This window comes from Musca autumnalis, unplaced genomic scaffold (assembly GCF_047663935.1).
Source record: "Musca autumnalis isolate F117 unplaced genomic scaffold, ASM4766393v1 scaffold_1, whole genome shotgun sequence".
NCBI lineage: Eukaryota > Metazoa > Arthropoda > Insecta > Diptera > Muscidae > Musca > Musca autumnalis.
The window spans coordinates 318,604,440-318,892,797 of record NW_027411644.1 but is presented as its reverse complement, the minus strand read 5'-3'; the positions used below and the strand labels follow the sequence as shown (position 1 = coordinate 318,892,797).

At 37.5% G+C, this 288,358-nt stretch overlaps 19 protein-coding genes and 3 long non-coding RNA genes across 34 annotated transcripts; 16 read left to right on the top strand and 6 right to left on the bottom strand.

Moving 5' to 3' along the window:
* Positions 1-22,685: 22,685 nt before the first annotated feature.
* On the bottom strand, positions 22,686-39,808 carry LOC141393479 (uncharacterized). The gene is made up of 5 exons (XM_073966486.1): positions 36,839-39,808; positions 34,772-35,232; positions 33,755-34,684; positions 23,884-24,220; positions 22,686-23,688 (listed from the first exon to the last, which is right to left on the bottom strand). Exons 1-5 carry the CDS (start codon positions 36,931-36,933, stop codon positions 22,686-22,688), a joined length of 2,826 nt encoding a protein of 941 aa, XP_073822587.1. The 5' UTR covers positions 36,934-39,808.
* Positions 39,809-62,408: 22,600 nt separating this feature from the next.
* LOC141390012 (fibroblast growth factor receptor-like 1) lies at positions 62,409-89,728 on the top strand. 6 transcript variants are annotated; one of them, XM_073962406.1, is made up of 6 exons: positions 62,574-63,415; positions 66,458-66,507; positions 80,358-80,705; positions 80,898-81,013; positions 88,660-88,882; positions 88,950-89,728. In XM_073962406.1, the coding sequence occupies exons 3-6, from the start codon at positions 80,573-80,575 to the stop codon at positions 89,546-89,548; spliced, it is 1,071 nt and encodes a 356-aa protein (XP_073818507.1). In that variant the 5' UTR covers positions 62,574-63,415; positions 66,458-66,507; positions 80,358-80,572; the 3' UTR covers positions 89,549-89,728. The 6 variants fall into 6 exon arrangements, with proteins under 6 accessions (XP_073818504.1, XP_073818507.1, XP_073818505.1 ...); XM_073962403.1 differs by lacking the exons at positions 62,574-63,415; positions 66,458-66,507 and adding an exon at positions 62,409-62,546; XM_073962404.1 differs by lacking the exon at positions 66,458-66,507 and having other exon boundaries at positions 62,574-62,983.
* Positions 89,729-100,538: 10,810 nt separating this feature from the next.
* On the bottom strand, positions 100,539-105,611 carry LOC141393477 (uncharacterized). The gene is made up of 2 exons (XM_073966471.1): positions 104,947-105,611; positions 100,539-101,304 (listed from the first exon to the last, which is right to left on the bottom strand). Exons 1-2 carry the CDS (start codon positions 105,609-105,611, stop codon positions 100,539-100,541), a joined length of 1,431 nt encoding a protein of 476 aa, XP_073822572.1.
* Positions 105,612-106,181: 570 nt separating this feature from the next.
* Positions 106,182-106,968, top strand: LOC141390007 (glutathione S-transferase 1-like). The gene has a single exon (XM_073962397.1). The coding sequence runs from the start codon at positions 106,208-106,210 to the stop codon at positions 106,877-106,879; it is 672 nt and encodes a 223-aa protein (XP_073818498.1). The 5' UTR covers positions 106,182-106,207; the 3' UTR covers positions 106,880-106,968.
* A 15,392-nt stretch (positions 106,969-122,360) lies between these two features.
* LOC141390011 (venom acid phosphatase Acph-1) lies at positions 122,361-136,734 on the top strand. Of its 2 annotated transcripts, XM_073962400.1 has the most exons (5): positions 122,361-122,967; positions 135,218-135,313; positions 135,503-135,745; positions 135,806-136,345; positions 136,434-136,734. In XM_073962400.1, exons 1-5 carry the CDS (start codon positions 122,818-122,820, stop codon positions 136,593-136,595), a joined length of 1,191 nt encoding a protein of 396 aa, XP_073818501.1. In that variant the 5' UTR covers positions 122,361-122,817; the 3' UTR covers positions 136,596-136,734. The 2 variants fall into 2 exon arrangements, with proteins under 2 accessions (XP_073818501.1, XP_073818502.1); XM_073962401.1 differs by lacking the exon at positions 135,218-135,313 and having other exon boundaries at positions 122,442-122,967.
* Positions 136,735-137,074: 340 nt separating this feature from the next.
* On the top strand, positions 137,075-143,174 carry LOC141390008 (juvenile hormone esterase-like). The gene is made up of 6 exons (XM_073962398.1): positions 137,075-137,511; positions 139,214-139,711; positions 141,815-142,025; positions 142,089-142,409; positions 142,482-142,614; positions 142,678-143,174. Exons 1-6 carry the CDS (start codon positions 137,167-137,169, stop codon positions 142,862-142,864), a joined length of 1,695 nt encoding a protein of 564 aa, XP_073818499.1. The 5' UTR covers positions 137,075-137,166; the 3' UTR covers positions 142,865-143,174.
* LOC141390010 (juvenile hormone esterase-like) lies at positions 142,956-147,497 on the top strand. Its single transcript, XM_073962399.1, has 5 exons — positions 142,956-144,011; positions 146,106-146,316; positions 146,380-146,700; positions 147,015-147,147; positions 147,209-147,497. Exons 1-5 carry the CDS (start codon positions 143,184-143,186, stop codon positions 147,393-147,395), a joined length of 1,680 nt encoding a protein of 559 aa, XP_073818500.1. The 5' UTR covers positions 142,956-143,183; the 3' UTR covers positions 147,396-147,497.
* An 8,004-nt stretch (positions 147,498-155,501) lies between these two features.
* LOC141390006 (carboxylic ester hydrolase-like) lies at positions 155,502-162,710 on the top strand. Its single transcript, XM_073962396.1, has 5 exons — positions 155,502-156,431; positions 161,573-161,783; positions 161,847-162,170; positions 162,230-162,362; positions 162,439-162,710. Exons 1-5 carry the CDS (start codon positions 155,613-155,615, stop codon positions 162,623-162,625), a joined length of 1,674 nt encoding a protein of 557 aa, XP_073818497.1. The 5' UTR covers positions 155,502-155,612; the 3' UTR covers positions 162,626-162,710.
* Positions 162,711-176,477: 13,767 nt separating this feature from the next.
* Positions 176,478-181,136, top strand: LOC141390004 (juvenile hormone esterase-like). Its single transcript, XM_073962395.1, has 5 exons — positions 176,478-177,439; positions 180,001-180,211; positions 180,275-180,598; positions 180,655-180,787; positions 180,869-181,136. The coding sequence occupies exons 1-5, from the start codon at positions 176,621-176,623 to the stop codon at positions 181,053-181,055; spliced, it is 1,674 nt and encodes a 557-aa protein (XP_073818496.1). The 5' UTR covers positions 176,478-176,620; the 3' UTR covers positions 181,056-181,136.
* On the bottom strand, positions 176,519-181,136 carry LOC141390005 (uncharacterized). The gene is made up of 2 exons (XR_012409243.1): positions 179,286-181,136; positions 176,519-178,953 (listed from the first exon to the last, which is right to left on the bottom strand). It is a non-coding gene; the product is annotated as an uncharacterized lncRNA (long non-coding RNA).
* A 7,232-nt stretch (positions 181,137-188,368) lies between these two features.
* LOC141390003 (juvenile hormone esterase-like) lies at positions 188,369-198,955 on the top strand. The gene is made up of 5 exons (XM_073962394.1): positions 188,369-189,373; positions 197,847-198,057; positions 198,122-198,439; positions 198,504-198,636; positions 198,704-198,955. Exons 1-5 carry the CDS (start codon positions 188,558-188,560, stop codon positions 198,888-198,890), a joined length of 1,665 nt encoding a protein of 554 aa, XP_073818495.1. The 5' UTR covers positions 188,369-188,557; the 3' UTR covers positions 198,891-198,955.
* A 530-nt stretch (positions 198,956-199,485) lies between these two features.
* LOC141390002 (uncharacterized protein C15orf61 homolog) lies at positions 199,486-200,496 on the bottom strand. Its single transcript, XM_073962393.1, has 3 exons — positions 200,281-200,496; positions 200,033-200,219; positions 199,486-199,972 (listed from the first exon to the last, which is right to left on the bottom strand). Exons 1-3 carry the CDS (start codon positions 200,380-200,382, stop codon positions 199,842-199,844), a joined length of 420 nt encoding a protein of 139 aa, XP_073818494.1. The 5' UTR covers positions 200,383-200,496; the 3' UTR covers positions 199,486-199,841.
* Positions 200,497-201,423: 927 nt separating this feature from the next.
* Positions 201,424-203,251, top strand: P5CDh2 (delta-1-Pyrroline-5-carboxylate dehydrogenase 2). Its single transcript, XM_073962388.1, has one exon. It carries the CDS (start codon positions 201,470-201,472, stop codon positions 203,228-203,230), a length of 1,761 nt encoding a protein of 586 aa, XP_073818489.1. The 5' UTR covers positions 201,424-201,469; the 3' UTR covers positions 203,231-203,251.
* Positions 203,252-206,818: 3,567 nt separating this feature from the next.
* On the top strand, positions 206,819-207,359 carry LOC141391504 (uncharacterized). Its single transcript, XM_073964382.1, has 2 exons — positions 206,819-206,939; positions 207,001-207,359. The coding sequence occupies exons 1-2, from the start codon at positions 206,828-206,830 to the stop codon at positions 207,336-207,338; spliced, it is 450 nt and encodes a 149-aa protein (XP_073820483.1). The 5' UTR covers positions 206,819-206,827; the 3' UTR covers positions 207,339-207,359.
* Positions 207,360-207,424: 65 nt separating this feature from the next.
* On the top strand, positions 207,425-209,421 carry LOC141390001 (uncharacterized). 3 transcript variants are annotated; one of them, XM_073962392.1, is made up of 4 exons: positions 207,425-208,333; positions 208,409-208,591; positions 208,859-209,077; positions 209,137-209,421. In XM_073962392.1, exons 1-4 carry the CDS (start codon positions 207,670-207,672, stop codon positions 209,286-209,288), a joined length of 1,218 nt encoding a protein of 405 aa, XP_073818493.1. In that variant the 5' UTR covers positions 207,425-207,669; the 3' UTR covers positions 209,289-209,421. The 3 variants fall into 3 exon arrangements, with proteins under 3 accessions (XP_073818493.1, XP_073818491.1, XP_073818490.1); XM_073962390.1 differs by having other exon boundaries at positions 207,606-208,333; positions 208,409-208,567; XM_073962389.1 differs by having other exon boundaries at positions 207,606-208,333; positions 208,838-209,077.
* Positions 209,422-209,471: 50 nt separating this feature from the next.
* Positions 209,472-215,792, top strand: Vps15 (vacuolar protein sorting 15). 2 transcript variants are annotated; one of them, XM_073962386.1, is made up of 12 exons: positions 209,472-209,732; positions 209,851-210,111; positions 210,192-210,372; positions 210,682-211,136; positions 211,199-211,835; positions 212,176-212,593; positions 212,651-213,246; positions 213,447-213,846; positions 214,133-214,589; positions 214,656-215,091; positions 215,148-215,323; positions 215,390-215,792. In XM_073962386.1, the coding sequence occupies exons 2-12, from the start codon at positions 210,017-210,019 to the stop codon at positions 215,622-215,624; spliced, it is 4,086 nt and encodes a 1,361-aa protein (XP_073818487.1). In that variant the 5' UTR covers positions 209,472-209,732; positions 209,851-210,016; the 3' UTR covers positions 215,625-215,792. The 2 variants fall into 2 exon arrangements, with proteins under 2 accessions (XP_073818487.1, XP_073818488.1); XM_073962387.1 differs by having other exon boundaries at positions 209,815-210,111.
* Positions 215,793-224,591: 8,799 nt separating this feature from the next.
* Positions 224,592-225,838, bottom strand: LOC141391503 (uncharacterized). Of its 4 annotated transcripts, none has more exons than XR_012409665.1 (3): positions 225,729-225,838; positions 225,442-225,589; positions 224,592-225,381 (listed from the first exon to the last, which is right to left on the bottom strand). It is a non-coding gene; the product is annotated as an uncharacterized lncRNA (long non-coding RNA). The 4 variants fall into 4 exon arrangements; XR_012409664.1 differs by having other exon boundaries at positions 224,739-224,961; positions 225,034-225,381; positions 225,442-225,801; XR_012409663.1 differs by having other exon boundaries at positions 224,739-225,381; positions 225,663-225,801.
* Positions 225,839-226,642: 804 nt separating this feature from the next.
* LOC141389996 (uncharacterized) lies at positions 226,643-237,786 on the bottom strand. The gene is made up of 6 exons (XM_073962385.1): positions 237,499-237,786; positions 237,227-237,416; positions 236,651-237,130; positions 236,369-236,585; positions 235,555-235,762; positions 226,643-226,978 (listed from the first exon to the last, which is right to left on the bottom strand). Exons 1-3 carry the CDS (start codon positions 237,631-237,633, stop codon positions 237,114-237,116), a joined length of 342 nt encoding a protein of 113 aa, XP_073818486.1. The 5' UTR covers positions 237,634-237,786; the 3' UTR covers positions 226,643-226,978; positions 235,555-235,762; positions 236,369-236,585; positions 236,651-237,113.
* Positions 237,787-237,901: 115 nt separating this feature from the next.
* LOC141389997 (uncharacterized) lies at positions 237,902-239,106 on the top strand. The gene is made up of 2 exons (XR_012409242.1): positions 237,902-238,209; positions 238,282-239,106. It is a non-coding gene; the product is annotated as an uncharacterized lncRNA (long non-coding RNA).
* Positions 239,107-241,095: 1,989 nt separating this feature from the next.
* Positions 241,096-246,859, top strand: CycB3 (cyclin B3). Its single transcript, XM_073962383.1, has 3 exons — positions 241,096-241,240; positions 241,320-243,593; positions 245,952-246,859. Exon 2 carries the CDS (start codon positions 241,577-241,579, stop codon positions 243,407-243,409), a length of 1,833 nt encoding a protein of 610 aa, XP_073818484.1. The 5' UTR covers positions 241,096-241,240; positions 241,320-241,576; the 3' UTR covers positions 243,410-243,593; positions 245,952-246,859.
* On the top strand, positions 246,417-258,677 carry LOC141389995 (uncharacterized). The gene is made up of 2 exons (XM_073962384.1): positions 246,417-246,534; positions 258,103-258,677. Exon 2 carries the CDS (start codon positions 258,141-258,143, stop codon positions 258,558-258,560), a length of 420 nt encoding a protein of 139 aa, XP_073818485.1. The 5' UTR covers positions 246,417-246,534; positions 258,103-258,140; the 3' UTR covers positions 258,561-258,677.
* Positions 258,678-276,046: 17,369 nt separating this feature from the next.
* On the top strand, positions 276,047-280,061 carry LOC141393471 (uncharacterized). The gene is made up of 4 exons (XM_073966456.1): positions 276,047-277,522; positions 278,264-278,811; positions 279,400-280,000; positions 280,056-280,061. Exons 1-4 carry the CDS (start codon positions 276,047-276,049, stop codon positions 280,059-280,061), a joined length of 2,631 nt encoding a protein of 876 aa, XP_073822557.1.
* Positions 280,062-288,358: the final 8,297 nt, after the last annotated feature.

Here is a 288,358-nt window from a genome sequence, read left to right as displayed (position 1 = left end):
AATGTGAAAATGTGGAGCTATATTAGCAATGCGGGATTTATAACCTAAAATTTAAAATAGGAGCTAATGTGGTTGACAATTCTGGGATACACCAACACGTAAACCTATATGGGTAATATTAATTTGAAAGATTTTTTAGTTACTGCTTCAATTCTGTTAAAGAATTTTGGTAAAAACTATTGTATCCGAACGTGGTCTAATATGGTTCATTTTCAATCCTAAACATCCAAGGACTAATATATTATACTCTGTTCCAAATATAAAACTTGTCTCTAAAATATTGTGATCTTTATATATAGAATGTATATACATACATTGTGACAGCATATAACATCAACTAAATACCCTTTAAAATAGCTTTACGTAACGCTACACAACCTTTTTGACTTTCATAATTTTTGGTCAGGTTGGGCCTCCCCGAAATGAAATCCTGCGTACGTCCCTGGGTACCGTTATATGGGGGCTTTTAAAAAACATGGACCTATGTTGACAATTTTCAGCGAAGAATTTTTGTGACTACTGGGAATTTCAAATGTCAAATTACAGTTAGTTCGATAAAAAATATATCTAAATTCTCAAAATGCCGAAAGTCCGGAAGTATCGCTATAATTTGTGGTGGATAAGTGTTGTGACCACTTAGAACCTCAAATTACAGATAGTTCGGTTAAAATTTTTAGCTAAAATCCCCAAAATACCGAAAAGTGTTAAAAATTTTTGTTGGAAAAAAATTCCCAAAATAACTAAAATCGGTAGAAGTTCAAGTTTATTTTGCACCAACTACCTCCTATCATTCGTTTTTCATTAGTTCTTTTTAAATCTAACAAGAAACGTTCAACTTATGCCAAATTTTAACGTATTATTGACAACTAGCAAAGTACCCGCTACTTCGTATGCAGAAAGGATATACAAAACAAATAAAAAATATATAATATAGAACGGTGAACATGGACAAATGTTTGTACTAATACCAATTTTAATAGATATTTATTTTCATTTAAGTACTATTCGTACCACATACAGTCTGTCGCAAAAGTTAGTATACACCGCTGAAACCAAAATGTATTAGGGATAAATATCACTATAACTTATTGAAAACAACAAACAATTAGTTTTATTTGATAGACAAGAAGTTTGTCTCCCGTAATAACAATTAAAAGTGCGCAATATTTGCATACATTAGGAAATGTACGGTTCGAATCCCAAAAAGACCAAAATTTATGCGCAAAAGTTAGTATACAACGGAGAATCCTCGTGGAACTGTGTAAACAATTCTTGATATTTTTGAACAAAATGAAACTAAATCTGTACTTAAGATCATAAAGAGTATATTAATTGGTTTTAATGACAGTTATAGTACTTATAGTGACAATTCCAACGTACACTGGATCGTAAAATCCACAAAAATTGGTCATCTACAAATACAACAACTGTAGCGACAAAATTCCGGGTGTTATGTCCTGTTTATGAATTTAAAAGCCATGAAATGCTCAGAAAAGCTCCAAAGTTTCAATATGGGGTGATCTTGATCGAGTTTCGTCTTGTGCTTTTTGAATAAACGGGAATTCCTTGAAGGAAACCCATACTTTTGAGGGCGTTGTACTTTTGAAACATGTAATAATCCTTAATCCTTACACATAAGGACTTTCCTTTTCAGTTAGTTTTCTCACAAATTATGTCCCTTTTCACATTCCCACCAAAAATAAATAGTAGGAGAACCTCAAATTCTGGTGTAAGCCCCGCAGTGATACTCCACCACCACAAAAGGATATGATAGCTAATTTATAATTTTAGTACAGAGCTTTCTCTGCTGTTATAACGCATGAATTGTGCAAAAACGTTCTGAAAAGATGTGTTCGCTTCACTTAGGACCAAAATACAACTAAATGGATCAGTTAGAAGTATTTCATTAGACATTAATAGTATATTATACACTAGGGACACGAGAAGCATGTCCGATACTGCTAAAAGGCCGGTAGGACAGTATAACTGTAGGGCTTACAACGGACCTTGAGGTTCTCCTACTATTTACTTTTGCTGGGAATATGAAAAGGGGCAACATTTTTGAGAAAATTAACTGAAAAGGAAAGCCATTATGTGTAAGGATTGAGGATTATTACATGTTTCAAAAGGACAATGGCCTTAAAAGTATGGGTTTCCTTCAAGAAATTCCCGTTTTTTCAAACAGGACAAGTCGAAACTCGATCAAGATCACCCCATATTGAAACTTAAGAGCTTTTCTGAGCACTTTATGGCTTTAGAATTCATAAACAGGACAGGACAGGACACGCGGAATTTTATCGCTACAGTTGTTGTTTTTGTAGATGACCAATTTTTGTGGATTTTACGATCCAGTGTACGTTGGACTTGTCACTATAAATACTATAACTGCCATTAAAACCCACTAATATACTCTTTATGATCTTAAGTACAGATATAGTTTCATTTTGTTCAAAAATATCAAGAATTTTTACACAGTTCCACGAGGATTCTCCGTTGTATACTTACTTTTGCGACATAAATTTTGCTCTTTTTGGGATTCGAACCGTACATTTGCTAATGTATGCAAATATTGCGCACTTTTAATTGTTATTACGGAAGACAACCTTCTTGTCTATCAAATAAAACTAATTGTTTGTTGTTTTCAATAAGTTATAGTGATATATATCCCTAATACATTTTGGTTTCAACGGTGTATACTAACTTTTGCGACAGACTGTAAGTCCGATTTTCCTCACGCCAAGAGCCAGCCATAATTGTTGTGATATTTTAATTGGGGTGCTCAGCGCCAAGACGGCTTAACCCACCAACCGCGATCCTCATTTCCAGCTCTATCTGTTCTCCTAAAACCATTTATAATACTATTTACTACTTTACATATAAATACGAACCTCCTCCAAACATTTCAAAATTCCCTTTACACAATAACAAATTGTACCAAATCCTGTACCATATAGTACAATTCGTATATTTATGGTACATATTTCCTAAATCTGACGTTCTTACCAAATAACAACAGTAATCTTAATTCTAAATCTCACGAATCCAGGTCAATTCGTTAGTCTAATACAAAATTGTGCCATGCATTGAACCATCTTCGTACCCCTAAGACTACCAAATCCTAATTGTACCAAATTCAGTACTTTTTGTAAACATAAGTACGAATTTCCAAAACAAACTCCATCAGTAATCTCAATTCCAAATTTCAAGATTGCAGCTCTAGCCGTTCGCTCAAATCCAAATTGTACTAAATTTGGTACCATTTAGTACTTTTCGCACCCATAACCAAAAATTTCCAAAACTACCTCAATCATACACTTCAACAGGTATTTTAATTCCAAATGTGAGGATTGCTGCTACATCAGATCACCGAAATCCAAATTGTACCATTTTTCTGGTAACTCAAGAGAAGAAAATATCCGAATGGAGTGCTGTTGGAGTACATGTCGAAATCTTAACTGGTGATGAGAAGACAACCCATTTAGCAAATGAAGCAAAAACTGTTCAGCTTGGAACAAATGGAGAGCGGATGAAACACGCATGTTTGCGATTGAATTCAATGGAGAATTTTCATAATTTGTGTTAATGTAATAAAGTTCTTAATATTTTTGTTTTACACAAATAATGCATTTTATTTGTTCTGGCATATTTTGTAATGACTTGCACAATTTCCGCAGAATGCCTGTATCAAAACACGTGCTTTGGACTGCCTCCTATTCTACCCCAAAGGGTTAGTTAAAATGCAATGCCAAAGGGTCAGTTAAAATGCAGTGCAATGGAGTGCCTCTTTCCGTAGTCACGCTCTTATAAAAATCATGAGTGAAAATGCATAATTTGATGCACTTCCAGATCACTTGTACATATCATTTAACTGCCTCTTTGGAGGCAAACTTTTTGCTGGGAAGTTCACTACACGTAAGCTTCTTGGTGGTACAAATAAGGGCACTAAAGCCAGCAAATCTGGACAATCAATAAAATTATTTACTAAATCATAGACGAAGCAAGCAGATTGCAACTTTCGACGGGATTCCAAACTTTGAAGTCCTAGTAACAAAAACCTGGATTTATAATCTGGAATTTCTGTTGGAAACAACTTTTCAATACGGTTAATGTGAGTATTGCATTGAGGATCCCAGATAAATGAACCGTATTCAATTTTGGATCTAACAAATGACGTATGTATCAATTTTATGGTATATGGATCAGAGAAGTCTTTGCAATTCCGTTTAACGAAAGCAAGTACCTTATAGGCCTCAGGAATAGTGTGATCAATATGAGGCACGAAAGTCAAAGATGTATCAAATACAATACCGAGATCTCGGAAAGCGCTTAATTTTATTAGAGCATTACTATCAATCCTGAATGTAGCCTGAATAGGATTAGTTAATCGGGAATAAGACATGTGAAAACATTTTGAAAGATTGAGAAACAGTTTATTTGCACCACACCACGATACTAAACTATCTAAATCAACTTGTAAATTAACAATATCACGCAAAGAATGTACTACCGAAAAAAATTTCAGGTCATCCGCGTATGGAAGAAATTTAGAATTAAGAAAACATGTCGAAATGTCATTAATAAATAAGTTGAAAAGAAGTGGTCCTAGGACACTTCCTTGTGGAACACTAGAAGTCTGAAAATAAGGTCTAGACACATAACCTTCAACTTCAACCTTACAAACTCTATTTCTTAAGTAAGAAGAAATCCAAGCGAGAAAAGAAGGCTGGATGCCAAGCCTTTCTAACTTAGCTAATAAAATGCTGTGTGAGACTTTATCAAACGCTTTGCTTAAATCAGTGTAGATTACTTCTACTTGGCTACTTTGCTCAAAAGCGGAAATAACGTAATCAGTGAGCAGCGATAAATTAGTCGTGGTGGATCTCCCTGAATAAAATCCATGCTGGTTTGGCGAAATAATAGATTTTGATATAAAAAAGCTTTTTATAAATGATATGCTCAAATACCTTGGATACACAAGAAAGTTTTGAGATTAGCCTGTAACAGGTTACATCATCTTTCCTTCCTTCTTTGAAAACGGGAGTAATAGTTGAAACTTTCCACTTATCGATAAAAATACCTTCTTCAAAAGATAGGCGAAATATTGAAGTTAAAACAGAAACTATGCTTGAATGACACATTTTTAAAAAGTATGCACATAAGCCATCACAATCTCTTTTAAGACTATTCTTGATTTTATGAATTGCTTCGGAAACATCATTTTCACACATAAGAAAGTTGCCAACATTAATGACAGTATTGAATTCAGGAAATGTCGCATTACAACTCGTTGATATCTGGAAATTAGATTTGAAAAAATTAGCAAACATATTAACCAAATCATGAGTAGATTGAGATCTGCAGTTATTGTAATTAACGGTAGATGGAATATCAGACCATTGGCGTTTCGATTTAGTACTTTTCGTGCCTAAAAGTACGAATTTCCAAAATACCTCTATCCTACACTCCGACAGTAATCCTAATTCTAAATTTCAGGATTCCAGCTCCATCCGTTCCCCCAAATCCAAATTGTACCTTATTTGGTACTATTTAGTACCTTTCGTACCCATATGTACGAATTTCGAAAAGTACCTCCATATCTCAAACCTACACTCCAACAGTAATAGTAATTCCAAATTTCAGAATTCCAACTTTATCGGTTCGCCGGTTCGGTTCAAATTGTACCAAATTTAGTACCATTTAGTACTATTCGTACACATGAGTACACACTTTCAAAACCACCTCCTTATATCAACTCATCTTCTAAACCTTGATTTCCATTCCAAATTTCAAGATTGTAGCTCTATCCATTCACTTAATACCAAATGGTACAAAATTTAGTAACTTTTAGTACTTTACCTACACTTATAGTTCGAATTTCCAAAAACCCTTTGGTACACCTTTCTAGCTCTCCATCAGTGAAGCTCATTCCAAATTTCAGAATTTTAGCTCTTCGCGTTTGCCTAATACAAAGGGTACCATATTTAGTACCTTTTAGTACTTTTTGTACCGTTCTAGTTCGAATTTCCAAAAATCCAGCCTTATCGTACACCTTCGGACCAAGAGTGACCCTCACCCAAAATTTCTAGCTTTAGCAGTTTAGTCTGGGCGTTGATTATCAGTCAGTCAGTGAGTCAGTCAGTCATCATTACTCAACTCTTTTATAAGTATAGATATACATACAAACATATCCCAGAATATTCGACGAATGTCAACTAAAAGAAGTAACAAATAACAATTTAAAATGTGCTTCTGAAATGAAACTGAGCGTATGTATAATGAAAACTTTTGGTGGACCTCAGAATCTCAAATGTCAAATTAAAGCTAGTTCGGTTAAAAAGTGTAGCTATAATCCTCAAGGTTGTGGCCTTAATATTCAATCAGAATGGCTGAAGGTTGGCATTTAGTCTTCGTTGGGGGCATAAAACTTTTTCCCAAAAAATTTTCAGAACGGTAGCCCCCGATGTGCGGTATGTTATATCCCATTTCGACTATGCTCGATTTTGCAAATCCACTGGATTTATGTTGTCATTTTCGTTTATTTGACATAAATCGAGGTAATGCACTTAGTCGTCGTACAAGTGTATAGAATAAACCAAGTTGTGGAGGTTTAACTACACTATCTTACGGAATTGGCTGAAATTTGGCATTGGGTTTCCAAACTTCCCCCCAGAAATTTGTCAGTATAGGTCCACGTTTTGGTATATATTCCATACAACGGTATCTCCTATTTTCGGTATTTTGAAGGTCTGGTTTTTAGTCTTCGTTGGGTAACATGGTATTTCGGACTGACTGAGTGATGTTCTTCAGTTAGAATATTTCAATTCTCCTAGGAATAAGTTTAGTACTTAGTACTTCAGTACAACTCGTGGTGGAGGGTATAAAAAGTTCGGCTCGACCAAACTTAACGCCGTTCTTATTTGTTTATTTTTTATAAATTTGTTCAACTTGTGTACAATTTTACGATTTCCTTTTTAATGGCTTTTCTCTCGGTAGAATGTCGTTTTTTTTCGCAGCCATGATTCCCTTTTATGGCACACCCAAATTATACGAGTATGTTCTGTTAAAACAAAAACTTGTTCGCTTAATTCAAGTTTTATTGTGTACTGTTGCAGATGGGCGAGAAGTAAATAAGGAAGTTAATTTTAAAAAAGTTGCCATAAAAATACATTGACCTACTACATCAATCGCATTGATTTCGTTCATGAACTTTTTGCCGGTCACCTTGAATAAACAACGGTGTTTCAATGTTGAACGGTTTATAATTTTCATAAGTAGCAGTGTTGAGGACTTATGGAAGAATGTTTTCATGAATTGACTATGAGAAGTTGTAAACGAAAGGTTTGGGTGGTGTATAATTCTTAAATTTGTTGCGGTTGTACTCGTAGGATATTTTTTGGATAATATCATTGTTAAATCAGCTGAGGATTCTTTATGCCACGTGGCTCACTCGAGAGAAGCATCGCCATGTGAGGTCTGTAGTAGCATGTCGTAGCATTTATCCTTACAACATCATCATCATTGCACTGTGGTCGGGCTTGTATGGAATGAGCGGCCAAAATTATTTCCAGTTTAAATATCAATATGAAATGTTCGATATACGTTTGTGTAGCAACACAAGGATGTATGAACCTAAAAAATCGATGTAGGTTCCCTTTTAGGCATAGCCCCCATATAGCGGTACTGACTGATTTAACTGATTTAATGCATTTTTCCACATTTTTAATACATTTTCATGGTATTTTCCAAAGAGTGATTATGTTATTTTAATTTATGTTCGTGTAAACATAAAAACAAGGACATATCGTGCGAAATCATTGTTTTTTTTTTTTGCCACTAAAATTATAAAATTATATTTGCCACTAGAATTATATTTAAGAGTTTTAGTTAGTGAAGGGTTTTGTAATAAGGATTTTTTTTGCTGGGTTTCATTACAATTCCATCTTTAGATATAGCTTACATTTATTTTTAGGGGTTTGTTCAGCAACATTTTAGGAATTGAAATTAAATTGTACTTATAAAATGTCATATTACACTGTGAACACAAATTTTGGGGCAGAGATAATTCCTTTTGGAGAGGAAATCCCTCGGTGAGTATATTAAGAACCCCGAAGGACAGATCCGCCGTGAGTCGAACTTCCGCGTTATGGCGTGATGAAGTTTTTGCTAGAGACCCTGTAAGCTATCAGGAATTAGCGTTATATCTTTGTTCACTGTTGCTTTAGCTTATTTTTGAGGTGACATGCCTTTATTTTAAAAGCCGCTATAAAAGTACCACAAGATGATGTTTTTCAGCTTCGAAATGTTCTGTAAAAATGTCGCTCAGAAAAATTTTAGGTACGGTCTCATTGACACCTAATCGATTTTGCGCGTTTTCGAGGTCGTTTTGTGAGCATCCTGTCCCACCCACAAGAAGGGAGATAAGATAGTGTGATCTAATTACAGGGGTATACGTCTGCACGATATTCCCCATAAGATAAACGATATAAATAAACGATAAACGGGAGAGAGAAGCGAAGACGAATAATATATCTGTTCACATAGCCAATCCTCTTCAAACGTCAACCTCACCCACTGTCCACTTGAGACTTGGTGTCCTCTGTTCACGCAAACGAGGCTCTGGCGACCGATCCACCCCAAATGCAGCACAGAAGAAATACCTGCAGCACTTTTTAACTAGAGCACTTCTCTCGACTCCTTGTTTGATTATGATGGGATCAAGCAATAGGGATGGCAGCGGATGAGCCAATGGTATGGGTAACGGTGGCGCCCAAGATCTTCAGAAGATTTACTATCAACATACCCTTGCCTAGAGGATGGTTGGCAGCCTCAGCACTAGCTGCGGATGCGATGGCCCAATCAGCCGCACATCTTTAAAACACCTGATTACAGAAACATCAACAAGCAATATAAGAACTGATAACCCCTCGATGACGACCTATTTAAAACCCGGTTTATGATTGCTTCTCGATTGAAACATCGAGACTCTACCAAGTCCAGAGCGAAATGTCAAACTACCGTTTAGATGTCCTTGGACTAAGTGAAGTCCGCTGGCCGAATTCCGGAACATTATCACTCAAAAACGGATACAATTTCATTTTCTCTGGGAATGGATAATATTATCACCAAAGGCGAACAAAGCCTTCCTAGGATATAAGACCATATCTGAGCGCATAATAATTGTAAGGCTTAACTCAAAGTTCCGCAAGATATCCATCGTACAGTGCTATGCCCCAACGGAACCAGACGATGAAGAATCAAAAGATCTATTCTACTCTCAGCTTGATGCAGTTATTAATTCTCTACCTTATAATTCTCAAGCTTATTATCGCTGATTTTAACGCAAAAGTGGGTTGCAATAACAGCAATTTAAGCACTGTCATGGGCATACAAGGCCTTGGGGACATAAGATACGATAACGGCGATAGACTGGTTGACTTCTGTGCTAGACACCGTTTATTTATTGGGGGCACAAAGTTTGCACATAAAAATATTCATAAATACACATGGGAATCCCCAGATGGTCACACGCGAAATCAGATTGACCATATTCTAATCAGCAAACTTTTCCTGGGATCGCTGATGGATGTAAAATCGAGACGCGGTGCCGATATCGATAGTGATCACATGCTGTTAGTTGCTAATCTACGTTTACGCCCGGCCGTTGTAAATCGTCAACATCAAAAGCGCAATAAACAAATTCTTCTGCAACTGCACAGATATAAGCTAATACTTACTGAAAGGCTCCAAGGAAGCAACTCGAACACATGGGAAAATATAGCAGAAAGGTGCAGAGAAGCAGCGACCACCGTCATTGAACTGCAAAGCAAACTTTATAGCCATGGATAACAAGCGAGACTCTCGAGGCAATAAAACACCGTAAGCGCCTACGCAATATAATCCTAAAATCCAAAACAAACGAAGCAAAAACACAGGCCAAAGCTAACTACCGTGCCGCCGTAAATACTGTTAAGAGTTTAGCTCGTAGAGACAAACGTTTATATTACAATAAAGTAGCTGAACAAGCAGAAAAGGCTTCTAATATTGGCAATATTCGTGGTGTATACGAAACAATTAAGATAATGAGTGGCAACAATATTCTTCTTCTTTATTGCATATTCGATATTCGAATGTTAGCGACCATATTACATTTCATGTATAATATTTTATATATCATTGACAAAATAAGAAAATAATTCTCTATTTCTTGCGACACTTATTAAATTTTCTGCATTTCGGAATTCTGTCCATTGTTGAATATTTTGGAGCCAGGACATCTCTTGTCTTCCTCTGCTACGCTTTCCTTCTATACTGGCTTGTAGAATTGATTGTAGAATGTGGTATTTTGAGTTTCGCATTATATGCCCAAGATATGCAATTTTTCTCCTTTTTATATGATTGAAGAGTTCTCTTGTTCTGTTTAATCTGCGTAGGACCTCGTCATTTGGCACGTGAGCTATCCATGGGATTTTAAGAATTCTCCGATATATCCACATTTCGAATGCTTCTAATCGCTTGACATCTACTGCTTTTATAGTCCATACTTCCGTTGCGTATAACAGTACTGGCCATATGTAGGCTTTTATGAACCTTGTCTTTGTTGTGATGTTAATATCATGACTTGTCAAAACTTTTCTATATTTGTGAAAGGCGTCTCTTGCCATTTCTATCCGGCATTTAATTTCTTTGGAGTTATCCCACTGATCATTTATTGAGAACCCGAGATATTTGAAGCTCGACACTCTCTCGAGTGGAGTGTTGTGAATTGTTATATTCATGTTTTCGTAATTGTTTTTTCTGCTTATTATCATATATTTAGTTTTCTTGATGTTTAATTTTAATCCATATCTTTCACTACACGCAGTTAGTCTGGTGACAAGATTTTGTAAACCTGATAGGCTGTCTGCTATTAGTGTAGTATCGTCAGCGTATCTGATATTGTTTATATAAGCACTAGCAAAATGCCCGCCACTTCGTAAGCGGAAAAGGAATAATATACAAATAAACAATATTTAATATGGAGAACACTGAAAATGTTGATTTACTAATACTTATTTGAATTGATATTTAATTTCTTTCAAGTACTGCTCGTATACGTTTTGTTCTAATTTAAAAAAAAGACCTCTACACTTCAATGGCGGTCTACATTTTAAATTCCAGTCCATGTTTTATTAGAACGGTGTGGGTATTTTGAAAATTGTATCCACATTTTCCAACCGAATTTTGAATTTTGTGATATCAAAATGTAGAAAACCTTTATTCAGAAGATGTTCCCCTACATAACAGTTAATTTTTGAGACATTTTATTTTTGGCCTTTTTTCTCAGGATGTAAAAACCTTCTTGTAAAACATTAGCCGCATAGATCTACCTTTTCAAATGAATAGACAACAAAGATAAAAACAATTTTGTTGAAAATGTACGTTTGACTTTTTGATTTCAGTACATTATTTAGAAACCGAATTCGTGTTAACCTAGAAACAATAGTACATAATTCAGTACAATTTTTAAAATCCAGGACCTTAGCTCAAATGTTACAGTTTTAGCTCTACTTGTTCACTCAATGTCAATGGTATTACATGTAGAAACCTTTCATACATTTTAAGGCGGATTTAAATAAACATTCTGATCCAATCTCAACAGTTATCCTCATAACAAATTCCATTTATCGATTCACTCAGTACCAGTGCTTCAATGTTTAGTATTATTTAATAGTTCTAGTACACTTATTGTACGACCACCTCTATTTTTATTTATTGCAATTTTGTACTTTTCACGCACTAATGATATAATTACATCTTCATTGCTATACACAACGTCAAATTTAATACCATTTAGTACATTTCGTATTTCTCAATAAATCAACCAGCCCTCAGCCTAATTTTAGAATTTGTATGCATTTCAAAAAATCCGTATCTAAACACCAACACAATCCCTCATACAACAATTCGAAATTCCACCTATATCCCATCATGCAACACCAAACTGGTACCAAATTTAGTACTTATAGTATGTATAAGTTCCAATAATTACTTCCTTTTATCCAAAACTATATCCAAACCGCGATTTAGTATTTTTCGTATACATTAGTACGAATTTGCAAAACTTCCTCTCTATCTCCACTCTAAACGTCAACTGCTATACTAATACCGAATTTCACAATTTCAGCTCTACCCCTTTACACAATAACAATTTGGACCAAATTCTGTGCCACTTAGTAATTTTCGTACACTTATTGTACGTATATCCACAACCACATCCATATCTCAACCCTACGCACCAACAGTGGCTATAATACAACATTTCCGAATTCCACTTCTATTCATAATACCATTAATACTTTTCGTATGAAAGTACGAATTTCAATAACTATCTACAACAGTAATTGCGAATTTCAGGATTCCACCTCTATCCGTCCACCCAAATCAAAATTTTACCAAATTTAGTACCATTTATTAATTTTCGTACCCATAAGTACGAATTTCCAAAGCTACCTCAATGCAACACTCCATAAGTAATCTTAATTATAAATTTCACGATTCCAGCTCTAACTGTACACCCAAATCCAAAATGTACCAAACTTAGTACCATTTAGTACTTTCCGTACCCATAAGTACGAATTTCCGAAACTACCTCAATCCTACACTCCATAAGTAATCATAATTCCAAATTTCAGGATTCCAGCTCTATCCGTCCACCTAAATTTAATTGTACCATATTTAGTACCATTTAGTACTTTCCGAATTTCCAAGACTAAGTCAATCCAACAGTAATCATAATTCCAAATTTCAGGATCCCAGCTCTAGTCGTTTCCCCAAATTTTACCAAATTTATTACTTTTCGTACCCATAAGTACTAATTTCAAAAAACTTCCTCAATCCTACACTCCAACAGTAACCTTAATTCGAAATTTCAAGATTCCAACTCTATCCGTTCACCCAAATATAAATTGTACCAAATTTAGTACATTTAGTACTTTCCGTACCCATAAGTATGAATTTCCAAATCTACCCCAATCCTATACTCCATTAGTAACCTTAATTCGAAATTTCAGGATTCCAACTCTATCCGTTCAACTAAATTTAAATTGTACCAAATTTAGTACTTTCCGTGCCTATAAGTACGAATTTCCAAGACTAATTCAATCCTACACTCCAAAAGTAATTAAATTCCAAATTTCAGGATTCCAGCTCTATCCGTTCACCCAAATTCAAATTGTACCAAATTTAGTACATTTAGTACTTTCCGTACCCATAAGTACGAATTTCCAAAACTTCCTCAATTCAACACTTCAACAGTTACTTTAATTCGAAATTTCAGGATTCCAACTCTATCCGTTCACCCAAATATAAATTGTACCAAATTTAGTACATTTAGTACTTTCCGTACCCTTAAGTATGAATTTCCAAAACTACCTCAATCATACAATCCATCAATCCTAATTCCAAATTTTAGGATTCCAACTCTATCCGTTCACCCAAATATATGTAAATTGTACCAAATTTAGTACATTTTGTACTTTCCGTACACATAAGTATGAATTTCCAAAACTACCTCAATCCTACACTCCATCAGTAATACTTATTCCAAATTTCAGGATTCCAACTCTATCCGTTCACCCAAATATAAATTGTACCAAATTTAGTACTTTTTGTATTTTCCGTACCCATAAGTATGCATTTCCAAAACTACCTCAATCCTACACTCCATCAGTAACCTTAATTCGAAATTTCAGGATTCCAACTCTATCCGTTCAACTAAATTTAAATTGTACCAAATTTAGTACCATTTAGTACTTTCCGTACCCATAAGTACGAATTTCCAAGACTAACACAATCCTACACTCCAAAAGTAATTAAATTCCAAATTTCAGGATTCCAGCTCATCCGTTCACCCAAATATAATTTGTACCAAATTTAGTACCGTTTACTACTTTTCGTACCCATAAGTAATTTCCAAAACTACCTAAATCCTTCACTCCGTCAGTAATATTAATTCCAAATTTCTGGTTTCCATGTCTATCTAAATCCAAATTGTACCAAATTTGGTACCATTTAGTACTTTTCGTACACATAAGTTTGAATTTCCAAAACTACCCCATATCTCAATCGTACACTTCAACGGTAATCCAAATTCCAAATTTCAGGTTTTTAGCTTTATCCGTTCACCCTAATCCAAATTGTACCGAATTTAGTACCATTTAGTACTACTCGTACACATAAGTACGAACTTCCAAAATCATTTCCTTATATCAACACCACTTCCCAACCTTGATTCCCATACCAAATATGAAGATTGTAGCTATATCCGCTCATAATATACAATTGGTACCAAATTTAGTAACTTTTCGTACATTTATAGGTCGAATTTCCAAAAACCCTTTGGTACATATTTCTAACTCTCCATCAGTTACCCTCATTCCAAATTTCAGAATTCTAGCTCTTCCCGTTTGCCTAATACAAAGGGTACCATATTTAGTACCTTTTAGTACTTTTCGTACCCTTCTAGGTCGAATTTCCAAAAACCCAGCCTTATCTCACGCCTACACACCAACAGCAACGCACAGTCAAAATTTCAGCTTTCTAGCTTCAGCGGTTTCGTCTGGGCGATGATATGCCAGTCAGTCACTCACTCACTCACTCACTCAGTCATCACTAAGCTCTTTTATATATATAGATTATTTATGAGGATTCCTTCTTTAGCGTTATTTATTGCTTCTTTGAATATTTTTTCCGAGTATATATTAAACAGTAGTGGGGACAGAGTACAACCCTGTCTTACTCCTTTGGATATAGATATTTCTTCCGTCATTTCTCCGTTGATATTAACATGTGCGGTTTGGTGCCAATACAGACTTTTAATGCATCTAATTTCTTTTCCCCCTATTCCAATTGACGCCAAAATATCAATGAGCTTGTCATGTTGTACGGTGTCAAATGCCTTCTCGTAGTCGATGAAGCACATAAAAACGTCTTTATGGACACTTCTACATTTTTGGACCAACACTTGTACGCAGAATAGTGCTTCTCTGGTTCCTTTTGCTTCTTTAAACCCAAATTGTGTTTCGCCCATTTCTTGTTCGCATTTTTCGTATATCCGTCTATGTATAATTTTCAGAAAAATTTTTAAGGCGTGACTCATCAAGCTAATAAGTCGGTAGTCGTTGCATCTTTTGGGGTGAGATTTCTTTGGAATGGTTATAAATGTGGACTTCAGCCAATCCTCTGGGTATTTTCCGGTGTCATAAATATAGTTAAATAGTTTCGTTAACAGATCAATATTGTTATCATTTATCATTTTTAGTATCTCGGCAGGTATTTCATCAGGACCGGTGGCTTTTCGTTCTCGGAGGGATTTTATTGCATCTTCAACTTCGTTGTTTGTTATTGCCTCGCCTGTCATTTGCTGTGATATCCGGTAGTCATAATCAGATCTAGTAGGATCATTGAATAAGTTTTGAATATATTCTTTCCAGATGTTTTTCTTCTCAGCGGTTTCAAAAACGGGTTCATTATTGTTATTGTAAAGGACTGATGAATTATTATTTCTGTATATGCCGGCTGCTTCTTTCATTTTCTTGTGTAACTGAAAGTCGTCGTGCAGTGTCATCAGTCGTTCAATTTCTTGGCATTGACTGTTAAGATGGTTGTTTTTGGCTATACGCACTTCCCTTTGAATTTCCCTGTTGATTTCCCAATACATCTCGTAGTTACTATTTTTGTATTTTCTACGCTCATCCATCAGTTGAAGTATCTCTTCAGTCATCCAGCTTTTACTTTTTGGTTTTGTGTAGTTTCCAAGCGTGTTACGTGCAATTGAATTGATTGTGGTCTTCACACTGTTCCATATATTTTCCACGTCATTCCTGTTGATATTGATTAACTCTGTGTTGACTTGAGAAGAAACGCCAGACCTTATTGTAGGATTTCCGAGTTTTCCGATGTCAATTTTTCGATTTCGTGTTTTCTTTGATTGACGTGCTAGTTTTATGTGGATTTTTGCCATCAGAAGATTGTGATCAGATGGTACATCTGCGCTAGGGTATGTTGTGACCTTTCTTACAGATGAGCAATGTCGCCTGTTTATAAGTATGAAATCTATTTGATTTCTTATTACATTGCCGACTCTATCTTGGGGGGATTTCCAAGTATATAACCTTCTTGGCGGTAGGGTGAACAGGGTATTGGTAATTTTCATTTTAAATTCTTGACAAAATTCGATGAGTCTGTCACCTCTTTCATTTCTGTCTCCTAGACCATATCTTCCTTTTACTCCTGCAACTATATCGCTTCCTACCTTTGCATTGAAATCGCCTTGGATTATGGTTATTTCATGCGGTTTTGTTATTTTAATTAGTTCTTCGACTTCAGTGTAGAAGGTTTCAATCTCGTCATTACTTTTGTCTGCTGTAGGTGCATAGACTTGAATTATATTAACGTTGACTGGATTTGCTGATATTTTTATTATCATAGTTCTGTCAGATTTTGGAATGAATCCGATGACACTTTTGGCTAAAAGTTTCTTTCACTATAATACCAACTCCATTCCGATGATTTCTATCCGAGTTACCTGAAAAGTATATTTTGGCATTTTGGGATATAAAATCTCCAGAGTTTGGCCACCAAGTTTCACACACTCCTAGTATGTCCACATTGAGTCTGTCCATTTCAGCTATTGTATTGTTTAGTTTACCTGCTTCATATAAACTTCGGATATTCCATGTACCAATATTAAGTGTCTTTTTGGTTTTACCTCCGGGGATTCTTAGCACCCTCGAGTTACCGGAGATTGAGGGCCGTGTGTTTTGTTCTGCATTCATTGTTATATGGTTTTCAAGGGATAAATACATCAGTGATTTCCCCTTATCTTCTGATGGGTTTAAAGTTTACCGTCTTCGTTTCAGCCGCTCTTCTTAGAGTACAGACGCTGTTTGCAGCCGCCCACTGTGGAAACAGACACCGCTACCTGTTGGTCCGCGAGAGGTATTTGATTTCCCCCTTACCACCCATATCTGGGAAGCATTCCCCTATCCGCCACCTGGGGACGCGTCCTCTAGGGGTTACAGGCTCCCCCGAGGAGCAACAATATTAGGCCAATTTCAACAATCAAGTATGAAAACGGACAGGAATTAAGCAGCCCTGATGAGCAAATAGATCGCTGGCGTCGGTTTTTCAGCACTAAAACCCTTCAGAAAATGAGACACAGCCATATACTTCTACGTCTACATTACGCCGCAACCCGAGGAGAGATGTAAATACAGATCCACCTACGTATGAAGAAGTATTAAGAGCTCTAAAGTCACTCAAAAATGGCAAGACAGCTGGTCCGGATAACATACCCTCGGAACTACTCAAGTATGCAGCGGAACCCATTGCGCAAACTATCACCCCAATTATAAGAGACGTGTGAAAGACAAATGTCTTTCCCAACGAATGGAAAAATGGCACAATTGTTACAATCCCAAAAAAGGTCATCTGATCCGGTGTAAAAATTGGAGAGGAGTAACATTGTTAAAAGCAATTAGCATATCTCCAGTGCTTGATTCAATTTTACGGAAGGAACAGACGGGTTTTCGCCCTGGTCGATCGTGTGCAGATCACATCAACTCCTTACGTATAATTATTGAACAGTCTGCTGAATTAAACTCACCTCTGTATCTTTTATTCGTGGATTTCGAGCGAGCTTTTGATACCGGTTACCGAGATGCTATGTGGAACGCCCTTATAAATTAAGGCCTCCCTCCTAAAATTGTATCCCTAATCAGGGAACTCTATAGAGATGCCAAAACTTTCGTCCGTTTCAACGGCAAAGAAAGCATACCCTTCGCAACCAGTAAGGGTGTAAAGCAAGGATGTCTCTTATCCCCCACACTTTCCCTTATACTTCTAGATTCTGTTCTAGAGACAACAAACATCGAGGCCCCCCATGGTATTCGTTAAAATGTAAATGATTTCCTTGGCGACATCGATTATGCAGATGACATTTGCTTTTTCACCCACAGCTTCGACCACATCAAAACCAAATTGGAATCGCTTACCCGAAATGCCTCAAAAGTTGGTCTAAAAATAAACACCGCAAAGACAAAACTTATAAGATTAGGCACAACATGTCAAACGCCACTCTCAATAAACGGACAAATCATCGAAGACGTAAAACACTTCTGTTACTTAGGTAGCAAGATTACCAAAGACGGCGGATCAGAAGCAGATATCAGCGATCGTATTAACAAAGCTAGAAATGCGTTCCGATCACTCAATAAAGTCTGGAGGTATAGTGCCATATCAATCACAACTAAAACCAGTAAGGAAAGGATCATAGTCGGGCGGGGCCGACTATATGATACCCTACACCACTGTGAATATGTAAAATATAGGAGATATGTATCAATTTGAACTGATTTATATACATATATATACACATCCCAAATTTCATCAAAATTAGACAGAGCGGGCGAAAATATACATAGGAGCTATATCCAAATCTGAACCGATTTCGGTATAAGTTGTTACACTTATTTCTAGACTAAATTCAGTCACACATTCCAAATTTCATCAAAATTGCACGTAAATAGCGTGTTTTCAGCAAATACGTCAAATCGGCCGAAAATATATTTGGGAGCTATATCCAAATATGAACCGATTTCGATGTAGTTTGGGACATTTATTTTGAGACCGAATTCAGTTACACATTCAAATTTTCATCAAAATCGGACGTATATAGCGTGTTTGGTGCAGCAAATACGCCAAATCGGCGGAAAAATATATGGGAGCTATATCCAAATCTGAACCGATTTCGATATAATTTGGTACATTTATTTATAGACCTAATAAATTTAAATGTCAAATTATAGCTACATCGGTCTGAAAATGTAGCTACAAACGTCAAAACACCGCAAATCGGGGGTACCGTTATATGGGGGCTATACCAACACGTGGACCTATGTCCACAAGTTTGGTTATATAAGTTTATTGACACTTAAGAACCCTAAGTGTCAAAATATAGCTAAATCGGTCCGAAAATGTAGCTACAACTGTCAAAATACCGTAAATCGGGGGTACCGTTATATGGGGGCTATACCGAAACGTGGACCTATGTCCACAACTTTTGTTATATAAGTTTATTGACATTTAAGAACCCTAAATGTCAAATTATAGCTACATCGGTCTGAAAATGTAGCTAAAAACGTCAAAATACCGCAAATCGGAGGGTACCGTTAAATGGGGGCTATACCAAAACGTGGACCTATGTCCACAACTTTTGTTATATAAGTTTATTGACATTTAAGAACCCTAAATGTCAAATTATAGCTACATCGGTCTGAAAATGTAGCTAAAAACGTCAAAATACCGCAAATCGGAGGGTACCGTTAAATGGGGGCTATACCAAAACGTGGACCTATGTCCACAACTTTTGTTGTATAAGTTTATTGACACTTAAGAACCCTAAATGTCAAATTATAGCTATATCGGTCTGAAAATGTAGCTAAAAACATCAAAACACCGTAAATCGGGGGGCACCGTTATATGGGGGCTATACCAAAACGTGGACCTATGTCCACAACTTTTGTTATATAAGTTTATTGAAACTTAAGAACCCTAAATGTTAAATTATAGCTACATCGGTCTGAAAATGTAGCTAAAAACGTCAAAATACCGTAAATTGGGGGGTACCGTTATATGGGGGCTATACCAAAACGTGGACCTATGTCCACAACTTTTGTTATATAAGTTTATTGATACTTAAGAACCCTAAATGTCAAGTTATAGCTAAATCGGTCTGAAAATGTAGCTAAAAACGTCAAAATACCGCAAATCGGGGGGGTACCGTTATATGGGGGCTATACCAAAACGTGGACCTATGTCCACAACTTTTGTTATATAAGTTTATTGACACTTAAGGACCCTAAATGTCAAATTATAGCCAAATCGGTCTGAAAATGTAGCTGAAAACGTCAAAATACCGTAAATCGGGGGGTACCGTTATATGGGGGCTATACCAAAACGTGGACCGATATATCCCATCTTCGAACTTGATCTTCCGACGGCTAAAAAAATGGTATTCCCCAATTTTCAGCGAAATCGGTCAACAAATGCGACCTGTATGTTGCGAACGGACGGACGGACGGACGGACGGACGGACGGACGGACATGCATAAATCGACTCAGAAAGTGATTCTATGTATATCCCTAGAAGGAACTATGGGTCTATCTCGCTTCCTTTTGTATGTTACATACAAATGCACTAACACATAATACCCCTTACCACATAGTGGTGTAGGGTATAATTAGGATATTTAACTGCAGTGTCAAATCTATTCTACTGTATGGTTGTACGACTTGGAGTTTTACGCAAGCGACCACTAGAAAGCTCCAAGTATTTATCAATCGGTACCTACGCCAACTTCTGAGAATCTTCTGGCCTAATAAAATATAAAATTCGGAACTACTACTCCGAACCAATTGTAGCCCTGTCGAGGTAGAAATCCGAAGGAGGAAATGGACTTGTTTAGGCCACATCTTTCGGCGGCCACACAGTGACATCGCCAGAAAGGTTCTAGACTGGAATCCGCAAGGACAACGTAAGAGAGGACGCACAATAAACACATGGAGCCGTTGTACAACAAGAGAGCTTGAATCAGCCCATATATCCTGGGGCCAGACAAAACATCTGGCCAATTATAGAAGGAGATGGAGAGAGCTTGTCGATGCCCCATATTCTACCTGATCTTTTTATACCCTCAGCGTTTAGGCTAAAGAGGGTATTTACACTTTGATACGACCAAAAATGCGCCTCATCAAAATAATGGTTTTAGACCCCAAGTATGATTGTACGATATCCGTTTCAGACAATTTTGAGTAGATCTAGCAATGTCCGTCCGTCTGTCTGTCTGGCTGGTGCGCACGATAACTCTCGAACGGATCAATGGATTCGGTTCAAATTTTGGGTATCAAAATAGTTTGTCCAGATTCGATTTAAGTTCGATGATGGGCCATATAGGTCCACTCCTTCAGGTACCTCCTCCACAAATGTTCAAAAATTGTCGCAAAACTTGTGCGCACGATAACTATTGTAGGGAATAACCGATGTGGTCCATACTTTGCACATCGTGTAATTTATAGCAAACTTAGATGAGGTTCCAATATGGACTCAATCGGTCCATTCCTTCGGGTACCTCCCACACAAAATTTCGGAAAAGTTCGGTTTAGGACCTGGTCGAATTTCTTTGATTTTTGTTTACGCAAGTTGTATTCACTGTCCTCTATACGACGCTGTAAGTTTCATTAGGGGCAAGTCCATACTTCCTGAGAAAATAGCCTGAAAGTTACAAAAAAACCGATGACACCGTGTGTAGTGGTTGGAGCGCAAGATAACTCTCGAACGGATCTGCCGATTCGGTCCAACATTTGGCTTTCGTAATATTTTGTCAAAACTTAGTTCAAGTTCAAAGATGGATTATATCTGTCCACTCCTTCAGGTACCTCCCTCACAAAAGTTCAATAATGTTCGGAAATTTTGTGCGAACGATAACTCTTGAAGGAAGTAACCGATTTGGTCCATACTTTGCACATTATGAAATTTCTACCAGACTTAGATGAGGTTCCAATATGGACTCAATCGGTAAACTCCTTCGAGTACCTCCCACACAAAATTTCGGAAAAGTTCAGTTTAGGACCTGCTCTCGAATCGCCTTGGTTGTAACATCTTGTATTCACTTTCCCCTATACGAAGGTACAAGTTTCCTCAAGGGCAAGTCCATACTTCCTGAAAAAATAGCCTGTAAGTTGAAAAACAAACCGTGTGACACCATGTTTATGGGTGGAAGCGCAAGATAATTCTCGAACGGAAATGCCGATTCCGGTCAAAATTTGACCTTCGTAATATTGTTTCCAAACTTACTTTAAGTTCGTAGATAAGCCATATCGGTCCACTCCTTCAAGTACCTAACCCACAAAAGTTCAAAAATATACGGAAAAATTGTGCGCACGATAACTCTTGATGGGAGTGACCGATTTGGTCCATACTTTACACATTCTCATAATATCTACCAGATATAGATCAGGTTGGAATCTGGACTATATTTGTCCACTCCATCCCGTACCCGTAAGTTTTTGTTGAAGCAACTTACATTCGCTGCCTCAATTACGATGGTAAAAGTTGTTTCAGGGACCCTTTTGAAAAAAATAGAATCAGAATCGGCTAAGGTGGGTAATCGGTACAAGATTAAGTTGATGGTATCAACGGGCATTGCGTCCATAGACAAACTGTGGAAGTTTGTACCTATAATTGAGGAAGCTAAAGACTTCGTCGAACTCGGTACCGCCATAAATCGGTTGGAAAATAAGAAGAATGGTACATTGGTTTAGGTTTGGTGGGCATACCCTTGAGCCTGTTGTGCCCTCTAGATTAGATTTTTGAAGAAAGGGACTCTGTTTAGTTTTTATTTTAGAAATTCTGTGTCCTTAACAAAATCCTTTAAATGTTCTAGTTCATTTACCATTATTTTATTAAGATCTGATATGGTGTGATATTTACGAAAGCTGGACATTAGCAGAGTAAATTTTCTAAGGTTTCTTCGTCTTCTCTTCCACAAGGCCGCATCTCGTAAAACAGAAACCACTCTCAAATTAAACGTGTTCTTAATTTATTTTTTTTTTCGAAAAAATGTATTTACACAAAATCTGGCAGTTATTTATTTCGAAATTCTAACATCAATCGGCAGATAAATATCTTCCTCTTCGTCAATGGGAGCGTGAACATAATTTGGCGAATCTGGATTCACAATGGCCCCTGGATTTATGGATGGCGGTTTTGCAGTTGTTGTTGTCGATTGTGGTGAAAAAATTGATTCAATCAAACTCGGAGAAATGGTGGCAGCCACAGATGGTTTGGTGGTGGTAGTAGTAGTAGTCGGTACGGGACTAATGATGGGACCATTTATATTACCATTCGATACTGATGGTTCTGGTTTAAAAAGTGGATTTTCAACCTTTTGAGAGATGAGAGTACTAGGATTGTTGGCACCGGTTGGGAGATTCATTGGTCCTTGCACATTGGGATTTGGTGTTTGTATAAAGCCATTCGGTGTTGCGGTTGGAGTGTTGGGATTCTGCATGGCGGATGTTGGTATATTCAAAGCGGGGGGAATATTGTTATTTGAAGCTCCGGAATTAATAAATTGATTATTGGGTGTCTGAACAAGTTGTGCCATAGAATTTGGAATGGGATTGGTGTCCATTTGTCCAAAGGTGACATCTTGTACACCAACTGCTGTTGCTGGTGGTGTCTGAACAAATGGTATTTGTGGTTGACCAAACTCCTGTGCTGTCATTGGTCCAAAATGATTTGGTGGAGGATATCTTGGAAAAGTTGGCATCAAGTGTGGTCGGTAGGGATATGGTGGTGGCGGTGGTGGAGGTCTTGGATAATATCCTGTTGGATGATGTGGAGGGAATTGCCCAAAGTTATTTTGTTGGGGATTTGTAACCATTGATGTTTGTGGCCCCTCTTGAATAATTTGTATTTGTATGGGTGCCGTCGGCACTTGTTGTTGTGGTTGATTTACATTATTATTGATATTTATATTGTTATTATTGTTGTTTTTATTAGGTCTGTTTTGAGTTGTAGTTTGTTGATTTACATTAACATTGATATTTGCTTTATTGTTGTTGGTATTGTTGTTCGTGTTGTTATTACTGTTGTTGTTATTGTTATTATTTTTGTTCTTATTGTTATTGTTGTTATTGTTATTATTTTTGTTCTTATTGTTGTTGTTATTGTTATTATTCGGTCTAGAGAAAGTTTGTTGTTGTGGGTTTACTCTGTTATTTCCATTGTTATTGTTGTTGTTATTATTATTCGGTCTAAGAGGGACTTTTTGTTGAGCCTGCTGATTGGGACGACCTTGATTTGGGTGTTGTTGTTGCTGCTGCTGGGGTCTTTGATGACCTTGCTGATTTGGCACTACGACGACAATATGTGGTTTATTTTGATTACCCTGAGGTTTGCGCCCGGCCTGGTTTCCCTGCTGACGATTTATATTTAAATTCAAATTTTGATTTGGTTTTTGATTTTGGACATTTGGTCTAACATTAGGATTTCGTACATTCACAAATGAATTGGAGTTGGCCGTTGTCACGACTTGCCCACGATTTCCATTACTAAACGAAGTGGACGTGGCCACAGCCACGGCTACAATTTGTCCATTGACCTCAACAATGGGACTCGCTTCCAATAACACCAGCAAAACAATTGATAATACACGAATTGAACAATTCTTGACTTCCATTTTAAAGATTTTCAACAGCCTCAACCGTAGTAAGAAGAATACATTGATTCGACTTTATGCTTTGAAATCTACCAAAATACTGAAATTTTGTTAATAAGTTTTTTTTTCATTTTTTTTTGGTGGGAGAACCAACGAAGCTGAAGAAGATAATAAAAGAGAATAGAAATCTTGTATGTATGTATGTGACCTATGACGACAGTTGGTCCACATTATACATACGGTATGTACATATGTATGTGTTTTGAGATTAGCGCCAATATTTCACTTTTGGATGATCGACAGACTGATTGACTCAGCATTGAGTTTGCCTTATTTCTCTCATTCATCTTAGGGAATATACCTCAAAAACTTGTTTGAAATAAAATTTGTGGATTTTTTTTGTTATTGTAAATAAAGTGATGATTATAATAATTAGAGTTCAATAAAGCAGAAAAGTTTTTAAAAATATATTCGGAAATATCTACGAGGTTTGTTTGTGACTTTTTGCAAATATGAAATGGGGGGTGGCGATATTTAGAAACCGCTAAATGTTTGTAATGAATACAAGCACAAAGGTAACGGAATGGAAATAAAATAACGAATGTAAATTGAATTTTCTATTTTGTAATTATACCCTCCGCCTATAGGCTTAATAGGGTATTTACATTTTGATACGACCAAAAATGTGCCTCATCGAAATAATGGTTTTAGACCCCAAATATATTTGTACGATATCCGTTTCAGACAATTTTGAGTAGATCTAGCAATGTCCGTCCGTCCGTCTGTCTGTCTGTCTGGCAGGCTGGTGCGCACGATAACTCTCGAACGGATCAATCGATTCGGTTCAAATTTTGGGTATCAAAATATTTTGTCCAGATTCGATTTAAGTTCGAATATGGGCCATATATGTAGGTCCACTCCTTCAGGTACCTCCCCCACAAATGTTCAAAAATTGTCGCAAAACTTTTGAGCACGATAACTCTCGAAGGGAGTAACCGATTTTGTCCATACTTTGCACATCGTGTAATTTCTACCAAATTTAGATGAGGTTCCAATATGGACTCAATCTGTCTACTCCTTCGGGTACCTCCCACACAAAATTTCGGAAAAGTTCAGCTTAGGACCTGGTCTCGAATCGTTTTGATTTTTGTTTACGCAAGTTGTGTTCGCTGTCCTCTATACGACGCTGTAAGTTTCATTAGGGGCAAGTCCATACTTCCTGTCCCCTATACGAAGGTACAAGTTTCCTCAGGGGCAAGTCCATACTTCCTGAGAAAATAGCCTGAAAGGTACAAAAAAGCCCTATGACCCGCGTGTAGTGGTTGGAGCGCAAGATAACTCTCGAACGGATCTGCCGATTCGGTCTAAAATTTGGCTTTCGTAATATTTTGTCCAAACTTAGTTCAAGTTCAAAGATGGATTATATCGGTCCACTCCAAAAGTTCGAAAATGTTCGGAAAATTTGTGCGTACGATAACTCTTGAAGGGGGTAACCGATTTGGTCCATACTTTGCACATTATGAAATTTCTACCAGACTTAGATGAGGTTCCAATATGGTCCAATCGGTAAACTCCTTCGAGTACCTCCCACACAAAATTTCGGAAAAGTTCAGTTTAAGACCTGCTCTCGAATCGCCTTGGTTTTTGTTGTAACATATTGTATTCACTGTCCCCTATACGAAGGTACAATTTCCCTCAAGGGCAAGTCCATACTTCCTGAAAAAATAATCTGAAAGTTGAAAAACAAACCCTATGACACCATGTTTAAGGGTGGAAGCGCAATATAATTCTAGAACGGAAATGCCGATTCCGGCCAAAATTTGGCTTTCGTAATATTGTTTCCTAACTTACTTTAAGTGCAGGTACCTACCTACCCCACAAAAGGTCAAAAATATTCGGAAAAATTGTGCGCACGATAACTCTTGATGGGAGTGACCGATTTGGTCCATACTTTACACATTGTCATAACATCTACCAGATATATATCAGGTTCAAATATGGACTACATTTGTCCACTCCATCCGGTACCTCCCACACAATATTTCGGATAAGTTCACTTTAAAACCTGCTATCGAATCACTTTGATTTTTGTTGAAGCAACTTGCATTCGCTGCCTCAATTACGATAGTAAACGTTTTTTCAGGGGCTAGTCCATACTTCTTGAGAAAACAGCCCCAAGGGTGTAAAAACCCCCTATGGCACCCCCATGGTCTATGTCGGTCCATTCCTTTAAGTACCTTTTCCGCAATATTTTTTAACTTAAATCCTAATCAACATTTTTGTCGGTTCCGAACAAAATTTTGAAACCCCCTAAATACATAAGTTTTTTCAATTTGCACAGGCTAAGGGTATTTCCCTGTCGGCCAAGCCGACTGATACTTTTTTACTTGTTTTTTCTTAATACATTTTTTTTTAGTTTATAATGATGTTCGAATATTGGTTATCTCATTGTCATCTTGCAAAACTCCAAAATCTCTTAGAGTTTCAAGCATGTATAAGTCTACTCTTCTCTTGAAGAAAAAGACTTTCCAGCTTTACAGGCAGCTTCATATGGATCAAATATTTTATTGCCAACATAATCTTACTCTTAAGATATACATATGTACATTTTATGTTTGCAAGAAGTCCGTAAAGTTGTATGCAAACGATGACACACGTATACAAATTATTTTTAATTTATTTATTTATTCGTAATTTGCTTTCATCCAAAACAAGTGCATTTTAAAGCAAATATCTCAACACATATGTATGTATGTACGTATAAATATTGATTTTGTTTAACTGGTTGGATGAATCTTCGAGTGTTTGTTGCCCAACAAAAACGTCCCATTACCAAATAACGCGTTTATATAGTTCTTTATGATAGTTGTATGTAGATACATACAAATTAATATGCCATTTGCATTAGAGGATTTATTTGACGTATACGCAATGTTATTGATATTTGAAATCCAGTGGATTTATAAAATTCACTATAACCTATTAATCCATTATTTCAACAAGGACTTTCTAAGACCACTTAAAGTCTGTCTATATCTCGTTTTGCTATACCTGGCAGAATATCGATAGTGGGACTATCGTTTTGATCATGTATATAGGTTTCACTAGTTCATACCCCTCGCCTATAAACTTGATGTCGCCATGTTGAAATCGTGCTAGTCTGACCATCGACAAGGCAGTAGTAGAAGTTGGTTAACAACTCTATAGGCCGACATCATTACCGCAGCTGAGTTACTTCGACCTCACATCCTATAAAGGCCTCCTTGCTAAGTTACCCAAAAATGGCGACTTGACTTGCTCAACACCACAGAAAGAAGCTGGCTTCAGACCACGGCACAATTACCAATGAAGAGGCATCCGCGTATTGCTACAACAAAAAACCTCTTGTCATATATTTAAAATGTCAAAATCTGTTATGTTTTGCACATGGACAAGCAAAATCGTGGAAACCTAACAAAAAACCTAAAAAATGTGATCTGAACTTCTATATCTCAAAAATGGTAGAGAAATCTTACAGCTTCAACATTTTCTTTAGCCCCATTTCGATAGGACTTGCAATTTCCAAGCAAAATCTCGAAAACCTAAAGTAAACCTAAAAATGTGAACGTTGACCGCGAATTAATTAAAAATCCCTCCACCGATTATTTTCATGTTTTTGGATTTTTCTCCTCTATGATTATTGCTGTTTCAGAATCCCCAAAAACTTCCCAGGTGTAATCGGTGTTTATTTAAAGTTAGTTAAGGCGCACCGTACATGACATTGTTTATAAGGAGACGATACAGTCATACAGTGCATTATCCCAATTTCAACTTCTATATCTCAAAAATGGTAAAATCTACGATAATATCATAAAGGTCAATCTTGTAGAAAGTTTTCACTGCTACAACAATTTCGTTAGTTCCATTTCGCATCAAAATCATGAAAACCTAAAAAACCCCTTAAAAATGTGAACTTTGATCGGGATTTATTTAAAAAGGGCTCCGGGGATTTTTATACCCTCAGCATTTATGCTAACGAGGGTATACACACTTTCATACGAGCAAAATGTGCCTCATAGACCCCAAGTATGTTTAGACGAAATGTGTTTCAGACAATTTGGAGTTGATTTAGCAATGTCCGTCCGTCCGTCTGTCTGTTTGGCTGGAGCGCACGATAACTCTCGAACGGATCAACCGATTCGGTCCAAAATTTGGCTTTCGTAATATTTTGTCCAAACTTAGTTTAAGTTCGAAGATGGGTTATATCGGTCCACTCCTTCCGGTACCTCCCCCACAAAAGTTCGGAAATGTTTGGAAAATTTGTGCGCACGATAACTCTTGAAGGAAGTAACCCATTTGGTCCATCGTGAAATTTCTACCAGACTTAGATGAGGTTCATAAGGACTCAATCGGTTCACTCCTTCGTGTACCTCCCACACAAAATTTCGGAAAGTTCAGTTTAGGACCTCCTCTCGAATCGCTTTGATTTTTGTTGTAGCAACTTATATTCACTGCCCCTCATACGATGGTACAAGTTTCATCAGGGGCAAGTCCGTACTTCCTGATAAAATAGCCTGAAAGGTGCAAAAAACCGCTATGACACCGTGTGTAGTGGTTGGAACGCAATATTACTCTCGAACGGATCTACCGATTCGGTCCAAAATATGGCCTTCGTAATATTTTGTGCAAATTTAGTTTAAGTTTGAAGATAAGCCATATCGGTCCACCCCTTCAGGTACCTCCCCCACAAAAGTTAAAAAATGTTCGGAATGTTTGTGCGCACAATAACTCTTGATGGGAGTGGCCGATTTGGACCATGCTTTACACATCCTAATATATCTACCAGATATAGATCAGGTTGGAATATGGACTATATTTGTCCACTCCTTCGGGTACCTCACACACACATTTTTGGATAAATTCACTTTAAGACCTGTTCTTGAATCACTTTGAGTTTTGTTGAAACAACTTGCATTCGCTGCCTCAATTACGACAGTAAAAGTTTTTCTGGGGCAAGTTGCCTATGGCACCGAATGTAGTGGCTTGAACAGAATACTACGTTCGTCCACACTTTGAATATTGTAATATTTCTTCGAATATTAGATGAAATTCGAAGGTGGTGATTATAGGTCCACTCCTTCCGAAAATATTCGCAATATCTCATAAACGGAGCAACCGATTCGGTCCAAACTTTGGATATCGAAATATTTTGTCCAAACTTAGTTCATGTTCACATTTGGGCCTTATGGGTCCAATCCTTGGGGTACCAACCGCACAAATGTTCAAAATTTTTGTTTGGTAAGGGTTCATTCGAGATTAGTTTGGATGTTTTCACCAGGGGTTTCCTAGTGAACAGGGTCACAGCGAAATTATGTTTTTCGTAGGCTAGTATGCTCTATCAACAAAAGCTCTATCTATCTATATCCCACGCAAATTTGTGAGATTTTATCGGTTGTCGGTTTCATACGCCCAACATTTTGAAAACCCCACAAAATACATAAGCTTTTTTGCGAAAAAAGGATTTCAATCCACACAAGTTGAGGGTATATCTCTGTCGGCAAAGCCGACTGATACTTTTTTACTTGTTGTTTTTGATTTTTCTCAGCTCCTTTCATTTAAAGTTGGTTCAAGAGCACCATGTGAGCTGATTACAAGCGACCAACCAGCGTCTCTGTACCGTAATGAGGTACCAATTGTGTTCAATAGTTTGGCCTAGTTCACCACCTTGGTTTAGTGCGGAACATATCAAAAACTCCTGTCTTTTTATGGCTCGGTCACCCAGTTGCAATGTAACACCACATTCAAGCCGGAGACTCTACCCGATATTTGGGTACAACTACAACAATATTCCCACAAGGGGCCGACAACAACTACCAGACTAGCCAACAGACCTAGGGGCAACTGGTACCCGTGGTCCCAGAATTAAGTCTCTGGCTCGTAACAGAGAAGACTACTACCAGTTGGTCCCAAAATGAAGCAGCGACTGATGGCCCACAGCTTATTCTGACAGTTCAAGTTCGATTAGCTAGGCTTCTGCACTACCTTTTTAATTGTGCCATGCTTCAGATCAAGACAGAAACTGTATAGATCAGCCCAACACCCTTCGCGTCATAATAGTACAATCTATAGAATGACGCACACCCGTTTTCCACTGTTCATCGGTTTCAAGAAAGCCACCATAAGACGAACTGTCATAAGGGAAGCATTGAGCAAAAAAAAATAATCCGAGTAATAAGAGCGATGTACCAGGACGCAGAACTCTCAGTTCTTCACAACGGGAGCATATGCCAGCCGTTTCTCACAGACCCGGCAGTAAAAAGATGGTGCCCTCCGTCAACCCTACTCTTTACGATTGTACTGAATGAAGTCTGCTCTCAGAGAAAGGCCTTCACATGGAGACTCTTACGACAAGTCGAAGACTTAGATTATGAGGCACCCTGTTGCAGTTCTGGCACGTTTGAATATTTTTCACACGCGTTGCACTTATATTCGGGGACCAAACTGACGCCGCATAGCTTAACAACAAGGTTTCTTTAATTGTACCCCAAGTGCTGTTGGCTAAAGTCTTGAGGGCCTTGTTCCCACATCTTAGCCAGCCGCAGATATAATTGAGTATCCAACATTTCAAACCGGAGGGTTGTCTACTCAATGTACTCAAACAGTGTGGATTTCTTGACAGTATTAAAGGTTTTTGATAAGTAAAGCGCCAACATTGCTGTTCTATCACACGGCTTGCTCTGGTTGAGTCCTCGACTAATATGTGTGGATATCGACAACTGGTTTGCTGTTTCTGACGCTGGGGAGGGCTATAGCCTCAAGGGTCTTTGCTACGGGCGACAAAAGCGAAATCGGCCTGTACGATTCACCTTTGCTGGCAACCATGCCTGGTTTCAATAGCGGGACCACCCTTCCAATTTGCCAGACTTTAGATGATTTCCTAATGACATTCACATGACTTTCATCCTCGGCAGGAAGAGGTCTAATTCGACGTAATACTCTTCTCTTCGCCCTGTCACTCCAGGTATACTCGACAAATTGTCGATTGAAATAACTTGCGCAGCTATACGGATCAGTCAGCGTAACGTTGTCAAACGATCTGCATCTCTTGGGTCTTCTCCAGGATTTGCCGCAGGGTAAATATCTGGTCAATGGTGGACTTGCCAGGTCTAAAGCCGCATTGGTATGGTCCAATTATTTCGTTGACCATGGGCTTAAGTCGTTCGCACAATATCCCTGAAACTATCATGTAGGCTATAGGGAGAAGACGTATGCCCCTATAGTTGGAGCATAAAGTCTTATCTCCTTTCTTATGGACGGGATACAGGATGCTCAGGTTACAATCGTCGGGTACGCGTTCTTCGTGCCAGATGGAGTTAATTAGCTGATGCATACACCTTATCAGCGTGTCGCCTCCGGTTTTAAACAGCTCGGCTGGCAGGCCATCAGATCGTGCTGTCTTATTATTCTTCAGACGGTTTATTGCTGTCTTTACCTCATCTTGGCCGGGTGGTATACATTCAATACCATCTTCTGGGATTGGATCTGTGGTATCTTCGTCGACTTCGCTACTATTGTATACCACCAGTTTGGAAAAATGCTCTTTCCATATCCTTAGCATACTATCTGTATCAGTTACCACATTACCTTGCTGGTCTCTACAAGAGGATGTGCCAGTTCCAAAGCCATCAGTTTGATGTTTCACTCTTTGGTAGAATTTTCACACTTCATTCTGTCTCCTATACATCTCGATTTGTTCACACTTCCGCTTTTCCATCTCTCTCTTCTTCTTGCGGAAAAGACGTTTCTCCTCTCTCCTTTTCTCTCGATACCGCCGCATTTTTCTCTTCGGTAGCACGACACTTCTTGTCATACCATGGATTCCTTGGTGGAGGTCTCTGGTATCCAAGTACTGATTTTGCGGCTGTTTGCATGGAGTGGGCAATGTTTTGCCATTGTCCTGATATGTTATCGGGACGAGGAGTGCGTTGATTAAGCAGTTGGGCCAGTTGAGTGGAATATGCTGTGGCTATATGTTGTGATTGCAGCTTACCGATGTCCAACTTCCGTGTTGTGTCTGTTCACACTTTGTTTGCTACCTTTAATCTGGTACGTTCCTTTGCTGCAACATGGTAGTCGTCCGAGTCTATGTTTGCACCTCGGAACGATCGTACTAAACATCTGCACAAGCCACTTGTTTCTCCATTCAAGCCTTGGAACAAAAAACAAGATAAGTCGTTGTATGCCAACGCTACAAACTAGTCAAGTAAATCAACTCAACTAAATTTTCAAGACCAGTCAAGCTATGCCGACTCAACGAAATGTTCTAGTCAATCAAGCCACACAGCGAAATGTTCGAGTCAATCAACTCACACAACAAAATATTCGAGTCAATCAAGCCACACAACGAAATTTTCAAGACCATCCAAGCTACACAACGAAATTTTCAAGACCACCCAAGCCAAACCAACCACCACGATAAAGTCGCTCAACACAACAGCTGAGTGGTGCGTCATAAAATATGTGTAAGCGACAAATGTTTGAACAATTCGAAATGTTCTACCTGTTGGAGTGATGAAATGTCGTGTGTGAATTAGGTTACATGAATAAGAAAAACCTTAATGAAATTCCCATACATTTTATGACATTATGATACAATAAACGACTTTTTTTGGAAAATTAGGATTTTTACTTTCAGGTGGTTTATTACCTTAGGAATGTCCTCTCATAACATTACATCATAAAATCTCAATGATTTTAAAGAAACTCGATAATCGAGTAAACGTTAAAACTATTTTGCCATAACAAAATGATTATGGCGTTCGAAATAAACATCGCCAATACTGCAATAAATGAATGACATGATGTTACCTACATACTTCCCACGTGTAATGGGATGTGTGGCTTACTGTATGTATCTCTGCTCTTAGTGGTAAGCTCATACATCCATTTACATCTTCACAAAAATGTCTGTAATTTTTAATACAAATTACCGGCATTCCAGAATATTTGATTTTATATAAATAAAACACGGTTAGGTTTTTTAATTATTTTTTATTGTATAAACGGCAGAAAACCTTCCTGATAACCCTGAAACCTAGAGAAAAAATGATAGATTATTAAATTTGAAATATTTGTTTGTATTAAAATTAGAACAACAAAAAACTATTCAAGTAATTAAAATCATAAACATTTAAAACAACTAAGAATAACTAAGTTATAAAAATTAAAAAGAAAAAAATTAAATAAGATAAATAAAATAAATATATAATAACATAAAGAAATATGTAAAAAGTAAAATTAGTAATCAATATTTAGAGTATTTGAAATAATACTTTTTAAATTTAAATTGCTATTTAAAAACATAATATTGTTAACGTTTGATGTGTTTTTACCAAGTACTGACCTTCTGTCGGATAATAAATTACGTGCTCTAGAGAAAATTCTTTCTGACGCTGCAGAACTTGCAGGTGTGGCAAATATAAAAACACTCAATTTATAAAGAAGTGGGAACTCACTTTTATGTAACTCCAACCAATTCAGTAAATTGAAATCTTTATAATACAAAACGGTTTTTGCAATGTATCTGGTTATTTCGTTGTTACTCAATCCCTCACGTTGTCCTAGCAATGCTGAACTTTGAACAAAAAAGGAAAATGCATCTTCTTCAATATTTGTATCTTCTACATCATTTGATGAACTATCACTTGAAGAATTTTCATAATGCTTTGCCATTTTTATACATTCCTCGTGAATTTGTTCCACATCGTTCTGCTCAAAATGATGAAGTTTGTTCGCTGGTGGAAACAAGAAGAGTGCCACCCTATGCACATCAAATATATTTGAGGCAACCAAGGTTTCTAGATAATGCAGTAGCCTTTCTTTAAATTTCCGCGTGATTTCCGAGTAGCTTGTTTGTCTGCATATACTTTTCAATTTGTGAATTTGAGGAATGACATGATGCAATGTGGGATAATTCTCAGCTTCCAATAGTCGTGAGGACTCCTCAAAAGGTTTAAGAATCTCAACGATGTCGTTGATGGTTCCCAAGTTGAGGTGAGATATTCTTCTGTATTCGTCCTTCTCCTCAAGCATTCGTGTTATATCTGTCCAATTCTGTTTAATTGATTCCAACAGAAAGTAAATGGTATTCCATCGTGTTGGAGTGTAGCTTTTTAGAGTTGAATGAAGGCTGCTGTTTATACCTGCTTTCTTAAAGTATTTGACCACTTTTGCGCATTCACATGACATTGTTTTGACCTCCTCCACATCAGCAATTGCTTTTTCAATGACGTTGTTAAGAAGGTGGTTTATGCAAAAAATGTGCTGCTCATTTGAAAAAGCCGTCTTCATGTTTGAGCCTCTGTCGGTTACGACGCGCACCAAATGGTTCAGCTCGCATCCAAAGTCTTTTAAAATGTTCTCCATTTTAATTCTGATGTTATGTCCTAAATTGATATAATTAATTATAAGTAATAAGACATAATTAAAAAATATCAACAAAAACAAAGAAAAATTTTAAATAAAATATTTACCAGTATTTTTAAGATTATCCATTCCTCTCATAGCCAAAACTTTATGTGACAGCGATCCATCCTTAATATAATGAGCGGTGGCGCCAATATATGTTCTCTTCAAAAAATCGTCCTTCCACAAATCACATGTTATAGCAAATCCATTATCTTTTATTGATAACAATTCCTCTTTTAATATAACATGTTGGGTTTGGTACAAAATGGCAATATTACGGGAAACGGTAGTAGAATGCGGTAATAACTTCATAAAATCGATATTTTTACCGTACGAATGACCAGTCTGTAGTATAAATTCTACTAGATTGTGTAAGCCGTCATCGTTTACAATGTTGAACGGTCTACAGTTACCAACTACCCATTGCACGACCAGTTGTAAACACATTTTCTTCAGTTCATAATCTGGTTGCACTTTAATATTATTTGATTCTTTATCCTTTTTATATTTTTTATAGCAAGGATGCCTCAGCAAATTCGAAGTGTATCGCAAATTGTTTTTACAGTTAGGCAAGAAATGTATTGCAAAAACCGAAATTGTAGAAAATTTCATATTAATTGTTCGTTTATGGCAACAAATTATGTAAAAACAATACGGTTTTTTGTGCAAATCTCTTTCTATAGGTCCTTACAACAATATTCCGTCAAAATATGCAAAGGTTATTTGCGATTTATAACAAATACGGTCAAAAATAAGAATTAACTACTATTTGGGGGTGACAATAAAAGTATTGCAAAAATTACCAAATCGATGGTTTCTTCGAGAATTACCAAAGGTGTGTTCCTTAATGAGTTGTCTATCCACTTTGGACATTCATTGGAGCATTAATGAGCTTAGTTAAACCAAAAATTTAGGCTCGGTATGTTCCACTCTAAGGATACTGGTTCCCCAATTTTTAGTAAATCTTGATCCTTCGTTGGAGGATGTTTTTGGAGTTTTTTGTTAAATTGGATCCAAACATTTTATGAGGGTTGATATCAGTATGTTGGCCCGATGTATTTAAGAGTTTGGTGTTGTTATATTACATCGGTAATTTACACAAATAAGATTAACATGTCATGATCTGGTGTTTGGAATGGTGGTAGTTGACTTTGTTTGAGCTTTCGGGATCAATTTTTCTGACTTTCAGACTAATGACTATTAAATATTTCTTAATGATGTCAGTGGGGATGTCTTCCCAATCGTTATTATATCCGTGAACCCAATTTCACATACTATTTTCCATGGTAAAGAATATAGTACCCAAATATTCGATATTCATGTTTCTCCAGTAGCGGTTTATTTTCCATATTTGATGGGTTTTATTGGATTTGCCGCAATTTTTTGGATTTATTATGATAGCAGAGGATAATATCTATCGACTTAGTAAAAATTAAATCATATTAATACCATTGAGAGACGAAATAGTGCTCTGTCGTAGGTCGTTTCAAAATACTACACAGGTGTCAATTTTTTCCATATACTTTCCAGAGGTATCTCGATGTTCTCAAAGCCAAAATCGGACTGTTTTGCATTGTTCCATTATCCTACAATAAATATTGAGTCAAATATTCATTCTTGGCATACTTGTCTGTGGCCGATTCGTTAATTTTTTATTGTTAATATAGTCCCATGCGTTTTTTACCTGTGTGAAGACCCTCCATTACCGCATTTTTTATCACTGAACTTTATTACATTCAATACTATTAGTCTATTATTAGCCGCAAAAATCATAAAAATGCATAATAACCGCAAAAATTTGCAAACAATTTATAGTTTTATAGTACTGATTTTCCCGTTGCAATACTTTTATTGTCACCTCCAAGTAGTAGTTAATTCTTATTTTTGACCGTATTTGTTATAAATCGCAAATAACCTTTGCATATTTTGACGGAATATTGTTGTAAGGTCCTATAGCAAGAGATTTGCCCAAAAAACCGTATAGTTTTTACATAATTTGTTGCCATAAACGAACAATTGATATGAAATTTTGGTTTTTGCAATACATTTCTTGCCTAACTGTATATATGTTTTTACACGTGTTACAAATCACGATATCTTTCAAAATTTCACCGTTTTCATTTTTAATATACATAAAAATATTATAGACTTCACTTCTTCCAGTTTTTTTAACTGTGGTATATTCTCCACTAGTTATTTTTTCTTTTATATTTTCAAAATTTTCCATATTTTCACTACTCAAACACAACCTTTCTATTGTAGAACACACACACAAATGATCACAACATTCGCTCAAGCGACCACAATAGAGTTGTTAAAATCTAGTTCGTTTGAACGACCTAGTTCAAAATATAGTTCAGTGGACACCGGTTGTTTCCATGAACGAACTGCGAATGAGTTATATTATCTCTTTGTTTTAATAAAATAAATTATACGCAAACGAACTATGGTACTGAACTAGTTCACTAGATTTAACAACTCTAGACCACAATGATCAAAATGAAACGCACAAGCGACCACAATGATCACAATATTCGTACAAGTGACCACAAGCTTCAAAATGGCACGTTGTCACTTACAGTCAATCAAGCTTGTGATCGATGTGGTCAAGCCTATACAAGCCATCACACAATGACTCACTTGAACTAATTCATAACTGTGATTTGAATCATTCGGCTTAGTTTGTCCGAATGACTTGAATGAATCAATAATGTCTTAGTCTTGAAAAATGTCAGTTCATTTAAGACGGCACTTGCAGCACTTTAGATCGTACATCCAACACGCTTGATGCATGTTGTGATAGATGACAACGTGATCAATTTTAGTTCTTGTTCTTTGATCTGGCGACAGCCAGGTGCCCTTATGAATATCGAGATGTTTTAATCTGGTACTGCTAACTACCATGTTTCTTGCAGCTGAAAAGTATATCAGCCTCATACCATTGTCAGATGTTTCACTGTGGAGACTGAATTTCCCTACTGTTGGGCCAAAGATATTCTCCTTTCGCCTAGTATAATTTTAATGTCATCGGCAGGGCAACGGTTATAAGTTTCTTCTAAGCGCTCGTAAAATATATCTTTGGTCTGTTCGCCCTTGTCTTCAGTGGGAGCATGAGAGCAAATAAATCTGATGTTGAAGAATTTTCCGTTTAATCGAATTGCAGCGAGTCTTTCATTCACTGGGGTGAAGCTGGAGACCAGTTGTTTTTACCTCGGACCAACTACAAATCCGCAGCCAAACTCATGCTTTGTGTCATGGCAGCTATAATACAGTGCGTCACTTTTAGGTGTTGTTGTGACGCCTTTCCCGTTCCATCGTATTTCCTGTATGGCAGTAATGTAGGCCTTGTACATTTCAAGTACATCTGCCAGCGCGTAAACTGAACCTTCTCTATAAAGAGTGCGAACATTCCAGGTGCAGATTCGCAGATCATGGACACGTTTTAAGGGGGTCGTCAACTATTGAGGGATTTGTTTTTCTTTTCTTTCGTTTTTTCATAGTAGGCTGTTTATTCTAGGGGAGGGTTACTAACCCGACGCCCAAACCCAAGTTTTTAACGTTCTTATGGGTGAACGCGCGGCACATGTTAGCTCACTACCTTTAACGGGTGTTAAAGGCAGTTCCCCAGGTGACACCACGGGGAGGTCAGTGTCCACTTGAGATGAAAGAGGGACCAAGATAAATCCTGGGTTTTGCCATGTTAAAGCTGGTCAGGACCGTTCCTTGGTATCTTCCATCCCCTACGTCACCCAGACCAGACCTAGTCACATGGAAGAAATCGGGCAATCAATTCTGAAGTCATTTTAGTTGGTGGCGGCAGGGTCGTTTAAAACTTTTTCGCCATTATTTCAGGAAGACAGCACTTTTGCAATTTTTTCCTTTTTGAAATTTTGGGTAGGTGATACCCGAAAGAGTGGACCAATACAGTCCATATTCGTACCAGATCTATGTTGATCGTATCATTGTTGATCGTATAAAAGTTTTATGACGTTAGGCGAAAGGCTGGTAGGAAAGCCTAAAGGACGAGGGTAAATAAAAGTGATGGACATATGTATAGTTCCCTTCGATGATCTATATAGAATCAGATTAAGAACTGATTTGTTAATGTCCGTCCGTCATGTCATGTTTTTGACCAACGGACGAAAGCTATTTATTTTGGTGAGATCGGAATTCGGTTTTGATCGAATCAATGCACCAAACAAGCTATGCCTGGCCTATGTAGCGACAGTACCAACCAATATTTTTAAAGTGAAATAAGTCAATTTTCGAAATATGGTTTCCAGTGTAACTGAAATATCTTCTATACTTTAAATCCAAAAAATTAACATACATAGGTGCTCTTAATGTGCGGTTTATTTGTTTAATATTTACAAAAGAAATAAATAATATAATTTACAACAACAAATCATAACATTCTTACATCAATTGGCAGGTAGATATCCTCATCATCGTCACCACTTCTATCTGTATTCCCCTGTTTAGATGGTCTATTATTGGCTGGCGTTTGTGGCACTGGATTATAAACGGGCTGCTTTATTAGAGAGAGTGGATCGTCAACAATCTGAGATATTAGAGTGCCTTGGTTGTTCGATGGTGGTTGGTAAGGAATTGGAATTGGATTTTGCACTTGTGGTTGATTAGAATTTCCTTGAATTGGATATTGTGGTTGCGTTTGTCCATAATTTGGAGTTTCTCCATAATTTGGTGTTTGTCCATAAGGTGGAAATGGTAAATTTTCCGGTGGTGTTTGCACAATTAATGGTGCCTCATCTTTACCTTTACCTTTATTTTTTGGTCCTTTGGTCTCTGATGGATTTTGACCAAACACTGGATGTTGTTTATTATGTTTATTGTGTCCCGGTGGCCCACCTCCGTTTTGGAAAGGTCTTCCTTGTGGCCCTCTTCCCTTGCCATTGCCTTTTCCCTGACAATGAACTTCACATTTTGTTATATATACCAGAAGAACAATTGCAATAATTTGTATTAAATTCGATTTTAGAATCATTTGCGCGTTAAATTTATACGAATAAAATTGCGAAACCTGAATGCTTTCAGTTCTACAGTTGTTTTAAATCTGTTAATGCATTCTGAATAATCGTGCGGTTAATACGCTCAAACAGCAAAGTTAATCAATTGCTTAAGCTGATGCGATAAAATATGTGGGTCATTCAATGTTGTTATAACCTACAACGGATTCGAAAGAAATACTTGAAATCGGGAAAACCCAAGATATCAAAATAAAGCCAATTTAGTTGGAAAATCATTTAATGAAATGTACAGTGTTGCGCATATCATAAGCAGACATTTTTTGGATTCATTACAATTTTTAATATGTAATATTTTGTGTCCAGTTGTTCTTGGTTATGTGCAGAGAGCTTTCAACAAGTTGTCTCTGATGGGATAACAACAACAATATTGACTAATCCTTGAGAATGGGGAGTGCAAAACGAAAGCAATAACGGAATATTATTAAAAGATTTAGCATTATCGGTTTTAATTAGCTGTGCTTTTGGATTTATTGGGGCATGTTAGTGTCATTTTTGGAAATATTTGCATTTGTTATCCTAACAGGGTTGCCACTTCTTACCACTTTCCTATGGTCTGGGGAAAATATCAATCAAAATGTTTCCCTTATATACAAATTTAAATTGTAAAATATTCATTCGGAAAGTGGTTTAGCATTAACCGTGTAAGCAAAAAGTTAAACAATCGAATATTGGTAAACACACTACATCCTAGCGTAAACCTTTTGAGGCCATCGGCACATTGCGCAGTGACCAAATTTCGGAAAAACCTGGCCAAAAATCGAAAAAATATCAAGTCACGCTAAATACTAGAGTTGTATAGTTCATGAACGAACTAGTTCAATTGAACGATTCATTGAAAAGAGCATATGAACTAGATCAGTAGAGTTCAATAGCTCACTGAGCGACGACCGAAAGATCCACGAAGAACGATCAACGAACGAACGATTCACAATCTAGTTCAGCATGTCATTCACATATGAATAAAGTGACGCCATCTTATGTGCTAATAATTGATGCCTTCGTAATGTAATGAGTTTTGTTTATGTTTTGGATCTATGTGAAGTGTCAACCCCCACTGTAATAGAAGTAATTTCTACATAAAGAACATTTTTGACATAACATATCCCAATATATCGAATCCATTACCTTCAATGTGCCTTGTTTTGGATAGAAAAAAGGAAAAATAAATAGAAACGTACATACACAAAGCTTTTTTCGCGGTGATAATTTCTACACACACAGCAAAAGACATTTTTGCCAGCCACTTAAATGAAATTCTGATTACAATTTTTTCCAAAGGACGTTTTTTTCTAAACTCAATGCAAACTAAATCTTTCTTTATGAAGGGAATAAAAAATGTAAGCTGTGTTCCAGAACTAAAAAGTTTTTACAATTTTTACGACTTTTACACATTTTACTCGAAAAAGCGTTCCCGTACACAAAAAAGTTGTAAAATGTTCACTTCTCTTTAAACAAAAACGGCGCTGAATGACGCTCTCTTTAAAAACTTTTTACACGACAAATTTGGGCGAGTAAAAAAATAGTAACATGGTTGCCGGCGTCTGATTGGCTGATACGCCGACTTTGACATTTGTTCCAGTTTTTTTTGACGTATTTTCCATTTTTCCGTTCCCGAACTATTTCAGAAAACTTTTGTGTAAGAACAAATTTTTTGCAGTTCTCTCTTTTACGAGTTTTACCATTAAAAAGTACGGGAACGAAGCTGTAATAAATGTAATATTTTTATAGTTTAATTATACTATTCTAATGTTTGTTCCTATTCGGTGTATGTATGTGTTTTCATCATTCTGATGCGAATGATTGAACTATGAACTAGATTACTGAACTAGTTCAGTTAAAAGAACTGAGCTATTGAACTAGATCTTTCAAATGAACTAGATTGTACAACTCTACTAAATACGAGGGCAGTTCAGAAACTTCTTAGCCTGGCACAAAATGCGCGGTATAAACAGAAAAAAAGTTAAGTGTTCTCGAAACTTCCATCTCTGTTATGAACACATGTTAAATCTTGTTTCGATCTTAGAAACAGGTGTTCAAAAAAGACGCATCCGCAATGTCATTAAATATTTACATAAATAAGGTTTATCGGGACAAGAAATTCATAATGATATGGTGAATGTGTTAGGTGAAAGTGCTCCTTCATATGCAACAGTAAAAAATTGGGTTGCTGAATTTAAACGTGGTCGTACAAGCATTGAAGATGAACCACGTAGTGGACGTCCAAAAACAGCAACAACAACAGAAATTGTAGCCAAAGTGCATGATATGGTATTACACTATGCAACACTGAAAATGCAACAACTTCTAGTGTGCATTTTTTGATAGTACATATTTCGACTACAAAAACCCTAGTAGGGTTTTGTCCTGTCAGATCCAGTTCGTATTTTATGGCCGCATCTAAACCGGGCTAAAATGACACTTTTTTGCATTTATCGGGCCTTTATCTCAGAAACGATTAGGAATTTGGCCTTGCTGTCGTTGGCAATATTGTAGCCCTGAACTAGTAGAACTTATGCTTTGAACAGACCATATAGGAAAAACGCCATCTAGGGCATCAAAATCTATAAAATATAGAAAATTTTACATAATTGCTAATATTCTGGTCAGTATCGGCTAAACTATTGGGAGTTGAACCAATTAACCTTTTGCAAAAATCTTCCAAATAATGTTCTCAACAATTCTTTAGAACATTCTGAAACTCTAAAATGCTTACTTCATGTTGTTTCAGCGGTATTTTGTATCATATCTTTTACAACACGTATTTCAAACACAGTTCACACCAACAGTTTATTCTCGCATTTCGGATTTCACTACATTATAGACATTTTTATTAAATGGTCGTTGAAAAATGTACTGAAAATAGAGGCATGGGATTTTACAACAATGACATGTTCTGAGGAGTTGTGTATTACATTCCAGGGAATATTTTTGCAAAAGAAAATATTCAGAAAAAATTAACGGTTTTGGAGATACGGTGTGAAATGTATAATAATTGTGGAATTTTTACATATATTTTGAAATTTGAGGCAATAAATGTAGTTTTTGGAGTTCAATATTTCTCCAAATATTTTATTCTTGTTCTTATCTACAAATTTGCTTCAGAGGTCAGAAGAAGATTCGCATTGGTTTCAGAGATATAGCCCTGAATTTCTTTAAAAACTCAATATTTAACCAGGTTTAGATGGGGCCATAAAATCCGAGCTGGATCTGACACAACAAAACCCAACTAGGGTTTCTTGTCGTTTGGGTCTGTACTTTCAAAAAATCCTCAGTTCGAATTGTTTGCACAAGATCACCTTAAAATGTTGCACAGTGTTAAACGATCGACGAATAAAAGTGCGTGAAATTGCTAATATCATGGGCATCCCAAATGATCCAGTCCATTTAATTTTGCATGAAGAACTACAGATGAAAAAGCTTTGTGCAAGATGGGTGCCGCATTTGTTAACAGTCGATCAAAAACGCATAAGAATGAACATTTCTCAAGCTTGTTTGGATCGTTTTAAGCGAAATAAAATGGATTTTAAGCGTCGTTTCATAACTGTTGATGAGACATGGATCCACCACTATACTCCAGAGACAAAAGAACAATCCAAACAATGGACTGAAGCTGGAGGAAGTGCCCCAAAGAAGGCAAAAACAATTCAATCGGCAAGTTAAGGTTATGGCAACGGTTTTTTGGGACTTCGAAGGTATTTTATTGATCTATCTGCAAAAGGGTAAAACAATAAATTTAGAGTACTATTGCAAGCTTTTGCATGTACAACCTTTTGGAATGTACAATTTCGAGAAAAACGTCCTGGCTTAAAACACAAAAAAATAATTTTTCATCAAGACAACGCACCAGCGCACAAGAGTGTTTTAACAATGGCTAAAATCAACGAATTAAAGTACGAGTTGCTTGGCCACCCACCTTATTTTCCTGATTTAGCTCCCAGTGACTTTTACTTGTTCCCAAATCTAAACAAATTCCTTGCTAGCAAGCGTTTTACCTCAAATGAAGATACAATTACAGTTGTAAACCACTATTTTGAAGACCTTGAGGAAAACTATTTTAATCAAGGGATAGAATTGCTAGAAAAGCGTTGGACTAAGTGTATTGAAGTTTCAGGAGATTATATTGAAAAATAAAAATATTTTTGAAAAACTAACTATTCTCTTTCATTGATAGGCTAAGAAGTTTCCGAACCGCCCTCGTAGTGTCAAATCTTGTTTATAGGATCCCACTGCGTGCAGCTATGAAAAAATATATACGTTTCTTGTTTAATAAGTGGATATAAAAGCAGGTCAAAGTGGCCCTATTTTGAAAAAAAAAAATTTTTTCTCAATATTTAAGTTGTTTATTAAAATATTTTAATATCCAAAATAAACTACAGTTTTTAAATATTTTTTGCTGTAATTGTAATGAAAGGTATGTGAAATGAATTTAAACTGTTCAGTGTCGCCAATGAAGTGCGCGTTTTTAATAATTGATGTCCGTTCTTGTTGATTTTGTATATGTCAATTTTCACAATAAATGATGAAAATAGTTGTGAGTAAGATCGAGTTGGGATGTGTATCTTATCATTTCATAACAAGTAAAAAAGTATCAGTCGGCTTTGCCGACAGAGATATATCCTCAGCCTGTGTATATTGAAACAATTTTTTCCCAAAATACGTATGTATTTGGCGGGTTTTAAATATTTTGTGCGTTTGAACAGACAAAAATGTTGATTAGGATTAAAGACCAAAAGTTTTGCGGAGGATATACTAAAAGGAATGGATCGACATTGACCATTATGGAAGTGGATCTCCAGCCACTACTAATGGTGCCTATGGGGTTTTTACACCCTTCGGGCGGTTTGCTCAAGAAGTATGGACTTGTCCCTGAAAAAAAACTTTTACTGTCGTAATTGAGGCAGCGAATGCAAGTTGCATCAAATCAAAAAAATCAAAGTGATTCGAGAGCAGGTCCTAAAGTGAATTAATTCAAAATTTTGTGTTGTAGGTACCCGAAGGAGTGGGCAAATATAGTCCATATTCGAACCTGATCTATATCTGCTAGATATATTAGGATGTGTAAAGTATGGACGAAATCGGTCACTCCCATCAAGAGTTATCGTGCGCACAATTTTCCGAACATTTTTGAGCTTTTGTGGGGGAGGTACCCTGAAGGAGTGGACAGATATGGCTTATCTTCGAACTTAAACTAAGTTTGCACAAAATATTACGAAGGCCACATTTTAGACCAAATGGGCAGATCCGTTCGAGAGTTATCTTGCGCTCCAACCACTACCCACGGTGCATAGGGGTTTTTTGTACCTTTTTTGTACCTTTGTACCAAATCGGTTCATCCGTTCGAGAGTTATCGTGCGCACCAGCCAGAAAGACAGACAAACGGACGGACATGGCTAAATCAACTCCAAATTGTCTGAAACACATTTCGTCCAAACATACTTGGGGTCTAAAACCATTATTTCGATGAGGCACATTTTGCCCGTATGAAAGTGTATATCCTATTTAGCATAAATTCTGAGGGTATAACAAGAAATCGGAGGTAATGGAGATTTTTTGGTCGAATTATCTGACAAATATTCGTTATCGGACGACATAAGTAGGTAAATACTTATTAAACGTTAATTAGTTTGTGATATTAATGTGACTGTGTTATTTACTTCGAAATTGAATATAGGGTGACCAAGTAATCGACAACAGTCACGTGTTAGTGTGACAAGACTTCAAGCTAATATTTTTGTTTACATCGCAAAACGTGTTATTTGCTTAAAAAATATATCTTAGTCCCGATTTACAGTTGCCTAATTTTTTTCGCGGCTATTGTCAGTTTCTAGGAGAGAGTCGAGAGGTTCCTCTCAGTACCTTCTATCTTCGTCAAACTGACAATTGTCGAAATTACAATCATCTAATGTGCATCTGCTTTAAAGATCGTCCTAAACAGTTCAAACAAAAAAATATTTGCCATTGAACAAGGTGATAGCAATAATAGTATTATAGGTTTTAACCAAAGCCATCAAGTTCTGTACCTAACAAACTGCGAGACGAAGATCGCCGGGTCCCCTAGTATTTTATAATTTTTAAATGTTTTTATAAAACAAGTAAGAAAGTATCAGTCAGCTGTGCTGACGGAGATATACCTTCAGTCTCTCACCAAACAATAAGCAAACACAATAATTATGCCGTATATAAAATGGATTGAAATTGTATCACGAGTTTGCTTCAAAATACGTGGAATCTGTAGGTACCGTAATGTGGTGGCAATGACAAATACCAACAGGTTTTTAGTAAGCAAGCTTCAGATTATATAGATCTCGAAATATTTAATTACGTTAAAATAAAATTTGTATGAATTTTTTGAAAAAAAGTTTGAGAGTTAGGAGGAAAAAACGGCCTCTCTAACATACAAATGTCCCAAACATATTTTGCAGCAAACTTATATATGTTTGCAACAGTCCCGAACATAACATGTGTTTGGGTCCCGCAAACAAATATTACTTATGGGTACTTTACACGGTATGTTTTTTACATATGAGTTGTAACTTCTCGCATACCAAATGTATATGCAAAGTGACAACTCATATGTAAAAAACATACCGTGTAAAGTACCCATAAGTAATATTTGTTTGCGGGATCCAAAGTAAAGTAAAGTACCCATTAGGCCGCCATCAGACCATCTGCTTTTTCACATGTATGACATCAGCTGTTCTGTATATTAGTATACCCAAAGTGACAACATACATGTGCAAAAGCAGATGGTCTGATGGCCGCCTTAGCTGGATTTTTATAGAATATTTGTTCCATAAGCCGAACTGAGAAAAGATCTTCAATCCACTCTGCTTGCTGCTGCATTTTTCCCAATCTCGGCCAACAAAATTGCACGTTTTAGAACATTTTCTGTAAAGTATTTTTTGAAAACAAAATTATTAATAGTTTAATGCTTCAAGTATAAGAAAATGAAAAGTTTTGACACGATATTTAAGTTTCTGACTCGTATCCCCGCCACTCCCCCGATGAAGTACATATGACTGATATCAGTTTTAAATTTGTGTTCACTTTTAAACTTCACAAAGCAAAGAAAATAAATAATTTAAACCATATTAAAAATGATATTTTACAAAATATTGAAGAATTTTGCACGCGATTTGGCTCAGTTGCATATGTTTTGACCATTAAATTTTAAGGCGTTTTATGTATTTTTAAATTTTTTCATAATTCTTGTTGGATATCGTGTCAAAACGTTTTATTTTCTTATTCTTGAAGCATTGAGCAATAAATAATTGCAAAAAAATACCTAAATTGTTTTTCAAAAATATTTTATAGAAAATTTTCTAAAAAGTGAAATTTTGTTGCAAATGTATTGGCCACTACTGTATATAAGTTTGGGTTTAGATGAAATATAAATACAAACCCAAAATGCACAAAAACACATATACCAGAATAAGGCAATGGGTCTCCCGTGAGCTAAAAATTTACTCTCGCTCACAACCTGTGTGGATTCTAACCAGGGATGGAAAATTAAAAAGTTCAAAAAGTACTAAAATTGTACTTTTTATACCCTCCACCATAGGATGGGGGTATATTAAGTTTGTCACTACGTTTGTAACTACTCGAAATAATCATTGTAGACCCCACAGCTTGATCAGCGTGTAATTCTACATCGATATAGCCATGTCCGTCCGTCTGTCTGTCTGTCTGTCTGTCCGTCTGTGGAAATCACTCTAGCGTCCGAACGGATTGACGTAGGTGGATGAAATTTTGGGAAAATCTATTATATGTACGTAGGACTTTTTGTATTGAAAGCGGGCTATGTAGGTCCACGCTTTCGTATAGCCCCCATACAAAATGGCGCGTGACGCGTCGTCGTTTTAAGGAATTTTTACAGTATTTGTCCCATTTTACCGCCGAATTGGTTGTAATTTGGTATTTTGTGTCGGCCCGACCGAACTTAACGCTTTTCCTACTTGTTTTCATTTAAAAGGTGCCTTTTTATACCCTCCACCATATGGAGGGTATAATTAAATTTGTCATTCCGTTTGTAACACATCGAAATATTCGTCGGAGACCCTATTAAGTCTATATATTATTGATCAGCATAAAATTCTATGACGATTTGACCATGTCCGTCTGTCCATCCGTCCATCTGTCTGTTGAAATCAATCGCAATTTTAAAGATAGAGAGTCACAATTTCAAAAATTCTTCTTTAGGGGTATAAAACTTTCCCCCAGAATTTTGTCGGTATCGGTTTACACCTTCATATAGCCCCCATAGAACGGTACCTCCCGATTTTCGGTATTTTTAAGGTTTAAGCTTCATTATCACACCGAAATGGCTGAAACGTGGTACTTAGTCTACGTTGGTTGTATAAAACTTTCCCCCAGAATTTTGTCGGTATCGGTTTACACCTTCATATAGCCCCCATAGAAAGTTACCTCCCGATTTTCGGTATTTTACACGCTGTGGCCTCAATATTCCAACGAAATGGCTGAAATTTGGTATTTAGACTTCGTTGGGGGTACTCAAACTTCCCCTTTAAATTTGTGTTTGTATATATTGTATATAGCCCCTGCTAGCTACTATTACGGTATCATCTGCATATCGTATATTATTTATTGTTCGTCCATTTATTTTTATACCTATTCTTTCATTTTCCACAGCTTCATTAAATATTTTTTGGGAATAGATGTTAAAAAGCATAGGAGATAATATGCACCCCTGTCTTACTCCTTTTGATATAATAATTTCGTCCGTAGTTTCGCCATTTATCTCAATCCGTGCAGTTTGACTCCATTATAAGTTTTTAATGCATCTTATTTCCTTCTCCCCAACTCCAATATCTTTCAATATATCTATTAGCTTGTCGTGTTGAACTGTGTCAAATGCCTTTTCATAATCTATGAAGCAAAGGAAAACATCTTTCTGGACATCTCTGCACTTCTGCACCAATATCTTCATGAAGAGTAAAGCCTTTCTCGTCCCCATGCCTTCTTTGAATCCAAATTGTGGTTCTCCCATAGCCTTTTCACATATGGGGTATATTCTTGTGTGTATTATTCTAATAAACATTTTAAGGATGTGGCACATGAGGCTAATCAGTCTGTACTCACAGCAATTCCTTGCATGCATCTTCTTCGGTATTGCTATAAAGGTCGATAATAACCAGTCATGTGGGTACTGGCCTGTATCATATACATTATTAAAGAGTTTTACTAAAATTGAAATATTGCGTCCATCTATTAGCATCAACACTTCGGAAGGTATTTGGTCAGGTCCTGTTGATTTTTTGTCCTTCAGCGTCATAATTGCATGCTCCACTTCAGACTCCGTTATCGGATTTCCAGCAATATTGATATTAACATTTTCGTTTTTGGATCGGCTTTCATCTGTAAACGATTCTTCAATATATTTTTTCCAATGGCTCTTTATTTGTTCTGTTTCAAAAATTGGCTGGTTGTTATCAATTTTCCATCCCTGATTCTAACTGGTGATGACCGAGAGTAAATTTACGCTCACGGGAGACCCATTGCCTTACTCCGACATACACACATTTATAAATGGTGGTAGTGTTTCTTTTATTGAAATGTATAAACATACCACACACAAAAGCAACAACAGACGCGAAGATACATACAAAATTCCAAATAAAAGAAAAAGTCTCACACTTTTAGAAAGAAAAACAAATAATGCCCGTAATTTCTACGCGTAGTTATCTATGAGTTCATAGATATTCCCCGTGTAAGCAAAATTTCATAATTTCAATCCATAGGTAACGAACGTTACCGGGTCAAAAACGGCCGTGTTACTTACACCAAGGATTTTGCCTGGTTGATCGTTGCCAATGTGTTAAAAATTGTAAAACACTTATATGTGGCAATGTTTTTACGAAATCATGAATGAAAATCACCAATGTTACCACATGTTTTCAAAATTTACACGCCTCGGTAAATGGCACGTAGAAATTACCAAACGCGTAGGTAAAGATAACTAATAGGTAGCTACCTACCCGGTTACCTAAGGCTAGAAATTACGGGCATAAAAATAATTATAATATGTAAAAACATCGTTTAACGCTTCTCGTTAGTTGTAAAATAAAACACATTCTCCTCAAAATTGAAACCATCAGTCATCCAATATGGGCCCTATAGCTCCACTCCAGTTCAGTATAAGACCAGCTCTCGAATCACTTTGATTTTAGTTGCAACAATTTGTATTCGCTGCCGCCATTACAACAGTACAATTTTTTTCGGGGCAAGTCCATACTATTTGAGAAAATGTCCCGAAAGTATTTTATACGCCATTTTTAGCATTCTGAGTGTTAGTGATGCTGAGTTTAAATCTATAAGATTATCACAGAACAAAGTAGGTTATAGTAATACTATTTACGTGTTGGCCTCAATACCAAATTAAAGCCAACGAAAGCCTCCTAGAAAGATAGAGTTAAGGACATTGGTATAGGTGTTACATAGCAGTACCACACTTGAGTTCTTTTGAAGAATTAGCTAACGTTTTTCCTCTTTAATAAGTAAAACAAAGGTTAGCGCAGTCTTCATACGTAGGGTAGTATGGGGCAGCTTCGCCACTGTTGCGCGTTCGCTAGCGCCGATTTAATAGATGCTACATAAAGGTGGTCTAAAGGAAAGTTATGAGTTAATCGAAGATCTACAAGTTCTCTTTGATGATCTTTATGCAGTTTCGATTAAATCGGCGCTGTCGAAAGCGCAACAGTGGCGAAGCTGCCCTATGTTATTCTACACAGTTAACACTTATGTAAATGCGGAATTTACCTTGTGTACCCTCCTTACCCGTACCCGCCTTGCACGCTGAAGGTCGTGGGTTCGATTCCCCGGCCAGTCAACATAAAAATTTTCAACGGTGGCAAAATACCCCTCAGTAATGTTGGCGACATTTCCTGAGTATTTCAGCCATATAAAACTTCTCTACAAAGTGGTGTCTTAAGACACGCCGTTCGGACTCGGCGAAAAACAGTAGGTCCCATATCATTGAGCTAATATGAATCGGGCTGCACTCATTGATATGAGAGAATTCCCCTTGTCCCGTATGGGATGTTTGTGGAACAATTATATATGTTCATATAAAACGCCGTTGTTAAAAGAAATCAGCGAAATATTGTAATAATGTACTGTCGTTAAGGGCCTGTTTATGTATGTCGATAAGAAAACGAATGCGGAAGAAAAACTACCAAATTTGAGTGTGTATTTCAAATTTGTAATTTGTTTTGAAGCAAAAGCAAATGAAATAATATTTCAAAAACTAAAGTTTGGGTGTCTTTCATGCGCACACATTTTCGTTTCGAAATACATAAACTGGGGGTAAGACTTAACGACTCCTTTTTTTGGTTGTTATTTTGGTTGTTAACTTAACAATAATTTTCCGTAATTAACGACAAAATTTACCGACAAAAATCGTTAAAATTGGTATACAGAATAGCACTTACCGAAAATTGCCGTTAACTACCGACATTTGTCGTTAATTCTGTCGTTAAGGAGATACAGAATCGCACTACTGGTATTAAAATTAACTTTTTCAAAATTTTGTGTGGGAGGTTCCCGAAGGAGTCGACCGATATAGTCCATACTGGAACCTCATATACATATGCCTGGCAGGAATTTCATGATGTGGACCATTTCGGATACTCCCGCACAATTTGACCGAACATTTTATATGGCTCATCTTCTAATTTAAACTAAATACAAAAAGACAAAATCAATTCGAGAGTTATCGTGCGCTTGAGCTAGCCAGATAGACAGACGGACGCACATGGTTTAATCTACTCCAAATTGAAACAAATGTTGTCCAAACATATTTGGGGTCTAAAACCATCATTTCGATGAGACACATTTTACCCGTATGAAAGTGTATACACCATTGTTAGCATAATTGCTGAGGGTATAAAAAGTGCTACAAAATTCTGAAAATCCCCTAAATACATAATTTTGGTTGTGTAGCCGGTATTCGATCTGTCCGTAGATGGAAATTTAAATTCACATACGCTGAGGGTATATCTCTGTCGGCAAAACCAACTTATAGTTTTTTAAGTGTTTAATTTATTTTTGTAATTTTTTTTTTTTAAATTGGGGCCTGTTCATAGTATGTTCAGATCATCCAAAATAATATAAATTTTCTATAAAAAAATACGAAAATTCCGCTGGGTAAACATCCCCATTTACATTGAAACATTACGGAAGGTTGGCGTTTTTTTATTTGGGATGATGACTTCTATTTTGTTTTTCAAAATATTCAGGCTTAATCCAATAGTCGTTGTTTTAATATTTTATTAAAACAACTTTAATTTATTAGTGGGAAAATTGGCGATGTTTACCAAGGGGTAAGGCAAAAATGTTCGTGTTTTTTAACATAGTTGAGGTTTTGCAATTATATCTATGCACGCACATACAAGCGTGGAATGGCCCATATAAATAAAAACAAGTTTAGAGCCCCTAAGAAGTTAAAATAAATACCTGTTTGTTTGTGATGTCTACGATTGTTGTTTATTATTATTAAAGTAAATATTCATGAGAAGTATACGGTTGAGGGTGAGTATAGCTTGGATGATGAGATGACAGATTCAATGAATTAATTATCGGCTGCAAAAAGATTCTCACTCCCTCAATGACAATGAGAAATACATAAAATACTCGTACATTATGTGTATTTACGTACATACATACCAATGTACGTAGATCATTTAAAAATAAAAAAAACCGCTATTTAATTGTTCTCACTGTTGTTGGTTGTTTGTGACCTTAACTTATATTTCAGGAAGGAAACTATTGACCACAAGAGTTCATACTTATACCTATATAAATACTGTAGTCCACTTATGTATCCACTAGCAAATGCCCGCTACTTCGTATGCGGAAAGGGAACAAAATATATAAACAATATTTAATATGGAAATAGTGAACACTATTACCAATATTTTCGATTTAATTCCTTTTAGTGCTGTACACTGTAGTCCCTAAGCAGCTACCATATTCTTTATTTCGAATTTCCAAAACTTCGACCTCATATCACAGACATACACCAACAGCGACTCATATTGCAAATTTCAGACTTAACTCCTGCTTTAACCCCTTCACTAACACAGCATTCCCTTCCTGCACGAATTTCCAAACACTAAACTTTATCTCACCCCTTCACAACAACAATAACGCACATTCACAATTCAAGGTTCTAGCTTTAGCAGTTTCGCCCAGAATAGGTCCGTAAAATTTTCGGCATTCAAAATGGCCATAACACGTTTTCGTATATCCTCATAGAACTGTACCCCTCGACTTAGTGTATTTTAAAAGAAGAACAAATCTATATCGTCCAATTTTCTTTAAATTTGGACCTTGAATACTCAGAGTATACAAAAATTTAATTTAAAAAAATTCCACTTCAATCCACGTTTATTAGAAGAGATATTTTGAATATTCAGAGTATTTTGAAGATTTTCTCACCGAAAATTGGAATCTGTGGCATGAAAGGTTAGAAAAAATGGTAAACGGTAAATTTTTTGGGGCATTTCAATTTAGGCTTTTTTACCAGGGGGTATAAATACCTTCTAGTTAACAAAATTACCGCAAATTAACATACCAAAGCGGTCAGAACAAAAAACATTTTTTGAAAAGATACTTCACGTTTGACTACTTAATTTCAGTACATTATTTTGAAACGCCTTTGCGTTAACATAAAATGGAACAATATTCAGTACAATTTTTCAACCTCACAACTTTATCTCAAATTTTTCTCATAACAAATATTTTTCCATTTCGTATTTTTTGTACAAATAGCGTATTTCCAAATTATATAATCCCAGCTTTGTTCCTACACCCAACACCAAATTTAGTACCTTAACTGTTTACACAATACCAAAATGTTTTTTGTACCAACATGTTACCCAACTTTTCGTACACATAGGTAAACGTTTCAAAAATACTTCCTTATATTCAACATATATCCCGACCCCAATTCACTTTTCCAGTACTACTTAGTACTTGTTGTATAAATAAGTACAAATTTTCAAAACCTCCTCCCTACCTCCACTCTAAACACAAATTGATAATCTAATACCGAATTTCAAAATTCCAGTTCTACCCCTTTACAAAATCACAAATTGTACAAAATTCTATACCATATAGCAAATAGCAAAAGGTACAAATTGTTTACAATTTAGCACTTTTCTTACACGACTTTTCAAAAACTACTTTCATATCTCAGCTCTATCCGTTCACCTAAATCCAAATTATAGCCAATGTAGTCCCATTTAGCAGTTTTCCTTAAGTACAAATTTCCAAAACTACCCTACACTCTAACAGTAATCTGTTCACGCAAATACACATTGTAACGAATTTAGTACCATTTAGTACTTCATCAAATCATACAAAACGTCAAATTTGCTCACAATAATGCATTACTGTGAATTGCTTGTTTACACTTTGTATGTGATTTGATTTACAATAATGCATTTTGACAATTGGTATGAAGATCAGCTGTTTCTGCCGCTGTACCTGTATTATTGTGCCATGGTTACCTCCATATTTCAATTCCATATTCCACCAGTAATATTGATTCCAAATTTCAGGATTCCAGTTCTTGAAATCCACATCATACTAACCTCACTACCATTTAGGACTTTTCGACCTTTGGTACATCTTTCTTACTCTTCATCAGTGACTCCCATTCCAAGTTTCAGGATTCCGGCCCTCTTCGTTGACCCATATCCAAATTGTACTATATTTAGTACCATTTAGCACTTTTCGTACAAATTTCAGGATCAAACTCTATTCATTCACCCAAACCCAAATTGTAATAAATTTAGTACCATTTATTACTTTTCGTACACTTATAGTTCGAATCATAATAACCTTTTATTGTTACTCTTCATCATGACCCTCATTCCAAATTGCAGGATTCCGGCCCTATCCGTTCACCCAAATCCAAATTGTACTAAATTTAGTACCATGTAGTACTTTTCGTGCACTTATAGTTCGAATCCCAATAACTTTTCATAGTTACTCTTCATCAGTGACCCTCATTCCAAATTTCAGGATTCCAGCTCTATCGGTTCACCAAAATCCAAATTGTACTAAATTTAGTATCATTTAGTACTTTTCGTGCACGTATAGTTCGAATTTCCAAAAACCATTCTTTGTTACTCTCCATTAGTGACCCTCATTGGAAATTACAGGGTTCCAGCTCAATCCGTTCACCCAAATCAAAATTGTACTAAATTTAGTACCATTTAGGACTTTTCGTGCACTTATAGTTCGATTTTCTAAAAACTTGTCTTTATTACTCTCCATCAGTGACCCTCATTGCAAATTACAGGGTTCCAGCTCAATCCGTTCACCCAAATCCAAATTGTACTAAATTTAGTACCATTTAGTACTTTTCGTGCACTTATAGTTCGAATCCCAATAACCTTTCATTGTTACTCTTCATCAGTGACCCTCATTCCAAATTTCACGATTCCAGCTCTATCCGTTCACCCAAATGCATTGTACTAAATGTAGTACCATTTAGTACTTTTCGTGCACGTATAGTTCGAATTTCCAAAAACCATTCTTTGTTACTCTCCATCAGTGACCCTCATTGAAAATTACAGGGTTCCAGCTCAATCCGTTCACCCAAATCCAAATTGTACTAAATTTAGTACCATTTAGTACTTTTCGTACACTTATTGTCCGAATTTCAAAAAACCTTTCTTTGTTACTCTCCATCTGTGACATTCATTCCAAATTTCACGATTCAAACTCTATTCGTTTACCCAAACCCAAATTGTACTAAATTTAGTACCATTTAGTACTTTTCGTGCATTTATAGTTCGAATCCCAATAACTTTTCATTGTTACTCTTCATCAGTGACCCTCATTCCAAATTTCAGGGTTCCATCTCAATCCGTTCACCCAAATCCAAATTGTACTAAATTTAGTACCATTTAGTACTTTTCGTGCACTTATAGTTCGAATCCCAATAACCTTTCATTGTTACTCTTCATCAGTGACCCTCATTCCAAATTTCACGATTCCAGCTCTATCCGTTCACCCAAATCCAAATTGTACTAAATTTAGTACCATTTAGTACTTTTCGTACACTTGTTGTTCGAATTTCCAAAACCTTTCTTTGTTACTCTCCATCTGTGACCTTCATTCCAAATTTCCGGATTCCAGCTCTATTCGTTCACCCAAACCCAAATTGTACTAAATTTAGTACCATTTATTACTTTTCGTACACTTATTGTCCGAATTTCCAAAAACCTTTCTTTGTTACTCTCCATCTGTGACATTCATTCCAAATTTCCGGATTCCAGCTCTATTCGTTCACCCAAACCCAAATTGTACTAAATTTAGTACCATTTAGTACTTCTCGTACCTTTATAGTTCAAATTTATAAAAACCTTTCATTGTTACTCTTCATCAGTGACCCTCATTCCAAATGTCTGTATTCCAGCTCAATCCGTTCACCCAAACCAAAATTGTACTAAATTTAGTACCATTTAGTACTTTTCGTACCCTTACAGTTCGAAGTTCCAAAAACCTTTCATTCTTACTCTTCATCAGTGACCCTCATTCCAAATGCCTGTATTCCAGCTCTATCCGTTCACCCAAATCCAAATTGTACTAAATTTAGTAATATTTAGTACTTTTCGTACCCTTGTAGTTCGAATTTCCAAAAACCCGTTGGTACATCTTTCTAGCTCTCCATCAGTTACCCTCATTCCAAATTTCAGAGTTCTAGCTCTTACCGTTTGCCTAATACAAAGGGTACCATATTTAGTACCTTTTAGTACTTTTCGTACACTTCTAGGTCGAATTTCCAAAAACCCAGCCTTATCTCACCCCTACACACCAACAGCAACCTAAACCCAAAATTTCAACTTTCTAGCTTCAGCGGTTTCGGCTGGGCGCTGATGAATCAGTCAGTCAATCAGTCAGTCAGTCAGTCAGTCACTCACCTCACTACTCTTTTATATATATAGATGACATTTAATTTGTACAATGTATCCATCAACGCGGTTTGCGAGAATTTTCTTACTGTTTCTGGTTTTTTGGTCAACCGTAGTGCAACTGGCTCAGGGCAATTATCGTTTATTTGGAGCTGACGAGTTTTTGGAATCTCGCACCGGGCGTTCCTACACCGATATTGCACGGATTGTGAATCCCCATCAATATGCTTATGTTGGAAGGCAGCCATATCCGGGACAACCATTTTGGCCATATGGACGATGAGAAAAACAGATGTAGAATGTGAAATAAACTGCCAAAACTACATACCTATCGCTTGTTTATTTTTTTCAAAATTTTCTATGGAACGCTTTTGGTTATGGAAATACGGTTAAAAGGAAAGCTGTTTTCAAACATCTAATGTCTATTATACCCTCGGCAGAATAACACGCCACTGATCATAATTATGTACGGCAAGAAATTATGAACACCAAGCTATGTACATACATACCTATGTACGATTATTCCTTTACAAAATTATGATCCGATACATGTTTTGTTATTCACCAAGTAACCTTTGAGTTTTTATCTCGTTTATGTTTTCCATTTTCCCAACAGCTCGACATTTCTGATAAGCTAACGATCCGAGTGAAAAAAGAGTTAAAATAACCGGACTTCTTTAAATAAACAGACAAATAAATAAATTTAATGAAAACAAATATAACCAGTAGGCGAGTTTTGTTTTCTTAACACTGATATCGCACACGTTTTAGATATTTATTTGACTGTACTCTGCAAATAAACAGTGGCGGACAAAATATTGTGGAATTGTAGTGACTTTCTTGTACATACATATGTATGTATTTTCTTTAATATTTTATCAGTTTGTATTTGTATACCCTTGATGTGGCCCCCAAGCATGTTTGGATGAATGTGGAGGCATTTTGGACTCGATTTGGCCCTGTCCGTTCGTCGGGATGAACGGTGTGCACGTTAATTTATTTAAATTCGAAGATGGGCCATATCGACCCACCTATGCGGGTACATTCCCTATAAAAGTTAAATAAATTGTCTTAAATGGTACGATAACTCTGAAGAGAGTAACCGATTTGGTCTTAACTAGACATAGATCAGGTTTGAATATGGACCATATCGGTGCACTCCTTTAGGTTTAAAAATAACAAGTAGTGCGATTCTATAACTCATTTTTTGAGTTACCGAAAAAAATCGGTAAAATTAACTTCCAGCGTCAGATAATTGACATGTACTCAACTCCCGGCCCATCCAGATGTTTCAGGCCAGGGCCTACCGCTTTGGATGCTTTAACGTTCCTAAAGAAATTTGCAACGTCCCCCATTGTAAATTATTGTGGTTCCTCCTAGGGAAGACATCTAATGTGACAAAGTACTTTTCTCTTCGCCCTGTCACTCCCGGTATGCTCGACAAACTGTCAATGCCGGCATAGCGTCGCCAAACGTGACTGAGGTTCTGTCATCCTTCTTTCTAGGATTCGAGAGTGACTTAACGGTTGCCCACAATTCACTAATTCCGGCTCCAATGTTGTAACTCTTCAGATGATCTAGCCACTTGTGCCCTTATGCTCACCAACAAACCTGTTAACTTCCAGCGTCAGGTCTTTGACTCAGGGGTCACTAGGGTTGGCCCGACGAAGCTCATCACGCTTATTTGCTAGTTCCGTTGCCTTTGCTCGAAAGTTTGGTCTCACTTCGGATATTCGACCAAAAGGTATATGGCGAACTTTCGGAACGTCCTTTCCGCTACCTAAACATCAGAATGGTTGGGCAAATCTCTGAAGCGGTGATTAGTGAACTCCAATTAAGTTTCCCATGTTTGATGAACGTCTGATCCAGGAGAAACGACGGGTTGCAGGTGACGTCATTTGTCATGCCAGGTGACATGATGGTTATGTCTGGCGAACTGTAACACTCTCCACTAATTCTGGTAGGGCTTTCGCATTGACCGTGCAAAACGTAGTGCTATCTACCTGCTCAGCCAGTACAATACCTCTCTCGTCATTTGCGAGGACCGAGTGCAACTACTCATAATGACCATTAAATTCCCCGAAGAACAAACGGTTATAACCTTCCAAAAGCTGACTAATGTTGGGCCTATAACCTGTAGTACTGTAGTAGTTTATAGGCGGGATGTATAGGTTATGCAACTCTACCTAGGCAGGTCCACAACATACTGCTGTCCCAATACATTCCATGTACGGGTCATTAAAGCCAAGCTCAAGCAAGATAGGTCTGTATTGAACAGACTGAAGCAATAGCTTATCCCCCACTTCCCCTTCGGTTGCGATCCTTCCTCTGTGCGTTGTAACCATCACAACCCTGTAAGCTGCAGTTGTTTTTGAGCTTGGTTTTCTGCACCGCCGCGACCATGATATTCTCCCAACTCATACAGTCCACTGTTTCCTCGATCTAACCATGGAGTTCAATAAAATTGCAAAAAGGATGCAGGGATTGGAACAGCAAGGACTGGTGTTAAGTGCTTTGTGTGCGGATGTAGTTGGGGGGACTGAAGGGGAGTCGCGAAATTTGACGACGACTCACTGGGAGCTGTGTTCACGCAGCATATAGCAACATAGATACGGATAGGTCCAGAACAACCCCTTACATCCCGATCTATTGATTCTCACCGAAGCTTAAATTTGGGTGAAGATGCGGATGTGACAATTGGTCCTGGGTTTTCCTCCGTCGCGGCACGGACCAGAAGAAAACGGTGCAGGCATTAAGCAATATGCTGCTCACAACATAGAAAAACGATACAAATACAAACATGTGTACACAAAGGTGGCAACCGATGAAATCCGGTATCGAAGAACCCGCCGCCGTGGGATTGAATCCTGTAAGATGGCGATGCTTTGTGGAAGCCTTATGTTCCCAAGAGGAATAACAGGAAAAATATGTACATGATAAGTTAGAAGTAAAGCTGGATGACTCATTCCCTTCGCAAAAACTCCCGAGGGCTTCTCAAACTATGTTTATGTTTTTAAGTCATGCAAGTATATCCATATTAGAGCACCCCGATGTAATAGAAGACTAGTTATGGTCCAAATTTTGGGTCTCGGTGTTATTTCTACCAACTAAGGGTCACATCTTCCAAACCGTCAAACATATAAAAATTGTTGAGGTATTTATCTTAACGATCATGGACATTCCGAATAAATGGGGACGTTCTGATCTGGATTTACGCTCAAAAGGGTTGAAAATAATAGACCGACATAGTCCATTTTAGAAGTGCATATTATTATGGTAGTCATTCCTATTGATAGTTATCGCGCCCAATAACCAAAGTTGAGCATCCGAAGGGGTTTTAGAGATTTCGGACCACTTTTCCTCTATGTCATATATGTCATAAGTCATATGTATGTTATTTTAATCTGTAATCTGGGGTACCGTCGGTAAAAATATCAAAACCATCCTCAAACAGGACTTAAGGGAAGGGAGTTGACAGAAGATGGTGTCCGATATAGGCCTTCTTGGAACTTGATGTACGTTTGGAATATATGTCACACTTTTGGACCAATAGGATACTCTATCCGTAAGTTAAAACGTATAATTAGTTATCATTAGACAGCGGAATTTTATGCAACCCCTAGTTTTGGTCCGATTCATGTAAAATTTTGGGACTGGGCATACTTTTGGCTTCTGATTACATTGCAATCGAAACATATGACATATGAAGGCCCGAACCTAAACCGGCAAATTTTAGGTGGAAAGTTTCTTACCCCCAAGGAAGACTTAATACCAAATTTCAACCATGTCGGAGGGATATTGAGGGCACAACCTTCAAAATACCAGAAATCCGGAGGTTGCGTTCTTTGGGGGCTATATGAAGACGTGGACCTATACCGACAAATTTCAGGTGGAAAGTTTTATACCCACAAGGAAGACAAAATGCCAAATTTCAGTAATTTCGGTGGGATATCGAGGCCACAATCTTCAAAATACCGATAATCAGGAGGTACCATTCTATGGGGGCTATATGAAGACGTGCACCTATACCTATAAATTTCAGGTGGAAAGTTTTATACCCCCAACGAAGACTTAATACCAAATGTCAGTCATTTCGGAGGAATATTGAGGGCACAACCTTCAAAATACCCAGAAATCCGGAGGTACCGTTCTATGGGGGGTATATGAAGACGTTGACCTATATCAGTAATGCGATTCTCTAACTCATTTTTTGTGTTACCGACAAAAATCAGTAAAATTAAAGCGCAAAGTTATGGAGAAAAAGTTCAAATTAAAGTTGTCAGCCCTGTTGCTATCGCTATCTTAATTATCGAAATTATAAGGGTTTACTCATGAAGTCCACCATGAGTCGGAAGAATACCATGGTCGCGACGGTCCAGAAAACCAAACTCAAAAACAACTGCATCTTACAGGGCTGTGATGGTTACAACGTACAGAGGAAGGATCGCAACCGAAGTGGAAGTGGGGGATTAGCTATACTATTGAACAAGTCTGCTCAATAATTGGCTTTAATGGCATGGAATGTATGGGGGCAGCAGTATGGTGTGGACCTGCCTAGGTAGAGTTGCTTAACCTATACATCCCGCCTATAAATAGCTGTACTACAGGTAATACCATCTCGATCAGCAGATCGACGGATTTCATCACCGCACTTTCGTCAATCATGAGAAAGCAAACTGCCCGAGTTTCAGAGAGTTCACTAATCACCGCTTCAGCGATATGTCCAACAATTCTAATATTCAGGTAGCAGAACGGACGTTCCGGGAGAACGGACGTTCCTGTTGGGCGAATACCAGAACTGAGACCAAACTTCCTGGCAGAGGCGACAGGATTAGCAATTAAGCGTGATGAGCTTCGTCGTGCCAACCGCAGTGACCCTGTGACAAGTGGCTAAATCATCTGAATAGCTGCAACATTGGAGCCGAAATAAGTGAATTGTGGGCAACGGTTAAGTCACACTCGAACCCTGGAAAGGAGGGCGACGTTACGCTGACTGATCCGAAGAGGTGCGCAAGTCATTTCAGGTTATTTCGACAGTTTTTAGAGAACACCGGAAGCGACAGGGTGAAGAGTATAGTACTACGTCGCATTAGATCTCTTCCTGCCGAAGAGGAACCATCACAATTTACAATGGATGATGCGAATGTCATCATTAACGCCTAATCAAACCAAAGCGTTGGTCCATGGTGGAATCTCCAGCTGAAACAGATGGATGAGCCGGGAGTCAAGTATCTTACCAAGGTTCTTAACCAGTCGCTAGCCACCCACATCGTTCCCGAAGTTACAGGCAAGGATGCCGACACGCTGTCCCTTTCAACTGCCCTGCCAAACTTACTCAATTAACTCCAGTGGCTTTGTTGATACAACCGATCGTAGCAGCCACATTGCTAGATTTGGAGATAGACCCAGATCTAAGTTTTTATCTTCCTTATGGGTAAAGGTGGGTAAACTTTTAGAACACTGTGTAGCAGAGTAGTATCATAAATGCTGTTATGATTGAATATTATTTCAAATGCATATTTTACATGCCTACAGTTAGTTACCCCTTTTTTTCTAGACCTCTAGATGCCCACATGCCCCCACCATTATTTATTACTTCATTTATCATTTACTTTTATTTATCAACATTGACTACTGTATATTTGCACATTGATATGTCACTATAGATAAATGGATGGTTGGACGATAGAAAGGCGGGGAGAAAGTAAACAACAGACACATAGTAGCATTAAAAAAAACTGCGCGGCAGCCAGCAACAAGCCAACAGTAGTAGTCAGAAGTCGTCGATATATCTATCGTAAATATTTCGATCGATCGACTAGACTATGCCAACGTTGACGTCGACGCACGTAATTATAACAGAAACAAAAAAAATAATCAGCAATACGCTCGAAGACCTCCAAAAGAGTTCTATTTGTTTAGCTAGAATAGTACAACATTGCTGGGGAACGAACACAAACTGAAGGAACAAAACAAAATACGCGGACGCTTTACTAGTTGTTGGTCATCGTCGAAACATTGTTTGGTCGTTGCGTCCGCCGGTCGTTCGGTCGTTTGATAAATTTGTCGTCTATGCATTGCTTTCTTCATCTTCTTCCTCGATGCACACTATCTATACCCGACTTCTCCTCTGTCTCTTGTTTTGGGTCTTGTAACACTTGTTGAACACTGCCGTAACTGCTACTGTTACGTACCTAACTATCCGTTGAAATCCAAAGTGTGTAGGACGCGCGTGATGTAATTGGGTCTCTAACGCGCTACCAGCCATTAAACGCTAACAAGTCTCGTATGTGTTAAGTTGTTGTTACATGTTTGGTGTTTTTGTTATAATTATATGTAAAAAATCGATATGTTTTTACGGAATAATGAAAAGAAAGTGAAATAAAATTAAAAACTATTTGTTGGTAAAAGGCGCAATTTTGCAAAAATATGTATTTATTTTTGTTTTGAAAAAATAATATTATTTTCTTAAATACGAAAACAAATATCAACAGAACAAAAAAAAAAAAAAAAAACATAAGTGCTAACAAACATGTGCTACCACAATTGAACCGCTATAAAATTTTTTTCGTGTAGTATGAAACATACTGCTTCGTACAGTGACTCCCGTATAAATGAAAAAAAGCATATAAAAGACAAAAAGTGCTCCGTCGATAAATTGTTCCGTTCACAATATTGGTAAAGGCTTATGTCGACGTCGAATTACCATGAAAAACAAGTAAAACCAGTAAGGAAAGGATCAAAGTAAGGCGGGCCGACTATATGATACCCTACACCACTGTGAATATGTAAAATATATATGGGAGCTATATCCAAATCTGAACCGATTTCGATATAATTTGGCACACTTATTTCTAGACCGACTTGAGTTACACATTCAAAATTTCATCAAAATCGGACGTATATAGCGTGTTTGGTGCAGCAAATACGCGAATCGGGCGAAAATATATATGGGAGCTATATCCAAATCTGAACTGATTTTCACCAAAAGCAATAGGGTTCTTCCTATGGCGAAAAAAATTGTAGTCCCCAATTTCAGCTGTACGTTGCGAACAAAAATACATGGACAGACGGACATGCATAAATCGACTCAGAAAGTGATTATATGTATATGTATGAACTATGGGTCTATTTCGTTTCCTTTTGTATGTTACATACAAATGCACAAAGACATAATACCCCTTACCACACACGGTGCTCTTGAATCAAATTTAAATGGAAGGTGCATACACCAGGGAAGTTTTTGCGGATTCTGAAACTAAAATGTTCATAGATGAAAAAAATCAAAAAACAAAAGAAAAAATCGCCGGTCGCTTTTTATATAAATCGCGATTCAAGTTGACATTTTTAGGGGTTGTTTAGGTTTTCACGATTTTGCTTAGAAACCGCAAGTCCTTTCAAAATGAGAGTGAAGAAAATGTTGTAGCTATGAAAATTTTCTACAAGATTGACCTTTACGATATTTTCGTAGGTTTTACCTTTTTTTGAGATATTGTAGTTCAAATTGGGACAATGCACTGACTGTATCGCCCCCTTATAAATTAAATGTCATGAAGGGTGCGCCTTAACTAACTTTTAATGAAACCCGCTTACACAGGGGAAGTTTTTGTACATTCTGAAACAGCAGTGTCCATGGATATGAAAAATCCAAAAACAAGAAAAAATCGCTGTAGATATTTTTAAATAAATCGCGGTCAAAATTCACATTTTTAGGTGTTTTTTAGGTTTTCACGATTTTGCTTGGAAACCGCAAGCCCAATCGAAATGGAGTTAAAGAAAATGTTGTAGCCGTGAAAATTCTTTACAGGATTGACGTTTATGATTTGTTCACAGGCTGTACCATTTTTGAGATAAAGAAGCTCAGTTTACATTTTTAGTTTTTTTGTTAGGGTTTCGCGATTTTGCTTCAATACGGCAAGTCTTATCGGACCTGGGAAAATCTTATAGCTGTGAAAATTATCTACAAGTCTGGCTTATTTAATTGTTCCTAGGTTGTACCATTTTTTTAGATATATAAGTTTAAGTTGGAAAATTGCAGTCATGACATGATTTATAAGGAGACGATACATAATCGAATTGAATTTGAATTGTCCCAATTTCAACTTCTATATCTCAAAAGTTGTAAAACCTACGAAAATATCTTTAAGGTCAATCTTGTAGACAATTTGGATAGCTACAACATTTTCTATATTCCCATTTTGATAGGCCTTGCGGTTTCCAAGCAAAATCGCAAAAACCTAAACAACCCCTAAACGTGTCAACTTGAATCGCGATTTATTTAAAAAGCGCTCCGGCGATTTTTATACCCTCAGCCTTTAGGCTAAGGAGGGTATATACACTTTGATACGATGAAAATGTGCCTCATCGAAATAATGGTTTTAGACCCCAAGTATGTTTGGACGAAATGTGTTTCAGACAATTTGGAGTCGATCTAGCCATGTCCGTCCGTCTGTCTGTCGGTCTGTCTGTCCTGCTGGCTGGAGCGCACGATAACTCTCGAACGGATGAACCGATTCGGTTCAAATTTTGGCTTTCGTAATATTTTGCCCAAACTTAGTTTAAGTTCGAAGATGAGCTACATCGGTCCACTCCTTCCGGTACCTCCCCCACAAAAGTTCGAAAATGTTCGGAAAGTTTGTGCGCACGATAACTCTTGTAGGGAGTGACCGATTTGGTCCATACTTTGTACAGCGTAAACTTTCTACCAGAGTAATATGAGTTTCCAATATGGTCTCAATAGGTCCACTCCTTCGGGTACCTCCCACACAAAATTTCGGAAAAGTTCAGTTTAGGGCCATCTCTCGAATCGCGTTGATTTTTCTTTTAGCAACTTGTATTCACTGCCGTCCATACGACGGTACAAGTTTCATCAGGGGCAAGTACATACTTCCTGAGAAAACAGCATGAAAGTTGCAAAAAACCCCTATGACACCGTGTGAGGTGGTTGGAGCGCAAGGTAACTCTCGAACGGATCGGCCGATTCGGTCCAAGATATGGCCTTATTTATAATATTTTGTCCAAACATAGTTTAAGTTTGAAGATAAGCCATATCGGTCCACTCCTTCAAGTACCTCCCCCACAAAAGTTCAAAAATGTTCGGAAAAATTGTTCGTACGGTAACTCTTGAAAGGAGTGGCCGAATTGGTCTATACTTTACACATCCTAATATATCTACCAGATATAGATCAGGTTCAAATATAGACTATATTTGTCCACTCCATCCGGTACCTCCCACACAAAATTCCGGACAAGTTCACTTTAAGACCTAATATCGAATCACTTTGATTTTTGTTGAAGCAACTTGCATTCGCTGCCTCAATTACGACGGTAAAAATTTTTTTAAGGGCAAGTACATACTTCTTGAGCAAACAGCCCGAAGAGTGTTAAAACCCCCTATTGCACCATATGTTGAGGCTGGAGATCCACTTCCATAACGGTCAATGTCGATCCATTCCTTTTAGTATCTCCTCCGCAAAACTTTTGATCTTTAATCCTAATCAACATTTTCGTCGGTTCAAACGCCCAAAAGTTTTAAACCCCCCTAAATATATACGTATTTGGGAAAAAAATTGTTTCAATATACACAGGCTGAGGGTATATCTCTGTCGGCAAAGCCGACTGATACATTTTTACTTGTTTTTTTGTTTTTTGGTTTTTTTCATCTATGAACATTGTAGTTTCAGAATCAGCAAAAACTTCCCAGGTGTAAGCACCTTCCATTTAAATTTGATTCAAAAGCACCGTGCACAGTGTTCTGTAGGGTATAAAAAGTATCAGTCGGCTTTGCCGACAGAGATATACGCTCAGTCGGTGTGTATTGAAACTTTCAACTATGGACAATATAGAATCGAACACCTGCTACGTAACCAAAATCCTTTTCCCCAATAATTATGTATTTAGACAGTTTTCAGATTTTGTGGTCCTTTTTAGAAGTTGAACCTGCTGACAAACAATATATTTGGATTGATGCTCAATAGTGTTGCGGGGAAGGTACCTAAAGGAATTTTGGAACTGTGTCATATTTTGGGAGTAATTCCTCATTTCAGTTGGTCACCATATAATTTTGAGGACCACAAGGAGTACCATCGGTCCAATTTTCCAAACTAAGTTTGGACAAAATATTTCGATATCCAAAGTTTTGACCATCTTTGGGATATCTCGCGTACCAGTTTAGAGAATATTTTCGAAATTTTGTGCGGCAAGATACCGGAAGGATTGGACCTATAAACACCATCTTCGAATTTCATATAATATTCGAAGAAATATTACGATATGCAAAGTGTGTATCAACACAGTATTCGGTTCAGAATTGTCGTGCGCAATAGGTTTTTTACAGCTTTCGGGTCATTTTCCCAAGAAGTACAGACTTGCCACTCAAAAAACTAGTACAATCGTAATAGGGGCCTTGAGTGCAACCTGTTGCAAGAAAAATCAAAACGATTCGAGAGGAGGTACCCGAAAGAGGTGACATATACTGCCTTCGAGAGTTATCGTGCGCACCATTTCAGCGAAAAGTTTTGAACGTTTGTGGAGAAGTTACCCAAAGAAGTGAACCGATTTGGCCCATCTTAGAAGTCGAATTAACTTGGGACACATTTTCTCAGAAAGTATAGACTTGCCCCTAAAAAAATCAAAACTATTCGCGAGGTGGTCTTAAACTGCACTTTTCCGAAATTTTTTGGGAGAAGTACCCGAAGGGGGGGGACCGATATGCCCCATCTTCGAACTTAAACTAATTTTAGAAAAAATATTCACGGTGCCCCTTAACTAACTTTGAGTGAAAACCGCTTACACCTGTGAAACTGTTGAAGATTCTGAAAGACCAATGTTCATAGATGAGGAAAATCAAAAAACAAGAAGAAATCCCCGGAGGGATTTTTAAATAAATCGCGATCAAAGTTAACAGTTTTAGGTCTATCTTAGATTTTCAGGATTTTGCCTGGAAACGGCAAGTCCTATACTTACTTAGCTGGCCCATTACAGAACATTTGTTCCATACATCGAACTAAGAAAAGTTCTCCAATTCCCTCTGTTTCGTGCTTCGCTTTTTGGAATACCGCGCCTTGTCATCTCTTCATCCACTTGTTTGCGCCATCTATTCTTTGGCCAGCCAATTCTGCGTGCACCGCCATGTGGGTCAAATTTATACGCCTTTTCAGCGGGTTCATCATCGCTCATTCTTATTATATGGCCTAGCCAACGCAATCGCTGCATCTCGATACGTTTAACTATATTGATGTCGTTGTATAGCAGATACAGCTCGTGGTTCATACGACGTCGATATTCACCGTCATCGCAAATCGGTCCGTAGATCTTTCGAAAAATTTTTCTCTCAAACACGCCAAGCACTGCCCTATTTGCTTGCGCAAGTACCCAGGCTTCGGAACCATACATCATCAGTGTTTCGTAAAGCGTTATTTTTGTTTGACGAGTTGTGGCTTTGTTTTTAAAGTGCTTACTTATGCCAAAGTAGCATTTGTTGGCCAATTCAATTCTTCTTTTTATTTCACAACTGATGTAGTTTGTTGTGTTAACAGCGGTGCCGAGGTATACGAAGTCCTTTACTACCTCAAAATTATTGGAACCAACTTCAACAGTTGGTGCGATCTCAATGGACGCATTGCGCGTCGACACCATCAGCTTGGTCTTCCCGCCGTTTACCGCCAGACCCAGAGAAGATTCTCCTTCGACCTTCATAAAGGTATCGGTTACTTCTTCTACTGATCGTCCCATGATGTCTATATCATCAACAAAAGCAAGTAACATGTGACTATTGGCGTAGATTGTGCCACCTCTTTTGACGTTTGCCTCTCGTATAACCTTTTCTAGCAGGATGTTGAAGAGGTCACACGAAAGGCTGTCTCCTTGTCTGAAACCTCTTTTGGTACCAAACTCTTCGGAGAGGTTCTTTCCTATTTTAACTGAGGACCTCGTGTCAGTTAAAGTCATTTTACAAAGCCGGATGAGCTTTGCGGGAATACCAAATTCAGACATGGCTTGGAATACCTTTGAACGCATCGGGCTGTCGAAGGCTGCTTTATAATCGACAAAAAGGTGGTAGGTGTCGATCTGCATCTCTTGGGTCTTCTCGAGGATTTGCCGCAGGGTAAATATCTGGTCAATGGTGGACTTGCCAGGTCTAAAGCCGCATTGGTATGGTCCAATTATCTCGTTGACCATAGGCTTTAGTCGTTCGCACAATATCCCTGACACGATCTTGTAGGCAATAGGGAGAAGACTTATGCCCCTATAGTTGGAGCATACAGTCTTATCTCTTTCTTGTGACACAGGATGCTCAGGTTCCAATCGTCGGGTACGCGTTATTCCTGCCAGATGGTGCTAACTAGCTGATGCATACACCTTATCAGCGCGTCGCCTCCGGTTTTAAACAGCTCTGCTGGTAAGCCATCGGCTCCTGCTGCTTTATTATTCTTCAGCCGGTTGATTGCTGTTTTTACCTCATCTTGGCCGGGCAGTATACATTCTATACCATCTTTTGGGATTGGATCTGTGGTATCATCGTCTTCGCTACTATTGGTTACCAGCATATTGGAGAAATGTTCTTTCCATATCCTGTATCTGTTACCAGATTACCTTGCTGGTCTCTACAGGATGTGCCTGTACCAAAGCCATCAGTTTGATGCTTGACTCTTTGGTAGAATTTTCGGACTTCATTCTGGCTCCTGTACATCTTGATTTTTTCACACTCCCGCTTTTCCATCTCTCTCTTTTTCCATATCTCTCTTTATCTCTCCTTTTCTCCCGATACCTCTCTCGTGCGCTACGCGTTGCTACTGATGGTAAAGTAGCCCTATATGCCGCATTTTTCTCTTCGGTAGCAGCACGACACTCCTGGTCATACCATTGATTCCTTGGTGGAGGTCTCTGGTACCCAAGTACTGATTTTGCGGCTGCTTGCATAGAGTGGGCAATGTATTGCCATTGTCCTGATATGTTATCGGGACGAGGAGTGCTTTGATTAAGCAGTTGGACCAGTTGAGTGGAATATGCTGTGGCCATCTGTTGTGATTGCAGCTTACCGATGTCCAACTTCCGTGTTGTGTCTGTTCGCACTTTGTTTGCTACGTCTAATCTGGTACGTACCTTTGCTGCAACAAGGTAGTGGTCCGAGTCTATGTTTGCACCTCGGAACTATCGTACATCCAACACGTACATCCATCTATCACAACGTGATCAATTTGATTTCTTGTTCTTTGATCTGGCGACAGCCAGGTGCCCTTATGAATATCGAGATGCTTAAATCTGGTACTGCTAACTACCATGTTTCTTGCAGCTTCAAAGTCTATCAGCCTCATACCATTGTCAGATGTTTCACTGTGGAGACTGAATTTCCCGACTGTTGGGCCAAAGATATTCTCCTTTCCAATGTTGGCATTAAAATCGCCTAGAATGATTTTAATGCCAACGGCCATATGTTTCTTCTAAGCGCTCATAAAATATATCTTTGGTCTGTTCGTCCTTGTCTTCAGTGGGAGCATGAGCGCAAATAAAGCTGATGTTGAAGAATTTTGCTTTTAATCGAATTGCTGCGAGTCTTTCATTCACTGGGGTGAAGCTGGATACCAGATGTTTTAACCTCCGACTAACTACAAATCCGCAACCAAACTCATGCTTTGTGTCATGGCAGCTATAATACAGTGCGTCACCTTTAGGTTGTTGTGACTCCTTTCCCGTTCCATCGTATTTCCTGTATGGCAGTTATGTCGGCCTTGTACTTTTCAAGTACATCTGCCAATGCGTAAACTGCACCTTCTCTATAAAGAGTGCGAACATTCCAGCTGCAGATTCGCAGATCATGGTCCTTAAAACGTTTGCGGGGGTCGTCAACTTTTGAGGGATTTGTTTTTCTTTTCTTTCGTTTTTTCAAACCTAAGTTTTTAACGTTCTTATGGGTGAACGCGCGGCACATGTTAGCTCACTACCTTTAACGGGTGTTAAAGGCAGTTCCCCAGGTGACACCACGGGGAGGTCAGTGTCCACTTGAGATGAAAGAGGGACCAAGATAAATCCTGAGCTTTGCCATGTTAAATCCGGCCAGGACTGTTCCTTGGTATCTTCCATCCCCTACGTCACCCTATAGAAATGGGAATAAAGAAAATTTTGTAGCCGTAAAGGTCCTCTTTAGTCCCATTTCGATAGGACTTGTCGCTTCCAAGCAAAATCCTGAAACCTTAAAAAACCCAAAAATTTGGACTTTGACGGCGATTTATTTGAAAATCCCTTCGGCCATTTTTTATTTTTTGATTTTTGTCATTTTCGTTTGAAAAACTTCCCAGGAATAAGCACCTTTCATTTAAAGTTAGTTAAGGCGCACCGTGTATTACGAAAATTTGGAAATTTCGTCCAAACATGCTTGGGGTCTAACACCATTATTGCGATGATGCACATTTTGCTCGTATGGAAGTGTATATTCCCCTATTTAGTCTAAAGACTGAGGGTATAGAAATAGTTTCGTATAACCCAAATCGAGTTTACGAAGGTGATACAAAAGGCGATTCCAAGCCTTCATCTGCTGTCAAAACATATTTTTTAATCCAAAATAAATACTAATATTTCACTTCTATTTTGTTCCAGAATCTACAATTTTTTACTACGACAACATTTTTTCCATTATGATATTGAAAAAAATATTATAATTCTTCCAGTTCTGGAACAGGCCATGTATGTGTACAACATCTTTATTTAAGCTTCGGAAGAATATGTTAACCTTTCCTTCTTTCTTTGGTGGATTCTTCGCACACAAACTTTTGTCAGCAAACTAAGACTAAGTACTGAATTCGCCTTCTGGATAACCGTAATAAATGAACCTTGATTTTAGGTAAAGATTAGAGTTGGACAATTCTTGTTCCGAATCCAAATAGTTCCGACACTGTGTTTTTAGGAGCTTTCGTAGTTCTGATCTTTGGTTTTGATACATAAAAAACTCGTTTTTTGTGGATTAACAAGATAGTTCCGATGATAGAAGTGATAGCACACAGACAATCGACTTTATCACTCGTCTGATTTGGTGGAATTCGTTACTTCTGTTCCAGGTCCTCAGAATTTTGATGAAATTTAAAACGTGTGGCGGAATTTGGTATAGAAAACATGTTTGGCAAATCATATCGAACATTTTTGTAGAATATTCGGATCCGATCTGACTTCATTTTAAAGTCAGGGTATTTAAACTTTTTTGGAAAAAGGACTAAAAAGACCCCTTTAATGACTCGCTTGAGGGTTAAATTTTGTAACTAAAAGACTTCTCGCATTGTTGGCAGTAATATTGGCAAAGACACTATATGTTTAAAACGCAAGGATTCCAAAGTATCCTAACTTGAATATTTCCAAATATGCATCAATTTAAAAAAAAGACTGGGAATTTCTCTATCATGGTTTTTCTATAATGATTGCGACATTTTCTAGCATGTGGTAAATGCAGTTACTTGCAAACAAATCATAATGATAAAGGTACCCACTTATATGATCGACAGTAGTTCTGTTATTTAGCCGCTACATAGCCATAATTTGCATCAAGGGAGAGTTCAAGAGTTAGTTTTCTAAATATGTGCATCTACATAATTTGTATCAATGGAAAGGTCGAGAGTTCCTCTTTCAATTCCACATATACGGAATTCACTGTAACCACTTATTGAACACACATTTCGGTTGCAATTTCGAAATTTAAAATAATCATAAAGTACCAACACCAATAACAATAATAATTATAATAGCAACAAGTACAACAACCAAATCAACCACAACAACAAAGAAGAACAACTAAAGAAAACAAGAAAATAATAAAAATAAAACAATATAAACGCTAATTTATGGCATATAAAATCTATAAAATAAGTAGTTTCTACATAGAACTTCTGCTGTGTTAATGGGCCAATGATAGATATCGCCAACAACCGTAACCCCATCGCCCCCCCCCCCCCCCCTTTTTTGTCAGGCGCCCACTATCATCAGCAGCAGCACCACTAAACGAAATTGTAATAAATCGACTTAGTCGCAGTCACCATCATAGTCCATAGTCCGTTTATCTGACCCAACAACAACAACAAATGTATGTAAAGTTCTTATCTTTTGCTCAGCTACCTTCTCTTTGGTGGAATGGCCAACGTTTTTGATAAAATAGAAACAATAAAAATCACTAATATTTCAAAAAATAGCATTTTAAATACAAAGAAATTTTAAAAATGCGAATTTTCATTTAACTATAAAGCGTTGATATACAATTGCTTATTTCCAGAACATGCATGGGGCTACTATTTTTGAAATTTTTACAATATTTTCCTTTATAACTTTGTCAAAAATTCATATATATAAAATTCATTTTAATGAAATGATAAAAATCACACCTCATCACCTAATATTTGTGTGTTTCTTTAGTTGTGTTCCTTTACTTACCTGAGGTTACCATTTTTACCATTTGTTACCATTTTTAACCTGCAAAGCGTTCCTTAACCCCAAAATGTGTTAAAACTGGAAGCAATTTTTAAGAGAGAGGGAGAGGAGAGAGCGAGCAAAACTGCCTTTCTCTTCTACCACAGGCTACCAGACAAATTTCTTCGGGTAAAAAATGGTAGAACTGATTTTTTGACAATTATTTGACAATGAAGAAACAAATGAGCAAAACAGAAGAAAAAAAGCGAAATCTTCAAAAAAAAAAAAACAAAATTAAAAACTGTGAAATAAAAGAAGAAAAGTGAATTTTGATGTTTCTTTTTGGCATTGCTACCAGATCTACCATTTTTTTGTTCCTTTACTTTTCTGATAAAACTGGTCATGAGAGAGCAATTTTGACAGTTTCTCTTTTACCACTTTTACCATTAAAAAAGTAAAAGAACAAAGACTTTATGCTGGAACGTAAACAATTTCTACCCAGAAAAACTTAACACCTTTCCACCTTTTCATTATAAAAACCATTTTGATACACCCTGTAATTTGTTAAACTTTATTCATACGATATTTATCATTCAATTCCTCCCACGTTGTTATTTGACTTTTCTCTGTTATTGTTGTTGTTTTTTTTTTGTAGAATTATGATTAATTATTCTGCCAATGCAATGCAATCTAAAATTGTACAAAACGGATGTGCATGAATGGTGACTGATTAAGAATTATGGCCAGTATTTTATTAATGCAATTTTGTTTGTTTTCTTTATTGTTGCAAAAACAAGTAAACATTTCAATAATGAATTCAATAATTATTGATTTTAAAGTGTTTGATCAACAATAGGATGAAACGAAATTCAAATATATAAATAAATCCAAATAGTGAAATAATCATGATAATAACTGCTAATAGGGAAGTCAGGACTAAGTCGCATTTACACCAAACATTAAATGAGCAATTTTAATTGTTAATTCCATTGAATATTTATCAAATAAATGAAATAGGTATGCCCAAAACATGTTAGTGTTAGTTATTATTATAAACTCATTCCCTCAGATTTTCAAATAATTTCAACAATATAATTCATTTATGCGGGCTGGATACTGTAAAATCACCTAAGTTTTGAAATTTGTGACAAATATGATTTATTTCTGGAATTTTGTGGGTCGACGTACTGCCGCCAACATAACATGGAAATCTACTTGATAGCTGATATCACTGTAAAGTTTCACAGTTCAGCATTTAGTCAGCAGTAGCAACAGCAGACAAAAAAAAGAGAACAATACAAAATAAAAAAAGTGCAAATGTTGCTTTAATTGAAAATAAAATGGTCAAAGCGTGACAATAAACAATTTTGCGAATTTCCCACATTTGCATATCTCTATAGTGAGTGTTGAAAATAAGTTCACAATTTTGTCAACACATAAAAAACAAATTTCGAAGGGACAGAGAGAGAGAGAGTCTTCTCTCATGAAAATTAGTGATATCCGATTCTATATTTTATTCAATAATATTTAATTTAATTTTAATCTCCGATTTTGCACGAGTATGGACATCAGTTATGTTGTACGAAACCAGTTATAAGAAATTTTAGCTAGCATTCCGAATTAAAAATGTCATGTTATTTTGCCTAGCACACTTAATACCTGGGTCATAGACTAATAAATCGTATAGACAAAGAGATTGTAGTGTCTTCTCTTTTTGTAGGTGTCGCCCGTATGCAAAGTGCCTAATCTTTTCATTCAATTGCACAATGTTTTTGGGTAAATTACAATATTTTTTCGATAATTTCGAAGATAAATGCTGAGAGCAAATAAATGTCTATAAATTTATTAGTCTATGCCTGGGTTTGATAGGCGTACAGAAATAAGGCCCCATGAAATAACACCCCAAATTAAAAATTAAAGTAGGCCCCAAACAGGTATATGGAAAACAACAACAAAACTTTTGGGGCCTATTTTCGCCTTTTTGTGACCTTTTTTCACTCAGCTGTTAGGGCCAATTTGTCTTCACAATAAGTAAATCTAAAATTTGAAAATCAAATTGGGGTCTAATTGAATTTTTCATTGAGGCCTTTTTGCACATGTTTAGGGCCCAAATGCAATCCAGTGTTTAACAGACAAAATAAATTGGGGTGTATTTTCGAAAGTTATTATGAAGAAAACGAACAAAAATTAGGGTGTAATTTCATAAATCTTATTAAGAACAAACATACAAAAAAAATCGGTGTCCGGCGAAGCAAAGCGAACATAACTTCAAAACAAAAAAATAATAATAATAACGCGGACATAACTCCCAATGATTTTTTCTTAATGTCAAAGTTATTTTTTGTCGAAATTTTCCATTATTTTCTATTGATCAAAGAATTGTTATAAATTTTAGAGATGAAGTTAGAATATATGCGGAAATTTACATATGGGAAGGAAAGGAAGGTGCCAAAAACAATACCGAAGTCAACAACAAATGTTCCAGATTTCATAAAAGTTTTTAAAAACGAAATTATATCTGAATTTGTCAGTATGTAGCAGTTCGGAGAAATTTTACCAGACTGCGGCATTCGACGAAGACATTTCGTAAATAGAGTATATTAATTATGTAAATTAAAAAAATGGGAAATGCTTATGTGTTTGCATTTTTTTACAAAAACTCTGTAATGTTTTAAAAAGCAAACATATTTTTGTAAAAAAAATTGCACGAAACAACCTCCTCTGGACCTCCGACCATCCTCCTCCGAACTACGGAACAACCTCCTCTGGACCTACGACCGCCCTCTCCGAACTTCGAAACAACCCCCTCTGAACCCCCAACCAACCTCCTCTGAACTTCAGAACAACCTTCTCTGGACCTCCGACCACCCTCTTCGGAATTTCAGAACAACCTCCTCTAGACCTTCGAACAACTTGCTCTTTCCATATTCAGTCAACAGGAATATCAAAACCTGCTGCATCTCGATACATTTATCTATACTGATGTCGTTGTATAGCAGATACAGCTCGTGGTTCATACGACGTCTATATTCAACGTCAACGCAGATTGGTCCAGAGATCTTTCGAAGAATTTCTCTCTCAAAGATACCAAGCACTGTCTTGTCTGCTTGCGCAAGTACCCAGGAACGATACATCGGCACAGGTAGTATCAGTATTTTGTAAAGCGTTGTTTTTGTTTGACGAGATGTGGCTTTATTCCTAAACTGCTTACTCAGTCCAAAGTAGCATCTGTTGCTCAACACTAGTCTTCTTCGTATTTCACAATTGATGTTGTTGGTTGTGTTTATGGTGGTGCCGAGGTAGACGAAGTCCTTTACTTACTTAGCTGGCCCATTACAGAACATTTGTTCTATAGGCCGAACTAAGAAAAGATCTCCATTTCTCTCTGTCTATTGCTTCTCTTTCTGGAATACCGCGCCTTGTCATCTCTTCATCCACTTGTTTGCGCCATCTATTCTTTGGCCTGCCAATTCTGCGTGCACCAAGTGGCTCATATTTATACGCCTTTTTAGCGGGTTCATCATCGCTAATTCTTATGATATGGCCTAGCCAACGCAATCGTTGCATCACAATACGTTTAACAATATTGATGTCGTAGCGACGTCGATATTCACTGTCAACGTAGATCTTTCGAAGAATTTTTCTCTCAAACACACCAAGCACTGCCATGTCTGCTTGCGCAAGTTGCTTCGGAGCCATACATCAGCACGGGTAGTATCAGTGATTTGCAGAGCGTTATTTTTGTTTGACGAAATGTGGCTTTGCTTTTAAACTGCTTATTTAAAACAAAGTAGCATCTGTTGGCCAATACAATTCTTCTTTTTATTTACAACTGATGTCGTTTGTTCTGTTTACGGAGGTGCCGAGGTAGACGAAGTCTTTTACTACCTCAAAATTATAGGAACCAACTTCCACAGTTGGCCCGATCTCTATGGACGCTTTGCGCGTCGACACCATCAACTTAGTCTTCCCGCCGTTTACCGCCAGACCCACTTAGCAGATTCTTCTTTTACTGATCATCCCATGATGTCTATATCATCAGCAAAAGCAAGTAACATGTGGCTATTGGTGTAGATTGTGTCACTTCTTTGACGTCTGACTCTCGTATAACATTTTCTAGCAGGATGTTGAAAAGATCACACGAAAGGCTGTCTCCTTGCCTGGTACAAAACTCTTTGGACAGGTTCTTTCCTATTTTAACTGAAGATCTTGTGTCAGTTAGAGTCATTTTACAAAGTCGAATGAGCTTTTCGGGGATACCAAATTCAGGCATTACTTGGAATACCTTTGAACTTAGCGGGCTGTCGAAGGCTGCTTTATAATCGACAAAAAGATGGTAGGTGTCGATCTGCATCTCTTGGGTCTTCTCCAGGATTTGCCGCAGGGTAAAAATCTGGTCAATGGTGGACTTGCCAGGTCTAAAGCCGCATTGGTATGGTCCAATTATCTCGTTGACCATAGGCTTTAGTCGTTCGCACAATCCCTAACACGATCTTGTAGGCAATAGGGAGTAGACTTATGCCCCTATAGTTGGGGCATAAAGTCTTATCTCCTTTCTTATGGATGGGACACAGGATGCTCTAGTTCCAATCGTCGGGTACGTGTTCTTCCTGCCAATTGGAGCTAACTAGCTGATGCATACACCTTATCAGAGTGTCGCCTCCGGTTTTGAACAGTTCGGCTGGTAAGCCATCGGCTCCTGCTGCCTTATTCTTCTTCAGCCGGTTTATTGCTGCCTTTACCTCATCTTGGCTGGGTGGTATACATTTAATACCATCTCCTGGGATTGGATCTGTGGTATCTTCGCCGTCTTCCCTACTATCGGATACCAACAGTTTGGAAAAATGTTCTTTCCATATCCTGAGCACACTATCTGCATCAGTTACCGAATTAACTTGCTGTACAGGAAGATTTGCCTGTACCAAAGCCATCAGTTTCATGTTTCACTCTTTGGTAGAACTTTCGGACTTCATTCTGGCTCTTGTACATCTCGATTTTTTCACACTCCCGCTTTTCCATCTCTCTTTTTTCCTGCGGAAAAGACGTTTCTCCTCTCTCCTTTTCTCCCGATATTTCTCTCGTGCGCTACGCGTTGCTACGGATTATAAAGTAGCCCTATATGCAGCATTTTTCTCTTCGGTAGCAGCACGACACTCCTCGTATGATCGATGGATTCCTTGGTGGAGGTCTCTGGTATCCAAGTATGGATTGCGCGGCTGTTTGCATGGAGTGGGCAATACTTTGCCATTGCGCTGATATGTTATCGGGATGAGGAGTGCTTTGATTAAGCAATTGAGCTAGTTGAGTGGAATATGCTGTGGCTATCTGTTGTGATTGCAGCTTACCGATGGCTAACTTCCGTGTTGTGTCTGTTCGTATTTGCTTGATACGTTTAACCGGGTGCGTACCTTTGCTGCAACAAGGTAGTGGTCCGAGTCTATGTTTGCTCCTCGGAACCAACGCACATCCAACACGGTCGATGAATGTCTTCCATCTATCACAACGTGATCAATTTGATTTCTTGTTTTCTGATCTGGAGACAGCCAGGTGCCCTTATGGATGTCGAGATGTTGAAATCTTGTGCTGCTGAATACCATGTTTTTTGCCGCTGCGAAGTCTATTAGCCTCATACCATTGTTAGATATTTCACTGTGGAGCTGAAATTTCCCGACTGTTTGACCAAAGACATTCTTCTTTACAATTTTGACATTAAAATCGCCTAGTATAATTTTAATGTCATGGGCAGGACAACGGTCATAAGTTTCTTCTAAGCGCTCGTAAAATATATCTTTGATCTGTTCGCCCTTGTCTTCAGTGGCAGCATGAGCGCAACTAAAGCTGATGTTGAAGAATTTAGCTTTTAATCGAATTGTAGCGAGTCTTTCATTCACTGGGGTGAAGCTGGAGACCCGATGTTTTAGTCTCCGACTAACTACAAATCCGCAACCAAACTCATGCTTTACGTCATGGCAGCTATAATACAGTGCGTAACCTTTAGGTGTTGTTGTGGCACATTTCCCAATCCATCGTATTTCATATATGACAGTTATATTGGCCTTGTACTTTTCAAGTACTCTTCTTCCAATGCATATACTGCAGTGATGGCCAAAAACACACATATGCAGTTTATAACATGCGCTAGTGTGAGTGGAAACGTAAACAATGCGTTAACCGAACGAATGTGTTTACAGTGTACGTGTGTGTCTTATGCCCGCGGGCATAGGAAAGTTGTTGTTGGTGGCCATCACTGGTATACTGCACCATCTCTATAAAGTGTGGGATTCGCAGATCATGGCCCTTAAAACGTGTGCGGGGTTCGTCAACTTTAGGGGGGTTTGCTTGTCTTTTCTTTCGTTTTTTCATAGTAGGCTGTTTTTTCTAGGTTAGTGTTACTAACCCGACGCTCAAACCCAAGTTTTTAACGTTCTTATGGGTGAATGCGCGGCACACGTTAGCTCACTACCTTTAACGGTGTTAAAGACAGCTTCCCAGTTGACACCAAGGGGAGGTCAGTGTCCACTTGAGATGAAAGAGGGACCAAGATAAATCCTGGACTTTGCCATGTTAAAGCCAGTCAGGGCCGTTCTTTGGCATCTTTCATCCCCACACGTCACCCCAGTTAGAACAGTTTTGTCAAAAGACTTATGCCAAGCAGTAAAAGAGCACATTTGAATTGCTAAAATTTATTACTAATAATAAGTACTCTAGGAAAGGATTAAACAGAAAATTTTTCATATTTTTTGTAGAAGACTAATCCGGTAAAATCCGGTTTAATTAGGTATAAATAGGACAATATTTTCGTGTAACCCTAACTAGCCGAATTTCCAAGCGAATAAGCTTTAATTGGATTATTCAAGATCTCTGTAGAAAGGTGCACATTTATTCGGCAAGTTTATAATTCCCGATAATTGTCAACAAAATTCTGAAAACCTACTAAAAACTTTGTTGGAAAAAGTTGATTGTGTTAAAGTCTTATGGCCGGTTTCACTATGACGTTTCGAATTTAAATTTGTTCGAACTAATACCAAACTTCTTTCGGAGGACTTCGAATCATCTTAGAGAAACATGCCATACATTTCTGGTGGAAATTCGGCCTAATAAGAATGCTATGATTTCAGGATCAAATTTCGACAAATTGTAATAGTGAATAACTAAAGAATGTCCGTTCCTGGAAGACCATGCACATGAGAAATCTTTTGAAATTATGTTTATCTGTATACATATATAGTTAATCTTAATTTAGATATATTTTAAAATGTATTTTTTAATTTCAGTTTTATTCTTCATGCTGGCAAAAACATTGTCACAATTGTGGACTCCGTCACATACTAATTAATGATACTAACTGTACAGGAGAAAACGATACAATACACCAAACGAGATATAGAGAAGGCGACAAAACATTACAACTCAGAACGTTGAAGAACAACAAACATTCAATAAGCCGCTGCTGTACTCTCTTCTTTCGCTATGCATTTTCAAACTGACAATGAAAATGGTTAGCAAAATTGCAAAAAATATTTTAAAGTTACATTCCATTCAATTTGCTATCGTATTATATCTCTTAAACACACATGGTGGACTTGAACCTGCAGCGGCGGGAGTGTTTGGTAATTATGCTGGTAAGTGGCACAAATCAATAGATAATTTTTTACATATTCTGAACGAAAATTCCCCGTGAGTATTGCCTTTCTGCCGTTTCAACTTAAAGGAAAGAGTGAAAAACTCACGGCGAATTTACGTTCAGAATAACCCAAAATGTGTTGTAGCATATTCCATGAAACTTTATTTTGAAACAATATTTTTGTTTTTAGAGAATGCAGAACTTATCCAAGAAACCACTGGCCAAAATATAACCCTACAATGCAGTACAAATGGTCTTATGAGTGAAAGTAAAGACAATGAAATCAAATATCTGTGGTATTTTATGGTAAGTTGCAGCCATCATTTTTGGCAGAAGTTTTATTTCTTTGGAAGATAAATATGACTAGAAGTATTTTTATTACCTCAGCCTTTAGGTTAACGTCAATATAGGTTAATGTTTTGGTATAGCCTCCATATAACGGTACTTCCCGATTTTCGGTGTTTGAGGATTTTAGCTAAAATTTTTAACATAACTATATCTAATTTGACATTTGAGGTTCTCAGTGGTAAATCTCCACTAAAAATCGTCAACAAAGGTCCATGTTTTGGTAAAGCGCCCATTTGACGGTACCTCCCGATTGTCGGTATTTTGAGGATCTTAACTAAAATTTTTAACCGAACTAGATGTAATTTGACATAGGTCCATGCTTTGGTATAGCGCCCATTTGACGGTACCTCCCGATTGTCGGTATTTTGAGGATTTTAGCTAAAATTTTTAACCGAACTAGAAGTATTTTGACACATGAGGTTCTCAGTGGCAGCACAACTTCTCAGCAAAAACTCGTCAACATAGGTCCATGTTTTGGTATAGCCCACATATAACGGTACCTCCCGATTTTCGATACTTTGAGGATTTTAGGGACAATTTTTAACCGAACTCGCTGTTATTTGATATTTGAGGTTCTCAGTTGTCACAAACTACTACTACTACTAAGCTGGCCCATTACAGAACATTTGTTCTATAGGCCGAACTAAGAAGAGATCTCCATTCCTCTCTATTTGTTGCTTTGCACTCTGGAATACCGCGCCTTTTCATCTCATCATACACTTGTTTGCGCCATCTATTCCTTGGCCTGCCAATTCTGCGTGCACCGCCATATGGCATGTATTCATACGCCTTTTTAGCGGGTTCATCATCGCTCATTCTTATGATATGGCCTAGCCAACGCAATCGCTGCATCTCGATACGTTTAACTATATTGATGTCGTTGTATAGCAGATACAGCTCATGGTTCATGCGACGTCGATATTCACCGTCAACGCAGATTGGTCCGTAGATCTTTCGCAGAATTTTTCTCTCAAACACACCAAGCACTGCCATGTCTGCTTGCGCAAGTACCTAGGCTTCGGAGCCATACATCAGCACGGGTAGTATCAGTGTTTTGTAGAGCGTTATTTTTGTTTGACGAGATGTGGCTTTGTTTTTAAACTGCTTACTTAAACCAAAGTAGCATCTGTTGGCCAATACAATTCTTCTTTTTATTTCACAACTGATGTCGTTTGTTGTGTTTACGGAGGTGCCGAGGTAGACGAAGTCTTTTACTACCTCAATATTATAGGAACCAACTTCCACAGTCGGTCCGAGCTCAATGGACGCATTGCGCGTCGACACCATCAACTTGGTCTTCTCACCGTTTACCGCCATACCCACTTTAGCAGATTCTCCTTCGACCTTTATAAAGGTATCAGTTACTTCTTTTACTGATCGGCCGATGATGTCTATATCATCAGCATAAGCAAGTAACATGTGACTATTGATGTAGATTGTGCCACTTCTTTTGACGTTTGCCTCTCGTATAACCTTTTCTAGCAGGATGTTGAAGAGGTCACATGAAAGGCTGTCTCCTTGTCTGAAACCTCTTTTGGTACCAAACTCTTCGGAGAGGTTCTTTCCTATTTTAACTGAGGACCTCGTGTCAGTTAAAGTCATTTTACAAAGCCGGATGAGCTTTGCGGGAATACCAAATTCAGACATGGCTTGGAATACCTTTGAACGCAGCGGGCTGTCGAAGGCTGCTTTATAATCGACAAAAAGGTGGTAGGTGTCGATCTGCATCTCTTGGGTCTTCTCCAGGATTTGCCGCAGGGTGAATATCTGGTCAATGGTGGACTTGCCAGGTCTAAAGCCGCATTGGTATGGTCCAATTATCTCGTTGACCATAGGCTTTAGTCGTTCGCACAATATCCCTGACACGATCTTGTAGGCAATAGGGAGTAGACTTATGCCCCTATAGTTAGAGCATACAGTCTTATCTCCCTTCTTGTGGACGGGGCACAGGATACTCAGGTTCCAATCGTCGGGTACTCGTTCTTCCTGCCAGATGGTGCTAACTAGCTGATGAATACACCTTATCAGCGTGTCGCCTCCGGTTTTGAACAGCTCGGCTGGTAAGCCATCGGCCCCTGCTGCCTTATTATTCTTCAGCCGATTTATTGCTGTCTTTACCTCATCTTGGCTGGGCGGTATACATTCAATACCATCTTCTGGGATTGGGGCTGTGGTATCTTCGTCTTCGCTGCTATTGGATACCAACAGATTTGAAAAATGTTCTTTCCATATCCTGAGTACACTATCTGTATCAGTTACCAAATTACCTTGCTGGTCTCTACAGGAGGATGTGCCTGTACCAAAGCCATCAGTTTGATGCTTACTCTTTGGTAGAATTTTCGGACTTCATTCTGGCTCCTGTACATCTCGATTTTTTCACACTCCCGCTTTTCCATCTCTCTCTTTTTCCTGCGGAAAATACGTTTCTCCTCTCTCCTTTTCTCCCTGTATCTCTCTCGTGCGCTACGCGTTGCTACGGATTGTAAAGTAGCCCTATATGCCGCATTTTTCTCTTCGGTGGCAGCACGACACTCCTCATCATACCATGGATTCCTTGGTGGAGGTCTCTGGTATCCAAGTATGGATTTTGCGGCTGTTTGCATGGAGTGGGCAATGCTTTGCCATTGCGCTGATATGTTATCGGGATGAGGAGTGCTTTGATTAAGCAATTGGGCTAGTTGAGTGGAATATGCTGTGGCTATCTGTTGTGATTGCAGCTTACCGATGTCTAACTTTCGTGTTGTGTCTGTTCGTACTTTGTTTGCTACGTTTAAGCGGGTGCGTACCTTTGCTGCAACAAGGTAGTGGTCCGAATCAATGTTTGCGCCTCGGAACGATCGTACATCCAACACGCTCGATGAATGTCTTCCATCTATCACAACATGATCAATTTGGTTTCTTGTTTTCTGATCTGGAGACAGCCAGGTGCCCTTATGAATATCGAGATGATTAAATCTGGTACTGCTAACTACCATGTTTTTTGCAGCTGCAAAGTCTATCAGCCTCATACCATTGTCAGATGTTTCACTGTGGAGACTGAATTTCCCGACTGTTGGGCCAAAGATATTCTCCTTTCCAATTTTGGCATTAAAATCGCCTAGAATGATTTTAATGTCATGGGCAGGGCAACGGTCATATGTTTCCTCTAAGCGCTCGTAAAATATATCTTTGGTCTGTTCGTCCTTTTCTTCAGTGGGAGCATGAGCGCAAATAAAGCTGATGTTGAAGAATTTAGCTTTTATTCGAATTGCAGCAAGTCTTTCATTCACTGGGGTGAAGCTGGATACCAGATGTTTTAGTCTCCGACTAACTACGAATCCACAACCAAACTCATGCTTTACGTCATGGCAGCTATAATACAGTGCGTCACCTTTAGGTGTTGTTGTGACGCCTTTCCCAATCCATCGTATTTCCTGTATGGCAGTAATATCGGTCTTGTACTTTTCAAGTACGTCTGCCAATGCGAAGACTGCACCTTCTCTATAAAGAGTGCGAACATTCCAGGTGCAGATTCGCAGATCATGGTCCTTAAAACGTTTGCGGGGTTCGTCAACTTTAGAGGGGTTTGTTTTTCTTTTCTTTCATTTTTTCATAGTAGGCTGTTTTTTCTAGGGGAGGGTTACTAACCCGACGCCCAAAACCAAGTTTTTAACGTTCTTATGGGTGAACGCGCGGCACATGTTAGCTCACTACCTTTAACGGGTGTTAAAGGCAGTTCCCCAGGTGACACCACGGGGAGGTCAGAGTCCACTTGAGATGAAAGAGGGACCAAGATAAATCCTGGGCTTTGCCATGTTAAAACCGGTCAGGACCGTTGCTTGGTATCTTCCATCCCCTACGTCACCCAGTTGTCACAAACTGCTCCACCAAAATCGACAACATAGGTGCTTGTTTTGGCATAGCCCCCATATAACCGTGCCTCCCTATTTTCGGTATTTTGAGGATTTTATCTAAAATTTATAACCGAACTATATGTTATTTGGCATTTAAGGTTCTCAGTTGTCGCGAAAATTCTCCACCAAAACTAGTCAACATAGGTCCATGTTTTGGTATAGCCCCCATAAGACGGTACCTCCCGATTTTCGGTATTTTGAGAATTTTAGCTAACATTTTTAACCGAACTAGATGTAACATGACATGTGAGGTTCTCAGTGATCACGAAACTTATATTTTGGCCGCACATTACGGTACCTCCCGATTTTCGTCATTTTGTGCATTTTAGCTACAATTTTTAACCGAAGTGGATGTTATTTGGCATTTAAGGTTCTCATTGGTCACAAATCTTCTACACCAAAAATCGTCGACATAGGTCCATGTTTTGGTATGGCCCCCATATAACGGTACCTCCCGATTTTCGGCATTTTGAGGATTTTGGCTATAACTTTTAACAGAACTAGAAGTAATTTGACATTTGAGGTTCTCAGTGGTCACGAAGCTTCTCCACAAAAATCCTGAACATAGGTACATGTTTTGGTATAGCCTCCATATAAATTTTTCGGTATTTTTAGGATTTTAGCTACAATTTTGAACCGAACTAGATGTAATTTGACATGTGAGGTTCTTAGTTGCCGCACAACCTCTCCACAAAAACTCGTCAACATAGGTCCATGTTTTGGTTAGCCCCCATTTGACGGTACCTCCCGATTGTCGGTATTTTGAGGATTTTTGCTACAATTTTTAACCGAACTAGTTGTTATTTGATAGTTGAGGTTTTCAGTGGTCGCGAAACCAAAACTCGTCAACATAGGTCCTTGTTTTGGTATAACCCCCATATGACGTTATCTCCCGATTTTCGGTATTTTTAGAATTCTAGATAAAATTTTTTTTTTGACATGTGAGGTTCTCAGTGGCCACACAACTTCTCCACAAAAACTCGTCAACATAGGTCCATGTTTTGGTATAGCGCCCATTTGACGGTACCTCCCGATTGTCGGTATTTTGAGGATTTTAGGTACATAGACTCGGACCACTACCTTGTGCAGCAAAGGTACGTACCAGATTAAACGTAGCAAACAAAGTGCGAACAGACACAACACGGAACTTGGACATCGGTAAACTGCAATCACAACAGATAGCCACAGTATATTCCACTCAACTGGCCCAACTGCTTAATCGAAGCACTCCTCGTCCTCGCTGCTACCGAAGGGAGAAATGCGGCATATAGGGCTACTTTACAATCAGTAGCAAAGCGTATCGCACGAGAGAGGTATCGGGAGAAAAGGAGTGAGGAGAAGCGTCTTTTCCGCAGGAAAAAGAGGCAGATGGAAAAGGCGGAGTGGACAGAATGAAGCCCGAAAATTCTACCAAAGAGTAAAACATCAAACTGATGGCTTTGGAACTGGTTCATCCTCCTGTAGAGACCAGCAAGGTAATCTGGTAACTGATACAGATAGTGTGCTAAGAATGTGGAAAGAACGTTTTTCCAAACTGTTGGTATCCAATAGTAACGAAGTCGACGAAGATACCATAGATCCAATCCCAGAAGATGGTATTGAATGTATACCACCCGGCCAAGATGAGGTGAATACAGCAATAATCCGGCTGAAGAATAATAAGGTAGCAGGAGCTGATGGCCTACCAGCCGAGCTGTTTAAAACCGGAGGCGACACGCTGATAATGTGTATGCATCAGCTAGTTAGCTCCATCTGGCAGGAAAAACGCGTACCCGTCCATAAGAAAGGAGATAAGTCTTTATGCTCCAACTATAGGGGCATAAGTCTTCTCCCTATCGCCTACAAGATAGTGTCACGGACATTGTGCGAACGACTAAATACCATGGTCAACGACATAATTGGGCCATACCAATGCGGCTTTAGACCTGGCAAGTCCACCATTGACCAGATATTTACCCTGCGGCAAATCCTGAAAAAGACCCAAGAGATGCAGATCGACACCTACCACCTTTTTGTCGATTATAAAGCAGCCTTCGACAGCCCGCTACGTTCAAAGGTATTCCAAGCCATGTCTAAATTTGGTATCCCCGCAAAGCTCATTCGGCTTTGTAAAATGGCTCTAACTGACACAAGATCTTCAGTTAAAATAGGAAAGAACCTTTCCGAAGAGTTTTGTACCAAAAGAGGTTTCAGGCAAGGAGACAGCCTTTCGTGTGATATTTTTAACATCCTGCTAGAAAAGGTTTTACCAGAGGCAAACGTCAAAAGAAGTGGCACAATATACTCCAATAGTCACATGTTACTTGCTTATGCTGATGATATGGACATCATGGGACGATCAGTAAAAGAAGTAACCGATACCTTTATGAAGGTCGAAGGAGAATCTGCTAAAGTGGGTCTGGCGGTAAACGGCGAGAAGACCAAGTTGATGGTGTCGACGCGCAATGCTTCCATTAAGATCGGACCAACTGTTGAAGTTGGTTCCTATAATTTTGAGGTAGTAAAAGACTTCGTATACCTCGGCACCGTCGTAAACACAACAAACGACATGAGTTGTAAAATACAAAGAAGAAATGTATTGGCCAACAGATGCTACTTTGGCTTAAGTAAGCACTTCAAAAACAAAGCCACAACTCGTCAAACAAAAATAACGCTTTACAAAACACTGATACTACCCGTGCTGATGTATGGTTCCGAAGCCTGGGTACTTGCACAAGCAGATAAGGCAGTGCTTGGTGTGTTTGAGAGAAAAATTCGTTGAAAGATCTACGGACCGATCTGCGTTGACGGTGAATATTGACGTCGTATGAACCACGACCTGTATCTGCTATACAACGACATCAATATTGTTAAACGTATCGAGATGCAGCGATTGCGTTGGCTAGGCCATATCATAAGAATGAGCGATGATGAACCCGCTGAAAAGGCGTATAAATTAGAGCCACATGACGGTGCACGCAGAATTGGCAGGCCAAAGAATAGATGGCGTAAACAAGTGGATGAAGAGATGACAAGTCGCGGTATTCCAAAAAGCGAAGCACGAAACAGAGAGATTTGGAGATCTTTTCTTAGTTCGGTCTATGGAACAAATGTTCTGTAAGGGGCCAGCTAAGTAAGTAAGGTACAATTTTGACTGAACTTAATGTTATTTGATATTTGAAGTTCTCAATGGTCACAAAACTTCTCCACCAAACTTCTCCTCCAAATCGCCAGCATATCTCCATGTTTTGGTATAGAACCCATATAACGGTACCTTCCGACTTTCTATATTTTGAGAATTTTAGCTACAAGTTTTAACCGAAATAGATATAATTTGACGTTGGAGGTTCTCAGTGGTCACGAAGCTTCTCCACCAAAAATCGTCAAGATAGAACCATGTTTTGTTATAGGCCCTATTTAAATACCTTCGGATTTTCGATATTTTGAGTATTTTAGCCCCAATTTTTAACCGAACTAGATGCAATTTGACATTTTATTTCCCAGTGGCCATAAAACTTCTCCACTAAAAATTGTCAACATTTTGATACTGGCCTATATAATGGTGCCAGGCGATTGAAGACATTTTTATATACATATATTTTCTGACATAACTTTAGGCATTTGTGGTATCCGTGGCCTTGATTTAATCTCCACCTAAAATTGTAGACAGGAATGAAAACGGAACTTAATTTTTTTACTTGCTTAAACCTGTTCTCTTATTCCTCATTTCAGCAATGCGGTGAAAATTCTGGTGGCACCACCAACTGCTATCATTCTGTGAATGAGGACGATTGGGCACAATTGCCATGTGAAGACAATTTTTGCAAGCCCGATTTGCAATTGAAAAATGTTACCGAAAAATATTCCGGATTATACAAATGCACGGTGATACCCCATGTGGGCAGTAGTATAGTGGATGTGAAATTGGTGCGAATCTATCAGTTGGATATAAGAGGTAACTAAGGCATAAAAACATTCAAATTCCGTTTATATCTAATTTAAATACCTTTCCTCTTTTTCAGATACTCCACAAATAGTTCCCGAATTTTTGGATGATTATCCCATGAATAACTCCGTTACTTTGGGTTCTCAGGCCGTATTTCAGTGTCGTGTCTATAGTGAAATGTATCCAACCATTAAATGGTTTAGACGTCTTCCGGACCACAACAAATACAATGACTATCATCAAAGTTTACATTCCATTGTCCACTATAATGGACGGGCATATGAGCTGTTAACGTCGGCCCGTGAAAAGGCCATTGGCCGTGACATTTATCTGAGTAAACTTATTCTAAATAAAGTACAACCACAAGATGAAGGTTATTATGCCTGTGTTCCGATTACAGTTCAGGGTCATAGCATACGTGAAGCATATTTGCACGTTCAATCTGTGGCGGATTATTGGTCAGATTACAATGAAGAACCGGAGGATTATGATGCCAACAGCACCAGCACCAGTGATCCTAGTGAATTTTGGCTACTTTTTCTAATGCCGGTAGGTTTGGCAATACTGCCACTTACCGTGTGGCTTTGTTATTTGGCCCACAAACGTTGCCGTGAGGATAATGGCCGCTCAGAAGAACTTCTATCAATCGATCATCAACGTATGTTAAGAAAATAATTAATTATCTGCGTAGTTTATAAGTTAGGCCATAAGTGTTAAATACTCGTAGTATCGAGTGCCAAAGAAGAATGAATTTTTTTTAGTTGTTTTTCATATAACTTTTGTTTTGTGAATTTAGTCAAGTAGTTTTAAATGAAAAAAAAAAACTAAATAAAAATAAATATTTAATGATATTCATATATCCTTGTGCAAATGGCGGGACGATGATGGACTTTATAAGTACAACACTGCGCAATATTTGTACATTGTCATGTGTTCATAAACGTTTTTTTTCGTTGACAATGCTACATGTTCATAATTGCTGTACAGTTTTTCCCGTGTGTAGTATTTACCAAAATTTGTCCAGTGTTTTCATTTTTAAACTGATATTGGTAAAAAAGAACAAAGGAAAAATGTTCGGAAATGTTTGCAATTTGAATTTTTTTTAATATCGCTGTAAATAACACAACATATGGTCGTAAGTCAAACTGTCCTGAGTACGTGCTAAAAATGTCAAATTGTCCTACAGAAAATGGCCAGAAAGTTTTATTCCAGCCCTCGTATTGTGCCTGAGTGATGAGGAATATTATGCTCAATTGAAATCAACTTTGTTAAAAGTGAGATTAACTAAATAGACGGCTGAAGAGACGATATACAATTTCTCAATCCCACGGCGGCGGGTTCTTCTATATCAGATTGACCGGGAACCTCACAAAACCCGAGTTCCGGCGAGGGGCTGCCACCTCAGTGTACATATTTTTGTATTTGTATCGTTTTCCTGTGTTGGGAGCAGCATATCCCGGAATGCCTGCTCCGAAATTTTTGATACGTGCAGAGATGAAGGAAATCCCAGGACCAATTTATATAGGCTCAGTTTGTCACATCTGCATCACCACACTCAAACTTCGGAGAGATGCAATAGATGTCGGGAGTGGGAGCATCTAAGGGGGTGGGTGCATCTGAGCGTGAACACAGTCGTCGTCATCAGAATACACGACTCCCGAAACAGTAGCCGCATACGCAGCACTTAACACCAGCCGTTGTTGTGCCAATCCCTGAAAGTGCATCCTTTTTGCTATATAATTGCAACGGACTCCGAGGTAACATCGAGGAAATAGTGGACTTCATGAGTCGGAAGAATATCGAGGTCGCGGTGGTGCAGGAAACCAAGCTCAACAACAAATGTAGCTGTGCTCCTGTGTTAGGGAGCAGTCCTTGGGCAAGTTGATACGTGCGTCGGTCCCAGAGCATAGATCCGACTGCTGTGAGGGCCGACTAACCTCACACCAGAATCACTGTGGACACGTTCAGTCGATGCAGCCCGCTTCCTTAGACTGGACGTGGATGCTTAATGTCCTTTAATTTACTATTTTCTCTTTTCATTTTTTTCCTTCTTCCACACTCTACGTTCAACAAAACAACCACAGCTTGCATCGTTGAGAAGGTTACAACGTACTGAAGAAGGATCGCACCAGAAGTGGAGGTGAGAGATTAGCCGGGACGAAGGAAACCCTAGGACCAATTTATATGTGCTCAGTTTGTCCCATCTGCATCCACCACACTCAAACTTCGGAGAGATGCAATAGATGTCGGGAGTAGGTTCATCTAAGGGAGTGGGTGCATCTTAGTCGTCGTCATCAGAATACACGACTCCAACGTAGTACTACCCGAATCAGTAGCCGCACACACAGCACTTAACAGCCGTTGTTGTGGCAATCCCTGAAAATGCATCCTTTTTGCACTTTATTTGCAACGGGCTCCGAGGTAATATCGAGGAAATAGTGGACTTCATGAGTCGGAAGAACATCAAGGTCGCAGTGGTGCAGGAAACCAAGCACATCAACAAATGTAACAGTACAGTCAGGTGTGGATCTCCCGAGATAGAGTTGTTGAACGTATATGTACATCCCGCCGATAAATTGCTTTACTCCAGGTTATAGACCCAACATTAGCCGCTTTTGGAGGTCATAGACGTCTGGTCTTGGGACTTTAATGGTCATCATGAGTTGTGGCATTTCGATTCTCGGCAATGACCAGAGGGGTGCACGGTTAATGAGGACGCCCCTACCAGAATTAGCGGAGAGTGTCACATTTCGCCATACATAATAATCGTGCCACCTGGTGTGACAAATGACGTTACCTGTCAGCCCGTTGTTTTTCAGGGATCAGATCATCTCCCCATAATTGTCTCCATCAGCAGACCGGCCGATTCCATCACCAGTGAACGCCGCACTTTCGAGTTGAAGAAAGTGCACTAATTACAGCTTCAGAGATCTGCCAAAGCCTTCTGATGTGCAGGTTGCAGGAAGGACGTTCCGAAACATCATCACCAGGGATGCCAACTGTTCCGAGGTAAAAATCGCTACAGCCACATACGCACCATAGGTCTGTAGCGATTTTTACTTTAAAACAGTTGACATTCCTGTATAAACAGTTGTTTTTGTACGTCAAAAATCACCACAAGTAGCGGGAAAACACCAAGTTGGTACCCCTGATCATGACTGCTGCACAGCTGCTGCTCGAATACCCGAAGCAGAGGCGACGAGACTATCAAATGAGCAAGATGAGCGAAGCCAACCACAGTGAAGCTAACACTGGAAGTTAATAGGTTGCTCGGTGAGCATAAGCGGAACAAGTGGTTAAATCATCTGAAGAGTTGCAACAATGGAGACGGAATACGTGGATTGTGGGCAACGGTTAAGTCAGTCTCGAACCCTGGAATATAGGACCTCAGTTACGTTTGGCGACGTTACGTTTACTGATCCGAAGAGGTGCGCAGTTTGTCGAGCACCCCGGGAGTGACAGGGCGAAGAGAACTACGTCGCATTAGATATCTTCCTGCCAGGGATGAACCACCACAATTTACAATGGATGATCTTGCAAATGTCATCAGGAACGCTGAATCTCCATGGTAATGCAGAAACAGCTGGATGTGCCTGGAGTGGAGTATCTCACTAAAGTTCTCAACCTGTCGCTAGACATCCACATCGTCTGGAAATGGACAGGGTGGTCCCGCTACTGAAGCCAGGAATGGTGAACCGTACAGAACGAATTCGCTTTTGTCGCCCATAGCAAAGACCCTTGATCCTTTAGTCCTCCCCAGCGTTAGAAATAACTATCCAGTTGCCGATTATCAACGTGGGTTCCGTAAGTAGCACAGCACGACAACAGCGCTGCACGCCATCTCCACACATTTAGTAGAGGACTCAACCAGAGCAATCCGTGTGAAGTAGAAGTGATGGTAGCACTTGACTTACCAAAAGCCTTTGATACTGTCAGGCACTCCACGCTGTTTGAGGACATCGAGCATACAACCCACCGGTCAAGTTTAAAACGTCGTATAATAAATTACTTGTGTGTACGCCAGACGCACGTGGAATGCAGGAACAACAAGTAAAAAAGTGTCAGTCGGCTTTGCCGGCAGATATATTCCCTCAGCCAATGTGAAGTGAAACTTTCACCTACGGCCAGATCGAACGTATTTAAGGTCTCTTCTGAATTTTGTGGCCCTTTTTGGACATCTGAACTTGCCGACAAAAATGTGGATTATGAATTAACTGCACTAAGACACAAATTTTGAACTCTTGTGGGGGAGGTACCCTTAGGGAGGACCGATATGGACCATTTTAGAAGTTAAACTAAATGTTGACAAAATATTAGGAGGTCCAAAGTTTGGACCAAATTGGTTGCCCCATTCAAGTGATATTGTCCTAGCATTTTAGTGACATTTTTTAAATATTGGGGAGAAGTACCGGAAGTTGTGGACCGGTATTGCCCCATGAAACTAAGTTTGGATATAATATTACGAAGACCAAATGTTGGACCAAACCGCTTGAACAATTCGAGAGTTATCGTTCTCTCCGACAGCCACATATGGTGACATAGGGGGTTTTTACACCTTTCGGGCTGTTTTACCGTCTAATGGAGGTAGCGAATGCAAATCGCTTCAACACAAATCAAAGTGATTCGAGAGCAGGTCTTAAAGTGAACTTATCCGACATTTTGTGTGGGAGGTACCCGAAGACGTGGACCGATTGGGTCCATATTGGAACCTCATATACGTTTGGTAGAAATATCACGATGTGCTAAGTATGGACCAAGTCGGTTATTCCCTTCAAGAGTTATCGATTATCAACGTGGGTTCCGTAAGTAGCACAGCACGACAACAGCGCTGCACGCCATCTCCACACATTTAGTAGAGGACTCAACCAGAGCAATCCGTGTGAAGTAGAAGTGATGGTAGCACTTGACTTACCAAAAGCCTTTGATACTGTCAGGCACTCCACGCTGTTTGAGGACATCGAGCATACAACCCACCGGTCAAGTTTAAAACGTCGTATAATAAATTACTTGTGTGTACGCCAGACGCACGTGGAATGCAGGAACAACAAGTAAAAAAGTGTCAGTCGGCTTTGCCGACAGATATATTCCCTCAGCCAATGTGAAGTGAAACTTTCACCTACGGCCAGATCGAATGTATTTAAGGTCTCTTCTGAATTTTGTGGCCCTTTTTGGACATCTGAACTTACCGACAAAAATGTGGATTATGAATTAACTGCACTAAGACACAAATTTTGAACTCTTGTGGGGGAGGTACCCTTAGGGAGGACCGATATGGACCATTTTAGAAGTTAAACTAAATGTTGACAAAATATTAGGAGGTCCAAAGTTTGGACCAAATTGGTTGCCCCATTCAAGTGATATTGTCCTAGCATTTTAGTGACATTTTTTAAATATTGGGGAGAAGTACCGGAAGTTGTGGACCGGTATTGCCCCATGAAACTAAGTTTGGATATAATATTACGAAGACCAAATGTTGGACCAAACCGCTTGAACAATTCGAGAGTTATCGTTCTCTCCGACAGCCACATATGGTGACATAGGGGGTTTTTACACCTTTCGGGCTGTTTTACCGTCTAATGGAGGTAGCGAATGCAAATCGCTTCAACACAAATCAAAGTGATTCGAGAGCAGGTCTTAAAGTGAACTTATCCGACATTTTGTGTGGGAGGTACCCGAAGACGTGGACCGATTGGGTCCATATTGGAACCTCATATACGTTTGGTAGAAATATCACGATGTGCTAAGTATGGACCAAGTCGGTTATTCCCTTCAAGAGTTATCGTGCGCAAAAATTTTCCAAACATTTTCGAACTTTTGTGGGGGAGATACCGGTAGGAGTGGACCGATATAACCCATCTTCGAACTTAAACTAAGTTTGGACAAAATATTGCGATAGGCAACTTTTGGACCAAATCGGTTCATCCGTTCGAGAGTTATCGTGCGCACTAGCCAGCCAGACAGACAGACGGACGGACATTGCTAAATCGACTTCAAATTGTCTGAAACACATTTCGTCCAAACATACTTGGGGTCTAAAACTATTATTTCGATGCGGCACATTTTGCCCGTATGTACTCGTATATCAAGCTTTTTGTAGAAAATTAACTTATGTTGAAACTGAGGTATGGGGTATTGTAACTCGCGATCAGTTTTACTATACCATAACTTTTGACCGCATTTCGGCAAAATAAACTGTTTTAGCCCGATTCACCGAGGGGTTTCTTAAAATAATAATTTGAGCGGAAGCTGTGGTCGTACTAATGTAAAAAAATCGGAAAAAATCGTTGAAATAAACGAGTTTCATTATGTTATTTTCCAATTAGTTGTTTTACAACACAATGTAGAGCTTAATGCTCAAAGGAGAAGTTAAAGAGCACACTTCAGAGTTGAAGTTTCTAATGTATAATTTTTTAATATATCCACTGTATCTACCTCAAACGGATGCTGACATTTTGAAACCTGAAAAATGAGGTTTTTTTGAATTTTTGCTCTAATCGGGACGCGCAGATGGATTTTCCTAAAAGCTTATTATTGGATTGTAGTACTCGCGATTTCGCATTTTTTAATGTATAACATGAGGGTGTAGCCCTCACAGGATCACAGTAATCTGCGCCTAAACACGAAATTTTTGTGCGTAAATTTTTCTCAAAAACCTATTTTTTTGGTTTAAAATTTACAAACGTCATTCGATTTCCGTGGAAACCCGCGTAAATTTAGTTTTTTTACGTTCTGAATCTAACAAGCCACGACGCGTAAAAATCCACCCACTAGATCGGCGGATATGATACCCCTCAAATTTCGGAAATTTGCAAAAAATTATTTTGAAAATATCGCATATTAAAACGCGTTTTGAATGTGTCAGTTCTACTTAAATAAATAGATCGATACGCGTGTTTAAACTGCGCGAAAACAGATATTTAAAAACTCTCGTAAATCCAGAGATATAATAGATTTTTTCTAAAAATTGAGTGAGATGCTACATCCACGGTTCTTGATGGATCGCATTGAAACGGCATAGAAGGATGTATTTTTTAATGGTGATTATTGAAATCGGATGCGCATAAAATGTAAATGAACTTCGCGGAAATTATGACCATTTTACTGTATTTTGCACCCTTAAATGCAGCAGATGCTACATCGTGGTCGCCAAATAGAATTTGACAAACTGTACATCAAAGAAATAGGAGTGATTCGCTGTGTTGGAAAATCGGATGCGCATCATGTCATTTTCATAATTACGCGGTTTATATGCGTCTCAAATGTTGTAATATTCAATATAACATTATTTTAACGTTATGCCACAATTGCAATTCCTTGTGATTTAATATAAGGTTCTAATAATATTATCCAATAGGAAAACTTTAAGCGAAAAATTTGTTAAAACGGAATATCATCATTATTGCGTGAAATTTTCACGAAAATGCCGAAGAACTCAAACATTTTTTCTCCAACTTTTCCTATAAAACCATAAAAAAATAAAATTAGAATAATATGATTTTAATTTTTTCCTAATATTTTCTTCGTAATTTTGCAAATAACATGAATACTATAGCTCCAACCTTCACAACTTAGGTTCCATTTTATTCCTCAAAATGTCTGGATGCTGTTATAATTTTTTTATATATTTTTCGTAACTATGAGCGCTATTGTTTCAAAAATATGTTTGTAAATACGTGAAATTATTTAACAAATTTGATTTTTCGCGAATCCATTGAGACTTCGCGATTATTTTTTTGCATCATCGCAAAAGTTACGAATTCAGTTAACGATAATAGGATATAACAGCTAACTATATTAAGCCGCGATTTTTTTAGAATTTTTTCTAATTATCATAATTAAAACGGTCATATCTTTTGCGCGCAACGATCAAAGTTAATAACGAAAACAGATTTGGAATGCTGATTTTTTTCTTAATCTATGTACCAAAAATCATTGATGTAGTATCAACAATTTTTTTTGATTTTTTTTGAAATGGAAAAGACAATTTTATACATTTTTCCTGATATACCCTCGTTAGCATAAATGCTGAGGGTATAAAAATTCCAAGCCCCGTAGAGTGAAACAGGGAGTTCACCAAGGTGGGGTCCGGGTCTCCGGAATTCTTTAACTTCTACATTTCTTATATTCTGTTCCCTCCAGACGGTATTGAGATCGTCAGGTATCTTCCCGGATGTCATTTGTGAAAGGCTAAACTCTTATTTGAATTATTTTGCAACCTTTTTCCATGCGAGGAATATGCAAATATCCGCCACTAAATCTACGGCCACTCTGTTCACTACTTAAAAGGGAGGCGAGAAGAGAGTTGAATGGTATCAGAATTCCGACCACAAACAATCCCAAAATTCTAGAGGTTACATTTGACATCATGTTCATGTTATCCGCGCATGCCACAGCTATCTGCGACAAGCTGAGTTGTAGGAACAAGGCACTCAAGTCTCTAGCCGGCAGCACTTTGGGTGGAGATAAAGAAACCTTGTTCACCGCATATAACGCCATGCGGATCCGCGAATATAAGAGCAACGCTATGGAAGAATATTCAAACCATGTCAGAACGCCCTCAAACCTGCCTTCAGTGGACCGTCTACATGAGAAGACAAAGATTTTTCAATACAGCAACATAAAGGCATGCTTTCGTTGCAGTCAGCACTTGCTCGGGGTTTACCATGAAAACCATCCTAATCACCACATGGTGGATATAGACTATAAGGTGACATTTCATCTTCGAACAGCGCGTGTGGCACTATCAATTCAATATGCCTTGGTTCCACTCAATGCACAATTACCCAGGTAGTGGTATCACACCCTTTATAAAAAATATTTTTGTTGTAATTTCCCTAACAACATAAAGAAATTTTTGACATAACATATTCAACATTTTACGATGCCACTACCTGGGTAATTGTGTCATGGTCCCACTGTAAAGAACTTGTATTGTCGAAACAATTTCGAAATAACGAAAATAAATGTTCAGTTCAAAATTTGAAATAAATTCATAAGTTTTGTTATTATTATTTGTAAATATCATTCATATATTTTTTACCGTCGTTTGGTGGTACTTCTTCGTCTCTCAATTAGCAATTTTTCATGATCTTGGAGATATATTTGAATTTCTATTTGATGCGTCAACTGCAGGTGCATATTTTCTATTTTCGAATTTGTATTAACATTGCCAATCAAAGGGAACCCATTGAAGAGCCTTTGAATTATTTGGATGCCTAGAAAGGAGTCAGAAAACAATAGAACACCCCGAACACAATCATCGTCCGTCCAATCATGTCACGTAAACGTGTCTATGCTGTTGCCAATTTAGAAAGTGAAAGTAGTGAGGATAGTGAATGTGAATACTTTAGTCCCGGTTGTTATTGTGTACCACAGCAATTAACGACCACAATACCATATCCCGGGTTATATGGCGGCGGCGTATCTTCAGCATACCAGCCTTCGTGTTTTTGCGGTGCCCCAGCCACCTATGTGGTTGATGCTTTTGGACAAATCTGTTATGCCAACGATTTGGATTATGAATCTTACCACTTTGTGCCAACAACGCTGACGCAATCACCACAGCCGCAAGATGATATATCCTTGAATCCGACAAGAATACAAATGATTTATACATTGCCTCATATTGATGAAGATGATTATTATAATCCTCCGGAATGTTTACGTAAACGTGATCGTCTAGAAGGGGATACCAATGAAAAGGGGCAAAGAAATGAAAATGTTTATCGTGCTCCAGAGGGATATTTAGTGGAAGAACCAGTGGACGAGTGCAAAGAGAAGAAGAAGAGTTGAAGGGTAAACATGTGGAAATGTTGAAAATGATTTGTAAAATTGTATATATTTGGAAATACAAATATATTTATGTAGAACATTTTTTACAACAAGATAATCCTACATATAAGGTGATTCGATAAAAAAACTCACGTGCAAAATGATTTTATAAGTTTTATTTATAATTTTGTTTTTCAAAATAGTCTGGCTTAATCCCATTGTTATTGTTTTATTATTTTAAAACAAGTTATTTATTAGTGGAAAAGGTTGGCATTGTTCGCCAAGGGGGTAAGGCAGCGAAGACTAGTTTCGATCCACGCCACCGGATCTCATCAGTTCCCTTGTTTGTGGATATTCTCCACCGAAGCTATTTTTCAATAACTTCTTCAACAAGAAACTTTTTATACCCAAACATCAGTCGTCAGCTCGAAGTATAAACGTGAACAAAGAAATAACTTCAATTAGAAGTTTTTCTTTGGCAACCTAACACAACTCCGACGAAAGTGTTTGCGAAAGAAACCAAACCTTTACCCACTGCTATGTTTCGTCGAATTTCGACGAATGCACATAACAGAATGTAGTTGGTAGCTTGTCGCAGCCAACCACACAAACGGTGCCAGTGGTTCTCAGATCGAAACTAGTCTTCCCTGCCTTACCCCTTGGCGAACAATGCCAACCTTTTCCACTAATAAATAACATGGTAGAACAAGAAAAGGTAGCAGCAATACCCAGCTGACTGAACTGGGTTGTAGTGTTAGTGTCAAATTCCATTCGACATTTTATGTATTTATTTCTATGTTCGATGTATATTAGGGATATATATTTTTCAAGAACAAATTTATTCATCAGAAAAAAAAAACTATTTCCCATAAAGACGGCTTCATATCATTGACATGTAACCTCCTCCAGGTCCGAACGACATGCCGCACACTAAAACACCGCTTATAGAGGCGGTACAATATTTGTTAATATGTGTGGTATTTTGTTAAACTTAAAAAGAATAAAGCCCTAATAAACATGTGCTTTTTTGTTTTCAAAAGCAAATGATTGAAACATCTTCTCTTTTTTCAATGAATTACCAGCGACCCGAAACATTTTTGCAAGTATTCTACTTTCTGCGAGAAATTATGCATTTAGTGGAATGATATGGAAACATTCAAATTGAAAATCTAACGAGTTTTCATTCATGTTTTCCAAAATATTCAATCAAATGTGAAAAATTATTAGTTTTTTAAATTCCAATAATTTATAGACATTTCCTTGTTTTGTTTACATTTACGTTGACACTAAGGTTTACAAACAAAAACAAATTCCTTTGTGGTTGTTGTTCGAGTTGTATTTGTTGTAGTATTAACTTTACCTTGTATTTGTTCTACCATGAATAAATAAGTTGTTTTAAAATAATAAAACAACAAAAATGGGATCAAACCAGACTATTTTGAAAAAACTAAATTTTATTAGCTATCCCAATAGAAAACGACGCCACCAATGTTCGATTTTTATTTATATATTTGAGCAAAAATAGACATGGACTTTGTAATACTGTTCATACACTATGGACATGCAGGACAGCTGCCGATGAAACCTTGACTACGTGCTTGATTGACTTGTGTGTGGCATCCCTTCAATCCATTATTCAGAAAATATTTTTTTCCTCTAAAAACTCGATTTTGAGTTATCGTCAGGTATCTGGTCTGCAGAAATTCCCACTTCATATAGCAAATTTGCTAGGATTCCTTATTTATCCTTCCTCAAATGACTGCACCAACACCAGAGTTTTTATCATTTTGAATATATGTACATACATACATATGTATGTACATACATACATACAAATATCATAAACAATTCTTAAATAATTTGTTTCCGCAAGATTTCGAATTTTATTTCCATATTACAACTTCGCTACACGTTTGTCTAAGAAATTCTTTGAAGAGGTCATTATGTCGCTGGCTAACACTTCCATAACATAAGGTATTAACATTGTTCGCTGAAACCAATCAAATAGCCGAGGATAAAGCGCATCATCAATTGGCTTAAGATAATACAAACCACACGAACATAAAAAACAATGGAAATCGGCAATTGTAATATGATCGGCTGCCATCCATTTATTTTGGCTCAGAAAGCGTTCCATCATTTCGTAAGCTTTATTGATACGTCGGAATATCTCTTCGTCAATGGTGGTTTTTGTACGCCAATATATCGGCTCATAAGCCGGTCGTACGCATAAGGTAAAGAGAAAACTATCAGCAAAATGTTGCAGTTGTTGTACTTTGGCTCGTTTATACAAATCTTTGGGATACAACGAATCATCCCGGGCGTAACGATCGACAATGTAGGCGGTAATGGCATGTGAATCTCCAATAAATTGATTATCCTCTGTTTCCAAGCAAGGTATGGTACCGGTGGGATTTTTTGCTAAATATTCAGCTGAAGCATTTTCACCTTTCAACGGTTTTATTTCGCGAAACTCAAAATCCGCATTTATTGCTTTAAATGTCATAACAACAGCATTGACCCCGGGGCTGGTATAGCTGCCATACAATATTGGTTTCTTGACCATGATCGTCGAGTACAAACTGAACTCTTGAAAACACAATAACTTAGTTCTTGGTGTTTCGAATTGTATTCTGGTATCGACGATAAGATCAGATAATCTAATCGAAAACAAAAATAGTCCACCTTAAAGAGAAAACTTTATGAGGTTTTTAGACGACCTCTAAAGGCTTCTTATAAAAGACCTTTAAGGACTTCTTATAGAAGACCTTTAAGAGATTCTTGTAGAGGACCTTCTATAGAATAGAAGACCTCCCTAGGTGGCTTCTTTAGAATAGAAGACCTCCGTAGGAGGCTTCTATAGAATAGAAGGCCTCCGTAGGAGGCTTCTATATAATAAAAGACCTCCGTAGGAGGCGTCTATAGAATAGAATACATCCCATTAGGCTTCTATAGAATAGAAGAGATCCCTAGGAGGCTTCTATAGAATACCTCCCTAGGAGCCTTCTATAGAATAGAAAACCTACCTAGGAGGCTTCTATAGAACAGAAGACCCCCTAGGTAGCTTTTATAGAATAGAAGACCTCCCAAGGAGGCTACTATAGAATAGAAGACCCCCGTAGGAGGCTTCTATAGAAGAGAAGACCTCTGTAGGAGGCTTCTATAGCAGAGAAGACCGCCGAACGAGGCCTATGTAGAAGAGAAGACCTCCGTAGGAGGCTTCTATAGAATAGAATACCTCCATAGGAAGTTTCTATAGAAGAGAAGACCTTCGTATGAGGCTTCTATAGAAGCGAAGACCTCCGTATGAGGCTTCTATAGAAGCGAAGACCTCCGTATGAGGCTTCTATAGAATAGAAGACCTTTGTGGGAGGCTTCTATAGAAAAGAAGACCTCCGTAGAAGGCTTCTATAGAAGAGAAGACCTCCGTAGGAGGCTTCTATAAAAGAGAAGACCTCCGTAGGAAGTTTCTATAGAAGAGAAGACCTTCGTATGAGGCTTCTATAAAAGAGAAGCCCTCCGTAGGAAGTTTCTATAGAAGAGAAGACCTTCGTATAAGGCTTCTATAGAAGCTAAGACCTCCGTATGAGGCTTCTATAGAATAGAAGACCTCCGTAGGAGGCTTCTAGAGAATAGAAGATATACGTAGGGGGCTTCTATAGAACAGAAGACCTCCGTAGGAAGCTTCTATAGAATTTAAGACCTCCGTAGGAGTCGTCTGTAGAGTAGAAGTCCTCCGTAGTAGGCTTCTATAGAATAGAAGACCTCCGTAGGAGGCTTCTATAAAATAGAAGACCTCCGTAGGAGGCTTCTATAAAATAGAAGACCTCCGTAGGAGGCTTCTATAAAATAGAAGACCTCCGTAGGAGGCTTCTATAAAATAGAAGACCTCCGTAGGAAGCTTCTATAGAAAAGAAGACCTCCGTAGAATGCTTCTATAGAATAGAAGACCTCCGTAAGAGGCTTCTATAGGATAGGAGACCTCCCTTGGAGGCTTCTATAGATTAGAAGACCTCCATAGGATGATTCTTTAGAATAGGAGACCTCCCTGGGAGGTTTCTATTGAATAGAAGACCTTCGTTGGAGGCTTCTATTGAATAGAAGACCTCCGTTAGAAGCTTCTATAGAATAGAAGACCTCCGTTGGAGGCTTCTATATAATAAAAGACCTGCGTTTGAGGCTTCTATAAAATAGAAGACCTCCGTAAGAGGCTTCTATACAAAAGAACACCTCCGTAGGAGGCTTCTATAGAATAGAAGACCTCCGTAGGAGGCTTCTATAGAAAAGAAGACCTCCGTAGGAGGCTTCTATATAATAAAAGAACCCGGTAGGAGGCTTCTATAGAATAGAAGACCTCCGTAGGAGGCTTCTATAGAATAAAACACCTCCGTAGGAGGTTTCTTTAGAAATTTAGAATTTTCTATAGAATAGAAGACCTCCGTAGGAGGCTTCTATAGAAGAGAAGACCTCCGTAGGGGACTTCTATAGAATAGAAGACCTCCGTATGAGGCTTATATACAATAGAAGACCTCTGTAGGAGCCTTATATAAAATATAGAATTAAGAATTTTCTATAGAATAGAAGACCTCCGCAGGAGGCTTCTATAGATTAGAAGACCTCCATAGGATGATTCTTTAGAATAGAAGACCTCCCTGGGAGGTTTCTATTGAATAGAAGACCTCCGTTAGAAGCTTCTATAGAATAGAAGACCTCCGTTGGAGGCTTCTATAGAATAAAAGACCTACGTTATAGGCTTCTATAAAATAGAAGACCTCCGTAAGAGGCTTCTATACAAAAGAACACCTCCGTAGGAGGCTTCTATAGAATAGAAGACCTCCGTAGGAGGCTTCTATAGAATAGAAGACCTCCGTAGGAGACTTCTATAGAATAGAAGACCTTCGTAGGAGGCTTCTATAGAATAGAAGACCTCGGTAGGAGGCTTCTATAGAATAGAAGACCTCCGTAAGAGGCTTCTATAGAATAGAAGACCTCCGTAGGAGGCTTCTATAGAATAGAAGACCTCCGTAGGAGGCTTCTATAGAATAGAAGACCTCCGTAGGAGGCTTCTATAGAATAGAAGACCTCCGTAGGAGGCTTCTATAGTATAGACGACCTCCGTAGAAGGCATCTATAGAATAGAAGACCTCCCTAGGAGGCTTCTATAGAATAGAAGACCTCCGTAGGAGGCTTCTATAGAATAGAAGACCTCCGTAGGAGGCTTCTATAGAATAGAAGACCTCCGTAGGAGGCTTCTATAGAATAGAAGACCTCCGTAGGAGGCTTCTATAGAATAGAAGACCTCCGTAGGAGGCTTCTATAGAATAGAAGACCTCCGTAGGAGGCTTCTATAGAATAGAAGACCTCCGTAGGAGGCTTCTATAGAATAGAAGACCTCCGTAGGAGGCTTCTATAGAATAGAAGACCTCCGTAGGAGGCTTCTATAGAATAGAAGACCTCCGTAGGAGGCTTCTATAGAATAGAAGACCTCCGTAGGAGGCTTCTATAGAATAGAAGACCTCCGTAGGAGGCTTCTATAGAATAGAAGACCTCCGTAGGAGGCTTCTATAGAATAGAAGACGTCCGTAGGAGGCTTCTATAGAATAGAAGACGTCCGTTGGAGGCTTCTATAGAATAGAAGACGTCCGTAGGAGGCTTCTATAGAATAGAAGACGTCCGTAGGAGGCTTCTATAGAATAGAAGACCTCCGTAGGAGGCTTCTATAGAATAGAATAGGACTACTAAGGGACAACTAAGGGTTTATGTTCTATAGAAGCCTCATAGGGAGGTCTTCTGATCTATAGTCTTCTATTGTATAGAAGACCTCCCTAGGAGGCTTCTATACAATAGAAGACCTCCCTAGGAGGCTTCTATACAATAGAAGACCTCCCTAGGAGGCTTCTATACAATAGAAGACCTCCCTAGGAGGCTTCTATACAATAGAAGACCTCCCTAGGAGGCTTCTATACAATAGAAGACCTCCCTAGGAGGCTTCTATACAATAGAAGACCTCCTAGGAGGCTTCTATACAATATAAGACCTCCCTAACATGCTTCTATAGAACAGAAGACCTCCCTATGAGGCTTCTATAGAACATAAACCCTTAGTTGTCCCTTAGTAGTCCTTTGAGTCTTCTATACAATAAAAGACATTCGTTGGATTTTAAATGGCTTCTTCTGGAATACCTTTAAGGGCTTTACAGGACTTCCTCGAGCCATCTGTTTTCTATATTTAAATAAAAACTCGATTCGTTTATTCGATTCGATACATTATTAAGTATCTAAATTTATTTTCAAAATTATAACTTTGCTACATATTTATCTAAGAATGCCATTGATGAGGTCATTGTTTTGCTTGTTAACATTTCCGTAACATACGATATATTCATTGTCCTCTGGAACCAATTGAAAAGCCGTGGATAGAGTTCCTCTTCAATTGGCTTAAGATAGAACAGACCATAGACACAAACGATACAATGAAAATCGGCAATTGTTACATGATCCGCTGCAACCCATTTATGTTGGCTCAGGAATCGTTCCATCATTCCGTAAGCCTTATCGATACGTTTATAAATCTCTTCGTCAACGGTGGTTTTTGTTCGCCAAAATATGGGTTCATAGGCCGCTTTCACGCATGAGGTAAATAAGATGCTATCAGAAAAATGCTGCAGTTGTTGTATTTTGGCCCGCCTATACAAATCTTTGGGATACAGCGAATTATCTGGAGCATAACGATCGACAATGTAGGCAGTGATGGCATGAGAATCTCCAATAAAACGATTATCCTCAGTTTCCAGGCAGGGTATGGTACCGGTAGGATTTTTTTCTAAATATGTTTCTGAAGCATTGTCGCCTTTCAATGGTTTTACGTCGCGAAACTCAAAATCCACATTTATTGCTTTGAATGTCATGACAACGGCATTGACAGCGGGGCTAGTAAAGCTGCCGTACAATATCGGTTTCTTTGCCATGATTGCCGATTACAAACTAAATGTTTAATATCGCAACAATTGAATGCTAAGTATTTTGAATTGGCTCTCGCAGTTGCGATTAGATGCAATAATCTAATCTACAACAATAACAAAAATAAGCAGCAAGTTTCTCTGAGTTTCAGAATTGTTGATTTTCATTTTTGTTAGTCGTTTATTTGGGTAGTTCAATTTTATTTTAGAATCGGATTAACTACAATAAAAGTAGTATCTAAAATAAGTTTTGATCACAAAATTGTACGCTTCAGATTTCAAAATTATCGTGATCATGCCACTGCTAAAGATTTGAGACCGACCCTCGTACATAGCAGCTGGTTACTAAAGTCGATCAATGAACTATACCCCCAACTTAGCTAACTCTTATTTCTTATTGTGTGAATGAGAATTTCTTTTAATAGCTGCAAAAAAAATTTGCTATAAACAAAACACTCGCTAAAAGAGAAAGCTTACGTATTTGAGTAACTAGATTAGATATAAAATCGTACTCTCTTTCTCTTTTCCATTGCCGCTATTAATCAGGCAAACATGCCTGACAACGATCGCACCATGACTATGAATTCAGTTTTAAATTATTTAGCATGGCAGCGAAACCAATACTCTATGGCCTGTATTCCAGTCCCACCGTAAATGGTGTTATTATGATTTTGAAAGCTTTGAAAGTGGACTTCGAATTTCGTGAAGTGAAACCGCTAAAGAAGGAGAATCAAACTGCCGATTATTTAAAGAAAAATCCAACAGCCACCATACCCTGCCTCGAAACGGAAGATCATCAATTCATTGGAGATTCCCATGCAATTGCCACCTACTTGGCGGAACGTTATGGCCAAGATGATTCGCTTTATCCCAAAGATTTGTATAAACGAGCCAAAGTACAACAACTGCAACATTTTTCCAATAGTATTCTCTTCGTATCGTGTGTCAAAGCTGCCTATGCTCCAATTTTTGCCCGTCAAACAAATAAAGTTCCCGATGAAATCTACAAACGGATCGATGAGGCATTGCTAATGATGGAAAGATTTTTGGAACAAAATAAATGGGTAGCCTGTGAACGAATGACAATTGCCGATTTGAATTGTCTGCCATCCATAGCGAGTTTGTATTCGCTGCGTCCATTCACGGCGGAGTCGCATCCACGTCTGTACGATTGGTTTCAACGCATGATGGTCATACCATATGTTGTGGAAACATTATCAAGTGATGCCATGGCAGCCACCAAACGTTTCCTACAAAAACATGTTTCACATTTGTAATATCCAGTAGCAACGAAAGCCATGTGTGCGATAAGATGGGTGTTGAAATTGCCAATGAGTTGATATTGAAATAAATTAAAAAAAAAAATACACAATGTAAAATGTGTTTATGGGTGTTGAGAGAGGTCAGTAATGCGACGCTGTAAATAAAGGTAGTCGCGGGTAAGTGTATTGAGACTGGAACACAAAAAACGAAAAGTCATTGACTTTTTAGAGCCTTATGGCCTCGATACATGAGCAGCATGACATTCTTGCTTAAGTCATTTCTGGTAAAAGAATAAAGAACTGCCGAGCCGTGTTCGAACTAGTTTACTGTCTGCCTTTTTTTTCACCAGAAATGACTTATGTAAGAATGCCAGCCGCTTATGTACTAATGGCTTTGTTGAGGGTCCTATGAAGTGACTTCAAGCGAAGATCTGCGGCTCAATCCCCGACTACAACGTCAAAATTTTCGGCAGTACAAATCCCTTCACGTTGGCTTACATTTCCTGAATATTTTAGTCATCAACAACTTATCTACAAGTGGTGTCGTAACACACGCCGTTCGGACTAAGCGCACAGTGGTTCAGAATCGTTTTGTCCTGGTCAAAACTCTGTAACTTTGAACTGCTGGAGATATTTTCACAATTTGTTGTTCGGCAGATAACACATTCAGCTTTCCGATACATCGGAAGCGATCAAATTAGATCTAGTAGTTATAGAGGAATTCATGGTCAAATGTATCTTTCAATACTTTAGGATTTTCCATAATTTTGCAGGTAAAGAAGGTCAAAAACAGACATTTCCGCGAATGCACAAACAAACAAGGTCACTAAAGTTAACATTTTAATTGAGGACTTTCCACACATATTAACGTAGAATTACCTTACATATTTTCATAAATTAATGAAGAAAGTGGCGTCGTCACAACTACAACAAACGTAAAATACAAAAAAATTAAAAAAAAAAGAAGTAAAAAAGTATCAGTCGGCTTTGCCGACGGAGATTTACCCTTAGCCAATGTGAATTGAAATTTTCAGCTAAGGACTGACTGATCGAATGTACTTAGAGCTTTTCAGAAAAATGTGGATTAGGTTTAAAGTTCAAAAGTGTTGCGGAGAAGGTACTTAAAGCAATGGGGGGTTTTACACATTTCGAGTTGTTTTCTCAGGAAGTATGGACTTGCCCCTGAAAAAACTTTTACCGTCGTAATTGAGGCAGCGAATTCAAGTTGCTTCAACAGAAATTAAAGTGTTTCGAGAGCAGGTCTTATCCAAAAAGTTGTGTGGAGGTACCCGAAGGAGTGGACCGATATGGCTTATCTTCGAACTTAAACTAATTTTGGACGAAATATTACGAAGGCCAAACATACCCTAAATTGTACTTGACACAACTGTTGAACTTTTGTAGAAGAGGTACCCTAAGGAGAAGATCGATATCGGCCAATTTAGAAGTTAAACAAATCGGCTGACCAGTTCGAGAGTTATCGACTACATATGGTGCCATAGGGGTTTTTTATGTTGTTCGTTTTATTAATGGCGGTGCCGAGGTAAATAAAGTCATTTACTACCTCAAAATTGGACGTCTTGCGTGTTGATACCATAAACTTTGTCTTATCGCCGTTGACTGCCAGACCCACTTTGGCAGACTCTTTTTCAATTTTCGCAAAGGTATATACATTTGCTTCTCGCATGACATTTTCCAATAGAATTTTAAATAGGTCACACGATAGGCTGTCGCCTTGCCTGAAACCTCGTTTTGTTTCAAAAGGTTCCGAGATGTTCTTTCCTACTTTAACAGCTGATCTTGTATTAGCCAATGTCATCCTGCATAATCTTATAAGTTTTGTAGGGATACCAAACTCAGACATGGCTTGAAACACGTTTGATCGAATTGGGCTGTCGAAGGCGGCCTTATACTAGACGCACAGGTGGTATGTGTCAATCTGTCTTTCGTGGGTCTTCTCCAGTATTTGGCGCAGTGTAAAGATTTGGTCAACTGTCGATTTTCCAGGTCTAAAACCGCATTGGTATGACCCGATTATGTTATTGACCATGGGTTTTAAACGTTCACACAGTACACTCGACAGCACTTTGTATGCCATTGGGAGCAGACTTATGCCTCTGTAGTTTATACACACCGTTTTGTCTCCTTCCTTGTGTACGGGACATAGGAGGCTGATGTTCCAATCGTTGGGTATGCTCTCTTCCTGCCAAATTTCGGTAATTAACTGATGCATACTCCTTATCAGCATTTCGCCACCGGTCTTGAACAGTTCGGCGGTTTTTCAGTCGATTAATTGCTGTCATGACCTCGCTTTGGCTAGGTGAAAGACATTCAACGTCGTCGTTTGCGATTGTTTCTGGTGTATCTTCATCGCCGCCCATATTCGATACTAAGAGCTTCATGAAATTCTCCTTCCAGATCCTCAGTACGCTATCTGTATCAGTTACCAGATTCCCTTCTTTGCAGGAGAATGTGCCTGCACCATACCCTTCAGTCTGGTGTTTTACACTCTGGTAAAATTTGCGTACTTCATTCTGACTCCTGAACATCTCGAGTTTCTCACGCTCACGTTTTTCTTGCTCTTTCTGTTTTCTTCTGAAAATACGCTTCTCCTCTTCTGCCTATATTTTTCTTTCGCGCTTCGTGTTGCTACTGAATGCAGGGTTGCTCTGTATGCCGCGTTCTTTTCTTCAGTAGCCTTACGGCACTCCTGATCGTACCATAGATTTTTAGGTGGTGGTTTTTGGTATCCAAGCACAGATTTTGCCGCAGTTTGAAGTGAGTGGGCTATTCTTTGCCACCGCGCTTCCACATTATCGGGACAAGCAGTTCCGTCTTCCAACATGTGAGTCAGTTGAGCGGAATACGCTTGTGCTATCTGTTGTGTTTGCAGCTTCTCGACATCCATCTTCCGTCCTGTGTAAGATCGCACTTTTGCCGCAACATTAAGGCGAGTGCGTACCTTTGCTGTTGCAAGGAAATGGTCCGAATCGAGTGGACGAGTGTCTTCCTTCTATCACAACATGATCAATATGGTTTCTTGTTTTCCCATCTGGGGATATCCACGTGGCCTTGTGTATGTCGAGGTGTTGGAATCTGGTACTGCTCACTACCATGTTTTTTGCCGCTGCAAAATCGATCAGCCTCATTCCGTTGTCGGATGTTACCTCATGAAGGCTGAACTTTCCGATCGTGGGACCAAAGATATTTTCTCCCCCAATTTTTGCATTAAATCTCCTAGAACAATCTTAATGTCATGGCCAGGGCAGCGGTCATATGCTCTCTCTAGGCGCTCGTAGAATATATCCTTGGTCTTTTCATCTTTCTCTTTGGTCGGGGCATGGGCGCAGATGAGACTGATGTTAAAAAACTTTGCTTTTATTCGGATTGTGGCAATTCTCTCATTAACAGGACAAAATATTACGAAGGCCAAATTTTGGTCCGAATCGGCAGAACCGTTCGAGAGTTATCTTACGCTCCAACCACTACACACGGTGTCATAGGGGCTTTTTGCATTTTTCAGGCTATTTTTTCAGGAAGTATAGACTTGCCCCTGATGAAACTTGAAACTCATATGGGAGGCAGTGAATACAATTTGTTACAACAAAAAAAGTAAAGCATTTCGAGAGCAGTTCCAAAAACTGAATTTTAGTGCGCACCAGCCAGACAGACAGACGGGCGGACATTGCTAAATTGCCTGAAACGGATTTCGTCCAAACATATTTGGGGTCTAAAACCATTATTTCGATGAAGCACGTTTTGCCCTTATGAAAAAGTATATACCCTCGTTAGCATAAATGCTGCGGGTATAACAAATTTAATTTTTTTTTTATTTTCAAAAAAAAAACCAAAAAATACATTTTTTCAAAAATTAAAAAGAAAAATACTCCTTGGGTTTTCATAAAACTCATTAAATAAAAAATAATTAAAGAAATTAAGTTTCAGTGTTTTTTTTATAAATGCACTTGGGAAACGAAAATTGCCTTTTTTTTTGGAGCACGCCAAACCCACACCTTCCAATATTTTTGGTTTCCTCAGTTTCAATATTTTTACTATCGAATCCCTTACAGAACTTAACAATAGGTGACGACAAAAAATGGGTTTTTGGTCAGGAAAATCGATTCCTGAACAACTGTGCGGTCCTTAATTTGTTTCGAAATCGGACTACAACAGTTCCCGCTACAATAATGCGAATCTGTAACGTCGTGAAAGTGACAGTGCAACATCCATCATCAATTTAATTAAATCCTCAACGCACAAATATATCAAAATTTGTTCTGATGAACGATTATACATAGCGCGAATTTGGTCCGATGACATACTAGATTCATCAATAAATGACTTTAATGTTTTATCAACCCTCGTACATTCGTTGATATCATTAATTATGCGATTTTTTTACATTTCCAATTGTATTTTGTTATTCTCTATGGAAAAATGCGAGAGTCCACAGCAGCTAGCCGCCAAAAGAGATCTATTAAAGAAATACATTTCTCAACAATTATTCAAGCTCTCTACCTTACATGATTTTGATTTTGCTTCAAAATTTTCTTTCGCCGACTTGTTTTGGCATTCATTTGTTTTGTTTACATATTAAAAACGAACACATTGAGCTTTTGTTTTGACGAGATTTTTGTTGCTGTTGTTGGAAATATGCTAATTAGATTAGACACATTTTATCAATGTTTACAATTGAGCGAATCGTAAAAAATTAAAAGAAGACTTGTAACACAAAGAGTTGTCATAACAACTATATCAAAGGAAGAACAATTCCTATTCTGATCTTATGTATTGTTTACCTTGTTTACCGGTAAACATTTTTTTAAACGATCCTCAAACAGCCCTTAAACTACAACTAAGCGAAAATTTTGAACTTTGTTTGGAAGAAAATTTACGATGTGCAAAGTTTCTGCAATGTCTAATACTCAATTCGTGAGTCGTAAGTTAACGTGCTAATCAGCGTAGCGTATAATTCTTATTCGATTTATATGGGTAAAACAATGATCTTCCCATTCTCATTGACCCTATTGGTTATAATCGGTTCAGATTTATATATATCTGCCATATTTTTAGTGCGGCATAAAAAACGAAAAAAAAATGTTTGAATGGCCTATCCCCTATTTTTTCCATTTGATCCAAAAACCTTATATATAAAATTTAATGGCGATCGGTTAACGTTAACCCATGCCACCTGACCGATCTTTGTTCCCAAAGGTGATTTATCATGAAAATACTCTAAAAGCCGTAAAATCTGGAAGTACCTTCATATTGGGAATATACCAAACTATGAACCCATATTCATAATTTTCTTTGTCACTTCAATAGACTAATCCTTTAAGAGACTTCACATCGAACGGTATCATAGTAACTTCCAATCTGAGAACCCGCAATAGCTCCACTCGGGATTAATATCAATTTTTCATTTTTCTGCTCAATCTTGCTCTGGATCTCTATCCAGTTCTAGAAATGTGGCTGCTTCGATGGGATGTAGCCACAGATCTACTGGAGCTAGCTGAGTAGGTTTGGCGGGGCAGTTGAATTGGTACAGCATTGTGATTGTGATATGGGCAATATTATTGAAAATTTAACATCGTTGAAGCCAAGGTTTACCTCTTTATAACTCGCGAATAGTGGTTGTATATTGTACAATTTAAATGCTTTTGGATAAAATTAAATGTTTTTAGACTTGGCAAAAAATATTGGCCTTCAAAGTTGATTTGCGTGGAAGCTGTGGCTATATTTATGTTAAAAAATGGGTAAAAATGGGTTGAAGCCAACGTGACTTTTTTGTTTTCTCTCGATTTGTGATAAAACCACATTTTTTCCCGATTTTCCTGTCAAAGTGAAAGTAGAAGCCAACTAAATAAGGATCATCCCACCAATGTATAACTTTTCAAAATTTGATCTGCGTCTACTATTAAATGATGCTGACATTTTGAAGCCAGATTTTAAGTGTTTTTTGAAATTTTCTTATAACTTCATTCCGCAAACAGGTTTTTAAAAAAATCATATATAGGAATGAAGAACTCACAATTCCGATTTATTTGATATATGTGTCGTGAATGTAGCCTACACAGCTTCAGAGAAATCAGTATCCAAATACGAAAATTTTGTGCGAACAAATTTCTAAAAATCATATATTTCGGGTCTAATTTGTACAATTGGTATTCGATTTGCTCGTGCATGATTGCAAATTTTGGATTTTTACGTTGCGGATCTAATAAATCATTACTCGTTAAAATCCATCTACTAAAACGCGAGGTAGGCGAAATTCCAAGGTAGGAAAATCACCTAATACTGTTTTTGAAAATATCGCGCATTTTATCGCGTATTCTGTCGGCCGCTTGCACTGCTATGAAAAAACTAGTGCAGCATCTTCCTTTTTGCGGAAACGGAGATGTAAAACTTCACTGATAAGGGAACTACATTCATTTTATCCCAAAAATAGTGTGTGATGCTACATCCACGGTTCTTGACTGATTGCCTTGAAATAGGTATATATCGATGTAGATTTTCATGATGACACTAAAACCGGATGCGGAACGAAATTGTATGAACTTTGCGCAAATTAGCGATGTTTTATAGGTTTTTTAATGCTAAGATGCAGCCGATGTTACATCTTAGCGTCTAAATTATATTTCGAAAAATCGAAGTACTCCTATAGAATTTTTTCCAATATTTTCAACTCTAGAATGCATGTGAAAACTATTATTCCAAACCAAAATTTGTTTTTGTAACACAAATATGTGCTTATTTTGGCTATAATATCCTAACTACTATCCCGATGATTATAAGTTTGGTCTCATTTGATTCCCCGTGAAGTCTTTCTTTAAAACTGTTACTTTTTTTGTAATTTTTGACGGGTAAATGGACCTATATTTTCAAAAAATTCGGATTACATTTAAAATTTTTCCAATTTTTTGTAAATATATTATGCAATCTACTTATTGACGTCACTTCGTGATAACTTTTCAGTGACAATTGTGCTCAATAAAATAATTAGCGTGTTTATAATATTTTTTTCTTAAAAGCAGAAGTGAAACCGCGATAACATTTGTCCGCAACAACCAAAAATTTGCTCGCGAACGGATTTGTACTGGGGAATTTTTTCTTAACCTATGTACCAAAAATCGTTAATTTAGCGCGAACAGAAAAAAATCAATTTTTTGGAAATGGAATATGAAATAATTGGCAGTATTGCCCATATACACTTTCATAAGGGTAAAATGTGCCACATCGAAATAATCGGCAAAGCCGACTGACTCTTTTTTACTTTTTTTAATTAAAAAACCTTGTTGTATATTGCAACAAAATATTAATATTGGTTTGATGTGTAAATATACATATATGCATAATTTTTTTTATACCCTATACCACAATGTGGAAAAGGGTATTATAAGTTTGTTTTGGTAAAAATTCATGTAACACCGCGAAATATTCGTCGGAGACCCCCAATGTGGTATACCAATCTTCATATCTCGACGAGATAAAGCGATTTTGAGATGTGTGTAATAAATTGTAAACACGCTCCAGGCCGCAATTATGGACCGATCGTCACGAAATTTTGTATGGAGGTCGGGTTCAGATCAGAATAGATCCCTATTCTTATTGGTGATGATCGTGAAATATTTATCGGGCGAAATGGACCAAAAACATAATATTTATCCAATTTTCTAGCCGCTCTGTAGGTCTCAATAATAGTCCGATCAACGCGTAATTTTAAATAAGGTAAGAGTATATCACCAAGGAGAAGCTTGCAATTTGAGATGGCGATCGGATAATATTTAGATGGTTAAATGGACCAAAACTTTTGTGTGAAAATTGTGAAAATTATTAATATACAGCTTATATCTTAATTCCTGGAAGTGACATTCCGGACAAGTGAGATATACTTTTGTACATATGAAAAATATAACAATTTTATTTTTGGTCGATATTTTAATTCCTTGAGGACATATATATTTCGCAAAGTAGCCTACATATGGAAACAAACTACTGACCTTTCATCTGATGTAAATTGTAATAAACACATTTTTATCCCATGCTACATATTGTCTCTCCAAAAGTTTATGTAACACCACGAAATATTCGTCCTAGACCCCTTATTTTGTATGCCAAAATTCATATCTCGACAAAACTATTGATGGATATAACAAAAACAATTGTTGCAATTGACAAAAACGATTGTTGGACTCACAATACTACATACGGAATATAACAATATCTTTACAATACATATTTTGCGCTTCGAATATTGTTGGATCAATCATATTTTTTCTCTGCTCGTATACTAAAACCTAGCTGATGTTCTTCATATTCTAAGTTTGTGCAAAATTTGAGAAACATATCTCAATTCGTTTGCAAGTTATTAATTTCACGCTGCTAGATCTGTGATTTCGAGCACTGTGCGGCGTTCTGACAGGTTTAAATATTTTTCAATCACGTTGCACTTATATTCGCGGACCAAACGTTATATGTTATACGTGCCCAAAAAGGTATCCTTAACTGCACCCCAAGTGCTGCCGGCTAGGGACTTGAGGACCTTGTCCCTACATCTCAGCTTGTCTCGGGTAGCTGTAACATGTCGTCCACCATGAACATGCTTTCGAATGTGAATGTGCTTGTGGTCGAAATTCCGCTACCATCGACCATAGCATTCAACTCAGTTCTCACCTATGTTGTCCATGTGGTGAACAGAGTGGCGTTAGATTTAGTGGCGGATATTTGTATATTTCTCGGGTGGACAAAGGTGTTAAGATCAGTGAAATTGGAGTGCAGCCTTTGGCAAATCCAGGATCTCAGTGTCATCTGTAGGGGGCGGAATACAGGAGAGGTAGACATTAAACTGTTCCGGAGATAGTACCCCACTTTGGGAACTCTCAATTTCACTCTATTCGGCTTGCACTTCTTGTTTCAGTATTCAACGTACGATTGGCGTGCGCACATGTACTTGATTATCCAACAATTCAAACTTGGCCGGAGGGTTGTCTGTCGATGTTCCCAAGCAGCGTGGAGTGCTTGACAGTATCAAAGACTTTTGGTAAGTCAAGCGCCACCATCGCAGCTCTATCACACGGCTCTGGCTGAGTCCTCGACTAATATATGTGGAGATGGAGTGCAGGGCTATTGTCGAAACCCATGCTGAGGATCGGCCACTGCATAGCTATTTTTGGCGCTGGGGAGGTGTAAAGCCTCAAGGGTCTTTACTACGGGCGAACTTGCTGGCATCCTTGCCTGGCTTTAGTAGCTGGATTACTCTGTCCATTTTCCAGATTTGGTGTGGGTTGCTAGCGACAGGTTGAAGACTTTAGTGGGATACTCGACTCCCGACACATTCAGCATTACCATGGAGATTCCATCAGGGCCCAACGCTTTGGATGATTTAACTTTCCTGATGACATTCACAACATCGTCCATTGTAAATTGTAGTGGTTCATCCCCGACAGAAAGTGACCTAATGTGACGTAGTACTGTTCTCTAACCCTGTCAGATCAGTCAGCGTAACGTCGCCAAACGTGACTGAGGATCGTTGCCCACAATTCACTAATTCCGGCTCCAATCTTGCAGCGTAACGTCGCCAAACGTGACTGAGGATCGTTGCCCACAATTCACTAATTCCGGCTCCAATCTTGCAACTCTTCAGATGATATAACCGCTTGTTCCGCTTATGATCATCATCCAACCTGTTAACTTCGAGTGCCAGCTCCCTGACTCTGGGGTTGGTAAGACGAAGCTCATCACGCGCATTTGCTAAACCCGTCGCCTCTGCTGGGAAATTTGGTCTCACTTCGCGTATTCGACCAGCAGGTATATGGCAAGCGGCTGCAGCAGTAATTATGTCTCGCAACATTCTTTCTGCTACCCGAGCGTCGCAAAAGTTGGACAGATATCTGAAGCGGTGATTAGTGAACTCTCCGAAACTTGGCCAACTAGCTTCCCATTGATTGATGAAAGTGTGGCGTTCATAGGTGATGAAATCGGGCGGTCTGCAGACGGAGACAATTATGGAGAGTTTGTTTAATCCAAGAGAAACGGCGGGTTGCCAGGTGATGCCATTTGTCAGACTCTCCGCTAATTCTGGTACGGGCGTCCTCATTGACCATGCAAAACGTAGAGCTATCAATCTGCTCAGCTGGCACTATACCCCTCTAGTTATTTCCGAGGACTGAGTGTTGTAATCCCTGATGAGCATTAAAGTCCCCCAATACCAGACGGTTATGACCTACCAAAGGCTAATGTTAGGCATATAACCTACCTACCAAATCTACCTCGGCAGTTCCACAGCTGACTGCTACCCCTATACATTCCATGTACTGGTCATTAGAGCCAGACTCAGCGAGATAGGTCTGTATTGAACAGCCTGATGCAATTGGCAATAGCAAATTCCCCACATCCACTTCTGGTGCCATTCTTCCTCAGTACGTTGTAACCAACGCTGTAAGGTGCAGTTGTTGTTAAGCTTGGTTTCCTGCACCGTCGCGACCCTGATATTCCTCCGACTCATGAAATCCACTATTTCCTCGACCTAACCTTGGAGTCCATTGCAATTAAATAGCGAAAATTATGAATTTTCAGGGATTGGAACAGCAACGGCTGGTGTTAAGTGCTGCGTGTGCGGCAGTTTTTGGAGGACTGCGGGGGAGTCGCATATTCTGATGACTTGGGGGGTGTGTTCATTTAGCATGAAGCAACTTAGTCCATGTCGTAGTCCCTGATGCACCCACTCCCGTGTGGTATGTTATGTGGAATGTACATGTTAGAATGCCGCCCTGAGGACATTAAAAGGGTAGCTCCACACGACACAAGTGGATCATGTTCATGAGGAGGCGATTATATAAACGATTTATCATATCAGCACCACAAAGATTAGGGATTAAATATCCGTGAAACTATACCGTGCCATTGTATAGGAGACAAGCCCGTCTGATTTTAAATTAATTTCTTAAATTTACCATTCTGAACTAAAATTTGTAGTTTCCCTTTTTTAATTTTCTTGGCACACTGTCCATCAATTTCTTCACTCTCAAAGTATTCCAAGTGTGGACATTCTGTTTACATTTGCCACACAACGCCATAAACAGCTAATCACCAGCAGCTGATAATAAGAAGAGATACACAAACAGAAATCTCTGCTAACCTTCTCAAAAGAATTGAAAACTTAAAATAAAATAAATAAACAAAACCAACAAAATAAAACGATAACACAGAGATGTGAATATGCAAAAAGCGCATTTGAACCCTACAGATGTTGGGCTGGTGTTCTCTCATTTCAAATCGAAACCAGGGACGTACGCAGGGGGGGGGCACAGGGGGCCCGGGCCCCCCCCGAAATGGTTTGGTCGAACAAAATTTGTTAAGCTGCTGTGACTAGTTATTATAGTTTTATCTCATAAAAATGTTTGTATATTTGCAGATTTCAAATTAAAACTTATATTTTCTTAAGTTTCTGAACAAAAAATGTAAATCATTAACAAGTTTTGTAAGAAAATATTTAAAAACTTTTTGTTTGTATGCTGTTTTTGAGAGAAACTTCCAATGAAGTCTGAATTACTTCTTCATGTCATATCATTTATGTCATATTCGAACTATGTAGAGCTCTAGAGGCTTAAAACTCATCCTGTAACAACAAAAATAACGAGTTCTGTATTGTGTGAATGAAAGTATATAAAAAAATGTCTAGTGGATACAATGTATGAAGGGTAGTCCTTCGTGGACTACATCTTGAAAGCCATTTAGAAATTTGTTTTACTGCCATCGCCAAAATTTTGTTATTCTATTTTAGACAAATTTGCTGCTAAACGGTATGAGAAAATAATAAAAAAAAAAAAAAAAAAAAAACATTGTTCCACAACATCCCATACGGGACAAGGGAGACTTCTCTCATATCAATGAGTGCACCCCGATTCATATTAGCTCAATGATATGGGACCTACTGTTTATCGCCGAGTCCGAACGGCGTGTCTAAAGACACCACTTGTAGAGAAGTTTTACAAGGCTGAAATACTCAGGAAATGTCGCCACCATTACTGAGGGGTATTTTGCCACCGTTGAAAAATGTTTGATGTTGCCTGGCCGGGGAATCGAACCACCGACCTTCTGTGTGCAAGGCGGGAGTGCATACCATTGCACCACGGTGGCACCCGAGAAAATAATAAAGACAAATTAATTTTTGTGCGTCACTTGATTTTTTTCCTTATCATTACCGAAGTATAATTGTAGGCGTAGACTTTAAGGTTACGAGATTATATACACTAGGATTCGATACAAATAGGTCTCATCAAAATAATGATTTTAGACTCCACACAGATATGTTTGGACGATATTCGTTTCAGACATGATGGAAGTACTTACCATTGTCCATCCGTCTGTATCTCTGTTTGTCTGGCAGGTTGGAACTCATGATAACTCTCGAACGGATCAACTGATTTGGTCCAAGTTTTGGATCTCGTAATGTTTTGTCCAAATTAAATTTAAGACATATCGGTACGTCCGCCATAAAAGTTCAACAATTTTCACTAAAATGGTCGAAGGGACTAACCGATTCGGTCTAAAATCGATCCTAATATGGACTATCTTCGTCCACTAGCAAAATTACTTCCAAAAGTACATCAAGTTCCAAGAGAATATGTTTGGACAACATCTTCAGGTCACTCATACAAGTCTAACATAACTGCAGTTTAAAAACTGTTCGAGGATCATTTGGACATTTTGAAGTCTTGTTTACAGCGATATCCTATTTTTCGTGGACAAGTTCATGCTTCCTGACAAAGCTCAAATCAATACTCAAAATCGGGGTACCCTTATATGGGCTATTAGAAAACGTGGACCTATGTTGACAAATTTTTGCAAGGATATTTTCTACATATTGAGAACTCACTGTGCCAAATTTCAGCCACTATGATTGTACAATGAGGCAAATAGACAAAAAATACCTTAAATCGGGAGGTACGGTTATAAGGGGGCTATATCAAATCATGGACCCAGAGACCCCATTTTCAATGCTAGATATTCTCTTGATATAAGTAAGATTTGAGACAAATTTTGTCAGCCTACGTCAAGTGGTTCCGCAGTAAATGAGTTTTTACCCAACACTTGGGTAAATACTCGGGTATTTACCCAAGTTTTTACCCACTTGTTTAAAGTATTGTAAAACTATCCATTTTGAATCGATTTCATAACCTAAACCCAGAAATAGGGTCTAAGATGTTGTGTTAGCGATTCAATATATGTAGTAAATACCCAAATAAATTCCCACAATTTACCGGGTATTTACCCATTGGGTTTTTGCCCACTGTCCATCTCTACGAAATAGTGGCAAAGACAACGGCAATTCTTTGTGGTTGTAAAATTCTGCGATAAACTATAACGTGGGCCTGTATTTTTTTATTATTATTATTAAAAACTTCAATATACTGAAAACGGGGCTTAAATTTTACATGGCGACTTTACCGAATGTGGCCCGATATTTTCTATTTTCAATTCTAAATATCCTACTCTGTAAATATTTAAAATTGTATCCTAAATATTTTGAATTCTTTCTATTGAATTTATATACTTTGTACCAATATTTCATATAAAATCTATTTTTTTGTGTTAAAATTTTCAGTCCATCGGACAACAATTTACCGAGATATTAGCTTTCGAAAGGAAACACTTATTGTGTTCTGTATGTAGCATAGCATCTAAAAACGTCTTTTCCTCGAAGTGGGCACCACTGTTGCTCGAAAACGGATGCTCCGGTCTTTATATGTTTTTGTGGGACTATTGTACACATAAATCATATGCTAACCGAGAGTCTTTAAAAAACTGCTGACGGAGTCCGAAAAAATATCAATTTTTTGACAGTGTGTTTTTTTAAATTTTGATTTTAACTGTTCAAAATTTTTAAAAATTGATTTTTTTAATTCCGTTCCGATAATGGACAAAATTATTAGGTTCGTAATAGTCCCACAAAAATATATACTGATTGGTTTATTCTTTCTCAAATAACAGTGCACAGTGGTCCCACTTGTATGGGAAGCTGCGACAAAATATTTATAATCGTCGGATCAATCTGATTTTTTCAGTATATGCTAAAAATGAGTAGCCAAACAATCATCAATATGGGTCCAGTTTTTGCTATAGGCCCCATGTAGCGGTACCACCCGATTTCAGGTATTTTGAAGCTTTTATCTACATTTTCGGCCCTAATTGGCTGTACTTTGGTAAATGGGGTTCCCAATGGTCAAAAACCTTCTGCGCCAAAAATTGTGGTCTTAGGTCCAGGTTTCGGTATAGCCCTCATATTACGGTACCTCCCTATTTCAGTTATTTTGAGGTTTTTATCTACATTTTCGGTTCGTATTGGTTGTAAGTTGCTATTTGGAGTTCTTAGAGGTCTAAAAACGTCTACGACTGGTATCGTGGACAGGAAAGGAAACAAAATATTCCATTTGAGGTCAGAATATTTCATGGTAGGGGATATAATAAAGTTCGGTGCGACCGAACCTTACATATTTGCTTGTTTTTCACATAATGTGTAGCATCATACATATATCAAAAATATACAAATGTAAAAAATACACTCATAAGTAGATCCCAAAACAAAAATGTCTAAATTTTTGAAGAAAAACCCAAAACAAACAATTAAAACACAAAACAAAGAAGAAACTGAGAATACAGTAATACGGCATATTCACTGAAACGACCAGAGGCATCGTCAGTATTTTTAATGTCACACACGGAAATGCAAATATATGCAGCTGGAACCAAATTTTTTGTAAACTTGACACTATTTCGAACATTCTCCAAAAAATTTGGAGAGTGGCGAAGTTAGTAAAACTTAACTTCAATTTTGGACTTGGAAAAACAAAATCCACAAAAAAGTATTATAATAAATGTGATTTCCAGCACATTTTATGCCAATAATGGGTAAAATTTTTATGTAAACTTAATTAGACAATCTTGTAATAAAACTTCCATTTCGAAAAAAATAATTTTATCATTTCAATTTTGAGTTACTTGCCTTGTAAGAAGTCACAACCTTACTGATGTTTTTAAAGTTTTTAAGAGATCATACGTAAATGGTCAACTTCTTCTGTTTTGTTTTGTTAAATACCGTTATAAATCACAAAAACAGTGCTGGAATATTAAAATGTGATATGTTTAGAGACAATTTGCTGAATTGTCGCAGAGATTTGCTGATATCGATTTTTCGATTTTTGTCGCAGGTTGGGACCAGTGTGCAGTGGGTACCGCAAACTGCTTTAGTAAAAACAGTGCTTTATAGGCGGGAATTTATTTGTCAGAAAGATTATACAAAAACAAAAAAAAAATAGAAGGTAACTCAAGGTTTAACAGATTTCATATAAAAATGCATGAAAATGGCTTTTCTGATACTTATAATTGGACATAACCCCTTTAAATAGCTTTACGTAACGCTACGCAACATTTGAATTTTTCATGATTTTTGGTCAAGTTGGGCCCCCCCCGAAATGAAATCCTGCGTACGTCCCTGATCGAAACCATCCATACGGGCGGCATGCTCGGAATAAGTGTGAGCTGGTGAATGGAAGACAAAACAACTGTGACCAGACTCAGTACTCGCACCACAAAAGCAGCATTTAGTCAGTCGTCGGAACCTCGCGGTCGCGTAATCTACAACACAACGACGAGTTTTAATTGAATATTTCTTTAGTCTGGTGGTACTGCTATTGGCGCTCTACAAAAAAAAAAGAAAAACACAAATAATATTTGTTTTATTTCAATTCATTTATTATTTCTAAAAATAACAACAAAATATCAAATGAACGTAAAAAAATTAGCAAATATGAAATTAAATTAACAAAAATTAAACAAAGTGAAGTGGAATTATGTTTGAATAGAATTTTGTCCAAAGAGAGTGTCGAAGAGTGTGACTGAATGTCAGAAGTTTATTTTAAGTTGAAGTTCGAGTATAAATTTCCAAGCCAAAAATGACCAAAATCGATTGCAAATCCAGGCGTGGCACCAAAATATCGGTGATCATATTAGGCGGAGCTTTGTGTGCCGTCATGATGGCTTATTTTGTTTTTGGTGACAACAACGATGAACGTGGCCTACGTAATTTACGAATGATATCCATAGTAAGTTGGCCTAAATTGTCATATTATGTTATGTCGTTTTCGTATGCAGCGGAACAGTGGCTCAGAGCAAAATAATTGTATCATTGTATTCAAAGTGCTATAGAATTTGTATATAATAGATGCAAAATATACTTTGAAATAGCAAAAATTCCCACAAAGCTGAATTTTAGTGGAGAGCTAGGGTTTGCCACATTAGAAGTAATATCCTAAAAGTTTACATCAATCAAATGAGTCCAAAAAAGTTATTCGGTTTCGAAGGTCAAATTTTAGGGTTTTTTTTTTTTTTGTTTTCTGAACTTTTGTTCAAAACGGTTGATGGTTTTTTCCTAGAACGAATCGTTTTGACATTTTTTTGCACCAAGTTATTTTTACGGGACCTGTTACGACGCACAGTGGATCCACTTGTATGGAGAAAGTGGCCAAAAATATTTAGAGTGTAAAAATCAAGCCAATGCGCCGGTTACAGCTTTGTGCTGCTGCAAGGAGAGTTTTAAGAAACCACGAGCGTAACATTCTCCCCTCTTTCCCCTCTGGAGGGGGTATACGGTGACAATCGTTTTATTCTGTTAATACAAAAGGACATGAACTAAGGTCGCGATTATTTTATGAGCTGATTAAAAAAATCAATATTTTTGTCTGAAATTGGTAAAATTTTTAATATAGATCTTATAGCGTTCTTCCTGGTAGGCACGTACCAACAACGTAAGACAAATTAGGAAGAAGATTTCTTCATCTTGCCACTGATGCCAATTATGTTAATGTACGTGGTCAGATAACAGAGTTATACGCGAATATATCCATAGAAAACCTATTCTAGGGCTGCTTAAGTCAGCGATTTTAATACTGAATAATCTTAAACCAATGACCTTTTTTGGAAAATTATTCCCGAGGTGGGCACTGGTGGGCATCATGACTAAAACCTTAGGTCAAATTTAAGCATATCATCGAATCGGCATTCCAAAATACACTAAGAAAATATGCAGCTAACTAGAATTTCGCAACACGCTAAAACACTATTTTCTAATAAAAATTACGCTATTACCTCCTCCTTCAAAATCCACTATAATATTTTGCTATACGTATTAGTTTCGCGATTTTTTGAATATATTTACTTGCACTTAAAATATAGGTTGTACTCACAAAAAAAAATATTAGTCAAATGTACCGACTTTTGAAGCTATTCTTAAGAAGATCGCGTTCGAATGAAACAAAAACTAATATATTTTTTAAAACGTCCATGTCATAGCTGTCAGAGTTGCCAGATGTTGTACCAAAATTTTGACATTCATTTTTTTATTTTTGGCCAATGGGTGGATCCACTGTGCGACGGCGCAATTTTTTTGAGGGCAAGTCCATAAGTCAAAAAAAAAAACAAACAAACCTGCCAACAAAATTGGTTTCGTCCAAACGTTATATTCGTATTATTTCTTACAGACTCGAATTATATCCGAATATTGACTACAACAGACCGCTCTTTCGAGTACCTCCAAGACGAAGTTTGGAAAGAGTGCAGTTAAGGGTTTGGGATCGGTTTTAAATTTTTGACAACATGTTTTGCATGCGGCCCTAGGTACATTCGTAAATATACACTTCCTGAGATAATGGCCCAGAAACTAAAAAAAAACCCTATAGACGGCAGAAATATTGTGTTTTATTCTTTTATTTAGGTACAAGGCTGAGGGTGTACAATTGAGGCACAGCTGACTGATACTTTCTTACTTGTTTCCCGCATATCCTCCACTAATTTGAATGTCATGCCCTGATTTGCCCTGATTCGAATGTCATGCTTGATGGTAGAGAATTCCCACCACTAACTGCCTCAAGATTGTAGGGTCCACATTCGACAGTATGTTCATGTCGTCCTAACAAGCCATAGCTACGAGTATATGCGTCAAGCTGAGATGTAGGAACAAGGTCCTCAAGACTCTAAACGGTATCACAGACAAAGAACCATATAACGCGATAGGTCGGTCTGTGATAAGTAATGCGGCGCCATTCTTGTCCGCGAATATAAGTGCCCGCGGGCATATGAAAGTTGTTGTTGGTGGCCATCCCTGCTTTAATGACAACAAATTGGACATGCGCTTCCTAGCGATGACTGTAATACCCTGAGCAAGCGTAGTCTGGCTATCCTTTCTGCCAAGAATTGAAAGACCAAGAAACACAGAGACGTTCTACCGAAGCCGAAAGGAGATCTTGGCAACTCAGAACTCCGATTTTACTCGCGAGAGAGGGGAACGAAACGTTGGAACACTATCTCTGTCATTTCCTAGCCTTTGCGACGCTGGCAAAGGCTAGGAAATGGACAGAACTTCTAAAATAGCGAAAACTAAATATTAATCTCCTCCATACTTCTGAAATTAGAGCATACAACAGTCTTACACTGGCTTAAGTGTATGTCTATACGGACATGTGGCAATTTTTATATCGCCCTCTTCTCAATCTAACATAACCTAGCGAATTTTACTCTCACTCGAAAACGAGCGAAGCACATGCGGTCTTATTTGAGTGACATAAAATAACACTATGCAACACAAAAATTATTACCATATTCTGGCACCGCAGCGTGATAGAAGATCAAAAAAGAGAAGACACGTGTCTCGCCGTTTTTTCTTTCTCATCAACTTTTGCGGTTATAGGCCTCCAAAGGTTTGAGGCTTCGATGTCGAAAGGTGTCATTTTGTATGGACTATACCTTCCAAACCGTAAGGAAATTTGAATTCATATCAGAGGCAAAGTTGTAGCACATCTCCAAATGAACAAAAATTGTAAACACATAAAATCCACCAAACTTCATCTTCTAGGCCATAACCGTCAAGATGTAATTTCTTTTTACATTTTTTCTCGGGTTTTGGTCTACAGATATCAAACCGATCAAATTTGAAGCAAACAGATAACTACAAAAATGTACCTTAGATCTCTGCAACACTGAAAATGCAAACAACTTCTAGTATGCATTTTTTGAAAGTACATATTTAGACTACAAAACCCCTAGTAGGGATTTGTCCTGTCAGATCCAGATCGGATTTTATGGCATCATCTAAACCGGACTAAATCTACACTTTTTTGCATTTATCAGGCCTTTATCTCAGAAACGAATAGGAATTTGGCCTTGCTGTCTTTAGCAATATTGTAGCATCAATGACATGTTCTGGAGAGTTGTGTATTACATTCCAGGGAATATTTTTCCAAAAGAAAATATTCAGAAAAAATTACCGGTTTTGGAGATACGGTGCGAAATGTACAAAAATAGTGGACAAAAAAAAACATTGTTCCACAACATCCCATACGGGACAAGGGAGACTTCTCTCATATCAATGAGTGCACCGCGATTCATATTTAGCTCAATGATATGGGACCTACTGTTTATCGCCGAGTCCGAACGGCGTGTCCTAAGACACCACTTATAGAGAAGTTTTTCAAGGCTGAAATACTCAGGAAATGTGGCCAACATTACTGAGGGGTATTTTGCCACCGTTGAAAAATGTTTGGTGTTGCCTGGCCGGGGAATCGAACCACCGACCTTATGCGTGCAAGGCGGGCGTGCATACCATTGCACCACGGTGGCACCGGTGGAATTTTTGCATATATTTTGAAATTTGAGGCAATAAATGTAGTTTTTCGAGTTCATTAGTTCTCACAATATTTATTCAAATTTGCTTCAGAGGTCAGAAGAAGATTCGCATTGGTTTCAGAGATATAGCCCCGAATTTCTTTAAAAACTCAATATTTAACCATGTTTAGATGGGGCCATAAAATCCGAGCTGGATCTGACACAACAAAACCCAACTAGGGTTTCTTGTCGTTTGGGTCTGTACTTTCAAAAAATCCTCAGTTCGAATTGTTTGCACAAGATCACCTTAAAAATTTTGCACAGTGGTACCGTAATATGGGGGCTATACCAAAACATAGACCTATATTGACAGTTTTTAGTGGAGACATTTTGTGATCACTAGGAACTTCAACAGTCAAATTACAGGTGAAAATTTTTAGCTAAAATCTTCAACATGCAAAACATCGGGAGGTACCGTTATATGGGGGCTACACCAAAACATGGACCTATGTTCACAGTTTTGGGTGGAGATGTTTTATGACTACCAGGTACCTCACCCGTCAAATTACAGGTATAATATATATAATTGTTCCACAAACATCCCAGACGGGACAGGGGAGTCTTCTCTCATATCAATGAGAGCACCCCGATTCATATTAGCTCAATGATATGGGACCTACTGTTTATCGCCGAGTCCGAACGGCGTGTCCTAAGACACCACTTGTAGAGAAGTTGTACAAGGCTGAAATACTCAGAAAATGTCGCCAACATTACTGAGGGGTTTTTTGCCACCGTTGAAAAGTTTTCTGATGTTGACTGGCCGGGGAATCGAACCCACGACCTTCAGCGTGCAAGGCGGGTGTACATACCATTGCACTACGGCGGCACCCCAATTACAGGTAGTTCAGTAAAAAAAATTTAGCTAAAATCCTCAAAATGCCGAAAATCGGGCGGTATCGTTATATCGGGGCTATACCAAAACATGGACCTATGTTGACGGTCTTCAGTGGAGATATTTTGTGACTACTGGGAACCCAAAGCGTGAAAATGCAGGTAGTTCGGTCAAAAAATGTAGGTAAAATCCCCAAAATACCGAAAATCGGAAGGTACCGTTATAGGGGAGCTATACCAAAAAGTGGTCCGATATAGCCCATCTTCGAACTTGACCTGCCTATGGAAAAGACACTCGGGTGCAAAATTATAGCGCTCTAACACAATTATTGCGAACGCTAGAGTGATTACAACAGACGGACATGCAAATTTTACAAAATTTATATGGAGGCAAATTATTCGTTCGATGTGTTACAACCAGAAAAACAAACTTAATATACCCTCCATACTATGGTGGAGGGTATAAAAATATAAAATGTCGTATGGAATTTGACACTAACATTACAACCCACTTTTCAGTCAGCTGGGTATTGCTGTTACCTTATTTGGTTCTACCATGTATTGTACTAATCAATTTAATATGTTGTATTGACATTCATTCAGCTGTGAGCCACTGTATGTTTTTATTCATTGTACACTTATTCGTTGTTGACGTTTGGCTGCGGCATGCGCCACAAATTAAAAGTTACAATGTGCATAGAAATGCAGCCAAACAAATGTTGTGATTATTGTTTTTGCTTTAAAATACAATATGAACGCAAAAAGAGACTTGTAATCGGAGGAGATTACAATGTACATTTATTGGAAACAATAAATGTGTAAGAATATTCAATATTTACAAATATTTGAAATAAATTCATTTCTATATTTATATACATATATTCTCTCCCATCTCTCGTATAACTTTTAGAATACGTGATTTCATTTGATCTCAAAAATTTCTTTATCACAGTGTCAGTGATTTGTAAAGTGTGAGATTAGACAGTTGAGAGATGTTCTTATCTGCATGCTGTTCACTTAGATTAATATGAGACCTATAGAACAAATTAATTTTTAGCTTTATCTCAAATTTATGTTTGTTTTTATTATACTGTGCGGCGGTATATAAACTCAAAGATTCGCTAAACGTTGTAGCCTATAAATACAATACGATCGTTCTCACGAAACAGATTACAACAACAGCTATAAAGAAGTTCTAGATTGTTTAAATGGATGACGTAGGGAATGAAAAATACCAAGCAACGGTCCTGATCGGCTTTACATGATAAATTCCACGAATTATTTTGGTTGTTCATTCATCTCAAGTGAACACTGACCATCCCGTGGTATCAGTGGAGAGCTGCTTTTAAGGGGGTTTGGCCATTTGCAAATTTTACAAAATCGAAAAAAATGTTTATTGGATCATTTTAAAGTACAGATTACAGAATAGAACATGTTGCAAAAAATTTCGAGTCTATCGGACAAAAATTGGCTGAAATATAAGAGTTAGAATGGAAATTTTCATTTTGATTTGTATGTAAGTTGGACATCGGTAAGCTGCAATCACAATAGATGGCCACATCATATTCCACTCAACTGGCCCAATTGCTTAATCAAAGCACTTCTCGTCCCAATAACATATCAGCACTGTGGCAACATATTGTCCACTCCATGCAAACAGCCGTGAAATCCATACTGGGATACCAGAGTGGCGGAGGTTTCTGGAACCCATGGTATGACCAGAAGTGTCGTGCTGCTACCGAAGAGAAAAATGAGGCATATAGGTCTACTCTACAATCAGAAACAATGCATTGCACACGGGAGGTATCCTAAGAAAATGACATTTTTCCAAACTGATACCACAGATCCAATCCCAGAAGATGGTATAGAATGTATAAAGCCAGCAATAAAGCGGGTGAAGAATAATAGGGCAGCAGGAGCCGATGACCTACCAGCCGAGCTGTTTAAAACCGGAGGCGACACGCTGATAAGGTGTATACATCAAGCTATTTAGTGCCATCTGGCAGGAAGAACGTGTACCCGACGATTGGAACGTGAACGTCCTATGACCAGTCCACAAGAAGGGAGATAAGACTGTGTGCTCCAATTACTGGGGCATAAGTCTGCTTCCTATTGTACACGAAGGAAAAAAGGCCTCTCTAAAATATGTCCCAAACATATTTTGCAGCAAACATATATTTGTTTGCAACCAGTGCCAAACATAACATATGTTTGTTTGGACGCAAAAAACAAACAAACATATGTACCAGTGGACGTTTACTGCGATGAAGGGAGCGTAAATTTCAATGTAAAACACATTGAAATGTATGCTCACTTGCTCTCAGTAAGCGCTCACTGGCTCTCTCTAACATATACACACATATATAAATGGTGGTGGTTTATTGAAATGCATAGAAATACAAAACACAAAAAGCAACAACAGACACATAGGTACATAAAAAAATTCCAAAGAAATACATAACAGACTTTAATAAAAGAAAAACGAAATGAAATAATTCATAAAACACCCACCATACCATTGCTATCGAAAACGATATCGTTTTCGAATGTTTCTCGATAGTTTTGCGGATATTTTGTTCGAGAACACCACACGAGAATAAATTGAAAACGATCCAGTCGTCGCTTAGTTTGTGGCAGGAAATCCTTCGATTTTGAATATCGTTAATACGATTATTTGCGAATGATTAACGATAGTTTTTACGATAATGACGAAAACCTTTTTTTTTTGAAGTTTCTTCATGTTTCTGTTATGTGCCTACTTTTTCGTCTTTATTTCTTTGATAAACATTGTTGTCTTGTATTGTGTTTATCATATTATACGTAGCATTTATATTGAAATTATTTGAAACAAGCAAATGGGAATTTTTTACAAACTACAGAAAATTATTTTTGAAAACCAAAGAAAAACCAAAGAAAAAAATGTTTCTCGAAACAATTTTTCTTGTGAAGAAAAAAACATTTGCCAAATGTTTGAAAACGATATCGTTTCCGAACATTTGTGGCGATCATTCGAATAATATCAGCAACTGGAATGGGGGGAAGTATATAGGGGGGAATATATAGAAACAAATATAAGAAAGTACTAACAAATCACGAGATTAGTCTAGCAACAAAGATACGATTCACGAAATGTTACATTTGGTCTGTGTTATTATATGGAGCTGAAACGTGGACAATTAAAAGTGCAGATGAAAAGAAAATCGAAGCGTTCGAAATATGGTTATATCGACGAATTTTGAAGATACCATACACTGCTCACATAACAAACCAGGAAGTACTGAGAAGAATGAACCAGGAAAGACAACTCCTACATACTGTCAAATCCCGAAAAATCTCATACTTGGGTCACCTTATGAGAAATACAAAATACAAATTTCTACAAAATATTATAAAAAGGAAAATAGAAGGAAGCCGAAGTAGAGGCAGGAGAGAGATATATTGGTTAAAAAACATTCAAGACTGGACGGGATACAGAGATGAAACCAACTTACTAAATGCCGCTAAAAATCGAGAACTTACCTACAACTAGATAATAATTATATTGGAAATTCATTTTAAAACATGTAAACAATAATATTGTATGATCGCTTTACATCCGAATATCGGATTCGCAAATAAAGAAGAAGAGATATAGAAACATCGTTGAACGCTTCTCCTTAGTTGTGAATAAAACACATTCTCCTCAAAGTTGAAATCGTCAGCGGAAAATCGAGATCTGGAATCAAATGATTATATACTGTAATAAATAGGTACATCCATATTTCAAATATACATATGCACGTATGTATATGAAAAAAGTATTGATGTAATTACCATTAAATGCGATTTCTTCCTTGTCTAAAATATATTTCCATTTTTGATTCAATTATAAAATTTCCAATTATAAAATGTATTGGGCATTTAATTTACTAAAGAGCACCATTTGTTTAAGAAAAAACAAAACACTGATTTATTCACTCACTTTACCGTCTTTACTCAACGATTGTATTTAGAAATATATAATTGTTCCACAAACATCCCAGGCGGGACAGGGGACTTCTCTCATATCAATGAGTGCACCCCGATTCATATGGGACCTACTGTTTATCGCCGAGTCCGAACGGCGTGTCTTACGACACCACTTTATAGAGAAGTTGTACAAGGCTGAAATACTCAGAAAATGTCGCCAACATTACTGAGGGGTATTTTGCCACCGTTGAAAAGTGTTTGATGTTGACTGGCCGGGGAATCGAACCCACGACCTTCAGCGTGCAAGGCGGGTGTGCATACCATTGCACCACGGTAGAAAACTGAAGAAAAAACGACAACATAAGTCATACAAATTGTTTCTTTTCCTCTTCGCTTGCTACGTTGGTTAACAACAACAAAGCACGAAACACACACGTTTGGCCGCGTTCACAACCAAAGTAAAAACTAACTTTTTTTATCCTCCCGTCTTTGCTTCTACATATACACAGCTCTTTATTATAAAACAGCATTTCGCAGCCGCGAGATCCTTTGTGTTACTCTCTTTGCAAAAATCCTCTCTCCACACATAAAAACTATGTTCTAACATAAAAAATATGTTGGTACCCAAACAAATAAAATTGAGATATCTTACGAAATGTTGCAAACATATATTTGTTTGGACACAAACAAATTATGTTTGGATCCAAACCAGTTCCCAACAAATTTTTGGATCCAAACATATTTCTAACATATATTGTTCTGTGTGTATATAAGATAGTATCTGGCATATTGTGTGAACGACTAAAGCTTATGGTCAGTGAAATAATTGGACCCTATCAGAGCGGCCTTAGACCGGGCAAATCCACCATTGACCACATATTTACCTTGAGGCAATTTCTTAAAAAGACCCAAGAAATGCAGATCGACAACTACCATCTTTTTGTCGATGTTATCATCGCAGCCTTCGACAGCCCTATAAGTTCAAAGGTGTTCCAAGCCATATCTGATTTTGATATCCCGGCAAAGCTCATTCGGCTTTGTAAGATGACATTAACTGATATTCGGTCCTTAGTTAAAATAGGCAGAAACCTCTCTGAAGAGTTTATTACCAAAAGAGGTTTCAGACAAGGAGACAGCCTGTCGTGTGATCTCTTCAACATCCTGTTGGAAATGGTTATACGAGATGTGATGGTAAAAAGAAGTGGATCAATATATACAAACAGCAATATGTTACTTGCTTATGCCGACGATATTGACATCATGGGTCGGTCGATAAAAGAAGTAACTGATAGCTTTGCAAAAGCCGAAAGGGAATCTGCTAAAGTCGGTCTGGCAGTAAACGCACCGCCATAAATACAACAAACAACATCAGATGTGGAATTCGAAGAAGAATAGTTTTGGCCAACAGACGCTACTTTAAGCTAAGTAAGCAGAGCAGTTTAAGAATAAAGCCACATCTCGTCAAACAAAAGTAACACTTAACAAAACATTGATACTATCCCTGCTAAGGTATGGTTCCGAAACATGGGTACTTGCGCAAGCAGATAGAGCAGGGCTTGGTGTGTTCGAGAGAAAAATTCTTCGAAAGATCTACGGGCCAATCTGCGTTGACGGCGAAAATCGACGTCGTATCAACAATAAGCTATATCAACTATACAACTACATCAGTATAGTTGAATGAATCGAGACACAACGATTGCGTTGGCTAGGCCATGTCATATGAATGAGTGATGATGAACCCGCAAAAAAGGCGTATAAATACTGGCCGCATTACGGCACTCGCAGAACTGGAAGACCAATGCTTCGTTAGAGCGAACAATTGAAACGCGACATCAGGAAACACCATATCCCAGATTGGGAAAATACAGCAGGAAACAGAGAAAATTACAGATCTTTTCTTAGTTCGGTTTATAGAACAAATGTTCTGTAAAAAGCCAGCTAAGTAATACCCAGACAGACGACGGCAACGTTAATTTGCATTAAGATGTGCATTTAATTTTAACCTGACAGACGACAGTTCCTGCATTTACGAAACAGCTGTTTGCTGGTAAACAATTGTTTTCTTGTTGTTTGCAATGTGTCTCAGAGCATGAAAATGCTCTCTCTCCTACATGTAGTATATGGGCTCTCTTTTACAGTATTGCCATATTGAAATACCTAAATTCGATTGAAATTCAGTTTGATTTTGTGCATTAAGAATGTGGATAATGCACGAATTAATTTGAATTAAGGTAGTTAATGCAAATTAACGCTGCCGCCTGTCTAGGGTATAAGAAACTTTCCTTTATATGGTTTATAAGCTTCGTACGAATACCTGGTTCGTTTATCGAATTCCACATTATTTTCGCTATAGTCGGTGGCACACAAATGACCCAGGAATTTCAACATTCTGTTTCTCCTTTCTTACCAAGTTTTTTTACATTCGCTCGAAAGTCTCTTTCTCCCAGATGAGAGAAGGAAGGATTTCAGCACTGAGATTTATATCGGTGTGCCATCAACGCAGACAGTTTTCTATTTGGTAATTGTTTAATGGCAGTGGCAAATTATTGCTCCAGCGATAGGCAGTGTCTCCGATGTACTCGATATTCGGACATAATTCGAGGTTGTAAGAAATAATACGATGTGGGTGTTTTTTTAAGCCCGATAGAACTTGAAATTGTAAAAAATAACACAAAAAATTAAATTGTAATCAAAATTTTTTTTTATTCGAAAGATCAATACGTGACATTAACATTTGAAAATGATTTCGGGCATATAGGCACCGCGGCTGTTCTTGACGAAGTGCATTCTGGACGTCCAATTTTTGGCCACTTTTTCGAGCACTGCTGGCCGTATGTCACGAATAACACGAACAATGCTGGCCTCAAAGGCATTAATTGTTGCTGGTTTATCAGCATAAACCAGTGACTTCACGTAGCCCCACAGGAAATAATCGAGAGGTGTCAAATCGCACGACCTTGGAGGCCAATTGACAGGTCCACTTCTCGAAATCAACTTATCGCAAAATTTTGATTTCAATAAGTCGATGGTTGCGTTCGCCGTATGGCACGTAGCGCCATCCTGTTGAAACCACATCTCCTCCGGATCAATGTCATCCATATTTTCAAACAAAAAATCATTGATCATGGTGCGGTAACGATCTCCATTGACCGTAACGCGAGCTCCGGCCTCATTTTTGAATAAATAAGGTCCGATTCTGGATGTAATGGAGTCTGTAGGGTCTCTTGCGGATTGGTCTCACTCCATATGCGGCAATTTTGCTTATTAACAAACCCGTTAAGCCAAAAATGCGCCTCATCGCTGAACACAATTTTGCGATAAAACAACGGGTCATTTGCCAACTGATCTAGAGCCCAATCGGCGAAAGAACGACGCATATAATGGTCTCGTGGCTTCAATTCCTGCACCAGCTGGATCTTATACAGGTGTAGGCCGAGATCTTTGCGCAAAATTTTCCAAGTAGTGGACGGACAGAGCCCCAATTCCTGCGACCGACGACGAATCGATAAATTTGGATTTTCTTCCACACTTTCGTTTACAGCGGCGATATTGTCTTCAGTACGCACATTCCTTCGACGTGCTGGTGTTATTGCATCCTTTAGAGAGTATGTGGTACGAAATCTTGGAGTCTTTAAATGTACCCGGACATAACAATGTGTTCACGGACATAACTATCAAAAAATCGGACTTAACTCTCAAATATTGTTGAAGAAGATTTTATACTCATAGCCTTTTAACATCTGCAGAAATCCCGCCCGAAGAACATTTTTTGAGCTGTGGTGTAGGGTATTATGTAGTCGGTCTCGCCTGCTTTTGATCTTTTTCTTACTGACTTTGATTGATAAACATTCTTTTAAGCTTTTCAGGCATGGCGAAAAGAATCCTAGTGAATTATATCCTAATGATCCACATGTTACTTATGAATGGCCGGGTGGTTTGGGAGCCCTAACTCAGGTGAATATTGACTCTATATTTTAAGGAGCTCTAATAGTACGTTTATATATAACCGGATTTAACAAACCCACTGGGTTTTAAATGTCAATTCCATTACATATACGTCAAACAAATCCTCATAAAGAAGGTTAACCCTGCAAAAGGCTATAATATAAACATGGCCTAACTGTTTAAATATTTCTTTTATAGAAAGGCAGTCTGCAGGCCTATAATTTGGGTAAAAATTTACGAATGCGTTACTATCGCTTGCTGCCACAAAATGGACTCTACACCGCACAACAAGTATCGGTCTTAAGTTCAGCAGCAGAACGATGTCTGATGAGTGCAAATAGTTTATTGGCAGGATTTATGCCACCACTGGAACACAATAATCCGCTACCCATTGAATGGCAAACAGTGGCGGTGAATTCCATACCACGGAAGGAGGATACGGTAAGCATATTTGTTAATAAATACATACAAAAATTAGAAATATATTGGTTTTCTTTTCAGTTATTGGCCCAAAAGAAACCTTGTGCAAAATATGATACCATCCTGGAAAAGCTTTATAAAACCCCACCACCAGATTTGAGAAAACTTGATGACGACAATTACAATCTGTATCGTCTGTTGACCAAACACACGGGACAAAATATCACCTCAGTACTGGATGTTGAACTGTTGTATAACATTTTAAAGATAGAAAGTGAAGCCGGGCTAACACTACCCGATTGGGCTGAAAACATTTATCCCGATCGTTTGGAACCCTTGGCTGAACGCAGTTACACTTTGTTTACAGAAACAAATCTAATGAAAAAGGTAAAGGGTGGGGCTTTTCTCACCGAAATCCATTCGAAAATGCTGAACAAACGTAAACGTAACCTGAATCCAGATCGGAAAATTTTCCTCTATGCTGGCCATGATGTGACGCTGGTCAATGTAATGAATTCATTGAATATTTTGGATCAAACAGCCAAACTGCCGGAATATGCATCGGCCTTGGCATTTGAGTTGCATCACAGTGCATTGTTTAAAGATGATTTTGAGGTTAAGGTGGGTTTGTTTTTTTTTTTTTTTTTTTTTTTTTTTTTTTTTTTGTTTGAGGATAATTGAGATTTGAGTTTTCTTTTTTTATTTATAGATTGTTTATTACTACAACAGTGATGACAAGTTTCCCAAGGAATTGACCATACCAAATTGTGATGCTCCTTGCTCTTTGACCCAATTCACAGCTTCAATTAGCCATTTACTTTTGGATAACTACGATGAAACTTGTGAAAATCCTCAACCTGAGTGTAAATAAATTGGTACTTATGTATTTGGGGTATTTTCGATACTCTATTAGAATCTTTGTTATTTATTGTTAGATGTAAACAAATACTTTTGTGATAAGGTGTAAAAAGCTTAATAAAATGTTTGTTGTTGTTAAAGATATAATACAATTTTGAGATTTGTATGAAATGCTTCGAACTTTATGGATCTAGAATGTCGGTTCAAAACCCCAGGGATAATTAGGATTAGACCGAAACTCAATAGACAGACAGTCCCGCAGTCCTGAATTTACATATGTGTCATGGCCTTCGTTTAAACCAATCGGAACCTTTGTTTGGTATTTTCTACATCCTTCAGCATTTTTCAATATAATTTAAAGATTTACATTTGACTCATATTTTTCTTTGGGTGTAAAATTAAAAATGAAATACGAATCAAATCTCAGCACATTTCTGAGAAACTGGCAATATTCCCATCAAATGAAAAGAGGTTTAAATACATGCACCGCATATTGAAACGCTTGCACACCATTCGTTTTCGAACAACAATCAACAACAAGCGGGGATTTTTCCTTTTTGAGCTACGCGATCAAAGAGATAACAATGGCATTGCGAGTAATAGATGTGATTACAAGTTTTTCTGGTTTATTGTTCCTGCTGACATTGGGCAGCAGCAATGCTGCAAACCAGACAATTATCGTGGACACCACATTGGGCGCCATTAAGGGCCTACAAATGGAAACACGTTTGGGTGCAAAGTTTTGGTCATTTCGTGGTATTCGTTTTGCTGAACCACCCGTTGGAGATTTACGCTTCCGAAATCCCCAACCAGTAAAGGCATGGAAACCTCAAGTCTTTGATGCCACCCAAGATGGACCAATGTGTCCTCAAATAACGGAAACACGAAGATCAATGCTATCCGAGGATTGTTTACGGCTAAATATTTATCATAGCGATCATGAATACTCACGTAGGGAGCTTCTCACGAGTGAGTTGCAGCTCACTTCTCACGTCTCGACCTATCACAAATGACAAGGGAGGAGCGAAAAAAGTGAAGAGGGGTTCACAAGTTTGAAAATTGAAAATAGTGCCGCATTTTGTGAACCCTTGAAAATATAATTTGCGTTGCCATATCGTTATTTTATTTACAAATGATTTTGCAATAACTAAATTCGTAATTTTTTTTATAAAACATTACTTTATTTTAAATTAAATTAATATTTCTAAAACGAAAAATAATTTTTATCAACAATCCACTTTAAAAATACTTGGTAATTGATAAAAATATTAAATGTTTGATATGTGGCAACATCTGTAACAGCTGTTTTTGTTTTGTTTTGACAGATACATACATACATATGTAAAAATTGTTTATTTACGCCCGAAGAATTTCTGCAATTTGCAAAAAAGTGAACAAAAACCGTTTAAAGGTCATTAAATGGCAAAAAGAAATGAAAATGTTTAATATTGCATTTTGAATGATTTGCGAAACGACAAACGCTGAGGAATACAAAGAAAACCAAGCAAAATTTTGTGGAAGTCGTTCCATGCCAATATCTCACTGGATCTTTTGTATTAGTTCAAATGAAGTTGTGAAAGATCCCATTTTCAGCATTTGGAAGGAATTTCAAGAATTGTAAATAAATACAATACGTGAAACATCCGATCTCTTCTCCAGCAATAGGACCAATCATATGAATGCTAAGTACAATTCGTGAAATTCGGATCCTATTCAACATTTGAACCAATTTCATGGATTTTAAATACTATTTCTCAATTTTCACGAAGGTTAACCCTGCAAAAGGCTATATAATATAAACATGCCCTTTTTTATGAATTTAATCCTTCCTATTGTGGCTTGTTCGTGGAATATGCCATGCCAAGGTGGTTGTTAAGATACCATTCCACTGGGTTATTGAAGATGCCATCCAATGTGATTTGGATCTTTTAGGGGTCACAGTCTTGTAAAAAGAATGGGCGAAGGTGGTAAAAAGGTGACATATAACTTGCACTCATGCTTGAATAGAATCTTTGGCATCGAATATTTTGCTGGGAACCTTAGCGAACAAAGAACAATACAAAGGCACTTAAAATATGTCACTTATCATCTTGAGAGGCCGCAAAGTTTGGAAGTACCTACAAAAAAAATTTTAGAAAGGTGTTGCTCCTGATAGGATCCTCTTCCATTACTGTTTTCATCATATGATTCTGATTTGCATCAACAGTTCCCATATCTGAAAAATTTTGGCTAACTTCAACTCCACCTCCAAATTACGCCAAACTCGATTGAGGTCTTCCTTGCTTCATTGATACACGGATGAACATGTATAGTTGTCAAAAGAATTTCCATTTGTTTTTTATTTGTTACCTTTAACGTAAAACACAAATAAATACAATTGATTATCATTGCAAAAGATTCGTTTCTTGTCGATTTTTTCTATAAAAAATGTCCATAGTTACATTTTTTTGTTCAACTCACCTTGATTTCTGTGGTGAGAGAAAATTGCCTCACATTCTCACTTTTTTGACATTTATGATAGCTACTTTTCTCACGAACGTGAGTTTTGTTCTCCCTTATGATGTTTATAATAAGGGAGGAGGCGAGAGTGAGAAAACTCACGGTGAGATGATGTTCATGATTGGGCTGTATACGAAATCCCTCAATTCATCCAGTCAGTTGAGGCCGGTTATTGTCTATCTACATCCAGGTGGTTTCTATTTATTCTCAGGCATTAGCCTAGATGCAGGAGCTCAGAATTTTCTTGATCGTGATATTGTCTTGGTAACGCTAAATTATCGTTTAGGATCGCTGGGATTTTTGGCCCTTGGAAGAGAAGAGGCTCCTGGTAATATGGGTCTAAAGGATCAAGTTATGGCATTACGTTGGATACAACAACATGTGGAGAAATTTGGTGGTGATCCAAAATCGGTTACATTGTGGGGATATAGTGCCGGAGGAATGAGTGTTGGTTTGCACATGATGTCTCCCATGTCGAAGGGTTTATTCCACAGAGCCATCATGCAAAGTGGTTCTCCTTTGGCACAATTCCGTTACAGCAGTAATCAAAGTGTTTTGGCAGAGAGACAGGCAAGACTATTGAAATGTCCTGTACGTCCAGTGGAGGATATGATGAAGTGTTTGAAAGAGGTGAGTATGTACAAAATCAATGACTGAAGAAATATCAGTCATCAGTTACTGATGAAAAATTTTACTATAGAAAATCTGTCATCAGTGACTGATGAACAATTTTTCTATAGAAAATTCAGTCATTAGTGACTGATGAACAATTTTTCTATAGAAAAATCAGTCATCAGTGACTGATGAACAATGTTTCTATAGAAAAATCAGTCATCAGTGAAAATTTTTCTATAGAAAAATCAGTAATCAGTGAAAATTTTTCTATAGAAAAATCAGCCATCAGTGGTGACTGATGAAAATTTTTTCTATAGAAAAATCCGTCATCAGTGGTGACTGATGAAAAATTCTTCTATAGAAAAATCCGTCATCAGTGGTGACTGATGAAAAATTTTTCTGTAGAAAAAATCCGTCATCGGTGGTGACTGAGAAAAATTTTTCTGTAGAAAAAATCCGTCATCGGTGGTGACTGATGAAAAATTTTTCTATAGAAAAATCCGTCATCGGTGGTGACTGATGAAAAATTTTTCTATAGAAAAATCCGTCATCGGTGGTGACTGATGAAAAATTTTTCTATAGAAAAATCCGTCATCGGTGGTGACTGATGAAAAATTTTTCTATAGAAAAATCCGTCATCGGTGGTGACTGATGAAAAATTTTTCTATAGAAAAATCCGTCATCGGTGGTGACTGATGAAAAATTTTTCTATAGAAAAATCCGTCATCGGTGGTGACTGATGAAAAATTTTTCTATAGAAAAATCCGTCATCGGTGGTGACTGATGAAAAATTTTTCTATAGAAAAATCCGTCATCAGTGGTGACTGATGAAAAATTTTTTTATTGAAAAATCCGTCATCGGTGGTGACTGATGAAAAATTTTTCTATAGAAAAATCCGTCATCGGTGGTGACTGATGAAAAATTTTTCTATAGAAAAATCCGTCATCAGTGGTGACTGATGAAAAATTTTTCTATAGAAAAATCCGTCATCAGTGGTGAGTGATGAAAAATTTTTCTATAGAAAAATCAGTCATCAGAGACTGATGAAAAATTTTTCTATTGAAAAATCCGTCATCAGTGGTGACTGATGAAAAATTTTTCTATAGAAAAATCCGTCATCTGTGGTGACTGATGAAAAATTTTTCTATAGAAAAATCCGTCATCAGTGGTGACTGATGAAAATTTTTTCTATAGAAAAATCCGTCATCAGTGGTGACTGATGAAAATTTTTTCTATAGAAAAATCCGTCATCAGTGGTGACTGATGAAAAATTTTTCAATAGAAAAATCCGTCATCAGTGGTGACTGATGAAAAATTTTTCAATAGAAAAATCCGTCATCAGTGGTGACTGATGAAACATTTTTCTATAGAAAAATCAGTCATCAGAGACTGATGAAAAATTTTTCTATTGAAAAATCCGTCATCAGTGGTGACTGATGAAAAATTTTTCTATAGAAAAATCCGTCATCTGTGGTGACTGATGAAAAATTTTTCTATAGAAAAATCCGTCATCAGTGGTGACTGATGAAAAATTTTTCTATAGAAGAATCCGTCATCAGTGGTGACTGATGAAAAATTTTTCTATAGAAAAATCAGTCATCAGAGACTGATGAAAAATTTTTCTATGGAAAAATCAGTCAACAGAGTCTGAAAATGTTTTTCTAACGAAAAACCTTCATCAGTGACTGATGAAAATGTTTTTCTAACGAAAAACCTTCATCAGTGACTGATGAAAATGTTTTTCTAACGAAAAACCTTCATCAGTGACTGATGAAAATGTTTTTAATGGAAAAAATCGTTCATCAGTGACTGATGAAAATGGTTTTCTAATAAAATAACCGTTCATCAGTGACTGATACACCACTGACTGATGAAAATGTTTTGCTATTGGAAAAAAAAAACATCATCGGCGACTGTTGAAAATGTTTTTCTAACGAAAAATTGTTCATCTGTAGTGACTGAAGAAAATGTTTTTCTAATGAAAAACCTTCATCTGAGACTGATTAAAATGTTTCTATTGGAAATTAGTGACTGATGAAATTTGTTTTATAGGAACTGACTGAGGAACTTTTTGAAAAATGTTTTTTGTATCAACAAATCTTATTTAACGTGTTTAGAAACCCATGCTTGACTTTGTCGATACCGCTGGCGGCATGTTCGAATTTGAGTTGAATCCTGGCCTCAATTGGATGCCAGTTGTGGAAGTTAATGGAAGCCAAGAGAAATTTCTTATTGAAGATCCATATAGGGCAATGCAAAATGGTCATATACACCGGGTGCCTTTAATCACTGGAATAACCGAATATGAATTTTATTATGGGGCCTATGGTAAGATGATTTTTAAGATACCATAAGAGTATGACACTTAATGAATACCCTATTTTTCCACAGATAGTTTAAGAAATGAAACAGAACGTCGACGTTTCAATGAAAACTTTTCAAAATATGCACCAATTTATTTCTTTTATGAACGAGAGACAGCAAACTCGCGTCGCATCAGTGAAGAGATTCGTTCATTTTATTTTCAAAATACCACTTTGGAATTTCCCCGCTCACTGGAGCGTTTTGGTGAGTTGTATGCTGATGTTGTGGGTTTTGAAAATCATCGTTTCTTGAATATGGTCTCGAAACACATACCGGTCTATAGTTATTTGTTTTCGTACAAAGGACGTTATAGCACTTTTAGAAATCCTGAAACAAATCAGACTCATGGTAATTATGCGAAGGATTACTAGTTAATTTAGTTTCTTCTCAATTTTATAAAATTCCTGATTAAATTCGCAGGTGCCATGCATTTGGATGAGCTGTGGTATTTATTATATTTACCAGAAATTACACCATTGTTCAAGAAAGAAGATCCGGAGGATCTTGTCATTGAACGCTTGAGTCGCATGTGGTATGAATTTGCCAAGAAAAGGTAATCAATTTTGACAGAAGTTATCCAGGGAGGTAGTTTATATTATTTTGTTGTTTTTTACAGTGATCCTAATAATTGTACCGATGAATATTTAAAAAATCTCAAATGGCCTCTCTACGATAATCGCAATAAACAATTTTTGGAAATTGGCAATGATTTAAATGTCAGGACAAATGGCATCTTTTTGGAGCGTATGCAACTATGGGATCGCTTGTTTCCCATTGAGGATATGATTAATAAAAATTTGTAAAACTATTAATATAAGAGAACACCAATAAAGATAAGTGTGTACAAAATACTACTTAAAGGAAACCGTTAGGTGAAATTTCTATTCCATACTTGTAGGTCGAAATACTCCGATAATGTAGCCTAAAGATAACCCAAGACCCATATCGGTGTAATATGTTTCTAAAAGCCTAATTTTTTTGAGTGTAAATATATTTTCAATGCAATAATAAGCAATAAGAGGGGTATAAATGCTTCTGAATTGATTTTACCATATTCAATATTGATTAGAAAGCGAACAAGTTGAAAACAATAAACACCTAATTACCGCAAAACTAAAAGTGATGCTATTAACCGTAGCTATTCTGAAAATACTCTTATTAACTACAACGATACAAAAATGTATAGCTGAGTCAGAATTTATAACGGTACAAACCCCGTTGGTTGGCATCAAAGGCTTGCGTATGGAAACACGTTTGGGACAACAATTTTGGTCATTTCGTGGTATACGTTATGCTGAAGCCCCAGTCGGAGAATTGCGTTTTAAAAATCCTCAACCCGTTAAACCCTGGAAACCTCAAAACTTTGATGCTACTCGCGATGGGCCAATGTGTCCCCAAGTCACTGTAAATCGAACATGGCTATCAGAAGATTGTTTGCGTTTAAATGTCTATACGCGTAGTGTAAATGAGAAAAATGATTTAAAACCCGTGCTTGTGTACCTGCATCCGGGTGGTTTCAGTGCTTTCTCTGCCATTAGTGCATATGCAGGACCTCAATATTTAATGGATCGTGATTTAGTTTTGGTAACGGTTAATTATCGTTTAGCATCATTAGGCTTTATGGCCACTGGCACTGCGGATGCTCCCGGTAATATGGGTTTAAAAGATCAAGTTATTGCTTTACGTTGGATCAAGGAAAATATTGAATATTTTGGTGGTAATCCAAATGTTGTTACCTTGTGGGGTTATAGTTCGGGTAGTATTAGTGTCGGTTTGCATATGTTATCACCCATGTCTAGGGGATTATTTCATCGAGCTATAATGCAAAGTGCCTCACCCTTGGCCCAATTTCGTTATAGACCAGATCAACTAGAGTTGGCCGAGAGGCAAGCCAAATTATTAAAGTGCCCCACAACTCCTGTCAATCAAATGGTGAAATGTATGAGAGAGGTAAGTGTGAATTTTGTTTAAATACTCCGAATACTTAATGGCCCTTTAAACGGTTTTCTGTGTATACAAGACTTTGAGAATGTCTTCTATCTTCCGTCTCTCTTTAAAAGGTCTTCTGTGTATAGAAGACCTTTAGAAGGTCTTTTGGCAATAGAACACCTCTAGAAGTTTTTCCTTTCTCAGAAGACCTTTAGAAGGTCTTCTGTCCAAAGAAAACCTTTTGAAGGTCTTCTGTCCAAAGAAGACCTTTTGAAGGTCTTCTGTTCATAGAAGACCTTTAGAAGGCCTTATGTCCATAGAAGACCTTTAAAAGGTTTTCTGTCTATAGAAGACCTTTATAAGGTCTGCTGTCCATAGAAGACCATTAGAAGGTATTCTATCCTTAAGAAGGTTTTTTGTCCATAGAAGACCTTTAGAAGGCCCTATGTCCATAGAAGACCTTTAAAAGGTCTTCTGTCCATAGAATACCGTTAAAAGGTCTTCTGTCCATAGGAGACCATTAAAAGGTCTTCTGTCCATAGAAGCCCTTTAAAAGTCTTCTGTCCATAGAAGACCTTTAAAAGGTCTTCTGTCCAAAGAAGACCTTTTGAAGGTCTTCTGTTCATAGAAGACCTTTAGAAGGCCTTATGTCCATAGAAGACCTTTAAAAGGTTTTCTGTCTATAGAAGACCTTTATAAGGTCTTCTGTCCATAGAAGACCTTTAGAAGGTCCTCTGTCCATAGAAGACCTTTAGAAGGTGCTATGTCCATAGAAGACCTTTAGAAGGCCTTCTGTCCATAGAATACCTTTAAAAGGCCTTTTGTCCATAGAATACCTTTAAAAGGCCTTTTGTCCATAGACGGCCTTTAAAAGGTCTTCTGTCCATAGAAGACCTTTAAGAGGTCTTCTGTCCATAGAAGACCTTTAAAAGGTCTTCTGTCCATAGAAGACCTTTAAAAGGTCTTCTGTCCATAGAAGACCTTTAAAAGGTCTTCTGTCCATAGAAGACCTTTAAACGGTCTTCTGTCCATAAAGGACCTTTAGAGGGTCTTCTGTCCAAAGAAGACCTTTAAAAGGTCTTCTGTCCATAGAAGACCTTTAAAATGTTTTCTGTTCAAACAAGACCTTTAAAAGGTCTTCTGTCCATAGAAGGCCTATAGAAGTTACTCTTTCCATATAAGACCTTTAGAAGATCTTCTGTCCATAGAAGGCCTCTAGAAGGTATTTTGTCCACAGAAGCCCTTTAAAAGGTCTTCTGTCCATAGAAGACCTTTAAAAGGTCTTCTGTCCATAGAAGACCTTTAAAAGGTATTCTGTCCATAAAGGACCTTTAGAGGGTCTTCTGGCCATAGAAGACCTTTAGAAGTTACTCTGTCCATATAAGACCTTAAGAAGATCTTCTGTCCATAGAATTGTCCACAGAAGCCCTTTAAAAGGTCTTCTGTCCATAGAAGACCTTTAGAGAGTCTTCTGTCCACAGAAGTCCTTTAGAAGGTCTTCTGTCCATAGAAGACCTTTAAAAGGTCTTCTGTCTATAGAAGACCTTTAGAAGAAGACCTTCTAAAGGTCTGTCCATAGAAGACCTTTAAAAGGTCTTCTGTCCATCGAAGACCTTTAAAAGGTCTTCTGTCCATAAAGGACCTTTAGAGGGTCTTCTGGCCATAGAAGACCTTTAGAAGTTACTCTGTCCATATAAGACCTTTAGAAGATCTTCTGTCCATAGAAGGCCTCTAGAAGGTATTTTGTCCACAGAAGCCCTTTAAAAGGTCTTCTGTCCATAGAAGACCTTTGGAGAGTCTTCTGTCCACAGAAGTCCTTTAGAGGGTCTTCTGCCCATAGAAGACCTTTAGAAGGTCTTCTGTGCATAGAAGACCTTTAGAAGGTCTTCTATCCATAGAAGACCTTTACAAGATCTTCTGTCCATAGAAAACCTTTAGAAAGTCTTCTGTTCATAGAAGACCTATAGAAGATCTTAGCAGATCTTCCATCTTCTATAGAAAACCTTTAGAAGGACTTCCGTCTATGGAAGTCCTTTAAAAGGTCTCCTGTCTACAGAAGATCTTTAGACCATTTGATCATTTGTAAGTCTTCTAAAATGTATTTCATTTATTCAGAAACCAATGCTTAGCTTTGTGGATACCATGGAGCAAATGTTTGAATTGGAATGGGTGCCTGGTCTAAATTGGATGCCTGTGGTGGAACCAAATGCCGGACAAGAACGTTTCCTACTCGAAGATCCCTATAAAACCATGTTAAATGGTAATATCAATAGGGTTCCGCTGATAGCTGGCGTAACAGAATATGAATTCTATTATTCTGGATATTGTAAGGAGACCACCTCAACCACCTTAAAACATAATTTACTTGAAAAAAATTTCTTTTTTTTAGATACCCTACGCAATGATACCCAACGACAACGTTTCAATCGGGATTTTGAGAAATATCTACCCATTTACTTTTTCTACGAAAGAGATACCCCAAAATCTCATTCGATCAGTCAAGCTATGCGTTCGTTTTATTTCCAAAACAAATCTCTCGAGTTTCCACAATCGTTGACGTCATTTGGGAAAATGTTTACCGATTTAATGTGTTTCGAATACCATCGTTTTGTAGAAATGATTTCAAAATATGTTCCAGTCTATAGCTATTTCTTTAGGTATGTGGGACGTTATAGCCATTTTAGAGATCCGGTAACTAATCGCACCTATGGTAAGTTCAGAAGATCACCAAATAACTTACAAATATGTTTTCTCATAAAGTAACAATCCAAAGATAAATCTTCACTAACTTTCTTTAACTCACTTTCACTATCTACCGCTATTATAAATAAGAAGGGAGTATCCAAAACAAGAACGACAACTCAACATTTTTGGAATTAATATTATAATTCGAAAATTGAATATAATTTCGGTTATGTTGGCTCCTCTCCTTTCACCTTTAATTGGGGCGAGACGGTGAAAGCGAGAAATCTCCCCCAAATGAACTTTAGTATTTGTGCGTATATTTTCATATTTTTTTCTTAGGTGCCATGCATCACGATGAACTTTGGTATTTATTTTATGTGCCCTTGGCCACGCCCATGTTTTCAACAACGGATCCAGAAAATAACACCGTTGAACGTTTGACAAGAATATGGCAAGAATTTGCTCAGAAGGGGTATGGTTTTTTTCGGTTGGTATTGAAACCAAACATATAAAACTATATTTTCTAATTTCAGGGATCCCAACAGTAAAACCGATAAATATCTGAAACATATCAAATGGCCCATCTATGATCTGGACAAAAGACAATATTTAGAAATTGGTAATGAGCTGAACATCAAATCCAATGGTATTTATCCGGAACGTATGGAACTATGGGATCGTCTTTTTCCCATCGAAGATATGCGAAATAAGGAATTGTAATGCGATATTATTTATAAATCACCTCACGACAATTTCGTCAATGAAGTGTGTGTGTGAGCTATTGTGTTAACAAAATAAATATAAATAAATTATAAAAGATTATATTCATAGCAATATTTGTATGCCAATTTATTTCATGTACTCCAAAAACGTAAAATTTCTATCAAGCTTTCATCAAGTTTCAACAAGGTCTATATCGGACAAAATCTTCGGGAAGCTCGCTCAAAAATTTCAAAATTTTCGCTCAAGTTCAGTTTAAAGGGTGTTCGAGGATTGTTTGGGAGTCTGATTACGGACATAATGACCGAAAAGGTCTAACAATTCCTCCTGTGGAAAACTGAAATGACTGGTTGGCACGTAAACTATCGAAAGGAGAATGACTTCCAAAATTAAACGCAGTTCAAGAATGGACTACGTCGATCCTATTCTTTAGGTATGTACCTCGCAAAAGTTAAATACTTTAGCGTTTCAATACAATATAAGGTCACTTCGTGTTGAAATGTTTATAGCTGGTAGCCGTTGTATAGTAGTCTTTATTACAACGATATAATTTTATTCCATACATCTCTCCATAATGGCCTGAATGTTGCAAAAACCGCTCAAGTTGCTTTCTAGCAATACATATTGGTGTAGAATGTGTTGATTAGGTACAGTCACAGGCTGAGAGTATGTAAATGTCGGCAAGTTAATTTCTAACTCACGTGGGTCTCCTCCAGGATTTACTGGTAAAATGCAGGTCAATAGTGGATTTGTCAAGTCTAAAGTAGCATTGACTTTAATATGCAAAAAAATATAGGCCGTTAAAGGTAGTGAGCTAACATATGCGCACGTTCAGCCATAAGAAGGTAAAGAATTTGGTTGGGCTTTGTGCTAGGTACCCATCCCTCCAAAAAGCAAACATATAATGAAAAAACAAAGATAAATAAACCCCTCTAAATTTCACGACCCTCGCAAACGTATTAAGGACCATGATCTGCGAATATGCACCTGAAATGTTCGTACTCTTTATAGAGAAGGTGCAGTTTACGCATTGGCAGATGTACTTGAAAAATTTAAGTCCTATATTACAAGAACGCCTAAAGGTGACGCACTTTATTATATACATGTACATATATAACGCATGTGGTTGCGGATTTGTAGTTGGTTGGAGGTTAAAACATCTGGTTTCCAGCTTCACCCCAGTGAATGAACAACTTGGTACAATTCGAATAAAAGCTACATTTTTTAACATTAGGCGATTTTAATGCCAACATGGGAAAGGAGAAAATATTTGGCCCAACAGTCCGGAAATTCAGTTGCCACAGTGAAACATCTGACAATGGTATGAGGCTGTTAGACTTCGTGTTGGATGTACGATCGTTCCGAGAAGCAAACATAGACACGAACCACCACCTTGTTGCAGCAAAGCTACGTACCCGATTAAACGCAGCAAATAAAGTATGAACAGACACAACGCGAAAGTTGGACACCGGTGAGCTGCAATCACAACTGATAGTCACAGCATATTTCACTCAACTGGCCCAAATGCTTAACGAAAGCATCAATCGTCCCGATAACATATCAGCAGTGGCAAAGTATTGCCCAACCCATGCAAACAACCGCAAAATTTTTTCAAACTTTTTCTAATCAATACCAGCGAAGACTACGAAGATACCACAGATTCAATTGCAGAAGATGAGGTAATAGCATCAATAAACCAGCTAAAGAACAATAAGGCAGCAGGAGCAGATGGCTTACCAGCCGAGCTGTTCAAAACACGCTGATAAGGTACATATGGAAGGAAGAACGCGTACCCGACAATTGGAACCTGAGCATCCTGTGCCCGTCCACAAGAAAGGATATAAGGCTGTATGCTCTAATTATAGGGGCATAAGTCTTATCTCTATTGCCTACAAGATAGTGTCAGGGATATTATGCGAGCGACCAAAGCCTATGGTCAATGAAATTATTGGACCATATCAATGCGATTTTAGACCTGTAAAATTTACCATTGGCCAGATATTTACCCTGCGGGAAACCCTGGAAAAAATCCAATATATGCAGATCGACACCTACCAAAGATCTGCCAAATTCACCATTGGCCAGATATTTACCCTGCGGCAAACCCTGGAAAAGACATAAGATATGCAGATCGACACGTACACGTACCCCTACGTTCAAAGGCATTCCTAGGCATGTATGGATTTGGTATCCCCGCAAAGCTCATTCGGCTTTGTAATATGACATATGACTGATACCCGGCCCTCAGTTAAAATAGAAAAGAGGTTTCATACAAGGAGACAACCTTTCGTGTGACCTATTCAACATTCAGCTGGAAAAGGATATACGAGATGTAAACGTCAAAAGAAATGGAACAATTTAGACCAATCGTCGGATGCTACTTGCTTATGCTGATGGTATAGACATCAACCTTTAGGAAGGCTGAATCAGAATCTGCTAAAGTGGGTCCGGCAATAAACGGCGACAAGACCAAATTGATGGTGTCGACGCGCAATGTGTCTATAGAACACGGACCAACTGTGGAAGTTGGTTCCTATAATTTTGAGGTAGTTAAAGACTTCGTCTACCTCGGCATCGCCATAAACACATCAACGAACATCAGATGTGAAATAAGAGAATAATTGTATTTGCCAACATATGCTACTTTGGCTTAAGTAAGCAGTTTAAAATCAAAGTCGCATCTCATTAAACCGAATCCCTGCTAATGTATGGTTCCGTAGCATAAGTACTAGCGCAAGAAGATAAGGCAGAGCTTGGTGTGTTTGAGAGAAAAATTCTTCGAACGATCAACGATCAATATAAACGTATCGAGATACAACGATTGCGTTGGCTAGTCCATGTCATAAGAATGATCGCAGAACTGGAAGGCCAAGGCTTCGATGCAGGAAACAAGTGAAAAGACGAAATCAGAAAACACGATATACCGAATTGGGAAAATAAAACAACAAATAGAGAGGAATGTGATGTTTTCTTAGTTCGGCTTATGGAACAAATGTTCTGAAGATGGCCAGCTAAGTAAGTGATGGCGTTCCTCGATATTGCCGTTTTCTGTGGGAATTTCGTTGCTTTTACTGCACCTCATTTCGATTATTTGTAGTAACATGCCGAGAAACCTGAAGTAAATACAGCTTTCTAGGATCTCAAAATCTATAATCTGACACTAATATTGTGGCTTTTGTATACTCAAATACCTAAAACGGAAAGAAATCAGCAAGGGTCCGCTTTAACGAGCTATACAAGAAGTTTGGCATTAAATAACGGCATTTAACACCCAAAAATTATTTTTTTTTCTCTAAAATATATCTTGGGCACCCAGACACATTCGCCAAAACAGTAAAATTTATAAATTTTGCTCCTAATTCCATAAATTGTACGATAATACTCATATTTCCTTGGTGCGTACGTATACTTCTGTAAGTATCATTTTTTGGTTTTTGTAAAATTTACCGTTATTTATATTATGGAATATACTTTTGATGTATTAAATATTGTTTATTAGTGAGACGAAATAAACCTGTGTACTTGGAATTTCATAAATATCATTACTTTTTCTAAAACCCGAGATTTATGGACCGTACGCATACTTATGTAAGACTGTGTATATCACGTTTTCTTGCCGCTGTTAGATATTCCATTGTGAATGCTGAATTTGCCGACCGTTTGACGAAACATATTCTAAAGTTAATATAAAAACTGCCTAGAATAATACAGCAGAACATAGCAGAGTTTGTCCCCTGCCTTAGCCTAAGTCAGCTTGCGACGGAAGCCGGACTTTGGTTGGGTCTGGAATTTCTTCTCAGAATCCGAAAGCTCAGCAGTCGATTGCGCGGCCGGGCATACCTTCTTCATGTTCGAGTTCACTTTGCAGTGAAGTTTTTTTAGAAGTTTTTGCGGATTCTGAAACTAATATGTTCATGGATGAGAAAAATCAAAAAAAAAAAAAAAAAAAAAAAAAAACAAGTAAAAAAGTGTCAGTCGGCTTTGCCGATAGATACATACCCTCAGCCAATGTGAAGCGAAACCTCTTCAGAATTTCGTGGCCCTTTTTGGACAACTTGCCTACAAAAATGTGGATTAGGAATTAACTGCACTAAGACACAAATGTTGAACTTTTGTAGTGCAGGGAGGGAGGACCGATATGGGCTATTTTAGAAGTTAACTAACTTTTGACAAAATATTAGGAGATCCAAAGTTTGGACCAAATTGGTTGCCCCATTCAAGTGATATCGTCCTAGCATTTAAGTGACATTTTTTAAATATTGGGGAGAAGTACCAAAAGTTGTGGACCGGTATTGCCCATGAAACTAAGTTTGTATATAATATGACGAAGACCAAATGTTGGAACAGTTCGAGAGGTATCGTGCTCTCCAACCGCCACATATGGTGACGTAGGGGTTTTTTTTACACCTTTCGGGCTTTTTGCCTAAGAAATGTGGACTTGCCCCTGAAAAAACTTTTACCGTCGCAATGGAGGTAGCGAATGCAAATCGCTTCAACAAAAATCAAAGTGATTCCAGAGCAGGTCTTAAAGTGAACTTATCCGAAATTTTGTGTGAGAGGTACCAGATGGAGTAGACAAATATAGTCCATATTCGACCGTGATCTATATCTGGTAGATATATTAGGATGTGCAAAGTATAGATTATCGTGCGCAAAATTTTTCCGAAAATTTTGAAGTTTTGTGGGGGAGGTACCTGAAGGAGTGGACCGATATAGCCCATCTTCGAATTTAAACTATGTTTTGATAAAATATTACGAAGGCCAAATTTTGGACCGAATCGACAGATCCGTTCGAGGGTTATCTTGCGCTCCAACCACTACACATGGTGTCATAGTGGCTTGTTGCGCCTTTCCGGCCATTTTCTCAGGAAGTATGGACTTACCTCTAATGAAACTTGTACCGTAGTATGGGGGGAAGTGAATACAAGTTGCTGCAACAAAAATCAAAGCGATTCGAGAGCAGGTCCTAAACTGAACTTATGCGAAATTTTGTGTGGGAGGTACCCGAAGCAGTGGGCCGATTGAATCGATATTGGAACCTCATCTAAGTCTGGTAGAAATTTCACGATGTGCAAAGTATGGACCAAATCGGTTACTCCCTTCAAGAGTTATCATGCCCACAAATTTTCCGAACATTTTGGAACTTTTGTGAGGGAGGTACCGGAAGGAGTGGACCGATATAGCTCATCTTTGAACCTTAACTAAGTTTGGACAAAATATTACGAAAGCCAAACTTTGGACCGAATCGGCATATCCGTTCCAGAGTTATCTTGCGGTCCAACCACTACACACGGTGTCATTGGGTTTTTTGTAACATTCAGGCTATTTTCTTAGGAAGTATGGACTTGCCCCTAATGAAACTTACAGCGTCGAATAGAGGACAGCGAATATAACTTGCGTAAACAAAAATCATAGCGATTCGAGACCAGTTCCTAAACTGAACTTTTCCGAAATTTTGTGTGGGAGGTACCCGAAGGAGTAGACCGATTGAGTCCATATTGGAACCTCATCTAAGTTTGGTAGAAATTACACGATGTGCTAAGTATGGACCAAATCGGTTATTCCTTACAAGAGTTTTCGTGCGCACAAATTTTGCGACAATTTATGAACATTTGTGGGGGAGGTACCTGAAGCAGTGGACCTATATGGCCCATCTTCGAACTTAAATCGAATATGGACAAAATATTTCGATACCCAAAATTTGAACCGAATCGATTGATCCGTTCGAGAGTTATCGTGCGCACCAGCCAGCCAGACAGACAGACGGACGGACCGACGGACATTGCTAGATCTACTTAAAATTGTCTGAAACGGATATCGTACAAACATACTTGGGGTCTAAAACCATTATTTCGATGAGGCACATTTTTGGTCGTATCAAAGTGTAAATACCCTCTTCTAAAGGCTGAGGGTATAAAAAAAACAACAAAATCGTCGGAGCGATTTTTAAAAAATCACGATCAGTTTTCACATTTTTAAGTTTTTTTTTAGGTTTTCACGATTTTGCTTGGAGACCGCAAGTGAGACCCATCGCGATTTATTTAAAAACTCTCCTACCCTTTGATACGACCAAAAATGTGCCTCATCGAAATAACGGTTTTAGACTCCAAGTATGTTTGTACGAAATTCGTTTCAGACAATTTGGAGTCGATTTTGCCATATCCATCCGTTTGTCTGTCTGGCTGGTGCGCACGATAACCCTCGAGCGGATCAACTGATTCGAACCAAATTTTGGGTAGCGTAATATTTTCCAAACTTACTTTAAGTTCGAAGATGTGCCATATCGGTCCACTCCTTCGGGTAATAATAATTGTTCCACTAACATCCAAGGGGGGAAAAGGAAGACTTCTCTCATATCAATGAGTGCACCCGATTAGCTCAATGATATGGGACCTACAGTTTATCGCCGAGTCCGAACGGCGTGTCCTAAGACACCACTTGTAGAGAAGTTTTACATGTCTGAAATACTCAGGAAATCGTCAACATTACTGAGGGGTATTTTGGCTCCGTTGAAAATTTGATTTTGCACGACCTTCTTCGTGCAAGCGACACCATTGCACCACGATGGCAGTCCTTCGGGTTCCTCCCCCACAAAAGTTGAAACCCTCGAAGGGAGCAATTGATTTGGTCCAGACTTTGCACATCGTATTAGTCCTTCCAGATATATTGGGTTCGAATATGGACTATATCGGTCCACTCCTTCGGGTACCTCCCACACAAAATTCGGATAAAGTGAACTTTAAAGCTCCTCTCGGATAGTTTTGAAATTTTTACAGTAGGTTGTCCTTGCAGCTCCCTTTACGACGGTACAATTTTTTTCAGCGCAAGTCCATACTTCCTATAACTAAAATGGCAAATCCGCAAGATAACTCTCGCTGGGAGTTTCTGGTTGGTCCAAACTTTGCACATCGTATTATTTCATCCAGTCACGTATCAGGTCAGCTCCTCTCGCGTCGTTTTGATTCTTTTTTCAGTAGGTTGTTTTAGCGGCCTCATTAACAACGGTAAAATTTTTTTCCGGAATGAGACAATAACTCCTGAGATTATGGTCCAAAAACTTCAAAACCCTGCCGGCACATACTAAAATGGCTATTGTTCAAGATAATCCTAAAACTTTTACAATACTTTCTTCCAAACTTAGTTTAACGTAATTTAATATTTCGAGTCCTTTAGGAAAAAGTTTGGTTACTAAAATGTTTGGTATATGTCAACGATTTGGTATAGCCCCACATTACGGTACCTAATGTGGTCCGGTACCTAGTGTGATATTCCACTGAGTTTCTCATACTCCTCTTCCTCCCTGTATTGGCCAATAGGTATGATCGACTATTTTCACATCATCAAATCTTCGATTTTAAACTGCAAAATAACACATACCTTGATTGTCCAACCGCATACTTGTTCATAAATAAATGCAAATGTAATTCAATAAACTGACTTAAATTACAAATATATGTATGTCCTATTTCTTCTTTATTCGTTCCCAAATAAACCATGAGAATATCCTAATGAGATGAATTCATTATATAACTTAGGTATTTCCAAGAATTCTACAGAATAGTTGGTTAAGTTATTTTGCTATTTAGCTAAATTGTTTATTGGATTTTCCCAATACAATTTATAGAATCAATAACAAGATTATTAATTTTAATACATCTGTCAATTATGTATGTGAAAATGTGTATAAAGCCACCTGAGGAAAATGTTACGCTGATAAGAAATTAAATTTACCCTCGTTAAACCATTTGGAATTATAAACAAATGACTCATTGAACACCATGCCAAGTGCTGTTTTTTTTTCCTGTAACTCCTGCAATACCTCTTTGGAGTTATATCTAGTTAGGTTAAACTTGTCCATGGAAACATGGGAACTGTTAAAATTCCATCAATAAATAATTCTATTTTCATTCAAAATTTCTTGTGATTTTAAGACGTGAACTAAGTAAAATAAATTTTATAAAATCCAACTTAAATTTTATATAATAAAACTCAAATTGCTAACTTGAACTGATATTTTTCCATGAGTGTATAATTGATGATTCAAATCACTTACGCTAAATATAAGCAACACTCAGAACTGAATTGAATAAATAGAAAAACAAAAATTGAAACCTCCACACAACGCTTCAGCACAAAGGCGAGCAAAGTACATTGCTCAAAAGGGGAATTCCTTTCGAATAAACGAATCTCAATTAAAAGTGTTTTTCTTCGCAAGTGATGTTATTTTTTCCACTCATTACATTACTGCTGCTGCAGTTATTGGCAATAAGTCATGGTGAAGACGTACTCACGGTTGATACCACAGCCGGGGCCATAAAGGGTGTGCGTATGGAAAGTCGTTTGGGTGCCAAGTTTTGGGCATTTCGTGGAATACGTTACGCTGAACCCCCAGTGAGAGAATTACGCTTTCAAAATCCCCAACCGGTAAAACCATGGAAACCCAATGTATTCGATGCCACCAAAGATGGCCCAATGTGTCCTCAAGTAACGGTAAATCGAACATGGCTCTCTGAAGATTGCCTGCGTTTAAATGTCTATACCAAGGATACAAATAAATCGGGCGGTTTGAAACCCGTCATAGTTTACTTACATCCAGGAGGATTTTATGCCGTATCAGCCATAAGTGCCTATGCAGGACCACAGAATTTCATGGATCGTGATATCGTTTTGGTAACAGTAAATTATCGTTTAGCTTCTTTGGGATTCATGGCTACTGGGACAGCTGATGCACCCGGTAATATGGGTCTTAAAGATCAAGTCGTCGCCCTTCGTTGGATACAAGAACATATTGAGCAGTTTGGAGGTGATCCAAACTCGGTTACCGTTTGGGGCTACAGTGCCGGTAGTCTTAGCATTGGTTTACATTTAATGTCACCCATGACGAAGGGTTTATTTCATCGTGCCATAATGCAAAGCGCATCACCGTTGGGACAATATCGTTATGCAAATCATCAATTGCACTTGGCCGAGAAGCAGGCCAAATTGCTGAAGTGTCCTGTGCAACCCGTCAAGGATATGGTCAAGTGTTTGAAAACGGTAAGTGAAATACAGAATGACAGTTCAGGCAACAAAAAAAATTTTTTTTCAAAAAGTCCTTCCTTGTGACTCCTCTGCGAAGCTAAAGGGAATCTTTGTGAATAAGCCGAAGGTAGTCTTTATAGACGGGATTTTTCAGCGAGAATCTGAAGGTAGTCTTCATTCTTCAGATGATATAACTGAGCTTAAGTAGTCTGTGAATGGGGCTAAATGAAGACTCCCCCGTTCTATAACGACTCCCTCCAACTCGTCTAAAAATACTGTCTTCAGCTCGTCTATAAAGACTCCCTCCAGCTCGTCTATAAAGACTCCCTCCAGCTCGTCTATAAAGACTCCCTCCATCTCGTCTATAAAGACTACCTCGAGCTCGTCTATAAAAACTCCCTCCAGCTCGTCTATAAAGACTTCCTCCAGCTCGTCTATAAAGACTCCCTCCAGCTCGTCTATAAAGACTACCTCCAGCTCGTCTATAAAGACTCCCTCCAGCTCATCTACTCCCTCTAGCTCGTCTATAAAGACTCCCTCAGCTCGTCTATAAAGACTCCCTCCAGCTCGTCTATAAAGACTCCCTCCAGCTCGTCTATAAAGACTCCCTCCAGCTCTTCTATAAAGACTCCTTCCAACTCGTCCATAAATACTGCCTTCAGCTCGTCTATAAAGACTTCCTATAGCTCACATATATAAAGACTCCTTCCAACTCGTCCATAAATACTGCCTTCAGATCTTCCATAAAGACTCCCACCAGCTCGTCTATAAATACTCCCTCCAACTCGTCTATAAGTAGTCTGTGAATGGGGCTAAATGAAGACTCCCCCGTTCTATAACGACTCCCTCCAACTCGTCTAAAAATACTGTCTTCAGCTCGTCTATAAAGACTCCCTCCAGCTCGTCTATAAAGACTCCCTCCATCTCGTCTATAAAGACTACCTCCAGCTCGTCTATAAAAACTCCCTCCAGGTCGTCTATAAAGACTTCCTCCAGCTCGTCTATAAAGACTCCCTCCAGCTCGTCTATAAAGACTCCCTCCAGCTCTTCTATAAAGACTCCTTCCAACTCGTCCGTAAATACTGCCCTCAGCTCGTCTACAAAGACTCCCTCCAGCTCGTCTATAAAGACTACCTCCAGCTCGTCTATAAAGACTCCTTCCAGCTCTTCTATAAAGACTCCTTCCAACTCGTCCATAAATACTGCCTTCAGCTCGTCTATAAAGACTTCCTATAGCTCACATATATAAAGACTCCTTCCAACTCGTCCATAAATACTGCCTTCAGCTCGTCTATAAAGACTCCCTCCAACTCGTCTATAAAGACTCCCTCCAGCTCTTCTATAAAGACTCCCTCCAACTCGTCCATAAAGACTCCCTCCAGCTCGTCTATAAAGACTCCTTTAGCTCGTCTACAAAAGACTCCCTCCAGCTCTTCTATAAAGACTCCCTCCAACTCGTCCATAAATACTGCTTTCAGCTCGTCTATAAAGACTCCCTCAGCTCGTCTATAAAGACTCCCTCCAGCTCGTCTATAAAGACTCCTTCCAACTCGTTCATAAATACTGCCTTCAGCTCGTCTATAAAGACTTCCTACTCGTCCATAAATACTGCCTTCAGCTCGTCCATAAAGACTCCCACCAGCTCGTATATAAAGACTCCCTCCAACTCGTCTATAAAGACTCCCTCAGCTCGTCTATAAAGACTCCCTCCAGCTCTTCTATAAAGACTCCCTCCAACTCGTCCATAAAGACTCCCTCCAGCTCGTCTATAAAGACTCCCTCAGCTCGTCTACAAAAGACTCCCTCCAGCTCTTCTATAAAGACTCCCTCCAACTCGTCCATAAATACTGCTTTCAGCTCGTCTATAAAGACTCCCTCAGCTCGTCTATAAAGACTCCCTCAGCTCGTCTATAAAGACTCCCTCAGCTCGTCTATAAAGACTCCCTCAGCTCGTCTATAAAGACTCCCTCAGCTCGTCTATAAAGACTCCCTCTGCTCGTCTATAAAGACTCCCTCCAGCTCTTCTCTAAAGACTCTTTCCAACTCGTCCATAAATACTGCCTTCAGCTCGTCTATAAAGACTCCCTCCAACTCGTCTATAAATACTCCCTCAGCTCGTCTATAAAGACCCCCTCCAGCTCGTCTATAAAGACTCCCTCCAACTCGTCTATAAAGACTCCCTCAGCTCTTCTATAAAGACTCCCTCCAGCTCTTCTATAAAGACTCCCTCCAACTCGTCCATAAATACTGCTTTCAGTTCGTCTATAAAGACTCCCTCAGCTCGTCTATAAAGACTCCCTCCAGCTCGTCTATAAAGACTCCCTCCAGCTCTTCTATAAAGACTCCTTCCAACTCGTCCATAAAGACTCCCTCCAGCTCGTCTATAAAGACTCCCTCCAGCTCGTCTATAAAGACTCCCTCCAGCTCGTCTATAAAGACTCCCTCCAGCTCTTCTATAAAGACTCTTTCCAACTAATCCATAAAGACTCCCTCTAGCTCGTCTATAAAGACTCCCTCCAACTCGTCTATAAAGACTCCCTCCAACTCATCCATAAAGACTCCCTCTAGCTCGTCTATAAAGACTCCCTCAGCTCGTCTATAAAGACTTCCTCAGCTCGTCTATAAAGACTCCCTCCAGCTCGTCTATAAAGACTCCCTCCAACTCGTCCATAAATACTCCATCCAACTCGTCTAGAAATACTGCCTTCAGCTCGTCTATAAAGACTCCCTCCAGCTCGTCTACAAAGACTCCCTCCAACTCGTCTAGAAAGACTCCCACCAGCTCGTCTATAAAGACTCCCACCAGCTCGTCTATAAAGACTCCCTCCAACTCGTCTAGAATCTTTCAACATAAAGACTCCCTCCAGCTCGTCTATATAGACTCCCTCCAGCTCTTCTATAAAGACTCCTTCCAACTCGTCCATAAAGACTCCCTCCAGCTCGTCTATAAAGACTCCCTCCAGCTCGTCTATAAAGACTCCCTCCAGCTCGTCTATAAAGACTCCCTCCAGCTCTTCTGTAAAGACTCTTTCCAACTAATCCATAAAGACTCCCTCTAGCTCGTCTATAAAGACTCCCTCCAACTCGTCTATAAAGACTCCCTCCAACTCATCCATAAAGACTCCCTCTAGCTCGTCTATAAAGACTCCCTCAGCTCGTCTATAAAGACTTCCTCAGCTCGTCTATAAAGACTCCCTCCAGCTCGTCTATAAAGACTCCCTCCAACTCGTCCATAAATACTCCATCCAACTCGTCTAGAAATACTGCCTTCAGCTCGTCTATAAAGACTCCCTCCAGCTCGTCTACAAAGACTCCCTCCAACTCGTCTAGAAAGACTCCCACCAGCTCGTCTATAAAGACTCCCACCAGCTCGTCTATAAAGACTCCCTCCAACTCGTCTAGAATCTTTCAACATAAAGACTCCCTCCAGCTCGTCTATATAGACTCCCTCCAGCTCGTCTATATAGACTCCCTCCAACTCGTCTATAAAGACTCCCTCCAACTCATCCATAAAGACTCCCTCTAGCTCGTCTATAAAGACTCCCTCAGCTCGTCTATAAAGACTTCCTCAGCTCGTCTATAAAGACTCCCTCCATCTCGTCTATAAAGACTCCCTCCAACTCGTCCATAAATACTCCATCCAACTCGTCTAGAAATACTGCCTTCAGCTCGTCTATAAAGACTCCCTCCAGCTCGTCTAGAAATACTGCCTTCAGCTCGTCTATAAAGACTCCCTCCAGCTCGTCTATAAAGACTCCCACCAGCTCGTCTATAAAGACTCCCTCCAACTCGTCTAGAATCTTTCAACATAAAGACTCCCTCCAGCTCGTCTATAAAGACTCCCACCAGCTCGTCTATAAAGACTCCCTCCAGCTCTTCTATAAAGACTCTTTCCAACTAATCCATAAAGACTCCCTCTAGCTCGTCTATAAAGACTCCCTCCAACTCGTCTATAAAGACTCCCTCCAACTCATCCATAAAGACTCCCTCTAGCTCGTCTATAAAGACTCCCTCAGCTCGTCTATAAAGACTCCCTCCATCTCGTCTATAAAGACTCCCTCCAACTCATCCATAAAGACTCCCTCTAGCTCGTCTATAAAGACTTCCTCAGCTCGTCTATAAAGACTCCCTCCATCTCGTCTATAAAGACTCCCTCCAACTCGTCCATAAATACTCCATCCAACTCGTCTAGAAATACTGCCTTCAGCTCGTCTATAAAGACTCCCTCCAGCTCGTCTAGAAATACTGCCTTCAGCTCGTCTATAAAGACTCCCTCCAGCTCGTCTATAAAGACTCCCACCAGCTCGTCTATAAAGACTCCCACCAGCTCGTCTATAAAGACTCCCTCCAACTCGTCTAGAATCTTTCAACATAAAGACTCCCTCCAGCTCGTCTATAAAGACTCCCACCAGCTCGTCTATAAAGACTCCCTCCAGCTCTTCTATAAAGACTCTTTCCAACTAATCCATAAAGACTCCCTCTAGCTCGTCTATAAAGACTCCCTCCAACTCGTCTATAAAGACTCCCTCCAACTCATCCATAAAGACTCCCTCTAGCTCGTCTATAAAGACTCCCTCAGCTCGTCTATAAAGACTCCCTCCAACTCGTCCATAAATACTCCATCCAACTCGTCTAGAAATACTGCCTTCAGCTCGTCTATAAAGACTCCCTCCAGCTCGTCTAGAAATACTGCCTTCAGCTCGTCTATAAAGACTCCCTCCAGCTCGTCTATAAAGACTCCCACCAGCTCGTCTATAAAGACTCCCTCCAACTCGTCTAGAAATACTGCCTTCAGCTCATCTATAAAGACTCCTTCCAGCTCGTCTGTAAAGACTCCCTCCAGCTCGTCTATAAAGACTCCATCCAGCTCGTCTGTAAAGACTCCCTTCAGCTCGTCTGTAAAGACTCCCTCCAGCTCGTCTGTAAAGACTCCCTCCAGCTCATCTGTAAATACTCCCTCCAGCTCGTATATAAAGACTCCCTCCAGCTCGTCTATAAAGACTAACTTCAGCTCATCTATAAAGGCTCCCTTCACCTTTTCTATGAGGTCTTCCTTGAGCTTGCATCTCTGTAAAGATTTTCTTTCAGCTCGTCTATGTAAAATTCCTTTGTCATTTTCGTATCGTTTAAATTTATGTATTTATCTTCCCTTATAGAAACCAATGCTCGATTTCGTGGACAGCCTACAAGCAATGTTTGAATATGAATGGAATCCCGTACTAAATTGGTTGCCAGTGGTGGAAAAAGACTTTGGCCAAGAGCGTTTTATTGTTGAAGATCCATATAAAACAATGATTGATGGAAATATTCACAAAGTCCCTTTGATAACGGGTATAACCGAATATGAATTCTATTATTTGGGATATTGTAAGTCACAAAATTTCATTGAAATTGTTGAATACCTATGATCCATATTTTTTCTTTCTACAGCCACTCTACGCAATGACACCCAGCGTGAACGTTTCAATCAGGACTTTGCCAAATATAATCCAATTTACTTTTTATATGAACGAGATACACCGCGATCGCGCAATATCAGTCAGGAGATGCGTTCGTTTTATTTTGACAATAAAAAATTGGAATATCCCCAGTCGTTGAAGCGTTTCGGTGAACTATACAGCGATGGTTTGATATGTTTCGAATATCATCGATTTTTACAAATGGTCTCCAAATACGTACCGGTTTACACCTACTTGTTTACATATAAGGGACGTTATAGCCATTTTAGAAATCCCGATACAAATGAGACTTTGGGTAAATTAAGCACATTATTGGCCCTCGAATAAAACTATTACTAAGTTTTTATTCTCTAGGTGCCATGCATCACGACGAACTCTTGTATTTGTTTAATGTTCCCTTGATGACACCAATGTTTGAAAAAACGGATCCAGAAAATGATACCATTGAACGTTTAACACGCATGTGGTATGAATTTGCCAAGAAGAGGTAAGTGGGGGAAATATTAACAAAAATTGTGAGAATTAATTCCTTTCTTTCCATTCTCTGTTTCTTGCTTTTGCAGCGATCCAAACAATTGCACCGATGATTACCTTAAGAATATTAAATGGCCTCTTTATGACCAATCGAAGAAACAATATTTGGAAATTGGTAACAATTTAAATGTTAAGACGAATGGCATATTTCCTCAACGCATGCAGCTTTGGGATCGTCTATTTCCCCTGCAGGATATGATAAATAGAAACTTATAAAATATTTGTTTAACTCATTAAATATCATAACAATAAATTGTAAAATACTTTCTGTTGCTATAAGTCGGCATCAACAACAATGTAATTTATGTAAAATATGAATATCTAAGGTTTTCGGCACTACTGTAGAATTCTCTTTCCTAACTGTAGTGCGATTCTCTAACTCTTTTTTGAGTTACCGACAAAAATCGTTAACATTAAAACGCAAAATTATGAATGAAAAGTTCAAATAAAAGTTGACAACACAGTTGCTATCGGTAGAACTTTATGACTACTTTTTATTGGTCGCTAACTTACCGAATAACATCGTTAATTACCGAAATTATAAGCATTTTAATTTTACCGACATTTGTCGGTAACTCAAAAAATGAGTTAGAGAATCGCACTACAGGACGTCTAAAAGAACTCGTATATACATTTGGCCTGTTCCCGTACTTTATAAAGTGGTAAAAGTCGTAAAAGTTTTAAAAGTCGTAAACGATTTTCATATAAATTTTGTGTACGGGAACGCAAAATGTGTAAAAGTGGTAAACATTGTAAAAACTTTTTAGTTCTGGAACAGAGCTATCACTAGCAAAGGGCCCGCCACGAATGCTGATAGGAAATAAAAACAACAACAAACAATGTTTAATACCGTAATGATGATCTCTGAAAACTTTGTTGTACCACTTCCTATTTTAATTGAAATAGAATTTCATTTAAGTTCTATTTCTAAAAGTTAAGTTAGATTTTCCAAAAAAATCGGACATATCTAACCTTTACAAATCAGCAGCGAGGCATTTCAATTTATGGCTTTCTGTCCTCTGAGCGTAAAAACGTTTCTGCAAAAAAATTGTCGCATAGGTCTACGTTTCCTTATGGACTTTCAAACGTTCAGAATAAAAACACAAATTTATTGAAAAACAAGTAAGAAAAGTGTTAAGTTCGGCCGGGCAGAACTTTTTATACCCTCCACCACGAACTGTATTGAAGTGAATTCCAACAATTCCGAAAATTGGGAGATATCGCCCTATGGGGGCTATATGAGGGCGTTGAGCTATACCGACAAATTTCAGGTGGAAAGTTGTATACCCTTAACGAAGACTAACTACCAAATTTCAGTCATTTCGGTGGGATATTGATGTCACAAGCTTCAAAATACCGAAAAGCAGGAGGTACCGTTCTATGGGGGCTATATGACGACGCGGACCTAATCGATAAATTTCAGGTGGAAAGTTGTATACCCTTAATCAAGACTTACTACCAAATTCCAGTCACTTCGGTGGGATATTGAGGCCACAAGTTTTAAAATACCGAAAATCAGGAGGTACCGTTCTATGGGGGCTATGCTAAGGCGTGGGCCTGTACCGACAAGTTTCTGGGAGAAAGTTTTATACCCCCAATGAAGACTAAATACTAAATATCAGCCATTTCTGGGGAATATTGAGGCCACAACCTTCAAAACACCGAAAATCGGGAGGTAAGTTCTATGGTTCTATATCAACAAAGTTCATATGGAGCGTTTAATACCCCAATTGAAGACCAAATACCAAATTTCAGCCATTTCTGTGGATTAATGTGGCCACTACCTTCAAAATAACGAAAATCTGGAGTAACCATTCTATGGGGGATATGAGGGCGTGGACCTATACCTACAAATTTCTGGTGGAAAGTTTTGTACCCCCAACAAAGACTAAATACCAAATTTCATCCATTTCGGTGTGATAATGAGGCTAATGGAAACTATCGTCCTATGGAAACTATGTCAAAACGTGGACCTATGTAAACATTTTATGGTAGAAATGTTTCTTAGCTTCCGGAAATACGAAATAGAAAGTTACAAGCGATTCTGTGGTCAAATGGGACTAATACATTCAAAATATCGTAAAGTGACGCGTACTATATACGGGACCTATATAAACAAACTTTTGTAGAAATATTTTTTAGCCTCTGAAAACACATAATACCAAATTACAACCGATTAGGTGGTCAAATGGGACAAATATTTTAAAAATTCCTTAAAACGATGACGCGTCACGCGTTACTTTGTATGGGGGCAATACGAAAACGTAGACCTACATAGCCCGCTTTCAATACCAAAAGTCCTACGTATATAATAGATTTTACCAAAATTTCATCCACCTACTTCAATCCGTTCGGACGCTAGAGTGATTTCCACAGACGGACAGATGGACGGACTTGGCTATATCGATGTAGAATTGCACGCTGATCAAGAATATATATAGTTTGTGGGGTCTACAATGATTATATCGAGTAGTTACAAAAGGAATGACAAACTTAATATACCCCCCATCTTATGGTGGAGGGTATAATAAAAACCGCCTTCGCGTTCGCATAAAACCTTTGGTACAATATTCAAACTCAGAACCTTATCTAAAATTTTACAGTTTTATCCCTACTTGTTAGCCCAATGCCTATAACATTACATGTAGAAACATGCCATACATTTTTATATGCTGTTTATATTAGAGCTTTTTGCAGGGTTAACCTTCTTTATAAGGATTTATTTGAAATATAAGCAATGGAATTGACATTTAAAACCCAGTCGGTTTGTTAAATCCGGTTATATATAAACGGGGTATTAGTCTGAATTTGCATAACCATTGTGATCTAATCCCAACAGTGACTCTCATAACAAATTTCATACCGCTTGATTTACCAGTTCATTCAGTGCTTCAATGTGTAGTACAATTAAGAAATTCTAAACCATTTATTTTTTATTATCCTTTAGAACTTTGCCTACACTAATAGAATTATTCAAAATTCTATCATTTCAGTTTTAATCCTACACCCAAGCCAAATCTAGAACGTTTTTGTAGCCTAATAGGTGGTATTTTAATAGCACCTCCATAGCTCAGTCAACAGCGACCTTCATACAAAATTTCAGAATTTGTGCGCATTTAAAAATGGTACCAAAGTACTTTCCGTATAAACTTCAAAAAATACTCCTTATATCAACTCTAAATACCAACCGTTATTCTCATTGCCAGCTCTATCTGTTGCCCTACCATATCTTAACCCCGTACACCAACAGTGGCTCTAATTTGAAATTCGAGCTCCTGACACGAAATAAAATTTGAGAACCATTTAGTAATTTTCGTATACTTATGGTACGTATTTTTACATCCAAATAAATGTCTTAACCCTACATACAAACACAGATATTAGCACCAAAATTTCGACTTCCCCCTCTATTCCTACACCCGATTTCAAATTTATTAGAACATAAACACTAATTTCTGAGATTTCTTTCTCATCTCCATTCTACACTTCAACAGTGATCTTTATACTAAGCTCTTTTTCTTCTTTGTCTGCTTTAAAGTTTGCTGCTTCACAGGAAATCTCTCTTGTCCACTTCCGAAGAACTGGAGGCCGTGTTCATAATTACTTTGAGAGCATCCGTTTGCAACCTGTATCTAAATCCTAAGTGGACAGCAGCTGGTCCCTTAGTACAAATGTCAAGCAGAGGCTTAGAAAGCTGGAACGGTTGCGTTTGAAAAACAGTTGGCGTTGTGGGATCCACATCTACGGCTTCTGTACAGCGGAAAGCGGATGTCTGCTTGGATCAAGCGATTCGCTATACAAACGTGCTCGCTAGAACAGGTGGGACGGCACCTGCAAGTTGTCAGCCCCAACATCGTCATAGGGTACAGAGGGCCAATCACTCTCTTACCCGAAACATAATCGATTACTGAAACTTCAAATAATACAGAAAACAACGCCAAAATAACGATGACGACCTTAAGCACACGGAAACGGATAAGAATCGCTCAATGGAATGTAAGGACGCTTCGGGAACCATTAAGGCTAGCACAATTAGAAGCTCAAATTGCTAAGTTCAAACTGGATATCACAGGTATCAGTGAAATGCGATGGAATGGAAGTAGCGAACTAATAACTGAAGAAGGGAATCTGGTTATATTCTGCGGTAAGGAGTCTAGAGGCGAAAGCGTGGTCGGATTAGTAATCTCAAAACAAAATCGAACATCTCTCATCTCCCGGCGTGCCATATCAGATCGCATAATCACTGCAAGATTCCGAAGCAACATCAAAAAAAGTGTATCCATCATACAATGTTACGCTCCGACAGAGGATGCTGGCTCCTCAATAAAAGACGAGTTCTACAACCAACTGATCGCAACACTGCGAAAAATCCCCAACCGCGACATTATTGTGCTCATCGGAGACTTTAATGCAAAAATCGGAACCGAAAATAAGGGCATTACACTCGTAATAGGAAAACACGGCCTAGGCTTAAAGAACAACAACGGTGATCGTCTAATATATCTCTGCCAATCCTTTGACCTCATAATTGGTGGGTCTATATTTCCCTACAAAAACATACACAAATACACGTGGACATCCCCAAATAATCAAACCCGTAATCAAATCGATCATTTATGCATCAGTCGTAAATGGAGAGGCTCGTTACAGGACATGCGCACAAAGCGAGGAGCAGATATGGACACAGACCACGAACTTTTAGTTGGCACTATTAAAATAAAGCTTCGTCGAAATTATAAAGGAAAATCGAACAAGTAAAAAGGTATCAGTCGGCTTTGCCGACAGAGAAATACCCTCAGCCTGTGTATATTGCAACATTTTTTCCCAAAACTTTGGGCGTTTGAACCCGCAAAAATGACTAAAAGGAGTGGATCGACATTGACCGTTATGGCTGGAGATCCACAGCCACAACATATGGTGCCATAGGGGGTTTTTGCACTCTTCGGGCTCTTTGCTCAAGAAGTATGGACTTGCCCCTAAAAAACTTTTACCGTCGTATTTGAGGCAGCGAATGCAAGTTGTTTCAACAAAAATCATAGTGATTCGATATCAGGTCTTAAAGTGAACATATCCGACATTTTGTGTGGGAGGTACCGGATGGAGTGGACAAATATAGTCCATATTTGAACCTGGGCCCTATTACACGAAACAACTTATCAACTTTTCATTTTGCACTTATCAATATTTTTGACAATGCTCAAAGTTAAGTGTTCCACAGAACCATTATTTTTGGATAAGTGAGAAGTTGTTAATTATAAAGTGAGTTTGCTTACTTTTCAAAATAATGTAGCTCTTTTTTTGATTTCTGTTCCACAAACGTTATTTCTGCTAAGTGAAAAGTTGTAACGGCAAAGCGTATTTTGCTAAGATTTTGCAAAAAAATTTGCTCTTTCGTTCCACAGAAAACTCTGCATTTTGATTTTGCAGATCAAATTTTGATAAGTTTGCCATAAATTTGCGAGGTAAACGTTCTCTTTGCCAATGTACATTGTTAAAGCGAGATTTTGTTCGGAAATACTGAAAACACGGTTATGACAAGAAATTGTAAAGATTTTTCCGAACTTCTACCCTCTGAATCAACCATCCTACTTCGAACTCTCACTATCCGAAATTCCACCCTACGAACAACCCCATTCCGAACTTCCACCCTGCGAACAACCTTACAAATCGATGTTTCTCGATTTTACATTTAGACTAAATTCTATTTGAGAGACTATTTTTATTTATTACTATACCCTCCACCATAATATTTCATTTGTAACTCATCGAAATAATCATTTGCGATCCTATAAGGTATATACGTATATTTTTGATCAGCGTAAAATTCTAAGTTGATTCAACCAAATCCGTCCGTCTGTTGTAATCACGCTATCTTACGAACGAGTTGAGATAGGGGGATGAAATGCTGTTCACACGTGTCTTAAATCAAGTTGGAAGTTGAGCTTTGTTATAGCCCCCATATAGCAGTGCCGTCGATTTCAGCTATTTTAAGGCTTTTAGCTACATTTTCAGAACGAATTAGTCTTAATATGCTTCCAAAACTTACCGACATAGGCACATCTTTTATTTTAGCCCCCATATACCGCCCTATTTTAGCTAATTTGTGGTTATTAGCTACATTTCCAGGCCGAATTAGGTATAATTCAGTCAATCACCAAGAAACGTCTCCACAAAAAATTATGGATATAGGTCTACGTTTTTTATAGCCTCCATATAACAGTACCGTCCGATTTCAGCTATTTTAAGGTTTTTAGATACATTTCTAGAACGAATTAGTTATAATTTGACAAGTAACTTCTCTACTTTGTGGAGAAAGAAAACTAATTACACTATGCCGAACATAACGCTTTTTACTTGTTTGATTTCGCTTAATTTTATTGTATTTTATTTTATTTGTATTTCCCTTCATTTTATTTTAGATTATTTTATTTCACTTAATTTTATTTTACTTTATTTTATTAATTTTTTAACTTTAATTTTATTTTATTTCACTTCTTTTATATTGTTTTATTTTTTTATTTTATTTCATTTTATTTTTTATTTTATTTTACTTCATTTGATTTATTTTGATCTTATTTTAATTTATTTCGTTTAATTATTATTGGTTGCGGCGTACCAACTCTTTTATATATTTCTTTGAAAAATCGGTGGTTTGTTATTTTGATGAACTATTGTAAACCTTTGAATAATGTAATGTAACATCGACTTTGATTGATTTTCATATATGGCCCGGCCTCTTAATACTTGTGCCAATGCTGCCAAGTTGTGACGTCTGAGGAAGTGATCAGAAGAGAGCTCTCTCACGACCGGCAACACACAGTAGCAACCATCTCCTTTTCCTTTTCTATTTTTTATTGTACTTTGAATCTCCTGCCATTAAAGTCAAAGCCAAAAAGAGCTACAATTTTTTGAAACTATATTACTTGAAATAAATGTCATAATTTTTCCTGAATTGAAAATCAAAAAGTCTATCCATTGTGGTGTGGTGGGGATTGTCCTCAAGATCATTCACGACGTGCAAAAACTGTGGAATAATAAACATTTTACGTCTCCACGTGATCGTGTGTCTCCTTTGATTGCCGTGTTTTACCGTCCACACGGACAATAACTTATATTTTTGTTAATTTGATTTAATTTTATTTTATTTTATTTTATTTACTTTTAATAATAGGTGTGTACGATAACCCAATAATTTGTACAAATTCGTAAAAATTTTTGCTGTATGCTGTTCGATAACAAAATTATCCAGCAAAAGAGAGCGAGTTTGGAGAGATTTTTGGAGAGTTTTGTGACTGATAACTTGCAAATTTTTGCGGGACAAATTTTTCTGATCAGCTGACTTTTAATCACCTGTTCAATGTAAACAAATCGAAATGTTAACATTTTTGACCAAGAAAATTTCACAATTGCACATTTTTTTAGATTCTAAAGCGTTCTGGATAGGATTATAGCATTAAATAAGTCAACTGCAATTTTAAAATTTATGTTTTTGTTCCGTTTGGTTTAAAATATCAAAAGAAACAAAAACAAATTTCATGCATTTTCGGAAACAGCTGACTTTATTGCATGTTTTTGCAAAATGCTGTTCGATAACATTCTGCAATTTTTCTTGCTTGTGAGAGTAAAATTCACTGAGAGAGGTTGCTGGAACTGACTGAGTAATTATTCCTGGGAAAGTTATCGTACACACCTTATATCAGTTTCATTTCATTTTTTCGCTCGTCTCAATTTTACATGTCTTATTTATTATTGCCAAGTAAAAAATAATGCAAAGATGATAAAACGTTCTGTGGAACAAATATCATTCACACTTTGCAAGAGAACTGAGAGACTTACCAATATGGCGGAAAAATTGAGCAAGAGAGCACAACAACTGTACTAAAAGAACAGTGATAGACAAATTTGCTAAGTGCAAGGGAAATTGAAAAGTAATTTTGTGGAACAAAAAAAGGTTATCACTTTTCAAAATAACTACTTTTTGATAAATGCAAAATGAAAAGCGATAAGTTGTTTCGAGGAATAGGGCCCTGATCTATATCTGGTAGATATATTAGGATGTGTAAAGTATAGACCAATTCGGTCCCTCCCTTCAAGAGTTACCGTGCGAACAATTTTTCCGAACATTTTTGAACTTTTGTGGGGGAGGTACCTGATGGACTGGACCGATATGGATTATCTTCGAACTTAAACTAAGTTGACACAAAATATTATGAAGGCCACATTTTGGACCGAATCGGCAGATCCGTTCGAGAGTTATTTTGCACTCCAACCACTACACACGGAGTCATAGGCATTTTTTAAAACTTTCAGGCTACTTTCTCAAGATGTATGGACTTGCCCCTGATGACACTTGTACCGTCGTAAGGGGGGAAGTGAATACAAGTTGGCACAAAAAAAATCAAAGCGATTCGAGAGCAGTACCTAAACTGAACATTTCCGAAATTTTGTGTGGGAGGTACCCGTAGGAGTGGACCGATTGAGTCCCTATTAAAACCTCATCTAAGTCTGGTACGAATTTCACGATGTGCAAAATATGTGCCAAAGATAGAGAGGTAACTCGATGTGACGGTACTCAACAACAATATTCAGAAGAGAGAGACGGTCAGTGAACTCTTGGAAACATGTCTATCCACCAACAACCAACCATGGGAGGAAACAGTGAACTTGCTGAAAACAATTGCGGAAAAGAAATAGGATACAGACAAAAAGAAGCAAGAAAGATCTGGATATCTGACAACACCTGGAAATTAATACAGGAAAGGAATACCCTAAAGGAAAAACTACTTGGAGACGCCGATAACAACCAGGAATACAAAATAAAAGGCAGTAAAAAAGCAGCCAGAACCGATAAAAGAAAATATTTTGAAAACAGCCAAAGAAGCTGAGGTTGCAGCAGGAGCGAACGATGCCAGGAAAGTCCACCAGATAATAGGCCGACTATGCAACAACAACGTACGAGCTAGTCGAGGGCTAAAAGATCTCAACGGCAAAATAATCACCAATCCGGAGCATCAAATCCATCTATGGAAACAGCACTTCGAACGTATAAGCAATATTGAGCAAGACAACAATCATAATTCCTATATTCATTTGAATACCCCCATTAACGAGTCGATAGCTGTACATATACCTACCGTAGAAGAGATAAGAGACGCCATATTAAAACTGAAGCGCAATAAATCACCAGGAGAAGACGGCATACCGCCCGAACTACTCCAAACAAATCCCACCGCATCAGCAAAAATCTTAGAACCGTATATGAAAGGCGTATAAAAGAGCAATTCCCAACTACATGTTCAAAAGGATCCATCATAAAACCGCCAAAGAAAAATTTTTTAACTATATGCGACAACTGTAGAGGCATCACTATATTAAACACTATTTACAAAATAATGTCCATTCTTCTAAATGATATATTGCTAAGCATAGAGAAATCTCTGCGTGACGAACAAGCAGGGTTTCGACCAAACCGAAGCTGCTTCTATCAAACTAACACACTACGTATAATAATAGAGCAATCTATAGAATGGAAAACACCACTATATCTCATATTTATTGATTTCAAAAAAGCTTTCGACTTAATAAACCGTGAAGCTATATGGGCAACTCTAGCAGCGAAAGGGGTGCCACAAAAAATAATCATTATAATCAAGGCAATGTACGAGAGCACCACCCTCACTGTTCGTCACTGCGGCCTCACTAGTGAACACTTCCATACGAACGCGGGAGTTAAACAAGGAACATTTCATGTAATGGTATCAGAAACGAAATTTATGAATTCAAGGATCTATTCAAGAATAATTCTATGTCAATTGGATCGGTAAATTCGGTTAAATACGTAAAAATGTTTAAAAGAAAAAATATTATATCACCATATCGTAATATAACATTATGTTAAATTCAAAAGCCATTCACTGAAGAATGATAGCAAAAAAATGTCTTATCTTGTTGTATTTATGTCTTTGAAATTTATTGTTTAATACTGAAAATGTTAGCACATTATAGCTGTGTTCCTTTACATACCTGAGGTTACCATTTTTACCACTTGTTACCATTTTTAACCTGCAAAGCGTTCCTTAACCTCAAAAAGTGTAAAACTGGCAGCAATTTTTAAGAGATTGAGAGAGGAGAGAGAGCACATATGCCTTTCTCTTCTACCACAGGCTACCAGCAAAATTTCACCAGGTAAAAAATGGTAGAACTGATTTTTCGACTTTTGTTTGACGATTATTTCACAATGAAGAAAAAAATTGACAAAAAACAGAAGAAAAAGTCGAACGCTGACAAAACTAAATTAAAAACTGTGAAATAAAAGAAGAAAATTGATTTTTCGTGTTTCTTTTTGACCTTGCTACCAGATCTACCATTTTTCCGTTCGTTTACTTTTCTGGCAAAAATGTTCATGAGAGAGCAATTTTGACACTTTTCTCTTTTACCACTCTTACCATTAAAAAAGTAAAGGAACAAAGCTTATGCTACTAATGCTAACTAGAGAGCAAATAAAGAATTATTTTATCGCAGTTTGCCCATCTAAAATAAATAAACGAATTATTTTATCGTTTAGACATCGTAAATAGTAGCCTTGGTTGATTAAAATCAACTTTGTACATCAAAACAAATTTAATTATTCCGCCTTGTTTACAAATTTTTACATTTTAAATTATTTTTAGTGTAGCAATTCACCGATGCATCTCCCTTGTTTCTTGTGCCAGCTTGCAACCTTTTGTATTTTCTAGCAACATGTTGCAAAAAACAGAGTTGTATAAGAGGATTTAAGCCAGATTTAAAACAATTACACTCAATAGTCTGTGTTTAGAAACACAAATTTCTCGGGAAAGTAAATTGAGTTTTTTTTGGAGAGAGCGGAGAGGAAAGAGCTCCTCAATACTCTTCCCTACCCCCTATTGCCTAAAAACTGAATTTACTTTCCCGAGAAATGTGTGTGTCTAAACACGGACATACGAGGATTTATTTTTGTATGGGAAATCTGGTAGATTTTGGGCTGGATTTAGCAAATAAAACCTGATAATGTGCTAAATCCGGCTAATGAAGTCATATCTAAATGGACTATTACTGTCACACAACTTTAATCTAATGCAGAGATTAGACGACTTAGTAAAAATTGCAAAAACTGTGGGTCTAGAAATAAACACAGCAAAAACATACGCTATGCCAATAAATAATACCAACGCAAACAGCTTCATGATTGACAACAATCCTATAAAATACAAAAAAAAGCTTTTGCTACCTCAGTAGCATCATGTCTGCAGACGGTGGTGTAAGCGACGATGTTGAAAATCGGATAAAGAAAGCAAGAACAGCATTCGGTCGCATGAGAAGAACGTGGAAATCACAACACGAAACTTCGTCTTTTTAACAGTTGTGTAAATTCAACATTACTGTATGGCAGCGACACTTGGCGTGGCACACAAATTACAAACATTTGTAAACAAATGTTTGCACATTATATTAAAAGTGTTTTGGCCAAACACCATATCAAGCGACGAACTCTTAAACGGGGTACACACGATCAGTTTTGACTGTCGATTTTTTTGAATTATCGATAACTGTCCAACCGTCCAGCAACCACAAAATATTTTGTGGTTGCCTGATGACTGGCAAAAGTGAACGGCCACACCGGCAAGCAACCGATTATTTGAGCAAAAACTGACAATCAAAACTGATCGCGTGTACCCCGCTTTAAGACAGACAAAGGAAGATCCAATACTGCAACAAATTACAAGCCGAAAGAGGAAATGGATTGGCTATACATTGCGCAAACCAATTAACAGCATCACCAGAACAGCCTTGGAGTGGAACCCACAGGGAAACCGTCGACCCGGACGTCCAAAAAATAATTGGAGGAGAACCATAAAGACTGGATTAAACCAGATAAATAAATCTTTCGATGAAATAAAATTATTATGTCAAGATAAATTAAGATGGAAATGTGTTATAGAAGCCCTATGTTCCCAAGTGGAATAATAAAGGAAAAAAAGTGGAATTAAACCTTCTTCTGAGTTTCTTAGTCTCCTTGATCGACTTATTTTTCACATGATCAACTTTTCGATTACAGACAAACGTATCAATCACTGCATCCGTTATCTCGATGACTTAAAGATAGTCTCTGGGAGGATTATCGAAACATCTGCTAGTATCGATTACTGCATATGATTTCACCACCGAGCATACCTTTAGTATTTGTTATACCCTCCACCAAAATATGGAGAAAAGTTTTGCAGCCCCAAGGAAGACTTAATACTGTTGCTATCAGATCTGAGTCGATATCTTTCTCTGAAGGCTGAGTCGAGTGTGATATTCCCCTGAGTTTCTCATTCTCCTCTTACTCCCTGTATTGGTCAATAGGCACCCAGCAAAAAGTTTGCCTCGAAAGAGGCAGTTAAATGATATGTACAAGTGATCTGAAAGTGCATCAAATTATGCATTTTCACTCATAATTTTTACAAGAGGGTGACTACGGAAAGAGGCACTCCATTGCACTGCATTTTAACTGACCCTTTGGCATTGCATTTTAACTAACCCTTTGGGGTAGAATAGGAGGCAGTCCAAAGCACGTGTTTCGATACAGGCATTCTGCAGAAATCGTGCAAGCCATTACAAAATATGCCAGAACAAATAAAATGCATTATTTGTGTAAAACAAAAATATTAAGAACTTTATTACATTAACACAAATTACGAAAATTCTCCATTGAATTCAATCGCAAACATGCGTATTTCCTCCGCTCTCCATTTGTTCCAAGCTGAACTGTTTTTGCTTCATTTGCTAAATGGGCTGTCTTCCCATCACCATTTAAGATTTCGGCATGTACTCCAACAGCACTCCATTCGGAAATTTTCTTCTCTTGAGTTACGGGAAAAAGGTTCACAAATGAAATATTATTTAGTTTGTATCAACAAATGTTTGAAAATGTTAACACGCTTATCTCTTATTGGAAAATGTATGCCACTGCCTGTAGAGATGTACAAACTGAATTATGTACATGTAGGGATCTCTAACAACTGCTAATAATATGTAGCGAGCGGAGTGCCTTTTTCACGACTCCGTTTGGACTGCATCCGGATGCTGTTAAATTGTGAGGAATTGGAGTGCCTTTTTCATGACTCCGCTGAACTGCATCCGGATGTTGTTAAAATGTGACAAGTGGATGTGATTCTTTGGATTGCATCCAAATGCGGTTAAAATGTGAGGACTGGAGTGCCTTTTTCACGACTCCGGTTGAACTGCATCAAAACATGCCGTGACAGAACTAGTCCACATTGCACTACTTCCAATTTTTTTTGCTGGGCATGATCGACTTGATTTTCACGTCATCAACTCCTCGATTATAAACTGCAAAATAATACATATGTACATTGATTGTCCAACCGCACACTTGTTCATAAATAAATGCAAATCAAACTGACTTAAATTACAAATACAAATATGTATGTCCTATTTCTTCTTTATTCGTTCCCAAATAAACCATGAGAATATCCTAATGAGATGAATTCATTATATAACTTAGGTATTTCCAAGAATTCTACAGAATAGTTGGTTAAGTTATTTTGCTATTTAGCTAAATTGTTTATTGGATTTTCCCAATACAATTTATAGAATCAATAACAAGATTATTAATTTTAATACATCTGTCAATTATGTATGTGAAAATGTGTATAAAGCCACCTGAGGAAAATGTTACGCTGATAAGAAATTAAATTTACCCTCGTTAAACCATTTGGAATTATAAACAAATGACTCATTGAACACCATGCCAAGTGCTGTTTTTTTTTCCTGTAACTCCTGCAATACCTCTTTGGAGTTATATCTAGTTAGGTTAAACTTGTCCATGGAAACATGGGAACTGTTAAAATTCCATCAATAAATAATTCTATTTTCATTCAAAATTTCTTGTGATTTTAAGACGTGAACTAAGTAAAATAAATTTTATAAAATCCAACTTAAATTTTATATAATAAAACTCAAATTGCTAACTTGAACTGATATTTTTCCATGAGTGTATAATTGATGATTCAAATCACTTACGCTAAAGATTAGCAACACTCAGAACAGAATTGAATAAATAGAAATAACAAAATGTAAAAACTCCACACAACGCTTCAGCACAAAGGCAAGCAAAGTACATTGCTCAAAAGGGGAATTCCTTTCGAATAAACGAATCTCAATTAAAAGTGTTTTTCTTCACAAGTGATGTTATTTTTTCCACTTATTTCATTACTGCTGCTGCAGTTATTGGCAATAAGTCATGGGGAAGACGATCTCACGGTTGATACCACAGCCGGGGCCATAAAGGGTGCGCGTATGGAAAGTCGTTTGGGTGCCAAGTTTTGGGCATTTCGTGGAATACGTTACGCCGAACCCCCAGTGGGAGAATTACGCTTTCAAAATCCCCAACCGGTAAAACCATGGAAACCCAATGTATTCGATGCCACCAAAGATGGTCCAATGTGTCCTCAAGTAACGGTAAATCGAACATGGCTCTCTGAAGATTGCCTGCGTTTAAATGTCTACACTAAGGATACAAATAAATCGGGCGGTTTGAAACCCGTCATAGTTTACTTACATCCAGGAGGATTTTATGCCGTATCAGCCATAAGCGCCTATGCAGGACCACAAAATTTCATGGATCGTGATATCGTTTTGGTAACAGTAAATTACCGTTTGGCTTCTTTGGGTTTCATGGCTACTGGGACAGCTGATGCACCCGGTAATATGGGTCTTAAAGATCAAGTCGTCGCCCTTCGTTGGATACAACAACATATTGAGCAGTTTGGTGGTGATCCAAACTCGGTTACCGTTTGGGGGTACAGTGCCGGTAGTCTTAGCATTGGTTTACATTTAATGTCACCCATGACGAAGGGTTTATTTCATCGTGCCATAATGCAAAGCGCATCACCGTTGGGACAATATCGTTATGCAAATCATCAATTGCACTTGGCCGAGAAGCAGGCCAAATTGCTGAAGTGTCCTGTGCAACCCGTCAACGATATGGTCAAGTGTTTGAAAACGGTGAGTGAAATACAGAATGACAGTTCAAGAAAAAAATATTTTCAAAAAGTCCTTCCTTGTTGGGGATCGTCTGCAAAGCTAAATGGAATCTTTGTGAATAAGCCGAAGGTAGTCTTTATAAACGGGATTTTTCAGCGAGAATCTGAAGGTAGTCTTCCTTCTTCAAATGACATAACAGAGCTTAAACAGTCTTCTCCTTAAAGACTTCGTCCAGCTCGTCTACAAAGACTCCCTCCAACTCGTCTATAAAGACTCCCTCCAACTCGTCTATAAAGACTCCCTCAGCTCGTCTATAAAGACTCCCTCCAGCTCTTCTATAAAAACTCCCTCCAACACGTCCATAAATATTGCTTTCAGCTCGTCTATAAAGACTCCCTCAGCTCGTCTATAAAGACTCCCTCCAGCTCGTCTATAAAGACTCCCTCCAGCTCGTCTATAGAGACTCCCTCCAGCTCGTCTATAGAGACTCCCTCCAACTCGTCTATGGATACTCCCTCCAACTCGTCTATGGATACTCCCTCCAACTCGTTTATAAAGACTCCCTCCAGCTCGTCTATAAAGACTCCCTCCAGCTCGTCTATAAAGACTCCCTCCAGCTCGTCTATAAAGACTCCCTCCAACTCGTCTATAAAGACTCCCTCCAACTCGTCTATAAAGACTCCCTCCAACTCGTCTATAAAGACTCCCTCAGCTCGTCTATAAAGACTCCCTCCAGCTCTTCTATAAAAACTCCCTCCAGCTCGTCTATAAAGACTCCCTCCAGCTTGTCTATAAAGCATCCCTCCAGCTTATCTATAAAGACTCCCTCCAGCTCGTCTATAGACTCCCTCCAGCTTGTCTATAGACTCCCTCCAGCTCGTCTATAGACTCCCTCCAGCTCGTCTATAGACTCCCTCCAGCTCGTCTATAGACTCCCTCCAGCTCGTCTATAAAAACTCCCTCCAACTCGTCTAGAAATACTACCTCCAGCTGGTCTATAAAGACTCCCTCCAGCTCGTCTATAAAAACTCCCTCCAGCTCGTCTATAAAAACTCCCTCCAGCTCGTCTATAAAAACTCCCTCCAACTCATCTAGAAATACTTTCTTCAGCTTGTCCAGAAATACTCCCTCCAGCTCGTCTATAAAGACTCTCTCCAGCTCGTCTATAAAGACTCCCTCCAGCTCGTCTATAAAGACTCCCTCCAGCTCGTCTATAAAGACTCCCTCCAGCTCGTCTATAAAGACTCCCTCCAGCTCGTATATAAAGACTCTCTCCAGCTCGTCTATAAAGACTCCCTCCAGCTCGTCTATAAAGACTCCCTCCAGCTCGTCTATAAAGACTCCCTCCAGCTCGTCTATAAAGACTCCTCCAGCTTGTCTATAAAGACTCTCTCCAGCTCGTCTATAACGACTCCCTCCAGCTCGTCTACAAAGACTCTCTCCAGCTCGTCTATAAAGACTCCCTCCAGCTCGTCTATAAAGACTCCCTCCAGCTCGTCTATAAAGACTCCCTCCAGCTCGTCTATAAAGACTCCCTCCAACTTGTCTAGAAATACTGCCTTCAGCTCTTCTATAAAGACTCCCTCCAGCTCATATATAAAGACTCTATCCAGTTCGTATACAAAGACTCCCTCGAGCTCATATATAAAGACTCACTCTAACTCCTCTAAAAATACTGCCTTCAGCTCATCTATAAAGACTCCCTCAACTCCTCTAGAAATACTCCCTCCAACTCGTCTATAAAGATTCCCTCCCGCTCGTCTATAAAGACTCCCTCCAGCTCGTCTATAAAAACTCCCTCCAGCTCGTCTATAAAAACTCCCTCCAACTCGTCTAGAAATACTGCCTTCAGCTTGTCTAGAAATACTCCCTCCAGCTCGTCTATAAAGACTCCCTCCAGCTCATATATAAAGACTCTCTCCAGCTCGTATACAAAGACTCCCTCGAGCTGATATATAAAGACTCCCTCCAACTCCTCTAGAAATACTGCCTTCAGCTCATCTATAAAGACTCCCTCGAGCTCATATATAAAGACTCCCTCCAACTCCTCTAGAAATACTGCCTCCAACTCGTCTATAAATACTCCCTCCAGCTCGTCTATAAAGACTCCCTCCAGTTCGTCTATAAAGACTCCCTTCAACTCGTCTAGAAATACTGCCTTTAGCTCATCTATAAAGACTCCCTCCAGCACGTCTGTAAAGACTCCCTCCAGCTCGTCTGTAAAGACTCCCTCCAGCTCGTCTGTAAAGACGCCCTCCAGCTCGTCTTTAAAGACTCCATCCAGCTCGTCTATAAATACTCCCTCCAGCTCATATATAAAGACTCCCTCCAGATCGTCTGTAAAGACTCCCTTCAGCTCATATATAAAGACTCCCGCCAGCTCGTCTATAAAGCCTAACTTCAGCTCATATATAAAGGCTCCCTTCACCTTTTCTATGAAGTCGCCCTTGAGCTTGCTGAAAGTAAATCTTTACAGAGGAGTTTTTATATTCCTCTGTAAAGATTTTCTTTCAGCACGTCTATATAAAATTCCTTTGTCATTTTCGTATCGTTTAAATTTATTTATTTATCTTCCCTTATAGAAACCAATGCTCGATTTCGTGGACAGCCTACAAGCAATGTTTGAATATGAATGGAATCCCGTACTAAATTGGTTGCCAGTGGTGGAAAAAGACTTTGGCCAAGAGCGTTTCATTGTTGAGGATCCATATAAAACAATGATTGATGGAAATATTCACAAAGTCCCTTTGATAATTGGTATAACCGAATATGAATTCTATTATTTAGGATATTGTAAGTCACAAAATTTCATTGAAATTTTTGAATACCTATGATCCATATTTTTTCTTTCTACAGCCACTCTACGCAATGACACCCAGCGTGAACGTTTCAATCAGGACTTTGCCAAATATAATCCAATTTACTTTTTATATGAACGTGATACACCGCGTTCACGTAATATCAGTCAGGAGATGCGTTCGTTTTATTTTGACAATAAAAAATTGGAATATCCCCAGTCGTTGATGCGTTTCGGTGAACTATACAGCGATGGTTTGATATGTTTTGAATATCATCGATTTTTACAAATGGTCTCCAAATACGTACCGGTTTACACCTACTTGTTTACATATAAGGGACGTTATAGCCATTTTAGGAATCCCGATACAAATGAAACTTTGGGTAAGTTAAGGACACTTTTAAGCATCGACACTATTATCACTTTTTTAACTTTCTAGGTGCCATGCATCATGATGAACTGTTGTATTTGTTTAATGCTCCCTTGTTTACACCACAGTTAAGAAAGACGGATCCAGAAAATGATACCATTGAACGTTTAACACGCATGTGGTATGAATTTGCCAAGAAGAGGTAAGTGAAGAAAAAATTGTCAAATTTTTTTTAGATTGTGCGAATCAATTTTTTCATTATTTTTTCCTTCTTTCCTTTTAGCGATCCAAACAATTACTCCGATGATTACCTTAAGAATCTTAAATGGCCTCTTTATGACCAATCGAAGAAACAATATTTGGAAATTGGTAACAATTTGAATGTTAAGACGAATGGCATATTTCCTCAACGCATGCAGCTTTGGGATCGTCTATTTCCCCTGCAGGATATGATAAATAGAAACTTATAAAATATTTGTTTGAACTAATTAAAAATAATAAAAATGTTTGATCAAAGTTGAGTCCATAACTAATTTCAAAACTGGAAAAAGAATATTGTTTGAGCATTGACCTTATTTTACGTGGTTGTTGCCATTTCACTAACTTGTTTCACAATAATTTGACAACTTTGCATCAGTTACTTCCATACTTCGTTGGCCCTCTACAGAACATTTCGCTCATTTACATATGCATAACTCAAAAAATGCGTTTTCTGAGTTAGCAATTTCTATTTTTTCTACAACTTCTACTTTATCTTGTGTCAAATTTTCATGCTCATATTTCTAAAACTCAACGTGTTACAGCTCATTTACTACGGGTTTGGCATAATTCACCAACAAAGTTTTTTGAGCTTGTGAAGCACTAAAGCAATTCAAATCATGCTTGATCTTGCACAGAAATTTAGCACTGATATCTGGCTAGCTGTTTGCAAAATATGGTCCAAGTAGTTATTTTATTTTTCGTGTAATAATCTTTTTAAGTTGGAAAGTCAAATTTCAACCGCCAACTTAAAACGCGTTTTTCTCGAAACTCGATTTTTTGAAATGTGTCACTCTATGAGTAAATGAGCGATTTGTCCTTTAAGCCAAACTAAAAAAAAAGATTTCTATTCCTCTCTATTTGTTGCTTTATTTATCCAAATCGGAATACCGGGTATTTATACGCCTTTTTAGCGAGTTCATCATCGCTCATTCTTATGTCAAGGCCCAACTAATGCAATCGTTGCATCACGATACGTTTAACTACACTGATGTCGTTGTTTAGCCGATACAGCTAGTGGTCGATATTTGTGGTCAACGCATATTGGCCCGTAGATCTTTCGAAGTATTTTTCTCCCAAACACACCAAGCACTGACTTATCTGCTTGCGCAAGTACCCAGACTTCGGAACCAGAGATTAGTACGGGTAGTATCAGTGGTTTGTAAAGTGCTATTTTTTGTTGACGAGATGTGGGTTTGTTTTTAAACTGCTTACTGAAGGCCAATACTATTATTCTTCTTATTCCACAACTGATGTTGTTTGTTGTGTTTATGAAGGTGCCGATATAGACAAAGTTTTTAACTACCTCAAAATTATATGAACCAACTTCCACAGTTGGTCCGAGTTCCATGGAAGCATTTCGCGTCGACACCATCAATTTGGTTTTGTCTTGCCAGACCTTCTCAAAGGTATCAGTTACTTCTTTTACTGATCTACCAATGATGACAATGTCGTCATCAGAAACAAGTAACATGCGCCATTGGTGTATATTGTTCCATTTCTTATGACGTTTGCTCCTCGTATAACCTTTTCTAGCAGGATCACACCTTTTGGTACTGAACTGTTCGGAGAGGTTCTTTCCTATTTTAACTTTGGACCGGGTGTCAGTTAAAGTAATCTTACAATGATGAATGAAATTTGCGGTGAAACCACATACAGACATGACTTCGAATACCTTTGATCGTAAGGGGCTGTCGAAGGCTGCTTTTGTATCTGCTTTGCTTCTCTTGGTTCTTTTTCAGGACTTGCCTCCGGATAAATATCTGGTCAATGGTGGATTTGATAACTATCTGATGCATACACCTCGTCTGGTAAACCATCGGCTCCTGCTGCCTTATTATTCTTCAGTCTGTGGTATCTTCTTCGCCTTCACTAGTATTGGATACCAATAGTTTGTAAAAATAATTTTTTCCATATCCTGAGCACACTATCTGCATCAGTTTGTCGCTGCAGGAGGATGCGCCTGGTCTTCATACTGGTTCCTGTACATCTCGATTTTTAGACACCTTCACTTTTTCATTTCCGTTTTTTCCTTCAAAATATAAGTTTCTCCTCTCTCCTTTTATCCCGATAACTCTCTCTTGCGTCACGCGTTGCTACTGATTGCAGATGCCCCATTTTTCTCTTCGGAATCAGCACGACACTTCTGGTCATACCATGGAGTGGGTGAAGGTCTCTGGTTTCCAAGTATAAATTTTGCAGCTGTTTGCCTGGTGTGGGCAATACTTTGCCACTGTGCTGATACGTTATCGGGACGAGGAGTGCTTTGATTAAGCAAATAGGCCGGTTGAGTGGAATATGCTGTGGCTATGCCTGACTTCATAAATGCAATAATTACATTGCAAATATTGACAATATCATATGATGACAAATTAATGTATGATGACAAATAATGAGTGGTTTTAACTCATAGGGAAAAAATCGATGTCGGATTTTTTATGCGGCACACCCCTATAGTGTTTAGTTTTGTTAGATTTTAAGATTGCCAAAGTTTGAGCACAATCGGAAAATGTTAACACGGGCCACTGGGGCCTTAAATTTGGATCGAAATCTTTGAAAACTTATTTTTTCTTATTTATACATCACTAGCAAAATGCCCGCTACTTCGTAAGCGGAAAAGAAATAATATACAAATAAACAATATTTAATATGGAGAAAACAGAAAATTTTGATGTACTAATACCTATTTGAATTGATATTTAATTTCTTTCAAGTACAGCTCGTATACGTTTTGTTCGAATTTCAAAAAAAAGACGTCTACACTTCAACAGCGGCCTAAATTTTAAATTCAAATCCATGTTTTCTTAGAACGATATAGGTGCTTTGAAAATTTTATCCACATTTTCCAACCGAATTTTGGAATTTGTGATATCAAAATGTAGAAAACCGTTATTCAGAAGATGTTACCCTATATAACAGTTAATTTTTGAGACATTTTATTTTAGGCCTTTTTTTCTCGGGATGGAAAAACCTTCTTGTAAAAAATTAGCCGCATATATCTGTCTTTTCCAATGAACTTACTATAACGTTAAGAATAGACAACAAAAATAAAAACAATTTTGTTGAAATGTACGTTTGATCCATGGCACAATCATGATACAATAAGAAGGTAGCATTATCAGCCCAGCTGATGCCCAGCTGGTGGTAACATAATGTGTCAATTGCATTGAATTTATGTCAAATTTTGACATCTTATGTTACCAAAAACGGCAGTTGCTGCTACCTTCTTATTGTATCATGGGCACAATTACCCAGGTAGTGGCATCGTAAAATTTTGAATATGTTATGTCAAAACTTTCTTTATGTTGTTGTGGAAATTACAACAAAAATATTTTTTTTTATAAAGGGATTTGACTTTTCATATTCGATCAGCTGGTGTGATACCACTACCTGGTAGTTCTGCCATGGTTTGATCTTTTGATTCCAGTACATTATTTAGAAACCGAATTCGTGTTAACCTAGAAGCAATAGTACATTATTCAGTAAAATTTTTTAAAATCCAGGATCTTAGCTCAATTGTTACAGTTTTAGCTCTACTTCACGCACTAATGATATAATTCCATCTTCACTGCTACACCCAACGTCAAATTTAATAGCATTTAGTTCATTTCGCATTTCTCAATAAATCATACAGCCCTCAGCCTAATTTTAGAATTTGTATGCATTTAAAAAAATCCGTATCTAAACACCAACACAATCCCTCATACAACAATTCGAAATTCCACCTATATCCCATCATGCAACAGCAAACCGGTACCAAATTTAGTACTTATAGTATACATAAGTTTCAACAATTACTTCCTTTTATCCAAAACTATATCTTAACCGCGATTTAGTATTTATACCCTATACCACAATGTGGAAAAGGGTATTATATGTTTGTTTTGGTAAAAATTCATGTAACACCGCGAAATATTCGTCGGAGACCCCCAAGCGATTTTGAGATGTGTGTCCGTCCGTCCGTCTGTCCATTATAAATTGTAAACACGCTCCAGGCCGCAATTATGGACCGATCATCACAAAATTTTGTATGGAGGTCGGGTTCAGATCAGAATAGATCCCTATTCTTATTGGTGATGATCGTGAAATATTTAGCGGGTGAAATGGACCAAAAACATAATATTTATCCAATTTTCTAGGGGCTTTGTAGGTCTCAATAATAGTCCGATCAACGCGTAATTTTAAATAAGGTAAGAGTATATCACAAAGGGGAAGCTTGCAATTTGAGATGGCGATCGGATAATATTTAGATGGTTAAATGGACCAAAACTTTTGTGTGAAAATTGTGAAAATTTTAAATATACAGCTTATATTTTAATTCCTGGAAGTGACATTCCGGCAAATGAGATATACTTGAAAGTGGAACGCTTGACCTTTCAATTGATGCCAATTATGTTGGTGTACATGCAAAGATAACAGAGTTACAGCCTAATATATTCCGTTATTTGTTTGTAGTGTAATAAAAAACTCACTAGAAGTCGCAATTATACATGAATAGTCACGAAATTTTGCACCGGGTAAGAGTATAGGTCGAAAAAGATGCCTACCATTTTGAATGATGATCTTATATTCTTTAGCGGGTGAAATGGACCATTACTTTTGTATGAAAAATATAAACATTTTATTTTTGGTCGATATTTTAATTCTTTGAGGACATATGTATATATTTCGCAAAGTAGCCTACATATGGAAAAAAAACTACTGACCTTTCCTCTGATGCAAATTGCAATAAAGTGTTTGCTAGATAACGGGCCTACTGCCTAATATATAATGGGTTCTGTGTAGAGAACCACATTTTTATCCAATGCTACATATTGTCTCTCCAAAAGTTTATGTAACAACACTAAATATTCGTCCTAGACCCCATATTTGGTATGCCAAAATTCATATCTCGACGAGATAAAGCGATTTAGCGATGTGTGTCCGTCCATTAAAAATTGTAAACAAACTTAAGGCCGCAATTATGGACCGATTGTAACGAATTTTTTAAGGAGGTTGGGTTCGGGCCAGAATAGAAATGATTAGTTTTTGGTGATGATAGTGAAATGTTCAGGGGATGAAATGGACCAAAAACAAAATTTTAACCAATTTTGTAGCGGCTCTGTAGGTCAAAATAATAACCCGCAAAATTTTGAACAAAGTTTGTGTTTATGATAAAGAAGAAGCGTACAAACCAACGTGAAGATCAGAGAATACTTAGCGGGTTAAATGGACTGAAACTTTTGTGTGAAATTGGTAAAAATTTCAATAACGTGGCGGTTAAACAACGGAAGTAGTAGTACTACATAAGTGGGTTTCATTACATTTTAGTTTGTGTGAATTAAATTTTCCTTTCCTGCTACAAAAATGTCTTTGTCATGCTAGATAAATTTTGGTTTTGGTTATAAGTATTATACATTACATCTCTGATATTTGATAATTAAATTTTCACAATCATTGAAAATAAGTTCCGTGGAGAGCGATTGTCCAGGGATAGTGGTATAGGGTATCCCATGGTCGGCTCCGTCCGACTATAGACTTTTCTTACTTGTTTTCGTATACATTAGTACGAATTTGCAAAACTTCCTCTCTATCTGCACTCCAAACGTCAACTGCTTTACCAATACCGAATTTCACAATTACAGCTCTACCCCTTTACACAATAACAATTTGGACCAAATTCTGTGCCATTTAGTAATTTTCGTACACTTATTGTATGTATATCCACAACCACATCCATATCTCAACCCTACTCACCAACAGCGGCTATAATACAAAAATTCCGAATTCCACTTCTATTCATAATACCATTAATACTTTTCGTATGAAAGTACGAATTTCAATAACTATCTCCAACAGTAATTGCGAATTTCAGGATTCCACCTCTATCCGTCCACCCAAATCAAAATTTTACCAAATTTAGTACCAATTATTAATTTTCGTACCCATAAGTACGAATTTCCAAAGCTACCTCAATGCAACACTCCATAAGTAATCTTAATTATAAATTTCACGATTCCAGCTCTATCTGTACACCCAAATCCAAAATGTACCAAACTTAGTACCATTTAGTACTTTCCGTACCCATAAGTACGAATTTCCGAAACTACATCAATCCTACACTTCATAAGTAATCATAATTCCAAATTTGAGAATTCCACCTAAATTTAATTGTACCATATTTAGTACCATTTAGTACTTTCCGAATCACTTATAGGTCGAATTTCCAAAAACCGTTTGGTACATCTTTCTAACTCTCCATCAGTTACCCTCATTCCAAATTTCAGAATTCTAGCTCTTCCCGTTTGCCTAATACAAAGGGTACCATATTTAGTACCTTTTAGTACTTTTCGTACCCTTCTAGGTCGAATTTCCAAAATCCCAGCCTTATCTCACCCCTACACACAGCAACCCACAATCAAAATTTTAGCATTCTAGCTTCAGTGGTTTCATCTGGTCGATGATATGTCAGTCACTCACTCACTGAGCTCTTTTATATATATAGATTTGCTATTACTAAGAACGAAAACGTCAATGAAATAAATAAGAATCTAATGCTCAAGATGGGCAAAAATATTGATGTCCGGATTATCGAGGTAAGAAAAATATGTGATGTCCGGATTACAGAGTCTACATGTAAATAATTCTAGTGTCCGGATTACCGCGTTGTACGGATTAACGGGTGTCCGAATTATCGAGACTATACTCTATAGGGTTTTTGGATCAAAGGAAAAAAATTAGGGTTGGGGTTAAAAAAACAATTTTTGGGTCGCCCTACTGTACACTACCACATTCCCGCGCACCGACTTTAAAAACTACCTGAAGAACGGCCTTTAAAAACTAACTGTAGCATACCTTAATAATCCAATTTAGCTCGTCTAAAATACCCCATTCCTCTCTTCTGTATGTTTAAATCGTGCTCTTTTCTTTCCTGACCATAAAAACTCACTATTTCTGTCGACCATAAATACTTCCTCACCATATCTATTGACAAACACTTTTTTGATCTATAACAATTCTTTCCATGACTCGCCAATAAAACCTCCCTGAATAAGAGTAAGAAGAAAATGTTTTAATACGATTTTTGTAAAATATAAGCACATTCTATTTAAAATTATATATTTGTTTATCTTCAACTACTATCCGCTCATTATAATTTACTTTGTGTAATGACTTCATTAACTATTGAAAGGAGTTGGTGATTATTGGTTAGCAGTACTGTAATTTTCCATGCGAACTTTTAACCATAAACAAATATTAGTTGTAGGTAGGAGCGATTGTTAAAGGAACCCTTTTATTAGGTGAAGAAAATTCAATATGTAAATATCTTGAATCTATTTATCCATTCAAATTTCGAACAAACGAGTTGCGTGCCAAATATGCGTGTTCATAGATGCCGATATATAAATTAAACTGTGAAGTCACACACAATTTAATATAATTATCCTATTGAGATTTACACTAAAGTCACGAATCCGCTACATTACACCAGAAAATGTGTAGTAAGTGAAATCACGTGTTACATGCTCTAAAGGCCAATTTTTCTGCGCTATGGTTTTCAAAATTGACTAATATTTTTTCTCGAGCTGAAAGGCCTACATTTACGACTGGTTTCAGTTGAATATAAATATGACTAACTTGGGCTAAGATAAAAAGTTCTATCTCTGATTCTAACCGAAACAAATCGCAGTACCTCATCAAATCGCAAACAAAGCAAATCCTTAACGAATTCAAAATGTCCATTACATTAGGAATTTTTATTTTCATAATGGCAACTGGATGTTATGCGGAGGATAATACCATCACAGTAGATACCACATTGGGCGCCATAAAAGGTATCGAAATGGAAACTCGATTCGGTAATAAATTTTGGTCCTTTCGTGGTATACGTTATGCTGAGCCGCCTTTGGGAGAATTACGTTTTAAAAATCCTCAACCAATCAAAGCTTGGCAGCCAACAATATTGGATGCTACTAACGATGGACCTATGTGTCCACAAGTTACCGAACACATGGATATGTTGTCAGAAGATTGCCTACATTTGAATGTCTACACCAAAAATGTGAATTCTGATCAACCATTGAATCCTGTCATCGTTTTCATACATCCTGGCGGATTTCATAGAGGAACAGGCATAAGTGTCTTAATGGGACCACAATATTTTATGGAACGTGATATTGTTTTGGTGACCTTTAATTATCGTCTGGGGTCATTGGGTTTCTTGGCTACCGATACCGAAGAGGCTTCCGGCAATATGGGTTTGAAAGATCAAGTTTTGGTTTTACGTTGGATTCGTGAGCATATTGAAAAATTTGGCGGTGATCCAAATTCGGTTACATTGTGGGGTTATAGTGCAGGCAGTTTTAGTGTTGGCCTGCATATACTATCACCAATGTCCAAGGGTCTATTTCATCGTGCAATAATGCAAAGTGCTTCTCCGTTGGGCCATTTTACCTATGAAAATAATCAAATGGAATTGGCGGAGAAGCAGGCTAAACTATTGGAGTGTCCAGTAGCACCGGTATCGGATATGATTAAGTGTTTAAAGGAGGTGAGTAGAAAAACAAAAATTTGTGGGTGTGGGTGTTTTTAAAATGTAAGTCTTAAGAGCACCCGTGGTAATAGATGGCACGAAGAGAACCTTTATAGAGACTTAGAGGCTTAGAAAAATTCTTTAAAAAATCCACGTAGCCTTTAGAGGCTTAGAAAAATTCTTTAAAAAATCCACGTAGCCTTTAGAGGCTTAGAAAAATTCTTTAAAAAATCCAAGTAGACTTTAGAGGCTTAGAAAAATTCATTAAAAAATCCAAGTAGACTTTAGAGGCTTAGAAAAATTCTTTAAAAAATCCACGTAGCCTTTAGAGGCTTAGAAAAATTCTTTAAAAAATCCACGTAGCCTTTAGAGGCTTAGAAAAATTCTTTAAAAAATCCACGTAGCCTTTAGAGGCTTAGAAAAATTCTTTAAAAAATCCACCTAGCCTTTAGAGGCTTAGAAAAATTCTTTAAAAAATCCACGTAGCCTTTAGAGGCTTAGAAAAATTCTTTAAAAAATCCACGTAGCCTTTAGAGGCTTAGAAAAATTCTTTAAAAAATCCACGTAGCCTTTAGAGGCTTAGAAAAATTCTTTAAAAAAATCCACGTAGCCTTTAGAGGCTTAGAAAAATTCTTTAAAAAATCCACGTAGCCTTTAGAGGCTTAGAAAAATTCTTTAAAAAATCCACGTAGCCTTTAGAGGCTTAGAAAAATTCTTTAAAAAATCCACGTAGCCTTTAGAGGCTTAGAAAAATTCTTTAAAAAATCCACGTAGCCTTTAGAGGCTTAGAAAAATTCTTTAAAAAATCCACGTAGCCTTTAGAGGCTTAGAAAAATTCTTTAAAAAATCCACGTAGCCTTTAGAGGCTTAGAAAAATTCTTTAAAAAATCCACGTAGCCTTTAGAGGCTTAGAAAAATTCTTTAAAAAATCCACGTAGCCTTTAGAGGCTTAGAAAAATTCTTTAAAAAATCCACGTAGCCTTTAGAGGCTTAGAAAAATTCTTTAAAAAATCCACGTAGCCTTTAGAGGCTTAGAAAAATTCTTTAAAAAATCCACGTAGCCTTTAGAGGCTTAGAAAAATTCTTTAAAAAATCCACGTAGCCTTTAGAGGCTTAGAAAAATTCTTTAAAAAATCCACGTAGCCTTTAGAGGCTTAGAAAAATTCTTTAAAAAATCCACGTAGCCTTTAGAGGCTTAGAAAAATTCTTTAAAAAATCCACGTAGCCTTTAGAGGCTTAGAAAAATTCTTTAAAAAATCCACGTAGCCTTTAGAGGCTTAGAAAAATTCTTTAAAAAATCCACGTAGCCTTTAGAGGCTTAGAAAAATTCTTTAAAAAATCCACGTAGCCTTTAGAGGCTTAGAAAAATTCTTTAAAAAATCCACGTAGCCTTTAGAGGCTTAGAAAAATTCTTTAAAAAATCCACGTAGCCTTTAGAGGCTTAGAAAAATTCTTTAAAAAATCCACGTAGCCTTTAGAGGCTTAGAAAAATTCTTTAAAAAATCCACGTAGCCTTTAGAGGCTTAGAAAAATTCTTTAAAAAATCCACGTAGCCTTTAGAGGCTTAGAAAAATTCTTTAAAAAATCCACGTAGCCTTTAGAGGCTTAGAAAAATTCTTTAAAAAATCCACGTAGCCTTTAGAGGCTTAGAAAAATTCTTTAAAAAATCCACGTAGCCTTTAGAGGCTTAGAAAAATTCTTTAAAAAATCCACGTAGCCTTTAGAGGCTTAGAAAAATTCTTTAAAAAATCCACGTAGCCTTTAGAGGCTTAGAAAAATTCTTTAAAAAATCCACGTAGCCTTTAGAGGCTTAGAAAAATTCTTTAAAAAATCCACGTAGCCTTTAGAGGCTTAGAAAAATTCTTTAAAAAATCCACGTAGCCTTTAGAGGCTTAGAAAAATTCTTTAAAAAATCCACGTAGCCTTTAGAGGCTTAGAAAAATTCTTTAAAAAATCCACGTAGCCTTTAGAGGCTTAGAAAAATTCTTTAAAAAATCCACGTAGCCTTTAGAGGCTTAGAAAAATTCTTTAAAAAATCCACGTAGCCTTTAGAGGCTTAGAAAAATTCTTTAAAAAATCCACGTAGCCTTTAGAGGCTTAGAAAAATTCTTTAAAAAATCCACGTAGCCTTTAGAGGCTTAGAAAAATTCTTTAAAAAATCCACGTAGCCTTTAGAGGCTTAGAAAAATTCTTTAAAAAATCCACGTAGCCTTTAGAGGCTTAGAAAAATTCTTTAAAAAATCCACGTAGCCTTTAGAGGCTTAGAAAAATTCTTTAAAAAATCCACGTAGCCTTTAGAGGCTTAGAAAAATTCTTTAAAAAATCCACGTAGCCTTTAGAGGCTTAGAAAAATTCTTTAAAAAATCCACGTAGCCTTTAGAGGCTTAGAAAAATTCTTTAAAAAATCCACGTAGCCTTTAGAGGCTTAGAAAAATTCTTTAAAAAATCCACGTAGCCTTTAGAGGCTTAGAAAAATTCTTTAAAAAATCCACGTAGCCTTTAGAGGCTTAGAAAAATTCTTTAAAAAATCCACGTAGCCTTTAGAGGCTTAGAAAAATTCTTTAAAAAATCCACGTAGCCTTTAGAGGCTTAGAAAAATTCTTTAAAAAATCCACGTAGCCTTTAGAGGCTTAGAAAAATTCTTTAAAAAATCCACGTAGCCTTTAGAGGCTTAGAAAAATTCTTTAAAAAATCCACGTAGCCTTTAGAGGCTTAGAAAAATTCTTTAAAAAATCCACGTAGCCTTTAGAGGCTTAGAAAAATTCTTTAAAAAATCCACGTAGCCTTTAGAGGCTTAGAAAAATTCTTTAAAAAATCCACGTAGCCTTTAGAGGCTTAGAAAAATTCTTTAAAAAATCCACGTAGCCTTTAGAGGCTTAGAAAAATTCTTTAAAAAATCCACGTAGCCTTTAGAGGCTTAGAAAAATTCTTTAAAAAATCCACGTAGCCTTTAGAGGCTTAGAAAAATTCTTTAAAAAATCCATGTAGCCTTTAGAGGCTTAGAAAAATTCTTTAAAAAATCCACGTAGCCTTTAGAGGCTTAGAAAAATTCTTTAAAAAATCCACGTAGCCTTTAGAGGCTTAGAAAAATTCTTTAAAAAATCCACGTAGCCTTTAGAGGCTTAGAAAAATTCTTTAAAAAATCCACGTAGCCTTTAGAGGCTTAGAAAAATTCTTTAAAAAATCCACGTAGCCTTTAGAGGCTTAGAAAAATTCTTTAAAAAATCCACGTAGCCTTTAGAGGCTTAGAAAAATTCTTTAAAAAATTCACGTAGCCTTTAGAGGCTTAGAAAAATTCTTTAAAAAATCCACGTAGCCTTTAGAGGCTTAGAAAAATTCTTTAAAAAATCCACGTAGCCTTTAGAGGCTTAGAAAAATTCTTTAAAAAATCCACGTAGCCTTTAGAGGCTTAGAAAAATTCTTTAAAAAATCCACGTAGCCTTTAGAGGCTTAGAAAAATTCTTTAAAAAATCCACGTAGCCTTTAGAGGCTTAGAAAAATTCTTTAAAAAATCCACGTAGCCTTTAGAGGCTTAGAAAAATTCTTTAAAAAATCCACGTAGCCTTTAGAGGCTTAGAAAAATTCTTTAAAAAATCCACGTAGCCTTTAGAGGCTTAGAAAAATTCTTTAAAAAATCCACGTATCCTTTAGAGGCTTAGAAAAATTCTTTAAAAAATCCACGTAGCCTTTAGAGGCTTAGAAAAATTCTTTAAAAAATCCACGTAGCCTTTAGAGGCTTAGAAAAATTCATTAATAAATTAGAAAAATTCTTTAAAAAATCCACGTATCCTTTAGAGGCTTAGAAAAATTCTTTAAAAAATCCACGTAGCCTTTAGAGGCTTAGAAAAATTCTTTAAAAAATCCACGTAGCCTTTAGAGGCTTAGGAAAATTCTTTAAAAAATCCACGTAGCCTTTAGAGGCTTAGAAAAATTGTTTAAAAAATCCACGTATCCTTTAGAGGCTTAGAAAAATTCTTTAAAAAATCCACGTAGCCTTAAGAGGCTTAGAAAAAATTTTAAAAAATCCAGCCATTGGAGGCTTAGAAAAAGTCTTTAAAAAATCCCCGTAGCCTTTGGAGGATTAGGAAATTTCTTTAAAAAATCCACGTAGCCTTTAGAGGCTTAGAAAAAATCTTTAAAAAATCCCCGTAGCCTTTGAGGCTTAGAAAAAATTTTTAAAAAATCCCCGTATCCTTTAGAGGCTTAGAAAAATTCTTTAAAAAATCCACGTAGCCTTTAGAGGCTTAGAAAAATTCTTTAAAAAATCCACGTAGCCTTTAGAGGCTTAGAAAAATTCTTTAAAAAATCCACGTAGCCTTTAGAGGCTTAGAAAAATTCTTTAAAAAATCCACGTAGCCTTTAGAGGCTTAGAAAAATTCTTTAAAAAATCCACGTAGCCTTTAGAGGCTTAGAAAAATTCTTTAAAAAATCCACGTAGCCTTTAGAGGCTTAGAAAAATTCTTTAAAAAATCCACGTAGCCTTTAGAGGCTTAGAAAAATTCTTTAAAAAATCCACGTAGCCTTTAGAGGCTTAGAAAAATTCTTTAAAAAATCCACGTAGCCTTTAGAGGCTTAGAAAAATTCTTTAAAAAATCCACGTAGCCTTTAGAGGCTTAGAAAAATTCTTTAAAAAATCCACGTAGCCTTTAGAGGCTTAGAAAAATTCTTTAAAAAATCCACGTAGCCTTTAGAGGCTTAGAAAAATTCTTTAAAAAATCCACGTAGCCTTTAGAGGCTTAGAAAAATTCTTTAAAAAATCCACGTAGCCTTTAGAGGCTTAGAAAAATTCTTTAAAAAATCCACGTAGCCTTTAGAGGCTTAGAAAAATTCTTTAAAAAATCCACGTAGCCTTTAGAGGCTTAGAAAAATTCTTTAAAAAATCCACGTAGCCTTTAGAGGCTTAGAAAAATTCTTTAAAAAATCCACGTAGCCTTTAGAGGCTTAGAAAAATTCTTTAAAAAATCCACGTAGCCTTTAGAGGCTTAGAAAAATTCTTTAAAAAATCCACGTAGCCTTTAGAGGCTTAGAAAAATTCTTTAAAAAATCCACGTAGCCTTTAGAGGCTTAGAAAAATTCTTTAAAAAATCCACGTAGCCTTTAGAGGCTTAGAAAAATTCTTTAAAAAATCCATGTAGCCTTTAGAGGCTTAGAAAAATTCTTTAAAAAATCCACGTAGCCTTTAGAGGCTTAGAAAAATTCTTTAAAAAATCCACGTAGCCTTTAGAGGCTTAGAAAAATTCTTTAAAAAATCCACGTAGCCTTTAGAGGCTTAGAAAAATTCTTTAAAAAATCCACGTAGCCTTTAGAGGCTTAGAAAAATTCTTTAAAAAATCCACGTAGCCTTTAGAGGCTTAGAAAAATTCTTTAAAAAATCCACGTAGCCTTTAGAGGCTTAGAAAAATTCTTTAAAAAATTCACGTAGCCTTTAGAGGCTTAGAAAAATTCTTTAAAAAATCCACGTAGCCTTTAGAGGCTTAGAAAAATTCTTTAAAATATCCACGTAGCCTTTAGAGGCTTAGAAAAATTCTTTAAAAAATCCACGTAGCCTTTAGAGGCTTAGAAAAATTCTTTAAAAAATCCACGTAGCCTTTAGAGGCTTAGAAAAATTCTTTAAAAAATCCACGTAGCCTTTAGAGGCTTAGAAAAATTCTTTAAAAAATCCACGTAGCCTTTAGAGGCTTAGAAAAATTCTTTAAAAAATCCACGTAGCCTTTAGAGGCTTAGAAAAATTCTTTAAAAAATCCACGTAGCCTTTAGAGGCTTAGAAAAATTCTTTAAAAAATCCACGTATCCTTTAGAGGCTTAGAAAAATTCTTTAAAAAATCCACGTAGCCTTTAGAGGCTTAGAAAAATTCTTTAAAAAATCCACGTAGCCTTTAGAGGCTTAGAAAAATTCATTAATAAATTAGAAAAATTCTTTAAAAAATCCACGTATCCTTTAGAGGCTTAGAAAAATTCTTTAAAAAATCCACGTAGCCTTTAGAGGCTTAGAAAAATTCTTTAAAAAATCCACGTAGCCTTTAGAGGCTTAGGAAAATTCTTTAAAAAATCCACGTAGCCTTTAGAGGCTTAGAAAAATTGTTTAAAAAATCCACGTATCCTTTAGAGGCTTAGAAAAATTCTTTAAAAAATCCACGTAGCCTTAAGAGGCTTAGAAAAAATTTTAAAAAATCCAGCCATTGGAGGCTTAGAAAAAGTCTTTAAAAAATCCCCGTAGCCTTTGGAGGATTAGGAAATTTCTTTAAAAAATCCACGTAGCCTTTAGAGGCTTAGAAAAAATCTTTAAAAAATCCCCGTAGCCTTTGAGGCTTAGAAAAAATTTTTAAAAAATCCCCGTATCCTTTGAGGCTTAGAAAAAATCTTTAAAAAAATCCACGTAGCCTTTAGAGGCTTAGAAAAATTCTTTAAAAAATCCACGTAGCCTTTAGAGGCTTAGAAAAAATCTTTAAAAAATCCACGTAGCCTTTAGAGGCTTAGAAAAATTCTTTAAAAAATCCACGTAGCCTTTAGAGGCTTAGAAAAATTCTTTAAAAAATCCACGTAGCCTTTAGAGGCTTAGAAAAATTCTTTAAAAAATTCACGTAGCCTTTAGAGGCTTAGAAAAATTCTTTAAAAAATCCACGTAGCCTTTAGAGGCTTAGAAAAATTCTTTAAAAAATCCACGTAGCCTTTAGAGGCTTAGAAAAATTCTTTAAAAAATCCACGTAGCCTTTAGAGGCTTAGAAAAATTCTTTAAAAAATCCACGTAGCCTTTAGAGGCTTAGAAAAATTCTTTAAAAAATCCACGTAGCCTTTAGAGGCTTAGAAAAATTCTTTAAAAAATCCACGTAGCCTTTAGAGGCTTAGAAAAATTCTTTAAAAAATCCACGTAGCCTTTAGAGGCTTAGAAAAATTCTTTAAAAAATCCACGTAGCCTTTAGAGGCTTAGAAAAATTCTTTAAAAAATCCACGTATCCTTTAGAGGCTTAGAAAAATTCTTTAAAAAATCCACGTAGCCTTTAGAGGCTTAGAAAAATTCTTTAAAAAATCCACGTAGCCTTTAGAGGCTTAGAAAAATTCATTAATAAATTAGAAAAATTCTTTAAAAAATCCACGTATCCTTTAGAGGCTTAGAAAAATTCTTTAAAAAATCCACGTAGCCTTTAGAGGCTTAGAAAAATTCTTTAAAAAATCCACGTAGCCTTTAGAGGCTTAGGAAAATTCTTTAAAAAATCCACGTAGCCTTTAGAGGCTTAGAAAAATTGTTTAAAAAATCCACGTATCCTTTAGAGGCTTAGAAAAATTCTTTAAAAAATCCACGTAGCCTTAAGAGGCTTAGAAAAAATTTTAAAAAATCCAGCCATTGGAGGCTTAGAAAAAGTCTTTAAAAAATCCCCGTAGCCTTTGGAGGATTAGGAAATTTCTTTAAAAAATCCACGTAGCCTTTAGAGGCTTAGAAAAAATCTTTAAAAAATCCCCGTAGCCTTTGAGGCTTAGAAAAAATTTTTAAAAAATCCCCGTATCCTTTCAGGCTTAGAAAAAATCTTTAAAAAAATCCACGTAGCCTTAAGAGGCTTAGAAAATTTTTAAAAAAAATCCACGTAGCCTTAAGAGGCTTAGAAAATTTTTAACAACAACAACATCTTGCCAAAATTATAAAAAAGATCCCAGGCGTATCCTTAAACTGCACTCTTTTCAAACTTTGTGTGGGAGGTACTCGAAAGAGTGGTCCGTTGTAGTCAATATTTGGATTCAATCCAAGTCTGTAAAACCAAATCGATCTTACCCCGAGGGTTATCTTACGTACCACCCAGTTTAGTTGGTACCGGCAGGCTTTTTTATAGATAGATCTTTTGGGTCATTATCTCAGGAAGTATGGACTTTTCCCAGAAAAAATATTGCGCCGTCGTAACAGGGCCCGCAAGAAGAACTTGTTGTCAAAAATTTCAAAATGATTCGAGACGAGCTGCTAAACTGTACTTTTTCCAGATTTTGTGTGGAAGGTACAAGAAGGAGATTCGAGATTTAGTCCATATGCATTCCTGATCTATGTCTGGAAAAGTAATATTACCATATGCAAAGTTATGACCATATCGGTTACTCCCTTTTAAGAGTTATCGTGCGCGAACATTTTTGAAGTTTTGTGGGGAATGACCTATCTTTGAACTAAAACTAAGTTTGGACAAAATTTTCCGATAAACAAAATTTTAATTAAATCGATTGATCCGTTCGATAGTTATCGTGCGCACCAGTTGAATAGAATCTTCATAAAAGACCAGTAGAAAGTTTTTATAGACGACCTAAAGGGAGAACAGAAATGAGTATTTATATGCGACCGGATGGATCCCTTTATAGGCGACCAAAAGCGAGTCTTTATATAACACCAAAAGGAGATTTAATAGACGAGCAGGGTGTGTTTTGGACACGACTAGTTGGGAGTTTTTAAAGGCTACAGAATATAGACTTTATTATAGCCACGGTAGTCTTTAAAGTAATTCATTTTATATTCCAGAAACCGATGTTGAACTTTGTGAATACCGCAGCCGGAATGTTTGAATCGAATTGGAATCCCATATATAATTGGTTTCCAGTTGTTGAATCTGATTTTGGACAAGAACGTTTTCTCACAGAAGATCCGTATAAGACAATGATGAGTGGTAATTTTAACAAAGTTCCCCTGATCATTGGTTTAGCTGAATATGAAATGTACTTCTTTGCATACCGTAAGTTCTGAAAACAACAAAACCAAATATTAACAAAAAAAGTAACTTATAAATGCATTTTCAGATACCTTACTTAGCGATGAGCAACGTCAACATTTTATAAGTGAATTTGATAAATATGCCCCAATTTATTTTCTTTACGAAAGAGGTGGTCCAAAATCGTCAAACATAAGCCAGCAGTTGGAATCATATTATTTTGGCACTTCTAAACAAATTGAATTTCCAAAATCTGTGGGAAAATTTGCTGAGGTATATAGTGATAGTTTGATATGTTATGCCAACTATCGTTTTCTGCAAATGATTGCCGAACATGTTCCAGTCTATAATTATTTATTTAAATACAAGGGACGTTATAATTATTTCAAACTTGATGATGCTTTGGGTAAGTACTACAGCAGTTTATGTATGTTGATAAATATAAAAGTTAACTCATTTTGTTTCCAAAGGCGCCAATCATCTTGATGAACTTCTATACTTATTTTATTCGCCGCTTTTAACACCAATATTCACAAAGAATGATCCTGAAAATGAAATAATTGAAAGATTAACCCGTATGTGGTATGAATTTGCCAAGAATAGGTAAATTTCAACACAAATACAATTTTGATTCAAAAATGTACATAGAAATGATGTTTATATATTTCAGCGATCCAAATAACCAATCTGATGAATATCTTAAGGATCTACAATGGCCATTGTATAGGCCAAATAATAAGGAATATTTGGAAATGGGCAACAATGAGGTGATTGTAAAAACTAACGACATATTCTCAGAACGTATGACCTTTTGGGACACTATTTTTCCTCTACAAGAAGTAGTTGGTAAATTTTAATGGAATCCTTTATCTCTTATTAGTGAATCAATAATAAATCATTGTTACATGGAGCATTCAAAAAATGGATTTTTTATACGGAATAATGGAAATCTTCATGGTCGAACAAACTGAGAGAAGTTTAGCATTAGTCTTTATAGATAAGGACAAGGGAGATTTATAGAGGATCTTAAAGGTTGCCTTTATAGACGATCTGAAGTTAGTCTTTATAGGCCAGTTGAAGTGGGTCTTTACAGGCGAGCTGAAGTAAGTCTTTATAAACGAGCTGAAGTGAGTCTTATAGACAAGCTAAAATGAGTCTTTACAGACGAGCTGGAGTGAGTCTTTATAGACGAGCTAAGTGATTTTTTGCAGACGAGCTGAGACGAGTTATAATTGTATGTTTGTGTGTTCGTTCTTCTGCTCAATCTGGGTCTATCTCCACTTTCAGGAAAGTGGCTGCTTCGATGGAATGTAACCACAGTTCCACTCGGTTAACGTTAACCGATCACCATTAAATTTCATATATGAAATATATAAGGTTTTTGGATCAAATGGAAAAAATTAGGGATTAGCGAATTTTGTTTTATTGGGCCACTCTAATGGACCTTTTGAATTTTTTAAATTTTCTGTTTCGGTGCGATTTATATTTTCAATTCTAATAACAACAGCAATAAATATTGAGTAGTTAGATAGATACCCTATTCACTTTTGAATTTTGAACTGATGTTGATTTTCCCACCAAATGTTAAAATATAAAGTTCTTGGTAGTGCATAGGTCTCTAACAGATTTGTATTCTTAAAGTTGATTAACAATGGTGACAAAAATTAAAGTTAGAACTTATATTTGCATTTTTTGTATAGTCCAGTGTATTTGTAGTCAGTGCGGCATCTGAATCTGTTTATGAACGAACACAGCCTCCAATAATCAACATCACAAAATTTAAAATTATGTAGAATGTTCTTTATGCCTCAAAATCTAGAACCTTTATCTTCAGCATAGAGAAAATATATTGAAACTTTGTCACCATTGGGCAAAAGTACCGATTCCTCATGACTTATTAAACGTATAGCAGCTAAGCCATAGAACAACATGGGTAAACCTATAAAATAAGGGTGTTTAAGAAAAGATGGACTCATTTTCATCAAATTAAATCTCTTACCCAAATTGATAATTTTTAGAAAACGAAAGAATTTATCTTCCAAAGATAAATCCTGTATTTCACGCTTTGTGCAATGATATTTTAGATAAGGATAACAAGCTGTCCTTAGAATGTGATAATTTGCACCACTTTCCAGGGTCCAATTGAAATGTGATTTACCCCATTGATCATTTTTCACATCCTTTAGCTGATGAGACACGTAAATTCTAAAATTAGGTGGCTTGTTTTTAAATTTACTCAAGTATTACCTTAACAAAATAGGAAGTCCATGGCGGTTCATTACATTGTTTTAAATAGGCTGTTAATACTTCTGAAGCCCTCGGTTTGAGAAGAATTCGTGTTAGTTGCATTGTGTAATTTTTAAGCCCGCCCAGCTGGTCATCAAAGTCTTTTTTGTTTTGTTTACAAACAATAAACAGCTGATTGCTGTGAGTGTTGGAAAGTGACGAAATGTAGTATTTGCGGTTACGGAGCAGGGTTGCCGAAGTGAAGATGTAATTAAATGAGAACCGTAATCGCCCAAATACCGAAGACGAACGATAGACTACAAATCTTAGCCCATGACGTACGAGATTTAAATTTAAGATCAGTTGATGAGTTATGCTAAGTTTACATTTACGAAATCCACTCGATTTCATCTTTCAATTCCATAGCTCAAACGTCAAATGAAATCTCATCTGAAATCCATTGGATTTAATTTGACGTTTAACCTATGGATTTGACAGATGAAATCGAGTGGATTTCGTAAATGTAAACATAGCATTACGCGAGAAATGCATCCCCTTTATGTTTCTCTGCCTTAAAGCTAAATATGTATTTTAATTAATATGTATCCACTAATTTAGTAGATTCCTTCGGTTCTAGTACTGTCCAAAAATGATAATAGGAATTTGTAACGGTTCCATTGATTCCATTGACTAGGAAACCTCACATAAATTTCCACCCAGTTTTGAATATTTTGTATATAATATACATATCGCACATTTACTCAAAGAGTGACACATAGGAAGGAAAAATCTGATTCCGAGAAAAACTCGTTTTAAGTTGTCGACTGAAATTTGACTTCCCAACTTAAAAAGATTATTATATTAAAACTAAAAAACTACTTGGACCATCTTTTGTAAAGAGCTGACCAGATATCAGTGCTAAATTTCTGTGCATGTTCAAGCATGATTTGAAGTGCTTTAGTGCTTCATAACCTCAAAAAACGTTCTAGATGATTTATGCCAAATTCATAGAAAATAAGCTGTAACTCGTTGAGTTTTAGAGATATCAACTTAAAAATTGCTAACTCAAAAAAGACATTTTTTGAGTTATGCCACTCATTGAGTAAATGAGCGATATGTATATTGAATATTTTTTATATTCAATTTTTATTTCCATATTGAAATTCCATACAATCAAGGCATATTCAATTTTCCTTCCATACAATACAAAATGTTTTCAAAGTTTCGACAACCGTTTCTAATCAGATTCTTTTCATCATCAGCAGCGAAAAAGAAGGTGTATGCTAAAGCACCGCCAACGAAATCCGTTGTCGATGTCCCTCAATTTGATAATAATTTCAAAATGGAAAATGAACCTATTTTAAAATACAACCCCGGCTCAGAGGAATTAAAGAAATTGGAAGCTGCCCTCGAACTGTATCAATCACGAATTGAAGAAATACCAATAGTAATTGGTGGCAGAGAATTAAAAACCAAACACGAACGTTTCCAAATAATACCACATCGTCATCATCAATGTGTGGCCAAATATTATGAGGCTGATGAAAACCTCATCAATAAGGCCATACGAACAGCCGTTGAAGCAAAACTCAAATGGTCTAAAATTGATGTGAAAACTCGTCAAGATATTTGGCTAAAGGCTGCGGAATTAATGTCCAATAAATACAGAGCACAATTGGTGGCTACCACAATGTTGGGACAATCTAAAACTTTGCAGCAAGCTGAGATTGATGCCGGTGCGGAATTGATAGATTTCACTAGAATGAATGTTGGGTTTCTAAATGACCTTCAACGCTACCAACCGCTAAGTGAAAATGTCAATATTTCAAAAAATCACATACTATGGAGACCTTTGGAGGGTTTTGTGGCAGTCATTAGTCCTTTTAATTTCACGGCCATTGGGGGTAATTTGGCTTATACGCCTGCCCTAATGGGTAACACTGTGTTGTGGAAGCCTTCCCATTCAGCAATACTCTCCAGTTGGCTTATTTACAAAATTATGCTTGAAGCCGGTCTACCAGAAGATGTTGTGAATTTTATACCAGCTAATGGACCAGTTTTTGGGAATACCATAACATATTCTTCGAATTTGGGTGGCATAAATTTTACTGGTTCCTTGGAAACATTTCGTGGGCTTTGGAAGTTAGTTTCCAAACATTTGGAGTTTTATAAAAGTTTTCCCCGCTTGAGTGGGGAATGTGGTGGTAAAAACTATCATTTTGTCCATCCATCTGCTGATGTTGCAACAGTTGTGGCCTGTACCATACGCAGTGCCTTTGAATATAGCGGTCAAAAGTGTTCGGCTTGTTCAAGACTTTATGTTCCCGATAGCCTGTGGGAATCTGATATCAAAGATATGCTTTGTTCCCAAACAGGATATTTATTAATGGGTGATGTTTGTGATTATCAGACATTCCTAGGAGCTGTTATCGATGACAAGGCCTTTTTACGTATTGCTAAATACTTAGATTTGGCCAAAACAAATCCTCAGTGTGATGTTCTTATTGGAGGACGTTGTACAAATTTAAGAGGTTATTTTGTCGAACCCACAATTGTTGTTTGCCGTGATCCTTATGACGTTTTATTTAAGGATGAAATTTTTGGACCTCTCTTGGCGGTGTATGTTTATAAGGAAAACGAACTGATTAGTGCTTTGGATTTGGTTGGTTCTACTACGAAGTATGCTTTGACGGGATCGGTATTTGCCAAAGATGAGGAATTTCTCAAGGAGGCTTTGGTTAGACTCCAAACAACGGCTGGGAATTTATATATCAATGATAAATCAACTGGTGCTGTGGTGGGGCAACAACCTTTTGGTGGCAGTAAACTATCGGGAACAAATGATAAACCCGGCAGTCCCCAATACTTGTTACGTTGGACTTCACCTCAAGTTGTCAAGGAAACATTTGTTCCGCAAAGGGAGATTTATTATCCTCATATGGGGATTGATGATAATTTTGTGAAATGTTAAATAAATACACTAAACAATTTATTGAATTTTTGAATACCACATCATTTACGGAATATTTCAAGGGACTTTTAACGGCAGACCTCTAAAGCTTGATATAGAAACGTTTAAGAGTTTTTATGGACCATATCGAGGATGTTTTGGAGAATGTCTTTACGAGCATTTTTTTAAAAGCACTTGGACTTCTTACTGTATATAGCTGTGTCTGGTTACCCTAAAATTTGTAACAATTTGTACCAATTGTTGCTGGAAGTCGTCTGTTAACACAAAAAACCAGCAGAAGAGAGCGATTCGAGAGAGACATTTTGACAGTTCTTTCACTGAGAGCTTGCAAATTCTTGCTGGGCAATTTTCTTCTAGCATGCACTTGCAAGCTCTTCTTCTTCCTGAAAACAATCAATCAGCCGTTTTTAGTTTTTTGTTGATTTATGTTTGTGAACATTAAAAACAATTTTATTGTGGAAATAACATAGTCTAATTGTATTGTTTTATGGAGAACAAATTTGTAAAGTGGAAAAATACTTTTTTGTTTCATTTTCTTTTTTATTTTTAATAAAATACAACGTGTTTGCTTCCTTTGTTGGCGGGCAAATTGTTCTGTTTTGGCAAGTCAGCTGATTGCTTGCTGGTTTTTGCTGGGAAGGTGTCTGTTTACTTTTTACAATTTTCTAGCAAAAGAGAATAAAAACCCCTTACTCTCTGAGAAAGTTCTTGCTGGACAATTCTTGCTGGGAAAGTAACCAGACAGACTTTATAATAGCAAGTTTACATTACAACTTTTTGCGGCTTAATCTTATTTCCGAGGATTTATTTGATGTACACATATTCAATGGAATTGACAATTTAAATCCGCATATCCTCAGATGGAAATTGATGATAATATGTCTGTCTGGTTACCCTAAAATTTGTAACAATTTGTACCAATTGTTGCTGGAAGTCGTCTGTTAACACAAAAAGTCAGCAAAAGAGAGCGATTCGAAAGAGAGACCTTTTGACAGTTCTTTTACTGAGAGTTTGCAAATTTTTGCTAGACAAATTTCTTCTAGCAACAACTAGCAACTCTTCTTCTTCTTGAAAACAATCAATCATCTGTTTTTAATTTTTTGTTGATTTATGTTTGTGAAAATTAAAAAGAATTTTATTGTACAAAATGGCAAGTATGGTATTGTTTTTTTGGAGAACGAAGTTGCCAAGCGAAAAAAATACTTTTTTGGTCATTTTCTTTTTTATTTTTAATAAAATACAAAATTTTTGCTTCCTTTGGTTTCTTTATTGACGGACAAATTGTTCTGTATTGGCAAAGGTGTCTGTTTACTTTTTACAATTTTCTAGCAAAAGAGAATAAAAACTCCTTACTCTCTGAGAAAGTTCTTGCTGAGAAAGTAACCAGACGGACCTAATTTTGTCCGTTTACGGAGATATTAAAGAATACTTTTAAGGGCATTTTGTAACATTTCTCCAAGGGCCATTATTACATGTATTCTTTTACTATCTGATGGATTTGAAAGCGGAAAATAAACCAATTTTCGAGACAGACCTTTTGGCAGGCAATAAAAATATAATTTTTACATTGAGTGTTAATTCCAAGAAGCTCCTCCTTGAAATTCAATCATCACATTTAACTTTAAGTTAGCTATAAATCTGTTCGGTAAAACTATAACAAAATAATACATGTAATAATGGGGGCAAGAGTTTTAAATAGAAGTGTTTCTAAAGACTTCTCTAGAAAATAATTATTGACTATAATGCTTGGTTTACATTTACGAAATTCACTCGATTTCAGCTGCCAATCCCTTTGCGTATACGTCAAATGAAAACTCATCTGAAATCTATTGGATTTCATTTGACGTGGATTTCGTAAATGTAAACTTACTATAAGATTATCTTTTAGCTCATGAATGTCGATGGTCAGACTAGCACGATTTCAACATGGCGACGTCAAGTTTATAGGCGAGGGGTATGAAGTAGTGAAACCCATGTACATGGTTTTCTGTGTTTGTTGTGTTGCCTCTTCTTGTTGTTCGTTGCAAATTTTTTCTTCCATTTTCTTTCATTTTTATTTTCTCAAGCAAACGTTAAGAACAAAGCAAGCATAAAAAGATTTAATAAAAACATTAAATTAATGAAATAGTGAAAATTTAACTATGTGTTAATATTAATTTAATTATAAATGTTAATTATTTTGTGCTGTTTTTAGTTTATTTATGTTTGTTTTGTTTTTATTGGTATGAGAAACACAACAAACGCGAATGGTAAAATAAAGAGGACACGAAAAAATCTGAAATTTCAGGTTAACGTGTGTGGACACTAACGAAACTTGAAAAGAAATTTTAACGAAATTGGTTTCAAGAAACCTTGCTAGTCTGACCATCGACAATAGGGCTTGGTTAGAGGTAGTTTACACTATCTATCAATGTCATATGACACGGAAAAAGCCATTCCATATCTACCCACGGAGGCAATAACGTAGTTTTTTACATTTTTGCTGGTGTGGACCCACAGAGTAAATGGCATAAGGAAAATCTCCAATATTGCACATATTAGCGAAAATATAACGATGGAAAATAGTGTACACTACCCCTTACCAAGGAAAATTTTTAAAGCAAAAGGGAATTTAACCTAGTTAAAAGTTAATGGGCGATTATAATATGTTTTCTTTGACAATAAGATGGATTTGAAAGCGTAAAATAAACCAATTTGGAGGCATTAAAAATAATTTTGACAAGAAGGTTCTCCTTGAAAATTTTGCGATCACTTTTAACTTTTAATTATAACAATTATGGGCTTATGAAGGAATAAAATAAATTTTAAAATTTCTTACATATTACTCAGAGAACTCATGTGAACATCTTTTTGACAGTATGAATATACATATTTTAGCAGTCCATAACTAGGCGTTTACACCAGACAGTTTGTCTTCAAATACAACTCTGATTTACTAACACATACATACTGTCTGACTCCCAGCTGTCCATCATTTTTTCACAGACAGTAGGGAAGACAAATTTTTGGCATTTTTCTAAAAATAAGTGAGATAACAATTGAAATGTGTTGAAAACAAAAGAATATGTACAGAAACAAAATATGTGAACGGAAAAGGAAAAGAAATCGATGATTTTTATTCATAATATTACAACTGTTTTTGCAGTTGTCTGGACGCCTACATCACACAGGCAAGTTTTGGGTTTTTGACAATCAATACATGAACTCAACTGTCCTGTCTAGTATAAACGCAGGGTAAGGAGTTTTAAACAGAACTTAAGTGGAATTACTTTTGAAAAATATCTGGAAATAAGGGTTCCATAAAGAATTTCAATAGTTTTTCTAATGGAAATCCTTCAAGGATTTCCTATAGTGGGTCCATATCAATTTTCCTTGCGGCAATTATCAGTTTGTCGGTGAGAGAGGGTGTTTTTGCAAGGGATTACCATATGCCTGACCTCTCTGTCCATCAAACAATTGCGGTAAGGAAAATTGCCTAATGTAGATATGGACCTACTATATATATGTAGATATGGACTAGAACATCCAATACATTTATCTACGACAAAGGTAACATTGTTTTCTTTCAAAATAAAAAATAATAATAAAAGAACAAAAATGAATTACCAAAAATCCTTGTACAAATCTATATTATTTCTAATCCTTTGCCTGTGCCTCCTTAAATTGGTGATGGCGGATTCAACCAAGAAATGGCATAACAATTTAAATGGTAACTATTTTTTTCCTTTGCACTAAACATTCCTATAGTAATATAGAGAAAATTTTTCTAGAGAAACCCCATCAAGTCCATTATTTATACGATGAATTCAAGAAACGTTTGAGGCCACTTAACGATGCTATTCGAAGTGAAACTCCTTTAAAGGCTATGGACAAACGTTCTTCTTATACTAAAACAAGTTTATATGATATCTTTAAGAAACGTTTATCGTGTATAACTGATCCCTCGGATCATCAGTATTTGGATGTATCAAATGATGAACCTCAATCTGATATAATAATGGAAGATGGCAGTAAAAGATGTGACCACTGCTATGGAAAATATTTAAATAATAAGTTATCTTTAAGTAATGATAGGATATATGGAAATTTCACTGGAGAGATTGATTAATAAACAAAAATAATCTGAAGTGATTTTCATTATTTTTATTTGGAAGTTGTTTTTTTATTCAATGAAAATTTGATCCGATCGCATTTAAACGGATTGGTTTCTACGGAGAACTATCTTGTTACACACAAAAAGTGCAAATTTGGAATATATCTGCAAATCTAAAACACACAGTAACCAACACACACCTCGTATTGCCAATCGAATTACTAAAAACCGAGTTCCATTTGGCCAGAATGGAACATAGTGTATACTTAAACCAATACTTGCTAGTCTGCTTGGAACAAAACAATCGAGGTACTTGTACTGTAGGTTGTCAACTTGCCTTGTCAAAATGTACTTTTTTGGAAAATGTCGTAATAATCCGTTGATACCGTTATACCTCATCATATGGCTGGAAATATTTCAAAGTGGCGAAAATTCTGCATCGCTAATATTAAACATTGATAAAAATTCGAAATTAGGCAAATCAATCAAGAAGCCACCAATAATTGAGGGCACAAATGGTGATCTATACGATATTTTTCGAGAACATTTAAACCATATAGAAGAAGAACTGACCTACCATAAATTGTCTTCTGATTTTGGTGTCCATGATGATTCACAGAATAGATATTGGAACGTGAGGCAACAAGAAGACTTGTCATCTAAAAATCAATTTAAAGAAAATTCGAGAAGGAATTCCAAGTACACTCGCAGGAGTCCAAATCATTTATCTAAAACAAAGAGACGTCCAAATTCTGCAATCCCCAACCACAATTCCTCCAAATCTCTTTATCCCTCAGTTCTAACAAAAGCTTTAGAAATCAGTTTAAATTCCAATGCACATGATGGAAATAATAACCAGGGTAATCTATTGGCAAATATTGCCCAGAAAATGAATACTAGCGTTATGGACTTGGCTACGACTTTAACTAAACCAATAAATTCCAATGAGTCTTCTTTAAAAGAATCAGGGGAAATGAGGAGAATAATGCAAAATTACATCTCAAGAAGTGGTAAGTGAATAGTTTTTTTTTTTTCAAATAAGAACAATTTAATTTGAAGCTACATGCATACATATATCGTTTTAGAATCGTCTGGGAACATCCAACACCATCCATCGAATACTTCCTCTGATGGTTCACAATTTTCGGGAAATTTTGTTACGGATCTAACGGCGACCGAAATAAGAAATGTACTGGAACGAGTCTTGGAAAAATTGGAACAATTAAGAAAATCAAAACAGCCAGGTAGTGAGGAGGACCATATCAATGGTATGTAGATAAATACGGAGTTTGACTATAGCTAATGACTTCCAGGATTATTGGACTTTGGAAATGTGACATTTTCTTTATTCCTATCCTTTTTATTAATAAATTCAACATTCTTTCATATATCTGACCCCCAAAAATTAGGCTTCAGATTTAATAAGTTTTCCTTAATTTTTGCTTTTTTCTAATTTATTATTATTTTTCCTTATATTTTTCTCTTTCAAAAGTGCTTTTATTATTAATTTTTAGGAACACCTTGCGACATTACAGGTTCATGGTATTCCATTATTTTGGGTTTATGTTTTGATATCCAATGGGCTGCCAACAATAACAACTTATCCATAGAAATTCATGATTGTATACCACCTAAACAACACACTATAATGGATTTGGAATGGAAATTACTTGGAAGTACAATCAAAGAACTAGGTGGACCATTCTATTTGTATGCCCGGAAAGAAGAGGAACATTTAGCTGGAACATTTCTTGGTAGGAAGAAGTTTTTGTTATTAAAGGTATCTCAATAAATAACTTTGTCGGTGTTATAGGTTTTTGTTGGATTTGTGATGGATCGGATATAATATTTGGTTCATGGACTTTTCTCAAGCCTTTCAGAGATTGCACAGACACTACATTGGCTTTTGATGTGGACCGTGATGTTTGGCATAGGAATCGAATGAAACAGCTTTCTCAACATTAAATGAAAAGATTCTGAAGAATGTGTTATAAATATCATTCCAAGCATTTATTCTAATTGCCATTCCGAAAATCTGGAGTTATGCTAACATATGAAAAGTGGGTGATTACACTAAATAAATGTCATACCTTGGAAAGAATTTAATAATTTGTTCGACAAACATCCCAGAAAAGACTCCTTTCATGTCAGTAAGTGCACCCAGATTCATTCAATGTTTATCCCCGAGTCTGAACGGCGTGTCTTAATGATCTGATAAACGACGTGGCCTGGCAAGCCTTCATTCTCTTGGCTCATCTCGGTCAATAGTCAATCCACTCGACTTCATAATGTGCATAGGAATTGGTGGGGCTGCCAAGTGTGGAAATGTCGTTGCAAACGTGTATATCCAACGGATCATTATCCGCCATCCAGTTTGGATGTTTAACCGCTAAAAAATATTTGAAATAGGTACGTATTTTTAGATTCATTCATAGAAATTTATTAATAGCGCCATCTGTTTAATTTTCCCTTAACGAATTCCTTATTAAAGGAGAGTAAATCAGCTGTTCACTATTTCTCTCTCTAGATTTGTTTGTTTATCATTGACATACAACAACAACACAACAACAGCCAAAAACAGCTGATTCTAATAGAGTGAAAAATTTGTTAGTTAGCAAAAATCTAAAGGAATCTTGAATTTTGGTGAAAACTTTATTAATGATTATAGAAAACTAAAAAGTTACGGTTATACAATGGGCAATCAATTGGTTGGTATAGCGCCATCACAAATTTATCCCGTTGAACATTATTTTTCGGGCCAATTTGGTGATATAGTATTTGACTCCAAGTAAGTATAGATATCCAATTTTACAAAAAATACGCCTTTAATTTTTCTAAATGTTATTCTCATTTTGTTTTGCCCTTTAGTATGGGAAGTACCCGCTTTTTTAAAGTGGCCAAAGCAAAATCTGAAGAAGGTTTAATAGTGGTAAAAGTATTTGTCATACATGATCCAACTTTACCACTAGAAGATCATAAGTCCCGTGTGGAGTATATAAAGAAATCTCTGACAAATGCCGTAAATTGTCTGCCATTCCAAAGGGTTGAGGTGAGATAGTGCGAATAACTTAGTTCAATTAGGTTAAGGTGCAATAGTTGGATTGCTATGTAACTTTGATAAGTAATAGTAGTTGGTGTCCTGATTAGAATAATATCATTTTTTCGGGAAGTCCTCGATATCGATATACAATTCCGAATATTCAAAGAATGTGCTTACATTTTGTAAAAAATATACAAATTGTGTTTCTTGCCCTATGGACAATTTTACAAATAAAAATGTCTCATAGCAATCCATCAACTGGTGTCCTTAAAAGTGGTCCTTTTACTCTTAATATTACTTAAATTTTCTGCATTTTAGATTACCGATAAAGCTGCCTATATAATGCGAGAATATGTCAAGCACAGCTTATATGACCGTGTATCTACCCGTCCATTCCTTACGGTATTGGAGAAAAAATGGATTACATTTCAGATTTTATGCGCCCTAAATCAGTGTCACAAACAGAAAATATGTCATGGCGATATTAAACTGGAAAATATTTTGATAACATCATGGAATTGGATATTATTATCGGATTTTGCTTCTTTCAAGCCAACATATCTGCCCGAGGATAATCCGGCAGATTATACATATTTCTTTGATACAAGTCGTAGGCGTACCTGCTACATTGCACCCGAAAGATTTGTTAAAACTCTATCCTCTGAAGATATGGATGGTAATGCGGCAATGTTTCCCACAGATTCCATTATACGTTTGGGTCCACATTATTCGGGAAATACCCTTCTGCCAGCAATGGATATTTTTTCAGCGGGGTAAGTAAGATAAATGATTGTTAATTAGAAAATTGTTATAAATTTTTCATTTTCCCAAATAGCTGTGCATTATTGGAGCTGTGGACAGAGGGAACAGCTCCCTTTGAACTATCCCAATTATTGGCCTATCGCCGTGGAGAACGTGAACTTGTGGAAAAACATCTACAAGGCATTGAAAATGAACGTTTGCGTAATCTGCTCGCCTCTATGATAGACTTGAATTCCATATCCCGTAAAAGTGCCGAAGACTATTTGGATCAAGAGCGCGGACGCCTATTTCCCGAATATTTCTATTCATTCCTACAATCGTATTTGCAAATGTTCTCATCGGCTCCCATTATGTCACCAGATGATAAAATAATGCGCCTGCATACCGACATCAACCATTGCATTAAGGTTTTGACTTCAGGCCACTGTGCCGACTTAACCCCTGAGGAGGATACGAATGAAGAAAAGCATAGTATTGACAAAGAAATTCTGACACAGGAGGAGGAAGATAATTCCGAAAAGAAAGATGCCGAAACTTGTGCTAATGTTGCACCAGATCAAGATGGTTTGATTTTAATTATAACCGTTGTTACATCATGCATCCGCGGTCTGAAACATTCAAATACGAAAATTGCCTCACTGGAAATATTGCAGAAATTGTCCAAATATACAACGTCGGAGACTATATTGGATCGTATATTGCCGTACATAGTAAGTAGAATGTAGAAAATTGTTGTTGTAGCAGCATAGGTTTAATGCTGTGTTGGCAGTCCCTAGCCGAAACGCTTTTGGTTTCGGGTCAATCCGGTACAAAGAACCCGCTGCCGTGAGATTGTAACACTGGTTACTGTTGTTGTAAGATAATTGATCGGGTAGTTGGGCACCAGAGCAAATATGACTTTGGAGCAAATTTTCAAACCGGTCCAACCCTTGGCTAAGTCTCTGGTGCGTACCCAAAATATTCTCGGTACTCAAACGATAATCCTTTATGGCGACGGCGTATGCCACAAATGCCAAACAATCCTGTTTTTAACATCTCATCTCTTTTCAGATTCATTTAGCACAAAATTCTTCGGCAAAGGTTCAAGTACAAGCCATTGAAACTTTGACAGCCTGTCTGAGTATGGTAAAGGATATTCCACGTAGTGATGCCAACGTATTTCCTGAATATATACTACAATCGATAACACAATTGGCCAATTGTGATCAAAGTGCGGTTATTGTGAGAGTAGCATTTGCCCGTAACATTGCCAAATTGGCAAAAATTGCAATTTACTTTTTGGAAGAAACACAACGCAACTCACCCAATGATATGCCGACGCGACGTTATGAAGCCGAATTAAATGCTCTACATGAAATTATACGTCAAACTGTGCTGAGTTTGCTTACCGACCCGAAGGCCATAGTTAAGCAAACTTTGATGGAATCAAATATATGCGATTTGTGTGCTTTCTTTGGAAAAGAAAAGGGTAAAGTTATAAAATCTCTCATCAAAAGACGTTATTAACCTTTTTATATGATTGCAGCCAACGATGTCATTTTGTCCCACATTATGACGTTTTTGAATGATGAGGACAAGAATTTGCGTGGCTCCTTTTATGACAACATTGCTGGGGTGGCTGGTTATGTTGGCTGGCAGGTATCCGATATTTTGGTACCTTTGTTACAACAAGGTTTTACCGATCGTGAAGAATTCGTAATAGCAAAGGCCATAAGGGCTGTAACCATACTCATAGAATTGGGCCACATTAAAAAGCCCACAGTTACAGACATCATTCAAGAGACTGCTTGTTACCTTTGTCATCCTAATTTATGGATTCGCCATGAAATTTGTGGCATGATTTCGACAACAGCACGCAATCTTACAGCCATTGATGTGCAGTGTAAAATTATGCCTGCCATACAAAAGTTTCTAAAATCGCCCATTATACAAGTTGAGAAACCGGATATATTATTGGATTGTTTATTACCACCAATACCCAGACAGGTCTATGACAGTGTTATGCGTTTTGCAGATGTTCACAAGTTTATACATGCCTTAGAGGATAGGGCTAAAATACGCAACGAAACCAAGCCAGGTTTGCCGCCAAAATATGACGATATGGGTCAAACATTAAATAGTGTAAGTTTTTAAGCTGAGGACAAAATGTTTTATGTTACTAACTTTTTGTTGGAGCACAAGACTGAGCTCCCCTTATTTTGGAGCTGACCGTTGCCGATTTTTTATTCAATTCCTAATATACATATAACAATGCTCAACTCGCCCATTATATTTTGATATCTACATTTACCGACAATTTTAAAAATACGAATTATTTCCAGCTTTTCCGTCGCTTAGAATCCGATGGTTTAACGGAACAGGTAGAGAAACAATTGCTGGCAATGAAAAACTTTTTGGCCAAACTTAAGTATAAATCACAACAGGATGCCGATGAACCTTCGATTTCCAGTAATGGTCGGATTAATTTGAGACGTAAATTTGTTGTATGTCATGAGTTTCCCTTGGGTGATCGTCATGTCACATCGAAAACTAATATGGAGCAAAGGGTCACTGATGGCATTACACCCACTTCACCGAATTCAGATACGGCAGCATCACCTGGTGGCGGTATGTCTGGTTCACCGCAATCGGGTGTCATTGTCCTGGGTACACAACCAACAACGGTTAGTACGGCAACCTCTTTGGGAGAGTATACAATGCCGGAAAGAAATTATTGGCAAGGTAATAAAACGAAATATAGCATTTAGTCACCTGAAATGTTCGAAGACGTAACACTCAAAGGGTCACGTCATTGGGCACTTCAGGTGACTCTGTAAAAATAGCTGGTGCTGGTTGCAAATTTTTTGAGTTTGGACACAAAGAACCTAGAAGCAGATAACTGCAATAACACACAACAAATTAAGATTTGAACGTCCTGTGAACAGCTACCAAAATTGTGATTAGACCCTCAGATTTTCTACAATGTACCAAAATGACAAAAACTAAACTAATTCTCCTCTCATTACAGAACGTTCATCAGAATGCCGCAAAGATTTAGAAAATCTACGCAGTAAAATGAAAACTCAATACAGTGTATTGGCTCTGTCTCAACGTAGCCATTTGGATAAATTAAACTCACCCTATCCTCAAGGTTGGCGTTTAGGTGGTACCATGGTGGCCCATTTACATGAACATTCCGAATCTGTTATCAAATTAACTCCATTGAAACCATATGGATCTCTATTTGCCAGTGGTAGTATAGATGGTACAGTACGGCTTTGGGATGCCAATAAATTGAGTGGCAATAATGGTATAAACAAGTCAAGACAGGTGTATGCTGCCAATACGCCCATATACTCATTGGCCGCTTGTGACAATGGACAATCCCTGGCAGTGGGTGGAAAGGATGGTAGCCTGCTAATTATGAGGATAGATAGAAATTCTTCAAAGATGACATTGCAACAAGCTTTGCATTTAGATCAAAAGTAGGTCACATAAAATAGGTTGAAAAGTAAATGCACGTCCACTATTTTTTTCTACTTTGTTTTCAGTGAAAATGATGGTTCCGTGGTAGATATGCATTCCTTTGAACAATGTTCACCAAGTGTCATCATCTATGCGACATTATATGGTGGCATTGTGGCTTGGGATACTCGCATGCAAAAATCTGCTTGGCGTTTACAAAATGAGTTGCGTCACGGTGTCATAACAACAATATGTGCTGATCCAACTGGATCGTGGTTGGTCACGGGTACCAGTGGTGGTAAACACATTTGTTGGGATCTAAGATTTCGTCTGCCTATTGCAGAAATCAAACATCCAGCCGATTCGTGGATACGTAAAGTGGCTTGCCATCCCACAGAGCCATCTTGCTTAATTTCCGCATCGCAATCCAATAATGAGGTTTCGATATGGAATATTGAGACAGGACATCGTCACACGGTTTTGTGGGCTAGTTCAGCGCCAGTGTTATCCTATACTAGTATGGTAAGTTCAAGTGGGACAGAGAAAACCAACTAAATCACAATAAAATCTATTTACAGAATGATCCCGCCACCACATGCGGCATATTAAGCGGTGTTGTTGACAATTCACCATTTATTATGACCGGTAGTTCCGATCAACGTTTGCGTTTTTGGGATTTACAACAGCCCAAGAACTCCTCGATGATAATACCATCAGCCAAGGATAATCTTAATGCAGTTTCCTTTAATTATGAGTAAGTAACATAAAGAGACCTTTGCTCCTTGCAAATTCTTATATAACATTTGTGGCATTTTTTCAGTTCTCGTCTCATAGAAGGCAGTCAAGTTATTGAAGAACACATCATCTCATTGGGCAATGTTGCCGATATGAACACCTTGCGAGCTTCGACTGAAGAAAATCCAAGATCAGGCCCCGAAATGCCATCGGCCAGTCATCATGATGCCATTACTGACTTATTAATGTGCAAAACTGACAAAGATCAAATATATGTAGCATCTGCATCACGTGATGGTGTCATTAAATTATGGAAGTGAATTTATAGATTTTAAATTATTCTAAATGGTTCTATCCTATTTTGTATTTTCTACTGTGATTATTTTGTTAAGCACTTTATTCAAATACATACTTATTTACATACCTACACGTACATACATATATTTAATGTTATTCAATAAAGTAATCCATATTTAAAACGTAAAAAACAATTAAATATTGTATTGAATTTAAAAATTTGCATTTGCCAGGGTGATGATTAGAGAATAATTGCATTAAGATATTTTTACCAATGACACACATTTACTTGTCTAATGCGTTTCAAAAACGTGAAGGTATAGAAGATAATTTTTTTATCAGAGGGATTGAAATAGTAGTAAAGGATATCGACAGAGTCGATATCGAACTTTATACATGCAGGTAGGAGTATTACAATTAACCCAATCCCTGCGAAGGTTTTGTGAAAAATGCATATATTTTCACATTATCCTGCTTTTAGGACAAGAATTGGAACCTGAATGCTTTACTGTTAGAAAATACTAATATTAAAATAAATATGTTCAATATGTGGATTTTTTCTTCCAAAAAGTAAAATAACACAAGTGGTTCCATATGGAACCACCGCAGTGATTGGGTTAATTACATTCTTCATTAGTTAAGATTTTTCTAAAACTAAATTTTAGTTGTTATTCACAGTTTAGATTTTTGCTTGGGATGTAAGAACACTCTAAGGGCTGGTGACATAAAGTGTCAAAACGATCTAAGATCGGTCCTTAAACTGAACTTGGACGCAAAATTTAGGGCGTATGGTAGCTGAAATAAAGGTCCTGAATATTCCCCTGACACATTCAATGTCATATACGATCTAATATCAACTAAATGAACCTTGGATAAGAGGTTAGTCCCAATTTACATTAGGCGAGTTTACTTGCGGCAATTGTCAGTTTGAAGGAAAGAGAGGTGAGGTATATGGTAACCCTTTGCCTCTCAACACCCTCTCTCACCAACAAACTGACAATTGCCGCAAGTAAACTCGCCTAATGTAAATTGGGACATTCATAAAGTCCATTATATCATTCTTAATAAATTAAACAATATTTTGTAGATGTTTACCTTACCTTACATTTTATGATCTTAATTATTTTGGGATGTTTACAAAATAGATCTGCACGTCCCTTTACAAATTGGCAGTATTGATAATATTTAAACAGCTCACATAATCTATGAACCCCCATTTAAATCACAATTCTTGAATAAAACAATCAACTTTATATACCTTATATTTTCAATAAATTTTAGAATAGAATCTAAAGATTTTTCACTATCCTGCATTTCCAGCTGGTTTAAAATAAATACGTTAACTTTGTTATTGACAGTTGCTGAATGTGCTTAATGCTCTCTGTAGATGTTTACACACATAAGTTAACATATGGCTCATTTAGACTAATTGATTAAAGTGCGTTCAAAAACACAAAAACAAAATAAATGTACACACATATTTCAATTTGAAATAAAGGGTGTTTTTTTAAGCTAGATAGAACTTTAAATTGTAAAAAGTAACACAAAGAATTAAATTTTGATGAAACTTTTTTTTTTATTTGTTTCAGTATACTCTGACAAATCATCATGAATAGACTCACGCTTGAACAACGCTACAAAATTATCCAAATTTACTTTGAAAATCGTCGTCGATTCGCGCGTTGTTTTATCGCAAAATTGTGTTCAGCGATGAGGCGCATTTTTGGCTTAACGGGTTTGTTAATAAGCAAAATTGCCGCATATGGAGTGAGACCAATCCACAAGAGACCCTACAGACTCCATTACATCCAGAAAAATGCACCGTATGGTGCGGCTTTCACGCTGGTGGCATCATCGGACCTTATTTCTTCAAAAATGAGGCCGGAGCTCGCGTTACGGTCAACGGAGATCGTTACCGCACCATGATCAATGATTTTTTGTTTGAAAATATGGATGGCATTGATCCGGAGGAGATGTGGTTTCAACAGGATGGCGCTACATGCCATACGGCGAACGCAACCATCGACTTATTGAAATCAAAATTTGGCGATAAGTTGATTTCGAGAAGTGGACCTGTCAATTGGCCTCCAAGGTCGTGCGATTTGACACCTCTCGATTATTTCATGTGGGGCTAAGTGAAGTCACTGGTTTATACTGATAAACCAGCAACAATTGATGCCTTGGAGTCCAGCATTGTTCGTGTTATTCGTGACTTACGGCCAGCAGTGCTCGAAAAAGTGACCAAAAATTGGACGTCCAGAATGCACTTTGTCAAGAACAGCCGCGGTGCCCGTATGCCCGAAATTATTTTCAATAACATACAGAAATGCATTATGCAAATTTGCAATAGTGTGGTCTGTTCTATGACTGCAAGAATCTACTAATTTTTACTATTTTTTCCCATGGTAGAACAAGAAAAGGTAGCAGCAATACCCAGCTGACTGAACTGGGTTGTAGTGTTAGTGTCAAATTCCATACGACATTTTATGTATTTATTTCTATGTTCGATGTATATTAGGGATACATATTTTTGAAGAACAAATTTATTCATCAGAAAAAAACTATTTCCCATAAAGACGGCTTTATATCATTGACATGTAACCTCCTCCAGGTCCGAACGACATGCCGCACACTAAAACACCGCTTATAGAGGCGGTACAATATTTGTTAATATGTGTGGTATTTTGTTAAACTTGAAAAGAATAAAGCCCTAATAAACATGTGCTTTTTTGTTTTCAAAAGCAAATGATTGAAACAGCTTCTATTTTTTCAATGAATTACCAGCGACCCGAAACATTTTTGCAAGTATTCTACTTTCTGCGAGAAATTATGCATTTAGTGGAATGATATGGAAACATTCAAATTGAAAATCTAACGAGTTTTCATTCATGTTTTCCAAAATATTCAATCAAATGTGAAAAATTATTAGTTTTTTAAATTCCAATAATTTATAGACATTTCCTTGTTTTGTTTACATTTACGTTGACACTAAGGTTTACAAACAAAAACAAATTCCTTTGTGGTTGTTGTTCGAGTTGTATTTGTTGTAGTATTAACTTTACCTTGTATTTGTTCTACCATGATTTTTTCCGATAACATAAGGGAAAAAATGTTATCGTAGTAAAAAATATTAGCTTCTTGCAGGTTCTGCAACAGAGCAGTGATTTCATTGAAAATTAATGGGGAACTCGATTTAAATCATTCTAGTGTGGACCGGGACCCTGCGTTCACACATGACAGGACAGTTCAGTATATGTATTAATTGTCAAAAATCCAAAACTTGCCTGTGTGACCTACGCGTCCACACAACTGCAAAAACAGTTGTAAACTTATGAACATGGCACAATTATTGTGCCATGCTTATGAATGAAAATCATCGATTTCTTTTTGTTTTCCGTTCACATATTTTGTTTATGTTCTTTTGTTTTCAACACATTTCAATTATTATGCGTGTTCGTTTATGGGTACTTTACACGATATGTTTTTTCCATATGAGTTGTCACTTCTCCCATATAAACTGTATATGAAAAGTGGCAACTCATATGTAAAAAACATATCGTGTAAAGTACCCATTACTCAAAATTTTTACGAATTGCTACTGGACGTTGTTCGTTTACTCTACAGGGCAATGCCAAAGACCTCAGTCGTTTACAAGAAGTTACTGAACTTGTACAAATTTGTACAAATTATTGAGTAAACGAACACACCTATTATCTCACACATTTTTACAAAAAATGTCCAAAATTTGTTAATCCTACTGTCCGTGAAAAACTGATGGGCTGCTGGTAGACAGCCGACATATTAACTTCGTTCCTGTACTTTTTTTAATGATAAAAGTGTCAAAAGAGCAAACTGTCGAAAATGAGTTCCAATACACATTTTTCTAAAATGTACGGGAACTGAAAAATAGCAGAAACGTCAAAAAAACTGGAACAAATGTAAAAGTAGGCGAATCAACCAATCAGAAGCCGGCAAACATGTTGCACATTTTTGCTCGCCCAAATTTGTCGTGTAAAAAGTTTATAAAAAGAAAGCTATTCAGCGCCATTTTTGTTAAAAGAGAAGTGAACATTTTGCAAATTTTTTGGTGTACGGGAACGCATTTCGAGGAAAAATGTGTTAAATGTGTAAAAACTTTTTAGTTCTGGAACGAAGCTATTGTCTGGTGTAAACGCCTAGTAAGTCCCGGGCCACACTAGAGTAATTTCAATGAAATTTTGACATGAAACTTTGCATTTTTGGGAAAAATGCGTAATTTCAAGAAACTAGGGTACACGGTTTCATGTATTCTGCAATTTTGCTTTGTTGCAATATTCGTATGAAACAAACAGACCGTTTTATTTCACATTTTCTTTTACTTCCATGTTAAAATTTCAGTGAAATTACTCATAGTGTGGCCAGGGACTAATGAAGTAGATCTATGATAGGGTCTGTCTGGTTACTTTCCCAGCAAGAACTTTCTCAGAAAGTAGGGAGTTTTTAATCTCTTTTGCTAGAAAATTGTAAAAAGTAAACAGACCCCTTCCCAGCAAAAACCAGCAAGCAATAAGCAGACTTAAAACCAAACAATTTGTCCGCCAATAAAGAAACCAAAGGAAGCAAACATGTTGTATTTTATTAAAAATAAATAAGAAAATGAATTAAAAAATGATTTTTCCACTTTGCCAATTTGTTCTTTAAAACACAATACATTAGACTTTGCTAATTCCACAATAAAATTGTTTTTCATTTTCACAAACATAGATCAACGAAAAATTAAAAACAGATGATTGATTGTTTTCTGGAAGAAGAAGAGTTGCAAATGTTTGCTAGAAGAGATTTGTCCAGCAAGAATTTGCAAACTCTCAGTGAAAGAATTGTCAAAATGTCTCTCTCGAATCGCTTTCTTTTGCTGGTTTTTTGTGTTAACAGACGACTTCCACCAACAATTGGTACAAATTGTTACAAATTTTAGGGTAACCAGACAGACCTATAATTTCATGATATTTTTAATAGTTGTGTCTTTTTACTTTTTCAGTAATAATTATTCAGTAACTTGTTTTCAGAGAGTAAGAGAGATTTTACTCTTTGATACGAAAATAGAGAAAAAAATAAAAAGACAGCATTTAGTAAACTTTAGCAAGATAACAGTTGATAACCAAACCAAAACATTGGCAATGAAAAATTTCTTCAATTTTAAGCAAATTAAATAAAAATTATTAATATATTAATAAAATAATCAATAAAATATACCTGAAACGTAATATTTATAGTATTTTTCCACAAAAATAAGGTAAATTGTGAGAAGCTGACCATTAGCAGATGATTAAAAAACAGCTGGTCGAACTTGCTAAATGTTGCTGGGAAAAATTCTTACAGCAACTTTTAGCTATTTCTCAGGAAACAACTGTCAAAATTGTTCTCTCACTTTGCTCTCTTTTACTGAACCTTTGTGTAAAAAGACAGCATTTAGTAACATTTCGTAATAATTATTAAAAATGATCGCGTAAAAAGACACACCTAATAAAATGACTTTAGTGTGGACCGCGACTTAGATCGAGGATTGTGAGGATTTTTTTGACGTATTCGCAATCGAACTGATATTTGAAATCCAGTGAAAAAAATCCAGTGAATCCAGTCTAATACCCTAGACAGACGGCAACGTTAATTTGCATTAAGATGTGCATTTAATTTTAACCTGACAGACGATAGTTTCTGCATTTACGAAACAGCTGTTTGCCGGTAAACAACTGTTTTGTTGTTGTTTGTAATGCAATTTGTGTAAGCAGGCAAGACAGCATGCAAAATTTATCATGATTTCCCATACAAAAATGAAATCATCTTATTTCGTGATTTCAGCGAAATCAACATCGAAATCACAGTACACATGATATACAACCCTGTGTTTGCCTAAAAAAGTGCCAAAAGTTGCAACACTTTTCACGTATCACAATAAACAAGGTAGATGGTCAATTGCTGCAACAAAAAATTTTAGTATCAAAATTTGTAAACAATGTGAATAAAATATTAAATTACTTTTCTTAAATGCTATTTTTCATTGTATTCCCGTACTTTTTTAATGGTAATGTTAGAAAAAAGAGCGAATTGTCAAAAATTTATTAAAAATTCCGGGAACGGAAAAATGTCGGAAATTGCAAAAACTCCAACATAAATGTCAAAATCAACGTATTAGCAATCATATCATGATCATGCTTGCTGCTAGTTTCTACTAGGCCAAAATTGTATGGCAGAAATCAGGAGAAGAACACAACTGTTATCGATCAAAATTTATTATTATTTTTCGATTTGTTGAAACCATACACAATTAATATGATATATAGATAATTTTACGATAATTTTCGAAATAAAGTTGTAAAGTTCTATATTGTCGTATATTTTTGATGACTAATACAATTTACAATAACTTGTTTTGAAAATTCATGTTCGATCAGCTGCGCATATGTATCTACCTTGATCATTGTGATATGTTTGAAATCAACAAAAAATAAGTGTAAACACCGGGGTGTATTTCAGGATTTCGTGAAATCCAGTGGATTTTGGAGCGAAAATGTAAACTTGGCATAAGCTGCCTTGCCTGCTTACCTTGCTTACTTCTGATAAAAGAATAAAAAAGAAAAGGACAATCCAGTTCTAAATTTCCTCGGCCTTCTTTATTCTTTTATTTTTATTATGTCAAAAATGAGGCAGGAAAGCAAGGCAATCAGGAGAGCAGCTTATAGTACATTTATATATAACCGGATTTAACAAACCCACTGGGTTTCAAATGTCAATTCCATTGCTTATATTTCAAATAAATCCTCATAAAGAAAGTTAACCCTGCAAAAGGCTATAATATAAACATGGCCTTATGTACGTCCCGGTCCACACTAGAGTGATTTCATTGAAAAAATTGCATGAAATTATGTGTCTCTAGATCGACTTCCATAGTAGAGTAAAATTATAAAATTGCTGTAGTGGGGAATTCGATTTAAGAAGGCCTAATTTCATGAAACTTTTTAATGAAATTCACGTTAGTGTGGACCTGGACTACGCAGGCCTTTAGGGTTCCTACTTGTTTAAGAAATTTCTCCGACTAAAATTATGGGCATAAGAAAAAATAGTTGGCCTGTTCCCGTACTTTATAAAGTGGCAAAAGTTGTAAAAGTCGTAAACGATTTTCATATAAATTTTGTGTACGGGAACGCAAAATGTGTAAAACTGGTAAAAATTGTAAAAAACTTTTTAGTTCTGGAACAGAGCTAGTGTGTTTTTACCCTGGAACCTATCTACCATGATACAATGATACAAGGTAACCTCACGCTCACAGAGTTGTATTAGCTTTGCCGTCCCTTCATTGACAAAATGATTTTGACAAACTTTGTATGTATATGTTAAAATATACATACATATGTCAGGTTTATTTACATTTTAAATTCCAAAACAATTTAATAAAATATTTTTAATTTAAAATTTTCAGACACATGGGGGTCAATTTAGCGCTACACGTCTATCTGGATGGAGAATAACTCTCGAGCGGATCAGCCGATGTGGTCCAAATGTTGGTCCTCGAAATATTTTCCAATCATTGATCAATTTCACATTAGCTGCCGTGACATAAAGCATGAATTTGGTTGCGGATTTATAATTTTACAAAGTTTAAACCATCTGGTCTCCAGCTTCAGCCTATAGTCTAAGGTCAAAATTGTGCTTCATCGCAATTATGTTTCAGACGATTTGCACTTGATTTATCCATGACCGTCCGTCTATCTAGCAGGTGCGCACAATAACTCCCGAACGGATCAATCTATATGTCTTCGTTTAGGTTCGAAGACGAACCATATCGGTCCACTTCTTCCGGTACCACCCCAACAAAATCTCAAACATTTTCGCTAAAATGGTGCGCACGGTAACTCTCGAACGGATCAACTGACTTAGTCCAAAAATAGTATTTCTTTCGGGCCTATATCGTTTCAATCCTTCGAGTACCTTCACACAAAATGTTTCCTTAAATGCAGTTTATTTGATATTGCACATAGTAATATTTCTTTCAAACATGGGCATGTCCCTGCTTCCTGACATAATGACCAAAAGGTAACAAAATCCTACAAGGAAATGACTCCAAGATGGAATATGGCGTCGAGAGCTTTTTGGACCACTACGTCAGAAATCATGGACTTACACACGAAAAACATAATATCGCTCCACAGGGAGTAGCATCGGTATAAATATTCGAAGGATCTTCGAACAGCCCCAACCAAAACTACACTTCAACAAAAAAGTTGTACTTTTGTGGTGGAGGTACAATAAGGAGAAGCGCGATATGGACCATTTTAGAAGTTAAACTAAATTTGTACAAAATATTATCCATAGTTTGAATCAAATTGTTTGCTTTTCCGTTCAAGAGAAATATCGTGTACCGTTTTAGTGACATTTTTTTAACTTTTGGGTGAGGTACCGGAAGTTGTGGACCAATATTGTCCATCTTTAAACTTATAGTAAGTATAGACTCCAAATTGTCTAAAACGAATTTCGTCCAAACATACCCGGGGTCTAAAACCATTATTTCGATGGGCACATTTTGGCCATAAATACTGAGGGTATAAGGAAGCGGAAGACTATGGCTGACTTCCGAAACACCAGTTGCTTTGTAAATCTCTTAGGCATCCTATTCAATAACGTCGCTGTTGTGCATTTGAAACGCAGATTAGATTTTGCAACATATGCTCTGTTCCAGAACCAGCAAGAATCTACTAATTTTTACTACGATAACATTTAGTAAAAATTAGTAGATTCTTGCAGTACTGGAACAGACCATGTGTGTATTGTAAAATACTTTTACAATGCACGAGCAATAACTGAAACAACGGAGTTTTAAGACCAAATATCTCAAATAAATATCACAAACTCGACGGTAGAGCATTCCCAGCGAAGTCAGACCCAATCACAACGCTCCATATTACAAGGATAAACCTCTTACTGTCCGCAGGAACATTTAAAACACAAACAAGTTATATATATGTGTATCTAATAATTGTAGTTTTAATTTTCTATATAGTAGAAAAGTACAAAAATTAATAAAAATTGAGTTCTAAGCATTAATAAGAACCCCTATTTGAATTACTTTATTCCATCGGAACATAATTGTTCATTGGCTTCACTATCCAAAGAGGGTTCGTAACTAAACATTTCCTTGAGGGACGGACATTAGCTCTTAGCAGAAATCCATTTCCTAATAGTGACTTGACTCTCTGAGGTTTTTGTATTATATTGAGATATATTTGCTTGGCGTTATATGTGTCCGGATTGACTGTCGCCACTTATTTCTTCTCCTACATGTTCCAGGCGTTGACACACATATTTGCTGATTGGTCTGACTTGCGTCTGTAAAAGAAATATTTGCATATTTACTGCATCCTTTTGTCAAACTATGAGAACTATGAAGCGATAACATACCATTTTATTTCCTTTGTTCCTTCATCGTGGGAGAAATCTTTAATTTCTTCACTTTCCCATGCGGCATTTTCTGGTTGTGCAATTGTAACAGGTTGTCTAAGAGAAATGTTCTGTCACCAGATACATTTAGAAAAGGTCTTTGCCAATTCAACGTTGTTTTTCTTGCTATAGCTATAGCCTCAACATTGACATGTTTATCAACAGCCAAATCGGTGCGACTGCGGAGTATCTCAGCATAAGAATTCAACTTACGAACATTGAGCAATGGATTGAGGCGACGGAATAAACGATTGAGTGATCTTTTGCAACTTTTGTACGTCATAAGGAACTGGTAAAGGGTTTAGTGACCTGTAACAACCAGAACACATTCAATATATTAATACAAATCCATTCCCATTCGCTACAAACCAAATAACTCATTAGCTGCTTCGCTGACGTTTGCTGTTTGCGACATCAGGATGAATAAACGCTGCTGGAAAGCAATCACTCTTTTTCTTGACTTTTTTTATTCTTATCTTTTATTCCAGTCCTCTAGCGGTCTAGCTTTGTCTAAAATCTGCAATAAGAATACAAAGATATTCAAGTTTACTTCTGAGAAACAGAAAAACACAATTTCGTTCTGCTTCTACATAAATACACAGTTATTTTAGCGAGTTTTGACCGCGATGACCGTTTCATTTGCACACACTGCCCACCATTTTTGTTGACAATTTGTTTTTCCAAAATTACGAAAATATTCAAAAATAAATATTTTTATTATACACAAACGTAAACAAACAGTGTGTTGTTTTTGTTGTAATTGACATACAATGACAACAAAAACTTTTACATTGTTTCGATACAGTGTTGTATTTGGCAGCTCAAGGACGGTTTTTTCAAATGAGATTACCTTCTTATTCTGCCATGCTATCTACGAACTTTAATTGGCTTTCCATAACTCTTATGTTATAGGCCGTTTACATATAACCGGGTTAACCCAGTGGGTCTGGGTTTCAAATGCCATTTCCATTGTGTATACTTCAAATAAATCCTTATAAAGAAGGTTAACCCTGCAAAAAACTATAATATAAACGCCGTATAACACGCTAAAACTTTCATACGAAACTTCCCCATTATTTTGGCGTTCTTAGGTCGAGTTCCCCATTACAGTATGTTGCGTGGTCTATAAAAATAATTTTTTTTAAAGAAAAATTAAGTTAAGACCTTAACCACGTCTTCTATCCTTGCACGCCAGCAGCCACCGATTTTTAAGATAAACGGAAATGAAGAACTGACTTGATGTATGGCACAAAAGTGGTGCCAAGTTCAGAGTTGATTTCTCACAGACAATCTTGATGGTGGCCGTATGGCAAAATACGACTCTGCATGACATGTAGAGTTTAGTAGTACAACATGAAAACATAAACAAATAAACGTCGGAAAATTTGGAAAAATTAAAGAAAAGAGGGAAAATGAGCGTCCTCCAAAGTCTATAAAAGCCACTAAGCCCAACAGAATGTCCGTCATTTTGTGAGTGGTGCGTTAGTTTTGATAAACTTTAACGTGTGGCTAAAGTAACCTTTAAAAAAACCAAAAGCCAAAAAAATTAAAATAAAAAAAACAAAGAAAGTGCTGATTTGAATTTTTATTTGACAACGACCAATTCGTTGTGTTTCTTTGTGTTTTATTACATGCTATGGCAAATAAAACCATTGAGTAAGTTATTAAAACATTCCTGTGGTGCCATTAAGGGTTTGATGAATGCTTTGTATTTTTTTTTAATTAAAGATTGCCAAGCATTACAAAGGATCATCAACCATCGGCCTCCTCAACAGCAGACGGGAGGAGGTCGTTATTTTATTGGGGAAACAACAAGATTTATTGTGAAGTGTCAGACTTTAAAAAAGTTCTAATTTTTCTCGCCTTGTGATGTCCAAGTTGCCGTGGGTTGTTCTGGTCTAAATTCCTGGAAATAAAAAGATAAAAATAAGCTAATTAAGATCAAGTGATACAAGGTAACAGATAATAATCTAAGCAGCTGTTTATGGCCGTCAGCCACATGTGCGAGATATTACAAACATACTAACAAAGAAATAACCAAGAAACATTTAAATTGAACTAAAACAAAAGCACCACTCTAAGAAATGGAACAAAAATGAAATATTAATAACTGACATAATCAATTATATGTGTTTGTGTTGTTTAAATAATAATTTGTATGTTCGTAGTTAGTAACTAGCTTTTAAGTTTATTTCCATTGTAAGGATATTTAACGCCAACAATTTAAGCAGTGGGCGTAGGGTTGCCCCAAATGTCACGAAGATAGTAAGAAGATTTTTAGAATTGGTTTTATTGTGGATAGAGTGAAGAAGTCCACTGAATCGCCGCTAATCGAGCTCAATTAGAGGGTTGATAGATTCCACTAGATAGCCAGATTTGGCAAACTAAAGAATAATTCTTCGTACTTTGATGGTAGTCTGAGTCATTGGCTCACAGAATAATTTAGGTGTTAATAATCCATAAAACTTATAGATCATGTTAAATGTTTAAAGATTTTAAGAAAATATGACTTTTATAATAAATTGTTTTTCCTATATGTGAATTTATAATGAATATGTGCTAGTGTCTTTGTAAGAGAGGGTATCAGCGGGATGCTGTAGTGTGGTAAGTGTGTGTGGTGTTCGGGGCCCTTTTATAAAAAAATGGCGAATTGCTACGATTGGACAAGAAGGGTCATGGAAGGGTGGGCATAGTGAGGGGGCACTGAAGACCAAGCTCCTTTGTCATCGTTGTATGGTGTTTATGTGTTTTGTATTGTTGTTTATTTGTGTTTATAAGATCCACTTACATTACGTGTTCATTCCCTAAGGGTTTTGGTGGCAGGGTTAAAAACCTCCCCCTGAAAGTGTGCTCCTATCTGAGCTAGCACGGAACCCCACCAAGACGCCGCTGAAAGGCAGAATGTAACAGTATGGCGCCCAATCGAAAATCGTTAATGCCTCCTAGGCATGAAAAAGTATTCATGTGCAATATAACCTACGCACTGAACAATAGATCGTAGGGAACAATAGTTTAAAGCGAAATATCGCATTTCTAACAAACTATCGGATATTGCATCCACCGTTTATAAATCGAACTGTGATAAAAGTGCAATATGTAGTATAGAAAAGTTAGAAATTAGGATATTTCGTTCCAAAAATTAGGGTCTAGTACAATAGCTTTTGTTCGTCTAGTGTAACAAAATATGTATTGTTTTATGACCAGTGTTTGTGTATGTCTGTTTTGTTTGTTTAAAGTAAAGTCAATAGAGAAAGGGTAGCATATGATAAATTGCAATATCTGTTCAGGTAATAAAAGCCCGAAGCTGTATTGTTAAATTTGATCATTTTTCATAGGATCTTTTTTCTTAGATATTCTTTAGAAAACTGCCATGGGCTACTCCCAAAATTTATGTTCATAAGTGTAGAGTCCAAACTATTCAATACACGATGACAACCTGAATAGGTCACTAAAAATAATAAAGTATAAATTCTTTTTAATTTTTTTTCTTAAAAAGGAAACAATCCACACACTGTCTTACGTACAGCTGAAAACACCACTGATCACCTCTTGTATGTGTATTTGTTTATAAAAGAAGAAAAGAAAAACTTTTGTTTTGACGACTAACCTGTCTTTATATTTTTTAAAATCCTAGTCTAATTTTTATACTAATATAAGCCTTTAAGTAAAAAAATAGATCAAGCACAGTAACCTAATTAGTTCTAGTTAAATCTTAGTTTTATGATTTTATATGTCCTTACGTTATTCTTTTTTATTTTTTTCTTGACGGAAAAATCGGCAATTTAAATAAACTCTAAACTTAACATAAGCTAATGAGTGCAGCCGCGGGTAAAAGACGTTTGAAAAGAGATAGATCATCTGATTTGAGTAGACCTTTTATTGTATTACCTAAACAGAAAAAAAAGACCTGAATCCAAAATGGCAACTGATAGCCCTAACATCGATCCGACAATCCGAGATCTATCGGGTTCCATCAATAACCCTAATAGTAGCACTAGTTCTGCTGGAGGTCTCCCACTCAACCGTAACCAACCGAACTCAAATTCTGAACTGAACCAACTAGTAAAGAGTATGGTCTATGATAGCCTGAATCAGGCACAGACTAAAATACAGGCAATGGTACAGGCATCGGTTACTAAAGAAATGGAAAAGGTTTATTCAGTCATAGACAGATTGAACGATTCAATAAATAGGCTTTCACTTAATGGGCAAACTACGTCACAAAACCAACCAGACCAACAACAACAAAATACTGATCAAAGTTCTAGACCACCCTCAACCCCAAGGAGTGTGAGAGGTAATGCAAGTACAAGCCGTAGTTCCAATATCGTCCCATCATTTGTGAGCAGTCTGAATTATCAAGGTATAAAGCTGGACCGTTTAGGATTAAATTTCTCGGGTCGTCCCAATACACTGGCAGTGGAAGATTTCATATATCGCCTGGAGCACTTTCAAAAGCTCTATAATCTACCTTGGCAAGATATATTGAATGAATTTCATGTTCTAGTTTCGGGACCAGCCAATGAATGGTTCTGGCTCGAGCAAATGAATGAAAATATTTCTACATGGGAATCATTAAAACATGCTTTAGGCGAGAGGTTTAAGACAAAACGAACTTGTTTCGAAGAAATGCGGGATTTGCTTGAGCGTAAGCAAATGCCGGGAGAATCTATCAATGCCTTCTTCCATGATTTGAATTCTATGAGAGTTAAATTAGGAAAACCCGTAAAGGAGTATGAAATGATAGCCCTCGCTAAGAAAAATCTGAGGAAGAATATATCAAGCATTGTATACTCAATGCCAGTGTCCTCCCTTGAACAATTAAGAATAGAATGTATTGAGGTAAAAAAAACTTTTTTCCGTCGTGAATCGGTTCCAATATCAAACCCAATCATCAACAAACCCGTACGTGTCAATGCTTTACAAGAAGAAAACGAAAGAGACGATTTTCAGGTAGTTTGTGAACAAGAGGAAGAAGTAGACATTTCAGCTATTAATACCCAACTAATATGTTGGAATTGTCAAACCCCAGGCCACTTATTTAGAGAATGTATGTCTTCACAGAAAAACCAATTTTGTTTTAAGTGCGGAAAACAAAATACGATTACCCCTAAATGCGCAAACTGTAGAGCGGGAAACTCGAGAAAGAACGTGGTTGCCGCGGGGAACCGCCGTTCGATCGAACAACCCGCCGAACCGGACTTTCAACTGAATCAGAATGTGAACAAAACTCAATAAAATATTCCAAAATTAGGCATTACTTGCCGTTAGAGGTCAGAAAAGAAAATTATGACCGCGCTAGGTCTAGAATTTTTCAAGAGCAAACCGAAAATAAAAGTGAGAACCAGGAACTAAACTCATGGGCGGACAACGAAATACAAAAGAAGAAGAATGCTAAGAGTTGGCAAAAGATATTAAAACTTAGGCAAAAGCAAAAGCAGCATAAAGTATTAAAGAAATCCGTGTCCGAAGCAATCGTAAGATGCCAAAGCCGTAAGGATCAAAGACCGTATGCCGAGGTAAAAATAGACGGAAAAGTAATGAAGGGTTTGCTAGACTCAGGGGCAACAGTCAGTCTTCTAGGGAAATCATGTAGAGAAATAGTGGAAGAGATAGGGGCAGACGTACAAATGTATATTTCAAATGTCACTACAGCATCTGGTCAACGTCACCGAATCTTAGGAACGGTTGAGGTAAACATTGAGTACCAAAACAAAATAGCTAAAATGATTTTATTTGTGTGTCCAGATCTAGAACAGGATCTATATCTAGGTATAGATTTCTGGAAGATATTTGAAATTGCACCAGAAATCTTTCCTGTTTCTGAAATCGGCCTAGACCTTCAGATCAAAATCCACGGAAACTCAACAAAGCAAAACAGTAATATGCATGAACTGACTGATGACCAACAGAAGAAATTGACCGAAGTAATTGAAAAGTTCCGTACGTTTGAAAAGAATGGGTTGGGATGCACCACGTTGGAGAAGCATGCTATAAAATTAGTGGACGGGGCAAATCCCGTAAAAGATAAACATTACCCTCTATCGCCCGCCGTACAGGATATAGTTTACAAAGAAATTGATCATATGCTGGCGCTGAAGGTCATAGAACCTAGCGATTCGCCATGGAGCAATCGGACAACCGTTGTAAGAAAACCGGGAAAGAACCGCTTCTGTTTAGATGCGAGGAAGCTCAACGCTTTAACGATCAAGGACGCTTATCCCTTACAAAATATTGATGGGATACTGAGCCGCATAGACCAAACCCACTTCATCAGCAGCGTCGACCTGAAGTATGCGTTTTGGCAAATAGAGTTGGAAGAAGATGCCAAACCATACACCGCCTTCACGGTACCAGGTCGGCCGCTGTATCAATTCAGGATGATGCCGTTTGGTCTATGCAACGCGGCTCAGCGATTGTGTCGCTTAATGGATCGAGTAATACCCGGCAAACTTAAATCGAACGTATTCATCTACTTAGATGACCTACTGATAATTTCTGAAGACTTTGATACACACTTAAGATTGCTAAGCGAGGTAGCAGAATGCCTTCGGAACGCGAACTTAACAATCGGTCTAAAAAAATCTTTATTTTGCTTTCGCGAACTGAAATACTTAGGGTTTATCATCGGAAATGGTTGTCTGAAAACTGACCCGGAAAAAGTGAGCGCGATTATGAGAATACCAATACCAAAAAGTCCCAGGGAAGTGAGGAGCTTTTTGGGTACCGCCGGATGGTACCGACGATTTATACAAGACTTCGCTACCATCTCCGCAGCGCTAACAGACACACTGAAGAAGGGACAGAAGTTTATGATAACGCCCCAAGCCACCGAATCATTTAACAAATTGAAGAAAGCATTGACTTCGGCACCCGTTCTCCGACATCCGGATTTCCGAAGGGAATTTTTTATCCAGTGTGACGCTTCGGATTATGGTATTGGGGCGGTTTTATTTCAAAGGGATGATGACGGTGGGGAATATCCTATCGCATTTTATTCCCAAAAATTGAATGCGAGTCAGCGGAACTACTCCGTCACAGAAAAAGAGTGTTTGGCTGCGGTGCTGGCTGTCAAAAGGTTTCGCCCGTATGTTGAACTTATGAAGTTTACGATTATTACCGACCATGCGAGCCTAAAATGGCTTATGTCATTAAAGGACTTGAGTGGAAGGCTCGCCAGATGGTCCCTACAACTACAAGCGTTCGATTTTTCAATCGAACACCGGAAAGGCGCGGAAAATGTTGTAGCGGATACTCTGTCACGAATACCTATTGATTCGGATGTAATGGTAGAAGAAATTTCGACTGACGATATTCTGGATTTCGAGACCACAGCTTTTGAAAGCGAGGAGTACATGGCGCTGCGAGATACCATAATAGCCAACCAAGAACGTCTCCCTGATTTAAAAGTGGATAATGAAAAGGTTTTTATTAGAATCAAACATTTCGATGAGGCAACGATGGAATTTGAATGGAAATTGTGGATACCACAGGAAATTACCTACGTCATGATCGAGAAAGCACACAACTACACCCAGGCTGTTCACGATGGCATAAACAAAACAGTAAAACGTTTAAAAACATACTATTATTGGCCCAATATGTTATCTCAGGTCAAGAAGTATATTTCCAATTGCCAAGTTTGTAAGGAAACAAAGTCGTCGAATCAGGTTATGCGACCCACTATGGGGAACGAAGTAGTAACTGGAAGACCGTTCCAGAAACTTTACATAGATTTCCTTGGAAAGTATCCACGATCCAAGAACGGCAACGCCTATATATTTATAGTGTTGGATCACTTTTCCAAGTTTATCTTTTTACACGCGATGAAAGAAGCAACGGCTAAAAATGTGGTAAAGTTTTTGGAAAATCAAGTTTTCCACATATTCGGTGTACCCGAATGCATCCACAGCGACAACGGGAAACAATTTGTTTCCAAATTGTTCGAAGATATGACTAAAACCTACAAAATTAATCACATAACGACCGCTTTCTATTCGCCACAATCTAATGCGGCAGAACGTGTCAACCAATCTGTATTGGCGGCGATAAGAACTTATGTAGAAAAGGACCATCGTGATTGGGACATATATCTGCCAGAAATTGAACAAGCCCTCCGAACGTCCGTGCACTCTTCCACAGGAGTAAATCCGTTCTTTGCGTTGTTCGGATATAATATGTTCACAAACGGAACTGACTATAAACTAGCGAAAAAACTTCAATCCCTTACAGACCACCAGATTCTACAACTGGACAAAAACGAAAGATTAGAGTTGTTGAGGGAAAAGATCAAAGACAACATGCATCAGGCATATGAGTCTAGTGCTAAAAGATACAATAGTAGAGCGAGGAATGTAACTTTTAGGCCAGGACAGGAAGTATACCGGAGGAATCACATTCTGTCTGATTTCAAGAACAATATAAATGCAAAATTTTGCAAAAAGTTTTTGAAATGCAGAATAGTGAGACCCGTCGGGAACAACATGTTCGAGTTGGAAACTCTACAGGGAAAATCGCTCGGAAATTATCATGTTAAGGATATTAAAACATAAACTGTGATAAAAGCCTGTGATATAATAGATAACTAAGTGCAATTTAGAATAAAAATGTATGTTGTGAATGTCCATTTTTAATTTATGTTGTACTTGTTGTTTTTTATACACCCACAGATTTTTTTTACTTAATTTATTGTCTTAAATATCCCATGAAAAAACCGATTATTTTCTGAACAGATTATTTACCGAATTAATTGTCCTTAAATTTCCACTGTTAAAAACCTTTTTGAAAGATATATTTATTTGTTTCGGGCCGAAGATGTCATTATTCAACAAATGTGCAATATAAAACTGTGATACCGAGATCTTAGTTAAATATAGGTTTAATGAATTTGTTCGTGAATGTCCCGATTTATTAATCTATAGTTCTAAGAATTCTTGTATCAGTTATTATTGCATATTGTATTTACAATTACGTAGGAGATGTCACAATTGCCCGGCTGAATGAGACAGACAGGGTGTGGGAGTTCCCCACGTTGGGACACGAATGCAAATATTACCTAGTAATACGAAAAGAAGTGACTATGCCAAATTATTCTTGAAATCCACGAAAAAGTGGATAAAATAATCCATAAAGAAATCTAACCACCATAATTGGAAAGAAGGTTACACCCAAGCCCTAAACATATTTTGCCTGAATCATATTCCACATAAACAAATAGGGGAGCTACCTGTCACTGTCACAAAAACAGTGTACTATCCTCATCCAAGAAAGAAATTTGTTTTAAATTGTCCACCTCAAACTTATGTACCCAGCCAGTAATACTTTCAGGTACAATATTGCAAAACACCAAAATAAATAATTGGTCACAAATAAAATCTATCATCAGATTCTGAAAAGAAAACATATTCAATTTATATTCATTTGAATCCACCTCCCCAATGTTTCAGATAACAGCTGTTAATATCATAAAGACATTTGTTTTTTATAGCCCCTCATATTCAATAAAAAACTCCATATAATCCAGTGGCATATTTCTTTTGTTTGCATTAAGTTTCTTTTCACGTGCAATTAATATTGTTCAAGACCACCCATTATTGATCTTCCGGTTTTAGCCCAACATTTTCCAATTTCAATAAAAAATATTATAAAATAATATTATAAAATAATATCATCAAAACATTTGTTTTTTTTTAGCCCCTCATATTCATTAAAAAACTCCATATAATCCAGTGGCATATTTTGTTTGCATTAAGTTTCTTTTCACGTGCAATTAATATTGTTCAAGACCACCCATTATTGATCTTCCGGTTTTAGCCCAACATTTTCCAATTTCAATAAAAAATATTATAAAATAATATTATAAAATAATATCATCAAAACATTTGTTTTTTTTTAGCCCCTCATATTCATTAAAAAACTCCATATAATCCAGTGGCATATTTTGTTTGCATTAAGTTTCTTTTCACGTGCAATTAATATTGTTCAAGACCACCCATTATTGATCTTCCGGTTTTAGCCCAACATTTTCCAATTTCAATAAAAAAATATTTTATATAATCCATCGGTATTTTATTTCGATTACCTTTTGTAACGTTTTACATTAATATAAAATATGTTTAATTAATTAATTGGTTCAGGTAAACCAAACAATAAAGTAAAATTAAAATAATCATTTATTATTATTCATCGGTACTCCGTACAATTCAACATCATCCACTGATAGTTGACTCAAGTAAACATACACGTAAATAATTCTCGCATGTGATAAAATGTCATGTAACAAGATCAACCCCCTTAGCATACTTTATCAAAACAAAACACTCTGTCAAAACAAAACACGCGCAAACCGACATTGCTTTTGCCTCCTTATTCATACGTTGTTATATCAAAACAAAACACACACGAATCAACGTCACTTTTTCCCCCTTACACATCGTCACTATTTTTGTCATTCCCGAAAAAAATACACAAAACAAAACTCACCTGAGCATATGCGGCTTCCTTGTTGAGTTGACATATTTACTGGAAAATCACTTCACAGGTAGAGGAAGTTGCTTTCAGGAACAAATGAGATGATGAGATGATACACTGGTTGCCACATAAAAATTCACAGAAAATTTCAAGATTATTTCCCACATTAACGTCGGCCACAAATTGTTAGATATACGGCCAGAAAAATGAAAACAATAGCCTGAAAAGAAATAACAAAAACATATTAGTAATGGGTCACAATATCGAAGATAACAAGAAAATGGAATGGAAAATAAATAGAGGCAAAAATAAACGGAAAAACTAAAGGGTTGTTGTTGAGATATTATTGCTCCGAAACAAATATTCCAAACATTTGCAACTTGTTCTACACACAATCATTGTATCTTTTTGTTTTTATAAATCAATAAACATTGCACACTGTAAGCCAGTCATACCGAGTTAGCCAATTATAAACATCACTAAACGATGAAATCCTCATAAAGAATGCCAAAATATATTCGCAGGTACCCGTGTGGGTAGCAAGATGCTGTAGGCAATAGTTGGATATTACACAACATTCGGTGTCCCATCACTTTTACACGGTACCACTATGCATTTTTTTCTTTAACTCGACCAAGGTCGTTTGTTACCTGCGTGTTAAGGAACAACAAGCAAACACACTATTGAGGATCACCACCACTTTACACATAGAATCTTCTTTTGTTCACACTGGAATTTGGGTGACATCAGGAAAAGACACTTGTTTTTAAAATGACACATTCACTTGGGGTATCACTGCCTACAATAACAAAATTGGCAAACTAACCTGTCGTCCAAATCATCCAATCCACACTGCAGGTAAAATACGCCTTCCAAATTGTGTAATCCACGGTTGGTGGGTTGACTTAATAGTCAAATGTAAATCACTTTTATACATGTTGGAATTGGGGTTTGGAAGGTAGGACTGTTGTTTCCAATAAGCGCTCTAGAGTCGTTTATGTGTATTCAAGCATAATGTCCGCCAATAAAAGATTAACAATTACCTAAAAAAAGAAAGAAAATTAAATTAATACAACAATAAGCAATGGGTAGACAAACAGTATATTACCGTATATCTATGACGTGCGTAAACCATTTATGAGTGACGAGAAAATTTTCCATTGAAGTTTGCCACAAAACTGCAACAGGCAGCGACGTCGACACCGATGTCAATGTATGACGTCACGGTAACAGGCCACATGATGGAATGATTGGTATGCATTGGCGATCCCGTTAAGGCCGCCATCAGACCATCTGCTTTTTCACATGTATGACATCAGCTGTTCTGTATATTAGTATCCCCAAAGTGACAACATACATGTGAAAAAGCAGATGGTCTGATGGCCGCCTAAGCAAGGCAAATGTGTGATTTTTGGCGTCAGTCGAATACATGCAAATTGCGACACACGCATATTTTCATATGAATGGCAGTGGGGGTGGTATGTGTGACCATATTGATGTGCGTACACACGTACTTACACACACGTTAGGTATGTCCAATTGCACGTTTTTTTGATGAATGCATATGGTGGTTACCAAGAGAAGTTTCCTGAAAAAAATAGAAAGGAGAAGAAAATATGAATTTTGTCAAATAATGAATGGTTAATGACTTTGTTGTTTTTGTTAATAAAACACTTTTTCTTACCTATTCCTCTGTTGGATATTTCTGGCTTCGTTTGAATACAAGCACACACATCTTCATAGTATGAATGATATCGGTGGATGTTGTGTGTGGCCAAATTGATGCGCGACACGTACATACTTACACACATAGTTATGGATGTACCAATTAATGTTTCTTTCAATGAATGCACATTGTGGTTATAGAATTTTTTCTGCAAAATAGAAAAAATATTTTTGTAAATTATGGGAAGGAGTTTAATGATTATAGTTTTTTTTATAAGACATTTTTCTTACCTGGGAGAGTTCTATATGAAAGCCGCCAAATTCTGTAGAGGACGCTGCCTCGTGGTCGCACCAAAATTGTGTTTTTTTTAATTTCTCGGTTTTTTGCGCGTAAATATTGCAAAACCAAAACACGCACATCACCATTCTTGGCGTAAGACTAACGAATGGTGAAGTTTTGTTGCGTGGTCTATAAAAATAATTTTTTTTAAAGAAAAATTAAGTTAAGACCTTAACCACGTCTTCTATCCTTGCACGCCAGCAGCCACCGATTTTTAAGATAAACGGAAATGAAGAACTGACTTGATGTATGGCACAAAAGTGGTGCCAAGTTCAGAGTTGATTTCTCACAGACAATCTTGATGGTGGCCGTATGGCAAAATACGACTCTGCATGACATGTAGAGTTTAGTAGTACAACATGAAAACATAAACAAATAAACGTCGGAAAATTTGGAAAAATTAAAGAAAAGAGGGAAAATGAGCGTCCTCCAAAGTCTATAAAAGCCACTAAGCCCAACAGAATGTCCGTCATTTTGTGAGTGGTGCGTTAGTTTTGATAAACTTTAACGTGTGGCTAAAGTAACCTTTAAAAAAACCAAAAGCCAAAAAAATTAAAATAAAAAAAACAAAGAAAGTGCTGATTTGAATTTTTATTTGACAACGACCAATTCGTTGTGTTTCTTTGTGTTTTATTACATGCTATGGCAAATAAAACCATTGAGTAAGTTATTAAAACATTCCTGTGGTGCCATTAAGGGTTTGATGAATGCTTTGTATTTTTTTTTAATTAAAGATTGCCAAGCATTACAAAGGATCATCAACCATCGGCCTCCTCAACAGCAGACGGGAGGAGGTCGTTATTTTATTGGGGAAACAACAAGATTTATTGTGAAGTGTCAGACTTTAAAAAAGTTCTAATTTTTCTCGCCTTGTGATGTCCAAGTTGCCGTGGGTTGTTCTGGTCTAAATTCCTGGAAATAAAAAGATAAAAATAAGCTAATTAAGATCAAGTGATACAAGGTAACAGATAATAATCTAAGCAGCTGTTTATGGCCGTCAGCCACATGTGCGAGATATTACAAACATACTAACAAAGAAATAACCAAGAAACATTTAAATTGAACTAAAACAAAAGCACCACTCTAAGAAATGGAACAAAAATGAAATATTAATAACTGACATAATCAATTATATGTGTTTGTGTTGTTTAAATAATAATTTGTATGTTCGTAGTTAGTAACTAGCTTTTAAGTTTATTTCCATTGTAAGGATATTTAACGCCAACAATTTAAGCAGTGGGCGTAGGGTTGCCCCAAATGTCACGAAGATAGTAAGAAGATTTTTAGAATTGGTTTTATTGTGGATAGAGTGAAGAAGTCCACTGAATCGCCGCTAATCGAGCTCAATTAGAGGGTTGATAGATTCCACTAGATAGCCAGATTTGGCAAACTAAAGAATAATTCTTCGTACTTTGATGGTAGTCTGAGTCATTGGCTCACAGAATAATTTAGGTGTTAATAATCCATAAAACTTATAGATCATGTTAAATGTTTAAAGATTTTAAGAAAATATGACTTTTATAATAAATTGTTTTTCCTATATGTGAATTTATAATGAATATGTGCTAGTGTCTTTGTAAGAGAGGGTATCAGCGGGATGCTGTAGTGTGGTAAGTGTGTGTGGTGTTCGGGGCCCTTTTATAAAAAAATGGCGAATTGCTACGATTGGACAAGAAGGGTCATGGAAGGGTGGGCATAGTGAGGGGGCACTGAAGACCAAGCTCCTTTGTCATCGTTGTATGGTGTTTATGTGTTTTGTATTGTTGTTTATTTGTGTTTATAAGATCCACTTACATTACGTGTTCATTCCCTAAGGGTTTTGGTGGCAGGGTTAAAAACCTCCCCCTGAAAGTGTGCTCCTATCTGAGCTAGCACGGAACCCCACCAAGACGCCGCTGAAAGGCAGAATGTAACAAGTAATTTCATAAAATTACTTTTGTATGGAACTCGATCTATGAACGCCAAAATAATGGGAAAGTTTCGTATGAAAGTTTTAGCGTGTAACATAAGAGTAAGCTGCCTTGCCTGCTTACCTTGCTTACTAGGCGTTTACACCAGACAGTTTGTCTTCAAATACAACTCTGATTTACTAACACATACATACATTTGTCGGCTGTCTTCCAGCTGTCTATCACTTTTTCATAGACAGCCTGTTTAACAAATTTTTGACATTTTTTGTAAAAATGTGTGAGATAATTGAAATGTATTGAAAACAAAATAACATGAACAAAAACAAAATATGTGAACGGAAAACAAAATGAAATCGATGATTTTCATTCATAATTTTACAACTGTTTTTGCAGTTGTCTGGACGCCTACGTCACACAGGCAAGTTTTGGGATTTTGACAATCAATACATGAAGTCAACTGTTCTGTCATTTCTAAACGCAGGGTTACTTCTGATAAAAGAATAAAAAAGAAAAGGGCAACCCAGTTTGAAATTTGCTCGGCCTTCTTTATTATTTTATTTTTATTATGTCAGAAATGAAGCAGGAAAGCAAGGCAACCAGGCGAAGCAGCTTATGTACCTTTTGCGTCGTTTCACTTTGAGTCGTGTTTTTTTTTTGGAACGTATCAACACGCAAAGCGAGGTCTTGTGCTTGGTTTACATTTACGAAATCCACTCGATTTCAACTGTCAATTCCATTGATTAAACGTCAAACGAAATCCAATGGATTTCAGATGAGTTTTCATTTGACGTATACGCAAAGGAATTGACAGTTGCAATCGAGTGGATTTCGTAATGTAAATCAAGCATTGGTGTACTTCATATGGAACTCGATCTCGAACGCCTAATTTCATGAAATTATGTGTGTTCGTTTACTAAAAATTTGTACAAATTGTTACTGGATGTTGTTCGTCTACTCTACAGTACAATGCAAAAGAGCTTAGCCGATTACAAGAAGTTACAGGACTTGTACAAATTTATACAAATTGTTGAGTAAACGAACACACCTATTATTTCATTAAAATCGCTCTAGTGTGGACTGGGAGTATTGCATGGTTTACATTTACGAAATCCACTCGATTTCAACTTTCAATTCATTTGCGTATACATCAAATGAAATCCAATGGATTTCAAATGAATTTTAATTTGACATATACGCAAAGGACGTTTGAGCTATGGAACTTTTAGTATCTTCATGATTTAACAAAGTAAAGAACAATATTTATTATTTTACTGTCATTCAATTATTGTTATAAATTAATTAAATCCTATACTATTTCAGAGAATATAACAAATAACTTTCTAAACCTAAACGCAGTTTTATGTAAATGTTTTCTGATAAAAAAAGCGAATTTGAATAATGTTGAACAATATTTGTTCGGATCAATTTACATCTGCCTTGCCCCCAGAATGTTACGGGGTGGACATATAATACATTTTGTACAACCTATCTCATAAATAGTAAATTTTTGCAAAAAGTCGCGCGCAATTATTTTTATTTATTTTGAATACAAACTACCCAATTTCAACTCTGCCCATTGTTGTTGGTAGCAGCGGTAACCCTGAGCGCTTCAACTGCAACCAACTTCAGCAATTCAGCGAGTTTGTTGGCTTGTATTCTTTGAAAGGTTGAAAAAGGTGCCTCGGTCGCGGCATATTTGAAAAATTAAGAAAACAGAAGGAAGAATAACTTTAAAAAGGAGAGAGAAATGTTACTTTAGTCAAATAAATTTAGAGAATAATTGGTAAGAATACTTCGAAAAAGCCATCGTTGCCAAAATTCCAACATTGTTTTGAGGAATTCCTTTTTGTTAACAATTGCAGATCCTTAAAACAATGAAGCTAAGATAATAATAAGTGAACACACAAATTGATAACCAAAAAGACTTCTGTCAAAAAATCGAAATTATTTCAAAGCCGCCAAAAATATTTCGAATAAAAAGCCAGCAACAACAAGAAGGGAATTGAAAGAATTTTTGGCAAAAGAAAAAAAGAAATTGTTTCGGTGCTTTTAAGTTCTCTCCTTGTCAAGCGAGAAGAAGAAGAGGACACCTTTTGTAAGCAGACAAAACAGTTAAAAAATGGCGCCCACAAAGAGTACCCGTGCAGTTTCCAAGCAGTCTGTGGCCACAACAACTTTAACAAACCTTATGCCTCTGGCTCGCAAAGGTTTAACTCGACGCACTGCCACCAATGTTCAGGATCAAAATTCCGACATCATGCAAACGCGCGGTAAACGCAAGGCAGAGCATAGTCCTCAAAAGAACGACAAAATCAAAAGGTCTGCTTTGGGAAACCTCACGAACAATGTGAACAATCACAATCAATTGACGAATATACATCAAGATGATGATGCCAAACACAATATGGCCAAGAAGAAGGATTTGGTGCAGAATCTTTTTGTGGCTGGAGGACAACAAGAAAACACTTTGCAAATAATAAAAGAAACACAGAATCTGCTGATGCAACAAGCTCAGGGAGCTCTTCAAAAACAACAGCAGCAACCCGTCAAAATATTAACAAGGGCCTCCAGCCGTAATGCAAATAAAGATGGCCAAAAAGAAAATCAGTCACAAAATTCAAACATAACCTCAAAAATATTCGAGGATGAAGAGAAAAAGTTATTGCAATCGATAAAAACCAAACAAAAGGATGAGGTGCCAGCAGCTCCCATGGCTTCATTGCAGCCACACCAAGTCCAAAAGACTGCAAACAAGCCAGTTAGGCGTATTTCCAATGAATTTAATAAGACTGAAGAATCCTTGTATATGTCAGCATTGGAAGACATTTCCGTTTCGGATTCTATGCGTTTATCTGGTAATTTCGAGGCAGCAAAACGTCGATCAATTCTGTTGCAACAGCAACAACATGATCAAAGTAAGACTGAACCTACAACAGTGGCCAAAGAAAAAGCAGTACATCAAGTTCCCGAGGGTGTGGAAGACTTTGATAAACTTAATTGGAACGATCCCTTCCAGGTTTCTCACTATGCCATGGATATTTTCAATTATCTAAAGGAGCGTGAGGCCCAATTTCCTGTCGATGACTATATGGAAAGGCAAATACATTTGTCCAAATGGATGCGTTCCTTGCTAGTCGACTGGATGGTTGAGGTGCAAGAAACCTTCGAACTCAATCATGAAACCTTATATTTAGCAGTAAAAATTGTTGATCAATTTTTGTGCAAGGAAGTTATAAACAAAGACAAACTACAATTGTTGGGTGCTGCTGCCCTTTTCATTGCTTGCAAATTCGATGAGCGTACACCACCATTGATCGAAGACTTTTTATATATCTGTGATGGTGCCTACAAACACGACGAACTGATACAAATGGAAATGGCCACCCTTAAAGTGATACAATTCGATTTGGGTATTCCATTGTCGTATCGTTTTCTGCGTCGTTATGCTCGTTGTGCCAAAGTACCAATGCCAACATTAACATTGGCCCGTTATATTCTCGAGTTATCGCTTATGGATTATGATTGTATAACATTTAGTGATTCCAAGATGGCATGCGCTGCACTCTTTATGGCCTTACGTTTGCATGGCGATGCTCAACCATGGACGGAGACATTAATCTATTATACCGGTTATAAATTGGCCGATTTTGCCGATATTGTTCCCATATTAAATGCTGGCTTACATCGCAAACCCAAGGGCACTATTAAAACTATACGTAGTAAATATTCACATAAGATATTCCACGAAGTTGCTAAAGTTGCACTGATGACAACAGAGAAATTATTTGAAAATCAATTAGATTTTAATTTAAGTTTAACGTCTAGCCAAATAACAAGTGAACAAGAATCACAACAACAACAACAAGCGCAAAAAAGCACAAAAACAAAATCTCAACAAGCTGGTGGTAATAGTGGCAGTAGTGGCGGTGGAGGAATTGACAAGCAACAATAAGTTTTTATTCGGACAAAAGAAGAGAATATTTAGTTTCCTTTTAGCGTAATAATAATAAGAAGAAGTTGTAAGCATCAGAAACAAAAATGCAAATAGGCGCAGCAAAACAAACATTACCGTGAATTAGGAAGGATGGAGGAGGAGCTGAATGGAGCAGATTATTAAACAAGAAAACAAAATTAAGGTATGTTATGAATTATTACTTTGGTTTTTATTAAAACATTTTATCATATATAATATAGAATTGTAGGTCGTATAGTTTCGATTGACTTATTCATAAAAGAGTTACGAATTATATAGCCAATTTCCGATATTTCAGGAATATTCGATTTCGTAATTTATTCAGGTTTGTTTGTCGTTTAAAGTGAAGAGGCGTATTTTTATACCCCCAGCTTTTGGCTTAAAGAGGGTATATACACTAAGGTTATGACTTTTTTACAATCTCTTATCCCAGTATCCATTTAAACCTTCTACACGAAATGATTTCAATATTTTTAATTATCAGCACTTTGGTCAATTAAACTTTCAAAGTTTGTTGAAAGTGGTTTGTGCGTGACTTTTTTCAATATTTAAATTGAATAAAAATATTTTTTTTTCACTTGCGAAAAAATTTCGATCATCAACCATAACTCTAAACGAGAAAACTAATTAATCATTAAAAATGAACTTCGACTTAACAGGCAAAATTTTGAAAAAAAAACATTTTCGTTATTAATAGGCAGAAAGAAGGTAATTTATTAGTGTAACAGGAAATTCCACTCGCGAGTGAATTCGAGCAAATTTAGTAACTTGCCCACCTCCTCCCACCAAACAAAAACTTAGGTTAGGTAAGAGGACGCGTAATCGTAATGGTCCATTGTGTTCATCCTGGGCAAAACTTACCCCACCCCAAATAAACTTGGCCTAGGCCCACCAAAAAAATCACACCAAAAAAACTTACCACCTCCCCTCCACTTTTCACTCGGTAGTAAATCGGTGCTCTAATTTCAAAATTGATTGTGCGGAAAGTTTTTCAATATTTCCATTCCCGATACTGGAAATAATTTTTGAGACAAAAGGTCAAAAAGTCTTAACCCTAATATACACTTTTATATTGTGCCTTATCGAAAAATGGTTTTAGACCCCAAGTAAGTTTGGACGAAATCCGTTCTAGACAATAGACAATTTCGAGTTGATTTAGCAATGTCCGTCTGTCTTGCTGGTGCGCACGGTAGCTCTCTCCTGAGATGATGGCCTAAAACCTCTAAGAAACCTAGACGGCACCAATCCGCAAGATAACTCTCGTAGGGAGTTTCTGATTGTTCCAAACTTTGCACATCATATTATTTCATCTAGTCATGTATTAGGTTGGAATATGGTCTAGTCCCACCCTTCGGGTTCCTCCCACACAAATTTTGGGAAAGGTGCCGTTCAACAGCTCATCCCGGATAGCTTTGAATTTTTTTTTCCAAAAAGTTCTTCGTGCGGGCCCTGTTACGACGGGTGCAAGTCTGCCGGCGCCGTTGGATACCTTCCGGTATCTCTTTCTCGTAAATTTTCAGAAAAGTTTAGGCATAGTATATGTACCTCCCACACAAAATTTAAAAAAGTACAGTTTAACAGTTCCTCTCGGATCATTTTGATATGTTTTGCAACAAGTTTTCGTAGGCATGGCCCTTAGATAACACTCGAAGGGAGAAAACGATTTGGTCCAAACGTTGTACATAGTGTTATTACTTACAGACTCAGGTTATGTCTGAATATTGACTACCTCGGGCCATTCTTTGAAGAGGGTGTATTATAAGGACTGGTGTGTGATCGTTTTTAAATTTTTGTCAACATGTTGTGTATGCGGCCCTAGTTACGACGTTACAATTTTTTTCCGGGGCAAGTCCATACTTCCTGAGAAATTGGGCCAAAAACAAAAAACCCCTATAGACGTCAGAAGTATTGTGTTTACTACTATTCTTTAGGTCCCAGACTGAGGGTATATCTCTGTCGGCACAACTAACTGATACTTTCTTACTTGTTATTGCTAGTCTCAGTCCGATCCCATTCGGCAAAAAATCACTTGGCTTAGGGCAAAGTGAACATTTCGCAAATCGTATTATCTCAATAGCTGTGTTCCAGAACTAAAAAGTTTTTACAATTTTTACGACTTTTACACATTTTACTCGAAAAAGCGTTCCCGTACACAAAAAAGTTGTAAAATGTTCACTTCTATTTAAACAAAAATGGCGCTGAATGACGCTCTCTTTAAAAACTTTTTACACGACAAATTTGGGCGAGTAAAAAAGTAGTAACATGGTTGCCGGCGTCTGATTGGCTGATACGCCGACTTTGACATTTGTTCCAGTTTTTCTGACGTATTTTCCATTTTTCCGTTCCCGAACTTTTTCAAAAAACTTGTGGGTAAGAACAAATTTTTTGCAGTTCTCTCTTTTACGAGTTTTACCATTAAAAAGTACGGGAACGAACCTAATACCATCCAATATTTTAATAACAAATATTTTTTCTATTTCCCCAAATATTAACAAATATTTTTTTCTGTTTTTTTTTTCAGTTCAACTGCGCATTTAGATTTTTTAAGAAATTCCTCTACCCCCGCCCCAGAAGAATCTATATTTTTAGAAGCAAATCTATTGTTTCCCCTTATTTAACTTTCCCAACTTAACTATTTTCCTGACTGGTATACAATTTACTATTCATTGTTTATTTTGTTAAACAATTATATATGTATTATCTATTAAATTATTATTTCTCCTAATCTATCAAATGTTTTATATAAATACTCTATAACTTTCACATGTTCTTTCTTGTCTCTTGAATGTCTTTCTGTCTTGTTTTTTTGTTGCTATCTTAAAACTATAAAATTTGACAACTAATCTTTCTTTATAAACTATTAAAAAATGAAAACCACCAAAAAAACCAATCTCAACCAAGTACAATATACATACAGCATACATACATACTACGCTTCTATTAAGTTAATACATACATACATACTAATAATTTACATTTGTAAAAGTGCGTGTCTACTCTCTCTCACTCCGTAATAATAATTGATTTTTCAAGAAATTCATTAGAAAAAGAGAAATTTTGGAAAAAAAGTGTATTATGAAACAGAAAACGAAGAAAAACGATTTGTATGTACCATTTCTCTTTTTCGTGAATATTATTAATTATTTGTGCTTAATTTATTTATTTTTATGAGAGATACAAAGAAATTCACCACTCGCAAAAAATTGCCCATTACCATTAAACAAAAAACACTTATAAATTTTTTAATTTTACTAGTTCTTAAGTAACGTTTATTATTAATTTTAATTTTACATTTATCCATACACCTAAAAATACACAAACCTACATATATATTAACTATAAATTAAATATGAACTATATAAGAACAAACAACAAAAAATTACATTTTTAATAAATTTCTTCTTCATTTTGATGCATTTTACTACACAATTTCTAGTGTTAAATATCCTTAGCTCTACTTATTTATAACTACTACTACTGCCGCATTTGTTCTATTGCAAATGTCTATTGTTGGCCAGTTGGTATGTGTGATTCAATCATTCTATGGCACATGTGGACTTATTCGCCCTGGACGTATGATAAAGTTGTTAAACAATTTTCTTGTTAACTAATTTTTGTCATTTCTGTTTTTTTATAGGTTTTTCTTTTGATTTTGAATTTTCAATATTATTAATTGCCTTACAAGATATTTTCCCCATCTTTTTTTTTCATTTACAATAAATGTTTATTTTTGTAATTATTAAGTTTTTTCATTATTACCCAATAGAAAATCAAATCGTTGATGACATTTTCGTCGACGATTCGTTGACGAAATCTATGAAATTGTCATGTACGACAACTTGCATGACCATGTCTTGCAATTTGTCTTGGCAACAAACTCAAAAAAATTCTCAAAAAAGAGAGCTTTGAAATAATTGTACATATATTTATGAAGATATTAAATTTTCTATTTGTAATAAATTTAAGATTGTGAAATCATAAAATTTGGAAGCCGCGTCACGATGTATAGAATTATTATTTATGGAAAGAGCATTAACTAAAATCGGTAAGTAAGAATAAGTAGATTAAAATGCATAAAAACTAATTGTGTTTGTTCTTTAAATACGTGTATTTAGGTTGAAGGCATGGCGAACTTTGAAAATCGCGATATGAAGCACATGGTATATGGTAAGAATTTCGAATATATTAGTGGTTATTTTCAACAGTCATTTATAATCCCTTTTTTGCAGAATCCACAAGGTGAAGGAGATCGCCCTTCAGTTGGCTGGGGAAAGAAATAAGGCGTGGTAAAGCTGGAAGAAAGTGGTGACATGCAGAACATCCGGGACTTAAGTATAATTAATTTAAGATAAAATTTGTAGACATAATGCATTTTATAATTTAATAAAAAATTACACAAGGCAACAAAATGAACTTGTCTTTAGTAGGGTCGTTAATGACAAATAGCAAGACAATGTCTGCAAAGCAGTCGTCAACGAAATAACGGTTTTTTTGTCTTCCAAGTCGTCATCGACGACAGCTTCGCTTACCTTGTCGCCCATGTTGTCGTGCATGAATACTCGGACACTTGTGGGAAAAAGTCGTCAACGATTCCAAAGAGCTGTCTGCAAAGGGTCGTGAACGAATTGGAAATGTCGTGCACGATTCATCAATGTTGTCTTAAAGACACTTTCTATTGGGTATTTAATGTTAGTTTTTATGTGTTTCTTCATTGTTTACATTTCATTTTTTGTCAAGTTTTGTTATGTATTTTTTGCCACGTTAAACAATAAAAATAATCAACAACAACAAATTTTGTATATGTAGTTAAGTTACTATTTTTCGCTCTTTTTGGTTAATAAATACGTTTTTTTATTTATGAATTTCAATTTATGTTGTTTTTTATTTTTTTTTTCTTTGGTTATTCTGAACGAAAATTCCCCGTGAGTTTTCCACTTTCTTCCTTAAGTTGAAACGGCAGAAATACAAAACTCACAGGGAATTTTCGTTGAGAATAACTTCCTTTATTTGTGTGTTTTTTTATTTTAACGACCCGTTTTTCTAAAACGAATTTCTACAAATTTATTGTTGTATGTAATTTTGGGGGTTATTCCGAATGAAAAGTTTTCTCAATCTCTCCGTTAAATTAAAGCGGTAGAGAGAAAAAACTCAAGGAGAGTTTTCATTCTGAATAATCCAAAATTAAAACCAAAATTAATTAAGTTGGTTTTCGAAACGTATTAGAGAAACGGATTATCCTTTATTTACAGGCATGTCACAGAAACGAATTCCGATCGAAAGTGGAATTGATTCCGTATTTAGCTTCTTCAGAAAACGAAAAACGAAGAATTTTTCGGAATGCAACCACTTTTGATTTTGCAAACGGAATTGTATTTTTATTTTGTTTAAATCTGCCACTTTAAAACACTCTAAAAACACTTAGAAATAATTAAAATGTTGTTTTATTAACAAATTTACATTTAATTTCGCATTTAAAATAAATAATTAAGTTTTTTGACTTCACAAAATCGATCGGAATCTAAAGAAGCTAAGACAAAAACGATCGAAATGAAATTTCGGAATTGCAACCATTCCGATCGGAATCTGTGACATGCCTGTTAAAGTATTTATTAACCAATTTCTAGAAAAAATAGCTTAACTACCAGGACAAAAAACTGTAGTCTATGTTATTTTTCTAAAGTACTACAGGATACATTGTCTTATTAGGGGTTATTATGAACGAAAATTCCCGGTCAGTTTTTGGATTTCCGCCGCTTCAACTTAAGGGAGATTTTTCAAGGAAAATTTTCGCTCAGAATAACCCCCATTATCATTACAAATCCACAAACTGGATACATCAATATACCTAGTATATCTATCATATAACTGCTTTTTATACCCTCAGCATTTATGCTAACGAGGGTATATACACTTGCATACGGACAAAATGTTCCTCATCGAAATATAATGGTTTTAGACCCCAAGTATGTTTGGACGAAATGTGTTTCAGACAATTTGGAGTCGAAATTTGGCTTTCGTAATATTTTGTCCAAACTTAGGGGTCGATTATGGATAGCAACCCAACTACAGTTGCGTTGCGGACAACAAATTTTGTAATAGAAATTTCCATTTCCGCATTAAAATTCATACTTTTTTACAATTAAATTAATAGCTGAAGGTTCAAAACGCTGATATTAAATGAATTTGACAAACATTTCTGTAGGTTCTGTTATTATTTTTATGATTTTCTCTTCTGACAACGCAACTACCGTTGAATTGCTATCCGTAATCGACCCCTTAGTTTAAGTTCGAAGATGAGTTATATCGGAAAATGTGTACGTACGATAACTCTTGAAGGAAGTAACCGATTTGGTCCATACTTTGCAAATCGTGAAATGTCTACCAGACTTAGATGAGGTTCAATCGGTCCACTCCTTCGGGTACCTCCCACATAAAATTTCGGATAAGTTCAGTTTAGGACGTGCTCTCGAATCGCTTTGATTTTTGTTTTAGCAACTTGCATTCACTGCCCCCCATACGACGGTACAAGTTTAATCAGGCGCAAGACCATACTTCCTGAGAAAATAGCCTAAAAGTTGCACAAAACCCCTATTGCACCGTGTGAGGTGGTTGGAGCGCAAGATAACTCTCCAACAAATCTGCCGATTGGGTCCAACATTTGGCCTTAGTAATATTTTGTCCAAACATAATTTAAGTTCGAAGATAAGCCATATCGGCCCACTCCTTCAGGAACCTCCCCCATAAAAGTTCAAAAATGTTCGGACAAATTGTACGTTAACTCTTGAAGGGAGTAGCCGAATTGATCCATACTTTACACATCCTAATATATTTACCAGATATAGATCACGTTCAAATATGGACTATATTTGTCAACTCCCTCCGGTACCTCCCACACAAAATTTTGGCTGGAGATCCACTTCCATAATGGTCAAGGTCGATCTATTCCTTTAAGTATCACCTCCGCAAAACTTTCGCTCTTTAATCCTGATCAACATTTTTGTCGGTTTATACGCCGAAAATTTTTAAAACCCCCTATATACATAAGTTTTTTGGGAAAAATTGTTTCAATATACACAGGCTGAGGGTATATCTCTGTAGGTCACGACGGCTGATACTTTTTTTACTTGTTCATAAAGAGCTGTAAGAGATAAATTTATTAGAGGTGTGCCAAATTTTACAGCATGCTAGCTTTTAAATTCCTAGTCTTTCCGCGGGTATTATGTACCTTGAAGTTTGCTATGTTCACCCGCAAATAAGTTTGTATAGTTCCATACAAAGATTCGTGGATATTAATGGCCCTTGGGACATAAGTCTACATTCTGTATATTCCCAATGTTCTTTACACAATGGATAACACTGTGCAACATTTTTATTCGAACTGAAAATTTTTTGAAAGTACACACTCAAAGGACATGAAACCCTAGATGGGTTTTGTTGTGTCAGATCCAGCTCGGATTTTATGGCCCCATCTAAACATGGTTAAATATTGAGTTTTTAAAGAAGTTCGGGGCTATATCTCTGAAACCAATGCGAATCTTCATCTGACCTCTGAAACAAATTTGTAGATAAGGACAAGAATAAAATATTTGGAGAAATAATGAACTCGAAAAACTACATTTATTGCCTCAAATTTCAAAATATATGCAAAAATTCCACAATTTTTATACATTTCGCACCGTATCTTCAAAACCGTTAATTTTTTCTGAATATTTTCTTGGAAAAATATTCCCTGGAATGTACAGGGAATGTTGTAAAATGCCTCTATGCCGTAGTTTTCAGTACATTTTTCAACGACGATTTAATAAAACTGTCAATAATGTAGTGAAATCCGAAATGCGAGAATAAACTGTTGGTGTGAACTGTGTTTGAAATACGTGTTATAAAAGATATGATGCAAAATACCGCTGAAACAACATGAAGTAAGCATTTTAGAGTTTCAGAATGTTCTAAAGAATTGTTGAGAACTTTATTTGGAAGATTTTTGCAAAAGGTTACTTGGTTCAACTCCCAATAGTTTAGCCGATACTGACCAGAATTTCAGCAATTATGTAAAATTTTCTATATTTTATAGATTTTGATGCCCTAGATGGAGTTTTTCTTATGTGGTTTTTTCTAAACATAAGTTCTACTTGTTTAGGGTTACAATATTGCTAAAGACAACAGCGCCAAATTCCTATTCGTTTCTCAGATAAAGGCCTGATAAATGCAAAAAAGTGTAGATTTAGCCCGGTTTAGATGAGGCCATAAAATACGAACTGGATCTGACAGGACAAAACCCTACTAGGGTTTTTGCAGTCTAAATATGTACTTTCGAAAAATGCATACTAGAAGTTGTTTGCATTTTCAGTGTTGCACAGTGTAATTAAAGTTTTTAAGCATATTTCACTTTGATAATTTTTTGTTTATTTAGTTTTATTAATTAACTTATTACACATTTATCACATTTTTTTAAGTTGTAGGAGTATATCATGCAGCTTAAAGCAAACTTGACTCAATAACCTTGATTGCGATAACCATATTGTGGTGGACTCTGATAACCATAATTATAGCCACCATTATTATTCGTATTATAACCCTGAGGATTTTGACGATAATGGGGTCCTTGTGAATATCCTTGATTGTTGTAGCCTTGTCCTGAACCATAATTCGGCACTCCTTGGTATTGATTATTACCATAATAACCATTTGCTGGACCTTGATTATATGCTGGTCTATTCACTTGCTGAGGACGATAGGGATATTGCTGCACACCATTTGAATATTTATGTGGTGGATTGTAAATATTTTCCTCAATATAGGGTCCATTGTTGGGATAAGATGATCCTCCTCTATGATGATCATGGGGTTCACTTGGATCATGTACTATGTCGTAAAGTATATTTGCCAATACATCAAATGTGGGTTTGGCCCAACAAAACTGCGCCACTAAGCTTGTAACTAGCAATACCATAGCCAAAGTTTTCATTTTGATTTTTTTGGAAATTATTTTTAAAATATTTTTTTTGTGCGGTACTTTACTGACTGATTCGAAAATATCAATTCGACTGAATTGTCTTTTCCAAATACAAACGATTTAAAGTTCCCACTTGAAGATGATAAGAACAGAAGAAGGGTCATTTGTATTCGAACGCATTAATCTTTAGAAACATCGGGAGTTGTTTTTGCCATTTTTGAGGTTAAATAGAATATAATTGTTCTATTTATTATTATTATTTCATGGAATTAATACGAAAACGAAGAAAGTGTGTCAATGTTGCACAGTGTTTTCATATTAGTAGATGTTGAAATCTAGCATACTTTAAGGTACTGATTTGGTTTTAGCAGCGGTGAAGATTTTAGGGTTTGGGTCTTTCGGTCTGCTGGCTGGAGCGCACGATAAACTTTTGGCTTCTTAGGAGGGTTGGCGTTTTTTATTTTGGATGATGACTTTTATTTTGATTTTCAAAATAGTCAGACTTAATTCCATAGTCGTTGTTTTAATATTTTATTAAAACAACTTTAATTTATTAGTGGGAAAAATTGGCGATGTATACCAAGGGGTAAGGCAGGGAAGGCTATAGTTTCAGATCTCGCCACAGATCTTCATCAGTTCCCTTTTTTCTTGTATTTCAACAAGAAACTTTTTACACCCAAGTGTCAATTGCTCGCTCAAATAGATACGTATCCAAAGAAACACTCTGATCGAGAATTTCTTTGGCACGACCTAAACTCGAACAACTGCACTTGTAAACAAAACCAAATCTTTCCCACTGCTATGCGTTCGTTGAGCCTTAATAATATTAATGGGGTATGTTCTGAGACACAGTTCACGCCTCAAGCATTTTGTTCATCCCATTAACGCTTATTTTCGAGTATTTTATGGACGCACTAGGGTGTATTCTTCTTTTTAAATACCCCCATGAATCTTAGCCTCAAGAAATTCGCAAAAAATAGGAGTAAATGAGGTGAACAAAATGCTTGAGGTATGAAGTGAGAGGTGAAGTGTGTCTCAGAACATACCCGAATATTATGTAAAAAATTTAGTTTAAGTTCGAAGAAGGGCCATCGGTCCACTTCGTCGAATTTGTTTTAATTAATTTTTTTCTGCAAGTTGTGCTTACGGCCTCTTTTACGGCGATACCCCAAATGTCTAAATTATTAAATCTACCATTATATCGGGTCTATATCAAAGTGTGGACCTATCTTTACAATTTTTAGTGAAAAGTTTTGTAACTACAAGGAACCGAAAATAGGAAGGTACCACTACCTCATATGTCAAATCGGTTTCAAATTTTAGCTAAAATCTTAAAAATGCCGAAAATCCTGAGGTATCGTTAGCTTGGGTTATATTAAAACATGGAGTTATGACGGGCCCATGCCGCATACTTGCAGATGTCATGCACGGCAGGATCGATTTCCGCCCAATAAGAATTTAGGCGACTGCAATATCCCGAGCGTAGTTGAGCCAAAACTACTCTGGTTTGTCGTGGCAGCTGACGCTCCTCAGCTGCGATAGATGGGGGATGTACTCCGAGTACTTTATTCACACTATAATTGCTTAAGGCCTTGGCAACTGCGTCCGTGTGAATGCTATTCAAACCTGCTTGATATGCTTGTTGATCTAGGGGTTCTCTCCTGTACCGTTGGACCACTCCCTCTAGAGAATGGATATCCTTTCTGATCTGCCTGAATGTGTCGGGCCTACCCACAAGATGGTGATTGGGATGGCTCACACGGTAACATCCAAGCAGGTACTGCAACGAAAACATCTCATTGTGTTGCTTTACTGGAAGAATCTTTGCCTCCTCATGTAGATGGTCCACTGAAGATTTGAGGAGGCACCCTGTCGCTGTTCTCAGGGCTGCATTTTGGCAAGTTTGAATCTTTTTCCAGTTCGAATCACACAATCTCGGGGACCAGACTGGAGCCGCATAGCTTACCACAGACCGACCTATCGCGTTATATGTGGTCAACAAGGTTTCTTTATCTGCACCCCAAGTGCTGCCGGCTAGGGACTCGAGGACCTTGTTCCTACTTTTCAGTTTGTCGCAGATAGCTGTGGCGTGTGTGTAGGACGTGAAAGTAGTGTCGAATGTGACCCCTAAGATTTTGGGGCAGTTTGTGGTCGGAATTCTGCTACCGTCGACCACGGCATTCAATTCTCTTCCAAACTACGCTGTCCATGTTGTGAACAGAGTGGCTGTTGATTTTGTGGCGGAAATCTGCATATTCCTCGAATGGAAAAATGTGGTAAGATTGGTTAAATAGTTGTTCAGTCTATCACAGATGTCATCAGGATAGGTACCCGACGCCAGGATCGTGAATTCATCCGCATACGTTACGATCTCGTCTGGAGGGGGCGGAATAAAGGAGAGGTAGAGGTTAAACAGTTCCGGAGATATCACCCCACCTTGGGGAACTCCCTGTTTCACTCTACGGGGTTTGGACTTCTTGCTCCTGAATTCCACGTACGACTGGCGTCCACACATATAATTGACAATCAAACGTTTCAAGCTTGGCCGGTCTGCTCAATGTCCTCAAACAGTTTGGAGTGCCTGACTGTATCAAAGGCTTTTGATAAGTCAAGCGCCACCATCACTGTTCTATCGCACGGCCGTCTCTGGTTGAGTCCTTGACAAATATGTGTGGTAATGGCGTGCAGCGCAGTTGTCGTCCTGTGATGCCTACGGAATCAATGCTGATGATCGGAAACTTGAAGCTATTTCTGATACTGGGGAGGACTAAGGCCTCAAGGGTCTTTGCTACGGGCGGCAAAAGCGAAATCGGTCTGTACGATTCAATTTTGCTGGCATCCTTGCCTGGCTTCCGTAGTGGGACCACCCTGCCCATTTTCCAGACTTCGGGAACAACGAGGGTGGCTAGGGACAAGTTGAAGACTTTGGTGAGATACTCGACTCCCTGCTCGTCCAGCTGCTTCAACATTACCATGGAGATTCCATCAGGACCCAACGCTTTGGATGATTTAGCGTTCCTGATGGCATTGGCAACATCATCCATTGTAAACTGTGGTGATTCCTCCTCGGCAGGAAGAGATCTGATGCGACGTAATACTCTTATCTTCGCCCTGTCACTCTCGGGGTGCTCGACAAACTGCCGATTGTAATAACTTGCGCACCTCTTCGGGTCAGTCAACGTAACGTCGCCAAACGTAACTGAGGTCCTATCTTCCCTTCTTCCTGGGTTCGAGAGTGACTTAACCGTTGCCCACAGTTCACCTATACTGGCTCCACTTCTGGTGCGATTCTTCCTTAGCACGTCGTAACCATCGCAACGTTGTAAGCTACAGTTGTTGTTGAGCTTGGTTTCTTGCACCGTAGCGACCTTGATATTCCTCCGACTCATGAAATCTACTATTTCCTCGATCTTACCTCGGAGTCCATTGCAATTAAATTGCAAAAAGGATGCATTTTCCGGGATTGGGACAACAATGGCTGGTGTTAAAGGCTGCATGTGCGGTTGTTGTCAGGGGGACTGCGGGGGAGTCTCATAATCAGACGACGAGGGAGTTTCGTAATCCGATGACGACTCACTGCGGACTGTATTCACACAGCATGCAGCAACGTAGTCTCTGTCGTAGTCCCTCACGTGGACAAGTCCAGAGCAACCCCTTAGATGCACCCACTCCTGACATCTATTGGATCTCACCGAAGGCTGGATGTGGGTGAAGATGCAGATGTGACAAACCGAACACTAATATATTGCTCCTGGGGTTTTCTTCGTCCCGGCACGGACCAAAAGGATTCGGAGCAGGTATTCCGAGATATGCTGCTCCCAACACAGAAAAACGAAACAAATACAAACATATGTACACTGAGATGGCAGCCGCTGGCCGGAACAATGATGTTGTGTAGTTCCGGGTCAATCCGGTACAAAGAACCCGCTGCCGAAACAATCGAAAAAGTCAAATAACAGCAAGTTTTTAGATAAAACCCTCAAAAAATCCGAAAATCTAGAGGTACTGTTATATGGGGGATATAGCAGAACATGGACATATGTTGGCGATTTTTCGTGGAGAAGTTCCGTGACCACAAAGAACCTCAAATGTCACATTGCAGCTGGTTCGGTAAAACAGTAGTTAAAACTTTTAAAATTCCGAAAATCAGGAGGTACGCTTATACAGGGCCTATACCAAAACATGGACCTATATCATGGTACAATAATACAGGTAGCATTATCATGCCAGCTGATGGTAACATAATGTGAATTGATGTCAAATGTTGACACCTTATGTTACCAACAATTGCCGATGCGGCTACCTGTGTATTTGTACCATGACCTATATAAATAATTTTTTGTCAAGAACTTCTATGACCACTAAAAATCTCAAACGTCAAATTACAGCTAGTTCGGTTAAAGATTTTAGCTAAAATCTTCAAGATATCGAAAATCGGGAAGTTCCGTTATACAGGAGCTATATCAAAACTTGAACCTATTTTGACGATTTTTCACGGAGAAATTTCGTGACCACATAGAACCTCAAATGTCACATTGCAGCTAGATCGGTAACAATTGTAGCTAAAATACCGATTAAAAACTTTAGTCAAAATCTTCAAAATACCATCGTTATATGTTGGATATACCAAAACATAGATCTATGTTGACTATTTTTAGTGACAAAGTTTCGTGACCACTGATAACCTTTAATGCCAATATACAGCTAGTTCGGTGAAAACTTTTGGCTAAAATTCTCAAAATACAGAAAATCGGGAGGTACCGTTGTATGGGAACTATATGAAAACATGGACCTATCTATGTTGACGATTTTTCGTGGATAAGTTTTGTGACCACAGAGAACCTCAAATGCCAAATTAGGGTAATTATTTCCGGTGACGGAAATAATTAACCTAAAGCTGTAAAAACCCTACGGCTCTCCTGAAGGGAGTCCTCGATTTGGTCCTTACATATCGTAATCGTAATCGGTACCGCCCCAGAAAAGTTGAAACAGTTATGTATAAAAAGAGCGTCGATGAATGTGATTTGTTTCTCCTTTATTGTGTAAATTGCACTTTTGCAATAAAAAACTTCTTTATACCGAAGTAATCGTTATAGTGAAGTTCTCTATAGAGTGATTTAAATAGCTGAAAATGGATAGAAACACGTTGTGTTTAGACTGAAGTTATGGGCCGATTCCGTACAGCGAGGCGAGTCATGTCGCGTCGTCTATCGTCTAGGCGACAAAATTTAAAAAATGCACTACGTCCAGCGATAGAAAATAATCGTCGATAATAAGTTATTTTTATTTTTTTTTATTTTATATTTATTCGGTAGTAAAAATGAACGGCGACAGCTAATTTGTTGTCGCCGGAAAATGAACATTACGGCGACAAAATTTGACGTCGTCGTGCGACTTTTGCCATACGTAATGGAAAAATTGCAACTGGCAACGCGACACGACTCGCCTCGCTGTACGGAATCGGCCCATTAGATTCTATTTATTTGATTTCCCTTGCAATGAGTCAAATCTTCAATTTCTGCTGAAAACGTCCATTTGGTTTTATGGCGAGTAGTATTCATCGATTCGCCACCAGGAAGACAATAATTTTCACGCTTTCATAAAATTTCATTTCCTATTTCTTTTCTCATGAAAAAAAGCTTGCCATTATTATTATCTCCGAGTTACGCTGCTTATCGCATCTTTCCAAAATTGTATAAATGCGGTACTTTTTTTCGAGGGTTTTATTATAGACAATCTCAGCACAGCAAACGAGAAATGAAAATCGTTATCATGAAATTAAAAATCATTGGAATTTTAGTTTTACTTGCCGCCACCACAGGACATGCTGCTCCAGCTGTTGATATTTTGGGCGATACCGTTGTTGGTTTAACAGGACAAACTGCTCCAGTAGTTGATATTTTAACCAATACAGTTGGTGGTATAACAGGAGGTTTACTTGGAACATTGGATACACTTTTGGGTGGAAATCGTAAGCAACCCGAACAACATATACACATTTATGTCGATCAACAACAGTTGCAACCACCATCTGGCACTTCATATTATGTACCACCTGGACAGGCAGCGGTAGTAGAAGCTCCAGCACCACAATATCCGCAATATGCAACATCTGCACCCATGAATATTCCACGTAATTGGAAACAAATGCCTGGAGGAGTCCGTGGTAATAATTAAAAAAAATTAAATATTAAAATAAAGTTATGAGAAATTAAAAAAAAAATCAACAAGTAAAAAAGTATCAGTCGGCTTGGCCGACAGAGATATACCCTCAGCCTGTGTATATTAAAACAATTTTTCCCAAAAAACGTATGTATTAAGTGGGTTTTAAAAATTTTGGGAGTAAGAAACGACAAAAATGTTGATTAGGATTAAAGAGCAAAAGTTTTGCGGAGGAAATACTTAAAGGAATGGATCGACATTGACCATTATGGAAGTGGATCTCCAGCCAGTACATATGGTGCCATAGGGGGTTTTTACACCCTTCGGGCTGTTTGCTCAATAAGTGTGGATTTGCCCCTGAAAAAACGTTTACCGTCGTAATTGAGGCAGCGAATGCAAGTTGCTTCAACAAAAATCAACGTGATTGGATAGCAGGTCTTAAAGTGAACTTATTTGAAATTTTGTTTGGGAGGTACTGGATAAAGTGGACAAATATAGTCCATATTTGAACCTGATCTACATCTGGTAGATATATTAGGATGTGTAAAGTATGGACCAATTCGGCCACTCCCTTCAAAAGTTACCGCACGAACAATTTTTCCGAACATTTTTGAAATTTTGTGGGGGAGGTACCTGAAGGAGTGGAGCGATATGGCTTATCTTCGAACTTAAACTATGTTTGGACAAAATATTACTAAGGCCAAATTTTGGACCCAATCGGCAGATCCGTTCGAGAGTTATCTTGCGCTCCTACCACCTTACATGGTGTCATAGGGATTTTGTGCAACTTTCAGGCTATTTTCTCAGGAAGTATGGACTTGCTTCTGATGAAACTTGTACCGTCGTATGGAGGGCAGTGTATACAAGTTGCTAAAACAAAAATCAAAGCGATTCGAGAACAGGTCCTAAACTGAACTTATCCGACATTTTGTGTGGGAGGTACCCGAATGAATGGAACGATTGAGTCCATATTGGAAACTTATCTAAGTCTGGTAGACGTTTCACGATTTGCAAAATATGGACCAAATCAGTTACTCCCTTCAAGAATTATCGTACGCACAAATTTTCCGAACATTTTCGAGCTTTTGTGGGGGGAGGTACCGGAAGGAGTGGACCGATATAACCCATCTTCGAACTTAAACTAAGTTTGGACAAAATATTACGAAAGCCAAATTTTGGACCAAATCGGCTCATGCTTTCGAGAGTTATCGTGCGCACCAGCCAGACAGACAGACGGACGGACATTGCTCAATCGACTCCAAATTGTCTGAAACACATTTCGTCCAAACATACTTGGGGTCTTAAACCATTATTTCGATGAGGCATAAATGCTGAGGGTATAAAAAATGGTTTTACGTACATATACTATACAAAATTTAGGGTTAGGAAGGAAACGGTGTGGCATCATAAAAACAAATAGTCGTTACGTTATTAAAATTGCCATTGCCTCACATCATCGGTTAGGCCGAAAGATACGGAACTGTTGTTGTTGTAACAGTGTTTTTGTTATGTTTATTTGTTCGTTCCTCTGTTCAATCTGGCTCTGGGTCTATCTCCAGTTCAAGAAAAGTGGCTGCTTCGATGGGATGTAGCCATAGATCCACTGGAGTTAGATGGGTAGGTTTGGCGGGGCAGTTAAAAGGGTGTTGTGTGTCGTGCGGGCCCATGCCGCATACTGGGCAGATGTCTTGCACGGTGCGATCGATTTCCGCCCAATAAGAATTTAGGCGACTGCAATATCCCGAGCGTAGTTGGGCCAAAACTACTCTAGTTTGTCGTGGCAGCTGACGCTCCTCAGCTGCGATAGATGGAGGATGTACTCCAAGTACTTTATTCACACTATAATTGCTTAAGGCCTTGGCAACTGCGTCCGTGTGAATGCTATTCAATCCTGCTTGATATGCTTGTTGATCTAGGGGTTCTCTCCTGTATCGTTGGACCTCTCCCTCTAGAGCATGGATATCCTTCCTGATCTCCCTGAATGGGCCGGGCCTACCCACAAGATGGTGATTGGGATGGCTCACACGATAACATCCAAGCAGGTACTGCAACGAAAGCATCTCATTGTGTTGCTTTACAGGAAGAATTTTTGCCTCCTCATGTAGATGGTCCACTGAAGATTTGAGGAGGCACCCTGTCGCTGTTCTCAGGGCTGCATTTTGGCAAGTTTGAATCTTTTTCCAGTTCGAATCACACAATCTCGGGGACCAGACTGGAGCCGCATAGCTTACCACAGACCGACCTATCGCGTTATATGTGGTCAACAAGGTTTCTTTATCTGCACCCCAAGTGCTGCCGGCCAGGGACTTGAGGACCTTGTTCCTACTTTTCAACTTGTCGCAGATAGCTGTGGCGTGTGCGCACGACGTGAATGTAGTGTCGAATGTGACCCCTAAAATTTTAGGGCAGTTTGTGGTCGGAATTCTGCTACCGTCGACCACGACATTCAACTCACGTCCAAACTGCGCTGTCCATGTGGTGAACAGAGTGGCTGTAGATTTTGTGGGGGAAATCTGCATATTCCTCGAATGGAAAAAGGTGGTAAGATCAGTTAAATAGTTGTTCAGTCTCTCACAGATGTCATCAGGATAGGTACCCGACGCCAAGATCGTGCAATCATCCGCATACGTCACGATCTCAATGCCGTCTGGAGGGGGTGGAATACAGGAGAGGTAGAGGTTAAACAGCTCCGGAGATATCACCCCACCTTGGGGAACTCCCTGTTTCACTCTACGGGGTTTGGACTTCTTATTCCTGAATTCCACGTACGACTGGCGTCCACACATATAGTTGACTATCCAACGTTTCAAGCTTGGCCGGAGGGTTGTCTGCTCAATGTCCTCAAACAGCGTGGAGTGCCTGACTGTATCAAAGGCTTTTGATAAGTCAAGAGCCACCATCACTGTTCTATCGCACGGTCGTCTCTGGTTGAGTCCTTTACAGATATATGTGGTAATGGCGTGCAGCGCTGTTGTCGTGCTGTGCTGCTTACGGAATCCATGTTGATGATCGGCAACTTGATAGCTATTTCTGATACTGGGGAGGATCAAGGCCTCAAGTGTCTTTGCTACGGGCGACAAAAGCGAAATCGGTCTGTACGATTCACTTTTGCTGGCATCCTTGCCTGGCTTCCGTAGTGGGACCACCATGCCCATTTTCCAGACTTCGGGAACAACGAGGGTGGCTAGCGACAAGTTGAAGACTTTGGTGAGATACTCGACTCCCGGCTCATCCAGCTGCTTCAACATTACCATGGAGATTCCATCAGGGCCCAACGCTTTGGATGATTTAGCGTTCCTGATGGCATTGGCAACATCATCCATTGTAAATTGTGGTGGTTCATCCTCGGCAGGAAGAGATCTGATGCGACGTAATACTCTTCTCTTCGCCCTGTCACTCTCGGGATGCTCGACAAACTGTCGATTGAAATTACTTGCGCACCTCTTCGGGTCAGTCAACGTAACGTCGCCAAACGTGACTGAGGTCCTATCTTCCCTTCTTCCAGGGTTCGAGAGTGACTTAACCGTTGCCCACAATTCACCTATACCGGCTCCAATGTTGCAGCTCTTCAGATGATTTAACCATTTGTTCCGCTTATGCTCGCAGACCAGCCTGTTAACTTCCAGTGTCAGCTCCCTGACTCTGGGGTCATTGGGGTTGATACGACGAAGCTCATCACGCTCGTTTGCTAATCCCGTCGCCTCTGCTGGGAAATTTGGTCTTACTTCGGGTATTCGACCAGCAGGGATATGGCGAGCGGCTGCAGCAGTGATGATGTCCCGGAACGTCCTTTCCGCTACCCGAACATCAGAAGGATTGGGCAATTCTCTGAAGCGGTGATTGGTGAACTCTCTGAAACTCGGCCAATCAGCTTTTTTATGATTGACGAACGTGCGGCGTTCAGAGGTGATGAAGTCGGGTGGTCTGCTAATGGAGACTATTATGGGGAGATGGTCTGATCCAAGGGAAATGACGGGTTGCCAGGTAACGTCATTTGTCAGACCAGGTGACACGATGGTTATGTCAGGCGAACTGTGACACTCTCCTCTAATTCTGGTAGGGGCGTCCTCATTGACCGTGCAAAACGTAGAGCTATCAATCTGCTCAGCCAGCGCTGTACCTCTCTGGTCGTTTCCGAGGGCCGAATGCCACATCTCATGATGCGCATTAAAATCCCCCAGGACCAGACGATTATGACCTTGCAAGAGCGGGCTAATGTCAGGCCTATAATCATGGATACAGCTATTTCTCGGCGGGATGTATACATTCAGCAACTCTATCTCGGCAGCTCCACACCTGACTGCTACCCCCATACATTCCATGTATGGGTCATTAGAGACAGGCTCAAGCGAGATAGGTCTGTATTGGACAGACTGGTGCAATAGGAAAGCCAATCCCCCACCTCCACTTCTGGTGCGATCTTTCCTCAGAACATTGTAACCATCGCAATGCTCTAAGCTGTGGTTGTTGTTCAGCTTGGTTTCCTGCACCGCCGCGACCTTGTTGTTCTTCCGACTCATAAAATCTACTATCTCCTCGATCTTACCTCGGAGTCCATTGCAATTCAATTGCAAAAAGGCTGCATTTTCGGGGATTGGGACAACAACGGCTGGTGTTAAAGGCTGCGTGTGTGGTTGTTGTCGAGGGGACTGCGGGGGAGTTTCGTAATCAGACGACGAGGGAGTCTCGTAATCCGACGACGACTCACTGGGAACTGTGTTCACACAGCATGCAGCAACATAGTCCCTGTCGTAGTCCCTCACGTGGACGAGTCCAGAGCAACCCCTTAGATGCACCCACTCCTGACATCTATTGCATCTCACCGAAGATTGGATGTGGGTGAAGATGCGAATGTGACAAACTGAGCACAGATATATTGGTCCTGGTTTTTCTTCCGTCCCGGCTCGGACCAATAGAATTCGGAGCAGGCATTCCGGGATATGCTGCTCCCAACACAGAAAAACGAAACAAATACGAACATGTACACACTGAGGTGGCAGCCGCTGGCCGGAACATTGGTTTTGTGTTGTTCCGGGTCAATCCGGTACGAAAGAACCCGCTGCCGTGGGATTGTACGGAACTGTTTACACTGAATATTCCAATTTACGCCATTTAATATGTCGCAGTACTAGTTATAAATTGGAACCCTAAATAATGTCCTGCCGAGATTGAACCACAACAGTTTACAATGGATGATGTTGCGAATGCCATCATCCAAGGCATTGGGCCCTGATGGAATCTCCATGGTAATGCTAAAACAGCTGGATGTGCCGGGAGTGGAGCACCTCACTAAAGTCCTCAACCTGTCGCTAGTCATCCTCATCGTTCCCGAAGTCTGGAAATGGGCAGGATGATCCCTCTACTGAAACCAGGCAAGCATGCCACCAGGCAAGGCCACGCAGATGAGAAGAGAGTTCAATTTCGTGGTCGATGATGGCAGAATTCCGACCACAAACTACCCCAACATTCTAGGGGTCACATTCGACAGCACGTTGTCGTCGTCCGCGCATGCCACCGCTATATGCGACAAGCTGAAGCGTATGAACAAGGTCCTCAAGTGCCTTGCCGGCAGCACTTGGGGCACAGATAAAGAAACCTTGTTGGCCACATATAACGCGATAGGTCGTTCTATGGTAAGCTATACGGCGCCAGTGAATCCGTCCATCCGTGAATCTAAGTGGCACGCTATGGTTTAAATTCAAACTTGGCCGAATGCCGCCCTGAGAACAGCAACAGATTGCCTCCTCATGACTTTAGTGAGCTATCTACATGAGACGGCAAAGATTCTGCCAGTACAGCTACACAATCGCACGCTTTCGTTACAGTACCTGCTCGGGTGTTACCGTGAGAGACATCCCAATCACCGTATGGTGGATGGGAACTGCCCCTTCAGGCAGATTAAGGATAGCCTGCATAACCTAGAAGAAGAGACTCAGCGATACAAACGAGAACCTCTAGATCAACAAGCATATCAAGCATTCATACTGACGCAGTTGCATGCCATAAGCAGCTATAGTTTGAATGCGGTCCTCTGAGCATATAACCCCATCTATCGCAACTCAGGAGCGTCAGCTTCCACGGCAAACCAGAGTAGTTTTGGCTCAACTACACTCGGGAAATTGACCGTCTAAACTCCTGTTGGGCAAGGATCGACGGCACTGTGCAAAACATCTGCCCAGCATGCGGCACAGGCCCGCACAACACACGGCACCTTTTCAATTGCCATGCCAAACCTACTTAACTTACTCCAGTGGATCTGTGGTTACATCCCATCGAAGCAGCCCCGTTCTTGAGACTGGAGATTGAACCAGAGACAGGTTAAGCAGAAGATCGAATATAAAACACGGTTACAACAACAACAAAATACAAATGGAAACGTCCCCAGAGAAATGTTGAGGTCGATGGAACGTTTTAGAAGATGGGACGTGTCGTTGAAACTCATCCGGGCGATGACGATTAGGTTCGCGTTGTAGATGTCCAAACTGGTCAGAATATTGTTAGGCGACAAGTCGCGAAGTTAGTCGTCCTGCCTAATTAAGCCTATTGTCTGTCCTTTCTTTCGTGTAGTCCTTTGTTTTAGTTATTGCATCTCAAGAAGATTAGTTTTCGCAGGTAGTCTTACCAGAGTTCGGTGAAGATATGGAGTTTTTCCTGAAGAAAAATTCCCCGTGAATTTTGTTTTATCGCCGTTTGAATTTAAAGGAGAATTTACGTTCAGAATAATCCCAACGATGTCAGACCGGGAACTAGCAGCGGAGATGATCTTCACCACCAGGGCATCCAGGAGGCAATCCTTGATCCTGTTATGGATATCGCAACCACCTCAGCCTTTAATGTTGATATTGAAACTCTATCCACATCTTTTCATTTCAGGAACACGTCAAACTGCGTAACTGGTCGTCTCACACCGGCGTCTGGAACACATCCGCTGCCTTGTAGGTTGTGTAGCCTCATGCGCCTATTATACAAATGACCTTCCTATAAAAGAATGTCGTTGGAGAATCGATTGGAGGACGATCCTTAACACGTTATGTCAGTTAGCCAGGTATGCGCGTCATTAAAATATGAGCTTAAGTAGTCAATAACTAAAGTTAACAATGTTGATCACGTCGATATTTAAAAAAAATCTCTATGTGGCATCCCCTATGTCGGCTCTCCCACATTACACCAATCATTCCTGTTTTGTTTTCCAATGTTTGGAAAACATTAACTAATTGATTTAAATGCTCATCATCGGGCATGACCTCGGTAAGTTCTCTCTAAATCACTAACTATCGAAAGGAGTGACGCAGAAACTTAGATCGAGTTTTAAGGCGGCCCATTCCTTCAGTTACTATCTCCATAAAAGTACAACACCTTTGCGTTTAGAACCAGTTTAAGGCCACTTCAAGAGATAGTGGATTGTGTTCCCGTAGATTGTGTTGTTTGGCTTTCCCTATCTACCCCACAAATGCCTAAAACCTTACGCTGGAAAATGATGGGGGTTATTTTAAACAAAAATGACCCGTGAGTTTTGTAATTTCGCCGTTTCAACTTAAAGGAGAAAGTGAGAAAACTCACTGTGAATTTACATTCAGAATAACTTCCGATATATGTATGTACATATGTATGTATATGTTATTTATTGACACATTTTATTAATTGGCTCGAACATTCGGAAGTGGTTTTAATGGATTAATGGGCTGAGATGCATTGTGTGTATCTATGGGTGCAGATGTCGCTTCAAATTGCGGTAATGGTGGTGGTGGAGCTTTAGATATTACGGGTTGTTCAGTCTGTTGGAAATATATTGGTTCGTATGGTTGTAGGTGCTGCTGATGCTGTTGTTGGCTCACATAAATGTGAATATGTTGTTCTGGCTGTCGACGATTTCCACCCAAAAGAGTATCCAATGTTCCAAGTAAACCATTAGTTAAGCCACCAACAGTATCGGTTAGAATGTCAGCAGATGGTGCAGCAAAAACTTGGCGGCATGCAACAACAGCAAATAATATTAAAATCCCTATGATGTTTTGTTTCATAATTACAAGGAAAATATTATGTTGTCGGTATTGGTTAGTGGTTTCTGATGAAATACTTTTTTATGAATAATTGAAGAGTCGCTGACTTTATATATTTTGTTTTGGGAAACAAGAGATAAGCAGTGTTCTTTCTTCCTTGTTGTGCCCGTTTTGCTTTTGTTGTAAATGTAAAATTATTGATGAACAAGTAAAAAGTCGTAAAGTTCGACCGGGCCGAACATTTTAAACCCTCCAGCTTAAATTATTCTTAACTAAAATTGAATAATTAGTTTTCTTTCCTGTCCAAAATTTTAGGTGCAAAACCAAGGATAGTTCAAATCCCTAAATTATCTAATCTAAAAAATGTGTTCAATCTGGTGGTACCCTTAAATGGGGGCTATATCAAAGTATGGACCCTGGTTTTAAAAAATCGAAGCCGCAATGACCATCGTTAACATATTCCGATTTTCCTCAAACTTTGGCAATCTTAAAATCATACAAAACTAAACACATCAAGGGGTGGGCGCATATTAAAAAACGACATCGATTTTTCCCTTTGAGTTACATCCAGTCTAGTGGACCTATGTCGGCAATTTTTGGTGGAAATGTGTTGTACCGCAGGGAACCTCAAATGTCAAATTACGGGTGATTACGTCAGACAATGTAGCTAAAACCGAAAATCGGGAGGTAACGTTATATGGATGCAATACCAAAACATGGACTTATGTTGACGATTTGTATTAAAGAAGTTCCATAACCAGAGGCAACCTAAAATGTCAAATTACAGAAAATTGGAGCTAAAATCCTCAAAATAACGACAATCCGGAGGTACCGTGATATGGGGGGCAATATTAAAATATGGACCTATGTCGACGATTTTTGGTGGAGAAGTTTCGTGACCACTGAACTTTAAGCTAAAATCCTCAAAATACCGAAAATAGAGAGGTACCGTTAGATGGGAGCTATACCAAAACATGGACCGATATGACAAAAAGATGCTCTGGTGCATAAATATAGCGCTCTAGCTCAATTTTGCGGACGGACATAGGTAGATTAACTCAGAATTTTATCATGATCAAGAATATATACTTTATAGGGTCACAAATGATTATTTCAAAAAACAAACAACAGGGTGCCTCCTCATGAGGAGATGAAAGTTTTACCGGTGTATTAGCACAACAGGATGCTGTCGATGCAGTACCTGCTTGGGTGTTATCGCCGTGAGCATGCCTGTCACGATTTAATGGAGAAGAGACATGTTCAAGATCTACAGAGAGAGTTTGAAGGTATAAACAAGAACCTCTAGATTAACGAGACTATCAGACGGAATTGGGTAGCATTCACACTGATGCAGTGGCGCAGGCAGTATAGAGATACAGTGTGGATGAATCGGAGGCCATCCCTCATCCGTCGCAGTAGAAGAACCCTAGCTGCTAAGGCAAAAACGAGTGATTCTACCCCAGATGCTGCGACAGAACCATTCTAAAAGAAAGGGTGCTTCGATAGACCCTTTCTAAAAGAAAGGGTGCTTCTATAGATCCTTTCGAAAAGAAAGGGTCCTTCGATACACCATTTCTGAAAGAAAGGATGCTGCGACAGACCCATTCTAAAAGAAATGGTGCTTCGATAGACCCCTTCTAAATAAAAGGGTGCTACTATAGACCCTTTCTAAAAGAAAGGGAGCTTCGATAGACCCTTTCCAAATGAAACTGTGCTTCGATGGACCCTTTCTAAATGAAACTGTGCTTCGATAGAACCTTTCTAAAAGAAAGGGTGCTTCGATAGACCCTTTGTAAAAGAAAGGGTACTTCGATAGACCCTTTCTAAATGAAAGGGTGCTTCTATAGATCCTTTCTAAAAGAAAGGGTGCTTCTATAGATCCTTTCTAAAAGAAAGGGTGCTTCTATAGATCCTTTCTAAAAGAAAGGGTTCTTCGATAAACACTTTCTAAAAGAAAGGGTGCTTCGATAAACCCTTTCTAAAAGAAAGGGTGCTTCTATAAACCCTTTCTAAAAGAAGGGGTACTTCGATAAACCCTTTTCTAAAAGAAAGGGTGCTTCGATAAACACCTTCTAAAAGAAAGGGTGCTTCGATAAACCCTTTCTAAAAGAAACTGTGCTTTGATAGACCCTTTCCAAATGAAAGTGTGCTTCGATATACCCTTTCGAAAAGAAAGGGTGCTTCGATACACCATTTCTGAAAGAAAGGGTGCTGCGACAGACCCTTTCTAAAAAAAGGGTGCTACTATAGACCCTTTCTAAATAAAAGGGTGCTACTATAGACCCTTTCTAAATGAAAAGGTGCTACTATAGACCATTTCTAAAAGAAAGGGTGCTTCGATAAACACTTTCTAAAAGAAAGGGTGCTTCGATAAACCCTTTCTAAAAGAAAGGGTGCTTCGATAAACCCTTTCTAAAAGAAAGGGTGCTTCGATAAACCCTTTCTAAAAAAAGGGTGCTTCGATAAACCCTTTCTAAAAAAGGTTGCTTCGATAAACCCTTTCTAAAAAAAGGGTGCTTCTATAGATCCTTTTTAAAAGAAAGGGTGCTACTATAGACCCTTTCTAAAAGAAAGGGTGCTTCGATAAACACTTTCTAAAAGAAAGGGTGCTTCGATAAACCCTTTCTAAAAGAAAGGGTGCTTCGATAAACCCTTTCTAAAAGAAAGGGTGCTTCGATAAACCCTTTCTAAAAAAGGTTGCTTCGATAAACCCTTTCTAAAAAAAGGGTGCTTCTATAGATCCTTTCTAAAAGAAAGGGTGCTACTATAGACCCTTTCTAAATGAAAAGGTGCTACTATAGACCCTTTCTAAAAGAAAGGGTGCTTCGATAAACACTTTCTAAAAGAAAGGGTGCTTCGATAAACCCTTTCTAAAAGAAAGGGTGCTTCGATAAACCCTTTCTAAAAGAAAGGGTGCTTCGATAAACCCTTTCTAAAAAAAGGGTGCTTCGATAAACCCTTTCTAAAAAAGGTTGCTTCGATAAACCCTTTCTAAAAAAAGGGTGCTTCTATAGATCCTTTCTAAAAGAAAGGGTGCTACTATAGACCCTTTCTAAAAGAAAGGTTGCTTCGATAAACACTTTCTAAAAGAAAGGGTGCTTCGATAAGCCCTTTCTAAAAGAAAGGGTGCTTCGATAAACCCTTTCTAAAAAAAGGGTGCTTCGATAAACCCTTTCTAAAAAAGGTTGCTTCGATAAACCCTTTCTAAAAAAAGGGTGCTTCTATAGATCCTTTCTAAAAGAAAGGGTGCTACTATAGACCCTTTCTAAAAGAAAGGGTGCTTCGATAAAAACTTTCTAAAAGAAAGTGTGCTTCGATAAACCCTTTCTAAAAGAAAGGGTGCTTCGATAAACCCTTTCTAAAAGAAAGGGTGCTTCTATAAACCCTTTTCTAAAAGAAAGGGTGCTTCGATAAACCCTTTTCTAAATGAAAGTGTGCTTCGATAGACCCTTTCTAAAAGAAAGGGTGCTTCGATAAACCCTTTCTAAAAGAAAGGGTGCTTCGATAAACCCTTTCTAAAAGAAAGGGTGCTTCGATAAACCCTTTCTAAAAGAAAGGGTGCTTCGATAAACCCATTCTAAAAGAATGGGTGCTTCGATAAACCCTTTCTAAAAGAAAGGGTGCTTCGATAAACCCTTTCTAAAAGAAAGGGTGCTTCGATAAACCCTTTCTAAAAGAAAGGGTGCTTCGATAAACCCTTTCTAAAAGAAAAGGTGCTTCGATAAACCATTTCTAAAAGAAAGGGTGCTTCGATAAACCCTTTTTTAATGAAACTGTGCTTGCATAGACTTTTTCTAAATGAAAGTATGCTTCGATCGACCCTTTCTAAATGGAAGTGTGCTTCGATAGACCCTTTCAAAAAGAAAGGGTGCTTCGATAAACACTTTCAAAAAGAAAGTGTGCTTCGATAGACCCTTTCAAAAAGAAAGGGTGCTTCGATAGACACTTTCAAAAAGAAAGGGTGCTTCGATAGACCCTTTCAAAAAGAAAGGGTGCTTCGATAGACCCTTTCAAAAAGAAAGGGTGCTTCGATAGACCCTTTCAAAAAGAAAGGGTGCTTCGATATACCCTTTCAAAAAGAATGGGTGCTTCGATAGACCCTTTCACAAAGAAAGGGTTCTTCGATATACCCTTTCAAAAAGAAAGGGTGCTTCTATAGATCCTTTCTAAAAGAAAGGGTGCTTCTATAGATCCTTTCTAAAAGAAAGGGTGCTTCTATAGATCCTTTCTAAAAGAAAGGGTGCTTCTATAGATCCTTTCTAAAAGAAAGGGTGCTTCTATAGATCCTTTCTAAAAGAAAGGGTGCTTCTATAGATCCTTTCTAAAAGAAAGGGTGCTTCTATAGATCTTTTCTAAAAGAAAGGGTGCTTCTATAGATCCTTTCTAAAAGAAAGGGTGCTTCTATAGATCCTTTCTAAAAGAAAGGGTGCTTCTATAGATCCTTTCTAAAAGAAAGGGTGCTTCTATAGATCCTTTCTAAAAGAAAGGGTGCTTCTATAGATCCTTTCTAAAAGAAAGGGTGCTTCTATAGATCCTTTCTAAAAGAAAGGGTGCTTCTATAGATCCTTTCTAAAAGAAAGGGTTCTTTGATAAACACTTTCTAAAAGAAAGGGTGCTTCGATAAACCCTTTCTAAAAGAAAGGGTGCTTCGATAAACCCTTTCTAAAAGAAAGTGTGCTTCGATAAACCCTTTCTAAAAGAAAGGGTGCTTCGATAAACCCTTTCTAAAAGAAAGGGTGCTTCGATAAACCCTTTCTAAAAGAAAGGGTGCTTCGATAAACCCTTTCTAAAAGAAAGGGTGCTTCGATAAACCCTTTCTAAAAGAAAGGGTTCTTTGATAAACACTTTCTAAAAGAAAGGGTGCTTCGATAAACCCTTTCTAAAAGAAAGGGTGCTTCTATAAACCCTTTTCTAAAAGAAAGGGTGCTTCTATAAACCCTTTTCTAAAAGAAAGGGTGCTTCGATAAACCCTTTTCTAAATGAAAGTGTGCTTCGATAGACCCTTTCTAAAAGAAAGGGTGCTTCGATAAACCCTTTCTAAAAGAAAGGGTGCTTCGATAAACCCTTTCTAAAAGAAAGGGTGCTTCGATAAACCCTTTCTAAAAGAAAGGGTGCTTCGATAAACCCTTTCTAAAATAAAGGGTGCTTCGATAAACCCTTTCTAAAATAAAGGGTGCTTCGATAAACCCTTTCTAAAATAAAGGGTGCTTCGATAAACCCTTTCTAAAATAAAGGGTGCTTCGATAAACCCTTTCTAAAAGAAAGGGTGCTTCGATAAACCCTATCTAAAAGAAAGGGTGCTTCGATAAACCCTATCTAAAAGAAAGGGTGCTTCGATAAACCCTTTCTAAAAGAAAGGGTGCTTCGATAAACCCTTTCTAAAAGAAAGGGTGCTTCGATAAACCCTTTCTAAAAGAAAGGGTGCTTCGATAAACCCTTTCTAAAAGAAAGGGTGCTTCGATAAACCCTTTCTAAAAGAAAGGGTGCTTCGATAAACCCTTTCTAAAAGAAAGGGTGCTTCGATAAACCCTTTCTAAAAGAAAGGGTGCTTCGATAAACCCTTTCTAAAAGAAAGGGTGCTTCGATAAACCCTTTCTAAAAGAAAGGGTGCTTCGATAAACCCTTTCTAAAAGAAAGGGTGCTTCGATAAACCCTTTCTAAAAGAAAGGGTGCTTCGATAAACCCTTTCTAAAAGAAAGGGTGCTTCGATAAACCCTTTCTAAATGGAAGTGTGCTTCGATATACCCTTTCTATATAAAAATAAATGGTGCTCCAATAGACCCATTCTAAAAGAAAGGGTGCTTCAATAGACCCTTTCTAAACGAAAGGGTGCTTCGATAGACCATTTCTAAAAGAAAGGGTGCTTCGATAGACACTTTCTAAAAGAAAGGGTGCTTCGAAAGACTCTTTCTAAAAGAAAGGGTGCTTCGAAAGACCCTTTCTAAAAGAAAGGGTGCTTTCTAAAAGAAAGGGTGCTTCGAAAGACCCTTTCTAAAAGAAAGGGTGCTTCGAAAGACCCTTTTTAAAGGAAAGGGTGCTTCAAAATACCCTTCGTTCTTCGATTCTTCGATAGACCTTTCTATCGAAGCACCCGATAGACCTTTCAAAAAGAAAGAGTGCTTCGGTAGACCCTTTCAAAAAGAAAGAGTGCTTCGGTAGGCCCTTTCTAAAAGAAAGGGTGCTTCAATAGATATTTTCTAAAATAAAGGGGGCTTCAATAGATATTTTCTAAAATAAAGGGTGCTTCGATAGACCCTTTCAAACAGAAAGTGTGCTTCGATAGATCTTTCAAAAAGAAAGAGTGCTTCGGTAGGCCCTTTCAAAAAGAAAGAGTGCTTCGGTAGGCCCTTTCAAAAAGAAAGGGTGCTTCGATAGATACTTTCTAAAATAAAGGGCGTGTCGATAGAACCTTTCTAAAAGATATGGTGTGTCAATAGACCCTTTCTAAAAGAAATGGTGCTTCGATTGGCCCTTTCTAACAGAAAGGGTGCTTTGATAGACCCTTTCTAAATGAAAGGGTGCTTTGATAGACCCTTTCTAAATGAAAGGGTGCTTTGATATACCCTTTCTAAATGAAAGGATGCTTTGATAGACCCTTTCTAAATGAAAGGGTGCTTTGATAGACCCTTTCTAAATGAAAGTGTGCTTCAATAGACCCTTTCTAAAAGAAAGCGTGCTTCAATAGACCCTTTCTAGATGAATGGGTGCTTTGATAGACCCTTTCTAAAAGAAGGGTGCTTCGATAGACCCTTTCTGAAGGAAATGGTGCTTCTATAGACCCTTTCTGAAAGTAACGGTGCTTCGAAAGACCCTCTCTGAAAGAATTGGTTTGATAGACCCTTTCTAAAAGAAAGGGTGCTTAGATAGACCCTTTCTAAAAGAAAGTGTGTGTCGATAGACCCTTTCTAAATGAAAGGGCGTGTCGATAAACCCTTTCTAAAAGGAAGGGTGCTTTGATAGACCCTTTCTAAATGAAAGGGTGCTTTGATAGACCCTTTCTAAATGAAAGGGTGCTTTGATATACCCTTTCTAAATGAAAGGATGCTTTGATAGACCCTTTCTAAATGAAAGGGTGCTTTGATAGACCCTTTCTAAATGATAGGGTGCTTTGATAGACCCTTTCTAAATGAAAGTGTGCTTCGATAGACCCTTTCTAAAAGAAAGTGTGATTCGATAGACCCTTTCTAAAAGAAAGCGTGCTTCAATAGACCCTTTCTAGATGAATGGGTGCTTTGATAGACCCTTTCTAAAAGAAGGGTGCTTCGATAGACCCTTTCTGAAGGAAATGGTGCTTCTATAGACCCTTTCTGAAAGTAACGGTGCTTCGAAAGACCCTTTCTGAAAGAAATGGTGTATCGATAGACCCTTTCTAAAAGAAAGGGTGCTTAGATAGACCCTTTCTAAAAGAAAGTGTGTGTCGATAGACCCTTTCTAAAAGAAAGGGTGGGTCGATAGACCCTTTCTAAATGAAAGGGTGTGTCGATAAACCCTTTCTAAAAGAAAGGGTGTGTCGATAAACCCTTCCTAAATATAGGGTGCTTCGATGGACCCCTCATAAGTGCATGCCGATTCATATTGGCTCAATGATATGGGACTTACTTTTTATTGCTGAGCCCAATGGTTTGTGTGAAGTTTTTCATGGTTGAAATACTCAGGAGTTCAAAATTTAAGCTTATGCACATGTTAGGATCTGTTAGAGGAAAGGTTTGAAATATTTACTCAATTAATTTAAATTTACTCAAATAAATTTTTACCTAACCAATGACTTAAGGGGTTATCTCTACTTGTCAATTTCAAAAAATCGAAAAAAATGTTATTGCGTTATTTTGAGAAATCCATACCGTCTAGGAATTGACATTTTTAGACTTGTTGTGCTTCTAATAAACAAATAACCCAATTAATAACAATCTCAAAGATCATAAGAACAACATCAAATTAATTGCAAATATGATTGTTTATCTAAAATAATCCTCTTTCATGTGACAAATAATTTAATTAAATATCTAAATATGGAAATGTTAATAAAGAATCTTCGATTTTATATCCACAAACAATGATAAGCATAAAAATTGACTGAGCGCATATGCAGAAAAAAAAAACACAATTCAGCTGTCATTTGCGTTTAATAGCACAATGACCTTTCCCTGATTTCATTTTGTCAAAAAATAATAAAAAACAGAAAAGAACAACAAACTTGCACAATACAAAGTATTTTTGATTTGGGATTTCTTTCAAACAAAAATACTTGCATGCTGTCGTGTTGTGTGTATGCATGTGTGTGTGTTTAATGAAGGATCCTTGATCTTTATTGGTATACGATGCTTTTGCAGGTTTCCTCTTTGAAAATCTAAAAAATCACAGGAGATATTTTCAAGGAAGCAAGATGCAGTCGAATCGAAAAGAAAAAAAAATACAAAACACAATACCAGGTAGATTTTCGAAGGATGCCATTAGGGTGTGCATATGGAATTCCGTGTTGTATTGTAGTTGTTGCATTTGTTGTGTATGCGGCAAAAAAAGAATGGAACAATGAGCAGCACCGTTTGTAAAAATATTTAACGCACGGTAGGAAATAAATTCAATATTGAGGAAATTGGCGCCTTTTTTGAAATGTTCTACTCTGAATTGGCGTGCTTGAAAAACGAAAGATATTTACATTTTTTGAATATTTTAAATAAAACTAATATTTATAGGAATTTCGAACCGTAAATTTTGTTATTATTCTTCATCCGGTCTATTGCTGTCTTTAACTCATTCTGGCCGGGCGATATATAACCAATACCATCTTCTGCCATTGGTTATTTGGTATCTTTGTAGCTTTCGTTTAGAAAATTTATATTTCCATAACTCAAGTTCGCTATTTGTGTCCCGTCAAAAACCATTAGGTTATTATTTCAGTCCTTGGTTGTTGTTGTAGCAACCTGAATATTTTCGTTGGTGTATTATTTCTGTTATCTGGTTCTAGTTCCTCCGTATCTAGACTCAAAAATTCTGTAACCAAGACTGGCTGTGTCCATAAAAAACAGGAGACAGGTGAGTGGGGTTAGCTGGGCAGCTAAATAAATGCAGCGTGTCGTGTGGTCCCAATCCAAATGCAGGGCATGTGTTGGGTATCGTGGCATCAATTCGGGCCCAATATGAATTGAGGCGGCTGCATCGTCCATTTCTTAACTGGGCTAAAAGCACTCGTGTTTGCCTTGGCAGATGGCGTTCTTCTCCTGGATGGGTGTGGTCTCCAAGTACGGCATTCACACTGTATTTCTGTTGAAGTACTGTGTTTAATCAATTAATATTTTACATTGTATAAGTAACCTTTGCTTTTTGTCTTTTATTCTACATACAAACTTCATTGTACTGTGTATTTTCACTTCAATAAAATTATTCAACTCAATAGGTTATGGGCCCTCCATGACATTTGAAAAAGAAAAATAAGAAATTAAATTCAAGAATTGTGAAAAAAGAAAATTTTCAATTTGTGAATAGAACTTGAACGTCAGAATCATGGAGTTTTGCAAGACCATCAAGCCATTAACAGGAGAATGCGATTGGGCAATTTGGAAGAGAAAAGTCAAAGATCTCCTAGATTTTTATGAAGGAGCTCTGGATGTGGTTTCAAGAAAAATTACAAAGCCAGAACCTTTAAAAGAGGGAGCAACTGAAGCTGTGGTGAAAGATTACAATACTCGGTCTGCGTTTTACAGGAAAACGAACGGTCTCGCCAAAACCCTTATTGCTAGTACCATATCTGATGAGATATATATGAAGGTAATGGACAAAGAATCGGCAGCTGATGTTTGGGAAGCATTACACCAACAATTCGAAGCAACATCCAAGGACCAATTGTTCAAGATGTGCACAGCACTTTTCTCGTTTGAGTGGGTTGAAAATTTGGATGTTTCAACGCACATTTCTAAACTTAAAAGTTTGTGGACAGGAATTAACGCTGGTTTGGAATTAAAAGGTAATCAAAAACTTCCAGAACTGCTTCTTATTTGCAAGATTCTGCACGTGCTACCATCATCGTTCGAAATGTTCAAATCGAGTTGGATGATGATAACTCGGGATGAGGATAAGTCCTTAGACGAACTTATTATGCAGCTTTGCCTATATGAACGCAATTTCAAGAAACCTGAGAATGTTGAAGGTCAAGAAGCTTTAGTCATCAATGAGAAGTATTCCAAAAGCAAGAATGTAAGTGCTAAAAAGGACAGTATTTGCCATTACTGTAAGAAGAAAGGCCATTGGATAAAAGAATGTCGCAAGTGGATTGCAGATGGCAAGCCTTCCAAGTCGCAACCAGTTAAGAATCATACACATGTGGCACTACATGCGATGTCAAATGAAGTAAATATCGCAGATTCAAGTTTGGAATGGTGGTTCGACAACGGTGCAACAAAGCATGTTACCAATTCAGATAAGTATTTTGTGAAATACGAAGAATTTGAACAACCCAATTCAATACAGTCTGCAGGAAAAGAGTGTTTAAAAGCCATTGGGAAGGGAAAAATAGAGCTGTTATCGAAAGTCAACAATAAGGAAAGAATTGTAACTCTAAACGACGTATGGTATGTTCCAACTATATCTCGAAACCTTTTTTCGATTTTAGCTGCACACGATAGAAACCCAAATAGCAAATTTACATCTACCACAAATGAATGCAAAATGTACGTCGATGAAGAACTTGTGGTACATGGTCAACGAGAAATCAATGGCACACTATACAAGCTTAATGTCCGTCCAAATTCACACACACAGAATATATCCCTGCTTGAAGAAAAGTCGGTGTTACAGTTATACCACGAACGCTGGGGACATCAGGACTATCGCCATGTTAAAATGAAGCTTAAAAAGGAAATGGGAATTTCAGTGAAGAATACAAGTGAAAATTGTGAACCATGCATTTTTGGAAAGTCTTCTAGGAAACCTTTTGGAAGACGTGACGCTGCTAGTGAACCAGGAGAAATAGTATCAACAGATGTATGTGGCCCTTTTCCACCTTCATTCAGAGGATACAGGTACCTTGTAGTATTTAAAGATCATTATACGAAATATCGATATGGGTTTTTCTTAAAACAAAAATCAGAAGTGAAAGATTCGCTTAAAGAGATGTTGATTCACGCAAAATGTCAAGGTCACACTGTAAAAACGTTAATTAGCGACAACGGTGGCGAATTTGACAACGATGACGTCAGAAAAATTCTTGCTCAGCATGGAGTTACTCATAAGTTGACTGCTCCATATACCCCGCAGCAAAATGGGTGTGCTGAAAGAGAGAATAGAACGATCGTAGAAATGGCAAGGACTTTCAAGTACGCAAGTAAGGAAATTGAATTTCCAGAATCACTATGGTGTGAATTTGTGAAATCAGCAATATATATTTTAAACAGAACAGGAAAGTCATCCGAAGCTGATATTAGCCCATTCGAAAAATGGTATGGTAAGAAACCTAGAATCCGACATTTGCGAATCATTGCGTCGACATGTTATATGCACATTCCAAGTCAAAAGCGAAAGAAAATGGACAAAAAGGCTGAAAAAGGATACCTGGTAGGATATGATGGAGACGAGCGATATCGTATTTATATACCAGAAAAGAGAGATGTTCATGTTTCGAGAGATGTTAAATTTGTAGAGAAAACAAATAATAATCGCTTAGAAGAAAAAACCATAATAAAATCCCACGTAAATCCTGATACACAACGTATTGATTTGTCAAAGATTAGACGTTTCAATGATTTAATTCAAGATGATGAAATTCAGAGTGGACTAAATGAAGAGTCGGATCCAAACATAGAACCACAAGATGATCAATTAGCCAAAGATTCACCAAATTTAGAAGAACAAAATGATAAACCTACGAGCAGCAATCCTGAAGATAATTTAGAGAGAAATGCAACATCTGACAGTGAGTTTGAAGATGCTATATCAGGAAGCAAGGATGGACAAGAATCTGAAGAAGAGAATTGCAATTACAGGAAATTAAGAAATAGAAAGGTAATAATTCCAAAAACAACTCATGACGAGTTGGCTATGGTTTCCCAGGAGTTTGTTAATAGCATAGAAACTCCAAATTCATATTCTGAAGCTACTAAAGGCGACCAAAGATCAGAGTGGGTAGCAGCCATGGAAAAGGAAATGAATTCGTTAATAGAAAACAAAACATGGGTACTTACCGAACTTCCGAAGGGTGCTAAAGCTCTCCCATCAAAATGGGTTTACAAAGTAAAAACCAAAGCGGATGGCAGTGTGGATACCTTCAAGGCGAGGCTAGTCATTAAAGGATATAATCAAACAAAAGGACTTGATTATGACCAAACTTTTAGTCCGGTAGCAAGGATGTCCACAATTCGGTCTCTGTTAAGTGTTGCAGTCACAGAGAAGATGTACTTAGCACAGTTCGATGTTTCGACTGCATTCCTTTATGGAGAGTTGGACGAAATAATTTTCATGAAACAGCCAAAAGGATTTGATGACGGAACAAATAGAGTTTGTTCTCTAAAAAGAAGTCTGTATGGTCTTAAACAAGCACCACGGTGCTGGAATACTAGAATGCGAAATTTTTTAACCAAATTGGGATTTAAAACAAGCTCGGCTGACAGTTGTCTATACATCAGAGAAAAACAGGGGAAGAAAATCATTCTTGCTCTGTATGTAGACGATGGTTTAGTTGCTGCGTCTGATGTAAACGACTTGAAGATCTTTCTAGATGAACTTAAAGCTGAATTCAAAATTACACACAAAGATGCAAATTACTTTCTTGGGTTAGAAATTGAAAAGTCGGATGATTCTGTAAAGATAAGTCAGAAGTCATATGCTAAGAAAATTTTGGAAAAATTTAACTTTTCTGAATGTAGAGCAGTATCAACTCCGATGGAAAGTACAACGACCGTTGCAGAAGTTCAAAAATCAACAAATGATTTTCCATATCGTCAAGCTGTTGGAGCAATAATGTATTTAATGTTGGGAACTAGGCCAGATTTGGCATTTAGTGTCGGTGTTCTGTCAAGATCTCTGGAATCCCCTACAAGTGAAGATGTACAAAGACTTAAGCGGGTTCTTCGTTACATTGCTGGCACACTTGACTATGGAATAATTTACAAAACGAACGGTTTAAAGAAATTGGAATGCTATAGTGATGCAGATTATGGAGGCTGTATGAGCACAGGACGATCAACAACTGGAGTAGTAGCGTGTTATGCAGGCAGTCCTATATCATGGATAAGTCAAAGACAGCCAACCGTATCTACCTCAACAACCGAAGCTGAAATCATAGCAGCAAGTGAGGCCGCTAAGGAATTGATGTGGTTGAAAAGCCTCTACAATGACTTAATTAATTATAATGAAGTACCGGTAATACACATCGATAATACTGCTGCTATCAGACTGTCTCAAAATCCAGAGTTTCACAAGCGAACGAAGCACATTTCTTTAAAGCACTTCTTCATTCGTGAAAAGGTAATAGAAGGCGATATTATCGTGTCTCAAATCTCAACTGAATATCAAATTGCAGACATGATGACCAAACCGTTACCAAAACTTCGATTGCTGCACTTCGTAAATATTTTAAATATTAATGATTTAAACAAGGGGAAGTGTTGAAGTACTGTGTTTAATCAATTAATATTTTACATTGTATAAGTAACCTTTGCTTTTTGTCTTTTATTCTACATACAAACTTCATTGTACTGTGTATTTTCACTTCAATAAAATTATTCAACTCAATAATTTCCGTATTGCCTGCGCAACTGCGTCAGTGTGAATGATATCCAAGCCTGCCTGCTAGGCTCGTTGGTCTAGAGGTTCTCGTTTATACATTTGGATCTCTCTACACCATTTTCAGAACTAATTCGATTTTTTAGATTCAATTTGTAATATTTCATTTGTAATTCGAGAATTCCATTTGTAATTCGAAAATTCCATTTGTAATTCGAATTATTCCATTTGTTATTCGAGAATTCCATTTGTAATTCGAAAATTCCATTTGTAATTCGAAAATTCCATTTGTAATTCGAATTATTCCATTTGTAATTCGAATTCCATTTGTAATTTGAAGCATTTCAATTGTAATTCGAAAATTCAATTTGTAATTCGAATTATTTAATTTGTACACCTTTTTTACATGTAATTCGAAACATTCCAGTTGTAATTCGTAACATTTCATTTGTAATTCGATTATTCTATTTGTAATTCGTAACATTTTAATTGTAATTCGAGAATTCCATTTGTAATTCGAATTATTCCATTTGTAATTCGAATTATTCCATTTGTAATTCGAATTACTTTATTTGTTATTCGAATTATTCAATTTGTAATTCGAATTATTCCATTTGTAATTCAAATAATTCCATTTGAAATTCGAATTATTCTATTTGCAATTCGAATTATTCTATTTGTAATTTGAATTATTTTATTTGTAATTTGAATTGTTTTAGTTGTAATTCGAATTATTCCACTTGTAATTCGAATTATTCCAATTGAAATTACAAATAAAATAATTCGAATTACAAATGGAATAATTCGAATTTCAAATGAAATAATTCGAATTACAAATAAAACAATTCGAATTGCAAATAAAATAATACGAATTACAAATAGAATAATTCGAATAACAAATAGAATAATTCGAATTACAAATGGAATAATTCGAATTACAATTGAAATGTTTCGAATTACAAATGGAATTCTCGAATTACAAATAAAATGTTACGAATTACAAATGGAATTCTCGAATTGCAACTAAAATGATTCGAATTACATCTGAAAAAGGTGTAGTTCGAATTATTCCATTTGAATTTCGTTACATTCAATTTGAAATTCGAATTATTTCATTTGTAATTCGCATTTGTCCATTTGTAAGTCGAATTTTTCTTTTTGTATTCCATTTGAAATTTGAAATAAAACAATTACAAAATGTTTAGTTGCAATCGTTTATATTTGATTTTTTTTTTCAATTACAAATAAAATAACTCGAGTTACAAATAAAACAATTCGAATTTCAAATGGAATAATACGAACTTTAAATGGAATAATTTGAATTACAAATGGAAAAATTCGAATTTCAAATCGAAAAATTCGAATTACAAATGAAGTAATTCAAAATACAAATGGTATAATTCGATTTACAAATAGAATTTTCGAATTTCAGTTGAAATGCTTCGCGTTACGAATGGAATTTTCGAATTACAATTGAAATGATTCGAATAACAAATGGAATTCTCGAATTACAATTGAAATGATTCGAATTACAAGTGGAATTTTCGAACTACAATTTAAATATTTCGAATTACAAATGTAATTTTCAAATTACAATGATTCAAAATGATTAGAAGTACTTCTGAAAATGGTGTAGTTCAAGAACATCTCTCCTGAGGTTTCTGAGTGGGGGAAGCCTGTCCAAAAAATTGTGACAGGGATGCTCACTGCGATAACACCTAATCATCTCCTCATGAAAATGGTTCACTGGTGTCATGATGAGGCAACCTGTTGCAGTCCTCAGAGCGGCCTTTTGGCAGGTTTGAATATTTTCCCACTGCGTATGGCCAACATATCACACTGGCGCCATACACCGGTCTATTGCTTTGTAAGAGGTCAATATGGTTTCTTTGCCAGCACTCCAAATATTGCCAACCTACAACTTGAGGACGTTGTTCCTGCATTTGAACTTACCACAAATAGCTGTGGCTTGCGCGGACGACTTAAACATGCAATCGAACGTTACTCCCAATATTTTGGTGTGGTTAGTGGTCAAAATCAGGACACCATCGACTAATGTGTTCAGTAGGAGCCTCATTTGAGCCGTCAAAGTAGTGAACAATCTGGCAGTGGATTTAGTGGTGGATATTTGCCTGTTCTTCAGATGGAAGAACTGCACTAGGTCAGCTATGTAGGCATTTAACCCATCACATATATCTTAGACGACAGGACCCGACAACCTTGCGCATACATTACGATCTCTATGCCGTCTGCGAGGTGTGGAATTTCAGAAAGGTAGGTTGGGGGAACTCCCAGTGTCACTCTACGGGTCTTCGACTGGGGTCACACATTTCAAACATGGCAACAGGGTAGTCTTCGCTATGTGAACAGAATAGCTTGGCATGGTTGACAGTATTGAAGGCCTTCAATAGGTCAAGAGCCACAATGACTGTTCGGTTGCACGGCCTGTTCTGGTTCAGTCCTCCTCGGCCTGTACGATTAACCTCTGGTGGCTTTTTGAATACTCAACTTCCGATTTATTCAGTTGCTTAAGCATTTCCATTGATATTCTGTGTGGGCCCGAACGCTTTGGATGATTTCGCGTTTCGGATGACGTCTGCAACATTGCCCATCGTAAATTGTGGTTGTACCTCATCGGCTGGTATATGGCGCAGAACACTCCTCTGCCGGATAAAATAACATGCACACCTCATCGGACCAGTTACTGTCACGCCATGGAAGGTAAGAACCCTCTTCCTCCTTCTTTCCCGGATTCTCGGACGAAGTTCATCACGTTTATTAGATGATCCGGTCGCCTCTGCTGGAAAATTTGGTCAGATTTTGGGTATTCCACCAGCAGGTATGTAGCGAGCGGATGTTGCAGTAATGATGTCCCTGAAAGTTCCCTTCAGCCACCCGGGGATCTGAGGGAATTGGCAGCTCCCTGAAGAGGTTATGGTTATATTTCCTCTGAAACCTTGCCAATTAACTTTCCCAGAGTTCGTACGACGAAGGGTATCACGCTAATTTCCTAGTTCGCTCAACCAAAAGTTATGAAACGACATGCTGCCGGAAAGTTATGTCAGCTACCCGAGAATCTGAGGGAATGGACAGATCTCTGAAATGGAGATTGGTGAATTCTTTGAATACCTTGCAAATCAGCTTTCCCATTGTTCAGAAAAGTACGACGTTCAGAGGTTATGCAGTCAGATGGTCTATTTACGGAGACGATAATTGGGAAGTGGGCTGCGCCAAGGGAAATGACGGGTGTCCATGATACGTCCTTTAACAGACCTGTGATATCTAGAGAGCTGCGGCAAACTCCTCTTATCCTCGTAGGAACGTCTTCATTCGCTGTACAAAACGCGAATCTATTCATTTGCTCGGTCAGCGCTGTACCTCTATGGTCATTAGGACAGAATGCCAGAGCTCATGATGGACATTGAAGCTCTAGTCGGTTATTGGTCTCTAAAAGCTAATTATTGTCGGACAGCTATTCACCGGGGCACAGCTATTCACCGGTAGTATGTACACATTAAGCAGATCTACCTCGGCTCTACCCTGCCACAGTCAAGCTCAAGCGAGATAGGTCTGTAATAGACAGACTCTTGTGTTAGGAAGGCAAGTTCCCCTACGCAAAACATTGCAACATTTGAAGAGATGCCGTGGGGTGTGAGCTGATTGACCAAATTTTGGACATGTATCTTTGACCTCAGGATCACGGAGAGAGATGTCGCTTTATAGGTGATTAGAGTTAGCAGTGCAATGTTGGGAAAATATCGATATGGTTTCTACAGTGACGATGTGCTAGTTTTATTAAGCTTAATGTAGATCTTACCCGCGTCTCTAACTGGGCTAAGACAAACGGTTTTTTGTAGTGTCTATCGAAGCATCCTTTCTATCGAAGCAACCTGTCTTTCAGAAAGTGTCTATCGAATCACCCTTCTTTTAGAAAGGGTCTATCGAAGCATCCTTTCTTTTAGAAAAGGGTCTATCGGAGCAACCTTTCTTTTAGAAAGGGTCTATCGAAGCATCCTAACTTTTCGAAAAGGGTCTATCGAAGCATCCTTTCTTTTAGAAAAGGGTCTATCGAAGCAACCTTTCTTTTAGAAATGGCCTATCGAAGCATCCTTTCTTTTAGAAAAGGGTCTATCGAAGCATCCTTTCTTTTAGAAAGAGTCTATCGAAGCATCCTTCTCTTAGAAAAGGGTCTATCGAAGCAACCTTTCTTTTAGAAAGGGTCTATCGAAGCATCCTTTTTTTAGAAAAGGGTCTATCGAAGCATCCTTTCTTTTAGGAAGGATCTATCGAATCACCGTTTCCTTTAGAAAAGGTCTATCGAAGCACCCCTTCTTTCAGGAAGGGTCTACCGAAGTATCCTTTCTTTTAGAAAAGGGTATATCGAAACAACCTTTCTTTTAGAAAGGGTCTATCGAAGCATCCTTTATTTTAGAAAGGGGTCTATCGAAGTAACCTTTCTTTCACAAAGGGTCTATCGAAGCATCCTTTCTTTTAGAAAGGGTCTATCGAAGCACCCTTTCTTTTAGAAAGGGTCTATCGAAGCACCCTTACTTTTAGAAAGGGTCTATCGAAGCACCCTTTCTTTTAGAAAGGGTCTATCGAAGCACCCTTTCTTTTAGAAAGGGTCTATCGAAGCACCCTTACTTTTAGAAAGGGTCTATCGAAGCACCCTTCCTTTTAGAAAGGGTCTATCGAAGCAAACTTTCATTTAGAAAGGGTCTATCGAAGCACCCTTTCTTTTAGAAAGGGTATATCGAAGCACCCTTTCTTTTAGAAAGGGTCTATCGAAGCACCCTTTATTTTAGAAAGGGTCTATCGAAGTACCCTTTCTTTTAGAAAGGGTCTATCGAAGCAAACTTTCATTTAGAAAGGGTCTATCGAAGCACCCTTTCTTTTAGAAAGGGTCTATCGAAGCATCCTTTCTGTTAGAAAGGGGTTTATCTAAGCAACCTTTCTTACAGAAAGGGTCTATCGAATCACCCTTCTTTTAGAAAGGGGGAATCGAATCACTCTTTCTATTATAAAGGGTCCATCGAAGAACCCTTACTTTTAGGGAGGGTCTATCGAATCACCTTTTCTTTTAGAAAAGGTCTGTCAAAGTACCCCTTCTTTTAGAAAAGGTCTGTCGAAGTACCCCTTCTTTTAGAAAGGGTCTATCGAAGCACTCCTTCTTTTAGAAAGGGTCTATCGAAGCTCCCTCTCGTTTATAAATGGTATATCAAATCACCCTTCCTTTTTGAAAGGGTCTATCGAAGCACCCTTTCTTTTAGAAAGGGTCTATCGAAGCACCCTTTGTTTTAGAAAGGGTCTATCGAAGCACCATTCCTTTAAGAAGGGTCTATAGGGTCTATAGAAGCAATTTAATTGCCCATCTATGGAACATTTGTATTTAAATTTTTTTTTAGGTTTTCCCCATCCAGCTGTCGCTTTTTTTCATATTTTTTATTATCCCAAAGATGTGCTGCATATCCTGTTTTTCATTGATGATGTCGGTATGCATGACTATGTGGATGTCAATCTGCGTCAATGTTTGTGTTTCTTTAAAAATTCTCTGCACCATTTATTTTTGGTAGTCATTTCACGATTTTATGATGCAATGTGAAAGTGAAAGGATCTTTTCTTAACTGTGGTGGTATGCCCAAAGCAAAACGACTCAACAACAATTTTCACATTATTCCAAAGCAAATAGACAACAACAAGTTCCACTACTTTCGCATATTAACCAAAGAAATTGGTAACATTGATTAACAACAACAACAATTGCCTTTAAAGAAAGTAAACAAAGAATTTTAGGAAATTTTTTGGTGGACAGCATACGGCTGAAATGTCTAAGAATTTCCTAACAATGGTACACTGATTTTCTTTTTGTATGCGACAATTTTCAGCTGCTTGTCTTTTGTTTATTCGGAAATTTTCGGTAATTAGCTCGTGCTCTGTTTTTTTGTGTTGGGTGACTAAAGCAGATGTTTTGCAAATTAATAATTCACTCAAGAAGAGATTTCAATGCGTGATTAAAAATTGTTGTTTTTTTTTGGTTTGTAGAAAGAAGAATGTCGGCTTAGTCGTTTCAAACAAATTTGAATCGGTGACTCAGCTTGTGGTCTATTTTGCATTTTTTCATAGATTTAAAATGCGTTAGTTATCGTTGGGGATTTGATGACTTTAGTTGATGATGCTAAGACTGATTTACGGGTTTGTTTTTTAATAAAGTTGCTAAATCTGTGGTTTTCTGAGAAAGTACCTACAAAAAGTGGATTTTTGTAACATTTCAGTCATTGGCACCACGCAAATAGTCGTAAAACCCAACCGATATAATGGTGAATAACTCATGAACATGTATTATCGGACAATTTTTATAAAAATAATGGAATTAGCAGAAAATCCTTGACTTTAAATCAGTGCAACCTGAAATAAAAAATTCGATCTTTGATAACTTGGAAACGAGTAGAGATTTTTTAACAATTCAAAATATTATTTTGTAGGCTGAAAAGTTGTCTTTGAGATGGTATAGACAAATATTCCATTTACAGTACAGTACAGTTATACCGGAAAACAAAAAATGGACATTTTTAAATTGAGCATTTAAAATGATGCACCACAATAATCGATTAATTGTTGGCTTTTTGTGCCATTTTCGTAATCAGAATGGTGGAATAATTGGTTCCCTATCGTTTTCAGTAGTTTTGTAAAAAAGAATGATATTCGTGACGCACAGTGGTTCAGGAATCGATTTTCCTGGCCAAGGCCCAATTTTTTGCCGTCACCGATTGTTAATTTCTATATGGGATTCGATAGTAAACATATTGAAACTAAGGAAACCACAAAATTAGTTCAAAATATTGGAAGGTGTGGAGAGATGCCGTGGGGTGTGAGCTGATTGACCAAATTTTGGACATGTATCTTTGACCTCAGGATCACGGAGAGAGATGTCGCTTTATAGGTGATTAGAGTTAGCAGTGCAATGTTGGGAAAATATCGATATGGTTTCTACAGTGACGATGTGCTAGTTTTATTAAGCTTAATGTAGATCTTACCCGCGTCTCTAACTGGGCTAAGACAAACGGTTTTTTGTAGTGTCTATCGAAGCATCCTTTCTATCGAAGCAACCTGTCTTTCAGAAAGTGTCTATCGAATCACCCTTCTTTTAGAAAGGGTCTATCGAAGCATCCTTTCTTTTAGAAAAGGGTCTATCGGAGCAACCTTTCTTTTAGAAAGGGTCTATCGAAGCATCCTAACTTTTCGAAAAGGGTCTATCGAAGCATCCTTTCTTTTAGAAAAGGGTCTATCGAAGCAACCTTTCTTTTAGAAATGGCCTATCGAAGCATCCTTTCTTTTAGAAAAGGGTCTATCGAAGCATCCTTTCTTTTAGAAAGAGTCTATCGAAGCATCCTTCTCTTAGAAAAGGGTCTATCGAAGCAACCTTTCTTTTAGAAAGGGTCTATCGAAGCATCCTTTTTTTAGAAAAGGGTCTATCGAAGCATCCTTTCTTTTAGGAAGGATCTATCGAATCACCGTTTCCTTTAGAAAAGGTCTATCGAAGCACCCCTTCTTTCAGGAAGGGTCTACCGAAGTATCCTTTCTTTTAGAAAAGGGTATATCGAAACAACCTTTCTTTTAGAAAGGGTCTATCGAAGCATCCTTTATTTTAGAAAGGGGTCTATCGAAGTAACCTTTCTTTCACAAAGGGTCTATCGAAGCATCCTTTCTTTTAGAAAGGGTCTATTGTGGCAGCAGGAATTTACAAGTAATTTCACTATACAAAATTATAAACTGTATTCGATTCAGACCTATTTAGGCTATGAATTTTGAGTAGGAAACTTCCAAAATTTTCTACATAAATATTATGCTGAAAATTTTAAAATTCATTTGACATCGAAAACTTCATCGTTGAAGACATTCCCATTTAAACTGGATAAATAAGAAAGAAATCAAATAGAAAATTTTGGAATTTATCATCCTTTTTTTTATATCGGGAATACCGAAGGACATACAGGAATTTCATGTATTAAGGATTTTTCACAACGCGGAATATCGAAGGAAACGCAATAATTTCGAGTAATAAGGATTTTTCAAAACGCAATAATTTCGTGTAATAAGAAC

What these genes read in the sequence shown, in the direction of transcription:
- LOC141390002 (XM_073962393.1), bottom strand. Translation starts at nt 200,382, where the DNA reads ATGCAACTAACACGAATTCTTCTCAAACCGAGGGCTTCAGAAGTATTA. An exon ending in GGACTTCCTATTTTGTTAAG is followed by an intron (nt 200,220 to 200,280) that starts GTAATACTTGAG and finishes GTGTCTCATCAG; the next exon opens with CTAAAGGATGTGAAAAATGA. An exon ending in TCTAAAAATTATCAATTTGG is followed by an intron (nt 199,973 to 200,032) that starts GTAAGAGATTTA and finishes CTTATTTTATAG; the next exon opens with GTTTACCCATGTTGTTCTAT.
- LOC141390008 (XM_073962398.1), top strand. Translation starts at nt 137,167, where the DNA reads ATGGCATTGCGAGTAATAGATGTGATTACAAGTTTTTCTGGTTTATTG. An exon ending in ATTTTATTATGGGGCCTATG is followed by an intron (nt 142,026 to 142,088) that starts GTAAGATGATTT and finishes ATTTTTCCACAG; the next exon opens with ATAGTTTAAGAAATGAAACA. An exon ending in TGAAACAAATCAGACTCATG is followed by an intron (nt 142,410 to 142,481) that starts GTAATTATGCGA and finishes TTAAATTCGCAG; the next exon opens with GTGCCATGCATTTGGATGAG.
- LOC141389995 (XM_073962384.1), top strand. Translation starts at nt 258,141, where the DNA reads ATGAAAATCGTTATCATGAAATTAAAAATCATTGGAATTTTAGTTTTA.
- LOC141390007 (XM_073962397.1), top strand. Translation starts at nt 106,208, where the DNA reads ATGGCAGCGAAACCAATACTCTATGGCCTGTATTCCAGTCCCACCGTA.
- CycB3 (XM_073962383.1), top strand. Translation starts at nt 241,577, where the DNA reads ATGGCGCCCACAAAGAGTACCCGTGCAGTTTCCAAGCAGTCTGTGGCC.
- LOC141391504 (XM_073964382.1), top strand. Translation starts at nt 206,828, where the DNA reads ATGAATTACCAAAAATCCTTGTACAAATCTATATTATTTCTAATCCTT. An exon ending in ATGGCATAACAATTTAAATG is followed by an intron (nt 206,940 to 207,000) that starts GTAACTATTTTT and finishes AAATTTTTCTAG; the next exon opens with AGAAACCCCATCAAGTCCAT.
- LOC141390012 (XM_073962403.1), top strand. Translation starts at nt 80,573, where the DNA reads ATGAAAATGGTTAGCAAAATTGCAAAAAATATTTTAAAGTTACATTCC. An exon ending in AGTGTTTGGTAATTATGCTG is followed by an intron (nt 80,706 to 80,897) that starts GTAAGTGGCACA and finishes TTTTGTTTTTAG; the next exon opens with AGAATGCAGAACTTATCCAA. An exon ending in CTATCAGTTGGATATAAGAG is followed by an intron (nt 88,883 to 88,949) that starts GTAACTAAGGCA and finishes CCTCTTTTTCAG; the next exon opens with ATACTCCACAAATAGTTCCC.
- LOC141393477 (XM_073966471.1), bottom strand. Translation starts at nt 105,611, where the DNA reads ATGGCAAAGAAACCGATATTGTACGGCAGCTTTACTAGCCCCGCTGTC. An exon ending in TTAGATAAATATGTAGCAAA is followed by an intron (nt 101,305 to 104,946) that starts GTTATAATTTTG and finishes GTTTTCGATTAG; the next exon opens with ATTATCTGATCTTATCGTCG.
- P5CDh2 (XM_073962388.1), top strand. Translation starts at nt 201,470, where the DNA reads ATGTTTTCAAAGTTTCGACAACCGTTTCTAATCAGATTCTTTTCATCA.
- LOC141390011 (XM_073962400.1), top strand. Translation starts at nt 122,818, where the DNA reads ATGACCAAAATCGATTGCAAATCCAGGCGTGGCACCAAAATATCGGTG. An exon ending in ATTTACGAATGATATCCATA is followed by an intron (nt 122,968 to 135,217) that starts GTAAGTTGGCCT and finishes CATTCTTTTAAG; the next exon opens with CTTTTCAGGCATGGCGAAAA. An exon ending in TACCACGGAAGGAGGATACG is followed by an intron (nt 135,746 to 135,805) that starts GTAAGCATATTT and finishes TTTTCTTTTCAG; the next exon opens with TTATTGGCCCAAAAGAAACC.
- LOC141389996 (XM_073962385.1), bottom strand. Translation starts at nt 237,633, where the DNA reads ATGGTGATGTGCGTGTTTTGGTTTTGCAATATTTACGCGCAAAAAACC. An exon ending in TTCATATAGAACTCTCCCAG is followed by an intron (nt 237,417 to 237,498) that starts GTAAGAAAAATG and finishes TCTATTTTGCAG; the next exon opens with AAAAAATTCTATAACCACAA.
- LOC141390004 (XM_073962395.1), top strand. Translation starts at nt 176,621, where the DNA reads ATGTTATTTTTTCCACTTATTTCATTACTGCTGCTGCAGTTATTGGCA. An exon ending in TGGTCAAGTGTTTGAAAACG is followed by an intron (nt 177,440 to 180,000) that starts GTGAGTGAAATA and finishes CTTCCCTTATAG; the next exon opens with AAACCAATGCTCGATTTCGT. An exon ending in CGATACAAATGAAACTTTGG is followed by an intron (nt 180,599 to 180,654) that starts GTAAGTTAAGGA and finishes TTAACTTTCTAG; the next exon opens with GTGCCATGCATCATGATGAA.
- LOC141390003 (XM_073962394.1), top strand. Translation starts at nt 188,558, where the DNA reads ATGTCCATTACATTAGGAATTTTTATTTTCATAATGGCAACTGGATGT. An exon ending in TGATTAAGTGTTTAAAGGAG is followed by an intron (nt 189,374 to 197,846) that starts GTGAGTAGAAAA and finishes TTTATATTCCAG; the next exon opens with AAACCGATGTTGAACTTTGT. An exon ending in TATGAATTTGCCAAGAATAG is followed by an intron (nt 198,637 to 198,703) that starts GTAAATTTCAAC and finishes TATATATTTCAG; the next exon opens with CGATCCAAATAACCAATCTG.
- LOC141393471 (XM_073966456.1), top strand. Translation starts at nt 276,047, where the DNA reads ATGGAGTTTTGCAAGACCATCAAGCCATTAACAGGAGAATGCGATTGG. An exon ending in GAGAAATAGTATCAACAGAT is followed by an intron (nt 277,523 to 278,263) that starts GTATGTGGCCCT and finishes GATTTGTCAAAG; the next exon opens with ATTAGACGTTTCAATGATTT. An exon ending in GTGGATACCTTCAAGGCGAG is followed by an intron (nt 278,812 to 279,399) that starts GCTAGTCATTAA and finishes TTCTGAATGTAG; the next exon opens with AGCAGTATCAACTCCGATGG.
- LOC141393479 (XM_073966486.1), bottom strand. Translation starts at nt 36,933, where the DNA reads ATGGAAAATTTTGAAAATATAAAAGAAAAAATAACTAGTGGAGAATAT. An exon ending in TTGGTTGGAGTTACATAAAA is followed by an intron (nt 24,221 to 33,754) that starts GTGAGTTCCCAC and finishes TGTTATTGGAAG; the next exon opens with CGAGTCCCATTGTTGAGGTC. An exon ending in AATCAAGGTCGTCCCAATCA is followed by an intron (nt 23,689 to 23,883) that starts GCAGGCTCAACA and finishes TAACAACAACAG; the next exon opens with TAATAACAACACGAACAACA.
- LOC141390001 (XM_073962389.1), top strand. Translation starts at nt 207,670, where the DNA reads ATGTACTTTTTTGGAAAATGTCGTAATAATCCGTTGATACCGTTATAC. An exon ending in TGAGGAGGACCATATCAATG is followed by an intron (nt 208,592 to 208,837) that starts GTATGTAGATAA and finishes ATTAATTTTTAG; the next exon opens with GAACACCTTGCGACATTACA. An exon ending in TTTAGCTGGAACATTTCTTG is followed by an intron (nt 209,078 to 209,136) that starts GTAGGAAGAAGT and finishes TCGGTGTTATAG; the next exon opens with GTTTTTGTTGGATTTGTGAT.
- LOC141390006 (XM_073962396.1), top strand. Translation starts at nt 155,613, where the DNA reads ATGTTATTTTTTCCACTCATTACATTACTGCTGCTGCAGTTATTGGCA. An exon ending in TGGTCAAGTGTTTGAAAACG is followed by an intron (nt 156,432 to 161,572) that starts GTAAGTGAAATA and finishes CTTCCCTTATAG; the next exon opens with AAACCAATGCTCGATTTCGT. An exon ending in CGATACAAATGAGACTTTGG is followed by an intron (nt 162,171 to 162,229) that starts GTAAATTAAGCA and finishes TTTATTCTCTAG; the next exon opens with GTGCCATGCATCACGACGAA.
- LOC141390010 (XM_073962399.1), top strand. Translation starts at nt 143,184, where the DNA reads ATGCTATTAACCGTAGCTATTCTGAAAATACTCTTATTAACTACAACG. An exon ending in TGGTGAAATGTATGAGAGAG is followed by an intron (nt 144,012 to 146,105) that starts GTAAGTGTGAAT and finishes TCATTTATTCAG; the next exon opens with AAACCAATGCTTAGCTTTGT. An exon ending in ATTCTATTATTCTGGATATT is followed by an intron (nt 146,317 to 146,379) that starts GTAAGGAGACCA and finishes TCTTTTTTTTAG; the next exon opens with ATACCCTACGCAATGATACC.
- Vps15 (XM_073962386.1), top strand. Translation starts at nt 210,017, where the DNA reads ATGGGCAATCAATTGGTTGGTATAGCGCCATCACAAATTTATCCCGTT. An exon ending in GATATAGTATTTGACTCCAA is followed by an intron (nt 210,112 to 210,191) that starts GTAAGTATAGAT and finishes TTTGCCCTTTAG; the next exon opens with TATGGGAAGTACCCGCTTTT. An exon ending in TTTCTTTGGAAAAGAAAAGG is followed by an intron (nt 212,594 to 212,650) that starts GTAAAGTTATAA and finishes ATATGATTGCAG; the next exon opens with CCAACGATGTCATTTTGTCC.